The 261,167-nt window shown below is 43.1% G+C and overlaps 2 protein-coding genes across 6 annotated transcripts; one reads left to right on the forward strand and one right to left on the reverse strand.

The window, feature by feature from the left end:
• Positions 1-14,376: 14,376 nt before the first annotated feature.
• On the forward strand, positions 14,377-195,484 carry stab2 (stabilin 2). 5 transcript variants are annotated; one of them, XM_048549535.2, is made up of 68 exons: positions 14,377-14,611; positions 15,572-15,714; positions 15,836-15,951; positions 33,379-33,464; positions 37,060-37,129; positions 41,822-41,917; positions 43,849-43,974; positions 45,631-45,827; positions 48,522-48,655; positions 53,092-53,225; positions 55,025-55,107; positions 56,368-56,517; positions 59,010-59,153; positions 60,885-60,947; positions 61,188-61,304; positions 62,393-62,446; positions 65,126-65,206; positions 67,615-67,773; positions 71,681-71,743; positions 73,213-73,308; positions 76,243-76,329; positions 81,720-81,831; positions 81,936-82,116; positions 85,430-85,523; positions 87,813-87,971; positions 89,792-89,887; positions 92,255-92,350; positions 95,753-95,800; positions 99,450-99,586; positions 106,473-106,584; positions 110,208-110,285; positions 111,599-111,697; positions 111,779-111,886; positions 116,595-116,726; positions 118,245-118,373; positions 119,556-119,612; positions 119,718-119,813; positions 121,818-122,013; positions 126,271-126,366; positions 129,033-129,078; positions 129,195-129,271; positions 130,437-130,562; positions 132,174-132,247; positions 133,327-133,398; positions 133,495-133,614; positions 133,739-133,786; positions 135,585-135,668; positions 135,753-135,899; positions 139,656-139,796; positions 142,606-142,665; positions 145,460-145,636; positions 147,695-147,784; positions 149,789-149,935; positions 150,126-150,182; positions 152,239-152,365; positions 156,591-156,740; positions 160,501-160,605; positions 162,800-162,907; positions 168,257-168,450; positions 170,780-170,921; positions 173,044-173,177; positions 173,922-174,087; positions 174,174-174,280; positions 176,824-176,943; positions 182,035-182,301; positions 187,970-188,107; positions 190,099-190,212; positions 195,054-195,484. In XM_048549535.2, the coding sequence occupies exons 1-68, from the start codon at positions 14,522-14,524 to the stop codon at positions 195,093-195,095; spliced, it is 7,695 nt and encodes a 2,564-aa protein (XP_048405492.1). In that variant the 5' UTR covers positions 14,377-14,521; the 3' UTR covers positions 195,096-195,484. The 5 variants fall into 5 exon arrangements, with proteins under 5 accessions (XP_048405492.1, XP_048405493.1, XP_059508513.1 ...); XM_048549536.2 differs by lacking the exon at positions 61,188-61,304; XM_048549538.1 differs by lacking the exons at positions 14,377-14,611; positions 15,836-15,951 and having other exon boundaries at positions 15,600-15,714.
• A 3,479-nt stretch (positions 195,485-198,963) lies between these two features.
• On the reverse strand, positions 198,964-236,294 carry nt5dc3 (5'-nucleotidase domain containing 3). The gene is made up of 14 exons (XM_048548876.2): positions 235,844-236,294; positions 227,805-227,989; positions 221,824-221,898; positions 219,417-219,472; positions 216,128-216,218; positions 214,183-214,320; positions 213,767-213,827; positions 210,566-210,668; positions 210,169-210,270; positions 209,969-210,050; positions 208,634-208,720; positions 207,073-207,213; positions 203,748-203,812; positions 198,964-202,445 (listed from the first exon to the last, which is right to left on the reverse strand). Exons 1-14 carry the CDS (start codon positions 236,085-236,087, stop codon positions 202,184-202,186), a joined length of 1,692 nt encoding a protein of 563 aa, XP_048404833.1. The 5' UTR covers positions 236,088-236,294; the 3' UTR covers positions 198,964-202,183.
• Between the last annotated feature and the right edge of the window lie 24,873 nt (positions 236,295-261,167).

The raw sequence follows: 261,167 nt of genomic DNA on the forward strand, positions 1-261,167 counted from the left end.
GGCCCTCTCTAAATGGGATCAGAGATAATAGAAACTGCAGATGCTGGAGAATCTGAGATAACAAGGTGTGGAGCTGGATGAACACAGCAGGCCAAGCAGCACCAGAGGAGCACAAGAGCTGACGCTTCGGGCCTAGAGCCTTCATCAGAAATGGGGGACGTGAAGAGGGTTCTGAAATAAATAGGGAGAGAGAGGGAGGCAGATTGAAAATGGATAGAGGAGAAGATAGATGGAGAGGAGACAGACAAGTCAAAGAGGCAGTGGTGGAGCCAGTCAAGATTAATGTAGGTGGGGCGGTAGGGAGGGGATACGTCAGTCTGGGGAGGATGGACAGGTCAAAGGGGACAGGATGAGGTTAGTAGGTAGGAAATGGGGGTGCGGCTTGAGGTGGGAGGAAGGGATGGGTGAGAGGAAGAACAGGTTAGGGAGGCGGGGACGAGCTGGGCTGGTTTTGGGATGCAGTGAGGGGAGGGGAGATTTTGAAGCTTGTGAGATCCACATTGATACCATTGGGCTGCAGGGTTCCCAAGCGGAATATGAGTTGCTGTTCCTGCAACCTTCGGGTGGCATCACTGTGGCACTGCAGGAGGCTTTGTATGTTGTATTGGCTATTTGGTGCAAAACTGATCTTTTTAGAAATATTCAACTTTTAGTTAGTGCAGAGATTGATTTTTTAGCTGGTTTGTCACAGTAAAATTTTTAAAGAGGAAAATTTTCTCTACCTGTTTCTTTCCATTGTCATCGCAAGGATTTCTTTCTTGTCTAAAAGTTGTCAGCCTCTATGAGGATTATCACACTCTTCATCTCCACGATTTCTACTTGAAGCTGATGTGATCCTCAATACTGGCTGTCTGCATGCAATGAGCCGGCCAACAACCTGTGTCCCCACTTTCTGACAGCTTTTAAAGGCAGTCTGTCTCTTTTAAAGGGCTGCAACACTGGCAAACTGAAGGCTCAATATCACTGAAATGGAAGCAGTCAAAGTACATGGAAATGGGACGCCAGGGCAGGGAGACGTGCAAATGCTGTGAAAGGATTGCTCTGGGAGAGTTGCAATGTGTCCATAGCAAATATGAGTAGGTTGCACAGGAGCTAAATGCTGGGAGCCTGGCCAGAAGGATCTGACAGCAGGAACGGAAGAAATTTAATGTGGTCGCGATTGGAGCATGCATTCGTCACTTCCCATCTCAAAACTATCAAGCCACCAGCCTATAATAGTGAGCAGAGCTTGAAAATATACTTCCCCCACAGGCCATCTGATTAAAAAGAGGATAATTTCAGCCTTCCCTCCTCCAGTGTTGGGCCTGCATCCATAGAGGTAATGGCTAGATCCTCATAATGGCAAGGCTGTGGAGTTTGCAGCAGACGACAATGAAACTCAGTGCGTTATGTACCTGGCAACAGAAACAATTGATAAAGCAACCAGGCTTCAACTATTGAATGGTTACACAAGCAGTACTTTCTACCAACAGGATTCTACCATTAATCCAGGAAGGTGACCTGCCTACCACACAATTGAGTAATGTTGAATATGAGATTTGGTGCTGTGTGATGCCAGGTACATTGGCCATACAGCTCAATGAATGTCTAATTGAACTGAACAAGATGTTCCTTTGGTTGTTTGTAAAAGGCAGAGTGGAAACTGTGTCCCAACCAGCCTCAATGTTGCAAAATGTTGACTGTTAATTGTGATTCCATGAATGGGTAGAACTTGCTGAACAATTCTGTGTGCATCAGTAGCTATGCCAACGACCAGTTTAAGAGAATCAGACCAGTTGGTAATATGACTCATTTATACTTTCAGACACATTCACTGCAAGCAAAAGGAAAGTCTTTTGCCTTTTTTGAGATATGCAGCAGCTTAAGGGGACCAATAATTCCCCATCAATTTCTCCACTGCAATCTTTCAGATCACCAGAGTTAACTTGCCAAATATTCAGCACCTTTTTCTCCTGTACTATAAATTGCAATGATTGTTTGAAATTTGGCATTCTTGTGTTTGTCCTGATGTTTGGTCGGCAGAAGAAAACTTATCAGCGTTCTTATCCACATGAGCTGTAGATAAATGGAGTGTTGTGAATGTATTATACTTAGACCTTCAACTTAATGAGATGCTACATTGAGGAAAATAAGGGCTTACAGTGTAGGGGTAACATATGGAATATAGCTAAGAGGAAACAGGCAAGTAAAAATGGGCAGTTTTACGTTCGGCCGGATGAAATGAATGGCGTGCTACAGGGATCGGTGCTGGGGCTTCAGCCTTTTACAACCCACGTAAATGGCCTCCACGAAAGGACAGAGTTGAGATTGATAAGTTTGCTGGTGAGTCGTAGGAAAGTAAGTTTTAAAGAGAATATAAGGAACAAAGGGATAAAGATAGGCTAATTGAATGGAGTACAGTGTGGGAAAATGTGAAACGATCCATTTTGGTGAGATGAATGAAAAAGAAACATATTATCTAAATGATCAGGGATTGCAAGAAGCAGAAGTATCGTCATACCTGCATCACAGAAGGTCATCTATAGGTGAAGCAAGTAATTAGGAAAGAAACAAACTATCATTTATTGCAATGGGAATTGAATACCAAGCTAGAGGTTTTGCTTCAGCTGTATAGAACGTTAGCATTTGTCTCCTTAGTTAAGGAAGGATGTAAGTATGTTAGAAAATGTTCAGAGGAGGTTTACTTGACTAATAACTGGAATAGGCAGGTTGTTATATAAGGAAAGGTCAGACAGGGTAGACTTTTATTTGCTGGAGTTTAGATAACTTGATTGAAACATGTTAGATCCAGAAGGGTCTTGACAGGATGCATGTGGAAAGGATATTTCCTCTTGTGGGAAAATATAGAACTAGGGGTCACTGTTCAAAAATAAAGCCTCACCTTTTTAAAACAGAGACGAGAATTTTTTTTTGCAGAGGGTTGTGTATCTTTGGAATTTTGTTCCTCAAGATGTAATAGAAACAGTGCCTTTGTATGCTTTGAAGGCAGGGAATGGATAAATTCTTGACATTCAAGGAGTTGAAAAGTTACTGGGGTAGGCTGGCGTTTTACGATCAGCCAAGCTCTTGTTAAATAGCAGAGACAAGTGCAAGGAACTCAGTGGCTTACTCCTGCTCCTCACCCAAAAAAAATTAAGCAAATGCCTCTCTCTTCAACAGCATGTTAAGCTAGAAAGAGTGCAGGAAAGGTTTACTCGGATGCTACCTGGAAGGTAGTGTTTGGGTTTATAAGGTTTGAGTTATAAGGAGAGGTTGGGGAGGCTGGGACTTTTTTTCACCGGAGCACAGAAGACTGAGGGGTGACCTTACAGAGGTCTATAACATCGTGAGAGGCATAGTTCAAGTAGATAGCCAACAGCTTTTCCCCAGGGTAGGAGTGTCTAAAACTAGAGAAGCATAGGTTTAAGGTGAGGGGGAGAGACCCAAAAGAGTGGAGAGGACCGATTTTTTTCCCACAGAGGGTATTGAGTGTCTGGAAAAGACTGCCAGAGATAGCCATGGAGGCGAGTACAATTTCATCATTTGAGAAACCTTTGGACAGGTTGGGTTAGGTATGGAGGGATACAGACCAAACGCAGGCAAATGCAACTAGATTAATTGTGAAATTGGACGGCATGGGCAAGTTGGGTTGAAGGGACTGTTTCCACACTGTATGAATCGAATACAAGATTCGGGACTCAAAGTGAAGCGCTAATGATCTTTTGAACTTAAAGGTGTCAAGTTGTGCTCAGCCTGTGGACAAATATTTGGGTTACAGCTGTACATCTTAAAGGGAAGCTTGGATGGAAGTTGTAGCTTATCTCGATGATTTGATATTGAGCCTTTCTGATAGATATGGGTGTGTATTGCATTTCCTGTTAGAGGTCAGCTTGAAACAAAGATAGAGACAACCTGCTTTCCTTGTCCACAAGCTATCCCCAAGCACACAGCAATCAGCTCATTACTTTTGAAGTGTGCTTCTTGCTTCATGGATGAATATGGCAGGAAAAATTATTCATAAGGCTGCACGAACTGTGGGGCTGCATGCTGGCTCAGTGGTTAGCACAGCTGTCTCACAGTGCCAGGAACCTGGGTTCAACTCTGGCCTCAGCTAATTATCTGTGTGGAGTTTGCACCTTCTCCCTGTGTCTGCATGGGTTTCCTCCGACAGTCCAGGTGAATTGGCTGTGTTAAATTGCCCATAGTGTCCAGGGATGTGCAGAGAAGGTGGATTAGCCATGGGAAATGCAGGGATAGTGTGGCCTGGGTGAGATGCTCTTCAGAGGGTTGGTGTGGGTTTGATTGGCTGAATGGCCCACTTCCATGCTGTAGGGATTCTATCTTCTGCTTGTTCCATTATCATCCACTTTGGGTTTGCACCATCATTCCTTCTTTACTATGCTCCTACACTCTACACTTCTGTCGCTTGCCCTATCACTGACCTCCTCTTTTGTTCAGAACTTTGCTCACTCCTTTCCCTTGCTTAAAAATCTGTTATGTCTTGCCTTCTAGATTATTAACCTGAAATATAAAACACTGTTGCTCTCTACAGAAACTGCCAGATCTGCCGAGTGTTTTCAGCCTTTTCTGTTTTTATTTAAGATTTCCAGCATCTTTCGGAGGGGCAGTGTGGACTTGTTGGGTCGAATGGCCTGTTTCCACACCGTGGGGATTCTATGGCCTTCTATGATCTATGCAGTTCCTCACTGATTCAAGGGATGTGGGGATCACTGGCTAGGCCAGCGTTTATTGCTCATCCTTAATTATCCTTGAGAAATTAGTGGGGACCCATCTTCTTCTGTTAGGTGCTGTTAGGGAGGGAAAATAAATACTTTTTGATGTATACATATTGATTAAGACATCACGCAGGACTTCGTTTTTTATTTCCTTTTTTAAAAAGTGCCATGTGATTTTTATGCCCATTTGAGAGCTCGGCTGATATACAGCACCCTCAACAGTGATGGACTAGGTACTGTACTAAAGTGGCTTGGAATCTGTGCTCAGATCCTGGAGTGGAATCTGAGCTCCTGACCTCACACATCATACAATCCCTATAGTGTGGAAACAGGCCCTTCAGCCCAACAAGTCCACACCGAACCTTAGAACATCCCACCCAGACCCATTGCAAATAAAACTGGAGCACCCAGAGAAAATTCAAACAGACACAGAGAGAATGTGTAAACTCCACACAGACAGTTACCCAAGGGTGGAATCAAACCTGCGTCCCTGGCACTGTGAGGTGGCAGTGCTAACCACTGAGCCACCGTGCCACAACCTGGTGACTGAGAGGCAAGTACACTAGCAATAGGTAACCGATGCCATCATTTATGAGCACAGAATCATGGGACATGGGTACTGCTGACAAGGCTGGCGTTTGTGGTCCATTGTCCCTGAGAAAGTGAAGGTTAACCACCTTCCTGGATCTGTCTCTATGGAGGTAAAGTGCTCTCACAGTTCAGGTAGACAAACAGTAAAGAACTAGTAATGCAAAAGCAAACTAAATACTGTAGCTGCTGGAAATTTTGAAGCAAACACAGAGAAAAGCTGGAGGAACTCAGTAGGTCCTGGCAGCGTCTGTGGACAGTGAAGAACAGAGTTAACATTTTGAGTTTTCTTTGGAACTGATGGGTGTTGGGAAATTTTTATCAACATCTTTTGACAGAGACAGAGGAGAGGGGAGGAAACAGATGGTGTACAGACCCAGTGGAAAAGACAAAGGGGTTGTTCATGCCAGTGAAAGAGAAAAAAAATGTAAAATGAGTGTAAATTAAGATGTGAAAGAGAGAGAATGACTCCTCTCCATTCAGAGTAAAGTAAACAAGACAAAGTTGTGGGGATGTTGGTGGTGGAGAGAATGTAAGGGAAATGGAGAAAATATTAATGCTGTCAATTTCTGAAGTTATGGCATTTGCTGTTGAGACCTTGAAGATGTAAAACCTGAACGGAAGATTAGGATTTGTTCCTTGAGCTTGCGTTCTGTTTCACTGCAACATTGCATCAGGCCCAGGCAAGTAATGCTAGCATGAGAACAAGGTGGCTATTGAAATGTCACCATTTCTGTGGCTGGAAGGTTGGGGTCATTCCTATCGGCAGAGCAGAGGGGTTTTACAAAGTGCTCACTTAATGTAAAGCAATATAAAGTCGTGTAAAGGACATTGCACTGAGAGCAGCCAACAGAGTAAACTGGACTGAAAGAAGCACAAGTAAACTGCTGCTTCTCCTGATAGGTGTGTTTGGACCCTTGGACAGTGAGGATGTTGGAGGTGAATGGGCATGTGTTACACCCTTTGTGATCACGGAAAGAATCAGTAACTCTTGGAAATGAATGTATTGGTCATACTGGGGCTCCTTTGTGAAGAATACAAGACAAGCAGGACCAGTGCATGCCAATCCCATGTTTTATTGGGTTTCCTAAGTGAGTCCCAGCATTTTGACCAGTTCCATTGCCTGAATGTCTTCTGGATGTTTGGAATTATACTACAAGCCTTTCAGCACTTCCTGAACACCTACTTCCTGTGATTTTTTTTTTCTGTGTTTACCACAGAGTTCCTGGCTAAGGCATTCTGAACCCACCAGGACATTGAGAGAGATTGCTCAGAGAAAACAGACTTAAAATAGAGCTTCCCGATGTTTTTGGGTAACCAGCTGTGATAATTCTGAGCTCAATGAAGCCATTTCTCTTACTTTTGCGTACAAAATGAACTGAAGCCCTGTGTATATTCTTCATTTGTGGCAGGGACACTCTGAATAATTCACAAGGGCACAAAGATAAACTATAGGGAAATCATTCTATACTGCTGATTGCGAGCTCTGAGAGCAAAGTGCTACTCCACAATAAACTGCAATGTAAAAATGAAAGATTGGACAAATTATCATTTGATGTCATTTCCACCCTATATTTCCATCCTTATCAATCTACAGGATTCAATAAGAAAATTAATCGGGCCTTCGTATATGGTTATTACGTTGTTCTTGCCAATCACAATCAGGAAGGTTTGGTGGCAACATTTTTTTCAAAAAGGTAGCCACTGACAAAAGTTGTGTATTTTCTAAATTCCTCTTCCCTCAAACCTTTCCCTGGTGTCCTGGCCAAAATCTATCACACAGCTAACATCGCTGAAACAGTTTATCTGAAAATGAACATATTCCTGTTTGTGGGAGCTTCCTGGGTTTTCTTAGTGACTACATTTCAATTTATTGGCTGTAAAATGATTTGGGATGCCCTGGGGGTTGTAAATGGTGCTAGAAAAATGCAAGTCATTCCTCTTTCAATCCCTAGTTCAATAACTATCCATCATAACTTCATAGGCTCTGTGACAATGCTGTGGGTTTAAGAGGTGTATTTTGTCCTTTTTTTATGAAGGAAGGTGAGATGGAGGTAACAAGTAGTCTGCTTAAAGTCAACAAAGCAAACAGCTTGTGACACCTTGGAATTTTTTTTATATTGAAACAAAAGAAGAAGTTCGAATGGGTGGGGTCCCACAGAACCAGGAATTTAGTTTTAGCTTTCTACAGTTGTCAGAGATCTTGAAACTGAGTGTGGAAGCTCTCATTCCTCCCTATGTTACAGGTAAAAGCTGGGATTCTCTTCCTGTTGCTGGAATTGCATGTGAGGCAATCTGTTTTACTGAATTTTCCTTTGCCAAAGCTGTGTTTATAGGATATTCCAATATTGGAACTGTTAATTAGTAGTAGTTTATATATATATATATATATATATATATATATAATTTTGTTAGCATTTTGATAGAGTTACAAGCTAATTACTTTTTTCTGACTTTTATTTTGTCTGTATTTTAACTGTAGTGTAAAAAATAGTATGTTTTGCTAAACGTTGAATAGTTTGACCAATTGAATTGCATCTGGAATGCAACACCTGACACTTATCTTTTAAACAAGGAAAATTTAGGGTCTAGACTATCTTTTTAAATATATTTTAGGACATTTGGTATGGTCCATAACAAATGAGGGGCTGTTGTTAAGATCAAAATCTCTAATTCCAGGTTGAATTTAGGATTATTGGATTCAAAGGCAGTGAGTAGTGTGTTGGTGTTTATTTATAGGGGTGTTGCTTTCAGTCGGTTTAAGCAGGGTGTGCCTTGTGTAATAATGGTTCTTTCAGTCACTGAGAGCTTTCTAGGGGTGGAAGAAGTCACTTCAGGTGTTTTACAGAAAGTGAGCAAGGCAAAGCTTTCGGAATTGACAAACAAGTTAAATCTAGAGTTGCCCATGTCTGTGAGGAAAGGGGAACTAATTGCAGCAATAGTGTTATATATATAGTTGCCAGGAATGTGATCAGAATCATTGTAAGTTGCTAAAATTCCATTGTAAATGAAGCAGCTTGAATGAGAGGCAATGGCAAAGGGAAAAGAAAGAATAGTCCTAGCTGAACAATGAAAATAAAGGAAAGAATAGCTTCGGCAGAACAAAAAGAAAGAGAAAAGGAAAGAGAAAAGGAGGCTTGGAGACCGCTTTGCAGAACACCTCCGCTCAGTTCGCAACAAACAACTGCACCTCCCAGTCGCAAACCATTTCCACTCCCCCTCCCATTCTTTCGACGACATGTCCATCATGGGCCTCCTGCAGTGTCACAATGATGCCACCCGAAGGTTGCAGGAACAGCAACTCATATTCCGCTTGGGAACCCTGCAGCCTAATGGTATCAATGTGGACTTCACCAGTTTCAAAATCTCTCCTTTCCCCCACCGCATCCCTAAACCAGCCCAGTTCGTCCCCTCCCCCCACTGCACCACACAACCAACCCAGCTCTTCCCCTCCACCCACTGCATCCCAAAACCAGTCCAACCTGTCTCTGCCTCCCTAACCTGTTCTTCCTCTCACCCATCCCTTCCTCCCACCCCAAGCCGCACCCCCAGCTACCTACTAACCTCATCCCACCTCCTTGACCTGTCCGTCTTCCCTGGACTGACCTATCCCCTCCCTACCACCCCACCTATACTCTCTCCACCTATCTTCTTTTCTCTCCATCTTCGGTCTGCCTCCCCTCTCTCCCTCTTTATTCCAGAACCCTCACCCCATCCCCCTCTCTGATGAAGGGTCTAGGCCCGAAACGTCAGCTTTTGTGCTCCTGAGATGCTGCTTGGCCTGCTGTGTTCATCCAGCCTCACATTTTATTATCTTGGATTCTCCAGCATCTGCAGTTCCCATTATCTCAGAAAAGGAAATGACACAGTTTAAAAATAAGGGGTAGGCCATTTAGAACAGAGTTGAGGAAAAACTTCTTCGCCCAGAGAGTGGTGGATGTATGGAATGCTCTGCCCCAGAACCAGTGGAGGCCAAGTCTCTGGATACTTTTGAGAAAGAGCTGGATAGAGCTCTTAAAGATAATAGAATCAAGGGTTACGGGGATAAGGCAGGAACAGGATACCGATTGTGGGTGATCAGCCATGATCATAATGAATGGTGGTGCTGGCTCGAAGGGCCGAATGGCCTACTCCTGCACCTATTGTCTATTGTCTATTGAAACAGTTTGAATTATGATTAAAAACATTGGAAAAAGAAAAGGGATGGAATAACCACATTCAGATGATTCTGAACTGGACTTTCCCCAAATTAATTTGGACTATGAGGATGTTCTGAAAAATTGGAATAAATTATTGGGTTACCTTCCAGAGGAAAATCGAAACTACCCGACAGAGTTGCTACAATCACATGGGAAGATACGTAGGAATAAGCCGGGAAATACCAATCTGATTATGCATGATGTAGATACAGGAAATGCTGTTCCAATCCTTATGAACTTGACTTTCTAAAGCTGGCACAGGCTCAAAAAGGGTTTGAATGCATGGGCTCAAATCCAATATTATCAAAGTGAGTTACAGCAACTCATACCACCCATGCCAATAGTGCCAAGACTAAATGGTGCCCAATACTTTATGTGTGGACTATCACAAAGTCAATGCAATTGCAAAATCTGATTCATCTCCTAGTCCATGTTTGGAAGACCATATTGAGAAGGTGAGACAAACAACTTGTATTTCAAAGTTGACGTACTCAGAGGATACTGATAGGTCCCTTCATCCAAAAGAGTCAAGAAAATTTTGACTTTCATAATGGCAAATGGGCGGTATTAGTTTAGAGTCATGCCATTTGGTATGAAAAATGCGCCAGCCATATTTCAAAGACCAACCAGTCAAGACATTTTGGGATTATCCAATTGTGTGGTGTACATCGATCACCTGGTGATTTTTAGTCACATTCGGAAGTAACATTTGGAGCATTTATCAGAATTGTTTGATTGACTTCAGGAGGTGGGCTTGCTGATAAACCTGGCTAAGAGTGAGTTCGCAAAAACCCATCCACATTTCTGGGCCATGTCTTTGGACATGGAGAAATGGCCGCACGGTATATGAAAACAAAGATTATTGGGGAGCTTCCCATACCATCAACAAAGAGGGAAATACTATGATTCCTGGGTCTACATGGTTTGTATCAGAATATCGAACCAAATTTTAGCAGTGTGGCTGCTCCACTGACTGACTTATTGAAGAAGTACAGAAAATTTCAGTAGATGGAGGACTGTCAGAAGGCATTTGACAGCCTGAAAGCTGTGCTAACCAATGCCCCGGTGTTAGCCTCGCCTAATTATACACAGCTATTCAAAGTGGTTATCGATGTGAGTGATGTGGGTGTCAGTGCTGTACTCTTCCAAGAAGATGATGAGAAGACGAAAAGATCTAATTGGTATTTTTCCAGAAAATGGAACAACCATCAAATCAACAGAAATATTCCATGATTGAGAAAGAGTCTTTGAGTTTGGTGTTGACGTTGCAACATTTCAACATTTATATTTCTAGTAATGTGTCTAAAATAATTTTACATATATTGATCATAACCCCTTAAAGTTTTTGGAAAAGTTTAAGGATAAAAATTCCAGACATTTTAGATGGAGCTTATTATTGCAGCCATCCAATTTGAAAAATTATACATGTGGCAGGATAAAAGAATGTAATTGCTAATGAGTTGTTATGACTTTGATGAAGGAAGATGGAGGCATTTGGTGATGGCAGTAAATGGACTGAAACAGTCGTAATGAATGTTTGAGAGAGATAGTAGGAACTACAGATGCTGGAGAATCCGAGATAACAAAGTGTGGAGCTGGATGAGCACAGCAGGCCAAGCAGCGTCTTCGGAGCACAAATGAATGTTTGCATGCTTAGACTCAATGTAAGGCATATGTACTGTCGTGTATTAATAGCGTAAGGCTAAAGACTTTTAAAAATGAAGCCACCTTCATATATTAATAGTCTTTTTAAGGGATAAAGTATGATGATACTATGGCTTCAAGAGATACATTTTGTCCTGGCTTTCTTAATGAAGAAAGATTGAGACAGATGTATTGAGCCTTTTGCTCAAAGCCAATAAAGTACGCAGTTTGTGAGACCTTGGGCTTTTTTAAAAGTTGGAATAATAAAAGAAGCCTAAATGGTTGGGGTCAAGCTCACACTGAACCAAGAGTTTTAGCTTTAGCTTTCCATAGTTGCTGAGAGCTTAAAGCCAAATGTGGAAGCTCTTATTCCCGTCTCTGTTACAGCTAAAAGCTGGGATTATCTTCCTGCAGCTCGAATTACATGTGCGACAATCTATTTTACTGAATTTGTCTTTGCCAAGGGTGTGTTTATGGGAGGTTAATATATTGGAACAGTTGATTAGTAGTACTTAATATATATGTTACTTTGTTAAAACATTTCAGTAGAGTTACAGTTAAGTCAATTCCTCGGTTCTATTTTTATTTTGTCCGTATTTTAAACTGTAGTATAAAAATAAAGTATGTTTTGCTTAATGTCGAGTTTGACCAAGTGATTTGCATCTGGAATGCAATGCCTTACACTTACCTTTGTAATTAGAAAAAGTTGGGGTTTAGACAATCTTCTTAATATATTTTGAAGTTTATAGCTTCAAAACATCCCAACCAGAACCATCCCCCTAATCTACACATTCCTGAACAATATGGCCAATTTAGCATAACCAATCTACCTAACCTGCACATCTTTGGACTGTGGGAGGAAACTGGAGCACCTGGAGGAGACCCACACAGACACAGGGAGAACATGCAAACTCCACACAGACAGTCGCCCGAGGCTGGAATCAAACCCGGGTCCCTGGTGCTGTGAGGCAGCAGTGCTAACCGCAGTTCCACTGTGCCACCATGCTGCCCTGTTCTAAACTCTATACAGGATGCTTTGAAGTTTAGTGTGGACTTGTTGGGCCAAAAGGCCTGTTTCCACCCTGTAGGGATCCTATGATTCTATGAAAGGGGATCGATTTGAGGTGATTTATGATGCTAAAGGAGATGGACAAAATAGTGTTGAAATGATGTTTCTCTTGTGGGGCAATATAGAATGAGAGAATGAGAAGTCACTGTTTTATGGTGAGAGTTAGCAAATTTAAAACCAAGGAGGAGAAATTACTTCCCTTAGACGCTGATTAATCTGGGAAATTCGCTAACCTGGAGTGTGGTGCGTGCTGGGACATTGAGAAAATCTAAGGAGGAGACAGACAGATTTTACTTAGTCAGGGGTTGAAGGGTTATGGGGAGCGGGCAGGAAACTGGAGTTGAGGCCAAGATGAGATCGGTCATGATGGAATTAAATGGCAAAACAGGCTTGGGGCTGAATTGCTTACTCCGGCTCTTAGCTCTCACATTCTTACGTCCTTATATTTAATGCAATAAATGAAGGCATCTGCCTCTTCTGTGTAGACACTACAGTGGTCAATCCTCTATCACTGATAATTAGATAGGCCCAAGGCACAATATACAAAAAGTGGCACTGGTTGCAATGAACTTCCTCATCCACCTCCAGCCCAGTATCACATACTGACAGTGAGGCAAATACCATCAATATCTTCATTCCAGAATACAGTGATTACTTTCTGAATTGCCTTCAATCCCCCCTTAAATAATGAGACCAAAGCTATCTGCAGTGCTCTAGCTGTGGTCTCACTAATGCCTTGCACTTTTGTAATAAGGCATCCCTTCTTTTAAGCTTCAGACCTTTGCAATAAGGTCTAATATTCTATGTGTCTTGCCGTGCCTGTGGGGTGATGGTTCTGTATAGAGACACCCAGATCCCACAGTGCTGCCACATTCTGCAATCTCACCGCGTTTAAATATTATTCACTTTTTCTAAACTCCCCTTGCGGTCACCCACATCAAAGCACCTCTGCTATACATGAGCCCTCACAGCCAATGTGTAGCCCTTCCTCCTGATACAGGCTGCTGTCCAGACAATCAGCAATCAGTGAGTCATCTTGCACCTTCCAGAGGATTGCACTATCCTCACGTGGTATCACAGGAAATAGTGTGCGTATTTTTGGAAGTGATAATCTCTCCTTTGCAGCTGGGAAGCAGAATTGCGGCACCTTTTACTATGATAGGCTAACCAGAAAACTGGGTTGTTGCTGTATGATTTCATTGAAGAGGGTGGGGGAGCTGGTTACATCACTGGGTTGCTCCGTGTTTTGCATTTCTTATGTTCCCGAGTTACTCCGGCAGCCCGAAGCTCTCCGTGCTGTCTGGCACGGTTATCCCCGCTGGAAGACCTGGCCTCCGACCTTCATGGATCCAGCCAGCAAATTCCATGGGGCCACAGCACCCGAAGGAGCAGGGGGTGGACTCCCAGAAATTTTCCAGCCCTACCCTCCCACTTTGCAGAAAGGGAAGAGCGCGCATTGACGTGGCACTTTCTGCGCGTGCGGGAACGTCCTAGAAGCATTGTGTGGCCACGTTTTGTTTGGACCGTGTTGCCATCCTTGAGGATACATGGCAGCCAACTTGAGCACAGCGCAATCCCATAAACAGCCACGATTGGCAGTACAGCATGCACATTTGCACCCCTCTCCCCCCACCAGACGCCCAAATCCCACTATTGGTCTGGTCTGATCATGTGCCTGAGCTTTCGAGTGAGACTTAGACAGCCCCAATGCTCCAACTCCGATGCGAAAGCGTATTGCGGGAACCTCGGCTTAGCTCCTAACCAGTGTAATGTGGGAATCCCAACCCATTGAGGTATCCCAGAAGGCCATGGTTGCCCTTCCTGCCCCGCCAAATCCGCCTGGGGGTGGGGGCAGTGGGAAGCATAGGGCCTGCCAAAATAGGCAGAGCTGACGAGGAAATTTTCTCATTTCCCAGCCTCCGTTCAGCCGTATTGTTTAGAGTAAAAATGACAAAAAAATTCACGGGGGAAACAAAGTGTCAGGCAGTGTAGTTTCTGCAGCCTGTTGACAGCTATCAAGTGCCCTGCAGCTTTAGATAGCAAGTACTCAACTCAATACATGTTTGCAGGAAAAGTGGCGGGGGGGGGGCGGTGGTGTTGCAAAAGAGGGGGGTGGGGGGTGTTTGGTGGGCGGAGGAGGAGGACAGGGTAGACTGTAAAAAGGCAAGGCGATGGGAAGGAAGAAACTGCACAGGATGCCGCAAGGGAAAACAGCAGAGGAATTCAGTCTGGTTTAGTTTTGTTTAAAAGAGACAACGAAAATAGAGCATAAATTCTGAAGGGGACTGGGAACACCGACAGGAGAAATGAGCGCACAGTGGATTGCGAGCTTCCCACTCACTCTGACATTACTTGTGCTGACAGTTTGCTTGCCTGGAAATTTACTTCGGGGTGAGGTAAGTCAGAATTTCACTTCCAACCAGAAGTTGCTTGTTGGTACTCAGTAAACAACGTTACACCCAGGAGCTCCCAGTTAAGATGCCAAATTCAACAATGCCACCAGCTGACCAACAGCTGAAAGAGGATTGAATGCAGGCAATGTCCATTTTAAAAGACAATTAGCTAAAAGTTCTGGTGGAGGCGGATGTGGGGCATTTTTATTCTATGGTCCAGAATGCACTGTCTTAAGGGCAGTGGGAGCAGATTCATTAATGGCTAATAAATGGAAAATTAGCTCTGTCGTTGAAAAGGAAATGTTTGCAGGGCTTTAGAGAAAGTGTGAAACCACATGAATAGTTCTTTCATAAGAATCAACACATGTGCTATGGGTGAATGGCCTCCTATTGCACTGTAACACTCTGCAATGAAAATATTCTTGTCATTAGGTCCACGTTGCACTGTGTTATAATTGTGCATTTTCCAAGACATTGTTTGAATTGTAATTGTTCTGTCAAAATGGTTCAAAGTTAGTTGAATCTAATAATTTTTTGTCACTTTCCAAATACTTTGGACAAATTCTTGATTTGCATTGTGTACCACACTGCGTTGTATGAATGTGAGTGTCTCTGTGCGTATGTGTGTGCATTTCTAACCATGTGTGTGTGCATGTGTGCTGTGTATGTCTGTCAATCTGTCTGTGTGTGTGTCTGTGTATGGGTCTATGTGTGCATGTCTGTTTATATGTGTCTGTATGTCTGTCAATGTGTGCATGCGTGTGTGTGTGAATGCCTGCCTGTCTGTGTGTGTATACCTGTCCGTGTGTGTGTGTGTGCGTGTGTGTGTGTGTGTGTGTGTGTGTGTGTCTACCTGTTTGTATGTGTCTGTGTGTGCTACACAACTAATCACCAATTCATGGTCTGAGATCCAAAGATTAAATCAGATTAATAATAATGCTCACAATGACCACCTCTCTATAGCTTCAGCCTGGAGCAAGTCACTGTGACCGGAGAACTCTCATCACGAGCAAGACTCAATGTCGCTCCTGCACCTTGAACAAGAGGATCCAATGTCCAAACGGTTACACTAAGGTTACGAATAATACTGGCACCAAGGACTGCAGGTACAGTACCAGAGAGAAATAGAGTGTGTAAAATTCAGATGCAAACATTTGCAGTTCATTTTTGCGTTTCTTGTATAATTATGTGGGCTGCAATGTTTCTTTTCTTAAAATTCTGTGCAAGGTTTTACATTCCTCTCCGGATTTACTCCTTGGCTGTGCCTGGCTGTCGTCACACGTGTGTGAAGGAGGTTGTAGATATTGAGTGCTGTGCTGGTTATTGGGGACCTGATTGTATGGGTAAGAAGTTGTTCATCACTGGCTCACCAGATTTTATTATACAAAGTCAATATCCCAATGATTTAACAATGGCTCCCTCTGTCCTCCTTTGAGTGATAATAAAAGGGCAAAGTTAGGGCTTTCACCGCCTGAAGGTGTCAGCTATGGCTCAATAGGTGAGACTCTCTTCCTTTGTATTCAGGTCCCTCACCATAGACTTAGACACAACAGTCACGGCTACATTTCAGTGCAGTACTGGAGGAGCACTGCAAAACCAGGGGTGCTGTCTTTCCCATGAGACATTAAACCAGGCTCCATCTGTTTTCTCGGGTGGATAGAAATTATCCAATGGCATTCTTTCAAAGAAAGGATGAGGGTTCACCTGGTGTCTTGGTTAATGTTTATCTTTTTCCACAACAACTTGCATTAAGATGACCTTTAACTTGTTACCTAAAAATATATTATCCTGTTATTGTCATTTTCTTTACTTGTTCAAGGGATGTGGGCATCGCTGGCTGGCTGGGCCAGCATTTATCGCCCATCCCTAGTTGCCCTTGAGAAGGTGGTGGTGACCTGCTTTCTTAAGCCGCTGCAGTTCTCCTGCTATGGTTGACCCACAATGCCTTTAGGGAGGGAATTCCAGAATTTTGACCCGGCGACAGTGAAGGAATGGCAATATAGTTTGAAGTCAGGATGGTGAATGGCTTGGAGGGGAACTTGCAGGGGGTGGTGGTGTTCCCATGTATCTGCTGCCCTTGTCCTTCTAGATGGAATTGGTCGTGGGTTTGGAAGGTGCTGTCTGAGGACCTTCAGTGAATTTCATTCATGCACCTGATTGTGGGAGCTTGCTGTGCACTAATTAAGTGATGCACTTTGCAACTCACAACAGTGACTATGCTTCATGAAGTATTTGATTGGCTGGAAAGAACTTCATGACTCCCTGAGATGTGATCGGCATCTAATCAATGCATGACTTTATTTTTTCAGTAATGAGCAGCAGGGTACAGTTCAGGGAGAGTGTGACCAATGAAGGTCAGGTTCAAATAAACCAGTGCATTTTCCAAATTGGGGTTTAGATTGAGAATATTGAGCTGTCAAGGTTGTGGATTTTTATGTTTAGTGAATGTTTATAGAAGTTGGTGATGATTTCTGATAACTCAGTAGCTGCTTGTTGACATTTTTGTTTAATGTAACTGGTCTCTGAGAATGGATACACTGGTCATATGAAGAGGCTGAGAGGCAGCAAAGTGGCGAAGTAAACTTTACCGATGCGGAGAATCACACATCAGGAAGGAGGCCGTTTGGCCCATCACTCCTGTGCCAAGAACTGGGGCCAGAGTCTTCTTCTCTTTAGCTCAGAGCATGGCTCAGGACTTAGATCCGACCCCACTCTGACTGCCAACCAATTAGGAGGCTACCTATGGTATCACCACCCATCTAAGGATGGGGCTAGCGAGGGGGGTGTAGGTCGCTGAGGTTGGGAAATCTTATCAAAGGGCCTGAACTTTTCGAAAGAGACAGCTCCACTTGTGAGTGACTTAGCTGTCACAAGGTCACTTCCATCTTTGAGGCAGCCCCTGACAAAGTTGGCATCTGATTAAGGGTTGATGCCATTGTTTTAGTTGAGTTACGGTTAGGGTTAGGGTTAGGGTTAGGGTTAGTGTTAGGGTTAAGGTTAGGGTTAGTGTTAGTGTTAGTGTTAGTTGAGGTGAGTGGGGAGGTGGGGAGGTGGTTGGTGATCTTCGGAAGCCTAGCCAAGACCCTAGGCCAGGCGCTGAGAAGCTGCCTCCATGTACCTACCAGGGCATAGCCTCAGTAAGAGGCCTCACATGCTCAATTAGCCCCCACACATGAGCTTGTTAGTTGATAGCTCTTCACCACAACATGGGCAGGTACGTTTTTTGCAGGTGATGACCCGGCGTTGGGTCATCGACCCAGGAACACTTTGGTCCATTGACCCAACACCAACTCCTGTGAAATTTCTACCAAACCCATGTACAATATCAAGAAAGATTCCATGCTGATCAAACAAATCAAATTAGCCCCAGTATTCCAGTAGCTTTTCCTTCATAGCCCTGCCATTGGTTTCCCTTTGAACATCTTTGCAGGTCCCTTCTTGAAGATCGTGATTATATCTGTTTCCACTTTCCTTTCACATGCTCCATTCCAGATTGCAACAAATAACACTTCTACTCTTCACCGCTTTGATTCTTTTTCCTTAAATCTGTGTCCTCTGTTCATTGCACTACTGCCAGTGGGAAATTGTTTCTTTCTTTCCACTGGTTAGCATTGACGAGTTGGAGTGAAGGATCTGTCTCCATGCTGTACCACTCTAAAACCTCGGCTGGTTTTGAATAAATCCATTAAAACTCTGTTCAATTTTCCCCGCTCCAAGGAGAATCATCCCAGGTTTTCTGGTCCAGAGTGAAAGTAAAACATAAAGTTTCTATAATCCCAGAGGATTACACTCTCATTAGAGAGAGGTGACTGGAGTTGATTTAACCTGATGGGCACCACATCTCAGGTGAGGGGAGAGGTTCATGGTAGCTCATGCCTTGGTGGTAACTTCAGCTATTGCAAAGCTTTGACCCATGCTATTGGTGTCCCTCTTTATTGCAAATCAGCTGTCCAGCCAACTAAGCTGACTGACACCCCCAAAGTAAATGCAGCTGAATGACCCATAACACATGGGACCCCCGATTTATGAATGCACATACTTACAAATGTGATCCCATACAGGATTGTAATTTTGAAGATCTCTCGTACAAACTTTTCCTATACTTATGAAAGGTTACTTTGTATTGTCCTGCATTGTGTCCTTGAGCACAAATCAACTCACGAATGGACTCAACACGGAACCTGTTTGCAACCCAGGGATTGCTTGTACAGAAGTCAAGTGCTATCAAGGATAACTTTGTATTGCAAGATATTAATGCACTACAACACCTATAGTTACAAAATCAGCAGTCACACGACACCAGGTTATAGTCCAACAGGTTTATTTGAAATCACAAGTTTTCAAAATGCAGCCCCTTTGTCAGGTGCGCCTTTTGTGTGATTTCAACTAAACCTGTTGGACTATAACCCGCAGACAAGGGTGGCGCAGTGGTAGTATGGCGCACTGACCTCTACATCGCCGAGGCCAGACGCCAACTCTCCGACACCACCTCCTACCGCCTCCTCGATCATGACCCCACACCCGAGCACCAAACCATCATCTCCAACACCATTCACGACCTCATCACCTCAGGGGACCTGCCACCCACAGCCTCCAACCTCATTGTTCCCCAACCCCGCACGGCCCGTTTCTATCTCCTTCCCAAAATCCACAAACCTGCCTGCCCTGGTCGACCCATCGTCTCAGCCTGCTCCTGCCCCACCGAACTCATCTCCACCTATCTGGACTCCATTTTCTCCCCTTTGGTCCAGGAACTCCCCACCTACGTCCGTAACACCACCCACGCCCTCCACCTCCTCCAGGACTTCCAATTCCCTGGCCCCCAACACCTCATATTCACCATGGACGTCCAGTCCCTGTACACCTGCATTCCGCATGGAGATGGCCTCAAGGACCTCCGCTTCTTCCTGTCCCGCAGGCCCGACCAGGCCCCCTCCACCGACACTCTCATCCGCCTAGCTGAACTCGTCCTCACACTCAACAACTTCTCTTTTGACTCCTCCCACTTCCTACAGACTAAGGGGGTGGCCATGGGCACCCGCATGGGCCCCAGCTATGCCTGCCTCTTTGTAGGTTACGTGGAACAGTCCCTCTTCCGCACCTACACAGGGCCCAAACCCCACCTCTTCCTCCGGTACATTGATGACTGTATCGGCGCCGCCTCTTGCTCCCCAGAGGAGCTCGAACAGTTCATCGACTTCACCAACACCTTCCACCCCAACCTTCAGTTCACCTGGGCCATCTCCAGCACATCCCTCACCTTCCTGGACCTCTCAGTCTCCATCTCAGGCAACCAGCTTGTAACTGATGTCCATTTCAAGCCCACCGACTCCCACAGCTACCTAGAATACACCTCCTCCCACCCACCCTCCTGCAAAAATTCCATCCCCTATTCCCAATTCCTCCGCCGCATCTGCTCCCACGATAAGACATTCCACTCCCGCACATCCCAGATGTCCAAGTTCTTTAAGGACCGCAACTTTCCCCCCACAGTGATCGAGAACGCCCTTGACCGCGTCTCCCGCATTTCCCGGAACACATCCCTCACATCCCGCCCCCGCCACAACCGCCCCAAGAGGATCCCCCTCGTTCTCACACACCACCCTACCAACCTCTGGATACAACGCATTATCCTCCGACACTTCCGCCATTTACAATCCGACCCCACCACACAAGACATTTTTCCATCCCCTCCCCTGTCTGCTTTCCGGAGAGACCCTCTCTCCGTGACTCCCTTGTTCGCTCCACACTGCCCTCCAACCCCACCACACCCGGCACCTTCCCCTGCAACCGCAGGAAATGCTACACTTGTCCCCACACCTCCTCCCTCACCCCCATCCCAGGCCCCAAGATGACATTCCACATTAAGCAGAGGTTCACCTGCACATCTGCCAATGTGGTATACTGCATCCACTGTACCCGGTGCGGCTTCCTCTACATTGGGGAAACCAAGCGGAGGCTTGGGGACTGCTTTGCAGAACACCTCCGCTCAGTTCGCAACAAACAACTGCACCTCCCAGTCGCAAACCATTTCCACTCCCCCTCCCATTCTCTAGATGACATGTCCATCATGGGCCTCCTGCACTGCCACAATGATGCCACCCAAAGGTTGCAGGAACAGCAACTCATATTCCGCCTGGGAACCCTGCAGCCATATGGTATCAATGTGGACTTCACCAGTTTCAAAACCTCCCCTTCCCCTACTGCATCCCTAAACCAGCCCAGTTCGTCCCCTCCCCCCACTGCACCACACAACCAGCCCAGCTCTTCCCCCCTACCCACTGCATCCCAAAACCAGTCCAACCTGTCTCTGCCTCCCTAACTGGTTCTTCCTCTCACCCATCCCTTCCTCCCACCCCAAGCCGCACCCCCAGCTACCTATTAACTTCATCCCACCTCCTTGACCTGTCCGTCTTCCCTGGACTGACCTATCCCCTCCCTACCTCCCCACCTACACTCTCTCCACCTATCTTCTTTACTCTCCATCTTCGGTCCGCCTCCCCCTCTCTCCCTATTTCTTCCAGTTCCCTCTCCCCATCCCCCTCTCTGATGAAGGGTCTAGGCCTGAAACGTCAGCTTTTGTGCTCCTGAGATGCTGCTTGGCCTGCTGTGTTCATCCAGCCTCACATTTTATTATCTTGGACTATAACCTGGTGTTGTGTGATTCCTGACTTCTCCACCTCAATCCAACACCAGCACCTCCACATCATCGTACCGAGGTATGCAATCTCCTGTGGTCCCTGCTCAAACTCCTGACTCTGTTATATCGCGAACAAGTTAAGAAAGCAGGGAGAACCAAATGATTAGCTTTGCAGAGGTAGAGCTCATCTGAATGAAGGATTATTTTTTAAATTATTTGCAGGATGTAGGTGTTAGGGATTCCAAATGAATAATTGCCTTTAGCAGGATGGTGCTGAATGTCTTTCAGAGGAGAGTTAAGAGTCTATTATATTACTGTAGGGTTAGAATCACATACTGCATTAGATCTTTCCTAGAGGACATCAGTGAAGAGGCTTTTTCTAACAATGCAGCAGTTTCAGTAATAATTAACTAATTGTAGAAAAATGTAACTAATCCGGTTACGCAGCTGCTCACAAAGGATTAAAACGAAGCATAATAATTGTTTAGCTCAGGTATCTAGATGACTAGCTGAGTACCTGAGCCATGAGGCTGCCATATCAATAAATAACCCATTTTGGAACAGAGTGAGGAATCATTCATTTAGTAACTGATGGCTCCTTTTCAAGAATATCATCATGAGTATAGGATACAGTATTTATACTGTACAGTAATATTGTGTTGGTAAACAAGTACATAATTGTTAATAGCAGTAATTAAAGTGAGGTGGTTTCATACAGGAACACCCTTTTTAAATTGAAGAAAATACAATAAATCCAACTGTACCATGTTGATATCTTCTCTCTCCCATCCATTTACAAATCCTCTGACTCATATTCTTTAAGGATAACCTTTTGTGAACAGGTCTTCCATTTTAGTATTGTATCATCCTCAAGTTCTTAAGAAACATAGAAGCATAGAAAACAGGAGCAGAGATAGGCCTCTTGGCCCTTTGAGCCTGCTCTGCCATTCAAAATGATCATGGATGATCATCCAATTCCATACCCTGCTCCCACTTTCTCCGCCTACCCTTTGATCCTTTTAGTCCTAAGAACTATATCTAACTCCATCTTGAAAATATACAATGTTTTGGCCTGAACCAGCTTCTATGGTAGTGAATAGCACAGCTTCACCTCATCTCAGTCCTAACTGGTCCATACCATATCCTTAGACAGTGACTTTTGGCTCTGGACTCCCTGGTCATTGGGAACATCCTTCCTGCATCTAATCCTATTGGAATTTTATAGGTTTTTATGAGGTCTCCCCTCATTCTTCTAAATTCCAGAGGACGATGCCTTTCTTCATACCTCAGTGCTGCCATTCCAGGAATCAGTCTGGTAAACCTTCGCTGCATTCGTTCTATGAGAAGAACATCCTTCATCAGATAAGGAGACCAAAACTGCAAGCAATATTCCAAATGTGATCTCACCAAAGCTCTGTACAATTGCAGCATGACATCCCTGCCCCTGTACTTGAATGCTCTTGCTATGAAGGCCAGTATGCCATGGAGGCTTGGTAGTTTGCACTGCTGCCTCACAGCACCAGGGACCCAGATTCACTCCCAGCCTTGGGCACTGTCTGTGTAGATGTTCGCCCTATGTCTGCATGGCATTCCTCAGGATGCTGTGGTTTCTTCACGCAATCCAAAGATTTGCAAGTGAGGTGGATTGGCCATGCTAAATTGGCCTGTAGAGGCCTGGGATGTGTAGGTTAGATGTGTTAGCTGTCGGGAAATATTGAGTGGGGGATTAGTCTGTGTGTGATGCCCTTCAGAGGGTTGGTGTGGACTTGTTGGGCCAAATAGCCTGTTTTCACACTGTAGAGATTCTAAAATACCATTTGCCTTCTTCTCTGCCTGCTGCACCTGCATGCTTACTTTCAGTGAGTAGTGTGCAATGACACCCAGGTCTCATTGTAACTCCTCCTTTCGCAATCTGGCACCATTCAGATAATAATCTGCCTTCCTACTCTAACGTAGAAATGTATTGTATCTATGTTATGTCTTCCTAGATTCTAATGAATCTTATCTGGCTTTAGAACAACTCTTTCAAACTTACATAATGTGTCAGCTATGGCTCAGTAACAGCATGCTCACCTCTGAGGATACTCTGCACTGTTGACTATATGTTCCAGGTCAGCACGTCAGTGCCATGCTGAGGGAATGTGCTCTGACTTTTAGATGAGATGTTAAACCTAGGGCGGAGTTGTACAGGAGTCTGGCCAGTGTGGGAAATTGTAAGATGTGTGTCAGAATTGGGAGAGACGAGTGATGAGGCCCATCTTGGCATCGAGACCATCTCGCTGCATCTTTTATACTTTTCAGGTGCAGCCAGGTGAGATCCTCACTGGGCAAGATCCTGCTGAAGAACATTCATACCAGGCTCAAAACTTTAGCTCTGTTTCTCCACAGATGCTCCTAGGCCTGCTGAGTTTCTCCAGCATTCTCCGTGTTCGCTATTTTCTTTTCACGTAATACTTTCATAAAAACCTTAACAAATGTTGCGAATAGAAGGGCTTCTTGTAGTATTGCACCGTGATAACCACTCCACTGCTCTCTATTCTCTGTTCTGTACTAAGCTGATTTAGCAAACAGATTTATTATCCTGTTTTATTCATTTTTAGTCTCAGGAAGAATCTTTGCACATATATATCAAAAGTATATTTCTGTGGACCTCCGCTCACCAACACAATTGCTGCTCAATGGATCCCATAAAACTGATGGGACCATTCTAAATGCGATTGATGCTTCTACATTTATCAAACATTTTTGAATGACTTATTTTTTAATCAAACTGTCATACATTTATATCTATTTCTAACTCTGTTGCATTAGGTGTGTTTTAATTATTTGATTGTCAGTATTTGATCTGAAATTGTTGTGTACTGAGAACAGCTCTGTTGTTTGCAATTAAGGGAATGATGGCTTTAACAATGTGAGGGTAAAGTAACAGATGAGCAGACCCCTTTATGAATCTCCAGTGCGTATACTATATAAAAGGTGTGGGAAAATACACTGAAGAAGACAAGATAAGGATGAACAAGAATGATACCAGATCTGAGAGGTATCAGCAAAGATTGAAAAGGCTCTTTTCTCTAGAAAAGAGAAGGTTTCAGTGTAAACATGAAAGAGGTCTTTAAAATTATGATGGGGTTCAATAGGTTAGAGGGTGTCTTCCCTAATGGTGGATGTTATATGTGGGGCAAGACACAAACTATATATAAGAAATATAAGGTAGTCTAAAGAGGGTTTCAGGGGAAACTGATTTATTAAATAGTGGTTAGACTATGGAGTTCATTACCACAGGAATAGGTGGATTTAAGGGGAAGGTAAGTATTCACATAAGGCAGTATTGTACAGAAATACGAGGGTGAAGAGGGTGGGAGAGGTCTAACATGGAGCATAAGCACCAGCAGAGAGGGCCAGGCTGGTTATAAATTCTTCCTAGCATCCTAGCCTCTATTTATCCTGCAACCAACATCTGCAAGACAGCTTACATCGTTGTTCCTTCACCACCATTTGTGGGATCTCATTATGCCCAAATTGGCTACTGCATGTCCTTAGATTGCAACGCATCAGAAATATTTAATTGACTGCAAAACATGTTGTGATGCTATAAAAAGTGCTCTAAAAATGTGATTTTTTTTCCACACAAGGTGCTTGTAAGCGTAAGCTGAGCATTTTTAGACTCAATCTCAGAATACAATTGCTTCAAATACAAACTTGGTGAGGCTTGGTTCACCATAGAGAGCTCTGTCTTCCTGGCCTCATCATTGTTATCAAATGAGTCCTACTTGATGTTTCCTTATTGATAAGGGAGGCCCATTAATCCTCCTGTAGGCTATGTCTTCTAAGGATTTTAAACATCCTGCTTTTAGGAAACAGTTGTGATGATTGTAGTCTGTGAAAAAGAGCTGAGGGGCCATGGGTGAACAGTTGTTAGCTGCCCATCTTTGACCTTAAGGAAGTCTCAGAAATCTTTATTCACAATGCTGGTGATTGCCACTAATGAATGTTGACTTATTAAAGAGCTTTCTGCAGTTGAATTTGAGTTCGGTTAATTTGGAATTAAGAAGAAAAGTCAGTCTAATGGTGACTATGAAATCCATGTCCAAATGCAGCCAGACCTAGACAACATTTAGGTTTGTGCTGATAAGTGTCAAGTTACATCCATACCACCCAAGGGCAAGGCAATAACAAGTCCCTAACAAGAGAGAACCTAATCACTGACATTCATTGGCATGACCATGGCTGAAGCTGTCAACATCAGCATCCTGGGGGTTACAATTGATCAGAAACCAGATTGGACTAATCATATAAACATAGTGGTGACAACAGCAGGTCAGTTGCTGGGAATTCTATGGTAACTAACACAGCTACAGTCTCTTCAAAGCCTATCTACTATCTACAAGGCACAAATCAAAAGTATGATGGGATATTCCCCACTTATCTTAGTGACCGCAGCTCCATCACTGTGGAAACTCAAAACCATCCATGACAAAGCAGACCACTTAATCGACACCCCATCCGCCACCTTAAATAGTCACTCTCTATCCCAGAAACAAAGTTGTAGCACAAAATGCCGAACAACATTTCATCAAAGCTTCTTATAGCACCTTACAAACCTCTGATCTCTACCACCCAGAATGAGAAGGGCAGCACATGCATGGAAAACTATTGCCTGCAAGTTCCCCTCCAAGTCACACCCCATCTTGACTTGGAAATATATCGTTGTTCCTTCACTGTTTTGGGGTTAAAATCCCAGAGCTCCCGTCCTTATAACCTGTGGGTCTACCTGCACCATGTGAACTGCAGTGGTTCAAGAAGATTATTCAGGCGAAGCTAATGGTGGCTCAATAAATGCTGGCCCACATTCACATCCTGAAAATAAATTAATTTAAACGAGCTGTCAACCTATAATACATGGTTATAAAGTTCTGAATCAACTTACAAATTACCTAAGTCATGGGATATTCAAAATTGTTATTTATTGTGGATCAAAATGAGGCATGGAACAGACTGTAACAGATGTACCATTGGGGCTGTCATTATATACAATCTGTATTAATGATTTGGATGAGGGAAGTGAGGGCCACTTGGCCCTTTGAGTCTGCGCCAATCTACTGAAGAGCATCCCACCCAGAGCCAGTCCCCCACTCTATCCACATAGTCCCCCGTTTACCATAGCTAACCCACCTAGCTTGCACTGGACTGCGGGGCCAAACCAAAGTGCCCAGAGGAAATCCACATAGACACAGGGAGAATGTGCAAACTCCACACTGACAGCCACCTGAGGTTCAATTTGAACCCAGGTTCCCGGTTCTGTGAGGCAGCAGTGCTAACCACTGGGCCAACATGCTGCCCCAACTAGTACAAAGAAGAGTTTTAGGAGCAGGAAAGAAAGTGGCAAGGTGATTGTTTGCTGCAGCTAACATTGCACTCAATAATTCGAAAGAATAGGAGGAAATCATTCAAACCCTTGGACCTGTTTCACTCTTCAATTGAATAGCTTCTCCTCTTTACCTCAACTCTAATTCCTTACATTGCTATTCTTACTGACCAAAAATCAGCTACAAAAGACCGGCCATTAAGGAAAGAAAGTAACTAAAACACTGGAGCAGAATTAGGCCACTCAGCATCTCAAGCCTGATCCTCAGTTCAGTAAGAGCCTAGCTGATCTGATTATTTCACCTATCTTAGTAACTTTTGACCTCCTTGCTTATCAAGAAACTATCTGCCTCTGCTTAAAAACATCCAAAGATTCTGTTTCTGCCACCATTTCAGGAAGATATTTCCAAATCAGCACAACTTTGAATAAGAAAAATAGTTCTTCTCTTCTCTCCTACATGGGTGACATCCCTCTTGCTTTTTTAAACAGTTCTAGATTGCCCCACAAGAGGAAACATTCCTTTCCAAAACCGCCCTGTCACAACCTCTCAGGATCTTACAAATTTCAATCAAATGGCCTTGAGACTTTTCTAACCTCCAACCTACCCTGTCCAACCTTTCCTCATAATACGACTTATCATTTCCAGTTTTTGGCCCAGTAAATCTTCAGTGAATTGCTTCCAGCGCCTTCAGTTGAAGGTGCTTGTTTACCGAGTAGAGTTTCATGGAAGCGTCAACAAAATTTTGCAATAACCCTGACCCCATCATCTACATCAATAAGTGTGCTGTGTAAGTAGCTGGTGCTGGTGCTGGCGTTGGTGTTGTTCATGATGCAGGCTTCCTTCCTCGTGACTGAAAGCCCTGACTTGCAGTGTGCTTTCACCGTGGTGACAGTAACAGTCATTCACGTCACCATCTCTATTGACTGAGTGCTGCCTCGTGTTTCCTGACTGATAAGAAAGCTGACAAGCGCTCGCAAAGAGTTAAATCACCAGCAAAAAGATATTGAAACTGTAGTTTTTTTTACTTCTCGACTTGGCCACAAAGCCACAGGACATGCAGCGTTCATCAGAGAAAACTTGAAGGAATTAAAGTGGAATGTTCTAGAAATATAAGCAGCTTTGGTCAAAATAGAGAACACTAACATTTTGTGGTCAATGGCCAGCAATGATTTACTTTTGTATTTGTGAATGAAAAATGCATTTCTGTAACATATTTCATGCTGTGGACCTTTTCTTTCAATCTATTTGTGGGATATGGGCTTCATCCTAATTGCCTTTGAACTGAATGACTTGATCGGCTATTTCAGACGGTTTTTAAGAGTCAGCCACATTGCTGTGGGTTTGGAGTCACATGTAGGCTGGACCAGGTTTAGGATGACAAATTTCCTTCCCTAATGGACATTAGTGAATCATGATGCGTTTTTGTAACAATCAGCAATGGTCAATATTAGGCTAGCTTTTAATTTTATATTTTAATTCAATTCAAGTGTCACTGTTTGACATTGTGGGACTTGAAATGCAGAAACAACAGAGAATAGGAGCAGGAATAGGCCATTCAGCTTTTTGAGTTGCTCCTTCATCCGATATGATCATGGCTGATCATCCAACTCAGTACCTGTTCTCATTTTCTCAATTCACTGTTTTGGCTTGAACCTCTTTCTGTGGCAGAGAATTCCACAGGCTCCCCTCTCTCTGGGTAAACAAATTTCTCATCATCTCTGTCCTAAATAGCCTACCCAGTATTCTTAACCTGTGACCCCTCGTACTGGACTCTTGAACATCCTGCCTACATTTACCATTTCAAGTTCAATCAGAGTTTTATAAGTTTCTCAGTGAATACCAGCTGTCCCTGGGTCATGAATGGGTTCTATTCTTAAGTCCATCACAAGTTAATTTGCTGGCAAGCCAGAATGCAATGCAGGACAATGGAAAGTAGCTGTTCTCAAATGCGCAAAATGTTCACATGTCGGTCTTTAAAATTACACCCCCATATGGGATTGCTCATAAGGACGAACATTTGTAAGTTGGGGGTCCCCTGTATGGCCCTCTAACTAATCAAGTCTCTCTTCATACTTCATTTCATTTAGCTCCCTCATCTAAATCATTGACATATGAAGTTGTTTGAATGTCTGGGTTTCGGACATAGTGGTATAGTGATATATCACTATGCTAATATGCCAGAAATAATGAGCCCACTGCTCTGTGGACATGAGTTCAAATACCACTGTGGTAGCTGGTGGAACTTAAATGGAATGAATAAAATCCCGAATCTGAAGTTAATTTTGGAAATGATGATCATGAAACTATCGTTGCTGCTTGTAAAACCCAATGTTATATCTTTACCTGCCTGGGCCTACATGTGCCTCTAGCGATTAGCCCTGTTTGCCCAAGTAAGCCACTCAGATCAAAGAGCATTTAGGAATGGACAACAAATGCTTGGCTTGCTGGTGGTGCCCCCATCCCATTAGTGAAAAAACATCTTATTTTTGGATTAAATACAATTGTAATGATTTGAAAGAACTAGCAGGAGGTAACCAGAAACATGCAAGGAAGTTATCGGCTGAGTTAACTCAGTCAGCTTTATTCTCAACCCTCAATCAGTAGGTATTCGTTCAAAGTCCTATGCCATAACTAGAGAATAAAACCCTAGACTGGCGCTACTGAATGAGAGCTGCATTTTCAAGATGTTGCTTTTAAAGCGTGACGTTAAAATTGAGGTTGCTCTTCCTTCTGAGATGGGTGTAAAGATCTCATGGCAACATTTGGAAGATGAGCAAGAGGGTTATCCTCAGACTCTTGGCAAATACTTATCCCTATACCAACATTGCAAAAATTGACTATTTGTTATTATCTCATTTTGTTTTTGTGGGAGCTTGCTGTCCATGAAATGGCTGCTGTGTAAGACTGGGTTCTTGTGGAGACAGAAGCCTTGAAGTTTGTTAACAACACTAACTATTTACACTGTAATGATATGTCAGACTGAAAGGCAGTCTGGGTTCCATGCTTACTTGATATTACTGTCTCATTACACGCACATAACTAACTGAATATATTACACTGACTCCATCACACTGAGCAGGGAGTTACAAGAATTGAGGACCTTTGTAATGGAGCATCACATGTTGTGACATTATGTAACTGTCTTAAAGCTATACTCCTTTTCTACTCTGGAGTCTATGCAATAATACAGCAGAAAATTCTGGAGGTTATGAAAGGCATTACATAGAAACTGCACCTTTTCTTTCTCTCGGGCACTCACTACAGGTTAGATTCAATTTTTATGGAGCCAAATATGTGCATTCTATGCACCCACTCCCACCAACGTGTGGAGTGCAATGGTGTACTCAGAAGTATGCTTCAGGATGGCTCAGGGAGAGACAGCGAGGCCACACACATTCATGGACATGGAGCCGAAGGTGTTGGTTGAGGAGTTCCAGGGGAACAGGGCTATCCTGTACCTACAATGGGGTAGGAGTCCACTTCACCTTCCTTCCTGTCTTGCCTGTTGGCCCAAAAGCAGCTTGGACCCAATGACACGCTGCATACCATGGGCATGTGCTGTCACCACAGCATTATGTCTGAGCTCAAAACCTGACACACAACACCCCCCCACTCATATTTTAAATTAGCATTCTCATTATTCTGTATTCATTACAATGAAACAACTGCTCTTAATATAGAATCCCTACAGTGCAGAGAGAGGCCACTTGGCCCATCTAGTCTTCCCTGACCCAACCCACCTAGTCTGCATATCCCTGGACACTTTAACATGGCCAAACCATCTGGCCTGCATACCTTTGGACTGTGGGAGAAAACTGGAACACCTGGAGGAAAAACATGCAGGAAACAATGTGTAAACTCTACACAGACGCTTGTCCAAGGCTGGAATCAAACCTGGGTCCCTGGCACTGTGAGGCAGCTGTACTAACCATTGTGCCAGCATGCCACCCAGTATTAGCCATTTGAATTGGCTTCTTATCTGCTAGACTAAAATGCCTTTTCTAAAAGCTCATCCCACTCAATTCAAGCAGCAATATAGGACAGTCAACAATGGCAAAGATGTGCTGTATCAATGCAATTTATGTTGTTGAGTGCGAAACAGATGTTTAAGTAGATTTGATCTCTCTGGAGGGGGCATTGCAAGTTGTACTTACTGCCCTTATTGTGAGGCTTCGGGCCACTGCATAGAGGACAGAACCACACATTGGGCAAATACAAAAACTAAGAAAGTGATGATGGTGACATTTTGTGAGAAAGTTTACGCAATACTGTGTTCCTTATCTTTGACAAAACATGAGAACAGGAATAACTGAGAGGTCATATAATTGGTAAGGCTTTTGCGGGAAGTGGTAAATCACTGATAAGGAGGCTTTTAAAGTGGCAAATTAAGGATAAAGATTCTTCCTCTTGATAGAACTGCTGAAAGTGATGACAAGAAAGGAGCAAAGAGTACAGGATGAATGAATCAGAAAAATTCCTGCAGTAACTCAAGCTGCGTCAGCCTATTGCCAATCTGGGTGCCCCCAAACTTGATAAGAAAGTCTCTAGTATGGGATACAAAGCAGGTTCACTTGATTTAGAAAGGATTGTTAACACATTCTCAGCACTGCGATATCTCATTTATATCAGACAGTTTAAATTGTTCACTGCTCATCTATTTCGTATGCAATCTTTCGAGCGAGAACTGAAATTTCGGTTTTGTTATTAAACAACCTATCACATATGTTCGGGAGTTAACGGGAAAAAAATTTTCTCAGGGCTTATGCACGAGGAGTGGTCCGAACCACATGCATATTGAGGTAAAGAGAAACAGTAGGAAGACTGACCAAAACCTTGGTCACAGAAGTGGGCCATAAAGTTTATCTGAAAGGAAAAAATGGACATAATGCGTTTCAGGAGAGTCTTGTTCATTCATCTGCCATAACTTTAGTGAGAAATGCTGGAAAGCAATATATGTTTCCCTTAGATGCATTTCTTTGACCAAGTTGGATGCTTGTTAATTCTTTTGCTTTGATAATTTTTCTACATTCTTGGAAACTAGTGAAGAATGTAGATGGAATTCCTAGTGTGGAAGCAGGCCATTTGGCCCAACAAGTCTGCAGCAATTCTGCAAAGAACATCAGACCCTGTATCCTATCCATGCATTTCCCACAGCTAATCCACCTAATTTACACATCTCGGGACACTGTGGGTGATTTAGCATGGCCTATCCACCCAACCAGCACATCTTTGAACTGTCGGAGGAAACTGGATGTCACAGCAGAAATCCCCACAGACACAGGGAGAATGTGCAAACTCCCCACAGACAGTCACCTGAGACTGGAATCAGACCTGGGTCCCTGCAGCTGTGAGGCAGTGGTACTGTCTTCTGAGCTACCATGCCATCCATGTAGACATGTGGAGAGATTGATGGATAGATAGACAGACAGACAGACATAGACTTTACTACTGCACTGAGAAAGTAGCCTATATTATATGTTCAAAGCTCTGAAATGGGGTTGAAATCCAACTCTACATTAATTCAGTTTTCTTTGTAATGTAAATTTTCCTCATACTTTCAAGATTTCTCAAAGGTGAATATTGCAAAGTCTTACGGTCAGCTGCGAAGATCTGCAATATTTGCAAACTTCCAGAGGAACTTGAGGATTTAATTAGAAATCTGCATTGTAGTCTGTGTACATTCTACAGGTATCAACCTTGTAATAACTACCATTTATAAATTATTGTTTTACCCAAAGGTTCATTGATCTTGTTAATATTGATCATGCTTCGCATACATTCTAGGTGGTGTAGCCTGTATTCCTCACTTTGCTCAAGTTAATTTCACATTATGATCTGTATGGCCTTGCTTACTATGATCTGCCTGCAGTGCTGGCAAGTAAAGCTTTTCACTGAACTTAAGTACATCTGACAATAAATCAAATCAATCAATTAACTAAATGTTAATTATATTTTCAATAGTATGCAAGCCGTTTAACATTGAGCTGCATAAACCTGTTGGAGATATCCAAAAATACATGCCCATAAACATTAAATAATGACTGATAAATTTGGTGGGGAATCAAGGAGAAATTTCTTCACCCAGAGGCTGGTAGGAATGTTGAACTCGAAATAACAGGGAGTAAGGTGATTGATTACCTATAAATACATTCAAGGGGAAGTTGTGTGAGGGGGAAAGGAACAGAACAGTCACACTGATAGTTTTGGTAAAGTAATGGGAAGGAACTTGACATCATCCAGGGCAAAGCAGCCCGTTTGATTGGCATCACATCCACTAGTGTCCATTCCCTGCACCACCGATGCTCGGTAGCAGCAGTGTGTACAATCTATAAGGCTGCAGAAATTCATCAAAGATCCTTAGACAGCACCTTCCAAACCTATAAATACTTCCATCTAGAAGGACAAGGGCAGCAGATACATGGGAACACCACTAGCTACAAGATTCCCTCCAAGCCACTCACCATCCTGATGTGGAAATGTATTGCTGTTCCTTCACTGTTGCGAGGTCAAAATCCTGGAATTCCCACCTTAAGGGCATTGTGGGTCTACTAGTACCACAGCAGTTCGAGAAGCGTCTCACCATCACCTTCTCATGGGCAATTAGGGACAGACAATGAATGCTGGCCCAGCCAGTGACACCCATGTCCCACGAATGAATGAAGAAAAAACAGCATGGGCCCGTTGACCTGAATGGCCTGTTTCTCAGTTGTAGGCTGAATGTAATTCTATATAGTGCTCTGATACAAGATTTCATATGATTACAGAATGCCCAGGAGGAGCAGCATCCCCTTGTAGAAGGAAAGGAGTGTGCGTCGATGGTATGGGAGGGACCGGCATGTGTAATTGCATGGTAGGTTGGAATGTTAACTGGTAAGGACAAAACAACATGAGAGAAAGAAGCTGAAGTTGGCCAGGTGGACTCCCAAGCCAGCCCCAGCCTTCTATAAAATTCTGCCAAAGGCTTCTATTCCTATCTCTTGCACCTCCTCGCAGCCCATCTCCCTGATATTTCAAAAAATTTACTTTCTGCTTTGTGACTCCCAGTGACCTAGCTTCCACAGTTCTTTGGCATACAGAATTCTAGACATTCACTACCCTCTGGGAGACTAAATTCCTTCACTTCTCAGTTTTAAATGAACTTCTCATTATTCTTCAGCTATATCCCCTGGCTCAAGATTGCTTCACTAGCAGAAACACCTTCTTAACATCTACCCTGTTAAACCTCTTCAGAATATGAGATAATAAAATGTGAAGCTGGATGAACACAGCAGGCCCAGCAGCATCTCAGAAGCACAAAAGCTGATGTTTCAGGCCTAGACCCTTCATCATTCTAGGCCCGAAGCATCCAGCCTCACATTTTATTATCTTGGATTCTCCAACATCTGCAGTTCCCATTATCACTCTTCAGAATATGATCTGTTTCAATATGGCCAACCCTCATTCTTACAAACTCTAATGAATAAAGGCCTCAGCTGTTTAACTGATTCTTGCTAAGTCAATCCCTTCATCCAAGCAATCTTCGTAGTGAATCTCTTTTGAAAAGCCTCCAATAACAGCACACCCTTTCTTAAATACAGTGACCACAACTTTATACTGTACTCCAGGTGCAGCCTCAACAACACCATGTAGAGCTGTTTGTGTGACAGCGAAGGTTGTCCAATGTTCCTTTTTATTCTAAAGACAGCAGCAAATGGTTAATACCACAGTCACAATGCTAAGCTACTTCATCACCGTCATCACACCAATTGCCATACAACTCACAATATTCTTCTGTTCAATTTCATTCTCCATTATTGCTCCATCGCTGTTGGCATGGTGAGGCTCCACCGTGGGTCCCTAGACTCTAGCATTATTAATGGCAAACTTTGGAAACTGGCATCAGTTCATCTTCATCATGTTGAAGAGAGTGAGTTAGGGGAAGGTGATTATAAACGTAGGTGAACTGGGTTAGAAAAGTTTTGACTCCCCTTTGGAACCCTATCGTGGGACTCCTGGTTGGTACAGCACTGCGGGATAGTGAAGGTACAAAGAGCCCCAGCCAAGGTGATCAAGAAATGTGATAGGAAGATAGGAATTCTAATGCAGCACCTTCCCTTCAGCCATCCTGACCCACATCTCAGTGATGCAGGTCCACCCAGGCACTCCCCACAGCACCCGCAGACATCTCAGAAATACTCAGTCAGTGAATGGCAATTCCATGATCCAAGCCCTTTTCCCAATCACTGTGCTCATGGAACCAAGAGATCCATGAAGGAAATGTTCAACTATGTTTGATCCTTTGTACATGAGGATCCTAGACAAGAATGCCCAAGATGAGGCACACTTCTGCTCTCCACATGATCGTGAAAGATAAGGGGAAACTAACAAAAACCAAAAGAACCGCGGATGCCGTAAACCAGGAACAAAAACAAAGTTGCTGGAAAAGTTCAGCAGGTCTGGCAGCATCTGTGAAGGAGAAAACAGAGTTGCGTTTCGGGTCTGCTGACCCTTTCTGAGAACTGGGGACCCTGAGGAAAGGTCTCCGGACCCGAAACATTAACTCTGTTTTCTCCTTCACAGATGCTGCCAGACCTGCTGAGCTTTTCCAGCAACTTTGTTTTTGTTGGGAACTGAAGAAGCTGTGAGAAGACATTTTCAAATATCTTATAGGACTGGTAGATTACACCGATTAGACAAACTGACATTCTTTCATCCAGAAAAGGGAAGACTAATAGAATTTTTTTTAAATTATGGGAGGTTTTGATAGAGTCAATGTAGAGACGATGCTGGCGTTTCTTGAGGGAGTCCAAAACCTGGTACTTTAAGCATGAGCTAGTGATGTGCCACAGCTTACTCAGAGACCCTAGGTTGCTCTGGCAATATATACTTTTCCGTGGATAGAAACATAGAAAATAGGAGCAAGTGTAGGCCATTCAGCCCTTCAAGTGTGCACCACCATTCAATATGATCATGGATGATCATGCAATCTCAGTATCCAACTTTCTGTCCTTGATTCCTCTGGCTGCAAGGGCCATGTCCAGCTCCCTCTTGAATGTATCTAACAAGCTGGCCTCAACAGCTTCCTGTAGTAGAGAATTACACAGGTTCAGAACTCTGTGAGTGAAGAAATTCTTCCTCATCTCAGTCCTCAATGGCTCACCCCTTATTCTTCGACTGTGACCCCTAGTTCTGGACTTCCCCAACATTGGGAACATTCTTCCTGCCTCTAACCTGCCCTGTCTCATCAGGATGTTATATGTTCCTATGAGATCCCCTCTCATTCTTCTAAATTCCTTTGAGTACAAGCCCAGTCGATCCAATCTTGCTTCATATGTCAGTGCTGCCATCCTGGGAATCAGGGACGAAACCTTTGCTGACTCCCTCAATAGCAAGAATGTTCTTCCTCAGATTAGGAGTCCAAAACTACACACAATACTCAAGTTGAGGCCTCACCAACACCCTATATAACTGCAGCAAGACATCCTTACTCCGAAATTCAAATCCTGTCGCTTTGAAGTCGAGTACACCATTAGCTTTCCTAATTGCCTGGATGTTGTAGTCTGGAGCAATGGATAGTAACAGTAGAGACTTCAATATTCTTTCCATCAAACAGTTGACCCACCTGCCATTGCTGATAATTAAACTGTTTGCCACATCGTTGGGCCCTGGGACAGGATTTGAACATATAACTTCCATCATAGGAGCTGGGATGCTGCCTATGGTGCCACAAGACCTCCTATCCATTGTGAGTCAGTAATAAATCCAATATGGAATTCAGGGCAAGCTTCTTTTTGCAATCAGTCATGAGAAAATGGAACTCACTACCACAAGGAGTGTTTCAGCCGAATAATAGCGGTTTGTTTAGGGAAGGTTAAATAAGTATATGAGGGAGAAAGGAATAGAACGTTCAACAGATAGGGTTAGATGAAAAGGGAGGGGTGCAGTTCATGTGAACTGTAAATGCTGAGCTGAATGGACCGTATCTAAGTGAATTCTATGGAATTTAACGTGTTTGTTAGTGTTCAGACCAACTGACCCCGAACAGTCAATTGTGATCAGTGCTCCATACAATGGTTTATACATTAAACAGTGGGTGAGGGTTGGAGGAAGTGACTAAGTACCTTACTGAGATCTGAATGAATTTGCAAGGGTCACCAAGTTTTAAGGAGCCATTTAAAACCAAGTCCAGCTTCCTGTTTTGACATGTTTCATTGAGTGTTTTCAACAACAATCATTGTTTTTCATGAGACTTGCCTCGAATTTTGATGACCTTACACATTCCATTACTTGTCAGCCATCAATGCAAAAGCAGAGACCCACACTGGGAACTCAGGTTTGAAAGAAATTGATCTGTTCACTGACTCCAATTATCTTATCAGTTACAAATACTACAATTATTAACTATTGTTCAACATTAAATGTTCCTGCCTTACAAATATCCAACATTTTGATATTAATTATTGCAGGATGGCTTTGCGGGAGTAGCGTGTGAGAAGTGTGCCAAAGAGACCTCATATGGACCCGACTGTGCTTCTGGTGAGATATAAGGTTTTATGCATTTTTTCATTTGTTCTTGGGATGTGGGCATCACTGGCATGGCCAGGCTATATTACCAATTTCTAGCTGTCCTTGAGTAGGTGGTGGTGAGCTGCCTTCTTGAACAGCTGTGGTCCATGTGTGTGTGGGTAGTGCAGCTTGGGAGGGAGTTCCAGAATGTTGAAACAGTGACAACGAAGGAACAGTGATATATTTCCAAATCACTTTGGTGATTGGTACGAAACGGAACGTGCGTGTGAACATATTCTCTTGCATCTGCAGCCCTTGTCAGTCTGGGCGGTAGTGGTCATGGCTTTACAAGGTGCTGAAGAAACCTTGTTCAAATTTTGCAGCACATCTTGTAGATAGATGGTAAACACTATTACTACTGTGCATTTGCTGTGGAGGGTCTGAATACTTGAGCTAGTGGGTAGGTACCTACCAAACAGCAGCTTTGTCTAGGAAGATGTCAAGCTTCTTGAGTGTTGTTGGAGTGGCACTCATCCAGGCAAATAAGGAGCATGCCATCATACTCCTGACTTGTGCCTTATAGATGATGGGGATGAGTCAGTTACTACAGAATTCCTAGTCTTTGAGCTCAGTGCCTCAAGTAGCAATCTAAACATGAAAAGTAATAAATGTTCATAATATATAAACACAGAAAATGTTGGGAATATTCAGCAAGTAAAAGACAGTTTTCAGTAAGACAGGTAACAAGTTTAAAAAGAATGATAAAGTGAGGGGAGGAAAGAGCAAAAAGGAAGGACTATGAAGATGCTGGAGAGTATAATTGAATGACAAACTGATAGTGCATGGCAAAATGATGATGGAACCAGTAAAGATATAGAAGATAGGTACAGAGCATGTACAAGTGACAATGCAGATCGAATATCAGGTCCAGAATGTGGAATTGCTGGATGTGTCAGATGTGGTGTGGTTGATGGCATTTTATGAATGTTAAGTTCTGAGACCAAATCCCAATTCAGGCCTTGAATGTAACAATCAACAGTGGCACTGCAGTGTAACACTGACAGTGTGGTCGAGGGGCTGTCTTTCACTGATGCACTGACTGCCTCCTCAGGAGGATATAAAAGATTCCCTGGCTGTATCTAATGAAAAGCAATGGAGCTATCCTCAATGTCCTGGCCAGCATTTACCCCTCAATTAAATGATCTGTTCACTGCCACATTTTGCGGTTTATGGGATCACTCTGTGCACAAATGGTCTGTGATACTTCCTGCAAACTGTAACGGTGCTTCAGAAGTGCTTTGAGACATCCAGTGAGTGCAAACCTTCCTCTTTGTCCCAACCTTGAGACTGAAAGTTTGTAATGGGCCTCATTGGAGCATAGGTGTCATGACTTGACCCTCAAAAGTAACCATGGTACACTGGAATTTCTGAGCTGTGAGACAATATGTTTCCAATTATCCCCATGTATGAGATTGAGAACAGTGTCCAGAGCAAGCCTCATTCCAGCCTGTTTCAGATTAAATTCCATTAAATTCCATTTGGAGAGTTCTTCCTCAAACAATTCATTTGCCTCAAGTGAAACATCACTTGTAATTTTTTTATGTGACCTTGACAGGCAAATTGTGAGCTAATGTCAATCCCTTTTGAGACCTTCTGTAGGCCTCATGCCTTTACAAGATTCAGATGTCAACTCTCCAGCGATTTCCAGGAATTGATCATAAATCTGCTGAACATTGTTGCAAGTAACACTTGGAGGAATATAGTAGGCCCTTAGAAAACAGGCTAATTTGCTGATGAGCTGTGAGGAGGCAGGGCAATGTGAGATTGGACATGCAAGAGGACTAAGAATGGATGTGCTCGGCTGGGCGACCTGAGGTGGGAATCACCATAATAATGTAATCACCATAAATATGACCAAGCAGAGGTTGAAACCCCACTATTAGACCAAGCTAACCGATGCTGATGGGGGATTCTTTACCTGCTCCAGAAGTAGTCTAATATCAAGGACTTATCAACAATGTGGGCAGGCCTCAAAAATAATTTGGGTGCAATCATCCTGATAGACTATAGACACTCCCAACAGCCACTGAGACATTGAGGAATATATATATGTAGGCAGCTTATGGAAAGATGCAATAAAAACTGAGTTGTCATCATGGTGACTTTACCTTCGCCAATATTGACTGGAACTCCCTTAGAGCAAGAGGCTTAGGTGTATAGAACTTGTTAAACCCATCCAAGAGAGTTTCATGAAACAGTATGTGGATAGCCCTTGTATTGGCTAATGAGCGTGGCCAGGTGACTGACCTTTCAGTGTACAGCATTTTGGAAACAGTGATCACAAATCCTTAAAGTTAGCTATGAACAAGAATAGTTCAGGACCTTGTGGAAAGGTACTAAATTTGGGCGGGGCAAATTACGCCAGTGTTAGGCAGGAGTGTTAATTAAGAGGAGCTGTTATCAGGCAAGTCCACATTTGACACATGGGAACTGTTTAATGACCTGCAGTGGAGAGTTCAAGACCGGCATGTTCCAATAAGGAGGAAGGATAAGGATAGCATAGTAAGGGACCCTTGGATAATGAGGGAGGTTTTGAATTTAGTCAAAAGGAGAAAAGAAACATATGTTAGGTTCAGGAAGCTAAAATCAGGCAGGGCCTGTGAAGAATACAAGGAAACCAGGAATGTACTGAAGTAGGGAATTAGGAGAACAAGAAGGGGCCATGAAATGACCTTGGTAAGTAGGGTTAAAAAGAATCCCAAGGCATTCTATAGATATTTTAAAAACAAGATGATAACTAGGGAGAAGCTAGGACCATTCCCTGACAAGGGAGGGAACATGGCCTTGGAGACGGAGAATGTGGGTGAGATCCTAAATGCGTACTTTGCATCAATATTCACCCAGGACAAGAAATGGGGTATAGTGAGATTAGTGTGGAGCACGCTAATATGCTTGGGCATTTTCAGATCAGGAAAGAAGTGGCGTTAAATATTTTGAAGAGCGTTAAAGGTGGATAAATCTCCAGGGCCCAATGGTATCTACTCCAGGTTTTTAAAAAAGGCAAGAGAGGAGAGGCATTGATCATGACCTTTGTATCCTCACTAGCCACTGGAGTGGGCCTGGAGGACTGGCAAGTCATTAATGTTGTTCATCTGTTCAAGAAGGAAAATAGGGGTAATCCAAGAAACTATAGACCAGTGAGTCTCACATCACTGATTGGGAAGCTGTTGAGAAGAATTCTTAGGGATAGGATTTATGGGGAGGCTGTGGATTTGTGTATAGTGTAGAAGGATACAGCAGGAGATAGATCAGTCACAAATATGGGCAGAGAAATGACAGATGAAGTTTAATCTGGGTAGGTGTGAGGTGTTGTATTTAAGGAGATCAAATGTTAAGGAAAAGTATACAGTTAATGGCAGGGCTCTGAACAGCATTGATGTACAGAAGGATCTTGGGGTTCAAGTCCATAGCTCCCTGAAAGTGGCCACACAGGTAGACAGAGTGGCAACGAAGGCATGTGGCATGCTTGCCTTTATTGGTCAGGGAATTAAGTACAAGAGTTAGGATTTAACTTAGATTATTGTCTTCAATTCTGGTCACCACATTACAGGAAGGATGTGAAGGCTTTGCAGAGGGTTCAAAACAGGTTTACCAGGATGCTGTGATAATAAAATGTGAGGCTGGATGAACACAGCAGGCCAAGCAGCATCTCAGGAGCACAAAAGCTGATGTACCAGGATGCTGTCTGGATTAGAAGGCATGAGCTAAAAGGAGAAGCTAGGGTTGTTTTCTCTTGAGCAGTGGAGGCTAAGGGGGGTACTTGATAGAGGTCTATAAAATTATGAGATGCATAGAAAGAGTTGATGGTCAGAATCTTTTACTCAATACATGGGGGTATGCACTTAAGGTTGGGAGTTGGGTGAGAATTCAAAGCAGATGTGAGGGAGTTTTTTATGCAGAGAGTAGTAGGGGTCAGGAATGTACTGCCAGGGGTTGTAGTGGAGGCAGATACAATAGGAGCATTTAAAGGGCTTTTAGATAAGCACATGAATATGCAAGGAATGGAAGGATATGGACCAAGGACAGGCAGAAGGGATTAGTTTAACTTGGCATCATGCTTTATACAATACACAGGCCAAAATGCCCATTACTGTGTTATACAGTTCTATGTTCTATGGTCTATGTTCTAACACGTGGTTTTTGCATCTGTTTCTTCAGTCCCTTTGAGTGTCTTCAGGGGTTCAGAGTGGCATAAAGTTAATCACTGTTAATATTCAAGAGACAGTAGAACACAGAACAGTACAGCACAGTACAGGCCCTTCAGCCCACAATGTTGTGCCGAACTATTACCTGAAACCTAAGGTCTATCTAACCTCCACCCCTGCCTTATAGTATCATCCATATGCCTATCTAATAGCTGCTTAAATGTCCCTAATGAGGCCGACTCCACTACCCTCTCTGGCAATGCATTCCATGCCCTTACCACTGTCTGAGTAAAGAACCTACCTCTGAGGTCTCCCCCATATCTACCTCCATTCACTTTAAAACTGTGCCCCCTCATAAAAGTTACCTCCACCCAAGGAAAACGTCTCTGGCTGTCTAATCTGTCCACTCTGACTATAATTAATTAATGTAATATTAGAGTGAGAAATGTCATAAAAGCTATAAAATATTGCTTCTATCTCTGTGATTTCAAAGGACATCGATCTCTTCCTTTTGCAGAGTGTGAATGTGTTCACGGAGACTGCAACAGTGGAATTGCAGGCGATGGTACTTGCATGTGTTATTCAGGCTACACAGGAACTAAGTGTGACGAGGGTAAGTACTATACCAGGATATGTTACAGTAAGAACATCACATATCAAAATTGTATCTATGAAAAGTAATATTTGTGGGGCACATTTTACTTCAGTGTCTATTCTTAGTTAGAAAATCAACTCAAGGACCAATGTGTAGCATATTGAGCTGGACACTGTTTAAGTGGTGTGTGAATTTTTATCTCTGCATAATTGTCTGATGTTGTTAATAGTCTTGAGTACAAAGTAATGTCATTTTGGGGTCACCCACAAGTTTACTTAAGGCTGGACCCCACATTATTGGCTGGCATTACATTCGTTCTGCTAATGTGAAGCCAGATTCACAGAGTCCAGGAGCAGCACAAGATAGTGTCACTTCACAACACTGTGTGGAGCTGGAGGAGCACAGTGTGCCAGGCAGCATCAGAGGAGCAGGAAAGTTGACATTTTGGATCGGGACCCTTCTTCTGAAATGGGGTAGGGGAGCTCTGACGTAAATAGAGAGAGGAGGGGTGGGGCTGGGGAAGGTAGGTGGATGCAAAAGATCCCCAAACAATTTTTGAAAAAGAGCTAGGGACTTCCCTCAGTGTCCTGACCAAATATATCCCTCAGCTAACACCTTTGGAAAATTTTTGCTTGGGGGAAAGTGGTGTTTGCAAAAAATTGGTTGCCACAATTCTTACATTACATTAATAGCCAGATTGTAAATAAACGTACAAACTGACTGGTTGTTTATGGTGCTATATTAATGTAAGTTCATTCCCTCTCTCATACACTATCCAATGCAATAGAACAGCTTGCATTTAGACAATACATTTAACAATACATGCCCTGACGCTTTCCACAATAGTGTTACCAAATGATGCTTTACATCAGGCCATATAAGTAGCACTGACAGCCAAATGTTTATAGTTCAAAGAGATGAGTTTTAAGGAGTTCTTACCAGAATGCTGCCTAGACTGGAGGGCAGGTTTTATGAGGAAAGGTTGAGGGAGCTAGGGGGTTTCTCTTTGGAGCTAAGAAGGATGAGAGATGACTTGATAGAGGTGTACAGGGGACGATGAGAGGCATAGATAGAGTGGATAGTCAGAGACTTTTTCCCAGGGTGGAAATGACTATTATGAGGGGTCATAATTTCAAGGTGATTGGAGGAAGGTATAGGGGAGATGTCAGAGGTAGGTTCTTCACACAGAGTGTGGTGGGTGTGTGGAATGCACTGCCGGCAGTGGTAGTGGAGTCAGATACTTTAAAGACTTTTAAACGACTCTTGGATAGCCACATGGAGGATAGTAAAATGTAGGGTATGCAGAGTAGTTTGATCTTAGAGTAGGATAATAGGTTGGCACAACATATTGGGCCGAGGGGCCTGTACTGTGCTGTACTGTTCTATGTTCTATGTTTTATGAGTGTCTTAAAATCGGAAAGAAAGGTAGAGAAAATGGACTGAGGGCAGCACGGTGGCTCAGTGGTTAGCAGTGCTACCTCACAGCACCAGGGACCTGGGTTTGATCCCACCCTCAGGTGACTGTCTGTGTGGAGTTTGCACATTCTCCCCGTGTATGTGTGGGTTTCTGCTGGGCTCTCCGGTTTCCTCCCACAGTCGAAGGATGTGCAGGTTAGGTGGATTGGCCAAGCTAAATTGCCCATAGTGACCAGGCTAGCTGGGTTAGCCATGGGAAATGTAGAGTAGGGTAGGGGGATGGGTCTGGGTGGGATGCTATTCAGAGGCTTGGATGGTGTGAACCCATAGGGGTTCTATGGTATGACTGTTTTAGAGAGTGAATATAAGAGTGCAGGGGTGTAGGCAGCAGAATGAAACATGCCTCCAGTTATGGAGTGGTTAAAATCAGGGCTGCTCAAGAGGCTAGAACAGACACAAGAAACCACTGGAATATTTGCAACATTTCTGTTGTATTTACAAAGTGTGTCAAGTTTCTTTCTTGATCTTTGAAGCTATTCCTGCTTGCCGGGCATTACAATGCCCTGAAAATACAAGATGTTCTGAAGAAGCAACAACTGGAAAGTTGGTGTGTGAATGCTTACCTGGTTATAATACCCAAGGGAGCACAAAATGTGAACGTAAGTCCTCATTATGTTATTGACTGCAAGCAAATGTGTTTAACACTTACTTTTTTTTTAAATAACCATACCATTAATAATTGGGAAAAGCTCCAAAAGAACTGTGGATACTGGAAATCAGAAACACAAACATAAATTGCTGGAAAAACTCAGCGGGCATGGCAGCATCTGTGGAGAGAAATCAGAGTCAATGTTTCCGGTCTACAAGTGTTAACTCTTATTCCTCTCCACAGGTGCTGCCAGACCTGCTGAGTTTTTCCAGCAATTTATGTTTTTGTTTACATTAATAACTGGGTTTAGTTATTTTGATCGTACTGGAACATTTTAGAACTAGTAACATCTGCACCACACAAATACCAGGCAAAAACCATCGCCAATAAGAGACAATCTAACCACTGCCCCTTGACATTCAATGGTGTTACCATCACTGAATCCCCTGCTATCAACATCCTGGGGGTTACCATTGACCGGAAACTCACTGCACTCACCATGTAAACACATTGGCTACAAGAACAGGTCAGTGGCCAGGAATGCTGTGGTGCTAACTCACCTCCTGACTCCCCAAAGCCTGCCCACCATCTACAAGGTCAGGAGTGTGATGGAATACTCCCCACTTGCCTGGATGAGTGCAGCCCCAACAACACTCAAGACATTTGACACCTTCCAGGACAAAGCAGCCGTTTGACTGGCATGACATCCACTATGAATCCACTCCTTCCACCCTTGATGCTCAGTAGCAGCAGTGTGTGCTATCTACAAGATGCACTGCTCAGGCTCCTTCATCAGCACCTTCCAAACCCACGACCACTTCCATCTAGAAGGACAAGGGCAGCAGATACATGGGAACACCACCACCTTCAAGTTCGCCTCCAAGCCACTCACCATCCTGAATTGGAAATATATCGCTGTTCCTTCACTGTCACTGGGTCAAAATCCTGAAATTCCACCCATGGAGGTGCATTATAGGTCACCTACATCAACGGGCTGCAGTGGTTCAAAAAGGCAGCTCACTACAACCTTGTAAAGGGCAACTAGGGATAGGCAATAAATGCTGGCCCAGCCAGCGATGCCCACATAGCACAGTGAATTTAAAAAAAAGTGAACATGAAGCAATGAATGAGCTCATAAAGAGGAATTAACTCATTGTTTAGTCATGGCTTGTTTGTAATCAGTTTGCCCCTGAAATATGAAGTTCTGGGTTCTATCAGCACTCCAGGAGTTAAGCTCAAAAGTCCAGGCTGATAGTCCATGCAGAACTGAAGGAGTGCTGTGCTGTTGGAGATGGATTGGACAATAAATCAACACTCTTCCAAATGGATGTCACTGTTTTAAAGGTGTTCTCCCCAGTGTCCTGATCAATACTTATCCTTGATCCAGAGCATTGGAACAGATGGTCATTATCACATTGTTTGTTGAATCTTGCTGTGTATAAATTGCTTGCTGCATTTCCTACATTGCACCAAAACTACACTTTCAAAAGTACTTTGTTAGCTGTGAAACACTTTGTGAGGCTTTGGTGGTCATGTAAAGTGTTTTAGAAATGCAAGCCTTCCTTTTTCTAGTCAACTAGGCAGGCAGATTTAGCTCATCGTACACAGCTTGATGCCAGTTGTGGGCAAAAGGAATTAAACGTAAGCAACAATATTTTTCTTTCAGCCATTAATCTTTGCCTTCAGAATCCCTGCGACTCCAATGCTGTATGTGCCTATCTAGGCCCCAACATTTTCACCTGTACTTGCCAAGAGGGCTACCGTGGTGATGGTCAGGTCTGCCTACCCATTGATCCGTGCCAAGACAATTACGGAAACTGCCCAACGAACTCGACAGTTTGTCATTATGATGGCCCTGGAAAGGTTGGTTCTTATCGTGTTTACGGCGAGCTGCTGAGGTCCACCTTGGGATTCGATGAAAATCCCTCTACACTACAACCAAGTGCTAAGTTAGACAGAGCAAATTTATATGCGAGATAACAAGGTGTAGAGCTGGAGGAACACAACAGACCAGCAGCATCAGAGGAGTAGGGAAGCTGATGTTTTGGGACTGTACCTTTCTTCAGAAAAAAAAATGTTTGTTGGCTCAACCTCATCCTGCAGCCGTACCCATGAGGGCAGTGATAGCAAGCATGATTTTTCTCAATCAGTATCATATTCCCAAGCCTTAAACAGGCCCTAAGTGCATGGTTGCTGTTTGTTTTCCCTCATGATTTCAAAGTTTGCTGTCTCTTGTGTAACTGCAACAACTTCTAGTCTACAACACCATTACAGTAATTAAAATTATTCCAAGGCTTTTAGTGGAGAAACACCAAGCAAAATTTGACACCAGGCTACATTAGGTCAGGTGACCAAAAGCCAGGCCAAAGACTTACAATTTAAGGGACATATTAAAAGAAAAGGTTGAGAGAGAGAAGACATTAACAAATAGAAATTCAGAACTTCACGGGTTTATTGGGGTGGAGGGGACTGATAATTGGAAATGAAAAGGTTCTGCAATTGTTTGAAAAGAATGAAAAGTGTTTGAAATTGAAGGTGACTCCAGTCTGAGGGTGAGTGGAAGCCAATAGAAGGTGATGGGCAAATGGGATTTAGTACAAATTACTGTATGTACTCAATTAGGTGTTACTTTTCCAAGAGAAAGACTTTTGGCAGAACATTAAAGGGTGAACTTATACACAGGTAATGTTTCTGAGGGGCTTGCCTAATGAAAAGGTAATGAAGGAAGCCATGAATAAGAGTTATTGAGATACCTGATCATCACTCTCATCATTTGGGCATGTTATATACGAATGTGTCAGTTCAAAAGCATGGATATTTTCTTTGCTTCCAAACAAGGCACGAGGGCTTAATCAGGCTGTGAGTTTTATTTTGTTAGTCCCATGAGCTTTGAACTGAATGTGGAGCTCCCACTTTTTCGGGTGGCACAGCACCAGGTTCTAGATTGATTAGGTGTTAGGTGAACATAATGCCCCTTCATGGCACACCTAACAAAAGCCCATTGAGGCATTGAACTCCAGCCCACTCTCTGAAAGGGCTTCGTTAAGCTGTCAGCTTGCTTCAGGGAGTCCCTGCCACCTCCCCACATCCCAGGATAGGAAACAGCGACACTTACTGGGCTTGTGTCTTTTATGCTTTTGTGGTTTTAATGCTCCTCAGGGATCAGGGAGAAGCATGGTTGGAAAATGCCGTGCAAATATTATTTAATGCATAGCAAATTAAGGTATGTGAAAAATTAAGGACTTCAGGGCAAAAGACAGAAGTTGTCTGTTACGTGAGATTACATTAAATCAAATTTATAGAGTGTGGCTCCTTTACTCGTTCATGGGATGATCATTGCTGGCAATACCAATGTTTGCTGTTAAACCCTAATAGCCTTTGAACTGAGGAGCTTGGTAGGCCATTCCTGATCAGAGGATTAGATAGGGTGGACAGTGAGAGTCTTTTTCCGAAGATGATGGCTTCAGCTTGTACAAGGGGGCATAGCTACAAATTGAGGGGTGATAGATTTAAGACAGATGTCAGAGGCAGTTTCTTTACTCAGAGAGTGGTAAGGGCGTGAAATGCCCTGCCTGCCAATGTAGTTAACTCAGCCACATTAGGGGCATTTAAACAGTCCTTGGATAAGCAGATGGATAATGATAGGATAGTGTAGGGGGAGGGGCTTACATTAGTTCACAGGTTGACGCAACATTGAAGGCCGAAGGGCCTGTCTGCGCTGTATTGTTCTATGTTCTATGTTCTATTCCAGAGGGTAGTTAAAAGTCTATAACGTTGCTGTAGATCTGAACTTACATGTAGGCGAAGAAGACAGATTTCCATCTTCAAAAGAGCATTAGCAAACCAGATGAGCTTTTGTAATAATACATGATAGTTTCATGATCATCTTTATTGCGGCTAATTTTCAATTCCAGGCAGAATTAAATCTAACGTAGGAGCAAATTACTGCAGATGCTGGAATCTGAACTGAGAACAACAAATACTGGAGATCACAGCAGGTCAGGGGGCAGCCATTGACAGAAAGTAAGCAATGTTTCTGCTGAGGTGTTATTTAGACTCGAAGCATTAGCTTGCTCTCTCTCTGTGGCTGCTGCCAGACCAACTGTGATGTCCAGCATTTTTTGTTTTCAGAATTAAATCCAAATTCAACCTGTTGCAATGGAGTTTGACCTCACATCCCAGAAGATTAGCCTGGGCCTCTATATTACTAGAGCAGTGACATTATCACTTGGCCACCATCTCACACTTCTTAGTTGCTAGGGTGGCCAGGAGAATGCTAGAATCCTCAAGTCCATGAGGAAAAGGGAACAGGTGAGAATTTCAGCAGCTATAGCTTTTGTCCATTGTTTGCAAGTCTATTGCTCTGCAACTTCAGTGTAAATTGGTACAAGATATTATTACAAATACAATTTTTAAATGAAAAATATTTTTTACGAATTAAAACACCACTTCCACGTAAAGAGAAGGAAAGGAAGGTCTTCAAATTTTGACATGATTTATCTTGGAAAGTATATGGCAAGATTTAACCAAAGAGTCATATTTTCATTTCTTTTGTAGTCTCATTGTCAGTGTCAGGAAGGCTATGAGAATCTGTTGGCTGGAATAGGATGTGAACTGACTGATGTCTGCAAAAGCAACAACACTTGCGATAAAAATGCCAACTGTGCCACGGTTGCCCCAGGACAGATTGAGTAAGCAGTTCATGTAACAGCTATTCAGATGGTAATGATGTCTAACGTTTACTAGGGAGAGTTTTAAGACCATAAAATGTCGGCTAATTAGCCTGTGGGGCCTGCTCCAGCATTGAGTGAGATCATGGCTGATGTGATCATCCTCAAATCCAATTTCTTGCCTTTTCCCATAATTCTTGATTACTTCACTGATTAAAAATGCCCCAGACAAGATTTACACTGCCAAAAATGCTCTTGAGACAAAATTCCCCAAGGCCCGAATCATTGTGCCCGGTGACGTCAATCAAGCCAACCTCCAGCTGCCAAAGTACCACCAACACATCTCCTGCCCCACCAGGGGACTGAACATCCTGGACCACTGCTACAAAACCAAAGATGCCTACTGCTCCATCCCCAACCGGAGCGTTGGGAAATCAGATCACAACACTGTGTTCCTGCTCCTGGGCTCATGCGAAGCTGAAAGGGGAGGATTCTTTACAGAAGGAAGTACAATGCTGGTTCAAGGCTGTGGAAGACTGTTTCTGGGACTGCTTAGAATTAGTGCACGGGCCCGTGTTCAAGTACGCAGCTGCAAACCTAGACAAGTACGTCAAGGACTTCATTGGCAAATGTGTGGAAGGACTGTGTACCAAGGAGGTGAATCGGAGTGTTCCCCAACCATAAACCTTGGATGAACCAGGAACTCCACTCCCTACTGAAGACCCGATGTGCAGCATTCACGTCAGGTGACATGGACCAATACAGAAAATCCAGATTTCCAGACTCTGCAACATCATCAGAGGAGCCAAGAGGCAGCACTGGACCAAGTCAGAGGCCCAAACCTACCAAACAGACTCCCGCTGCCTATGGCAAGGCCTAAATAACATTACGGGATACAAAATGGAGCAGAGCAAGATAGCGGACAAAGACACATCCCTCCTTGGTGCGCTAAATGCTTTCTATGCTTGGTTTGAGCTGAATGCTAGCAGCTTGGTGATGCCTGTCCCGACAGCCCCAGACTGTTCCCTTTGTCCCTGCTGCAGATGTCAGCTCAGTACTCCTGAGAGTCAACCCAAAGAAAGCAATGGGCCCGGACAGTGTCCCCGGGGCCGAGCACTCAGCTCCTGTGTGGACCAACTGGTGGAGGTATTCAACAACATCTTCAACCTGTCCTTCCTACAAATCGAAGCCCCCACCTGCTTCAAGAAAACCACCATCATCCCTTACCAAGAAAACACGCAATATGCCTTAATGACTACTGCCCTGTGGCTCTGACATCCATAATCATGAAGTGCTTCAACAGGCTGGTCGTGGCCTATATCAACTGCAATCTCCCAATCTGCCTCATTCTCCTACAGTTTGCCTACTGACATAACAGGTCCACAGAGGACCTAGCCCTGCATTCATCCCTGGAACATCTGGACAATAAAGACATCTACATCAGACTCTTGCTTGTTGACTACAGATTCGCCTCCAACACCATTATCCCCACCAGACTGAATTCAAAACTCTGTGACTGTAGTCTGGACTGCATCCTCTGCAACGTGGTCCTCAGCTTTCTGATGCATAGGCCTTAATCAGTGAGGATAGGTAACTGCACCTCTTCCATGATAACACTCAACACTGGACACCGCATCCCTCCCCCCAACCAAGGATGCGTCCTCACCTCCCGACTGTACTCCGTGTACACCCATGGCTGTGTTGGCAAATTCCAAACAAATGCCATCTACAAGTTCACTGATGACATCACCGAAGTGGGACAGATGTCTAACAATGACGAGTCAAAATACAGGATGGAGATAATGGGCTTGGTGACATGGTACAATGGGAACAACCTTTCTCTCAGAAAACTAAAGAACTGATCATTAACGTCAGAAAGAAAGGAGGAGAGCACACCCCCATCTACATCAGTGGAACTGAGGTTGAGAAGGTAGAGGTCGCCATGTTCCTCGGAGTGACGATAACTGACAACCTGGCCTGGGCATCCCACATAGATGCGACATTCAAGAAGGCACAACAATGTCTCTTCTTCCTCAGGCAGCTTAGGAAGTTTGACATGTCCATAAGGCCCCTCACCAACTGTAACAGATGCCCCATTGAAAGCATACTGTCCTGGTGCATAACAGCCTGGAACGGCAACTGCTCTGCCCAGGTGAATAAGAAACTACAGAAGGTCGTGTGCACAGTCCAGATCATCCCAGAAGCCAACCGTCCACCCATGGACTCCATTTACATGGCTGACTGCCGCAGAAAGGCGGCCAACATCAAAGACACATCACACCCAGTAGTGACCTCCTACAACCTCTTTCATCGGGCAGAACGTACAGAATCCTGAACACTCATGCCAGCAGCTTCAGGAACAGTTTCTTCCCGGCCGTTATCAGACTGATAAATGGAGTCTCCAGCCTCAAGTAATGATTGAGCTTGGCTAATGTGATCTCACCTGTGCACTGTAACCTGTACCTCTGTCTAAGTTGTTTTGATCTGTACATCCTTTGCTAACTATGATCTGCCCATACTGCTCGTAAACAAAACTTTTCACTGTACTTTGGTACATGTGGGAATAAATCAATCAATTGAACAATCAATCAATCAATCAAATCTGTCCATCTCACCCTTGTTGATTATTGATCAACAATACTCATTGATCCAACCAGGACAGAAATCAACAGTCATTAACTTTAATGAATATATCAAGGGTCCTGTCACCTTTGTGTGTAACTTGTCCTAAATTTTGAATGCATTTTTTTGGCTTAAGGTATTACTTGGTCATGGCTGTTAGGCTGGGCTTGTGACCTTTGTCACTGCAGAAACTGGTCTAGTGTTTGGGCCAGCAGATGTTTGCGGGATTCGGGATATGGCACATTAATTTCTCAGGGAGGGTAACGGTCACTCATGTCAGGTTGGGCACAGCTCAAGTACATGCTTCACCCCAGATGGAATGAAGGTGGAGTTGAGCGACAACATCAGCCATGATCTTATTGGATGGCATAGCAGGCTCAAAGAGCACGGCCTACTCTTGATCTTACTTTTGACATCACTAGTTGTTTGGAATACAGAATGTGAGTACTGCTGAAAAAAAAAACACAGATATTCCAAACCTTTTCATCTTACACGCATCAGGATATTTTGCAAGAATGCAAATTCAAACAGAAAATCAACATTTATACTCCATGAGCAGAGCGTGCTTGCCAAGTGAACTGTGACTGGCAGAGGCGTTGTCATGGAGAATACAACCATTAATACAGATTGACAGCTAACATCCGGGCTTTATTAAATTGTAAACCAGGCATTGGCCCGGGGCATTGCCCTCTATTTTGTTGAGTTGAACTTGGCGCAATGCATGTACATGGTCTTCCTGTCTACAGAGAATAGGACCATATTAATCTATATGGCTTCCAGTGCATGCAAGTGCACCACATTGTGAACATAACTGAGATTTTAGGGGCTTATGGGATCTGGACATTGCTGGCAAGACCAGCATTCATTGCCCTTTCCCAATTGCCATCGATCTAAGTGGCACGCTAGGCCTTTCTGGAGAGCAGTTGCCAGTCACACATAGGTCAGATTGGGTAATAACAGCAGATTTCCTTCTGAAAAGACGATAGTGAAGCAGATGGGCTTTTATGACAACCAGTGTTTGTTTCACAGATGTACTAGCTGTACCATGATATTCAAGGCTATGGGCCAAGTGCTGGAAAGTGGGACTATTGTAGATTTAGAGCAGTTTATTTCAGTGCAAACTCAATGTGCCAAAGCCAATACTGTATGCCGCACTGATTCTATGACTCCTGCTACAACTACGGCCAATATATCATACTGAAAAGGTGCAGGACACAAGAGTATAAGATCCAGAAGCAGGACAGCACCCACACAGCCTACTGTTCTGCCATTGCATCCAATCATGGCCGATTTTTGAATTCAACTTACTTTCCCAGTCTCATCCCATATGCCTTGAATCTCTGAGAGATCTAAAATCAGTGTATCAGGGACCAGTTGTGATGGTGGTAATGTCACTAAAGTAGACATCCAGAGACCCAGGTCAATCCCAGAGGACGCACCAGCCTGTGGAACTTACATCTGAAGAAACTGAAATTGAAAAATTGTCTCAGTGACAGTGACCATGAAGCTATCATTGATTGTCATAGAAACCCTTCTGGTTCACTAATGTCCCTCAGGGAAGGAAATGTGCCATCCTCACCTGGTCTGGCCTATGTGTGACTCCAGCTCCACAGCAATGTGGTTGAGTCTTAACCACCATCTGAAATTGCCAAGCAACCCACTCGGTTCAGGGCAGTTAGGAATGGGAGATAAACGCTGGCCTTGTCAGTGATGTCCATATCCCAATAAAGAAAAAAGATTCTCAGCATTTAATAGGTAAAAAGCGCAGACTAGTAGTTTTGCTGCATGCTAATGCTGATGAGGAATTCAATACAATGTGTGACAACCTCACCCAGGTGCAGCTGCAACGAAGGATATACGGGAGATGGCTCTTTCTGCTATGGAAGTATCATGGAGAGAATCAAGGACCTGAACACTCAGTCTGGAGGCCCATGGCAAGGACAACTAACATCAGCCATGTTGTTTTTCGGTAACCTCCTCTTCCCTCAGTTTTTTTGTAAAGACCAGATTTGGTATAAACAGTATAAGCTTAATGGAGACCGATGGGTTCATCATTTCTTTCATAAAATCCTTTCGGTGTGGGAACAGGCCATTCAGACCAGAAGGTTCACACAAACTCTCCAAAGGCATCCCACCCAGACTCACCCCCTGACCCTATCCCTGTAACCCTGCATTCCCCCTGGCCAATCCACCTAGCTTACACATTCCCGGACACTATCAGCAATTTAGCATGGCTAATCCACCTAACCTGCACATCTTTGTGACTGTGAGAGGAAACCGGAGCACCCGGAGGAAAAACCCACGCAGAAATTCCCGAGGCTGGAATTGAACCCAGGCCCCTGGCGCTGTGAAGCTGCTATTGGCTCCTTGAGAAAGTTACACACCAAAAACTGGTCTGTCTAAAAATTTTAAAGATTTTGTACCAACTCTGTGGTTCCAATGTCACCCATGGGCACATTTTGCTGGGATGGGGGATGAGGTCAATTATCTATCCATCCATTCCAGAGGGTGGGCCAAGTCATCTCTCAGAACCAATTGAAGGGAAGAATTGTCTCCAGGGGCTGTATCCTGGTCAGGAAAGAGTTAAATCCATGGATGGAGAAAAAACCATAACCTCATAGAATTAGGCACCAGAGTAGGCCATTTGGCCCCTTGAGACTGCTCTGCCATTCCACAGGATTATGGCTGATCCATCATTTCTCATGTCCACTCTCCTGCCCTTTCCCCATAATCCTTGGAAGCTGGAGCATGATTTGGCATTCCCAAACCGGCTCCCGCCAACTGACAGGAAACCTGGTGGTTGCTATGAAGAGGGAGACCTGATCAGATGAAAAACCTGTCAGCATCAATTCTGCCCTGGACTTAGGATCCAGGCCATTGGAGTTCTACCCTCTGAGAACTGCCAGCCAATTAGAATATGGCAGCTTTTGAGTGCAGAAAAATTACTTGCATTAATTTTATAAATTACACGTCTCAAATCAATGATTCATACCAGAAACTGACGGACACTTTCACTTTATAAATATTGACTATACAGAGGCACATTCATTTGAAATATTTTAATATGGTTTATAGTCTCATCATAATCATCTTCTGAGAAACTAAAACTGATAATTTATTAAAATTAACTAACAAAGTTGGCAGTAACTAATCCTGTTTATAAACAACACTGTTGGTGTCTATGGTGATACAAAATTGCTATCATTATGTGATACTATCTGTGTGGTCAAGACGTGGGCTCTGTCCTGGTCCCTCATAAGACCTTGACTGTGCTGTTGAGGGTCCAAGGCTTGTATTTTAAAGCTGTTGGCATCACTCTAGATGCCAAGCCTGCCATACAAGCTAAACAACCCCCTTTAATTAACAAGTTCAGATATGCTACAAAACATGTCCGATTTGAGGTCTCCTGGATCACAGGTATGAGCTCTACCATTGTGCTACGCAAGCCCTAAAATAGCTGCAGCAGGATTTAAACCCATGGGATAGCTTCCCAATTCACTGAAATTTCTTCCTTTAGGCCATGCAGCCACCAGCTGTCCCTTTGTGAACTCATTAATAGAGATCAGTTGTAGCAATTAGTCAGTGACTCTGTTGTTGTTATCGACAACCGGGTAGAGAAAGGTGAAATAGGTGGAACTCTGTCTTTTTTATCTCACAGTTCCTGATTATGAAAATTAGTTCCAGTTTTGATATATTTACCAAAGAATATACATGTTAAAATATCATTAGAATGTGGTCTAAAATTGTACACTTTTCTTTCTCTACTAGGTACTGGTTATGCAAAGCCACTGACCAATTTGGGTCCTTTTACTTTATTTCTACCCACCAACAAAGCATTTAAAGCAGTTGATGTAAGTTACAGGAAATTTAACTTATGACAATTATTCCTCCTTATGTCTTTGGGAGGGTTTATGCACAGCAAGAAGTGAGGAGTGGCTACAGGAGCATTGTCCACTTTCTCTTTTGGGTATCTGAGTCCTCACTTTAAACTCCATCAACAATAGAATGTAGGATGTGGGTGAACATTAGGTCAGTGAAATATCACATTTCCTACCTTGTTAAATTTGGAAGGTTGAGGGCCCACTTGCAGATAGGGGTGAGGGTAACAGTGTGCAGTTCTTGGGAAATTATCGTAATACATTCAGCCAGAAGCATTCCAGATTACACCCAAATGTGCCATTTAAAAAAAAAGTATCCTTTTAATTTCATTAGACTCCCTCTGCTGGTACATGTGTGTATGGTAGACTTAGATGGACAAAAGGCACAATACACTTTTCAATACACTAATAATGGAGTGTTTGAATTATAAAACCCCTATAGTGTGGAAAGAGGCCATTCTACCCATCAACTCTGCATCACACCTCCAAAACGCATTCCTCCAAGACCCAACCACCAATCCTATCCCTTTAATCCTGCAGTGTAGGCTAAAATTCATTTTTCTGAAGAAGGGTCCCAACCTGAAACGTCAGCTTTCCTGCTCCTCTCATGCTGCCTGGCCTGCTGTGTTCCTCCAGCACCACACTGTGTTATCTCAGACTCCAGCATCGGCAGTTCTTACTATCTCTGAGTGCCAATCACTCAGCCAGTCCAGGAGGAGGATATTTTGTTGAGTCAGGTGAAGGGGTTCCATTTAATGTTACAAAGTGCCAGGCCTTCCAAAGCCCCCTTCGCATGCTAACATCGTCTGCCAAAGCCATCACCCTAAGCATTTTCAATCGTCATTGAACTTTGGGCATTCAACCAGGGCCTAATCTGTGTTCCTTGATGGCTGTAAAAGAGACCCTATGACAAGTGAGATCTCCTTTGTGTTGTTTTTATCCCTAAATCAACACCATTAAATAAAACAAGTTATCTGTCACCTTGGTGGTTGTGGAATCTTGCTGTGCACAATTTGACTACCACACTTTCTGCATTACAACAAATGTACCTCATCAGCTGTAAAATACTTCGAGAAGCCCCAACACTGTGAAAGATGTTATGCAAATACAATATGTTTGTTTTGTTTTTATTAAGATAGAGTTCGACCCCACAGTTGTACTGAAGCTGATCAGCTTGGCAACAGCATATAAAATAAATGTTTCTCCTAACAATTATCTCACATTTTAATCCAGTTAAACAGCATTTTGACAGACAAGGACAGAACACAGTACCTTGCAAAGCTGCACATCATTGCTGGCCAGCTAAGCATCGCAGATTTAAACGTCACTGATTCATTTTACACATTGACTGGGAGATCAGGAGTGACAATACTAAGAGAGAAGGTGAGCTTGTAGAATGGAGGAAATGTGTTTTAGTAGCCAAGAAGAAAGCAATATTTACTGTGAACCTTTGAGGTCCTTTCATTAAGGAGCAAGTGTGATGACCAGTTCACTACTGCTGCTCCTGGTTCTTATGTTCTTGATAAGATCACTATTTATTCAGGACAATAATTTTTTTCAATAAATATTTCCAGTTTTGCACCTAATCTATTTTAGTACCTTAGATTTGTACCAGGCACTTTGTAACTAAGATGGTGCTGTGCGTGGCGACATTGTATACGGTTTACTGTACTCCTGCACTTTGTACTTGAGTACCCATGAAATAAACCTAATTCTAATTGTAATTTCTTATTTGTGCCAAACAATTTGTGCTGTGGAAGGGACATTTAACTGTGAGTTTCAGTCCAAATTCAGGGTTTATTTCGACTTTAGAAGAATGGAAAATGGTGCTTCTGGCAGGGAATAATTTTGCTCCAAGTGCAATACCAAACGCCAAAACAGAAAGTGATGCTATTTTAGTGTCTCATGTCAAGCTTTACCCCATGGAAATTCTGGCAGATTTTGGGACAGCGACTGAATTTGTTTTCCAATCAATCTGTTCACATGAGGTATTACGCACCTCTGGAGCAGTTGGCACTTGAACCTGGAACACCCCCGGCTCAGAAGTAGGAATGCTATTAAAAAATTATATTGTAAAGGAAGTAGCTAGATCGTCCGTTTACATGACATTATCAGTGTCATCATTTGGTCTCACTGTGATCATCTGAAGGGGCCAAAGAGGAGTTTGGTATGTTTTTGACCACTCCCACAAGATTCCAAGAGTTTGAGGTGTGTTTTGTAGGGAGTGTGTAGGATGTATGTGGTCATGAGGGCATTATGTTTTGTGGAGTAAGGTTGATAAACCAACTGGTCTTTATCTGGCAGCTTTCAAGCTCTCAAATATCAGACTGGTGAATAATTTAGAGTGCACAACAGAGACCCCAATATTTATTCTTAGTGTTTCTGCCCTGTCTTTATTCTATCGTCATGGTGTGTTACCGTTCACTTAGTGGGGCTGGGTAGATGTGCTTGGTATTGGTACAGGTTCCTCCCCATCATGTGGTTGACCAAGAAGCTCTTACTTCCCGTCCTTGGCATGTGTTAGAAGGATTTACAAGTTAATAACAACCTGTCTGGCTGCATTGACCGATCAGCACTGTGGCAAGTAAACCTGCGACAACAAGCTACTCAGAAACTTCCTAGTTGCACTGTCAAATGCAAAACATGGCCCATTACTTTGAGCGAAACGAAGCAATGCTGAACATTGAAAGAATTCATTCACACAGTTTATCTTTCTTGCATCTCTCATCCTACAAGCTCAGGATCAGTATAAAGTTGTACTGCTGTAACATATTTGATTAATTGGAAATGTGCGTAAACGTACATGCAGCCAGGGCTGTAATAACTGTAATGGTGTAAAGCAGTTGGGTTCACACCAAATTAAAAAGGTGCAATTTATATCTAAATTCCGCGTTCAGTGATTCTAATGTGAAGCAGCGTGAGGTTCCACAGAGGAGGAGCAAATTGCTTGCTCACTCTTTATGAATGGGCTGTGCCTCTAACACTATGGTCATAGTTAGACTTGTTAGACGCTAGCTGCAGTATTGTGTAGAGTTGTGGATGCCTTGTTTTAGGAAAGATTCGAATGCATTGGAGAGAGGGCATTAGCTATTGACTGGAATGGATCCAGGATTGAGAAACTTCAGTTTTGAGGACAGATTGAAGATGTTGATTGTTCTCCGTGAGAAAAGAAGGCTAACCGAAGATCTGATTGAATTTTTCAAATTATAAGCAGGCTGGACATAGCACATCACTTGAAGCTGTTTCCACTTGTAAAAGAAACAAAAATGAGAATCGATAGCTTTAATGAAACACAAGTGACATGAGGAAAAGCTTTCTCCCACAGCAGATTGTTGGGCAATGAAATGCAGTGTGGCGGGGGAAAGTTCAACAGGGGCATTTAAGAAGTAACTGGATAATTATTTGGATAGTAATGGAGTACAGGAGCACAGGGAAAGGGCAGGAGTTTGGCACTAGTATTAGAATTGGTATAGGTACAATGGGCCGAATAGCCTTCATCTGCACTGTAATAATTGTGACTCTGTGACTCAGAGGAAACTGTAAGACAATGTACTAAGCATTGTAGACAGACTCTCAAAATCCACAAACTCCCTTCCTAACACCACATGGAATTCATCCGTTCAAGAAGGCAGCTCACCACCACTTTGTCATGAGCAATGAGGGATGAGCAATAAATGTGGGCCCAGCCAGTGACACCCCATTGCCCATGAAAGAATAATTAATAAGCAATTCCAACGAAGACTGGACTGAAAATGTTAACGCTGTTCCTCTGTTTACATGTCCAGCCAGACCCACCAGCACTGTCCGCTTTTATATATATTTCTGTATGCATTTTAGTTCTGTTTGTGGTTATCTTTTGTGTTTTTCTTTATTAGACTAACCAGCTAAAGTTGCGCATTTATGGAAATAGCAAAAAAGCACGGATCCTGACTGGAAATGTCATTGCTTCTAATGGTCTGCTACACATTATTGACAAAGTGATGGATGGTATTGAACCCACAGTCAAAAGCAGCAAGAAGGTAAAGTCACATACCGGCTTTATATCTCTAACTACAAACATGAAAATTACTCTCTTTGAATGATTTACTATCTAACACTATAAGTCATGGGAGCTGAAGTAGGCCATTCAGCCCATCAAGTAGCAGGGGAGGTGATATCGCTGGTCTGTTAATCCAGAGACCTAGATCACATTCTGGGGACCGGGGTTCAATTTGCACCACAGCAAACAGTGGAATTTGAATTCAATAAAATACCTGGAATTGAAGATCTAATGATGACTGTGAGTCAATTGTCAGGAAAAACCCACCTGGTTCACTAATGAAGGAAACTGCCACCCTCACCTGGTCTGGCCTACATGTGACTCCTGGGCCTTCTAGGTGATTAGGGATGGGCAATACCAACATTGCCCTCATCCTGTTAATGAACAGAGAATAAACTCTGCTGTGTCATTCATTGAAATGGTGGCTAATGATAATCCTGATCTCCACTTTCCTGCATTAACCCCATAATCATAGAATCCCTACAGTGTGGGTACAGGTCATTCGGCCCAACAAGTCCACACTGCCCCTCCAAAGAGTATCCCACCCAGACCCATTCTCCTACTCCTGCATTTCCCATGTCTTACCCACCAACCTAAACATTCCTGGGTGCTATGGGCAATTTATCATAGCCAATTCACCTACCCTGCACATCCCATTATCACCAAACTACAGTCCCTGTAAAACATACATTTAATGTTGATCTCATTCTTTGTGCAACTTCTCTGCAACCGTATCATTGCATTCTCTGCTCTGTTCTATTGCCCTAATGCAGTTGATGCATTTTAAACTGCCTGTACTCAATGCAAAACAAAACTTTTCACTGTACCTAGGTACATGTGACAATAATAAATCAAATCAAATTTCCTACACAATGCCCATCCTGTAAAAAGCATATTTGTTTCCACTCTAAAAGCAATGTCCTGTTAGCCTCCTGTATCACTAGAAGAATGAGATGTGATCTTATTGAAACAAATAAGATTCATACAGGGTAAAGTAGATCCAAAGAGCATTTTTCCCCTTGTCAGAGAGTCTGGAACCCAGAGGGCATCATCTCAGAGTAAGGAGTCATGCAGTTCAGAGTTGAGAAGGAATTTCTTCTCTCGGATGCTAGTGAGTCTGTGAAATTCTTGACCACAGAGGGCAGTCAAGGCTGGATCATTAAGTACCTTCAATGCTGAGACAGACAGATTTTTAATCAGTAAGAGAATCAAGGATTGCTTGTGAGTGGTAGCGGGATCATTGCCCAGCATTCTCCACTCCCTGGGCAGCACGGTGGCTCAGTGGTTAGCACTGGTGCCTCACAGTGCCACGGGCATAGGTTCAATTCCACCCTCGGGTGACTGTCTGTGTGAAATTTGCATATTCTCCCTATGTCTGCATGGGTTTCCTCTGGGTGCTCAGGTTTCCTCCCACGGTCCAAAAATATGCACACTAGGTGGTTTGGCCATGCTAAATTACCAGTAGTGTCCTGTGATGTGAAGGTTATATGGACTGGCCTTGGAAAGTGTACAGTTACAAGGAAAGGGTGGGGGCGGTGGGCCTCGGTGGGAAGCTCTTCAGAGGGTTGGTGTGAACTCGATAGGCCGAATGGTCAGCTTCCACACTATAGGGATTCTATGATTCTTATGGCTTCCTCGTTTGTATCCGATGTTGGATAGGTTTCTTTGTCCATATGATTAATAAGGTTGTGTTTCTCCCTCACTCCTTCAGAAAAGCCTCTACACAATAATTTCAGAAAATCAGAAGTTCAAGAGGTTCATGGAGTTACTGCAGGTAAGAGTCTGTAAAACATGATATCACTTTTCAGAATAACTAATGATGTGTTCAACGGTCTTCTCAAAAAACAATTTCCTTTTGGCTTCCTTGAGTCAGAACTTCAGCCACTCAATGCCAGTCTTATAAGGAAGTAAGAAGCACACAGCTCTCTTACACTGCTTGATCTGCTCAGTGCAGAATGACTCATGGTGGCCTTCTTTAGAACTCCCTTCAGTAACAGTATCCTCTTACAAACAGAAATGTGATCTTGACCAACTCCTCGAGACCTCTGGCACATTTACAGTTTTCGTCCCAAGCAGCAGTGCTCTGGATGGGATGGAAGATGGAAGGCTGGATTACTTGCTTTCAGCAGAGGTAACAAAATGATAGTTTATTTTAAATAATATGGAGATTTTTTTGCCTAGCATAATTCCTCATTGAGAGGGCTGCTAACGTATTGTCCAGCATTGTGGCAGCTTTTGTGGAAAATTGTCAGTTTGTGTAATCACACAAGTGATGGCTTTTCTCAACCCTTCCAATTTATTTTGTTATCAACATTGACTTAAGGCACAAAAGGTCACGAGCGAAGTCTCACGTCTGGCCTTGTGTACATAATCTAGGCAATCACAACCAATGCAGCACAGTCAGCTGTGCCATCTACCAGATGATACCAAGGCCCATCACCCTGTTAAGATATGTATACGAATCTCTCAGCACATGGAAAAAGAGATGTAGAGATACCTCACTGTCCTCATGAAATTTATCCCTTGAGCAGTGCTGCCAAAAGGGAGCTCTTCCCTGCTATTGTTAGACTGCTGAATGGGCCTGTCTAATATCAAATCTAATGTTGATCTTGCTTTATGCACCTCCTGTGCAGCTATATCCTTGTGTGCCTCGCTCACTCTAAACAACCTATGATCTGAATGTTCTTGTATATTATGATGTGCCTGTACTGCATGCAAAACAAAATTTTTCACTGTACTTAGGTACATGTGACAATAATAAATTAAATCAAATTAGTATGCCAATAATTGTTAGAGCTGTGGGCAAATTTATTTGGTCAGCAAAACAGCAGAGACTGTGCTTCAAGGATAATTCATTCACTGTGAAGGACTTTGGCATGTTGTAAGGATGTGAAAGGTATTATGAAAAAAGCTCTCGCAAAATACCTCAGATGCTGTAAATTTGAAATAAAACTGGAAAATGCTGAAAATACTTGAAGGTCAGGGAGCAAATAGAGTCAAATAATTTCAGATGGATGACCCTTTGTCAGAAAGAAAAACTTTTCTTGTAATGGGACCCGTATCCGTGTTTGTGAATATTTGTGTGGGATGAGCTTCATGAGGCTGCCCACTGAAAGCATAGTTTTGAAATGTGCCCCTTTCTACGTAAGTAGAAATCTGTTCTGCGCAATACAATTTTATTTTTCTAGGTATTGGTAACAACATTACTTTCTTGTTCAGGGCAAACAGAAGCTTAAGGAGTTGGTGAAACATCACATTATCCCTGGAACGGAGGTGAGTTCTTCTCTAGTCATAAAACAATTGCAGAAGCTAAAAGCCAAAGAAAAAAAATACCATGGATGCTGAAAATCTTAAATTTAAAACAGAACATTCAAGAAATATTCAGCAGATCAGGGCAGCATCTGTGGAGAAACATTTCAATGACCTTTCATCAGAAAGGAAAGCTAGTTTGGAAGTGGATAGAGAACTTGGGTAAAAGGTAGTGAGTGGAACATTGTGGTCGAGATATTAGACAAAGGAACAAGAGAGAGATGGCCTTTCCCAAGGAGTGAAGGCAGAAAGGGTTAAAATGACAAAATGGATGATTGTGTGAGCTAAAATGAACAGAAATGGAACAAGAAATGAAAGGAAATCACAGAAATGTTCCAGATAGAAAGAGGACACTCAGCCCATTATGTGTATGATGGTTCTCCAAGTGACCATTCACTCAATGCCATTGTCCTTACTGTAATCCTGAACATTCTTCCTTTACGGACATCCATCCTATTCCCTTTTAAAGGCCCCAATTGTACCTGCCCCACCGCACTCTTGGTTTGTCCATTCCAGACCCTAATCACACATTCGTGAGCAAGTTTTTCTCTCATATTGCTTTTGCTTCTTTGATGAATTACTTTAAATCTGTGTCCTCTCATTCTTCATTGAATCCCTACAGTGTAGAAGCAGGCCATTTGGCCCATTGAATCCACACCGACCCTCCAAAAAGCATCCACACAGACCCACCCTATCCCTGCATTTCCTATGGCTAACCCACCTAGTCTGCACACCCCGAGACAATACGGGCAAATAAGCACAGCCAATCCACCTATTCTGGAATCTGGGACGAAGCCAGAGCAAACCCACACAGACACAGGGAGAACATGCAAACTCCACACAGATAGTCACCAAGGCTGAAATCAAACCAAGGCCTCTGACACTGTGAAACAGCAGTACTAACCACTAATGCCCATTTGCTCTATGCAGCCCTTCATGATTTCAAATACTTCAATCAGATCTGCAAACTACCATCTCTTGTCCAAGGAAGAACAGTCCCATCTTCTGTAATACATCCCCAAAACTGAAACACCTTATTCCTGGAACCGTTCTTGTAAACATCTTTTATATTCTCTCCAATGCCTTCATGCCCCTCCTAAAGTGTGGTGCTGATAACTGGACACTTTAGAGAAGTTGTAAATGGTAACATCAGAATCAGTATCAGTATGCTTTGTGAAATAAATAGAACTGGTGGTTATGATCTGAAATTATTGTGTGTAATAAAGATTATAATGTGCCTTCAGAGTGGCATTAATTTCTATATAGTGAGCTCACTATAGAACCCCTACAGTGTGGAAACAGGGCCTTTGGCCCAACAAGTCCAAACTGACCCTTGGAGAATCCCACCCAGACCCAACCTCCTATAACCCACTGAAGCTACATATCCCTGAACATCCCTGGCAATTTAGCATGACCAATCCACCTAACCTGCACATTTTTGGACTGTGGAAGGAAACCAGAGCATGTGGTAGAAACCCATGCAGACACAGGGAGAATGTGCAAACTCCACACAGACAGCTGCCTGAGGATGGAATCAAACCTATATCCCTGGCACTGTGAGGGAGCAGTGCTAACCGCTGTGCCACCCCTGGTGTTCGAGTGATCAGGAATACAATGATTAAAAGGCTGGAGGAAACAAATCTTAAAGTACATTCAAAAGAGAATTGGGGAAATATTTGCAGGAAAAGGGCAGGAAATCAGGGATGATTGTAAATTTTTAATCAAAGTTCCAACATTGTCATCACTGAAAATAATGGATAGCAAAGACAGAAATGTGACAAAACCAATTTCCATTAATGGGTAACACAATACAGTATATTGGTTAGGTCACTTTTGGAATACTGTGTTCAGTCCTGGTCTCCCTGCTACAGGAAATATGTTGTGAAAAGAGTTCAGAAAGATTTACAATGACGTGCAAGGTTTGGACGGTTAGAGCTATGGAGAGCAGAATAGGCTGGGGCTATTTTCCCTGGAATGTCAGAGGCTGAGGGGGTGACCGTATAGAGGTTTATAAAATCATGACAGGAAAGGATAGGTTTAATAGCCAAGGTCTTTTCCCCAGAGTATGGAAATCCAAAACTAGAGGGAATAGGTTTAAGGTGAGTAGGGAAAGATTTAAAAGGGGCCCCAGGATACAGAAGGTAGTCCGTGTACAGAATGAGCTGCCAGAGGCTGGTAGGATTACAAGATTTGAAAGCCATCTGGATAGATATATGAATAGGAAAGGTTTAGAGGGATTTGAGCAGATGGGACTAGATTAATCTCGAATATCTGATCAGCAGGGACGAGTTGCACCAAAGGGTCTGTTTCTGAGCTGTACGACTCTAATACTCTATGACTCGATGGAGGGGTTGGTAAAATTGATCCCGAGATTGTTCTTGAAGCTTAACTTGTGTACGAGGTCAGTGACGGGGACATCGGAGGGAGATTGAGGCAGAGGTCTTTGTTAAAATGGGAAGTAACAAATAGCTGAGGGCCAGGGCTGCTTTAAGAATGAAAGAGTCAGGCATAGCAAGCACTCACTCTGAATGTGGTCTCCCAAACATAAAGAAGGTTACATGTTAAGCAGTGAATACGATGTATTGAATTAGCTGAACTACAAGTGAATTACTCCTCACACTGTTTTTCCTCTGTATAAACCAGCTGGAAGTTTCAAGTCTTCTCTCTTCACCCACCATCCTGACCTTAGCAAATCAACGGGTGACATTGAATGTGAGCTACAATGTAAGTTAATCCTTTCTTCAGTTCTGAGGCTAAATTCGCCTGTGTTAAAATGTGTTTTATTTTATCAGAAAAGGCTGTGAGTGAAAAACACAGGACATCTACTTTGATATAACTCCCAATTTCAGTTTGTGTGATAGTGTAGTGTGAATTGTGAATTGACTGCCAATCTAAACTCTCTCATTCCCATTGCTTTTAACAAAAATCAGGAAAGGTGAGGAGCACTAATAAATCTGTCATTTATAACTCATAATTCTCACTGAGAAGGTGGGACTCAGCCACCCTGAACCTTATCCATTCACTTTCTCCATCGCTGACACTCAGTAGCAGTAGTGTGTACCATCTACAAGATGTACTGCAGAAAATCACGTAGACTTCTTCAAAAGCATGTTCCAAACCCACAAATTCTACCAATCCAGATGGAGGAAAGCAGCAGATGTATGGGAGCACCACCCTCTCCAAATTCCCCTCCAAGCCACTCACTGTCCAGATTTGGAAGTATATTGATGTCCCTTCAGTGTTGCTGAGTCAGAACCCTGGAACACCTTCCCTAACAACGCTGGGTCTACCTAAATCCCAGGGGTTAAGAAGGCACCTCATCACCACCTTCTCAAGGATAATTAAGGATGGGCAATAAACGCTGACCCCTCTGGAAATACTCATGTTTTGTGAATGAATTCAAAAACAACAAAGCTCAAGTACTGAAGTTGATCTAACAGACATTCATGAGGTAAATTCAGGATTTTGAACCAGAAGGTACATTTATTGAGTCCGTTATTAGATTTTTTTTTCCCCCTTACCCAGCAGGTGCCATGCAAATTGTGGTTAATGAAGGCCATGGAGTACCCACAAGCTCTAGCAATCAGGCCAACTAAGCCTAGCAATCTCAATCCTATTCATGCTTATATTTCTCATTTTCTGCTTCATTTCCATTTGGCTTCTGAAGGACCTAATGTACACCCTGCCATGATCTGTGGGTATGATGGTTTGAGTGATATGCAATTTGCTGGGAGTGTGAAGTTAAAATGAGTTCTTGAGGCTCCTTTGTGAGCACCAAACATTTAACATACAGGTACACATACATATATCACTATGTACGTACTGAGACCAAAACCTGAGCAATCCTTGTGTGATATTGCTCACAAATAAGGGAATGGAAACATACAATGCCTTAGGTGCTCCCAAGGTAATGCAACCACAATGACGCTTATGGATCAGTTAAATACTGGTGTAATGCACGTGCAGCAAATTTGTTGCTTGGCTTCAAAAATGTCTTTGTATCATTTATTGTTTGAGTCAGCTGTTGGCAGCAGTCTCAACGCTGAGCTTTCCAAGTTCAGGACCCACTCCAGGCCTTTGTCACAAAGACAATAGTCTGGCATTAAAAAGACCAGCCTGATTCATGATGGAAGTGGGATCAGCGCAGGATCAGCCATGCACTTGACTTATTTCCCAGAGTTGGGAAATGGGAGCATTAGTTCTGTATTTTGGCACTGGGAATGCTTCTGGGTGCCTTGAATTAACTGGCCATTGCCCCTAAATCTTCTCTTTTACTCTGCAGCTCTGTTGGAGGTGATGCCTTTCGGGTCAATGAGAAAGATTCTGTGGGATTCTGTGGGACTAGTTTTGAAGAAGAGCAGGAGAGTTACCTCTGGTGCCCTGGCTAATATTGATCCTTCAATCAATATGACACAAACAAATTATCTTGTCAATAACACATTGACACCTGTGGATGTATGCCAGGTCTTTCCTAGGTTATAACAGCGACAGCATTCCAAAAGTACTTCACAGTGTATCGCTTGGCTGAAAGTGGCTAATAGATTCTTTAGTGTCTGATCAAAGTGAATACAAGAAGAATGTGCACTTTCATACAAAGCAAATCTATTAGCTTAATCTACATTAGATAGATGCAAACTAATGAATGAATCTATTCGGTTGACTGCTTTGCAGATATTCAACGAGCGAGTCCCACTGTCTTCTGCCTACTGGGGATTCGTGGGTGACAGCTGGCACTTGGAACTCTATCTCAGTTTCCCAGTCCAATAGTGAAAGGTCCCCAAAAGCTGGGAAAATTCCCCAATATCAATATTATTCGGAATCTCATATTACGTGCTGTATATCCAAATCTGAGTACCTTTCGTAAGCATTCCTTTGTGAATATAGGTCCAGATGTTGCTACAAATTAGTCTGTTCCCAAGTCAAGGCAAGATCATTGCAGTTAGCTTCCAGCCAACAGGCTTTTTTAACACTAAGCATGTTTTTCACGTATTTTTCTTCAATTGCTTATTATCATGTCCCTTTAATCCATAACACGACATCATTTTTAAGCCTAACGTATAAGCTAAAAAATGCGTGGACCTCCTGAAAAGTGCACTATAAATGTGAGTCTTTCTCTTCTATCTCTTTCGCAGGGGCAGATTTTGCTGGGGGACCATGATGCAGCTATTGATGACACGGATATACTCGGCAAGAATGGCAGGATATACTCTTTGACTGGTGTCCTTGTTCCTCCATCCATTGTCCCAATCCTTCCACACAGATGTGATGACAAAACGTACAGGGTTACCAAGGTAATCGCTGGAAATGACAGAAGATTACTTGGAGCGTGCTCGATCATTTTCTGAAAGGTTGAGTGGGTAGTTTGCGAAACAGTCCATGAGCTGTCTTTCTAGATCTAGTGACAAGGCAGAGACAAGAACCAAAATCAACATACGCTGATCCTCCTCATCAGTTACCTCGAGGCTGATTTTGAAATGAAACTTCTGTCTGCGTTGGCAATGCCAGGATGACGGATTTCCTGAACTAGGATCTCTCCCATCCCTGAGTTCGGACTAAATGAGTCAAAAACCAGCCGTGGTTACACCACCACAAAGAGTCCATGCATTGACCTTGACTTACGTGCCTGAGGTTAGAAATTGGTCAGTAGCAATTTCCCATCACCAATACCCATACCGAGCAAGAGGTTTCTGTGACATCCTGAATGAACAGACCTTTGCCTCTATTCCCTGCCTCCCACTATAATGTCTTCTTGAGACCCACCTAAAAAGCACAGATACCCACTAGCTAGAAAGAACTTTACCCTTTTGATGCTTTCTCTGAAGGAAAATTTTAGGGCTGAGCCAATGTAACAAGACGTGGACAATAGGTAGGGCTGACAAGTAGCAATTAACATTCGCAACACACAAATGCCAGACAATGACTATTGCCAATAAGAGACAATCTAACCATTGACCCTTGACAGTCAATGGCATTACCTTCACTGAATCTCTCACTATTAACATCCTTGGGGTTGCCATTGACAAGAAACTGAACTGGGCTAGCCACATAAACACAGTGTCTTCCAGATCAGATCAGAGGTTAGGAATACTGAAATAAGTAACTCACCTCCTGACTCCCCAGAAGCTGCCCATTATTCACAAGTGGCAAGTCAGGAGTGTGATGGAATACCCCTCAAGTCGCCTGGATGGGTGCAGCTCCAACAATGTTCAAGAAAATTGACACAGTCAGGGCAAAGCAGCCCACTTGATTAGCATCACATCCACAAACGTTCACTCCCTCCACCATCAATGCTCAGTCGCATCAGTGTGTACTATCTACAAGATGCACTGCAGAAATTCACCAAGGATCCTTAGATGGTACCTTCCAAACCCATAACTACCCCCATCTAGAAGGATAAGGGCAGTAGATGCATGGGAACACACTACTTGCAAGTTACCTTCCAAACCACACACCATCCTGACCTGGATTTATATCACTGTCCCTTTGCTGTCACTGGGTCAAAATACTGGAATTCCCTTCCTCAGGGCCTTATGGGTCTACCTACAGTTCATGAACAACGGTGGTTTAAGAAGTTGGCTCACCCCACCCCCCCCCAACTTTCTCAAGGGTAACTAGGGATAGACAACAAATGTTGGCCTAGCCAGCAATGCCTGTATCCCACAAGAGAAGTAAAAGCAAAGAGAATCACGGAATCATTACGGTGCCCTCTCAAATGCCTCACTTGATCCTGATTCCATTACACTGTCAGGTGCATATTCCAGACATTTTCCACTCGCTGCATCAAAAACCTTTTCCTCATGTCGCCGTTGTTCTTCACAAATTACTTTAAATCTGCCCCCTCGCATTCTTGATCTTTTTAGCAGTAGAAATAGTTGCTCTGAGACCAGACCATTCCTGAATTTGAATACTCCCACAAAATCTCCTCTCGGTTTTCCTTCTCCAAGTAAAATCATCTCAGTCCTCCAATCTATCTTTGGAAGTGAAGCTCCTCATCCTTGGAACTATCCTGCAAATCTTTCCTACTACCTCTCCAATGCAATTTTCTGGAAGTGCAGCATCTCACACTGGCCACAAGTTCCAGCTGAGGCCAAACTAGCATCTGAACAAGTTCAAAATAACCTCTTTACTCATGTGACCCTATCAAAAAAGTCTCGGACATTGCCCAATTTATTAACTGCCGTCTACCACCATCGATGACTAATGCACATATACACACCCATATCCTTCTGATCTTATGTGTCCCTTAGAATCATGTCCTTTATTTAATTATGTCTCTCCATGTTTTTCCTGCCATAATGTATCACATCCCATTTCTACACGCTGAACATCACCTGCCCCCTGTCCATCCAATCCACCAACTTGTTAATGTCCTTTTCAAGTTTAATGCTTTTCTCTGCACAGTTCAGAATGCTTCCAAGTTTCATATTACCCACAGATTTTAAAACTATGCCCTGTACTCCCACGTCTCAATCATTAAAACATATCAGGAAAAGCAAGCATTCCAATACTAACTCAGTGAAACTTCTCAGTGGTTCACACTACTGCCTCATAGCATCAGGGACCCAGGTTTGCTTCTACCCTCAGGCGGCTGTCTATGTGAAGTTTACACGTTCTTCCTGTGTCTGCGTGGGTTTCCTCAGGGTGCTCCAGTTTCCTCTCACAGTCCAAAGATGTACAGGTTAGGTGGATTGGCCATGCTAAATTGCCTGTAGAGTCCAGGGATGTGTAGGCTAGGTTGATTATTCATGGGAAAGGCAGGTTTATGGGGATGGGGTGGGTCTGGTTGGGATAATCTTCAGAGAGTTGGTGTGGACTCGATGGGCTGAATGGCATTCTTCCACACGATAGGGATTCTATGAAGTCTTCCTCCAGTCTGACAAAAACCATAAACCATTACTCTTTATTTGCTGCCACTAAACCAGTTTTTGAGTCCATGTTGTCTCTATCCCTGTTATTCCATGAGGTCTGACTTCATTCTTAAGTCTGTTCAATGACACTCTTTCAAATACTTTCTGGAAGTTGATGTCGATGGAGCCACCAATGCTCCTAGGAACAGCTTCTTCCAGAGGTGGTGGAGACAGCAATAGAACTAGGGGGCATATTTTTAAGGTGAGAGGAGAAAGAGTTAAAAGGGACCCGAGGGGCAACAATGCTGTACTGTTCTATGTTCTATGTTCTATTTGACAATTTCTATGATGTGCAAATACATATCTATATAATATCATTGAATGGTTATTGTTTTAATTGGTTTGCCTGTTCTTCATAATAGGCCAGATTTGTAACTTTCTTCTAAACAGTGTTTCATTAACAATATTTACTTGATAACAAAGAATTGATTCCAACCTTTTAGCACAGTCCTATCACATTAGGTCACAGTTCATCACAGCATACCTGAGAGGCTCATCTACAAATTCATTGAACCCTATTTCTACAGCTTCAGCACAGAAGGAGGCAATTCATCCCATCATGACTGTGTAGGCTCCCTGAAATCACAGATCTACACTGACCCTGGCAATGGTCAGAAATGTGACGCCAGACATTTGCACAAGGAACACTCACAGGACAGTGGCATTTAACTGCCTGCTCCAACCCAGTCCTCACTCCTCTTAGCACTCTGCTGCATGCTCCAGTCACTGCCTCACTCTAGTCCCACCCCGCTTAGTGCCCTACTGCCTGTGCCAGTCACAGCCCCTGCTCCATTCAGCACTTCAACAGCTTTGAGTGTTGAAAGTGCACTCTGCAGTTACAGTGGCAGCAAACACAGCCTTTGAAATCCACATTTGTAGCAACCTCTGTCACATTCCCATGCCATGCTTTCCAGGCCTGAACCAACTCCCTTGGTAAAAAAGTTCTTTTTCCTTGCTCTGCCTGTGGTTCTTTTATCATACAACTCAATCTTTGTGCCAATAGAAACAGTTTGCCCTACTCTTCTTTGCCCAGATGAGTCATGGTTTGGGACAGCTCTGTCAAATCTCCTCTAACACTCCCTCTGCATAAGGCAGAAAGGCCCATCTTCTCCAGTCTTTATCCATCTAACTGGAGATGTATCCCAGTGACAGCTCCCATAAATCCTCCCTGCACCATCTCTGGTGCCTTGGCCTTGGGAAATACAGGGATATCGTAGCTGGGTTTCAAAATGTGTGTGGACCGTGCACTATAGATTGTAATGCACTCATTATTATATTGTTGTTTGTCCAGGGTGCCTGTGGAAGTTGTGCTAAAATTTTTCTCAGCTCTTGTCCATCGGGAATGACTCCAATGGTAGGTGATGGTGTGGATAATTGCAATAAACAAACAACATGCTGATTTCATCAGTTAATGGCTTGCACGCACATTCATCTGCTGCATATCAGTTTCATTCTGAACAAGGTGAAGATGGAGGTTACAGAAGGATGGCTCACTGCATCACTCACTGGCCAATGTTTGTAATGATCCAATCAGGTGCAGCTATTTACAGGCAGGATTTCCTTTTCTAAACACTTACATGGGAGTTCTCAATGTCAAACATTGACCTGAATTCACAATCAAAATTAGTTGAGACAGAGGCATATAATTTTAAAAAGTTAAGAACAAACAGCCTACATTTACAGAGAATCTTTAAGATACAAGCACAACACAGAGGTGTAATTACAGGAAATCTGACAATAGGCATGGAAAGAGATTTGTGGAGATTTGACCCCTTCATTTTGGTAGTTTGCTAGGGCCAAGGGAGTATTTATTCGGGCAGGAGGAGATCCTGTCTCCCTCCACCTCTGTCTTAAATCCGTGGTGAAAAGTGAACAATCTTCCTTTCCCCTCTGCCAGTTAAGGCTCCTAAGATGGTAGTTAATGCCCATGTTGGGGCCTCATCATATTGTCACCAGTATTAGCCCAACTGTTGTGGAGGGGTACTGCATCATTTAAAGGCAGCTGGTGTCTGTTTGAGGGATGTTGGCAGTCCTACTCCTGAAAGTTGAGCCATTGTCCCAGTTGCTGATTCTACCAACCTGTCATTTATCTTCTGCCTTTGCTCAGCTGTGCCTGGCTCGCTTTGTGATCCAAGGCCTGGGACAGGTGCAGTACTGGCAGCAGTTACTTCTTTCCTGGTGGAACTACTGAGTGAAGAAGAGCTGCTGACCTCTGATTGGTCAGCATCTATCAGTGGGCAGGGTTTCCACGCAGGAGGCCTTCATCGTGGATCAAAGCCCATGGTCAAGTATCTGAGTGGGATCAGATATGGCATGCTTTCTTTAAAAGAGGCAAATGATTGTTTCAGCAGATCTTCAGACAGTGGTTGAGACCCCCATTGTTTCCACAAGATTTCCCACCTTCCACCCAGATGGACAGATATTTTGTCAAACAAGTCAGTTTTAAAACTGTTTCTTGAAGAAGGAGAGGTGAAAGAGAGAGGGATGGAGCTGCAGAGAAATTGAAAGAGAGAATTCTAGGTCATAGAGTCTAAAGGGCTGAAGGATGGCCGTCGATAGTGGAGTGAAGGAGGTCTAAGTGTGTTAGTGACTTCATTATGAGTGAACTTGCTGCATTTTACCTCACGTCCTTCCCCTCCTTCAGTAAGGACATCTTCACATGCATAAATAATCTAATAAAGGCTAGTCTCTTTATATTGAAGCAGTTTGTATTAGATATGCCTTCCATGCATATAAAGTAAGACAGACATCAGGACCATTATATAGTTTCTGCACAATTCAAGGACTTAAGCTGCACTTACTTGTGATTACTGTCTGATTTAGGACACCTTTAGCCATGGGTGCTTTTACATAAGCAGTATGACTGGATTGCGACTGCCAACACAAGGCTGCAGCAGGAACTGCAATGAAACAGTAATTGTAAGTAGAAACTAAAATTATTAAAATTCAGAATTTAAAAGTCCCAGGATAGAATTTGAACTCAGAGAAAAGACTTTACAAGTCTAAAGTCTCATGATGAAGCTGATATTGAGGATGACAGGATGTATAATTTATGTGTAAAAAACCTATACTCACTAGAGTTTATATGGATGAGAAGGATCTGATTAAAATGCATAATATTCAACAAAATGATCCTGGGGCACAGGTTCATAGTTCCTTGAAAGTGGAGTTACAGATAGACAGGGTAAGGAGGAAGACATTTGGTATGTTTGTCTGCATTAGTCAGTACATTGAGTATAGGAATTGGGAGGTCATGTTGCAGCTGTATAGGGCATTGGCTCGGCCACTTTTGAATATTGTGTTCAATAATGGTCACCCTGCTGTCAGAACATGTTGTTAAACTTGAACGGGTTCAGAAAAGATTTACAAAGATGTTGCCAGGGTTGGAGGGTTTGAGCTATAGGGAGAGGCTGAATAGGCTGGGGCTATTTTCTTTGGACCATCGGAGACTGAGGAGTGACCTTATAAAGGTTTATAAAATCATGAGGGGCATTCATTTGGTTAATCGCGAAGATCTTTTTCCCAGGATAGGGGAGTAGAAAACTAGGGAGCAGAAGTTAAAGATCAGAGGGCAAAGATTTAATAGAGACTTAAGGGGCAATGTTTTCATGCAGAGAGTGATACGTGTATGGAATGAGCTGTCAGAGGAAGTGGTGGAGGCTGGTACAATTACAGCACTAAAAGGCATCTGATATGTACATGAATACGAAGGGATTAAAGGGATATGGGCCAATCAGAACTAGATAAATTTAAGATATCTGATTGGCAAGGATGAATCGGACCGAAGGGTCTGTTTCCATACTATACAACCCTACGCCTCTATAACAAGGCTAGACAGACCAGATGCAGGGAGAATGTTTCTCCTGGTTGAGAACCAGAACCAGGGGACACAAACTTAGGATTAGGGGTGGTTTGTTTAGGACTGAGGTGAGGAAATATTTCTTCCCAATAGGTGGTGAACTTGTGGAATTTTTTTAAAATAAGGAGACCAAAACTGTACATAGTACTCCAGTGATAGTAGGAACTGCAGATGCTGGACAATCTGAGATAACAAGGTGCAGAGCTGGGTGAACACAGCAGGCCAAGCAGTATCAGAGGAGCAGGAAGGCTGACGTTTTGATGCTAGACCCTTCTTCAGAAAATTCTGAAGAAGGGTCTAGGCCCGAAACACCAGCTTTCCTGCTCCTCTAATGCTGCTTGGCCTGCTGTGTTTATCCAGCTCTACACCTTGTTATCTCATAGTAGCCCAGTTATGGCCTCACCTAAACAGTTGTAGTAAAACGTCCCTACTTTTACATTCCAATGCCCTTGCAACATTCCATTGCCTTTCTCATTACTTGTCACGTCACAGAGTTCCAAGAATGAATAAAAAAACTCTCTCCATTTAAATCATATGTTTTATTTATTGTTCCAGCCAAGCTATGATTGCCTCAAAATATTTTCCGCTGTGCAAACCCCTGAGTACAGCAACAACTTCCGCATGCAGAAGTCAATGTGTTAGCTTGCTGCTTGGCATGCATGGGACCTCTGGGCAGCTGCAAGGCTGTGCAGCTATGCAGCTTAGAGGCAATGTTGATGCAGCTTAGAGAGCAACTGTTATCGTTTTTCTGAATATTACTCCATGTGCTAAATTTTTGACCACTCACTGAACTGGTCAATATCCATTTGCAGACTTTGAATGGCTTCTTTGCAGCTCACATTCCTACCTATGTCATCAGCAAAGTTAACGACCATTGCCTCATCCAAGTCATTAGCACAGATTATAAATATGTGACGTCCGAGCACTGATTGCTATGGTACTCCACTTGCCCATTTATGCAACCTGTTAGCCAACAAGTCCTCTATTCATGCTGTTCCTCCATACACTATAAGGTCTTATGTTATGTAGTAATCTTTAATGTGGCAACTCACTGGATGCTCTATAGAAATCCAAGTACTCCATATCTATATGTCCCCTTTTATCAATGTTGTTTGTTACTTCCTCAAAGAGCTCTAATAAATTAGTCCAACACAATTTTCCTTCCATACAACCATGCTAACTGTGCCAACTGCACTGAGATTTTCCAAGTCTTCTCCTGTAACCTTTTTATCATGGAATTTAACATTTTCCCTCTGACAGATGGTCAGCCTAGAGTTTCCTTCTTTCTGAATAGAGGTGTTCAAGTTGTTATTTTTCAATCTGATGGGATCTTTCCAGAATCTAGGCATGTTTGAAACATTAAAACCCATGCATCCATTATCTCAGCAGCCACTTCCTTAAGTCCCTAGGATGAAGCCCATCAGAGCATGGGCAATTGTTCATTCTAATAATTTTTTCAGATCCAAGAAATCTTTGAGAAATAATAGAGAGCTGAAGGACTAGTGACAATATGGAACTGAAAGAATTTAGTTTTATGAAGAAAGAAATATTATTGGATAAACTAATGGGACTGAAAATTGACCCTGACCCAATGATCTCAGTGTTGAATGGGGTGGCAAGAGAGCATTGATACAACAGGGATCATCTTTCTGAGATGCTGAGATCGTGTTTGCTTGCAAATGTTTTTAAGAACAGCGGGAGAGAGAATGAGGATACTATAGACTAATTAGCTTGGGGAACAACAGACCTGTTAGCCTGATGTCCATAGGAGACAAGATTCTAGAATCTATTGTAAAGGATGTGACAACCGCACTTGGAAAATTGCAAATTGATAGGGCAAAATCAACATGGATTTATGAAAGAAACCATGTTTGACAAGCCTGGTTTTTGCAACTCTATGAAAGAACCATCAGCTTCATCACCAAGAAGCTAAGCCTTGCCAATTTTCGGAGGATAGCCATTTTTCTCAATAGCTTTGCTGACCTGTTTCCTAGATACCAAAATGCTGCAGAGGATTCTATGGTCCAGACTGCAGACAATGTCCAGGAGGATTCCAAAATCCCTGTTCAGGCAATGGTCAGGTAAGAATTACAGAATGAAGCATTTATTAATGTGAAATCTATTGTCTCTTGGGGGACCTAACAGGGTAAATGTGGAAAGGTTGTTTCTCCCAGTAGGCAAGTCTTTGACCAGAAGCCATAATTTCTGAAGAAGTCATTTACTAAGGACCAAGATGACTAATTTGATTGGGGATGGTGTCAGGATGATGTTTGGTTCTGAATTTCCCAATCCTAATTAAGCACTTGAACTCTTCATTCATGGGTTTTCTGCCATTGTCACTTATCATAATATATCCTTTCACACATTCCACAAAATTATTGATAGTCATTCGAGTTAACCAGCCTAACTCCCCGTAATCAAAATAATAGTCAACATAACAAGGGTGAAGAGGTCTATTCCAATATTCATCCATTGTCTGTTGTATATCATGAAGTGGCTCTTTGCTTGTAATGAGCACCAAGCGACTATACAAGCTGATGTGGCTCTTAATCTCACTAGCCTTGTTTGACCAGTAAAGCACTTCTCTTGCCTTCCTCAGACTAGATTCAACCCCCTTTGATGTCTTGCATGAATGTGCTTCAGCATCTCTTTCCTCACCTCCTGGGAGATAATGGCACTATTTCTTTCGTACAAGCAACCATTTTATGCTGTTACATCATCTCAATGTGCCCAATAGCTTCATAGTAACAGAGGGTTCCTTGATGCTTTCAGGGTATTCTTTCATCACTATTCCCTGAGGTACTTAAACAGCTACAACAATGTTAGTCTTTTAGTTTTGAGCAAGATACAGTCTTTCAGATTCACTGTCTTTGCTGGGTTGATATTCTGATTCCAGAGCTCGTCAACCTGTTGCTTCATGTTGAATCTGGAAGATTTCACCTGAAATTTCCTTCATTGTTAGGACTCAGTAGCAGAACGTAAATCAAGCAGCTGCTATTCCCAGAGCCGAAATGTTAATTTTTTTTAATAACACACAGCATCCCAATTTCCATGACTTTCAGGCCAAGGTTGATAGAAAGCCACAGGTCAGATTTCCGCACTGATCAAGAATTGTTTTTTATTAAAGGTAATTAGACCATAGCTACAAGCAAACAGATATAAACCATTGCCATGTAATGCTAATAACTAAAACTCTTATCTCCGTATTGTGTACACACACACACACACACACACACACACACACACAGACACAGACACACACACACAGAGACACAGAAATGCAAACACACACACTCATACACACATACATAGATACACACACACAGACACAGACACACATACACACTGACACACACACACACACACTCACTGAAACACACACACACAGACACAGACACACACACACAGACACAGAAACACAAACACACATACACACATACACGCACACACACACAGAGACACAGAAACGCAAACACACACACACACAAACACACATACACACATACACACACACAGACACAGACACACATACACACATACACACTGACACACACACACAAACACACACACACACATACACACACAAACACACACATACACAGAAACACACAAACACACAGACCCAGAAACACACACACACATACACAGACACACACACAGACACACACACACACACACACACGGACACACACATGCACACATACACACACACAGATACACACAGACACACACACACACAGACGCACACACAGACACACACATATATACACACACACAGGCACACACACAACATCTTTCTCTAGAAGTGTCTACTGATTTGTGAAAAATACAGAGTGACTGATTTACTTGGAAAATGCCTCTGATTTAACAATTCAACAATCACCGTTTATAGCTACTGCTGCAGGAAAGGTAGTTGGTTTTTCACAGGTGTGAAGCAGACTCTTTTTTTACTGCAGAGAGCAAACAGCATCTGCACTAGGACAAGATCTGCACACTCCTTCTCTTCTCTCACTGTCTTTCTCTGTCTTTCTTCCAGCACTTTTGTAGCTTGTTTCCAGTTCCAAGCTATCATCCACCCAATAACCAATTGCACAGTTGTTGGCAAACGAAAATACTCTGTAATCAATAACTGGTCACTACTCCAAAAACCAATCAACTTCTTATCATCCGAATACAGAACTCCTTAGCTCCTCTTCGTTTGCAACTCAAACTTGAATGACGACTTGTTCAAGTAGTTTCTCACGCAATGCCTGAAATGGGTGTCAGGTTCACTTGCTTTTCAAAATGAGTAGCACCCTTACAAAACACTGGCTTTTAAAACAGTTCTTTGTCATTTCAGTCCACTGTTTTTGAAAACGAAAACACAAAACGTAAAGAGACACGGAGCTTAAATCATATGGAGTTCTGCTCTCAGCAGCATGAACAGGAGAAATGGGAATGATATGTATAAACATAAGAAATAGGAACAAGTGTAGTTTATTCAGCCCACAGGCCTGCTCCGTCATTCAATAGGATCATGACTGATCTGATTGTAACCTCAAATTCGCATTCCAGCATACTCCTGAAAAGTTCTCACTCCTTTGTTTAACAAGAATCTATCTGCCTATGTCTTAAGAATATTCAAGGACTCTTGTTCCTTCAGCCTTTTCGGGAATTGTGTTCCAAAGCTCTCGAACCTCTGAGAGAAAAAAAGAATTGTCTAATCTGTGTTTTAGATATGTGTGACCCCTTACTTTTAATCAGTGATTCCATATTCTAAATTTTCCCTCAATCGGAACCATTTATTTGACATTTACCTGTAAGATCCCTCAGGATATTATATAGAGTTTTAGAGTAATACAGCGTAGAAACAGGCCCTTTGGCCCAAACTGGTCTCTGTTGACCATGGAGCCCAGTCAGTTAGTTCCAAGTGCTGACATTTGGTCTATATCCCTCCAAACCCTCCTTATCCATGTACCTATCCAAATGTTTTTTAAATGTTGTTACTGTACCTGCCTCAACCACTTCCTCCAGCAGTCCATTCTGTGTGAAGAAGTTGCCCCTCAGGTCCTTCTTAAATCTTTCACCTCTCACCTTAAATCTATGCCTATAGTTTTCAATTCCCCATCCCTGGGAAAAAGACCATATGCATTCTGTGCTCCTCATGATTTTATACACCTCAATAAGGTCACTCCTCATTCTTCTACATTCCAAGGAGCAAAGTCCTATCCTGGCCAACCTCTCCCTATTACTCAGGCCTACTAGTCCTGGCAACGTCCTTGTAAATCTTCTTTACACACTTTCCAGTTTAATTATGTCTTTCCTATAACAAGGTGATCAAAACTGTGCACAATACTCCAAGTGTAGCCTCACCAATGACTTATACAACTGTAACATAACATCCCAACTCCTATATATATGGCTCAATAAAATTTCTTCTTGTTTTGATTGGTTGGCTCGCCGATCTGGTTTGTTTTTCCGCAGACATTTCGTTACCGTGCTTGGTAACATCCTCAGTGCAGCCTCTGATGAAGCGTTGGTGTGTTTTCCTGCCTGGCTTTTAAACTCTGGGGTCCATTGCGATGCGTTGCCTCACCTCCGGGTTTCCTCCGTAGTGGAATGTATATGGGGTCGTGTTCTATGTGTTTATTAATAGCCTGCTTCGTGGAAATGTCTGTGGAACAACAAACCAGCTCAGTGAGACAACCAACCTCAACACCCACAGCCCAAGCCACAAATCTACTCCAAAACCTTTCTCCTTGTTTGTCTAAACTCCAGCGAATACAGGCCTGGCCTGTCCAACCATTCCCCATATGGCAATCATCTCATTCTGCATATTAACTGAGTAAAGATAAAGCCACCTCAGTCCTGCTGGTCTGTAAAGCTGCCTTCTTATTAGAGAGAGAGAGAGAGACAACTGGTGGTGAATTTAATCTATGTTCAGGCAAGGGGAGAGGTTGATTTAATAAGTCTGTCTATCTTCTCCTTAAATTTATTCACTGTGTTGTCATCCACCGTAATCTGGGGTAGTGAATTCCAAAGATTATGATTCTTTGAGTGAAGTAATTCCTCCTCATCTCCATTTTACCTCTGCCATCTATTTTCATAGAGCCATAGAGACATACAGCATGGCAATCAACCCTTTGGTCCAACCAGTCTATACTGACCATAATCCCTAACTAAGTTAATCCCACCTGCCTGTGCATCACTGATATCCATCCAAACATTTCTTAATCATAGGCTTATCCAAGCATCTTTTAAATATTGCAATTGTATCAAAATCCACTAATTCCTCTGGAAGTTCATTCCACACACAAAGAAATTCCCCCATGTCGTTTTAAATGTTTCTCCTGTCACTTCAAAGATATGCCCCCTCGTTTTGAAATCCCTCCACCCTCAGGAAAAGACACCAAAAAGACATTCCAAAACTATGACCTCTCATTCTAGATTGCCTGCAAAGGGAAGTATCTGCTCTGTGCTATTTTATCAATTCACTTTAGCATTAAACATTACTGCAATTGGCTCCTCTCATTCTTCCAAACTCTAGCCAGTGTAGACCTAAGCTGTTCAATCTCTCCTCATATGATATCATGTTACTTGTTATCCTTCTAACAAGAATACACCATTTACCATTCAGACCCAAAGTGTCCAACCTTTTCTATGGCAAAGGCTGAATTGAACACTGACATACTCCAGCTTCACTCATTATATGAAGTTTGTTACTTCTTCCTAGCCAGACACATGTTTGCAAAGTTATTCCATTCCTTGCAGTTAGAATGCTGCTTCCCCGATGCTGAACTATTTTTCCTTTATTTTATGTAATGTCCCCCACAATAGTTACATCCTACTTTTGGGCATTGATCTTTCTGTTGGCTGTCTTCCTATTTTCCCATGATGTTGTTCTGATTTGGCCTGGAATTTAATATTGTTCTCATCTGTTCTCCCATTAATGTGCTACAGCTGATGATTAACAATCTCAGAGCATCTGCACATGTCAATATTTTTCTGAGAGTAAGTTTCTCCTCTCTCAGCAGATGTGCTCTCCCTGCAGGATCTCTCAAGCCTGAGAAAACCTTAACTCATCCTTCAGTTGTCCAAATTTATAGGATGGACCTGGATGTATCAATGTGGTTACATACTGATCAAGAATCTCCATCTTCTGAGCTCTGTACATACCATTTGTGTTTAATATTAAAATGGGGTTTCAAAGTTTGTCTTCAAACTTTTCAAAATCTCTCCAATCTGTTGACTATTTTCCTCAGTGAGGTCAAATGGCAGCAAAGCTTGTAGCATTCCCTCCTCAACACTGAAAGGAGGGTTGCTGCAAACTTCCTCCCTTCCTATTTTCTTTGAGCATCTTTGCATCCTTTTGTCCCTCATTTACTTATCTCACTTCCCCTCAAATGAGTCTTTGCTTTTCACCTCAGAGATTCTTTGTGGTGATAAGTTTCAAATTCTAATATCAATCTGTGCCTATTTTGTTTTTCTTCAGTGTGTAGATGGTTTGGATGGAAATGGCACATGTCTTTGCGATGACAACTTCGCAGGCTCCAGGTGTCATCTGTGTTCCCACCCTCACAAATATGGGCCAAATTGTGACCAAAGTAAGTCTGTTCCTGATGGCTTGAGATACATAATAATGCACACAGCCTCAATTACAATCTCCACTGAACTCTCAAGCTGGTCTTTCTTTTTAACTCTGTTGTAGCCTGCCGATGTGTTCATGGGAAATGTGACAACAGGGTGACTGGCAACGGAGCCTGTAAGTTTAACTCCTGCATGTCAGGATACAGTGGTGTCTTCTGTGAGAGACAGACCATGCCTTGCGGACCCAGTGTTCAGTTCTGCCATGCCCATGCCAACTGCGAATATAAGAATGGGACCCTCAGGTATTAATGGCTGTAGCGTCGGAGAAACATTAACAAATGTGAAAGGCATAATCTTGAGAAAATTGAGACACTGGAGCCCCTCCCTGTGTGCTTATTTGGAATGAAGTGCCTTCAGTGACATTAAGACCCAATCTCCAATACCTTGTGCACCACAGGCCTAGCCATTTAGCGTCAGAAATTATTTCTGGGCCCCATCCATCCTCCAACCACTCACCACAGACCTCCTGGATTCCTGTTTCTAGGCTCGCTTGGACATTATTTTCGTTCCTGAGAGTTTGGTGAGCTAACATCTTCAAACTATCCCCATGTCATCGATGACAAGTGGTAAAATTTAGAGACATAGAGCCATAGAGGTATATTGCATGGAAACAGGCCCTTAGGCCCAACTCATCCTTGTCGGTCAGGTTCCTAAACTGAGCTCATCCCATTTGCCTGCATTTGGCCCATACTCCTCTAAACCTTTCCTATGCATTTATCTGACCAAATGTCTTTTCAATGTTGTAATCGTACCCATTCCTCTAGCAGCTCATTCCATACATGCACCACCCACTGTGTGAAAAAGTTGCCCCTCAAGTCCCTTTTAAATCTTCCCCCTCTCACCTTAAACTTATGCCCTCCAATTTTCAATTCTCCTACCTCGGGGGTAGGACCTTGGTCATTCACTTTATCTGTGCCCAAAATATCATAAAATCCCTACAGTGCAGAAAGAGGCCATTTGGCCCATTGAATTCACACTGACCCTCCAAACAGCATCCTGCCCATACGCAACCACCATATCTACCATTATTCATCAACCTAACCTGCACACTATAGGCAATTTAGCATGGCCATCCACCTAACCTGCACATGTTTGGACTGTGATCAGAGATAATGGGAACTGCAGATGCTGGAGAATCTGAGATAACAAATTGTGGAGCTGGATGAACACAGCAGGCCAAGCAGCATCTTAGGAGCACAAAAGCTGATGTTTCGGACCAGACCCTTCATCAGAAAAAAGGCCTAGGCCCAAAACGTCAGCTTTTGTGCTCCTAAGATGCTGCTTGGCCTGCTGTGTTCCTCCAGCTCCACACTTTGTTATCTCATGTTTGGATTGTGGGAGGAAACTGGAGCACCCAGAGGAAACCCACACAGATGTAGGGAGAATGTGCAATCTCCACACAGATATTCACCCGCAGGTGGAATTGAACTCATGTCCCTGGCACTTTGGGGGAGCAGTGCTAACTACTGAGCCACTCAAATGATTTTTTTGGGGTATTTCAACAACACAACAAGGTGTCACGCATGTATTAGTCCTATAGTCAGATTTTAGCCTGTTAGAAGTACAGTAAAAATAACACTTTACAATTATGATAAAGAAAAAAGTGACATCAAGCCACATGTGGAAATGAAACCTGGTTATAATGATAGCTTTTAAAGAGTGCGTTAAAGGTGGACTGTGAGGTAGAGGATTGGAGAGCTGTAGGGAGGGAAGTCCAAAGCTTGGGGCTCAGGCAATGGAAAATTTACACACAACAGTGAAGTCGCTAAAATCTAAGGTGCTCAAGAAGCCAGCATTAGAGAAGTACAGGGAGAAAATTTGTAAAATTAGGATAGTTCGTAACTTTAAAGTGAACAGGTTCAGCTTTTTTTAGAAACAAAAACAGAAATTGCTGGAAAAGCTCTGCAGGTCTTGCAGCATCTATGGAGAGAAATCAGAGTTTATGTTCCAGGTCAAGTGATCCTTATTCAGAACAGTTTGTTTTAAATATGGCTAGCCGTACAAATTTTTAAAAATATTTTTAATCATGGGAAGTGGGTGTCCTATCCTTAATTGCCCTTGAGAAGGTTACGGCCAGCAGAGATCCCTCTAATCTTTATCTCTTCTGTGTGGACTCTGATGTCTGAGTGAGGTGGCAACCTCTGAAACCAGAAGTCAATGTAGCAACCCACATCGGCACGCCGATCGCCAGCTCAGAGGGATCGGTGGTAGTCAGCCTTGAACCAAAGAACAAAGAAATTACAGCACAGAAACAGGCCCTTCAGCCCTCCAATCCTATGCTGATCCAGATCCTCTCTCTAAACCTGTCACCTATTTTCCAAGGATCTGTATCCCTCTGCTCCCTGAACATTCTTGTAACTGTCGAGATGCATCTCAAGTGACGCTATCGTGCCCGCCTCGAACACCTCCACTGGCAACCATTGTAGTCAACATCGTGAAGATGTTCCCAGTACGACCAACGCCCCAGGTTTTCTGAGACAGTGGTACATTTGAAGTGTGTCCTGAATATTCCGAGCAGTCTACCGATGGGTCACTCTTTGTCCCATATTTTTGAGCTGTGCATATGGGCAGTTGGCATTAACTTCCCAGTGGCCAGGTCTCTGAGGGTCGACAACCCTCAAACCCCACCTCCTACTCCTCCCATACTGCCACTGTTCCATAACACCAGCTATTTCCAATCCCCTGCTGACAGTGTCCTGGTCAAAACTATTCCTAAAGATATTTCCTGGTCACCCTGCTAAACCCAGCAGTGCTATCAGAGAGGGAGTTCCAGGGCTTGGACCCAGTGATGATGAAAGAATTACCAGTGAGCTGCATTCTTGAGCCAAAGGAATCCCTATGGTGTGGATACAACCCCAATGCATTTAAACTGAGATTCAGCATCTACACCCAGGAGGGGTGTAATACCCATGTTTCTATTGCCCTTGTCCCTCAAGTTGGTAGACATTACAGAATGTGCTGTCAGAGCAGCCTTGGTGAATGGCTGCAGTGCAAGTTATAGTTACAGTTAATGCACACTGCAGTTACTGAACGTCGGTGGTGGAGGGAGTGGATGCTTGTGGATGTGGTGCCAATCACGTGAGCTGCTTTGTCCTGGATAGTGTCAAGCTTCTTGAGTGTTGTTGGGGCTGCACCCATCCAGGCAAGTGGGCAGTATTCCATCACACTCCTAACTTGTGCTCTGTAGATGGTGAGCAGGCTTTGGGGAGTCAGGAGATGGTATTCCCACATGTCCAACTCCAAATCTATGATTATGGGAACAGCTACATTCACCTGAGGGGGCAAAGGGTCCACTTTTTACACTTCATCAGAAAGGACGATCATCTGACAGTGCAGCACTTCCTCAGTACTCCACAAGAATACAGCTTTGATTTTTCTGTAAAAATTCCCCAAAACCTAGTGACACAAAGGTGGGGCATTGACTGCTGAGCTCAGCAAGAGTTCAGTAATTACTGTGAGCGTTAATTCTGTCAACAGTGATCGCGAACATAATAAACCATTTGACTTCAAGGTATGGTTTCACTTTTAAATGGCTGCTGTTTGATATCCATCCAGCTGTGTTTGCAAGCCAAACTTTGAAGGTGATGGATCCTACTGCGAGGAGGCGAGCACCTGTCGTCAGCCAGATCGAGGTGGCTGCAGTCACAATGTGAGTAGAACTAACTGTTTTTGCTGATGGTTGTGAATTCTTGCATGACAGTAACCCCAGCAATTAATTTGTCCCATGACCTGGACATAGGAACTGAGGACATTGTTGCTAAATTTGCGGATGACGCTAACCCTAACCCTAACCCTAACCCTAACCCTAACCCTATCCCTAACGCTAACCCTAACCCTAACCCTAACCCTAACACTAACCCTAACCCTAACCCTAACCCTAACCCTAACCCTAACCCTATCGAACCTAACCCTAACTCTAACCCTAACCCTAACCCTAACCCGAACCCTCACCCTAACCCTAACCCTACCCCTAACCCTAACCTAACCTTAACCCTAACCCTAACACTCACCCTAACCCTAAACCTCACCCTAACCCTAACCCTAACCCTAACCCTAACCCTGACCCTAACCCTAACCCTAACACTCACCCTAACCCTAACACTCACCCTAACCCTAAACCTCACCCTAACCCTAACCCTAAGGCTCACCTTAACCCTAACCCTAACCCTCACCCTAACCCTACCCCTAACCCTAACCCTAAACCTCACCCTGACCCTAAACCTAACCCTAGGCATGTCATTGAGTGTAGTTAAAACAGAGATAGATTCTTGAGTAGTCAGCGGATCAAGGGTTTCAGGGAGAAGCCACGAGAATGGGTTTGAAAAACATTTCAGTCATGATTGAATGGCAGAGCTGACCCGTTGTCATGAATAGCCTATTTCTGCTCCTGTATCTTACCATCTTATTATCACATCAGAAGGAGAGACACCAGGTGCCTTTTCATTTTCCTTCAACGACGATGGAAAATGATGATGTGGGAAGCAGGATAGATGGGAGAAACGCAGATTGACGCAGCGGGGTGTAGGGTGGGGGGTGTTGGTTCGATCTAGTCTTCATATCGTGTGAAGAAGAACTCCAGGGATTTGTCAAACCAAAGATGGAACCCTCCCTGATGAGTGTGTGACAGTGATGGAAAGGAATTGCTGCTAACCAGTCAGTATTATTCTTAGTGCTAAATCTCTCCCACACCCCTACTGGGAGCCCTTCACTCCACGTGGAACAGCAACAGTCCACGTTCTTCTGATGGGCCGGGGAGAGGAATGGCGGAAGGGGGTGGGGAGTTTGATTTGGTTTCTGTGTCATGGTGTCTGCAGGGTGAGCAGTGATCCAGCTGCCATTGGAGTCATTTGTGGGGTTGGGGAGTCTGCAGTCGGTGAGCATCAAGACATAATGGAGTGCTATTGTCAAAGTTACTTTGGCCAGAGGGTTTGGGAGACGGCGAGGAACGTGTGATAGAGAAATGGGCAGCAACAGAGATGAAGAGCGTGGGGGGGACATACGGAATAGCATGAGAGGGACAGTGACAGTGGCAGCGGCACACAGCGGGCGTCTAAAGAAGTGCAGTTGTAAGAAAACTGCCAGTAATTACACTGAAAATGTTTCTGCTTCTATTAGCACAATTAAGTCAATTCGTGTGCTTGATTTATGCATTTGTAGGTTTTTATAGAGTGAGGAACCCAGATGGGGCAGTGGGTAGTGTTCTTGCCTCTGAACCAGAGGCACCAGGTTCAAATATCACCCAGACTTGATGGCCAAATAAGGTATGTTCGTAACAGTTGAGGAAACCCTCATGACACAAGCCAATGGCAAAGACTAAGGGTGGGAGAGATTCCTGGTCAACCACTTGCTGGAAGACAATGGGAGCCTCTACTCTCCATTCTTCCAGGCTACAACATTCAGGTTGCTATAAGAACCCCTCATGAACTGGAGCACACTGCCATCACCAGATTTGTTGACAGTACTATTGGGAGGTGATGGCCCAATGGTATTATTGCTGGACTGTTAACGCAGAAACCCAAATAATGTCCTGGGGACTTGGGTTTGAATCCCGCCATAGTACATGGTGGAATTTGAATTCAGTTAAAAACAAAATCTGGAATTAAGAGTCATCTAATGGTGGTCATGAAACCAATATCAATTATTGGGGAAAAACCCATCTGGTTCACTAATGTCCTTCAGAGAAGGAAATTGCCAACCTTACTTGATCTGTGACTACATGTGACTCCAGACCCTCAGCAATGTGGTTGACTCTTGATTGCCTCTGGGCAATTAGGGATGAGCAATAAATGCCGGCCTGGTCAGCAATGCCCTCAACCTGTGAATGAATAATAGAAAAACAATTTTCCTAAGCTTACCAACACGGCTCCCACCCTACCACATTAAGTCTGCAATGCAAATTTGTCAATATAAACTTTTAATGTGCACAATTCACCCACAGGCTGAATGTATAACTACGGGAATGGGGTCATATTTGTGTCGATGTTTACCCGGATGGACAGGAAATGGCGAGGATTGTACTGAAATCAATAACTGCTTGCTGGAAAGTCGAGGAGGATGTCACATCGATGCAAACTGCATCTACCTGGGGCCAGGCCAGGTAAATGTACATGTCTTCATTCTCCTGTCCTCTCGTTGACACTGCCAACCCCTTTCCAGGGTCCATTATGGCCTACTCTCAATTCTGTAACCTGGGAGGTGAAATCCCATTACAAGATGTGAGTGTAGTACTGAGGAAGAGAGATGACGTGTCTGCTCGCACTCCCCTCCACCCCCCAGATGGCTGGGATGATCCCACATCTGAAATACAGCTCCTGTAATGATGCAGCTCCCCTGGTCTCACTACTGCAGTAGTGCAGGGGAGACTGAGAGCTGGAATAGAGCTGAACAGTGTAATAAAATATACTCCGTCTCATTCATAATGGCAATACCATTCAGTGCCAATGTGTCTGATGCACAGGCACAAAATGGGCACAAGAACAACCAATTTACCAGGGCACTGTGAGTGTGTTTGTGACAAGTTTCGTCAGAACCATCATTTTAGGCAGCCCTGTTATCCACCTGAAATTAATGCAAGGAGGGTATTTCTGATCATCTTTAAGGTCCTTTAGCCATTCTGGAAAGACCATTTGCAGCAAGCCAAACCTTCTAGATAACTCCACTTATCTTCCCAATACTCATTCCATTCTCACTGTAATGCCCAAAAATGTATTGATCTTAGTTTTGAACCTCTGTGCAGTGGATGACTGATCATCCCCAGCTCTCTCAGGGAGAGCATTTCAAAGGTTAACCACCATTTCCACGAAAGAATTTCTCCTCAGCTCAGTCCTAGGTGGGCAATTTTTATTCAGAAATAATGATCCCAAGGTCTTAAGGTGACAGAAACGGAGTTAATGTTTAAAACCCAGTATGATTCTTCTTTAGAACATCTCTCCACAGGCGCTGCCAGATCTGCTGAGTTTCTCCAGCAATTTCTGGTTTCATTTCAGATTTCCAAGGTCTGCAGTAGTTTCTTTTTATGTTCCCCCACATTCCAAACTCTCCCGCCAGAAGGAACACGCTTTTCCTCCTTGACGCCTTATTTTTATGATTACACCAAGATGGTTTTCAAAAATTCACAACAAAACCAGTGTTGAGCAGTAATTGAAGTTGTCATTGTCGTAATTGAAGTTGAAATTAATATTTGCAAACAAAAGAAGTTACCAGAATTCTGCTTCTATTTCAAGTGATCCCCATTTTACATGAGTTACAGAGTCATAGAGTCATACGACATGGAAACAGACCCTTCAGCCCAACTAGTCCACAGCGACCATGTTCCCAAATTAAACTAGTCCCACCTGCCTGCATTTGGCCATATCCATCCTCTTATTTATGTACTTACCTAAATATTTTTTAAACATTGTAAATGCACCTACATCTACCACTTCTTCTGTCAGTTCATTCCACACACTAACAACTTTGCATAAAAAAGTGGCCCCACATGTCCCTTTAATGTCCTTCTTCTCTCACCTTAAAAATATGGCCTCCTAGTTTTGAACACCCCCACCCTAGGGAAAAGACCTTTGCTACTCACCTTATCTATACCCCTCGTGATTTTATAAACCTCGATAAGGTCACCTCTCAGCCTCCATCGCTCTGGTGAAAAAGTGCCACCTATCCAAACTATTTTTATAACACAAACCCTCCATTTCCGGCAAAATCCTGATAATTTTTTTTTCGGACCCTTTTCGTTTAATAATATCCTTCCTATAACAGGGTGACCTGAACTGCACACCGTACTGCAGAACCGGCCTCACCAGCTTCCAATACAACCTCAATATGCTGTCTCAACTCCTATACTCAAAGCTCTGAGGAATGAAATCAACTTCAACAATAGTAGATACAAGCACAAATTTTATTGAGACCTTCATTTATCAACAGAATGACTGTGAGTGCAAGAAGGGTTTCCGTGGTAATGGCATAGAATGTGAGCCGATAAATCCTTGTTTGGAAGAAAATGGAGGCTGCCATTATCTGGTAAGTTGGTTTGATGTTAGAATCTGTTGAGTTCTAGGATCATACAGTACAGAGGAGGCTGTTCAGCCCATCAGGTCAGTATCACCAAAGATATACTCCTACCTATACTAGTCTCCCTTTCCTGCATTGGGCCCATACCTTGAATGTTATGACACTTCAAGTGCTCATCCAATAGTTTTTTAAAGTTTATGAGTTTCTCCATCTCATCCACCCTCCCCGGCAGTGCAGCCCCGACCCTACCTCCCTCTGGGTGAAAAAGATTTCCTGCAAATCCTCTCGAAACCTCCTGCCTTCCACTTTAAAATTATACCCCCTTGTTTCATCAGGATTCGTAAGCATGCTAACCAGAATTCCCAGCAGCATAATTTCAATGCCAGTGTAATGGATATGTAGCTTAAAAAGGGTGCAGTGATGACCAATTTAGCGAAGAGACAAAGCTCACTGTGCACGTCTGATTGGCTAGTTTCGCAAAAGCCTTTGTCTTTAGGTAGCCTTGGCATCTGCCTGAAATGAGTGCAAGGACCCCATTGCTGATCGCATTGAAGGTCCTATGGCCATTTCTGGGAAGTCTGTTTAAAGCATTCGGAGCCTGAAGCACTCAGAACTCTGACTGGATTTTGGGCTCTACAGCAGCTAAATCAGGGGTCCTCAGAGGCAGCAGGTAAGTCTTTTTGTTGGAAAAGAGCCAAAAACTACAAGAAGTTATCCCCTGCCTTTATGTCAATCTTGGGCACTACATTCTCCCCCTCCATATTTGCCTCTTATCCCACCCGTCCACATTCCAAATTTATCAATGGGTCCTCTCAAATCCTGTCCAACAGACAAGGATAAAGTGATTTGCAAGTCTCACTCTTCTGGTATATCCACCAACTCACAAATAGTTTTAAGCTTTATTAAGATTAGATTACTCAGAATTATATGCTTGGAGAATTTGAGACTGAATTGCACTTTTTACTGCGTTGGAATTAGTCCAAAAGTAGTTAGTGTCATCTGAAAAAAAATACTGTCCCTTTTGAATTCTCAACTCCACATGTTACTGAAGTAATTGGTACTATATGTAGGAAGACCTGGGCAATGTCTAGGTTTGGGCTGCCTTGTAGCAAGCGTTATTTGTGCCACACAAAATGCCAGGCAATAACCATCTGCAACAAGAGAGAATGTAACAAACCCTCTTTGATATTCAGTGAAATTACCATTGATGATACCCCACAATTAACATCTTGGGGCTTTCCATGGCCCTGGAACTGAACTGGACTGGTCACATAAATATTCAGGCCTCAGAGATGATCAGCAGCTTGGAGTTTTACTATGAGAAACTCACCTCGTAAATCTCTGAAAAATGTCCACCGTCTATAAAGTTGAAGATAAGAATGTGATTGAATACTTTCCATTTGCTTGGATTGGTGCAGCTCCAACAGTACTCAAAAATTCAGTACAATCCAGGACAAAGCAGCCCACCTGATGGGAACCTGATTTACTAATCATGCACTCCCTTTGCCACTGATGGACAATGACAATAGTGTGTGTCATCGAGAAGACACACTGCAGTAATTCACCAACGCTCCTCCAACAGCACCTTCCAAACCCATGGCCTCCATCAGAACACCAGTACCTACAATAATACCTTCCAAGTCACACATTCAGCCATCCTGAATATATCACCATTCCACCAGTGTTACCAGCTCACAATCCTGGAACTCTCTCCCTCATGTTATTGTGGGTCTATCTACACCAGATGGGCTTCATTGGTTCGAGAATACAGGTCAGTACCACCTTCTCAAGGGTAATTAAGGGTGGGCAATAAATGCTGGCCTCACCAGAGACACTCACCTCCCATGAAATTTTTGCAAAGTACAAAATCCATCATTATTTTGAATGCTCCAATAAAGTCACTTGGTTTGTGGAGAACAGCCCCAGCTTCCTACAATTTATTAACTGAGGTCTTTCGTTCCAGGTACCATATCATTAAAGCTCACACCAATGCCTTAACATCCTTCCTAAAGTATAATGTCTCGAATTGAACACATCATTGCAACTGAAGCACAAACAATGATCTGTGAAGGTTGAGTGTGCCATCCTTACTATTTATACTCTATACCTCTAATTATGTGCCTGATGGATTTTTAAAGTACGATGGATATTATTCAGGTACTATAAGATTGCTTAAATGTGCTGTGCTCAAAGCTTGTCTCTGCCATTTCAAAGCAGGCCTGAAACAGGTCATAATTTCCTATTCCATTATCTGAAAAGAAAACATAAAACTCTATAGAAGATCATCAACAAAATAGAGACGATTCTCTTCATGCTTAGAAAAACAGTGCATCTTTTTACTGTTCATTTGCTGATTTACTTCACACGTGTTGGCAGGCGACTTGCACGTATACATCTCCAGGAATAAGAAGCTGTACTTGTCAGAAAGGATACGATGGTGATGGTATCATCTGTTATGGAAATGCAGTGACGGTAAGCTCACTCATATGGTTATTGGTTCAAAAATTTTCTTTCGGGTTATGAGTCTTATTCAGATCTCTCACACGTCGGGTTTAGTTCAGCCTGAAACCTACAAGATAAATGACCATGAAAAGAAAAGTGTGGTTTGTACAGCATTGGGAAGGGTGGTAGTGCCTGACCATTGGTGAAGTTGTTCAGGGGCTCAGGGTAGTACACAGTGCCTGAGTCACTGTGGCAACATGACTCTTCAGAAACATGGTATAGTTTGGATCCAAAGTTGACAGTGGAAGAGGGTCCAATCTTCTTTCTTTTATGTGGCAGAAGAATTTTTAAGTTGTTAACAAACAGTTTGCCCAGGTTGTAAGTGCACCTTCCATGGCCATCCAGTCCTGTGGTAGGAGCTGGTCTATGCATGATGGGCTGAATAGCCTCCTACCGCTCTGTAACAATTCTATGATTTGCCTCAGATCCTGAAGCAGCCCATGTTCAAACGCAACAAGATCTACACAATATTCAGCCTTGTGCTGACAAGTAACATTCACATCACACAACTGCCAGGCTATGACCGTCTCCAAGAATAGACAATCTAACCACTCTTCAAAGTTTTAGCAAAGATTTGTAGCTCTGGTTGTAGGTGAGGTTGTTGATTTGCTCGCCGAGCTGGCTTGTTTTCGTTCATACGTTTCATCACCATGCTAGGTAACATAATCAGTGAGGCCTTGGAAGAAGCGATGTTGTTCTACTCCCCTTGGAATTTATACTGTCCAGTCCGTTATGATGTGGAGTGTTACATACAATCACCTAGAATTGGGCTACATATACAAACCCATACAGAACAAAACTGGAAATGATACTACACATGGTGACGAAACATCTGAACGAAAACAAGCCAGCTTGGCAAGCAAGTCAACAGTCTAACCACTGTCCCCTACCATCACTGAATTCCCCACTATCAACATCCTTGGGGTTATAATTGACCAGAAAATTGACTGGACGTGCCACATAAACACAATGGCTACAGCAGCAGGTTAAAGGCTAGAAATACTGCAGCAAGTAATTCACCTTCTGACTCTCCAAAGCCTGTCCGCCATTTGCAGAGCACAAGTCAGGAGTGTGGTGGAATACTCCGCACTCGGCTGAATGGGTGCGGCTCCAACAACACTCAGGGAGCCCGATACCATCCAGGGCAAGCTGTCCAACTTGATTGACACCACATCTACAAGAAGCCATTTACGATACCACCTACGCTCAGTGTGAAGCAGTGTGTACCATCTACAAGATGCACTGCAGAAATTCTGACAGATTCCTCCCAAACCCATAACTACTTCCATCTAGAAGGACAAGGGCAGCGGATACATGGGAACAATATCACCTGCAATTTCCCCACCAAGCCAAGTATCATCCTGACTCGGAAATATATTGCAGTTCCTTCAGTGTCTCTAGATCAAAATCCCGGAACTCCATCCCCAGTAGATTGTGTGTCTACCCACAGCACGTGGCTTGCACCATCCAAGTAGCCAGATCACCACCGTCTTCTCAAGGGCTTTTAGGTGTGTGCAATAAATGCTGTCCCAGCCAGTGAAGACCATAAACCACGAATGACTAAAACAAATTCTCCATAAATCTACATTACACCTTTCAGCAAGCCCTAGATTGACTTTCAGCTTATTTCCTCCATTGAAAACACATTCTGTTCAAGTCTGAAACTTTCAGCCCATGAATGGAACTTTAGAATTCTCCAATCATCTTCATACTAAACCGGATTGCTGGTGATTCCCATTCACTAGTGTATTTAATGTGACTCATAATCGATTGCAGTCAGCCCTGATTGATTAAAATCCCACTTCTGTGTCCTCAGTAAGGTTTGACTTAAAACAATCAAAGTGCAAGGGCTCGGTCACAGAAACACAGAGTGGTTACAGCATAAAACGAGGCCATTTAGCCTGTCATGTCTGTGGCTGGACTCTGCAACAGCAACTCAGTCAGTCTCACTCCTCCTCCCTTACCCCACAGCCCTACAAATTTAGTTTCTTCCTCTGGTAATTGAAGCCTTTCCAAGCCACTCACCATCCTGACTTGGAAATGTATCGACACAAGCTTTCGGTGTCTCGCTCCTTCTTCAGGTTTGATTGATCATTGGCTTTATTGTCATGTGTACTAAAGTACAGCAAAAAGCTTTAATTATGAGCGGTACAGGCAGGTCATAGTAAGTAAAGGATGTACAGATCAACAAGACTGAGATGGAAGCATTCATTGCACAGGGTGTGCACTGGGTGAAATCAATGTTAGCAAGATCAATCATTATTTCAGGCTAGAGTGTCTATTCATCAGTGTGATAATGACTGGGAAGGAGCTGTTCCTGAACCCGCTCATGAGTGTGTTCAGGCTTCTGTATCCTCTGCCTGATGGTAGAGGTTGTAGGAGATCATTATTGAGATGCAATGGGTCTTTGATGACGTTGGCTGCCTTTCCGTGGCCATGTAAATGGAGTTCACGGGTGGGAGGTTGGGTTCTGGGATGGCCTGGACTCTGCACACCACCTTCTGTAGTTTCTTATGGTCCTGGGCGGGGCAGTTGCCGTACCAGGCTGTTATGCACCCAGACAGTATGCTTTCAATGGGGCATCTGTCAGAGTTGGTGAGGGACCTTATAGACATGGCAAATTTCCTGAGTTGCCTGAGGAAGAAGAGACATTGTTGTGCCTTCTTGAATGCCGCACCTATGTGGGAAGTCCACACAGACAGTCGCCCAAGGTTGGAATAGAATCCACGTCCCTGGTGCTATGAGGCAACAGTCCTAACCACTGAGCCAATCGAGCCACCAGACCGCCCCAAAAATCACCATATCATGGCTGACCTTCTGCTTATCTGCTCCATCCCCATTTCTTGGTTCCCTTAGAGCCCAAGTCTCTCAGTTTTGAATATACACAATGATGGAGCATTCACAGCCTTGTTAGGAAGAAAATTCCAATGATTTAGAACCCATTGAATGAAAAAGTCTCCCCTCACCTCACTCCTAAATGATCAACTCTCATCCTGACACTGCACCTACTTGGTTACAGTCACGTGGAAGCAGCCTCTCAGCTTCAGTCAAAGTGTCTCATGATTTTATACTTGTCAGTCTGGAGCAACATTGTCTACAGAGAGTGAAATTTTTGTCTGTATCCATTAACAATGCTATAGGTACACATTTTGATGGGGTATCTGCAGTAGAGGATGTTCCATTCAGTGGCAGCACTGTTTAGCTGCAGAAGTGATAATGGGTCACGTAATGGTGATGCCCAATTACAGCATACCCTGCTATATACAGCAATTAGAATATATTACCATTCCAGTGAAAGTGTCTATTGCTGTTAATAAATCATGACAATGACGTTTGATGCGTACAAAACCATTTTCTCATTTTTATTTCCAGGCTCTCTCCCTCATTCCAGATGCAGCTGGATTTCTCAAGTGGGTGAATGTAAGTCACAAAATTCTTACAGTACAGAAGGCGGCCATTCATCCCATCACTAGCTGCACTAGCTCTCTGAATGAGCAATTAACTTAGCACCATTCTCCTGCCTTCTCTCCAGTAATCCTGCACATTGTTCCTTTTCAAATGAACGTCCGATTCCCTTTCAAAATCCATCACACTCTCAGGGAGTGCATTCCAGATCCTAAACAATTACTAGTGTGGAAAAACTTTCTCTCACAGCACTTTTTTGCTTCTTTTGCTAATTACTTTAAATCTTGGCCCTCTCATTCTTGGTCTTTTTAAAAGTGGGAACAGCTTGTCCTCATCTTCAGATTTTGAGTACTTCAATCAAATTTCCTTCGGGCCACTAATTCCATAAGCTAAACAGTTCTAACTTCTTCCAATCTATCTTCACAACTGAAGTCTCTGGAGCCATTCATGAGAATCATTTCTGCACCTGACCTAACCCTTCACATCCCACCCTAAGCACATTGCCCAGAACTGCTCACAACACTTAAGCCAAGGCCAAACTAGTAGACCTGCAGCCCATATGAAAATGTTACCCTTCCTGATCAAATTCAGTTAATGAAATGACTCAGACTCACCAACTTATTTATGCTGCGTCAATTAAAGCACCCTTCCCCCACCTCAACCCAAAACCAGCCCAGCTCGTCCCCGCCTCCCTAACCAGTTCTTCCTCTCACCTATCCCCTCCTCCCACCTCAAGCCGCACCTCCATTTCCTACCTGCTAACCTCATCCCGCCTCCTTGACCTGTCTGTCCTCCCTGGACTGACCTATCCCCTCCCTACCTCCCAACCTATACACTCCTCTCCACCTATCTTCTCCTCTATCCATCTTCGGTCCGCTTCCTCCTCTCTCCCTATTTATTTCAGAACCCTCTCCCCATCCCCCTTTTCTAATGAAGGGTCTAGGCCCGAAATGCCAGCTTTTGTGTTCCTGAGATGCTGCTTGGCCTGCTGTGTTCATCCAGCTCCACACTTTGTTACATTGTGAAACTTGGTAACATGTTTGGTTGTGCATCTAAGATTGTAGGGACAAACCTCCCTCCAGAGAGTTCAATTGGTTGTAGGCTGGTAGGTGAAGCATTGGTGACCGAGGTGGCTCAGGGATCTGTATCCTTTCAAGTAAGATTCTAAACCAAAGTCCCACCTATTCTTTCAGGCAGTTGAAAAATCTCACGACACTGCTTTTAAAAGAAAACCAGGAGAGTCCTATCTTATTGGCCTAGCCAACATCAAACAAGATCAATAGACTGGATGATCTGGTCATGAACCCCTTACTCTTCATTGGGCCTTGCTGAGTGAAAATTGATTCCCACATTTCCTGTATTACAGCAACAATTACAATTTAAAAGAGAACTGAATTGGCTGTAATTTGTAGTCTTGAGGTTGTGGAGAGTGATACATAAATACAGTTCTTTCTGTTATTCCTTCGTATTTGAGTCAATGCCTTCAGGATTGCGTCAGAAGTTGGAGGATAGCATTTTTGAAAGAAACAGCCCAAGCCCTTCCCTCATTTCAATTCGACCAATGAATGTTTCACTGGGCAAAAAATCCAGAAATTCTTGGAAAGCCTTCAAAGGGGCTATTGATCCGGGCCAGAGCAGAAATTTCCCTCACCAGTGTCCCTTGATCAGTAGCAAATTCTGGGATGAAGCTATCATAGAGAGGGCTCCAGTATATTTTTTAATATGTTGACTGGAAGCGATGGCAGGGGAGAAGAATTTGAAGGAAACAGAGTATGATGGGACCAAGCACTGGAGACAAGTTCAATGCTACCTTCATCTGCCAGTTACAGAAATCCAACAGAACTTTGTATAATCAATTGTACAGCAAATGCTTTGTTAACTGGCACTTATGGGACCAGGAGTGTGTTGGTTGATCAAATATTCCAGTTGATCAAGAGGATACATAATCAATGAACAAATAACAATACAGCACATGAATAAGCCCTTCGGCTCTCGAAGCCTGTGCTGACACATTTTGTCCTTCCATGTTAAAACTGTCTTCACTTTACAGGATCCATATCCCTCTATTGCCATCCTACTCATGTTTTTGTCTGGGTGGTTCTTGAATGTTGCTATTGTGTATACTTCTACCACATCCTCTGGCAATGCAGTGCAGGCACTCACCACCCTTGGTGTGAAAACTTGCCTCACACATCTCTTTTAAACTTAACTCCTCATACCTTCAACCTGTCTTCCCCAATAATTGACAGCCACCTCTCCAACCCTGGGAAAAAGCTTAATACTTTCCATTCGATCCATGCCATTCACAATCTTATAAGCGTCCATCAGGTCGCCCCTCCAACCTCCTGCATTCCAGTGAAATCAAACCCAGCCGATCCCACCTTTCTTCATTGCTAAAATATCCCGCATCAGGCAACATCCTGGTAAAATTTTTCTGTGTCCTCTCCTAAGCATCCACATCCTTTTCAGAGTGTGGTGACCAGAACTGTACGCAATCAATGTAAAAACACACACTTGATTATAGAAACATTATGCAGGGGCTATATGCATCACTGTCATCCTTTACTTATAATATAAATCACTTAAATAACAATGCAACTTTGCCTTAAGTAAAACATTGTGGCAGAGATCCTTCTTAGTCACACTCTCAACTGACTATTTGGGCATCATGGAGATCCCAATAATACAGCAAACTTCCAGCATTTCAGGCGATTGAGAGGGCTGATTCATAAGGTGCCAGTTGAAACAAAGTTTGCCATATCCCTTTCAATGCAGGAATTTTTCTTTCCAATGTCCTGTACAATGCAGGGGCACCAGGACACCTATGAGTCCCTGATCAGTTTTGGTGAAGGCCCATGTAAGAGAAATGTCATTCCAATCACTGTCCACCACACAGGGGCAGCAGTGTGTACCATTTACCCACCAAGGCTCCTCTGACAGCACCTTCCATACCCACAACTACATCCGACTCGTAGGACAAGAGCATGGGAACAACATCACTTTCAAGTTCCATTCAAGCCACACACCATCCTGACTTTGAAATGTATTGTTTTTCCTTCATTTATCGCTGGGTCCTGAAACTCCCTCCATCATGGTACTGTGGGTGTACTTAAACCCCAAGAACAACAGCAATTCAACAATGCAATTCACTACCACCTTCCCAAGGGCAACTGAAGATGGCCAATAAATACTAACCTTTCCAGCTTTGGCCACATCCCATAAATGTTTAAAATGATGAATGTTCCTTCATTGTTTTGTAATATGGTTCCCCAAGTCCCATTAATTGTGTACTGCATAAGGGACCCCATCCCAAAAGTGCAGGATTTTCCCTGGGGAGTGAGAAATGGCAGTAATTTTTTAAAGATCTGAGCTTCATGTCACATTCCTTGCGGGTCTAACTCTATGAATTCCACCCATCCTTGAATTTTTATCTTTGGTGTGTATTATTATTGAAACAAGTATGAGGGGCAGGAATGGAAGAGGCAGCTCATTAGACCTAGCCCTACTGTGACTAGATGCTTCCACCAAATCCCACCTGACCCTCCTTTCCATTCCTGCTTCCGCAGCCTTGCCATCTCCTGAAAGAAGGAGAAGGTACGGGTAAAGTTCTCATACATTGGAAATTCTTTCAGTCTAAAATTTTTTGATTCTCTCTTTTTTTCAGGATGCTTCTCAAAACAAACTGCTTTCTGAAATTGCCAATATCACTCTCCTTGTGCCCACTCAGAAGGCAATTGATGGCATGGACGGTGACAAACGAGCATTCTGGCTCAAAGCAGAGCAGCTTCCAAACCTGGTGAAGTGAGTTAATTGTCTTCATAGCTTGAAATGTCAATGGGAGCGGAGGCTGCTCTTTTATGGGCAGCATCTAAAATGGCTGTGCATCACTATCCACTGGAAGGCATTATGTGTTGTGTAATCTCATGTACAGACAGAACAAAGCAGCGGATATACAGTACAGAGGCTGACGTTTCGGGCCTAGACCCTTCATCAGAGAGGGGGATGGGGAGAAGGAACTGGAATAAATAGGGAGAGAGGGGGAGGCAGACCGAAGATGGAGAGTAAAGAAGATAGGTGGAGAGAGTATAGGTGGGGAGGTGGGGAGGGGATAGGTCAGTCCAGGGAAGACGGACAGGTCAAGGGGGTGCGATGAGGTTAGTAGGTAGATGGGGGTGCGGCTTGGGGTGGGAGGAAGGGATGGGTGAGAGGAAGAACAGGTTAGGGAGGCAGAGACAGGTTGGACTGGTTTTGGGATGCAGTGGGTGGGGGGGAAGAGCTGGGCTGGTTGTGTGGTGCAGTGTGGGGAGGGGACGAACTGGGCTGGTTTAGGGATGCAGTAGGGGAAGGGGAGATTTTGAAACTGGTGAAGTCCACATTGATACCATATGGCTGCAGGGTCCCCAGGTGGAATATGAGTTGCTCTCCCTATTTATTCCCGTTCCCTCTCCCCATCCCCCTCTCTGATGAAGGGTCTAGGCCCGAAACGTCAGCTTTTGTGCTCCTGAGATGCTGCTTGGCCTGCTGTGTTCATCCAGCCTCACATTTTATTATCTTGGAATTCTCCAGCATCTGCAGTTCCCATTATCTCGGATATACAGTACAGATGTGGTTTACATAGGTTCATTAGTTCAACCCCCTCAAGACCATTGAACCATTGATATGCTCGAGCAACAACTAGAACATAGAGCTGTACAGCACGATTCAAGCCCTTCGGCCCACGATACTATGCCAAACTTTGACCCTAAACCAAAGTTCTATCTAACCTCCACTCCTACTTCAAACTGTCATCCAAGTAGCTATCTAATAGCTGCTTAAATACCCCTAATGAAGCCGACTCCACTACCCTCTCCAGCAATGCCTTCCACCCCCATAACCACTCTCTGAGTAAAGAACCTACCTCTGACGTCTCCCCTATGTCTATCTGCCTCACTTTAAAACTATGCTATCTAATAGGTACACTATGCTACACTATAACAGCTACCTCCACCCCAGGAAAAAGTCTCTGGCTATCCAAAAAGATTCAAAAACTAATTCAAAAAGATTACGGAACAATAAACAAGTTTACATCTCATTATACTGACGTCTTAATATTGTGCTGAAGCCTAAAAGAGCAAGCTGATGGTCTAGTGATATTATTGCTGGACTGCTAATCCAGAGCTCCATGTTTAAATCCTGCCACAGCAGATGGTTGAATTGAATCCAATAAAATCTGGAATTAAGAAGCTAATGATGGCAATCGATTGTTGGAAAAATTCATCTGATTCACTAGTGCCCTTTAGGGAAAGAAACTGCTATCCCTATCCAGACTGACCTACATGTGACTCCAAACTCGCAGCAATGTGATTGACTCTGGGCAGTTAGGGATGGACAATAAATGTTGGCCTAGCTAGAGATACTCACTTCCCGTGAATGAATATAAGTCTTGCATCATTATAATTGGAGGTGCTATTCACATAGTCCCAGACATTAACCCTTACAATCCTATTACACTATCTCTCTCATCTTTGTCCGTAGTTTCTGACTTTCATATTTATGTATCACTCCATCTCTCACCAGGTCTTTGACCTCAGATTCAATCTGTCAAATGCTTTCCCAGTTCAGTCTGATTGTGCTCCTCATGACTTAGAAGATCAGTAGTCTCTGTCTCTCTGAACTTTTGTATCTTGACTTTGATGGTGTTTTCAAAATCTGTAATATCTGTTTGTTTATAAATTTCTGGCCCAGCATCTGGTTCATCCAAATGTATAACTAATTGATGGTTTAATGAAAAGAAATCAGATTCCTCCCGTTTCTTTGTGTAGTACCTTCTTCAATATGTACTGGATAAGATCTCTTTTAATTATTATCTTTCCAGATGGATTACTCCTTCTCTGCCTTTATCTCTTGTTTATACACTTTCTCCTTCTGTCAGCTTGGGTAGGTTCCTGGTACAGCACCTCCTCTCATTGTTGTAAGCCTGTGGTTTGTGATTAGGTTATGCTTTCGGTTGTTCGAAAAACCTGGATTGCTAATCCCAGAAGAAATTTGGACAGGATGGAAAGTTATGTTCAAAAAGTGCAGCCCATCAACACCTCTGATGGTGCCAACCCACATTGTATTGGAGTAGACCTGTTGTTTAGGAGTGAATTTTAAAAAGAATCTTTATTCATCTTCAATGGTTTTGAGGCCTCTTTTGGCTTCAAGGAATCATTGAAGATTCAGGGTGGCAGTAGACTTTGGAAATTCAATAAAGCCTTTGCTTTTTGCAGCTCTACCACTACGTCATTGCTACTGACAATATGCAGTAAGAAACCAGTTGTTGTTTTGAGAGTGTAACTTCTTCATAAGTGTCAAACTATCTTCTTGTAGATGGTTCAAAGCCACTTTAACCTAATGTCATATTCCTTGACAGATTCACAATTGACTAAGATGCTATCAAAATGATATAATACTCCTTCAAAGCCTGTAAAATGTTTAGCCTGGCTCTTTAGTAATGTACCAGCTCCAACCCTATACCAAATAGTGACTATTCTAAACAAAATCTTCTGCACAGAGTAATGAAAATTGTTTGCAATTTTGACTTCTCATTCAAAGAGCCAGTTTTATGAACATGGACAACAAAGTGTGGGGCTGGACGAACACAGCAGGCCAAGGAGCACAAAAGCTGACATTTCGGGCCTAGACCCTAGTTTTATGAACATGCCACTTTTGAACAACTGTATCATGCTTTTGTCCCCTGAAGACATGGGATGAATTTCACCTGCTACGGCCTTATTGAGTTGAGTTTAACTAGGTAAACGTAAAGCATTCTGTTGCATTTCAGACCTCTCTGGAGACATAGTAACAGCCATCCTGGCCATCTCTCTCAGCTGAAGTTGAACATATTTCATTAGTCGGTGTAGTGTGTTTTTGGGTGTGAAAAGATACACCAGTTTAACATCTTTTCACAAAGCAATGCTGTTTTCAGTCTGAAGTCTTCCCAGTAAATAAGTTCAGAAAGTTTTTTTTTCTGAAGACACTCTTGAACTATTGCTGATTAACCTACTTCACCATCCCAATGGGATTAAGGTGCTCTACTCAAAAAAGAAAATTCTTGATTCCGTGTAATGCACAATGTTTCCAATATCTCCTTTTCCTTATACTGGAGTATTGCTTGTGACTCACCAGTGACTTTTAGTTCCATCACTCCTAGACCTGGTCTTTGTCGGTTGCAGAAAATGTGTTGATAATCACAATTAATTGTTGGACAGCAACATTACAATGGCTCCCATATCCAGTTTAATATCAGGTGAATGCCCACTGACCTATATCTGCAATTGAGAATGCATGGTTGGGTTCATTGATTATACCAAAGGAATATATTTTTGTTCTTCTGATGGAGATTCTTCAACCTCATTAATGGCTTTATCTGTGAATACTTTTCTTTCTTTGGAAGCTGTGAAATTAGAAGTTTTAGTATTGCACATAGAGCTATGCAGAACAGAAAAAGACCCTTCATTCCAACTCATCCATGCTCACCAGGTTCCCCAAACTAAATTGGCTTTGGCCCATATCCCTCTAAACCTTTTGTATTCATGTACTGCCGAAATGTCCTTTAAATGTTGTAATTGTACCTGCATCCACCACTTCCTCTGGCAGTTCATTCTACATACGAACCACCCTCTGTGTGAAAAAAATTCCCCCTGAGGGTCCCTTTTAAATCTTCTTGTCTCACCTTAAACTTATGCCCTCTAGTTTTGAACATCTTCTCAAAATGATCACTTTTTCAGCAAAGAAGGTATTTTGCAATATTACAGGAATCTGTATGTGCCAGTGGAACTAATTGTTTCACAGTGCTAGCAAGGTTCAATGTCATTTCAATGACACTATCTTGCACTTGCCTTCCCAAGTGTAATTCAGTGTAATGCTTCTTTTATCTTCCAGTGCTTAACAAACTCTATGGTTAGTGGAGAATTCTTTGGTCAAACATTTTCTTCTCACCATTCTGTTTACAGGACTCTTTGTGTCTCAGCAGCTGTTTGTTCTAGGGTGAAGTCTTCCTTAGTTTGCAATAAATCTGATAGGGATTCACCAGCAATACTGACTACAATTTGACCTCACATTCAGCTTCTCGGTATCTATACTCACACCCTCCAACCACCCTGTAAAGGTCTGTAATAATAGCACCTATCGGTTCATCTGGTTTCTACTGAAGCCACAATCAAATTCTCTTGCATGTCTCAGCCGTGGGTCCTCTTGTATCACCATCATGGGAGGTGATATTCTCACTGTCTCAGGCATTAACCCTTACACAGTTACTGTTATATGTAAAGTCTTAGCTTAATAATAAAGATTCCACATTAATGTACTGCTAATTCTTGCTGTACTATTCTATATTTGCCTTAAGCAGAAAGTGACAGAAGAAGCTCAATAAACCATGCATATAAAGTACATGAAGGATAGGGTAAATGTTATAGTACATTCATCTGCAAATACAATTATCCCAATGTACACACTGATCTTTGCCTTTTTGTAGATATATAGGCTCATATATACACCTCCACAAGAAGTCCTGTGTTTATAAAGCACCTCTAAAATCGTAAAGTATCTCAAAGGCACTTTACAGTATTGTTATCTAATAAAATTATGTAATGAACCATATCAGGATATGTTAAGATGGATGAGCAAAAGGCCAGGTAGGTGTTGAGGAGTGACATAAAGGCAGAAAAATATTGGAGCTATTTACAGAGGGAATTCTGAAGGTTCAAGCTTTAGCAGCTGATGGCATGGCCACAGATAGTGATTGAATTAAAATCTGTAACATGAGCGAGGCCAAAACTAGAGGACTACAGAGTTCTCAGACGCTGCGGAAGGTTGCAGAGATATGGTTCGGGTGAGACCAACAAAGGATTTAAAAATAAGTGAGACAATTTCAAGATTGAATCTGTACAGCAAAAAGTGAACACTACCCAGGACTCCACAATGTATATTCGATATGTTGGAGGGGAGAGAATCACTGCAGAGCAGGGAGAATGATAAATGTGCAGGGTTCAGAGAGGATGTAAGACTCAGAGTCTTTAATGATTTGGAGTTGATTTGGGTGATAGTCGTTGAGAAGGCAATGTCGTAATTGCAAAAAGTGAGCTTTGGTGTGATGGGGCGTAAATAAGCCTTTCAGCACTTAAAACAACTCGTGCTGATTTGTTAATCCAATTTTGACAACAGCCACAGATTATAAACTACCAGGCAAGTAGGATGGGTGCATGTCCCCAATGGGTGTGGTGGCTAAGACTCCTCTGTTCAGAATTGTCAGGCCTTTTAAGTGTAGCCTCCTTTCAACTCTGAATTATAAGGTTCGGAGTTCAAATCTCCTTCCAGGGCTTGAGCACAAAAATACAGGCAGAAGGCCTCATGTTAGAAAGGGGTGTTTTCCTTCAGATGAAATCATAAACTCAGGTTGATGGGATGCTAAAGACCCCACAACATTATTTTTAAGAAGAGCAGTGGAGTAATCTTGGTGTCGTGACCAATATATATCCAACAATCAACATCACAAAAAAAAACTGTATGGTCATTTTTACAATGATATTTGTGGGAGCTTCATTGAATCCCTACAGTCTTGGAGCAGGCTATTCAGCCCACACCAACCCCCTTAAGAGCATCCCACACAGACCCATCCACCCCCACCCCCACCCTATCCCTGTAACCCTGCATTACCCATCGCAAATCCATCTAACACACACATCCCACTAAGGGCAATTTAGCACGGTCAATCCATCTAACATGCACACCCCTCTACGGGCAATTTAACACGGCCAATCCATCTAACACACACACCCCACTAAGGGCAATTTAGCACGGCCAATCCATCTAACACACACACCCCACTACGGGCAATTTAGCACGGCCAATCCATCTAACACACACACCCCACTACGGGCAATTTAGCACGGCCAATCCATCTAACACACACACCCCACTACGGGCAATTTAGCACGGCCAATCCATCTAACACACACACCCCACTACGGGCAATTTAGCACGGCCAATCCATCTAACACACACACCCCACTACGGGCAATTTAGCACGGCCAATCCATCTAACACACACACCCCACTACGGGCAATTTAGCACGGCCAATCCATCTAACACACACACCCCACTACGGGCAATTTAGCACGGCCAATCCATCTAACACACACAGCCCACTACGGGCAATTTAGCACGGCCAATCCATCTAACACACACACCCCACTACGGGCAATTTAGCACGGCCAATCCATCTAACACACACACCCCACTACGGGCAATTTAGCACGGCCAATCCATCTAACATGCACATCTTTGGTCTGTGGGAGGAAGCCAGGAAGCCAGGCAGACAAGGGGAGAATGGGCAAACTGAATGCAGACAGCGACCGAGGCTGTATTCAAACCCGGGTCCCTGGCACTGTAAGGCAGCAATACCATTAACTGAGCCACCATGTCAACTCAGACTGTGCACAAATTGGCGGCTGCACAATAACATGGCAACACTTCAAAAATACTTCCTGGAGCACTTTGAGATGAGTGGTGGTTGTGAAAGATATTATGTATACTCAAGCCTTTTATAAACTTGGTGACTTTATCATGTAATGATTTATTTATTTTGCTACAGATTTGAATTATTCCCTGCCCACTCATATGGTCTTTATCCACATTTTATGACTTTGTATTTTGTTTGTATTCTAGATATCATGTGATACAGGGAGTGTACAGCCTTACAGAGCTTCTGAATTGTTCATCTTACTCCCTGGCAACAATCACATCTGGTGTCAGCTTATTCCTCACCAAAACAAACAAGGTATTCTTTGTCATTTGGAAAATGAACCAGCTGCAGATTTTACATTTCCTACAGCAGTATATTTATATTGAGGCCTGCTTTCATGATTTATAATTGCAACAATTTTCTGCTGTGACTATTTGGACTGCAGTGTCAAGAAGATATCTTAGCATTACCTTCTGAGAGGGTTGTTAGATTCAGATTTAGACTTTATTGTCACGTGTATCAAATGCAAAAGCACAAGAGTGCAGTGAAAAGTGTATAGTGACACCACACGTAGCACTATCTCAGGTACTGGTACCTAGGTACAAATCTTGAGAACAAGCTTGAAAGAAAATAAGAACAAAGTTTCACGTTAAAATTTACAGACCATCCAAATAGAAAAATAAAGAAATAGAGCTAAAAATTTAAACATTGCAGTCTTTCACAAGTGCTTAGCCATGCCAGGACTGCACTTCCTATAAGGGCTCGATGTCGTCCCCTTTGGCATGCTTTCCCCACAGAGCCCATTCCAGGACTGTCTGGCTTCAGGGCCACCAGCGTCACACTGCCAGGAGAAGCACACCGGGCATACCACCCCACCACCAAAGCAACCCGCCACTCCCCTCAATCTGCCAGGGGGACCGATTCAGGGCTACCGCAGCTGACCGATGCCAGCAGCAGATGCCACCTTTTCTGCCGACCCCAGAGACTGCCGTGCCGCCTCTGCCACCTCTGCCGCCCGCCACCGCATTCATTGCTTGCTCTCCCCAAGGAGCCAGGCACGCTCTTGCCCTGCCAAAGACGCCAAGAAGATCTCCAAAGACAAATAAAGAAAGAAAGGAGGGTGAAAGCAAAAAGAAACAGAGCGAGCGGGCAGAAGCAGGCGAGCCCAGGACCAGGAGCTCAGTCGGTGCGCTGCTACTGCCATTAGGAACAGATAAAAATTATTTCCCTTGTCAACAATACCCACATGCTGAGAAAAAGTATGTGCTTTATAAAAAAAAGTAGCGCTCTCCGTCAAAAAAAATTCCATTCTGAAGAAGAGTCATTCGAATCCAAACATTAACTCAATTTTCTCTCTCCACAGATACTGCCAGACCTGCTGAGTTTCTCCAGCATTCTCGCATTTGCTTCAAACTTCCAGCATCCACAGTATTTTGCTTTCACTTTTTAAGCAACAGGAAAGGAGCAAACCCTATGCTGATTTAACATTCTGGGTTTCCATTTTATCCCTTCTGGGTGGCTAAACAAAGTGTGTACTGTGACAAAGTGCCACTTTAAGGTGCTAGGGCAGACTGGCATGTTACAGTGCAGGATTACCATCCCACATCAGCTGAGGACATTGCTAGTCTCGAGGAGAACAGCTGCCCCAACCTGATGATACACTGTAACTAAAGACATCGTCCATAGTCCTGCTATCAGGTCAGATGACATGTTAAACCGAGGCCCTCTTAGCCTATTGGATGGGCCTGAAAGACCCCAATACTGATCTTCCAATAAAAAACGGGTGGCTTCTCGCAGTCTCCTGACCAACATTTATCCCATTTATCACCATTATCAAATTGCTTGCAGTGCATGAAATTGGTGGCTGTGTTTTCGATGTTACAGCACTGCCTTAACATGAGAAGTATTTCTGGATGTGAAGCGCTTCAAGGAATCCTGAGGCTGTGAGAGACACTATTCTCAGAATAAACATGAGGAAGTCTTTATTCAAGCTGCTGTGTGGTTGAACCATTAAAAGAAAAGCATCACACAGTTTTTAACTCTAATGTTGACAGCGTGATGTGGTTTGAAAAGCTATGTCCCAGCAATAGTGAAGGAAAACTGTAGTACGGTACAGATCACTGGGAGCTTGGTGCATCCCAAATGAAGTTATCAAAGAAGCTGGAATTGTTCTGCTTAGAGTAGAGGACATTGAAGAGAGATTAATAGATGGGGTCAGAATTATGAGGTGTCTTAATAAAATAAGTAGGAAGAAATTGCTGAAGAGTTAGTAACCAGAGGGCTCCATGTTTAGGAAATTAGCAAAAGAACCTGAAATGAGATAAGGAGGCAATCTTGACAAAGTGCATTATTTTGATCTGGAATGGCTGAAACAGCTGCAGAAGTAGATTTAATACGAAATTTTAACAGAGAATTGGATAAATCTTTGAAGAGGAAGGTCAATAGGATAATTTGAGAGAAAGCATGGGGGAATGGATAAATTAAGGCAATAAGAAATTGGAACAAGAGTAGGCCATTCTGCCCCCGAGACAGTTCGGCCATTCAATAGAATCATGTCTGATCTGACACTGCTCATGTTCACTTTCCCGCCCTTTCCCCGCAACCCTTGATGCCCTGACTTATTAAGAATCTACCTATCTCAGCCATAAATATACACAAGGATTCTGCCTTCCTCCCCTCAGAATTTTGCAGTGAGGACTTTCAAAGATTCACAACCCTCTGAGAGAAGAAATTCCTCTTCATCCCAGTCTTAAATTAGCATGCCCTTATTCTGAGACTACATCCTCTGGTCCTCGACTTTCCCAGGAGGGGAAACATCCTCTCAGCATTGATCCTGTTTAGCCCCTTAAGAATCCTAATGGACAGCCTTTTCATAAAGCCAGCACAGTTGTCTAAATGGGCTTCATTCTTGTGTTGTGTCTTTCTATGATGAGTGTTTGGATGGTGTTTCAGTCTTCAGCTCCAATGGTTTCCCAATTTCAGTCACGTTCGGATCAAATATTTCCTATATTTTCTTCAAGGAAGTGAGTGTTGCTGACAGTTATTGCCCATTACTAGTTGGTCTTGAGTCATTGGTGGCACCATTTTAATGATAGTGGTATGATCAAACCCTCACAAGGAACCAATAAACTCAGTGCGTTAGTTTCTGTAAAACAGTAAAATACACTACAAGTTATGAAGCAGACATTACAGCAAACCAACCGTTTTCTGTGTGTGTGGCAGTTTGCAAGCCCACAGCAGACAGGCAGGCAGAGTCACAACAGTGTATACTTTGCAGCACATGGCAAAGTGAACTCTCTTGAAGGCAAGGCACACATACAATAAGAAGTGGGCTGCCTAAGTACAAGGAAGGAAAATTGAAGTGAGGGTAATCCATCAGACAGATACATTTTTCTGACAGATTTATGAGAACCTTAACCCTGGACTCTCTGAGGCAAAGATAAGAACAGAGAACAAAGAAAATTACAGCACAGGAACAGGCCCTTTGGCCCTCCAAGCCTATGCCGGTCAAGATCCTCTGTCTAACCTGACATCTATTTTCTAACGGCCTGTGTCCATTTGCTCCCTGCCCATCCATGTACCTGTCCAAATATATCTTAAAAGATGCTAACATGTCTGCATCTACCACCGCCGCTGGCAACGCGTTCCAGGCACCCATCACCCTCTGTGTAAAGGACTTTCCATGCATATCTCCCTTAAACTTTCCTCCTCTCACTTTGAACTCATGACCCCTAGTAATTGAGTCCCCCACTCTGGGAAAAAGCTTTTTGCTATCCATAAATAGAAGATATAGTTTAGAAGAATGCTAAAGAGAGAATTTTGGAAGGGGAAAGTAATCTAGTGCCGTTATTCTAAAATTCAGCCTTGGGATTTTGCAAATGTGCTTCTTTATTAAATTGTTATTATGACTTAACCTAACAAATATTTTGTTTTCCTAGAACCCTCTAATTGGAGGAGCGAATATTCTCAATCCTGATATTGCTTTAACAAATGGGGTTATGCACATTATTGATAAGGTAAGGTCAGCCTTCTGAGTGCAATTTGCATTTCAAGCTTCATGTCACTAAAGTTCCCCAGTGATGTAGAATTGGTATAGAGCATGAATAAGGTTACATTGGGATGAATATGTCCTCCTTAGGCCCTTACCTGGCCAAAAGAAACAGGCAACAAAAGTGCCAATTGATCAGTTCCATGACTTGCACTTCCACGAGCACCTGAAAGAGGTCCACCCACTGGGCCAGTCAATGTTTCAGGCATCCCTGACGGTCAGCTATGACAGGCCTTGCTTGTGTTGTGTCAGATAATGGGGATCCCTTATTGTGGTACCCCAAGCTAAATGGGTCCTGGGCCTGCTCTTCTCAGGATGACCTGCTGTGGTTGTGGCTTAGCAGGTGGACAGCATCAAAAATACTTAATTGAAAAATATGTTTAACAGCTTGAGGTAGAGCCAGGACTACATTCAAATGAGACTGCATACTAAATTCAGCATTAGGCATGACCACATCTGGCAAAGATGTTCTATCTGTGCACTTTTGGATGTGCATGTGAAAACAAGCTAAGGGAGGCAGAGACAGGTTGGACTCCCTAACCGGTTCTTCCTCTCACCCATCCCTTCCTCCCACCCCAAGCCGCACCCCCAGCTACCTACTAACCTCATCCCACCTCCTTGACCTGTCCGTCTTCCCTGGACTGACCTATCCCCTCCCTACCTCCCCACCTACACTCTCTCCACCTATCTTCTTTACTCTCCATCTTCGGTCCGCCTCCCCCTCTCTCCCTATTTATTCCAGAACCCTCACCCCATCCCCCTCTCTGATGAAGGGTCTAGGCCCGAAACGTCAGCTTTTGTGCTCCTGAGATGCTGCTGGGCCTGCTGTGTTCATCCAGCCTCACATTTTATTATCTTGGATTCTCCAGCATCTGCAGTTCCCATTATCTCTGATACTATAAATATGTGTACTCCTTTATATTCTTTTCCATATGAACTTGATTCTTTTCTTTCCTAATGCTGGGTATCTTCCCCTGGTTAAATTTATTCCCCTACCCACCATAACGCGCTGCCTTTGTAACCACAACATAAGTTGATTATTGAACATCAACTGAGGATTCAAGAGAGCACTAGACAATTCTTTGGTTAGGAATGGCTTACAGGTGTATGGGAAAGGCAGGAGATTGGCACGAAGTGATAGAACCAGAGCAAGCATGATGGGTTGAATGACCTCCTCTTGCCCTGTAACATTTCTGTGATTCTGTAAGCACATACTAAGATTTTTTTCTATAAATTGCCAATAGTTAATTAATATGTATAGTACCAATTGTTGTGTTTTAGGTTCTCTTTCCTGATCAGCCAATGAGTGACGCACCAACCAACCTACTGTTTACTCTGGACCAGATGCCTGACTATTCTCAGTTTAGAACTTTTGTAATTGTAAGTTCTGTGAAGAATCATTAAATGATGCTATTGGAGTGTTGTAAACGTATCACTAAAGCATATCTCTATCTGTCACAGCAACAGAACGTGACAGAGCAGATTGAGAGTGCCAGCACTTATACAGTCTATGCTCCAAACAATGAAGCCATTGAGAAGTATCTCAAGGAGAAATCAATTGATGTAATGGTATGTTTTTTGAGTTCAGAACTTACTGTATTTACTGCATCAGTTTTTACTGTGGAGAACTTGGGGAAATTAATAGTGAAGTCTTAAGAAGAATTTGTATTATAGAAGAGGAGGTCCTGGAGGATGTAAAATAGGGCGGCACAGTGGCTTAGTGGTTAGCCTCACAGCGCCAGGGACCTGGTTCGATTCCAGCTTCGGGCGACTGTCTGTGTGGAGTTTGCACATTCTCCCTGTGTCTGCGTGGGTTTCCTCCAGGTGCTCCAGTTTCCTCCCACAGTCCAAAGATGTGTAGGCTAGGTGGATTGGCCATGCTAAATTACCCATAGTGTTCAGGAGTGTGTGGGTTATAGGGGGATGGGTCTGAGTGGGATGCTTCAAGGGGTGGTGTGGACTTGTTGGGCTGAAGGGCCTGTTTCCACACTGTAGGGAATCTTATCTAATCTAATCTAAAATGCATAAAGGTAGATAAATCGCCAGGGTATGATCAGATGTACCCGAGGACTTTGTGGGAAGCTAGGGAAGAGATTGTGGATCCCCTTCTGACATATTTGCATCATCAACAGCAATAGTGAAGATTAGAGGTTGGCTAATGTGGTGCCACTTTTTAAGAAAGGTAGTAAGAAAAAACAGGGAACGATTGAGCTTTATGTCAGTGGTGGGTAGGTTGTTGGAGGGATTCTGAGGGATAGGATTTACATACAATTGCAAAGACAAGGACTTATTAGGAATAGTCAACATGACTTTGTGCATGGGAAACCATGTCTCACTAACTTGACTGAGTTTTTTGAAGAGGTGACAAAGAAGATTGATGAAGGCAGAGCAATAGATATTGTCTATATGAGCTTCAGCAAAGCATTCGACAAGGTTCTGCACAGTAGGCTGGATAGTGGGTTTAGTTCACATGGGATCCAGGTGGAGCTAGCCAATTGGATACAAAATTGGCTTGAAGGTGGGAAACGGAGGGAGGTGACAGAGGTTTGCATTTTGGACTGGAGGCCTGTGACCAGCAGTGCACCACAGGGAGTTGTGCTGGGTAACTGCTTTTCAACATTTATGTAATTAATTTGGATGTGGATATATAGGAGGTATGCTGAGTAAGTTTGCAGATGACACCAAAATAGGTGGTATATTTGACTCTGAGGAAGGGTTTAGAGGGGTATGGGCCAAATGCCGGCAAATGGAACTAGGTCAGATTTTCTGAAGAAGGGTCTCGACCCAAAACGTCAGCCTTCCTGCTCCTCTGATGCTGCTTGGCCTGCTGTGTTCATCCAGCTCTACATTTTGTTATCTCTAGGTCAGATTGAGCTGGTTGGCAGACACGAGTAGCACCAAAGGGTCTATTTCTGTGCTGTATAACTCTATGAGTCAATGAGAAGTAGAAATCCAAAAAAATCTAAATTTTTGCATTGGTACCAAGATGGTTTTTGCCCTTTTATGGATGTGGATGTCACTGGCACAACCAGAATTTGGTGCCTATCTGTGATTTCCTTTCCATGAATGTGGAATGTGGGCAACACCAGCTGGGCTAGTATATTATTGCCCATCTTTCATTGCCCTTGGGAAGGTGGTGGTGAGCCACTTTCTTGAACCACTGATTACCCTAGAGAAGGTGTATTGCAATGTCTTGTTAGAGTCTGTCTGGTGAGGGTGCTTCCATAATGGTGTTAGGAAGGGAGCTTCAGGCTTTCAATATGGCAACACTGACAGAACAGTAATATAGTTGCAAGCCGGGTTGTGGGTGTCTTGGAGGGGAACATGCATGTTATGATGTACCCATACATCTATTGCCCTTGTCTTTTTGTGTGAAAGTAGTTGCATATTTGGAAGGTGTTCGTGAAGGACTCATGAGTTATGGCAATGAATCTTGTACGTGGTATATGTTGACTAAGACAGTTAGTACCTGAAAGAGTTAACTAATATCACTAACATCAAACTGCACCCATTAGCTACCCAAGGAACTAACAGGAGCCTAACCTCCATTCAGAGTGTTTTTGTGTATATACAGTACCTGTAGCTAGTATGGTGCGTACTTACTCCTAGGTTGAGTCGGATTCCCTGGCAAGGTACTGTCAAGCATCTCAGATGCTTTGTAAAAGAATATTTTATTATGAACCTATTTACTATTCATAAAAATTGAGCCTCATCTTGTACCGTGGACTTCATGTGGAGTATTCCATCACACTCCCAAACTGAACCTTGCAGATGGCTTTGGGAAGTTTGGGAATGATTGAACATTCTACAGAATTTCTAGCCTCTCACCTGCTCGTGTATCCAGTTCACTTTCTGCTAAGCCCAGGGAGTTAATAGTCAGATGATTCAGCAACAGTGAAATGAATTCTCTCTTGTTGGAGATGGTCATTGTCTGATATTGTTTAAATTCATGATTCTGAAGGGGTTAATGTTAATATTAATGTTACAATGATCACACCTATTCTACTGTTGTCACACACAGTCTATCAGTGGAGACAGGGAACTCTATTCCAGCTTTCAGGGGGAGCAATGCATCTGTACCAACTCTAATTATACCTGTAGTTACCTACTGTTATCATTCAACATTCTTGTCATCACAGAACAGACCTCTTCTCTAGATACTCTGCAGTGGTGTCTCCTCTAACACTAAACTCTAGTTAGGCCCAACACAACGGAGGATTGGTTGCAGCAAACTACCTTGAACAACCCTTCCCCAGTGCCACTTTCTGGTAGAGATGGCAAATACCACAAGGTACCAGCAGTGGTCACCTGGGAAGTATCATTGTGTGGCATGAATGTTATTTTCCACCTACACCTCAATGTTAGATTTTGTTGCATATGTGTACTGTCTGCTTCAGTATCTGAGGAGTTGCAAATGGAGCTGAACATTGTGCAATCATCAGTGAACATCCCCACTTCTGACCTTCATGTTAAGGGAAGGTCATGTTTAAGCTGAAGCAGCTTAAAAAGGTTGGGTATAGGACTCCACCCTGAGGAACTCCTGCAGTAATGGGGGAGGTGATAACAATGGGCTCATAATCAAGACTCCCAGGCTAATGTACTAGGGGTTTGAATCCCGCCATGGCAGGTAGTGAAACTTGAATTCAATAAAAATCTGGAACTAAAAGTTAAGCTAATAATCACCACATAACCACGGTCAATTAGTGCAAAATCTCACCCAGTTCGTTAATGTCCTTTAGGTAAGCAAATCTGCCATCCTTACCTGGTCTGGCCTACATACGACTCCAAACCCACTGCAATGTTGTTGACTATTCTCTGGGCACTTAGGGATGGGTGATAGACGCTGGCCCACGTGCCATGAATGAATAAACTGCAGTTGAGATGATTAGCCTCAGCAATAACAAACATGTTCTTTTATGCTGGGTTATGACACAAGCTGGTGGAGAATTTTTGCCTATCTGTCCTTGGTGTCACTATCGGTCAAAAGCTGCTGTGATGCTAAGGGCAGTCACTCTCACTTTACCTCTTTAAGTTTGACTCTTTTGTTGGTGCTTGAATAAAGGCTGCACTGAGGTCAGGAGGCAAGTGGCCCTGACAGAACCTAATACAAAAACATTACAGCTTTTCAAGTGCTGCTTGATAGCACTGTCAACATACTTCCTACCAGTTTGCCTTTAATCGAGATGAGATTGATGGACCACTAATTGGCTGAATTGGATTTATCCTGATTTTTGAGGGTAGTACGTAACTGGGCAATATTCCCTGTCATTGGGTAGATGCCAGTGTTGAAGTGTACAGGAACAGGCTGTCTAGGGGTCCAGCAAATACAGGAGCACAAGTTTTCAGCATGATCACTAGGATGTTGTCAGGCCCATAGCCTTCGCAGTATCCAGTGCCTTCAGCTGTTTCTTGATATTGCATGGAGTGAAATTGGCTGAAGACTGGTATCAGTGATGCTGATGACCTCTGTGGGATTTCCAGATGGATTATCCAGTTGACACTTTTGATTGAGGATGAGAATGGGAATATTCACAGAGCCTCCTTTCTTAAAATTAGCTCTTGGGATGTGAATGTCATTGATGAGGCCCACATATATAGTCCATACAAAAGCAAAATACTGCAGGGGCAGGAAATCTAAAACAGAAACAGGAAGTGTTGGAGAAACTCAGCAGCTCTGGCAGCATCTGTGGAGAGAGTTAATGTTTTGAGTCCAGTATGACCATTCTTCAGAATTGAAAGGGTGGAACATTGTGTTTTTTTAATATTTTTGCCAGAGGTAGAGGACCAGTAAGGGGAACAGATGGTGTGGAGGCCTGCTGCAAAAGACAAAGGGGTTATAATTCAGTGAAAGAGTGATAGAGATGTAAAATGTGTGTAAATTAGGGTGCAGTAATAGTGAAAATAGATCCTTGATTGGCCCTGAGGACATAGTGGTTTGCAAAATTCCTGAACTGCAGCAGTCCATGTGGTGTGAGTATATCCACATTGCTGTTTGGCATGGAATCAGAAGACTTTGACCCAGTGAAGGAATGGTGATATAGTTTCAGAGCAGTGTAGTGTGTGGCTTGAAGAAGACGTTGCAACTGGTGGTGTCCCCATGTTACTGCTACCCTTGTCCTGCTAGGTGGTAGAGAGCATGGGTATAGTACGTGCTATTGAAAGAGCCTGGGCAGGCTGCTGATACTTGCCATGAGAACATTAATGGATTTTCATTTTACTTTTGAACTAAATCAGTGGCTTAAGATGTAAAGAATGTGTTATCTTTGACTCCGTCCAGGATGTAGACCTAATCAGATACCACATCATTTTGGATCAAAAGTTAATGAAAAGTGATATGCACAATGGAATGCATCGGGAGACAATGCTTGGATTTTCCTTCCAAGTTGGCTTCTTTTGCCGAAACGATGAGGTATGTGTGCATTCTGTAACCTCCCCATCTGTTAGCTTTAAAATTATTTGCAAAATGCTTCTGCACCAGAGCATCATGGGGTTTTACTTTGCCCATTATTTTGGTCAAGTTTCTTGAAGTCTTGTTGAATTTTTTTTGTCTTTTTCATTTTCAAATTTTAATTTGTGATTTTTAATGTACCCTCAATGAATTTCCAAATGGGTGATTAAAGTATTGAATGGTACTGTTTGACTTACTGGAAGGTGGAAGAATCCAAGTTTAGAGGAGGCTAAGGCATGAATAGTGATTTCAACAGCAACAGGGTGAGATAGGTCAAATGGCTACAAGAAGTTAGACTGAAAGTTACCCAGCTCGTCCACCTTGCTTGACCCAGGCAGGTGTGATGGCTATTGCACTAATGTTCAGAAACTCCCACTCAATGGAACATGAAAAACCAGGGAGGGGGAGAAGAAAACAAACTCAGGCCAAATGAGGAGGAAGAAATCCTTACTGAATCCCTTAGGGTCATCAAAACAGGTCCTGAAAGACAAAACGAACCTGAGTCTCTCTGGCGTAATGGTTGCCTCAGAAGAAAGCAGATTTAGGTCTCTCAAAGATTTACAATGAGCCAACGCTGAGCAAAGGCCAATGGGAAAAGGAGAATACCCAATGCAGATACACTCTTGTACATTAAGGACTCAAAGGTGGGAGAGTGAAAGGCAAAGTGGGCCACACTGTAGCTGGGCAGGAGTCAGGTACATGCTTGGTGAGGACAAAAGCTGGCCAATGGAACATCAGCAATAGCAGCATCGTGATGTCAGGGGGAAGATGTCAGGAAGAGAAGATGGGAGTTGGAGAACTGGTGGAGGAGGTTTGTGAGGGCATTTCCAGGAGTAATGAGACTGGACGGGAAAAGCGAGCTTTCAATCTTAAAGCTGGGAGGATGCGGTCAGAGACAGTCATAATAGTGGGCAGGATTAATCCCTCAACCAACATCACTTCAAAAAATGCAAATACCATGTCATTACCACATTAATGTTTTTGCCCTGGAATATCCATTAGCAACTAATGAACTTTGATTGATCGGAGATGGACATCTCAGCTCACCCAGAGTTTAAATGCAGTCAAAATTTCAGTTAAAACGCCGCATTTTAATTATTTGTAGTTAATCCAACTTTCATTGGAATTGGCATCGATAAAAACTTATAGTGGTAATGTTCGAATCTCTGGACCAAAAGGTCTGAGTTCTAGACCAAGCTGTCTTCGGTGATATCACAACACTTTCAAATGAGTTGATTGAAAATACGTGCATTTGTTTTTAGAAGCCTTTCATTTGGTCGGAATTAATTCTTATTTGAAACTTCAGGTGTTGTGGAAATGGCTGCATTCTCTCTTTAATGTGGAATGCGTCCCTTGGGACCCTGTAATCATTGACCATAGAAACAGTTTCACCTCCTTTACTCCACTAAACCTTGTCATTGTGCTTTTGAGCAACTCATCTCAATCTCCCCTGTGATAGCACATTGTCTACCATTGCAGCTTTCTGTGAATGATGCACCAGTCAATTTCACTGATGTGGAAACAGACAAAGGTGTAATCCATGGACTAACAAAGGTTCTGGAGATCCAAAAAAATCGCTGTGACACCAATGAAACGACGGTGACACAGGTAAGTGAGGAAATGTTTAAAGCTGTTGGTGCTTCTGTTATATCACCCAGGGATGTGAGCCCACAATATGTGACTCAGAGGCAGGAATGTTTCCCATTGATGACAGTTTGCACATGTAGGCTACAAAATAATCTGCAAGGCAAATACATATTCAAATTACCAAGGTTAGATCTTAAACATAGTAAAATGAAAGAGATATGACCTATTAACATGACTAAGGCTTCAAGTTAATCACTTTCAAATGGCCTTGTGGTAATACCTGAACACTCCTATCTCGACCCAAGGGCATTATAATTTCTATACATCAGCCTTATAACCTCTACAGTATCTTTACTGTTATGTTAGTGTCATAAATTTTTTATAGCATGGAAAAAGACCCTTTGGCCTGTAGTGTTTGTTGGATGTTTGTCATCCAACATCAACCGATTCAAAATTTTAGTCCAACCCTGAAACTTCCATAATGCCGTTGTGTTTCTACCTACACCATGTGAACTGCAGGGGTTCAAGAAGGCAGCTCATTTGTACCTTCTCAAGGGCAGCTAGGGATGGGCAATACATGCTGCCTCAGCCAGCAACGGTCACATTCCGTTAACAAATGAAAACCTGTAAATGCTTCCAACACAAAGCAACTGCCAAATGAAAAATGTTTTGTAAACAAACGTTGTACGTAAATTTCACATTTATGCATACAAAGTTATGAAAGAATCAGCAATGAATAATGCAGTGATGTCCACATCCCATGACAGAATTAATAAAAAGCAATTATATGCAGCAGCCAAGAGGCCCAGTAATTAGATCTGACTAGTTTGTAGTTGTGCTTATTACTATAATGCAATAAACCATCTTATTAAATAAGAACAGTGTCTTCTCTGTAGAGACTTCACAGTGGTGTATCCCCCAACAATGAATATTACAAGAGGCCCAAGACAATGTTTAGTCAAAGGAGGATTGGTGGCAGCAAATATACCTCAAACATTCCTGATCTGCATTCTAGTCAAGATGGCAGACGCCATCTGATGCCAGTCGTGGCAACCTTGGTAATACCACACCTCCCCAACACAGAAAATTTTTTCTCTCCAACTCCCCTATCAATTATTTTCCTCTGAGTTTTTTTGATAAGGCATGCAGATTTTGGAAAATTTGACTTTACGGTGGCTGAATGTCATTTTTTTTGTTTTGAAGGGGAAGTGTACAAATTGTCAATATAAACCTGAGTGCCCTCCTGGATACAGGCCTGTGGTGAGTGTTGACATTTTATGTTGGAAATTCAAGAGAACTATTCTGCAATCACAGAGAGCAATTCTATTTCATTACAATTCTAAAACTGCTACTTTCTGAACACAGGTGGGAAAAAAGAAGAACTGCATCTTTGTGCGATACCTGCTAGGGAAGAGGTTAATGTATCTCGGCTGTCAGACAACCTGTGTAAAAACTGTCATTGTAAGTAAACTTCAGACCTGGTTTGGAATGGATTTGTGTTCATCCTAATGACCCAAATGGTAGTTCAACAAGTTTTCTTTTGCAAATTTCACATCAACAAAATCTGGCAAATTGTCCTCAGTATTATTTCATTCACATTGCAATTGACATAGTCAATAATTACATGAGAACAGGAGAAGGCCATTCAGCCCCTCAATTAGAGCAAGGGTAGGCCTCCAGGGTTAAGCCAGAAAGCTTAATTAATTTCAGTGACAATATTTTCCTTAAAGAACATTTCTAAAAATTAATTCATGGCATGAAGGCGTCGCTGGCAAGGCCAGCATTTATTGTCCATCCCTAATTGCCCAGAGGGCAGCTAAGAGTCAACCACCTTGCTGCGGGTCTGGAGTCACATGTAGGCCAGACCAGGTAAGGATGGCAGTTTCCTTCCCTAAAGGACATTAGTGAACCAGATGGGTTTCCCACGAAATGGGTTTGTATGCATCCGTAGATTCTTAATTCAAGATTTTAATCCACATTCCAACATCTGGCACGGGAGGATTCAAGCCCAGGTCCCCGGAACATTATGCTGGTTTCTGGATTAATAATTCAATGATAACACCACGAGGCCATCACCTTGGTATCTTTTCTGTCATGCTCCCCACTAAATAAAGATACAGAGGTCTTTTGATCCAGTTTGGGTTTCCTTTCCCTGTTTCAGGACCTGTTGAAGACCTTTTTGTCACTGATGAATTGGCTGCAGCCTTCAGTATTCCAGTGCACAACGAACATGGCTCCTGGCTATAGCAATGTTCACAGTCCATCACCACCAGGGTGAGGATGTCACAAGTAGATTTCCGATTGTTCACAAAACTGGATCATGATCAACTTAGGCGTAGGAGCCACCCCTGAGGCTGTGAATAAAACAGTCCAACCCTTGATGCCTAGTTGTTTGGAAATAATTGTCATTTTGTCCAGTCATGGTGTTGGGGCGTTACAGCTCTCTCAGGGTGTTTGATATTTTGTTTTCCTATTCACTTGTATGATGTGGGCATCACTGGCTCAGCCGGCATTCCTTACCCATCTATAGTTGTTCTTGAGAAGGTGATGGTGAGCTACTTTCTTGAGTCGCTGCAGTCCATGCAGGGTAGGTACACAGACAATGATCCAAGGGAATGAAAATTCCAGGATTTTGACCCATGGACTCTGAAGGAACAGTGATCTGTTTCCAAGCCAAGGTGATGAGTGGCTTGGAAGCGAACTTTCAGGTGATGGTATTCCCACGTATCTGCTGCCCTTCTCCTTTTAGATGGCAGTAATTGTGGGTTTGGAAGGCACCGTCTAACGATCCTTGATGAATTGCTCCATTCATTTTGTGGATGGTCCACACTGCTGCTGTTGAACATTGGTGGTGGGGGGAATAAATGACTGTGAATGTGATACCAATCAAGCAGGCTCTTTGGAGGGTACCAAGCTTCTCGAGTGTTGTTGGGACTACCTCCATCCAGCCAAGTATTCTATGCCTGAATTGTGCCTTGTAGATGGTTGACAGGCTTTGCAGAAGTTGCTATGGCAACATACACTTTTACAAGAGTGTCTTAGCCTGGAGCTATGAATGGTGATGGCAGGGGCTTCAATGTTCTCTCATTACGTGGTTGACCAGGAACCTTCCCTGTTCTTAGTGACCACTGTCATTTTGTGTTGGAAGCATTTACAGGTTTCTGATCAACTTGTTTGCCTTTTGTTATGAATGCCTTGGCCATTAATTCCCAGGCCAAGACTCCAACCCGGAGCTTCTGGCTCAGAGACAGGGTCATCACCCACACTGTGGCATGGTCCCCACTGTCCACCAGAACAGAATAATTATCCCTCTACTGCTATCTTTGAAGGTTATTTATTTCTTTCCAATGTGTGTGCTGAGAGAAACCGTCGCCAATGATGATCAGAGCACATTTAAAATGTAATTCTGTGTATCAATTGCGCTGCTGCTCTGTCTTAGTTAATTTTTTGGTGGGTTTCTTCCAGACTCGAGAGTGCTGTGCTGGCTACTTTGGAAAACAATGCCAGGCATGCCCAGGACGATCCACAAATTGGTGCTTTGGGAATGGTTTTTGCCATGATGGAATTAATGGCACAGGGACATGTGAATGTGAAGAAGGATTTACTGGGACAGCATGTGAAACCTGCATTGATGGAGAGTATGGTATACATTGCGATCAAGGTAGGTTCTGCCATTATCTCTCTTTGTTATGCCTTTAGCTTGGTCATTGGATTCACATTGGCCCCAGACAGATAACACTTGGCTCTCCATTAGGAAGGTACTCCCACTATCTCAAACAAAAGTGTCGCGTTAATTTTCCAAGTCCATCTCCCACTCAGAGCTCTTTTCCATTTGTGTTAGATGTTAAAGGAACTACATTGAATTTACAGCATAGTTTTAGGCCAGGCTCTCTAACTGGTCAATATCACCATCGCATCAAGATGGGAGTGAAAGGTTATCAGCGATAGGCGGGAAAGTGGAGCAATCGGGGCAGCATAGTCTTGTTGAAGGGCAAAACAGGCTTGAGGGGCCGAGTGGCCCACTGCTGCTCCAAATTTAAATGTTTGAAGCTCCTTGTTAATTACGCTTCACACATGGTTCAACAAACCCTTTTTCATCTCATACTATCCATACATGTTCCTAATTGCATCTCCCTATCTTAGAGATATCTATGGTTGTTAACATGCATTATTATCCTAACAGGAAGATCTCCCATTTCCCACTTCTGAAGAAATTATTAATGGGTTGCAAAAGAGCTAGTAATCCATCTGCTGTGGTCCCACAGTGACCTACAGTGGCTGCTAATCAAACACAGCGTCAATTTTAAAATTCTCTACCTTGATTTCCAACCCCTCAGTAGCCTTGAACAACTTCCTAACTCCATAATTTCTTGCAGCCCTACAAGCCCCACTGACACTCACATTTCTCTGATTCCCGAGTCTTGTGCATTTCAACTTTAATCGTTGTGCCTTCAACTACCCACTGGAACTGCTCATTGAGTGCTTTCCTTCTTTCTAACTATCATTCTCCCTTCAAGATGTTCCTCAAAACATACACTGTTGACCAAGTTTTTGGTCTTCTGCCCAATGCTTTCCATACTGTTTGATGGAGAAGTGTCTCGGAATGCTTTACTAATATTAAAGATGCTATGTAAATACAAGTTGTTGTTGTAACACTAAGCAGCCAGAGGAAATTGCCCTCCTCACTGTTTAAAACAATCCCCATAAATTGTTTATGGTATATTATGGAAAATTATTTATGTCCGTAGTTTAACATTAAGCACTGAAGAACTGATAAGCGAATATCTGTTATCATTATACAGACTAATAACTGTAGTCTTTATAGAGTCGTAGAGATCTACAGCATGGAAACAAGCCTTTCAGCCCAGCTTGCTCATGCCACCCAGTTTTCACAATTAAGTATTTGCCTGAATTTGGTCCATATACCTCTATATGTATTCCATCCATGTACCTACCTGAATGTTTCTTAAATGATGAAATTGTACTCACTTCCACCACTACCTCTAGTAGCCAACTCCAAATGCTCAGAACCCTTTGTGTGAAAAACAATTGCCCCTCCAGACCCCTTTGTATCTCTCCCCTCTCACCTTAAACCTATGTCCTCTAGTTTTAGACACCCCTGTCAAAGGGTAAAGCTGCTGGCTTTATCTAGACCCCTCATGATTTTATAGATCTCGCTCCTCAGTCTCCTACCCTCCAGGGGAAAAAGGTCCCAGCCTCCTCAGGTTCTTCTTATAACTCAAACCTTCCAGTCCAGGTAGCACCCTAATAAATCTTCTCTGCACTCTTTCTAGTTTAATAATATCCTTTCTATGGTAAGACAACCAAAACTGCACACGATATTCTAAATGTGATCTCACCAATGTCTAGTACAGCAGCAACAAGCTATCTCAACTGCTATATTCAATGCCAGTGTTATATCAACTAGCAATGAGTATATACAGGGAAGGGGCATTGATTTGATGATTACTTAAGATCATGTAAAGAGACTCTTACTGAAACCGCAGGAGAGTGGAGTCAGGAGATATATATATATATTTGCTTGCTTTGTTCAGTGAATAAATTCATTACAAGTAAAGACTAGCTCTGGTTTCTTCCATCTGTCAAAAATAAACTATTCTATGAATAAGAACAGAAGTGGAAATGTGCTGGTTACCACACTTAGGTCATAAGTCTTAAATCCCGCTATAAAATATGGGGATAGCAGACTAACTGAATGGGCATTTTGCACCATGAGTGGTATTCCACAAAGGTCAGTGCTGGGGCCTGAACCTTTTACAACTTACATACATTACTTTTATGAAGACGCTGTCAATTTCGTTGCTAAATTTGGTGATGACAGGAAACAGTAGAATAAGAATAAAAATTAAGTGGATTATTTAAATAGCAAGCGTTTGGAGAGGTGCGAGATGGAGTAGGAACTGGTATCCAGGGGCATCAGTTGTAAAAGGTTAATATGCAACTACCACAATTAATTTGGAAGAAGTATGGAGCATCATCACTTGTTGTGAGTGGGATTGAATATTAAAATAGAGACATTATACTTCAGTTATACAGGACCTTGGTGGGACCAGAACTGGAGTACTGTGTCTATGTTGGTCTCCTTATTGAAGGAAGGATTTAAACACATTGGAAGAAATTCGGTAAATACTAGATAAATATCTGAAAGAGTGTGCTTTCTTATAAGAAAAGGGTGGACAGTCTGGGATTGTATATGCCTGAAGTTCAGAAGAGCAAGAGATAACAGGGTCAGTGTGGAGAGGAAGTTAAGATCCTCTTAGGATCTAGAATTGGGGTCACTGTGTAAAACAAAGGGTCACCTTTTCAAGATGAAGATTTTTTTTTCCTCAAGGAGGTTCGTTGAGTCTTTGCAGTGTTCTTAAAACTCATTGGAATCAGATTCTTTTAAGGCAGAGGTAGGTAGGTTTTTGGTAAGCATAGGGGTAGACAGGAATGTAGAATTACCAGTTCAGCCATGATTTTGATGAAAGGCAGGGTGGGCTCAAGGGACCGAATGGCCTACTGTTGCTCCTAAATTGTATGTTTGCGTTCGCCATGACAAACTGTGAAATAGAATTCAATAAATGTTTGTTTTTGATTCAGCACCAGGGAAAATAATGTTGAAAACTTCTAAATCCTTGTGAAAAACTAACTGATTTATAAATGATCTCCAAAGAAACACCTAAAAGATGTCAAGACACTTGGAATATTTTGTGCAGCTTTGGTCCCCTTATCTGAGGAAGGATGTTCTGGCTAAGGAGAGAGTGTAATGAAGTTTTACCGGGCTGATTCCATAACACCATAAGATCATAAGAACTGGGGACAGGAGTAGGCCATTTGGCCCCTCTCTGTCATTCAATAAGATCATGGCTGGCTGATATCCCTCACATCCATTTTCCTATGTTTTCCCGATAACTTTTGATTCTGCTACTGATCAAGAATCTATCTACCTCAGCTTAAATATACGAAAGACTCTGTCTCCACAGCTCTCTGTGGCAAGGAGTTCCAAAGACACTGAAGCCTCTGAAAGAAGAAATTCCTCCTCTTCTTGGTCTTAAATTGATGCCCCTTTAGTCTGAGACTGTGTTCTTTGATCGTCCCATGAGGCGAAACTTCCTCTCAGCATTTATCCCATCAAGCCCCTTAAGAATGCTATATGCTTCAATGAGTTCACTTCTCATGCTTCTAAACTCCATTGAGTGGAGTCCTAACCTATTTAGCCTTCGCTTATAAGACAGTCCATCGTACCAGGGATCATTATAGCAAACTTTTTCTCAACTGCCTGTAATGAAGTGATGTCTTTCCTTCAATAATTTCTGGGATGCCAGAACTGATGTATGAAGATGGATTGGATTTGTTGGGACGATATTCACTGGAATTTAGAAGAATAAGGGGAGACCTCATAGAAACCTATAAAATTCTACCAGAACTAGGCAGGGTAAATGCAGGAAGAATGTTCGTGATAACTAAGGAGTCCAGAAGGCGTCAGCCTTTAGGTCTTCAGTTGCTGAGGAGAAATTTTTTCACCCAGAGAGTGGTGAGCCTGTGGAATTCTCTGCCACAGAAAGTTGAGGCCAGAACATTGAATGTTTTCAAAAAGGAATTAGATATCATTCCTCGAGTTAAAGGGGCCAAGGGGTATGGGGTAAAAGTAGGAACAGGGTACTAAGTTGGACGATTAGCCATGAGCCTATCGAATAGAGGAGCAGGCTCGAGGGACTGAATGGCCTACTCCTGCTCCTGTTTTCTATGTTATCTATGTTTCTATTGCAGTGCTTCAAAGGGAAAGTCTCCGTTCACTTTCTAGATGCAACTTGCCAGGAAAAATCATTTTAAAAATAATGCTTGTTTTAATGCCATAGGATGTTTCTTAATTTTTGTTGCAATAATCAACCTGTTATTCTTAATCACATCCCAGAATGTAGGTGCGTTCATGGTAAATGCAATGAAGGAATCGATGGGGATGGAACTTGTGAATGTGATCTGGGATGGAAAGGAATCAACTGCGATGTTCGTAAGTTTGAATTCATTCTGTTAACCAACAGTGAGCTCGTTTGTATCAGAGGCAATAGCTATCTAGCAAAATGAAGGAGTCAAGGACAAATATATTTTCTCCCTAGTGTTGAAGGGAAAATGAAAATTGTTGTTACCCTAGAGGAGCATATGTTGCTTTCTTATTAGAGAGAGAGAGAGAGAAATAACTGGTGGTGAGTTTAACCTGAGGATCAGCACATCTCAGGAGAGATGTGAAGTTGAGACAGTGGGACCTTCATGATGACCTCAGCTGGCACAGGAACCTTGCTTTTGGCATCACTGACAAACCCAGCTGTCCAGCCAACTGAGCAAAATGACCCCCATTCCTCATAGCTACTAGTCTATTAAAATGGTAAATGAACAGTTTTCTTCTGGTTACTGAAGGTATCATGTAGCATGCTGACTACAAACTATCTTTGAACGAATAACACAAAAAGAAAGCCATTTGCTCCATATGTCTGTGCTACCTCATTGAAAGCAATTACATAACAAATCCCACTTCTCTACCTTTTACTAACACCTCTGCAAACATTCCTCTTTCAAGTATTTTTCCCCATGGTGTTGAATGTTTATCAACAGCATAACTTTATTGCTATTTCTGAAACCAGTTATTGGCTGTAAGTATGAAGTTTAGAAAGTGGGAGGAAAGGGCTATTCTGTTCTGAAGCTTCTGTGTAAGGATTATGTACAAGTTTAGTCCTGCAGAGGTGAAGAAAGGATCAGGAAATACATGGTAGCCAAATACAGGGTTCATTGCAATAGTCCAGGTTCCCTAGTGCATCCTGTGTCGCCTCGCCTCTACCAATCAGAGTCCATGTGCCATCCAATCAGCACCCTCTCATCATGCAGCATAAATTGTTGTCTCTGTTGAGATGTTGTATGCTTGCAATTCTGCCTTGATAAGTACAAGATGAAAATTTTCAACTGCATATCTCTCCAACCAAAAGTAAATGAAGATTCAGAAAGTATTCAGAAAGCTAGTCCCTGCCTCCCTAACCATTCCTCCCACCTCAAGCCCCACTAACTGCATCCTGCCCCCCCCGACCTCCCTGGACTGACCTAAGCCCCCCTAACTCCCCAACTACATTCACCTTCCCTGGCTCTAACCCCGCCTCTTTGACCTGTCTGTCTCCTCTCACCCTATCTTCTCCTTTATCCACCTGCTATCTGCTTCCCCCGTCTCCCTATTTATTTCAGAATCCCCTTCCCCTCCCCAATTTCTGAAGAAGGGTCCCAACCCAAAACGTCAAGCCTTCCTGCTCCTCTGATACTGCTTGGCCTGCTGTGTTCATCTAGCTCTACACCTTGTTATCTCAGAAAGTATCACCTTCATTTTGAAATTGGCAGGAAAATGATGTCGCCTAATTTTGGAATGCATTTCATGATTTAACATGGCACCTTATCTCAAGACAGACCATGATGAATGATGAATGAATTATATAATTATAAATTGCAAAGCTTCTACAACTTGTTAAACCATCAGTTGTTTCTTGATATCACATCAAATGAGCATTCCAGAGTGATTATCTACAAGACCATGAGGACAAGAATGAAAATTGAATAAAGATGAAGATAAAGTTGCCATAGTCCTACTCTCCCATCACAAAGTGAAACATCTGGTAATGGTCTAACCTGAGAGTTACCACACTTCAGGCAAGGGGAGAGGTTAAGAAGGAGAGTCTTTCATGGTAACCTCAACTCTGTAGGAACTGAACCCATGCTGTTGGCATCATTCTGTACTGCAAGCTAGCCAGCCAGAAAAACTGACCCATCACAGTCAATGAATTGTATTTTCCAGTGTGCTATCACAGCAATGGGGTGGTCAATTTGTGCACAGCAAAATGCAAATAACAACATTTCTGCTTTTAGCTAGTAGCAAGGAGCAGTGGTCAGTACATGCTTCTTGACTTCCAGTATTGCCAAAGCGAAGAATAAGAAGCAGGTCCTGGTTTAATCTTTCAGCTAAAAGATGGCACTTCTGCCACTGCGGCTGTACCATAGCACTATAAAGGTAAGGCCATCATAGTCCAAGAGAAATAGCAATGGACAACCGGTAGTGGGGTTAACCTGAGGGTCACTGAAATAGCTCCACAGGATCTGGTATCCTGCCACCACTTCCCATTATTTACCAGTGGAGAGTCCTTGACACTGCTCCAGCTCTCTCAGACCCAGCCCTGAGAATCTCTGACACTCCTGTTTATGTCTGTCAGCTGGGCATCCCTGATTGGGGCTGTTAATCTGATCCAACCAGGGCACTCATATTCTATGAGGTCCACCAGGCTGACCTCGTTGCTATCACTACAGTCACCATGTCTCAGGGCCAGGGGCGAGGCAGAGAAGGTAGGACTTCATGTTAATTTCACCCACTGCAGGAATTGACACCCACACTGTTGGTGTCGCTCTGCGTCACAAACCAGCCATCCAGCTGACACCCAGAGTCAGCAATAGTTGTGTGTGTGTACATACTTACCGGGTCTTGAAACCAGGACTGGCTGATTCAAAAATCACAATACTAATATACAATTTTAATCGTATCAATATTTTCATATATTCTTTCTATCATAAAATTTCTAAGACTTACTATGATATGATTTGGAAGGTGAAATCTGAACATCTACATTGTATCTCTTTGATTTTTATTTGCAGAAATCACTAATGACCAGTGCAATAAGAGCTGCCATTCGAGTGCTAAGTATGTGCCCTTCCACTATTTTCCTTTGGGTTGTAGAACAGTTTCAAAATTAATCAAATTAATAGTTAACCAGCTTATTTGGTGTTAACGTTCTGAACTTTTAATCCTTTTCACAGCTGCATCTCTGAAATATCTAGCAACCCGTTCTGTAAATGTGCAACTGGCTTCAAAGGCAATGGCACCTTCTGTGAAGGTAAGGTAGGACTCTGAGTTCTTTCTGTTGGAACCTCTTTGCAGCTTTCCCCTCAAACAAACTATTTTGTGTATTGTGGTTGAAAGATAGTATAGTTGAAGTGTTGCATTGTAATGTAATGGAGAAAGGAATGAATGAGTAGAGCTTGCTGATAGAGCGAGATTAAAATGAATGGGCAAAGTTGCTGTGAATGATAAGCTCAGCATCGACCAGTTGGGCATAAGTTCAGGCTGTAAATACTTTATAATTTTATAAAACATGTCAATATTTCCATTCCATCAATTCTGTCAGTTCATTCAAACTCCTAAAAAGAGAGGCAGGTTCTGGTTTCCAATGTGAATAACAATTAACCTTTGAATTGATTCATCAGTGTTTACTCAGTATCAGCTAAGGCTCAAAGCCTTAAAAGGGCCCATATTTACATTAGTGTAAATAAAACAATATGTTAGATAGTATCATCTTTGCCTCTATGAAACAACACACCCTCTGACTTAATTATGAATCATCAGTAGTACATACACACTATTCATTTCCTACTTCAAAGTGATACATTTTGCAAATGCAAAATAATCTTAAATAAAAATAAATTATTTAACTTGCCTTGATGAAGCTTTAAATTTATAAGTACTTTGCAGTCTGTAAAGGCTCTGCTTTACCATTCAGCAATTGCACTCTGGCTGACCCAAGACTGTATTCACTCATTGACAGCAAATTATTACACAATGCTTAACTGGGTGATATTCTTGTTGCTGTGCAAAATTATTTATTTTATTAAGTGGTACCTGCTGGTATGGGTAACAGGTATTGTTAACTATCACACAAAATAAATTTCACTAAATGCGTGACTCCAGCAATCCCATAATCCATTGTTCAAGTGAAGAGTGGGTATATAGTGGTCAAATTATCTTCTTGTGGTCATAAGAGCTAGGAGCAGGTGTAGACAATTCAGCCTCTCAATCCTGATCCACTATTTAGTATGATCATGACTGATCTCATCTCAGTCTCAACTCCAATCGCCGGAAGAATTCTAAAAATCTCTCTATTCCTCTTAAAATTTATTCATTGATCCTTGTGCCACGGAATTGAAGTTAACAATATTGATAGAATCTTAGCGATGTTACTATTAGTTTGCAATGACAATTCTGATCTATAATGTTTATCACAGCTGTGAACGCCTGTGAGACTAACAATGGAGGTTGCTCGCCAAATGCAGACTGCAAAATAACGCTCCCAGGGAAAAGGGATTGCCTTTGTCGGACAGGATACACCGGTGATGGGCTTATATGCATTGGTAATAACAAAGTACATCTTCTTTGATATGGCCGCCCATTGAATAAGATTCACATTTCAAATATGGACAAATATGATCCAAACAGGACGAAAGAACTAAATTCCAGAGGTGGGTGACAGTGACTGCCTCTTGAATCGAAGTAGCACTTCACTGAGCCTGGCATCAAGGATTCCCAGCAAAAGTGGGGACAATGGAAATTGAAAGGAAATCTCTCCACTAGTTGGGGTCCTGCCTAGCATTAAGGAAGCTGGTTGTGGTTGTTTGAGATCAATCATCTCAGCCCTGGTACATCTCTGCAGGAATTCCTTAGAGTAGGGTCCTAAGCCCAACCACCTCCAGCTGCTTCATCAATAACCCTCCTTCCATCATAACGTCAGAAATGGGAACGTTTGCTGATAACTGCACAAAGTTTAGCACCATTGACAACTTCTTAGATACTGAAGCAATCTGCGTCCAAATGGAACAAGACTTAGACAACAATCAGGTATAGGGTTAATAAGTTGCAAGTCCCCTTTGTGCCAGTCAATTGATAGGCAATGAGCACCTCCAAACATGAAAGGTTCAAACCATTTCTCCTCATCTTCCATGACATCGTCATCATTAAATACTTCACCATCAAATATCCTGGCCTGTCATTGGCTAGACATTTAACTGGATCCACCATATAAACACAGTGGTAACAACAGCAGGTTTAGGGAATCTTGAGTGTAATTCACTTCTGGCCTCCCCAAAGCTTGTCCACCATTCACAAAGCTCAAATCAGGAATGTAATGGAATACTTACCTGGATGATTGCAGCTCCAACAACACTCAAGAAGCCCAATGCCATCCACCACAAGCAGCCCACTTGATTGACCCCCTATCTACTGCCTTAAACATTCACTTCCTCTACTACCAATAGCAGTATATAACATCTTTTTTTTTCGATTCATTGCAATAATTTTTGAAGGCTGTTTCAAAGGCTCCTGCCTAACCCACGATCTCCATCACCTGGCACGACAAAGCCAGCGGATGCATGGAAAAATGAATTCCCCTAAATCTCACGTCAGTCTGACTTGGAAACATATCGCTGTTGCTGGTCTTGTGACCGCTGCTGTCTGCCTGCAGTGGTCTTTGGTTAGAGGTTATCCAACTCTGATCTAGCTCGTGGAGATGTCAAGAGTCAGGTAAAGTGTACACTGAGTTGTTAATTACTGCACAATATACCAATTATGCAGGAACTTCTGCATCATGCTCTTAGCTGCCTGTGTGTCAATCTCACTGAGACTGTCCATGTGACTTCCTGCATGCCATTAACAATGGGTGGTGATGATCTCACGCTTTTAGATATTAACCCTTTCAGGCCCAATAATCTCAGCAGGGACAAAATCCTGGAACTCTGTCCCAAATAGTCTGCCTACGCCACATAGTCTACAGCAGCCCAAGGAGACAGCTGTTGAAGATAATTTGGAACAGAAAATAAATGCTGAGAAACTCATATTCCATGTACAATTTTAATTCTTTGTTTATATAAATACTTACGCAAGATTTTTTGGAATAAAAATTAAAGATGATAAACTTGGTAACAAAATTAATTTATAAAAGGCATCATTTCACTTTTTTTAAATAAAAGGAATCAACCCTTGCCTAAAGAATAATGGAGGATGTCACACAAATGCTGAATGCACTCAAACAGGACCAAACCAGGTCAGTAAAGTTAATTCCACACACTTCAGTTCAAGCTCATTTCAACCCTCTTGTAGCACCTACTTGAACATGTGGTTCATTGTAAGCGTTCAGATCCCTAGGAATTTGCCCCTGTGTGTGCCCAGCACTGTGGCTGTCCTACTAATTAGCCCACAACCAGTAGAGGGGAGTAGAGAGCCAACAAATGCAGAAATCAGGTAATTTGATTTTATATGCACGCTCTGGAGGAAACTCAGTGAAAATTCAAAAGCATTTGTCAACCTCTCTACTGTTAAAATTTAGGCAAATATTCCAGGAGTTAATAGTTAATAATAAGTATTCAAGTCAGGACTTAGAGAAATCCCTGAGAGCTTTGGGGAAGAAGAGACCAGAAGCCACAGCAGTTTAGCACACAGTGGGTGTTGAAAAACATCAAGCAGTGTTTGCTTGATGCAAATGAGCTGAAAGTAGATCTCAGAAAACCAAGGATAGCTCTATCATACTGAAGCTAGGTGTCATTGAAAAGCTAATGTTGTACCTGGTCAATAGTTCATTTACTGGCGTGCAGGGAGCAAAAAAGCAGGAAAAGAGAAGGAGCAACCAGAACAAGAACATTCCATGACAAGAACAAGAGTTTCGAGGTCAGGTCAGCAAAACTGAAGGATTGTAAATTTTCTTGTGAATTTTAATGAGAGTTGATGACCCACCATTTATTAATGTCTGGGGGGATTTACTGAAAAATCTATGGCACTCACCTTGATCTCATTTGTTATTTGATGTATGCCGTGGGATATCTGATCACAGTCTATTAGCCAAATTTATCACGTGCTAATTGGAGGGTGTTGAAACATAAGTTGCGCGTGTATTGTACATTGTATTACTCCTGCAAAGTTGTGTGATAAAGTTTGTTGTTCCTTGCTCAAAAATGTAGAATCTTGCGGCATAAGAGTTCTGTTAGTAAGTCTGCTGGATCTCTCACTTTTCCACTTTAAAACAATATTACTGGTGCCTAGCCAGCTCATGACATACATTTGTCAGAATTGTAACATCCTTGATTACCTTTTAGACCTGGTTTGTAACATTTTCATTGGTGATTTTAGGCAGCATGCAACTGTTTGACTGGATATCAAGGTGACGGAAAGACCTGTGAACCAGTGAACCCATGCCGAGTGGTAAGCACAAAACCAATTACCCTCATTGAATACAAGTTATTTATTAAGAGTTAGTGACGTGCGATTTTTAAACATTTCCCTTTTCCCTTATTGCAGGACAATGGAGGTTGCAGCGAATTTGCTAGCTGCAATCACACTGGGCCAAATGAGCGAGTGTGTAGCTGTGTGACGAGTTATGTTGGTGATGGGTTTAGCTGTAAAGGTACCATATACAAGGTGTGTTCAGGAATGTTATTGCTATGGATCTGTACTTCAATGACAGTTATGTTTCCAGCATCAACAGCTCAGTGTTCTCTTCAGATCAACCACTTAAGAAAAATTTTTCACTCTACCTTTCCAGGAAATGACAAGAAGCACAGCATCTTCCCGTTTCTTCTATCACCTTCAGGTAACATTTTCTTAGCAATATGTGTAATGGCGCGTAACTATTTTTCATTCTTTTGTGGAATTTTACACATTGCTGGCAGCAATTGTCACCCATCTCTCCATGCCCTTGAGCTTTCTGAGTCATCCAAGAGAATGGTGGCTTGGATGGCTTGCTGGCACTGCTGCCTGACAGCACCAGGGACCCGGGTTTGATTCCAGGAGTTTGCACATCCTCCTTGTATCTGTGTAGGTTTCTTTCAGGTGCTCTGGTTGTTTCTCCCACATATGTGCAGCTTCGGTGGATTATTGCTAAATTGCCCATCGTGCCCAGGGATCTGGAGGCTAGGTGGATTAGTCATGGGAAATGCAGGGCTATGGGGACAGGGGTGGGGCGGGTGTTGGGCCGCTCTTTTGAGGGCAGATTTGGGCCAAATGGCCTGCTTCCACTGTACGCATTGTTAGAAATAAAGACAATTACAGCCATGACCCAGAACCATAAACTCATAAATTGTTCAAATAAAGCTGTTTCATCAGTCACCTCATCTCAGTCAGTATCTTCAAAGGAATTGTGTGTTGAAGGTAAAGCTACAATAAGTGCAACAACAGCATATCAGAGAAACATGTCCTTTGTGTACAAATCCCTGTTCAGGTTGAGTATGGAAGCGTTGGATTTACCCTGACATGTTCTTCAAAACAGAATGGATGCCACGTAAGGGTGTAACTCCGGACAAGGAACAGTGGATGAGGTGTTGACCAAGGGAGCTGCTTTGACATCGATGTGATAGGGTTAGGGATAAAGTTAAGGCTGGGGTTACAATTGAACTGTTGAGCTTCTTAAATGTTGTTGGGTGGCAGTTCTTGGACCACTGATCAATTTTGAGCTGTGTTGTGGGACAGATAGTGACAAACCAGGGCTGTATATTTATTTTTTATTCATTCATGGTTTGTCGGGGTTGCTGGCTGGGCCAACATTTATTGCCTATCCCTAGTTGCCCCTGTGTGAGCAGTTGTGAGCCACCTTCGTGAACATGTCTATCTGGGGCAGTCACTCATGAGGCACCCCAGCCCTTGGCAATCAAGTTCATGAAACAGCTCTGTCCCCTTGGTCTTTCAGTTAGACTCCCTTGCTGGTTTATTCCGTAGGTTTTGGGAAGGCACAGTTCATGAGAGGTATTGCCTCTTGATGTGTAAAGCAATACATGAAAGATCTGTTACTAGCAGTAAGTAAGGGAATGTGTAAATTAATGGAAATGTGGATTAAATATTTATATGTGCAGTTTCTCCAGTTGGACATAACTCACGAGGAGCAGGAACTTCCAGATTCGCTACAATGCCGTATATTTACCCCTCAGCTACCTTCAGCAAAGCAAATGATCTGGTATTATCTATCTCTCAGGACCTGATGTAGGTCATTGATTTGGTATTATCTCTCTATCAGCTCCAGGAAAGGATCATGAATCTGGTATTATCTACGAGAAACTAGTATTATCTAACTATTAGGACCCGGAATAGGTCATTAATGTGGTATCATCTATCTATTAGGAACTTGGGAGGCCATTCAACCGGTCAAGCCTGTTCCACCATTCAATAAGATGAGTTCTGATTGGATCGTGGCCTTAGCGCATACTCTATACACCATCAGTAACCTTTGGCCCCTTGTTTGTCAATATTCTATCTATATCTTCCATAAAAACGGCCCTGCCCTCCCCCAGCCTTTTAGCCTCCTTATAAAATGCAAATTTCAACTGGAGCTGGCTGTCTGTGGTCACAATGGTGGAGCAACATTTTCAAATTAAGATTTTCTGTTTTTTTCTATACAGCTTAACAGTATCACTGAACTGGGTGGTTCAGGCCCTTTCACTGTATTCGTTCCGAGCAATGAAGCTTTTAAGAATGAAGCTAAGGTAAGTGCAGGTGAGCTGTAGGCCAGCTGTTTGAGTAATTTTGCATGAATATTCAGTCACCTCCACGTTCTCTTTAACATTTAGATACCAGACTGGACAGCAAATGGACAAATGGCACAGATCCTCCGTTATCACATTGTGGCATGTAATCAAGTGCTGTACAATCAGCTAATCTCCAAGAAAAGCCTCATCACTGTTCATGGAGAAACCATAAAGTTTTCCTATGTAAAGGTGAGAGTCTGGGCTGTCATATTGCACAAGCACTGGATGATGTAATCTGGACCTCCTTGTAAATTGATGTTTAAATTGTAAATTAATAAGGTGCGGGGGGGAGGTAACTGAAGCAACCAAAGGATAGTTTTAGCTCAGTTGGTAAAAGAAGGTTGTGAGTTCAAGTCCCATTCCCAAGACTTAAGTCCACAAGCGATGCAGGCAATCCAACTAGTTATCACCTTGAGTGTCAAACTGTCAAAGGCGCTGCCTGTTGAATAAAATGTTAACCTGAGGATCAGAGATAATGGAAACTGCAGATGCTGGAGAATCCGAGATAACAAAGTGTGGAGCTGGGTGAACACAGCAGGCCCAGCAGCATCTCAGGAGCACAAAAGCTGACGTTTCGGGTCTAGACCCTTCATCAGAAAAGGGGGATGGGGAGAGGATTCTGAAATAAATAGGGAGAGAGGGGGAGGCGGACCGAAGATGGATAGAGGAGAAGATAGGTGGAGAGGAGAGTATAGGTGGGGAGGTGGGGAGGGGATAGGTCAGTCCAGGGAGGACAGACAAGTCAAGGAGGCGGGATGAGGTTGGTGCGGCTTGAGGTGGGAGAAGGGGATAAGTGAGAGGAAGAACAGGTTAGGGAGGCGGGGACGAGCTGGGCTGGTTTTGGGATGCAGTGGGGGGAGGGGTCGAGCGGGGCTCGTTTTGTGATGCAGTGGGGGGAGGGGACGAGCTGGGCTGGTTTTGGGATGCAGTGGGGGGAGGGGAGATTTTGAAGCTTGTGAAGTCCACATTGATACCATTGGGCTGCAGGGTTCCCAAGCGGAATATGAATTGCTCCTGAGGATCTATCCACTCTCTCGGGCGGATCCCAGAGACAAAGAAGAGAGTTCTGCCTGCTCTCTGGGCCTCATATTCAACCTTCAATCAACCTCACCAGAACAGATCATTTGGTCATTCATTTCCTTTCTGTTCATGGGAGCTTGCTATGCAGAAATTGACACCCTCCCCCATCCTGCATTACTAACAGTTACTAACACTTTGAAGGTGAGGAATTGATTGTACAGTACTTTTGGCTCGAGAAAGGCATTTTCTGAATAAATGGCATCTCTCCTGCCAATGCAGTTGAACAGGAGTCAGTGCTCAATGAGCAACCACAATGCACCGGAACCCAAAGTGGTCCTTCTGTCTCACTGTCACATTTTCCACTTCACTCCCAGACCGGTTCTCCATTCCCTTCACCAAGGCACTCACCATTCGTCGTGCCATACTAGGAGTGGCACAGTAGCTCAGTGGTTAGCACTGTTCCCTCACAGCGCCCGGGACCCGGGTTCAATTCCAGCCTCGGGCATCTGTGTAGAGTTTGCACATTCACCCCATGTCTGTGTGGTTTTCCTCCAGTTTCCTCCCACGGTCCAAAGATCTGCAGGTTAGGTGTCTCGGCCATGGGAAATTGCCTGTAGTGCTCGGGGATGTGTGGATTAGGTGGGTTGTGTGGGATGCTCCAACAGTCAATCATGGCTGATATGTTCCTCATCCCCATGTTCCTGCCTTCAACCCCTTACCACTTAAAAATATGTCTAACTCCTCCTTAAATTTACTCACTGTCCCAGCATCCACCGCACTTTGGAGTAGCAATTCATAACCCATTGGGAGCAGTACTTTCTCCTCAACTCTGTTTTAACTTTGCTACCCCTTATCCTAAGACTATGATCCCTCGTCCAGGATGCCCCACAAGAGGGAACATCCTCTCCATGTCTACTTTATCCATACCTTTTGTCATCTTGAATACCTCAATTTAATCTCCCCTCATTCTTCTAAATTCCAGACAGTATAGGCCTAAACTGTTCAATCTCCCTTCATATGACAAATCCCTCATTTCTGGGATCAATCTAGTGAACCTTGTCTGAACTGCCTCCGATGCCACTACATCTTTCCTCAAATAAGGGAACAAATACCGTGCATAATACTTCAGGCATGGTCTCACCCATGCCTTGTATAATTGCAACAATACTTCCTTCCCTTTATATTCTATTCCTTTAGCTATAAAAGCCAACATTCCATTCACTTTCTTTATTATCTGCTGTACCTGCATGCTATTTTTCTGTGACACATGAACAAGGACACCCAGATCCCTCTGCACTGGAGCAGAGGTCTCTCCCCATTTCGAACATGGCTCACCTTCCTATTTTTCCGATCAAAATGCAAGACCTCACCCTTATCCACATTAAATTCCAACTGCCACATTTTGGCCCATTCTCCTAACCTATCAATATCCATTTGTAAGATTCTTATTTCCACAATCCAGTTTACTGTCCAGCCCATTTTTGTGTTGTCCGCGCATTTGACCTTCTGTCGCTGTACCCAAATCATTAATGGAGATTGTAGATAGCCATCCAGAAAAAAAAATCTATCCCAGCAGATGGTGCAGATATATGCAGTATTTGAATTTGAAGCAGGAGTAGGCCAATTGGCCCCTCAACCTGCTCTTCCATTCAATAAGATCATAACTGATCTGATTACGCCACATTCCTCTCCTACCTCAGAATCTATCCACCTGTACCTTGAAAATATTCAAAGACTCTGCTTCCACTACCAATTTGGAAAGAGAGTTCCAAGGATTTACAATCGTCTGTCAGAAGGTTGATTATTTTTATCTCTGTCTTAAAGGGACCATCCTTGTTTTTAAACTGAGACCTTCTAGTTCTAGATTCTCCCTCAAGGGGTAAACATCTTTTCTACATTCACCCTGTCAGAGCACTCAGGATCTTGTGTGGTTCGGTCACTCTCCTAACTCCCAGTGGATACAAGCCTGGCCTGTCCTGCCTTTTGTCAAGATACTATGTGCCCATTGGCAGGTATTAGTCTAATAAACTCTCCCTGAACTGCCAATCAATGCATTTACATTGCTCTTTATGTAGAGAGACCAATACAATATTATATGATTCGTGCAATGGAAGTTACTCGGAATGTTTCTGGTATGGGCCACTGCCATCTTTAATGGATGCAAAGTTACTGCCCGGTATTTCTCAGATCAGCCATAATTTCATTGAATGTTGGAGCAGACTCGATGGGTTGAATGGTCCATTTCTGCTCCCACCTCTTAAGATCTCCCAGCAACAGCAGGCTTCTGTGAGTGTACCTTGAGTTCCAAATTCATAATCTTTGTGGTTGAATCCATATCTTCCCTTTTACCATCTTTGTGACCTCCAGCAGTCACACAACCCTCTGGACTCCTCCAACTCTGATACCATATGGTAACCCCTGCTTCTATATCGTGCAAGTAGAGGGCATGCTTTCAGTTATCCAGGCCCAAATTTGTCGTACTGTCTCTCTCCTTCAAACCTCTCTGCATGTCCAACTACTTCTCTTCTCTTTTAAGATTGTACTTACCTAACCTTTACCTTTGACGGAACTTTTGGTCACCTGTCCTTCTCTGTTTCGGTATCTGATTGCAGTCCTGTGAAGCCCCTTGAGTCAAAGATACAGCATAAATGCAAATTATGTTGCTGCTACGAGTAAAAACTTACCTTCATAACCTGGAGTGTCACTGGGCACGGTGAATGGCTGCCCACTTCAGTGGAATAGAAACTAGGCAGACTCTATAATTGGCATCGAATCTATCCCATCAGGTAATCATTGAGATCCTGGAAGTGAAAATCTGTCATCACGGTTGTCAATGATAGATGTCATCAGAATTTATTTTGAAATGTATTCCGTGCTTTTTGACAGTGTTTTAATAGAGCCTCTTCCATGCCTTTTCATTGACAGAACACCTTGTATCTAAACCAAAATGCCAGGATAATAAACAGTGATATTATCAATGCCAACGGTGTGGTCCATTTCATCGACAAGCTACTCTCACCTCAAAACATGCAGATCATTCCAAAGGATGGTGAAAGCTACAAATATGTAAGGGATGGCAATGTTCAGAAAGTTAAAACCCATGTTAATTCAAAAAGTATCTGCTTGTGAAATTAATATAATCTCTTGCAGTAGAATTGGAACAAATATATTACTGATGATGATGAGATACAGGACCCTTGCCTCTGTGACATCAAAAGTCACGCACTGTCGAGACACAGAGACTAGCAGAATGGAAACATCATCTTTGAGGGCTGTGTTCAGTATTCTGTACAGTAGAATGCAAATAAAGAGCTTATAGGATTTGATGAGACTAAAGAAAGAGTTACACTTAGTTAAAGGAAAGATGGAGATGTTGTCAGAGCAGGACCAATCTACAGAGATAGTACAGCCTGATGATTACCATAATGATACCCAACATCAGGCCCCATGGTATTAGAATCCATGAGAGTGTAATGTGGGGAGGAGATGGCCAAGTGGTATTATTGCGGACTATTAATTCAGAGACCCAGGTAAAATCCTAGGGACCCAGGTTTGCATCCTGCCATGGCGGGTGGTGGAATTTGAATTCAATAAAAATCTGGAATCAAAAGTTTCAGGATGACCATGAAGCCATTGTCAATTGTTGGGAAACCTCTCTGGCTCATTGATATCCTTCAGGGAAATTAATCTGCAAAATAAAAAAGTGAAAGAACTGCGGATGCTGTAAATCAGAAACAAGAACAGAAATTGCTGGAAAAGCTCAGTGGGTCTGGCAGCATCTATGGAGAGAAATAAAAGTTAATGTTTTGGGTCCAGTGACCCTTCCTCAGAACACTTCTGTACCCAAAATGTTAACTCTGATTTCTCTCCACACGTGCTGCCAGACCTGCTGAGCTTGCCCAGCAATATCTGTTTTTGAAGTAAATCTGCTGTCCTTGCCTGGTCTGTCTTACGTCTGACTCCAGACCAATGGCCATGTGATTGATTCTTAAATATCCTCTGGGCAATTAGGGATGGGCAGTAAATGCTGAGCCAGTGACACCCACATCTTTAAAAGAAAATATAGATTTTGCAGTGTGGTCAGCACAAAGTGTCACACACAGAATGGCCAAGTGAGACACTATAAATAATTAGTAGGATTATTTTAGAGAATCAATCAAAATCATGATCTTTGGTTTTTCTGATCTTTCCAATTTCTAGAAAGCGGTTGTTAGATTTGAATAAGCGCAGCAGCCTCAATATGAAATACGAAATGAAATGATTTGTAATTATTTCACATGATAAATTTTTGAAATAGGACTTTGGGATTTCAGCAACACTTGACTAATTAACAATGTATAATAGTCACAGTAATAATTGACACTGAATCCTTAGCCTAATCAGAACTGTGAGTTCTTTATGGCTCTTGGTGGCTGTAAATAGCAGTTTTCAGTTTTAACTCATTTAGCAGACTTAATGGACACTTCTGTTAAAATAGAAGACAGTGTAAATCTGTTAAACAGAAAATATAATGTTGACACACTCATTTATACACTGTAATTGTACAGTGTCACATTGTAACTTCCTTTAATATCTAATTGAGAAGGTGGTGATGAACTACCTCCTTGAACTGCTGCAGTACATGTGGTCTAGGTACACCCAGTATGAAGTAGGTCACAAGCTTCAGGTATTTGACCCAGTGACAATGGGGGAAAGATATTGTATGTCCATATCGGGAGGGTGTGTGTCAGGGTCGATACTCTCAGATCTTCCACACACTTGCTGTACTTGTTCTTTGGACTGTTGCACACCTTGTGTTCAGGTAATCCCAAACTCCTTCAAAATACCAAACGTACCCAGTTAACAATTAACAAACAAAGCCCACATCAACATAAATAACATCAACAAAATCAGAAAAGGAAGATAGGGTGTCGAGGGAGGGACAAAATGTAAAGGGTGTTATTAGGGGAGCTAATGCATCGCAGCCCCTGCCACGGCCCCTTAAGTCTGCTAGCTTTGAGACTACAGGTAGACATTGTATTCTCCCACATTACGGACACAGACATGAACATAGCCAAGAAAGAGAAGTAGGCAATTGGGAATTATAATCCCTTCCACGGCTCATTGCCTGGACTTGTTCATGCTAGAACCTAGCTTTTTTTTAGTTGATTTGTTACATTCAGGAAGGAAGAAGTAAAACTGAAATTCCCAATTCTCTTCGCTTGCTATTTGCAATCTGTGTTTCTTTTTAGAAAGAGAAATGTGTTCCTAAGAGAAAGTAAGAACTGCCGATGCTGGAGTCAGAGATAACACAGTGTGGAGCTGCAGGAACACAGCAGGCCAGGCAGCATCAGAAGAGCAGGAAAGTAGACGTCAGTTTTCCTGCTCCTCTGATGTTGCCTGGCCTGCTGCGTTACTCCGGCTCCACACTATGTTACATATGTGTTTCTAAGCCCCCTTTATCTATAGTCGGTTTGACAAACTGGCAGCAGACTTTGGGTTCAAAAATAAAACCTATTTATTCACACTTACCCGGAGTCTGAATTCTACAACATAGAGTCACACACTAAAGAAAGAAACAACTAAAGATAGTCCACTTTTACGCTTCTGGAATGTATCCTGCTTTAGGGCAACTAGATGTGTGAATGAAAACAGATTGGGAATCAAAGCAAAGGATAGTGGTGTCCTTGTGTTTAATTGTGGCCTCTGATCACACTCTCCATTGCTTTAAGACTAAGCAACTCAAGGCTGCTTGCTTGATATTTTTTCTAATAAGAACCTAGCTCTTAAATACAAAGTCCAATGATTATCAGCCACTCTCAGTCAACTCTGGAACTGTTCTGATTTATTCTTACATCTTAGTTTCTAATATTATCAAATGTTTTGCTCTCTTCAGCCAAATCTCACAACTCTGGCAGCGCAGAACGGATATTCCATCTTTAGCAATCTATTGGAGGTAAGCAACATTTCTTTAGCATGACTGTACAAACATTGCTTGCTGTTTTGGAAAGCATGACAGTTCAGAATCAGACATCACAGATGGAGGCCATTTGGCCCATCATAGCTCGGTTAACTCTGTGATAGAGACATCCAATTAGCCCCACACTTTTTCCATCACTCTGCAAATATTTTCTCCAAAAGTCTCTGTCTAATTCCCTTTAGCAAATTACCTCCTGTGTCCCCAAATGAATCTGCTGCCATCACTTTCTCAAGCAATATGTTCCAGCTTGTATCAAGTACACTGGGTACACTGAAGTACTCTGGGTGTATGTCATAAAGTGCCATTGTACCACCGTATCATATGGCATGGTGTGTATTAATATGCATTAACTAGGGGGTGGGTGAGGCGATGATATTGTGGTATTGTCACTGGACCATTGACCTCTGGGCCCAACATAAGGCTCTGCGCACAAGGGGTAGATTCAATTGTAGTGATTGTAACAAAGTCGACCGGGGGACCTCAGAATATGAGTTCCCTGATTGGGCCTGTTAACCTGGTCCAAGCAGGGAGCCCTGGCGGACAGATATTAAAGGAGTGTCAGAGGTTCAGTTGATTCCGAGAGCTGACTCTGAGGGAGATGGATCAGCATCAAAGACTCTCCACATTTAAACAAAGGGTGACTTGGCAACCGGATACGGGCTTCTGTGGACTTACTTCATCACAGTGACAGCTAAATCAAAATTTATCCAAAAACAAAAAGCACTGGTTGGAAAACTAGTATGACTACCCAGTGGTTTGTGAAATTATCATCAATTGTAGCAAAATCCATCTAGTTTCCTTTTAGGGAAAGAAACCTGCCATTCTACATGTGACCCCAGACACACAGTAATGTGATTGACTCTTAACTGCCTTCCAAACAAATGTTGGCCTTACCAGGGACATCCGGCACTCTATGAAAGAATAAATATATTTTTAAAAAGTGGTGCGTGTTAAATTTGTCCGTTGTATTCAGCACCTCTGGGTTTCTCTGAATAAACAGAATTGCTCCTCCATACATTCACCTGCCTTTATATAAATCTGCTATTTGGTTATTTCCAAAAACTGTGTTTTAGCTGCAGCTTGACAGCCTCCCTGCTTGCACATGCTTGTCACAAGCCTGTATCAACCTCGTTTCAAGTGATTTTTAGACATACACACTTTTGAATATTGTTACTGTGTGCCGGTGCATGCAATGTTATCTGAAATTGAATTCTAATCCAGTTATCCATTACTTAGGAGGTACATCAACTGAGTGGAAGCGTTTGATAAAGGTGCAGTTAGCTCAGTTGAAGTCAGTTAGATTTTTCAGACAAAGGCTGCACTTGAGTATAGTAGCTATTGTTGCAAAGTGAACAGATGATCATTTCGAGTAATAGATTTAGATTTAGATTTTATTGTCAATATACTCAAGCACGGGTTACAGGAGTACAATGAAACATGCACAATGTGGCCATGCACGGTGCCACCTTAGTACAAAATACCTGGATACAAAATCTTAGTTACAGAAATAGAGAAATAAAGAAGTAAGTTAAAAAATAATGATTCAAAATAAAGGGGATCAAAAGCATACACACACACGTGGGCACTGGTAAACGAGCAATTCAAGAAGAAAGGAATTTATTTGCCATGTTTATTAAAATTATATTTGCAGTAGGTTCATCTAAAGACTGTAGCCTTCCAAAGAAAAAGTGATAAGGATATTGACAATCCATCTTAATATTGTAATTAACATTACAATGAATGAACAGAAACTTATCATGGTGAAAGTCAAAGGGAAAATGTGACTTGTTGGGAACACATCATTACTTCTTGTTGAGAACGTGGTTTGAGCACTGTTGAAAAAAGAACAATTAATCGCAACATCTCAAGGTCGAGCAAGTAGAAAGGGTTGTTGTAGCTGTGAATGCTTTGGTTTTATTAAATACTTGAGCATTACTGGGAAAATAGTTTTTCATTAACAGCAGCAGTAAACGGGGGAGAATGTCCTAAATACGGATTTGGAAATGAAAGGTAAAGCTGCCATAGCCTAACCAGACCATAGGCTGCTCTCTCATTAGAGAGAGACACCTCGTTGTGGTTTAACCTGAGGGTCAGCATGTCACATGCAAGGGGGGATGTTGAGAAGGAGAGTCCTTCATGGTAACCTCAATCAGTGGGGGAATTGAACCCACATAATTGGCATCACTGCGATTTAAACCAATCATCCAGCTAGCTGACTGAACATTTTCCATAGAAATGTGGAAATTAGAGGAGATAAATTATGTAGGTCAGTGCAGTCAGAACTTATAAGTTTATTTCAGTTCGTTGCAACTAAACATAAATGCTCTTTCAAAGTGCTAGCATCGGTACAATGAACCAAATGTTTCTGTGCTCTAAGTTCCTATGATAGTGAAGCTGCTGATTAATGTGTCTAATTCTGTACCTGGAGCACATGGCTCAGCAAAAGATAGTCCATCCATTGGTTATTCCCAGCCCAATAATGCAATGGGATGATTTGCCAGTGGGGTCTGTAACAGATATTTTACCAGAGATGCAATTACTGTACTGATGTGCTGAGTGAGCAAAGCACAGTGTTTTAATTCTCATCTCTAGATCTGCCAAATTTCATTTGCCCCAATCACCATATGCTAGCGTCTATGCTCAATACAAGCCTCACTGGCTGTGTTATTGACTGGTGATGATTTATTTTGGTGTAATTGTTTTATCACACCTTGCAAGTCTTGCTGTAATTAATCAGTGACGTCTATTCAGTTTAATTCTATCATTCCAGGAGACAAATCTACTGAGTATGATTAATGATCAAATGCACAGACCAGTCACCCTGTTCTTACCAAAAGACAGTGTCATGAAATCCTTATCAAAAACTCGAAAGAACTTCTTATATAATAAGGACAACAGAAAAGTTCTGATCGAATACCTCAAATTTCATATTATCAGAGATGCCAAGGTAACTTCCTCATCTTCAAACAGAATTCAAACATTGTGTGATGTGATACACATAAAGTGTTCGCCTTTATTCTACAAAGCATGTTGTTACGGTTCTAACTGCGGATTTTAGAATTGCGATGTTGTTTAAGTTGAATAATTTAAAATGGTGATGTTGGATGCAAGTGTTTGTAATATACTATACTTCAAAACAGTTCAATTTTACTGACATGTAAGCATAGAATACCAACTTGGAACGCATGCATGTGAAATTCCTTTAGTAGCTCCTGACTGTTTTATTGTGTGGTTTGTTGCCACACTATGAGTTTGGGTTCAAGAAAAGCTGGTTGAGATGATGTCAAGCTCAACAACTGTCTCCCGGCTTAGACGTCAAAGTGACAATATTTGCTATGTATTAATACTAAACACTGCTGTACATGGTAATCATAGTTTTATTAGGTAAAGATTAATTTCTTTGTGTCTTTGTATCCATTTGCTCTTAAGTAGCTATAAAGTTCTGGTGTATTGTATCCTTCTCTGTTTTAACTCCACCCATAATGTACTATTTATGCTCAGTGATGTGTAGCTCTGTGAAATCGTTGTAAGTTTTCGCCAGGTTTCTAGAGCTCTTACACAACACTAAATTAAAACATTATGTTAAAATTACCCTAAATGGATTTACACTGTTAAAATAGCAGTGAAAATGGAATTTTATGATGATAATATGTTGAATTTATACATTGGCTTTAACATAGAAAATGTTCAAAAGTAGTTACAGAGTGACATTAGTTTCGTCTTTGATACCATAGCATAGAGAACTCAGTTCTGAGGACAGGTTGCACAAATTTGAATTGGATTCCATTGTGTTTGAAAAATTGAGAGGCTATTTGGTTAAGACATTTAAAATATAAAAGTAGTTAATTATTAGGTAGAGAAAATTATTTCCTCTGATAGAGGAGTCACAAATGATAACACACAATCTGAAAATTAGAAATCAAAACAGAAAGCATCCGTGAAAAGAGATATAGACTTTTGTTTTGACTTTCCTTTGGAACTTAATAAAATCATAGCATTTTCCTGATGCTACCAGATCTACCAAAGTGTTACAGGACTTTTGTTTTCCCATTTGGCCATTTAGAGGTGAAGCAGAAAGGGAAATGGGAATCAGGAACTGTTTCCCCATAAAGCCATGGATACCGGGAACAATTGGAGATTTCCCCTCAAGACTGAGAGTGATAAAATTTAGTTATGTAGGACTTCAGGGAAAAGGTGGTAAATGAATTGAGGTGCAGCTCAGTCAAAATCTAGATAGGCAGACAGCACAGTTGTGATAATGATACAAATAAAACAATCATGATGTAGCTATAGAGATTAATTACCATTACAATTATATACAAAATAATAAAAGAATTACACGTAATGATCATTTCAGCCTATAAGTACTTATCATAAATTACAAAATGCAGGTCTCTTTAATTTACAGAATATAAATGTCTTCAGCATCCCAGCATTTTCTATTAAAGTTTGTCAATCAATTGTTATTAGGAGTTCATTAAATCCTCTGTCATCTGGGAGCTTGATAAATTCGGTTTCTGGGCTGTCTGTTTGTTCTATTTATCATATGTCATTATATCATATTTATAGAATAATATATTTTGTCTTTAATTTCATCACACGTTTGGAGATGGAGCTAATGGGATTCAAGAGGTATGTAAGAGTAGTTGAACATTGGATCAAGTCTGCAGAGCTAAATTTTCTCATTCCTGTGGGCTCTCCAGTGAGGCCTAGCTATCCAGATTGTGACTGTTTTAGATGTGTTCTGTTGGCCTCAAAACAACTGCAAAATCTTGTGATCAGGATGAGGCAAAGTTGAAATAAGTATTTCCAATCCTTAGATTGTATCAGTGATAATGGGAACTGCAGATGCAGGAGAATCCAAGATAATAAAGTGTGGAGCTGGATGAACACAGCAGGCCCAGCAGCATCTCAGGAGCACAAAAGCTGACGTTTCGGGCCTAGACCCTTAGTTGTCTTTGAGATTACCATTCAGAGGATTTATTGCCTGGTGTTGTTTCTCCAGATTTTGGCAGCGGCTCTTCCTAAAGTCGACTCATTGAAGACGCTACAAGGTTCTGACATCCGCATTTCATGTGCTCGACGAAAAAATAAAGTGAGTATAAGATAAACCTTCTGGATGTTTTCAAGCCATTTGAAAAGTAAATGCAAGACATTTCCATGTCAAACTGTGAGGTGAATCTGTGAAGCCACATTTTCAGTGGACAGTGCCGTTGTCAGGCAAAGGGGCGGACGGTACAGAAATAAGGAGAGATTTTTTCACTCAAATGTTCATGAATCTTTGGAATTTTCTACCTGGAGAGCTCACTTATTATGTTTATTGAAAACAAGATCAATAGATTCCTAGAGTCTAAATGAATCTTGAGGGATGGGATTGGGTGCAAAAGTAGAGTTGAATGATAAACTTGGCCTCATTGAGCAGTGGAGCTCCAAGGAGTATTAACACTTGTGATGCCAAGTCATACGAGGTAGTGGGCCAAGTGCTGGAAGATGGAATTAGGATAGCTAACTGACACACACTCGATGAGCTGAAGGGCCTTTTCTGTATAATCTACTCCTGCTCCTTCCAACTTTCTTTGATTATTATTTTCTTCTTCATTTTTTTTCATCCTGAGTGAGCTTCACTGGCAATCCTAGAGTTCACTGTCCATCCCTAATTGCGCGTGATCTGAGAGCCTTCCTAGGTAATTTCAGGAGGCTAATAAGAGTCCACCATGTTCTTGTGGGTCTGGAGTCACATGTAGGCCAGAATGACTAAGGATAGCAGATTTTCATTCGTGAAGATGGCGTTAATCAACTGGACAGGTTTTTATGACAATTGATGGTAGTTTCATAGTACTAATACCAAGACAAGCTTTATATCTCAGATTTATTGATTGAATTTAGATTCTGCCAGCTGCCACAGTCAAATATGAACTTAGCCTCCAGAGCATTAGCATGGGCCTCTGAATAACTAATCCAGTGACCAACATCTCCCCTTTAAAAGGGCAATCAATAATCTCAAAACCATAAAATAATGGACCAAAAATATGCCATTAAGCCCATCAGGTCTACTCCACTGTTCAATGATATCATGGCTGGTCTGATAATCTTCTGTGGGAGATTTCTACTAAAATATTATCTGGCTTGCAGTTGCATTCCATTCCTGCAAATATCACACTTAACTGTTACAGCTTTTTCCATCAGTTATTTCTGCTGTATCTCACTCTCTTGCACACATGCCAAAAAGACATACACATTTATCACATCTAATTTGAAAGGTAAACTATTTTGGAAGCTGAAAACACAAAATATGAGCAGGGAATGGTCAGCACCAGTGCAGAGAGAGTTAATGTTTCATATCTCGTACCTTGCATCAGAGCTCCAAAATGACTGAGAAGTATTGGACAGGATAAGAAGGAAAGAAAGGAAGGGAGGTCTGTGCATGGGTGGAAGGCAGGAGGGATTTAATGAATATCAGACTCTTTGCTCCCCCCAGCCACTTGAAAGATGGGAGATGTGAAATCATTGAACTGAATGTTGAGTCTGGGAGACTATAAAGAACTCAACCAAACCATGAGATGCAGCCCATTAAGGGGCTTCATTGAAGCAGTTAATGTGGCCAGGGCGATAGTGTGATGGTGAATGGAAATGAGAAGTACATGAAAGACCAACCCAGAAGACTTCCACATTGAGAGACAGATAAAGGACTCATGTTTCCACAGATTATTTTTCCCGACAAGTTCTTGCCTGAAACTATGGGGCTCCTTTTCTATCAAATATGGCAGACTAGGGGTCATTCCCACTCTTCTCACCTGCTTAGAAGTTTTCAAAGGATTTTCAGGTTGATTAATAATCTCTTTGGCCGTGTCCTGAACTCCCCTTCCATGCCCTTCAACCTCTAAGGTAGCCCTATTCTTTCAGCTCAAAGGCTGAGACACATTCACAAAACGCCCTGACTGGAAGCCCAGGGCCTTATTTAATTCAATCAAGCTAACACCTATAAGGTCAATGCACAAAAACCAAACGCCTATCTTCCTCATTCGATGAAATCCATGAGCTATTGCTTTCCCAGGTTTTGCCACAATTATTTATCATGTGCTTTGCTTGTTGCCCCCAGGGTGAATTGTACCTATACAGAAGGAATTGTAAGATTACACAGAGGTACCTGGAGTTTGATTCTGGTGTGGCTTACGGCATTGGCTGTCTGATGACCCCTCGAAATATTGGAGCTCGTTGCGATGACCTGTCATTAGTTGACATTTTGGTTTGTATATGCGTGAGGGTGACAAGTTTTTTAAAGTGATTGATTCTGGGGCAAAGGAAATCACAGGGGTTGATTATCTGCCTGTTACTGCAGAGGAAATGTTGGACTGGAGGGAAATTTTGACATGAGGCTGTTGAGTCAACACCCATGGGTCCCTACAATGCAACATACTTGTTTGTGTTTCACACAGGGAGACTGCGGAAGCTGCATAAACACTCCAGCCTGTCCCTCTGGAAGCCGACCAAAGGTAAGGCAGCTCACTATTGTCACTTGTCATCCTTCAGTTGTCTGCCTCTGCTGGTCAATAAACCTCTGATCTATGACTCAATCAAATAGTAAATGTCACCAGACTGATTACTTCAGAATTGCTGCAGAGCTCCTCAGGGGAGTATCTTAGGCCCAACCATCTTCAACTGTGTAATCAGCCACCTTCAAAAGGCCAGAGTGAGGATTTTCACTAATGATTGGACGTGTTCAGCACCATTCGTAACTCCTTAGATATTGAAGCATCTTGTGCCCAAATTTTGGCAAAATGCCAAAAAGTGTGTCCAAATGCCAAACAAAAGAGAGCTTGGAGTGCAGGTACAGAGTTTGTCAAAAGTGGAGTCACAGGTAAACAGGGTGTGAAGATGGCATTTGATACACTTGCCTTTATTGGTCAGTGCATTGAATGTAGAAGTCAGGAGGTCATGTTGCAGCTGTACAGGGCATTGGTTAGGCCACTTTTTGAATACTGCATTCAATTCTCGTTTCCCTCTTATAGGAAAGATGTTGTGAAACTTGAATATGTTCAGAAAAGATTACCAAGGATGTTGCCAGGATTGGAGGAATTGAGCTATAGGGAGAGCCTGAATATGAATCTTTAGAATCCCTACAGTGTGGAAACAGGCCGTTCGACCCAACAAGTCCACACCAAACCTTTGAAGAACATCCCACCCAGACCCATCCCCTAACCCTAACCCTATCCCTGCAAGCCTGCATTCCCCATGGCTAATGCACTTGACCTACTCATCCCTAGCTGGAGCTAATTTCCATAGAGGGTCAGAGTCTGAGGGGTGACCTTTATTGTGGTTTATAAAAATAATGAGGAGTGGACAGAGTGAACAGCCAAGGTCTTTTCCCCAGGAAAGGAGGGTCGAAAATCGGAGGGCTTAGGTTTAAGGTGGAGGGGAGGGATGTAAAATGGATAGTTGACAAGGCTTCCTCTACATTGGGGAAACCAAGCGGAGGCTTGGGGACCGCTTTGCAGAACACCTCCGCTCGGTTCGCAATAAACAACTGCACCTCCCAGTCACAAACCATTTCAACTCCCCCTCCCATTCCTCAGACGACATGTCCATCCTGGGCCTCCTGCAGTGCCACAATGATGCCACCCGAAGGTTGCAGGAACAGCAACTCATATTCCGCTTGGGAACCCTGCAGCCCAATGGTATCAATACAGACTTCACAAGCTTCAAAATCTCCCCTCCCCCCACTGCATCCCAAAACCAGCCCAGCTTGTCCCCACCTCCCTAACCTGTTCTTCCTCTCACCCATCCCTTCTTCCCACCTCAAGCCGCACCTCCATTTCCTACCTACTAACCTCATCCCACCTCCTTGACCTGTCCATCTTCCCTGGACTGACCTATCCCCTCCCTACCTCCCCACCTATACTCTCCTCTCCACCTATCTTCTTTTCTCTCCATCTTCGGTCCGCCTCCCCCTCTCTCCCTATTTATTCCAGAACCCTCTCCCCATCCCCCTCTCTGATGAAGGGTCTAGGCCCGAAACATCAGCTTTTGTGCTCCTGAGATGCTGCTTGGCCTGCTGTGTTCATCCAGCTCCACACTTTGTCATCTATAGTTGACAACGTACATTCTATTCTGGGCCTTCCAAAAGCCCTAAAATGTACATCTAAATAAGCATGGTTTGCACAGCCCTATGTTGGAGTCTATTTTAATATACAGGAGGGATTTTAGTCACTCGTCCTACTTATGCAAGTGTCTCCTTTCCCATCAATTGATGTAGAGCAGCATGCCCCCCACCTGCACCACCCCTATTTTCAAGGCCCAAATGCATCTGCAGCATAGAAAGGAGGTCATTTGGCCCATTGTGCCAATGCTGACTCTGAAAATGTTACTCAAATTGCTCCATGACCCTGGCAGCTTTCAGAAATCCAAAGTATTTATCTAATTTGCCAGCAGGCCTGTCCTTGGCAAAATAATATTGTTGCGATCATTTCTTCTTGAACTTAGTTCAGCCTGTATTGTATTAGAGTTTCTGAAATACAATTGCGGAATAACTCTTTACTTTGTGATCTTCAGGCAGAGAAGAAGGAGTGTACCTACAAGAACTTTTTCCATGCTGATGTCGATGGTTGTCAGTATGAATGTACCTTTGTGATTTGGAAACCTAAATGCTGCAGTAATTACTTTGGAAAGAATTGCAAAGGTGGGTGAGGAATTTAAATTGGGCTGCCCAATTTGATAGTGTGCTGCCTTCGGCAAATTTCTACTGTTGATTCCTGGGTTATGGGTGACGTAGACAAGGACAGCACATTTATTGCCCACCCCTTGTTTTTATATCCTCTTGTGGCCTTGCTTCTTCCCCATCTCTGTAACCTCCTTCAGAATAATGCTTTTAGATTGCTGCACTCCCCCAATTCTGGTTTCTTAGAAACATAGAAACTAGGAGCAGGAGTAGGCCATTCAACCCTTTGAGTCTGCTCTGCCATTCAAATAGATCATGGCCAATTCTTTACCTTCTACCATATTACAACAATCTTCTTACCCCTGTGGTAGGGAATGATCACCCTCTGATTGAAGAAATGTTTCCTCATCTCAGTCTAGATTAGCCTATGCCATATCCTGAGTCTGTGACTCCCCACAGGGAAAACATTCTCCCTGCATCTAGTCCATCCAGCCCTGTTTGAATTTTATATCTCTCAATCAGATCTTCTCTCATTCTTCTAAACTCCATTAAATGCAGGCCCAGTTTCTGTCTTCATAGTACAGTACTGCAAACTTCAATGCCAGCCAAGTGAATGTCCACTGCATTCCTCTATGGTAAATATAACCTCTCAGGGGTAGGGAGACCGAGACTGCTTGCAAAACCCCAGGTGTTTACTCTCCCAGCCCCCCCCCGTATAACTGGAGAACAACAAGCCAGTACTCATGTAGTCACCCTCCAAACCCCCACCCCCCACCATTTGGCCCAATGGCTCAAACACTGATGGCTGCTGAGTCCCTCCACTCTGCAATTTCTGCCAAGGGTCTCTGTTTCTATCCTTCTTTCCTTCTTTAAGATGGTCTTTAAAAGCCTTCTTATTTTGGTTCTTTGTCTACATGTGTAGATCAGTGTCAGGACCTTGTCTAATAATCACTCCTCTAAAACACCTTTGGAACATTTTAACAATGTTACGACCTCTTTATAAATGCAACTCATTGTTACTCTGAGCAGGTGATGTTAGATCTTTACTTTTTGAACCATTGCAGTTCTTATGGCGAAGGTGTTCCTGCAATGGCTGTTATCAACCGCAATGTTGACCCAATGACAATGATTGAACAACAATAAAGGTCCAAGGTGGGATGGCGCATCACTTGAAAGGGATCTCAACAGTAATGATGTTCCCTTAACAATCCTGCTCTTGACCTTCTCAGTAATAGAGGCCATGGTCACGCATGTACGTATGTTGGTCTTTTACAGGCCTATATGTCTTTGACAATACACATGACCAACTTACAAAAATAACATCAGCAATTGGGCCCATATTTTATGACATAAAATCGGCAAGCAACACTTCCATTCTGTATCAGCATTCAAAGCACTTCATCCCTTCATTAGTTCTCACTGCATGTTCCAATCTCAGTGTGGTGTTGTTACAAACTAATGTCTTGCAAGATCCAATATTGTATGAAGCTTTGCGCAGGGCGACATGATGTATTGCTTTAGTCACTTCCACACAGCATAGAAAAGGCCCTTCAGCCCATTAAGTCTGTACCAGTCAAAAACAGCCATTAACATTTCTAATCCCATTTTCCAGCACGTGGTATATCCTGTGCACATCGAAATATTTCTTTAATGTTTGAGGATTTCTGCCTCTACCACCCCTTTAGGCAGAGAGCTTCGACTACCCACGGGTTAAAATGTTTTTCCTCACATATCCTCTAAATCTTCTGACCCTTATCTTAAATCTACACCCCCTGTCATTGATCCCTCCATTAACAGGAAAAGTTCCTTCCTGTCTGTGCCCCCTCATAATTTTATACATCCCAAGTGTATCCCTCCTCAGTCTCCTTTCGTCTCTCTTCATAACTGAAACTCTCTGGCTCAGGCAACATCTTAGAATAAAATCAGATTGTCTACTGTGTGGAAGCAGGCCATTTGGTCCATCAAGTCCATACTAACCCTCTGAAGATCAGCCACCCAGACCCACCCATCCTACACATCTTTGGGCTGTGAGAGGAAACCGGAGAACCAGGAGGAAACCCACGCAGATACGGAGAGAATGTGCAAACTCTGCACAGTTACCTGAGGGTGGAATCAAACCCAAGTCCCTGGCGCTATGCTGCCCTGGTAACTCTCCTCTGCACCCTCTCCAGTGTTATCATGTCCTTTCTACGATGTGGATTCCAGAACTGCATACAATACTGTCGTTTCACATAGTTCCCGCAAAACGGGTTTATGTTTTTATGAGATAGAACATAGAACATAGAAAAGTACAGCACAGTACAGGCCCTTCAGCTCACGATGTTGTGCGTTGGAATATTCCTAGTCCAAAAAAAAATAACCTAACTTACATTCCCCTCAATTCACTGCTGTCCATGTGCATATCCAGCAGTCGCTTAAATGTCACTAGTAAGGGGAGGTCGTGCCTGACAAACCTGTTAGAATTCTTTGAAGAGGTAACAAGTATGTTAGACCAGGGAAACCCAGTAGATGTTATTTGTCTAGACTTCCAAAAGGCCTTTGATACAGTGCCTCATGGGAGGCTGCTGAGCAAGGTGAGGGCCCATGGTGTTCGAGGCGAGCTACTGGCTTGGATTGAGGATTGGCTGTCTGACAGAAGGCGGAGAGTTGGGATAAAAGGCTCTTTCTCAGAATGGCAACCGGTGACGAGTGGTGTCCCGCAGGGTTCAGTGTTGGCGCTACAGCTGTTCACCTTATATATTAATGATCTGGATGAAGGGATTGGGGGCATTCTGGCGAAGTTTGCCAATGATACGAAGGTTGGTGGACAGGCAGGTAGTACTGAGGAGGTGGGGAAGCTGCAGAAAGATTTAGACAGTTTAGGAGAGTGGTCCAGGAAATGGCTGATGAAATTCAATGTGAGTAAATGTGAGGTTTTGCACTTTGGAAAAAAGAATACAGGCATGGACTATTTTCAAAACGGTGAGAAATTTCACAAATCAGAAGTGCAAAGGGATCTGGGAGTGTTGGTCCAGGATTCTCTAAAGGTTAACTTGCAGGTAGAGTCCTTAACTAAGAAAGCAAATGTAATGTTGTCGTTTATCTCAAGAGGGTTGGAATATAAAAGCAGTGATGTGCTTCTGAGGCTTTATAAGGCTCTAGTTAGGCCCCATTTAGAATACTGTGTCCAATTTTGGGCCCCACACCTCAGGAAGGAGATACTAGCCTTGAAGCGTGTCCAGCGGAGATTCACACGGATGGTCCCTGGAATGGTAGGTTTAGCGTATGATGAACGGCTAAGGATCCTGGGATTGTACTCATTAGAGTTTAGAAGGTTGAGGGGAGATCTAATAGAAACTTACAAGATAATGTATGGTTTAGAAGGGGTGGACACTAGGAAGTTGTTTCCATTAGGCGGGGAGACTAGGAGCCGTGGGCACAGCCCTAAAATTAGAGGGGGTAAATTTAAAACGGAAATGAGACGACATTTCTTCAGCCAGAGAGTGGTGGGCTTGTGGAATTCATTGCCGCAGAGTGCAGTGGAGGCCGGGATGTTGGATGCCTTCAAGGCAGAGATCGACAAATTCTTGATCTCAAAAGGAATCAAGGGCTACAGGGAGAGTGCAGGGAAGTGGTTTTGAAATACCCATCAGCCATGATTTAAATGGCGGAGTGGACTTGATGGGCCGAATGGCCTTACTTCCACTCCTATGTCTTATGGTCTTATCATTAAGGCATCTGGATGGGTAATGAATAGGAAGGGTTCAGAGGGATATGGGCCAAATGCTGATAAATAGGAGTAGATCAGTTGAGGATATCTGGTCAGCATGGATTATTTGGTCTGCTTTATGCTGAATGACACTGTGATTCTGTAATACCAGATACAATACTTTGTTTCGGCAATACTGGAGAATAATTTCAGAAAACATGTAAGTTATAATTGTAAAAACCAAAAGATCTGTGGATGCTGTAAATCAGGAACAAAAACAAAGTTGCTGGAAAAGCTCAGCAGGTCTGGCAGCACCTGTGGAGGAGAAAACAAAGTTAATGTTTCAGGTCCAGTGACCCTTCCTCAGAACAGTTTTTATAAGTTATAATTGTGTGTGGGGCTGGAAGAACACAGCAGGCCAGGCAGCACCAGAGGAGCAGGAAAGTCGACGTTTCGAGCCTGGGCCCTCCATGATCTGCAGCTCTTGCTATCTCTAAGTTATAATTTTAATGATTGCGGTTGATGCTAAGGTTGTAAAAGATGACTGTTTTGTTTCAGCCTGCCCGGGAGGTCCTGAAACCCCCTGCAACTCTCACGGTGTCTGTGACGATCAATATACGGGAACTGGTAACTGCTCCTGCTCAGCTGGCTTCAATGGAACAGCTTGTGAACTCTGCTTGCCTGGACATTGGGGATCAGAATGTACAGGTAAGAGGATGTTCAGCAGAACCCAAGCTACAGTTTCATCACATCTGCCTTGTGCATACAAAATTCGTTCTAGCTCTTATACCTACCTTGTAATGTGCAGTAGTTGTCACTTAATTATCACATTCTGCTATTGTTTTGCAAGGGCGGGTATAGAGAAGACATTTCTACTTTCAGGCAAGACCAAAACCAAGGTGCCATAAAACCACAGAAGGGTGAAAGCACAAAAGGAGGTCATTTGTTACATTGTGAGCATGTCTCTGTGAGAACATATCTGTTCACCTCATTGCACCTCCTTTTCATCATTGACCTGTAAATGTTTTCATTTCAGATTTCGACTCCCTTTTGCAAATCATGATTTAATCTGCATCCACCACACTCCCAGGCAGTGCATTCCAGATCCTAACCTCTTGCTGCATAAAATCAGTCTTTCCTCATGTCACCGTTGGTTCTTTTGCCACTTTTTAAATTGGTGCCTGCTGATTCTTCACCAAGATAACCAGTTCCTCCCTAATCTATCTGCCTGGACATTGTTTTGAACATCTCACCCAAATCTCTTCTTGACATCTTCCTCCTTGGAGAACTGTCATAGCTGTACCAATCTGTCCACTTATTGGTGGTGCCACTCCCACAATTCCATTCTGCACCCTCTCCAATGTGCTCATAACTGTCAGGTAATCACAAACAAATCCAACAGGGATTTCAGGAGAAGCTTCTTTTACCGCTCACTGCCATGAAGAGTAGCCGAGGTGAATTGGATAGATGGACTTAATTTGAAGCTAGAAAACAAACATGGAGGAGCATTAAATAGAAGGCTATGGTTGGAGTTAGATGAAAAGAGATAGAGAAGGCTTGCTTAGAACAAAAGTACATTACATTGGGTCAGTACTGGAAGACACACTCCACTCAAAAATGTACAAAGCACCACCACCCCCTGCATTTCACACTGGGGTCATGCCAAGCCTGAGACATCAAAATGGGGTCCCACCACGATCAGGTTTGGGAAGCTGCTGTAAATAATGTGCAAAGTTCAGTGTTTCTCAAATCGACTCAAGCAATAAATCATAAAACCTGGCTCTTAGTCCCAGCCATCACAACAAAGGAAAAAAGAAAGTGAGGCTTTGTAACAATAGACCTTCAGATTTAAGCTTCAAGTCTTCAAAAGAGAGAAAGAAAGCACGGGTAAAGCAATCATGTGGCACTACAATAAATAGAGTTTTAAAGGGTATTTAGACTGCTGTAGGGCACCCATCTCTGTGGAAATTTAATTCATAGCAAATGGTGTGAGACCAAGTGGACTTAGCTGGTTTGGCCAATGTGCTCACAGTTTAACTGCATCCTGCAGGGCCAATATAGATGCGGTTTCTTTCATTCTTAAATTTGCCCTTTGCCTCTTTTTGCTACCAGCCCTACAACTAAACTGGGACCCAAAGTTCTGCTGTTGCATTCGTACAAGTAAAGCTATGTCACAATTTCAAGAGTTTGCAACTTGATAGCTTTGTGCACATTCGCACTCATATGCCCTAACACTTTCATCACACTAATGTTCAAGTCCCGTGCACACACAGTTCACAATTTTCTTAGAAACTGAAGCACATTCAAACCCTCGAGCCTGTTTTGCCATTTAACCTTATCCTGGAAGATCTCTGCTTCCATTTCCATTTTTCTCCACATTTGCTCCATATCTCTTCTACAACACAAATCTACCAGTAAAAACCCAAAAAAGACTGCAGATGTTATAAATCAGGAACAAAAACAGAGGTTGCTGGAAAAGCTCAGCAGGTCTGGCAGCATCTGTGAACAAAAATCAGAATTAACATTTCAGTTCCGGTTCTGTGGAAGAGTCACCAGACCCAAGATGGTAACACTGATTTTTTCTTCACAGATGTTGACAAATCTACCAATCTCTGACTTGACAAATTCAGTGCCTTGCAGCATCTACAGCTTTTTGGTCTCTGAGTTCTTGATTGATGTAATTTTTCACTTCCTGATATCATTCCGAAATGGCCTGACTTTAATTCAAAAAATTATTCCAGATTGATGCATTTTGTAGGAAATAGTTACTCTGCATCAATGTTATCAAATCCTTTTCAACATCTGAACAGGATTACTGCTCAGACCTCTAAATTCAACAGAACATAAGTCAAGATTATGCTTAAACTGTCTTCATCATAAAGACACTAATTGAAGCCGTGCAGAGTGACACAATACTGTCCATTCGTACAGTTTCAAGTGTTGGTTATGAGGTTATTGGATGGACACCAGTGTTTCACTTCATGCATGGGATTGGAGCAGGCAAAAAGGAAAATTGAAGCAAGATAGTTGAAAAGATCAGCGCTTTTACAACTTAAAAGTATGAGAACAGTTTTAACCCAAACATTCCTCGGGTCAGGATGGGATTGGGTGCTATACTGGTTTTACTCCTTTGAGGTCAGTTATATAGGGAATAAAACTTGTCTTTGAACCAATTACGTGAGTTTCCTGGTTGGGCCACTTTTGGAATACTGCATGCAATTCTGGCCTCCCTGCTATAGGAAGGATGTCGTGAAACTTGGAAGGGTTCAGACAAAATTTACAAGGATGTTGCCAGGGTTGGAGGGGTTGAGCTACAGGGAGAGGCTGAAGAGGCTGAGGCTATTTTCCCTGGAGTGTCGGAGACTGAGGGGTGGCCTTGTCGAGACTTATGAAATCATGAGGGGCATGGATAGGGTAAATAGCCAAAGCATTTTCCCCAGGGTGGTGGATTCCAAAACTAGAAGGCGTAGGTTTAAAGTGAGAGTGGAAAGATTTAAAAGGGGCCTATGGGGCAACCTTTCCACAGAGAAGGTGGTGTGTGCATGGAATAAGCTGCCAGAGGAAGTGGAGGCTGGTACAATTACAACATTTAAAGAGCATTTAGATGGGTATATGAATAGGAAGGGCTTAGAAGGATTTGGGCCAAATGCTGGCAAAGGATATCTGGTCAGCGTAGACAATTTGGGCTGGAGGATCTTTTTCTATGCTGTACAACTGTATGACTATGAGTCCACGTGTTCATAACTGTCAGGTAATCACAAACAAATCCAACGGGGATTTAAGGAGAAGCTTCTTTTACCGCTCACTGCCATGAAGAGTAGCCGAGGTGAATTGGATAGATGGACTTAATTTAAAGCTAGAAAACAAACATGGAGGAGCATTAAATAGAAGGCTATGGTTGGAGTTAGATGGAAAGAGATAGAGAAGGCTTGTGTAGAACAAAAGTACATTACATTGGGTCAGTACTGGAAGACACACTGCACTCAAAAATGTACAAAGCACCACCACCCCTGTATTTCACTCTGGGGTCATGCCAAGCCTGAGACATCAAAATGGGGTCCATCAAAACGTGGGTGAGGGTGGAGTTTAATTTACCTCCAATTGTATCATAACCACTGGAATATGATCAAACATTTTTAAGCTGGAGAATCCATATTGGACAATTCAAATCCGACACACATACAACCATAACAAATAAGAACAGCAATCGACACTTTGAAACTTCTCTGCATTCAATCACATGCCTGATCTTCTAACTAACTCCTGCACACCCTGTCCCCAAATCTTTTAGTGCCCGAACCTCTTATTGATTTTTACCCTCTGTGTACCTAATGACTGAACATTCACTGCTCTACGAATTGGCGAATTGCAAAAATTCACAACTTTCTCAGTGAATGGTCAGTCAGAGCCCTCCCATGTCAAGCCCCTTCGGAAAGTTGTGTGTCAATTACATTATCTGTTCTTGCAGCCTGTGATTGCACTGAAAATGGAGTCTGTGATGATGGCTTCAATGGCCAAGGGATATGTTTCTGCAATGAAGGATGGACTGGAGATCGCTGTGAAACACAACTAGGTATGGCATAGTGAGTGAGCTGCAGTGCAGATTGTAAGTAAATCTGTACACCACCAGCTGTTTGTTAAATTGTAACTCCCCAGTTCTTCTTTGATGTAGTCCACTTTTAGAGAGCAGACCTGGCCTCAGTTTATCTCTCATCTGAAGGACCGCATGTCAACAATACAGTACTCCCTCATTACTGCTCTGGGAGTTTTAGTCCAGAGTTTTATCTTTGGTCTTGAACACCTGCCCTTGACAGCCAGAGCTGAGGGTGCTGCCAATTGAATTCTGGTGGAAGTATTCTCCATACCGGCATTGTGCACGTGCTTGAACCGCATTTGCTTTTCACTGGAAAATACTTAACTGACTATTTTCAAGCTGGTCTTGATTCTGCAAAAGAATGAAGTTCCTCTTTATGCCGTACCTCACTCATGTAATGGACAAACTCTAACGACCGTAAGACTTTGAATCTTTATAGCATGAAAGCTTTAATCTGATATCAGTTTGTTATTCTGAGATAATAGGAACTGCAGATGCTGGAGAATCTCAGTTTGTTATTCTAGTCTGCTCTTTACTCCTATTTGTTCTTCTTGAAATGTTTGTTTGATAAGCTTGCCTCAGTTGGCCCCTTGGCCATGATGCAAGTTTTCTTTTGGTTAAATAAGCTTTTGAAATGAAAAATTGAAATTAGGAACTCACTAACCAACTCGCAGTTCTCCCAACATTTTAACTGGAAACAGTTATCTTTATTTATTCTTCGATGGGATGTGGTCCTACCATTTGTCGTCCATTCCTAATTGTCCTTGTGCTGAGTCCCTTGACATTTAGAGTGTAGCTGAGAGACACCCACAATGCTGTGTTTCAGACTCATGTGAAAACCAGACCAGAATTCATTTCCCAAGTTTTATTTATGGGTGACATGAGTTAGGACATCATTTATTGTCTATCTCTGATTGGACGTTGGCAGTTAGGAGTCAACAACATTGCTAAGGATCTGGAGTCGCATGTAGGCCAAATTTCCCTCCATAAAGGACATGAATGAACCAAATGGGTTTTTACAACAAACAGTGGTTATAAGATCACTTTTTATTCCAATTGCAATTCCTTCCAAAGAGGGAATTTAATGGATTTTTAAATGATGTTTGATGATTAGTTATAACAAAGTGTGAAGCTGGATGAACACTTCAGGCCAAGCAGCATCTCAGGAGCACAAAAGCTGATGTTTCGGGCCTAGACCCTTCATCAGAGGGTTATGCTAGTCTGTTCTTTACTCCTATTTGTTCTTCTTGAAATGTTTGTTTGTAAAGCTTGCCTCAGTTGGCGCCTTGGCCATGATGCAAGTTTACTTTTGGTTCAATAAACTTTTGAAATGAAAAATTGAAATTAGTTTAATGATTAATTTCTTGGTTACCTTTACTGAGATTAGTTTTCAATTCCAGATTTAAATTTCACCATTTGCTGTAGTGTGATTTGAACCCATGGCCCCAGCGCATGTATCTTGATTACTCATGCAGTGATGTGGCCACATACCAGCAACCCCAAGTTTAACTGTACCAGGGTAAGGCAGTCCCAAAATAGAGGGCATAGGTTTATGGTGAGAGGAGAAAGATTTAAAAGGCATCGAAGGGGCAACTTTTTAACACAGAGGGTGGTGCATGTATGGATTAAGCTGCCAGAGGAAGAGGTGGAGGCTGGTGCAATTACAACATTTAAAAGGCATCTGGATGGACACATGAATAGAAAGGGTTTAGAGGAATATGGGCAAAATGCTGGCAAATGGGACTAGATCAGTTTAGGATACCTGGTCATCGCAGATGAGTTGAACCAAAGGATCTGTTTCTGTGCTGTATAACTCTATGACTATAATTGATTTTATCTTAATTGTGGCAGTGACATCATTTCATCTCATGTCAGGCACACTGTGTAAGGATTGTTATTTTTGCTGTTTTTATTCAATAGTCTGTCTCACTTGCCCTTCTCATTTGTTTTCTCCCCTTCAATCTTTCCAATTGACTCCCTTGTCTCCCACTGCAAATTGGCAGAACTCTTGCAAAGACTACGTCAATGATCAAAGATGGCCTTTTGCGTGGGATCCTCTAAGATGCCACAGATTTCCGGCTAGAATTACGGAGAGCCATACCAAATCTCCATGGCTAATTAGTAGTGTGGTATTGTCATGTTGTTAAAATGGTTTTCTTCATTTGTTGGGCAGCCATGAAACCAGTATGTTCACCTCCTTGCTCTAAAGATGCAATCTGCAAGACCAACAATACATGCGAGTGTAAACTGTACTATGAGGGTGACGGAAGGACATGCGATGGTGCGTTAACTTACTCATTTTTTGCATTTCTAACAAATATATGTATGTGTGAAGTGTCACAAGTGAACTGTTTTAAAAAGGTCTAGGAAACCAGCTAACATGGGGGGAACATAGGAAAAGGGTGGATTTAGCCCTGAGAACCTAACTATTATTTCAATGTGATCACGGCTGAAATGTGACTGAGCTTCACATACCTGCATAACCCAATGTAGGAGCGTTTCCTGACCTGGGACAAAGACTCAGGAGGCAGGCAGGATTCAGTCAAGTTGATTATCTTTATTCAAGCAGAAACTGATTTTTACAGGGAGAAGGCCAAAGGATCTTCCCCAGATCTGGCTTCGGAGGATAGATCAATAACACACCCTCTACTTTTATAAAGAAATACAGCTTTTTATACATTTTTTGTTACAGTAATCAAATACAACGTAGTCACTGTCCTTCCCCCTAATTCAAACACCCAATCCTGTGGGACACTTAATCATTGATGGGCACTTTCACGGACAGTACCAGGTTCCCACGATCTTATGGTATTAGCTAGACATTGTAATCTTTAGGCCTTGGGATCTTCCTATGCAGCATTCCAAATGTTTAATGGCTATACTCCTTCGGGTCTTTCTCAGGCTGGTTTATCTGTAAAGACAGCTCAAAGTCTGTCACCCATTGTATTTTGGTGCTGATTGTTATCACATTCAGTTACTCCTTTTATTTTCCCACTGTCCCAAATGCATAATGTAAAAATAACAAGTCAGTTAGTTTTAACTAATTGTTGTAAGGTTAACTTCTGTTATAAAATTAATTATAAGTGTGACATTATACAACTACTTCTACTGTTAGCATTCTGTAATTCATGGGTTTTGAGCAATCTATCTTGTTGAGGACATAAGAGAGGGCGTCTCCTAAAGGTGGTTAATCTTAACATCTAACCTTAAGTGGCGTTTTTAAGGCTTGTATTATATCCTGGTTATGTTTTGAAGCCAATTTCCATGATTAGAGCATTTCTAGCTAGAAACTATTTAATACTGCTGGTAGCTTCCCAAAGGCGGCAACTATTTACTATGATATAACTTTAGCTGTTATCCTTGGTGCTGCTTGAAGAGCTAATCTAGTAACTAACATTATTTGTTCACTGGCACAATCACCCTATCATTAATAAAGCTGGAATTGGTGAATTATTTGTCCTATGGCTTTCTTTTATCGGAATTGTCTTGGATGGGAACATACAGTGTTCTTTTCCTGACTTTCCAGCAGTTGTGTTCAAAGGTACCAATATATTTCACTGTATGACCAGGCTGCTTGGGTTTGCTTAGTTTCTGTCTACCATCTTGTAAGCAGGCATGGGCCACTTATTGTGTTCAGGTATAGGTCACACCTAAACCCAATACCCTCTCTTACCATCAATTAGAACGTTTTTTTTACCCTAGTGATGGTCAAATCATTCCTACAGGCCACATGTAAAGTTTGAATCCATATCCCATTCAGACTCGCCTCTAGCTCATGACAATAACAAGTTCTGAGATTTCTGATTCAGGGTTAACCCAACATGGAAGAACAAAGTTCAGCCAGTCTGTAGGAAGCTCCTAAATATCGCATTGACCGGATATCATGGGCTGACATTGACCAGGCTATGGATTACTATCCCTGAATGGATTGCATATAGATGCTAAGCTCCCCACCGTTTCACCTCCATAATCCAAGAATTTCCAGTCAGCTTTTCAGGCAGAGCTCAGTTCATTAAATATGATTTGATTCATTCAGATTCCAGCAAAAAAAGAAAATTAGCTTAATATCAAAATATATAACCATGATTGAAGTGATCTCCTGCAAGATTGCTTTGTTAAAGGGGAAATATTAATCTATGACATTTTCCTCAACCTGTTTGGACGTGATATGAAAAGTATTTCTGAGGCCGTCGCATCCCAAGATGGAATTTTTACCCTGGTCTACTGGCCCAGAAGTAGGGACACTTCACACAGCACCACACAACCCTTTCAATATTACTGTATTTTTGGATAAATAAGACCGCAAGACATAACAGCAGATGTAGGCTTTTAAGCCCATCAAGTATGCTCTGCTGTTAATGAGATTAGGGCTGATGTGATAACCTTAACTCCATTTTCCTGCCTGTTCCCATAATCCTTGATTCCCTTACTTAATAAAAACTCTGTCTGTGTCAGCCTGGAATATAATTAATCACCCAGCCTCGACAGCCCTCTATGGTAAAGAATTCCACAGATTCACTTTCCACTGAGAGAAGAAATTCACCCTCCTCTCTGTCATAGATATGCACTTCTTTATTCTGAGATTATGCCCTCTAGTCCTAGACTGTCCTACACTGGGAAACAGCCTCGCTGCATCTACTTTGTCAAGTTCTCTAAGTCCCACATTATGTGTTTCACTAAGGCCCTAGACTCCAATGGCTACAGGCTCAACCTACTCAACCTTTTTCCATGAGAAAACCCCTCCATACCCAGGATCAGCCTAGTGAACTTTCTCCAGACTGCCTCCAAAGCCAAAATATTTTTCCTTAGATAAGGGGCACAGAACTGTTCACAGTATCCTGGTATTGGTTGACTAGACTTGCGTTATTTTTTATATTCCATTCCCTACCTGCCCTAATTTTATACTGCGTAACTGAGCAGTATACAGGACATTAGTGAGGACTGAAATCACTGGAGTATCCAAGATTTATCTCAACCAATGAAGTTCTTGTTGAATAACTACCACATCATGTACATATATTGAAATACTGTTGGAAGAATAGAAGGCTTGGGAAAGGCCAATCAGGTCCAATTTTGGAAATTTCCAATGTGAGTATAGGTGGTGGAAGCACAGTTCTAATACAGATGTTATTCCATAGGCTTGGCTATCAGCATAAAAGTACTCAGAACTTATTCTGAAATATCATTGTCTAGGATATTTGTCGTCTTTGGTCTTCCCACATTTTATGAAGTGTTTAACCCAATGTTTTGTTTGATTGTGGGATTGCTGGAAAGGCCAGTGTTTCTTGTCTAATTCTCAACATCCACCACCAGCTCTCTTTGGCTTTCTTTGACCCCATTCCCTCAGAATCAAAGTCAGGGCATATCCATATCTGATTAGCTTAGCACACAGCCATTTATTTTAGCAGCTTATAATAGGGATGGCACGGTGGCTTAGTGGTTAACACCGCAGCCTCACAGCATCAGGGACCTGGGTTCAGTTCCACCCTTGGGCAACTGTGTAGAGTTTGCACATTCTCCCGGTGTCTGCGTGGGTTTCCTCCCACAGTCCAAAGGTGTGCAGACTAAGTGGATTGGCCATGCTAAATGGCCCGTAGTGTTCAGGGATTTGTACATTAGGTGGGTGCTCTGAGGGTGATGTGGACTTGTTGGGCTGAAGGGCTTGTTCCCTCACTGTATGGATTCTATGATAACAGATCCTCTCCCCTACACAACCACTGAAACCAGCTGACCAATCTTCACTTCCTTTCGTAAGACCCCTGAAGTGTGGAAGGAGGCCTTTGGCCCATCAAGTCCACATCAACCCTCCAAAGAGCATCCTACTCAGATCCAGCCCCCTACCATATCCCTTAACCCCACATTTACCCTGGCCAACCCAACTAGCCTACCCTGAACACTACAGACAATTTCCCATGGCCAATCCACCTAACCTGCACATCTTTAGACTGTGGGAGGAAATTGGACCAACCAGAGGAATCCCATGCAGACACAGGGAGAACGTACAAACTCCACACAGATGGCCACCCCAGGGTGGAATTGAACCTAAGTCCCTGGCACTGTGAGGCAGCAGTGCTCAGTGCTGAGCCACTGTGCTGCCCCTATGTATCCCTGTGTGGGATGTGGGTGTTGTTAACAAGGCCAGCATTTGTTGCTGATGAATTGATTGGCTCTTTAGGACATTACAGAAGACAGTTAAGTGTCAACCACATTGCTGTGAGTCTGAGTCACGTGTAGGGCAGGCCAGGTAAGGATGGTAGATTCCCTTCCATAAGTGGACTAGATGGATTTTGACAACAATTGGCATAAGGTCACCATTAGGCTAGCTTTGTTCTTAAATTCTACATTTTTTTTTCAATTGAATTCAAATTTCATCATCTGCTATAGCATGTTTGGAAACCATGTCCCCAGCAGATTAACCTGGGGCTATGGATTACTTAGCCAGTAATATTAACACAGTAACCACCATCTTCCCAACAAGTGGTTGGTACTCCTCTGTCCCCAGGATGCCACCAGATGTGGTGACCACAGCTGAAACTGCACAGTTAATGAAGGAAGTGGGCTGGGATGCAGCTTAGGTTTATACTAAGTCCAGGGTTATAGGCGCCTGTGAGGCAGGATTGCTTAAGGACTGGAGTGGACAGGGCATGTGGACACGAGTAGGCCCAGAAAAGCGATACAGTCCTAGCTCAGCTACCAGCCCCCACCAGGTTTCATTGACGAGGCTGCTGGAGACGTGGAGATGGCCTCCTCCAACAAATCCCAGAGGAGGTAAAAGGAGGATCTAGTGGGGCCCTAATTGGCTACTTGAACATCTCAATCAATTTCAGCTGCTGGCTCCCCGCTACATGTAACATTGCAGCAGAGATAAGGGGCAGCGGGAAGGCAGATACAATGGCGTGGTGATCAAGTTCATTCCCTTACATCGTCAGTTTGGAAAGCAATAAAGTTTTGGCCTTGTTAATGTCTGCTTATTCAAAGCTAAGGGAAGTGGATGGTAGCTATTGTAAATAAAAAGCACCTCGGTTGCTGGAGATCAGAAATAAAAGCGGAAATTGCCGGAGAGGCTCAGCAAGTCTGGAAACTGGAACAGAATTCATATTTCAAGTCCAGTGTGACTCCTGTTTATAACTCAAGGGCCAGTCAAAGAAGAGTCATCTTGGATTCAAACCATAAACTCTGTTTCTCGCTCCACAGATGCTACCAGACCCGTTGAGTTTCTCCTGTTTTTTATTTAAAGTGGTAGAAAAATGATTTTCTGACTACATGGGGAGCAGCTATGACTCTGGGTGTGGAGTGAGAGGAATAAGACTGAGGGGTCAGTGAATTCTGTCAATACAAAGGAAAGGTATATATGTCCTGTTTTCATTCTTCCCAACTGATAGTCTACTTAGCTGATGCTGGGTATTTGACACTGAGCTAGAATATCTCTCCAGTGAATATTTCCCTGTCTGCCATTTGCCGCATTCCATCGGTCTCTGTCACTGCCTGCTTGTTTTTTGAATGTGTGACACCACAAATATAATCCAATTAGCTCACCACGGCAATACTGTGCTGAAATATCAATAAATGCTGTGCATAAAATGGACACGGTCACACTTTGACTCAATATGCCTCTTGTGTTATAATGCAGTTGTTGATCAGTGTGCCCAGGATAATGGTGGCTGTTCAGATTTTGCCAACTGCACTCAAAATGGAGTGAAAGTCCAATGCAGCTGCGAGAAGGAATATTCCGGAGATGGCTACACGTGTATCCCAAAAGACCCATGTGCAGACGGGGTCAATGGAGGCTGTCATGAGCATGCCATCTGCACAGTGATAGGGGCAGTAAGTGAAAATATCTTCTCCTTGAATTTTCTGCAGGTCTGATCCACGGTGCCATGGCCTCTATCCACAGGCAGAACAGGAGGTAGGTCCCCAAATCCAACTCAGCTGGAGCAGGGATCAACTTCCATGCTGTTGGAACCAATCTGATCCATGCCAACTGACTCTCCCAATCCATTCAAGAACCCATGCTATTGTGGCAACATGCAGTTTTACATGCATGTTGTAGCCTGGGACTGTGGACAGGAATGTAGAGGCTCCATGCCTATTTGCATCACACAGCTGAACAGGAATCCATCCCACACTTACCGCTTCCCACTGGCACATGTCAGGACGATTTACAAGCTTATACTTGGCCTATTTAGTACATTGTCTGCCAACCTTTGTCAGGCATCAAACCCTGCACTGGGACTTGAACCTATGGTTCCTGGTTTACAGGCAACGAGGCTACCCAATGTGCTACAAGAGGTTGAAGTATAAATATATCTGGGAGTAATTCAACAATGAGGTTTGACAGCCAGACTGTACACAGTGAAGATGTCTATGGTCCTATGTTATGATGGACTATAATTAGTGATACTTATCCAAGGGCTTTAATTTCTAGTGTAACAGACTGGATCTTCCAAGCACTATGCAATGAAGAATTCAAGCCTGTCATGGAGTGTGAATTAGAAGTTTTGTTGGACATGAAGGCTTCCTCAATAGCATGTCCCAACCCCACAGCCTCATCCAACTGGTAGGAGGAAGGTAGTATAGGAAGGTGCATAGGAACATCATCATCTGCAGGTGCCCCTTCCAAGTTGCACACCACCCTGACTTGGCAATCACCTGGTCTTTCGTGGTCTTGGATCACACGCACACACACACACACACACACACACACACGCCTCAAGTATGATGAAATGATAAATGTTGAATGGCAGAGCAGGCTTGAAGGGCTAAATGGCCTGATCCTGCTCCTATTTTATATATTCTCATATACAATTGATCTTACCTAAAAAGTTTGTCCTCAGGATGTCAGTACAAGTAGCAGGGCCACATTATGCATCTGTTCCTTTTGACCCTGTGAGATTAGGGATGAGCTTTTTATTTTACAGTGTGGAAACAAGTCATTCAGCCCAAAGGGTCCACACCAACTCTGTGTGGAACAACCCACCCACACTCAACCCCCGGCCCAACCCTATCCCTGAAACCCATACGGCTAATTCACCTAATCTACACGTCCCTGGAAACTACAGGCAATTTAGCATGGTCGATCCACCTAACCTGCACATTTTTGGACTGTGGGAGGAAATCAGAACACCCAGACACTGACACTGTGCCCCTTTTAATTTGAAGCAACTGTGAAAAGAGACTTTAGCAAGAATTTTAAGCTTAATCTTTATGGCAGCACAATAGCACAGTGGCTAGCACTGCTGCCTCACAGCACCAAAGACCTGGGTTCAATTGCTGCATTGAGGAAATGGCTGCATGGAGTTTGCACATTCTCCCCCTGTCTGTGTGGGTTTCCTCCTGTGTGCTCTGGTTTCCTCCTACAGTCCAAAGATATGCAGGCTAGGTGGATTGGGCATGGTAAATTGCCCCATAGTGTCCAGGGATGTGCACACCAGGTGGATTGGCCATGGGAAATGAGGGATAATGGGGATGGTGGGGTTCAGTCTGGATAGGGTGCTCTTTAGAGGCTTGTTGAGACTCAATGGGCTGAATGGCCTCTTTCTGCACTGAAGAGATTCTATCAGATTCACAATCCTTTGAGTGAACTAATTCCTCCTCATCTCTCTTTGAAATCTGCCATTCCTTAGCCTAAAATTCAAACCCCTCTTGTTCTCATTTGCAAAACATCCACTCTCATCTACTTTGTCGATCCCCTTCAGGATCTAGTATACCTCAATCGAATCTCCTCTCATTTCTCCTGGTGTGATCTCTCCAAAGCCCTCTTCAATTGTGGCCAGTTTTCCTTCCCTTCGTGCCCCTATCTTCCTGCAACAAAGGCCAAAACACCAGATGCCTTTCTAATTTCCTGTTGTACCTGCATGGTGACTTTCTGCATTCCTTGTACAGATAGAGCCAAATCTCTCTGAACATTAATAATAAACACGTTTCTCACCTTCTAGAAAATATTCTGTTTTACTTTTCTTACTACCAAAATGAGCAAACTGACAACTTCATAATATCGTTTATAACATCTCCGTTCTGGTATCATCCATATCAATCATTTAATGAGCTCTCTTTCTTGATGAATGCAAAGTGTGTACCTCTGATTGAAATGGGTGAGAAATTGTTGGTGTACGCTGAGCTAATCAATGACTAACCTAGAATCCTTGTGTAACAGAATAAACGTAAATGTGCATGCAAGGACAATTATATCGGAGATGGAACTAATTGCACTGTAAAAGAGCTCCTTGTGAATCGATGTCTGCAAGACAATGGGAAGTGTCACGCAGATGCCAACTGTGCTGATCTACATTATGAAGGTAGTTATTGTTCATGATTTAATGTACACTTCTGTTGCAGAACAAGAGTTACCATTAGAATGATGGCCATTTCTATAGAGGACTGTTAGTTCCACTATGTTCTGCTTTGTTTTAATCTATAATTCCACACAGCTTCAAACGTACTGAAAACAGATATCTTGTGATAAATTGTAGATCATATGGAGGGGAACACACCACAACGTAGTTTGAAATAATTAAATAAATTATTATGGGCTGGGGGGTTGGGGGAGGGGGGACAACATGCTCTCCATCCCTGCAGCCAAATTGTTGGGAGCACCCCACTCCGAATGACTTGCCCACAACAATTTTTTTATCCTTGCAAGGGACGTGTGCGTAACTTGCTACCCATTCCTAATTGCCCTTGAACTGAGTGTCCTGCTTCGCCATTTCAGAGGGTAGTTAAGAGTCAACCACATTGCTGTGGGTCTGAAGTGACATGTAGGCCAGGCCAGGTAAGGATGGCTGTTTCCTTCCCTAAAGGACATTAGCAAACCAGGTAGGTTTTTACAATAAGAGTTAGATGGTCGCCATTAGACATAGGAACAGTATTAGGCCATTCAGCCCTTCGAGTCAGCTTCACATTTGATCATAGCCAATATAGTTCTCAACTCCATTCTCTTGCCTTCATCCTGTAACCCTTGACCCCCTTAATTAAGCAAGAACCTATCTACCTCTGTCTTAAAGACACTTAATGACTTGGCCTGCATAGCCTTTCATGGCAATGAGTTCCACAGGTTCACCACCAGCCTCTGGCTGAAGAAATTCTTCGCCATCTCACCTCTAAAGGGTCATCCCTTTACCCTAAGGCTCTGCCCTCAGGTCCTAAACACTCCTACAAGTAGAAATATCTTCTCCACGTCCATGCTGTGTTCTGTAAATTTCAATGAGATCTGCCCATTGTCCTCCTAAACTCCATCAAGTACAGACCCAGAGTTCTCAACTGCCCCTCATGTGACAAATCCTTCAATACCAGGATCATTCTTGTAAACCTCCTCTGGACCTCATCTAATGCCAGCACATCCTTCCTTAGATACGGGGCGCAAAACTGCTTTCAACATTCCAACTGCAATCTGAGTAAAGTGTATGCAGCCTCAGCAGTACATCACTGCTCTGGTATCCTAGCCCTCTTGAAATGGATGCTAACATTGCATTTGCCATTACATTAGTCTAGCTTTTATTTCCTGATTGTATTGAATTCAAATTTTGCCTTCAGTCATGATACCCATGACCCAAGGACATCAATCTGGGGTTCCATATATTACCAGTTTACTGACACTGCCACCAGGCCAACATGTCCCCAACGGGAGTATTGTTCATTGCTTTGAGGTAAGATTTCTGCCCCTATCTCAAGAACCTTATCGACTTAGCAGATGGAACATAATGCAAGAAAATGTGAGTTTACGTATTTTGGCAGAAAGAATAGAAAAGCTGACTATTATTTACAAGAAAAACAAGAAAATTCTGAAGAAGGGTCACTGTACCCAAAACATTAATTCTGATTTCTCTCCACAGATGCTGCTAGACCTGTTGAGATTTTCTAGCAATTTCTGTATTTGTTTCAAATTTTCAGCAGTTCTTTTAGGTTTTTTTTGTCTATTGAATATTATTTAAATGTAGAAAGACTGCAGAAAGCTATGGAACAGAGGAATTTGGGAGTTCTCATCTATGAATCTCGAAAAGCTAGGGTCCAAGTTCAACAGGTAATAGGGAGGGCAAATGGACTATTTACCTTTATTTCAAAAAGAATGCAGTACAAAAGTGGGAAAATTTTGCTAAAATTATGATAGGTTCTTGTCAGACCACAACTAGAATACTTAACAAAAAAAAACTTAAGCTGCTGGAAAAGCTCAGCAGATCCAGCAACATCTGTGAAGGAAAAAATCAGAGTTAACATTTTGGGTCCGGCGAACCTTCCTCAGAGCTGGAATACTTAAACAGTTTTAGGCCACTTTTCTAAGCAAAGATATGCTGGCATTGTAGGCAGCAAGAGAATGTTCACTAGACTGATACCACAATTGGAGACACTGTCTTATGGGAAGAGGTGTTAGGATGTAAATGCATGTTTGTCAAGTACTTGATAAAACTTTTCTTTTTCCTTCAGACAAAACAGTGGGAGTGTTCCATCTACAATCTGAGAAGGGACAGTACAAGCTGAACTATTTAGCAGCACAGAAGTTGTGCAAAGCAGAGGAAGCAGTGTTGGCCACATACAATCAGCTAGCCTACGCTCAGCAGGTCTGTTTAAACTTTGCACGTGTCATCAAATAGGTTAATATCTAGGTAGGTCATCAGCATCACCCACAAAAACCAGAGGCGATCGTTTATGTAGTTAAAGGAACATCACTGCATCAACCGTGGAACAGGGCTATCCCAACGAGTACCAGGGATTGACCCCACTCTGTTGGTGTGTCCCCACTAGAATAGCAGCATTACATAAAATAACCTACAAGTGTCTCAATTACATTGGATGTTTCAAAGGCCATTTTGCCCAATTGGTCTACGTTGCTATTTGTGCTCCACACAAGCCAGTGTCCCTCCCCTCTTTATCTAACCACATCATTATATCAGTATGTAATACCAATCTCTGTGGCACAATTAATCAGCGCATTTGGCCATAAAGTAAGAGATTGGTGGCTCAAGGTCACCCAGGAAAGAGCGAGCACTGATATCACTCAACACAGTTCCATTTTTTTAAGGTGGTCAGGAAAATGCTCCCCAAACAGAAGTCTTATCCAGTGAGTAACCGCAAAGGTGTTGCAATGTTGTTAACCCATCATTATATCCTTCTTTTCCTTTCACATGTGCTTATCTAGCATCTCCAGAAATTCATCAGTGCTGTTTCTCTCAACTATTACTTGTGTTATTACTAATTAGAAGTTTATTCCAACAGTGGTATTAATATAAAATAACTTAGCATTGAGAACACTTTGCATAAAACTGGATCTTTTGAGCAATTGTACCATTGATTTCTGGTTTCAGGCAGGTTACCATTTGTGTTCAGCTGGTTGGCTGGATGGCCAGAGAGTATCCTATCCAACCAGTTATTCCAATCCAAACTGTGGCTCAGGGCACGTGGGAATAGTAGACTATGGACCCCGAGCCAATATTAGTGAAACATGGGATGCTTACTGCTACCGAATGAAAGGTAAGCAACACACTTATTTTGTTATCTCTGAATGCCTTTTGTTTCAATGATTAAAGCTCAAGTGTTGCTGCCCTTTCTGCACACAGATGTACAATGCACGTGTAAGAAAGGTTATGTGGGCAATGGCTATTCATGCAATGGGAACCTGCTGCAAGTTCTAACAAGCGTTGACAAGTTTTCCACCTTCCTTACAGTGAGTAGCTATGTTTTATCTTTTGAGTAAATTAAGATAGGCGTACAGCATCGAAACCAGTTATTTGCTCCAACTGGAACAATAAGCATAATTCTCATACCTTATTTATCAAAAGTCTTGTAAAAATACAGCTTACTTTTGGACAAGTTTTGCCTATGAAACACAGTGGAGCTCTCCTTATTTATCATGCTTTCCCATCAATGCTTCAAGTAAGCACCTTAATTCGTGTACCAATTTAAAGTGGGAGAGCTCCTTCAGTGAAATTATTGGTGGTCTTGCAAATTGTTCCGATGAGTACAAAATGAAAAGTTTCAACAAAATGTGTAATTATTTCAGAAAACCACCGACGCTATTTGTTCCAAGCACCCCATTTGGTAGCAGGCTTCACATTCTCACCCATCTCTGGGTATTTCTCCCAAACTGCTTCCTGGGTTTATTGGTGACTACCTTAAATTCATGGCCCCTGATTTTGGACTCCTTCACACATGGAACAATTTTTCACATCTACTCCATCAAAGCTTTTCACGAATTTAAAGACATTTATTAGATTCCCCTATTGAAATTATAAGTGTCAAAGTTGTGTACAATCAAAATGTGCAGTTGATGTTCATAATCAATAACGACCTGCTTTTTCTGTTATAACGTAACACTCCAAGGTGCTTCACATGCGACAGAACAGACAATGAGCAAGCACAGAAGAGTTCAAATGAAGAAGGACTTGCATTTTTATAGTGTTTTGTTTTCATAACTACCAGATTTCTCATATTTTACTGGCCATGGAGTGTTTTCCAACAGTGATATATGTTTCATTTATGTAGAAATGGAACAACCACTTTTGCACATAGAAAACTCCAAAATCAGCAATGATAATTTTCACAATAGCCATAATGATGGCTTTTGTGGTATTAATTGAGAGGTAATTATTGGCCAGGAGATCAGGGATTAATTCCTTCCTCTTCTTTGAAACAGTAGCAGTGGATCTTTTACATTCACCCAAACAAGAAGATAGTTTTAAGATCTCAGTGCTCTCATAGAGATGTACAGCATGAAAACAAATCCATCATTTCAACTCGTCTATGCTGACCAGATATCCTAAGTTAATCTAGTCCCATTTTCCAGCATTTGACCCATGTCCCTCTAAACGGACGTACATGGAATAGTGTAGGTTAGATGGGCTTCAGGTTGGTATGACAGATCGGCACAACATCGAAGGCCGAAGGGCCTGTACTGTGCTGTAATGTTCTATGTTCTATGTAAACCATTCCTATCTGTCTGCCCGTCCAAATTCCTTTTAAACGTTGTAATTGTACCAGCCCCCACCACTTGCTCTGGCAGCTCATTCCATACGTATACCACCCTCTGCATGAAAAAGTTGACCCTTAGGCCCTTTTTATATCTTAACCCCTCACCTTAAAGCTATGCCCTCTAGTTTTGGATCCCCTACCCTGAGAAAGAGACCTTGGCTATTCACCCTGTCCATGCCCCTCATGATTTTATAAACCTCTACAAGATCACCCCTCAGCCTCCAACACTACAGGGAAAGTAGCTCCAGTCTATTCAGCCTCTCCCTATAGTTCAAATCCTCCAACCCTGGCAATATCCTTATAAATCTTGTCTGAACCCTTTGAAGTTCAACAACATCCTTCCAAAAGCAGAGAGACCAGAATTAAATGCAGTATTCTAAAAGTGGCCTAACCAATGCCCTGCACAGCCAATGTGACTTGGATCTAGAATCATGGGACTCAGAGATAAGAATTGAATCAAACTGAGCCAAACAAATTTAGTGGACAGAACAGCTAAGGACAGAAGGCACTTGCATTTTTCTAGACTTTAAGGATGCCACATTATGCTTTATAGCCAATGATCGGTATCTCCCTAAGTCACAACCTGAACAAACTTTTCCAAAGCATTTCATTGAATCACTTTGGGTTGACCTATGGTTGTGCAAGACACCATATAATTGGAAGCTCATTCTTCCTTTTCTTTGTGAAGCACAGTCACTATTATTACATCGTCAATGCCTAACTTGCAGACACTGAACTTACTGTGACATGATAATCCTTCAAAAGGGAATCAGATATATACTCTCAAAGAAAAACATGCTGACCTGTAGGACAAGCAAGTAGGAATGATTGAATGACAGGGCCAGCATAGATCAGGTGGAGTGATTAACCTCACTCTGTTTTGCATGATGCTATGATGTTTACTGACAGTAAGAGATCTAACCATGATGAGATGAAAATGTATCAGTGTTAAATATAAAATTGTAGAATCTCTTGCTTTAACTAAAATGCTTTCAGTTTCTGATCCTTCATTAAAAAGAAAATTACATACTAGCAATATAAAGTTATATACTTTACACCTTCTTGACAAATATAGTTGAAGGATTCAAGGCAATTGCACTGTTCGATAATCGCCAGTCACCATACTGCAGTTGGAGGCAATTATTGAACACTTCAGTTGTACATAAAGTTTGAAATGGTCTAAAGCTGATAAGCTGGAGACTGGAGATTGTGGCTAAAGTGTCGTTTTCCTATTTCCAGAAACTTCTCAATTATGCAAACACCACAGAGAATGGCAGAAGGTTTGTGGAAGTCCTCACAGATCTGTCAGTCAGAGGCACTCTGTTTGTCCCCGTGAACTCTGGATTCTATGAAAATATGGTAAACGTCTGACTTTATAAAAATATTTTTTGGTTCCACTTGTGAATTTAGCAGAATCCAGGCAGTTTTAACCATTCAAGTATTGATTGATACATATTGCAACAGCGTTGATTTGAATACTGAGGTTACATCCACAGATATAATATACTGACCAAAAAACAAAGCCAACATAAATTTTCATTGATGTCAATTTTGATGCTGCCAATAATGGCATTCAAAAAGTACTGCATTTTTCTGGGCTGAAGAAGGTTGTAATATTCCCACGCTGACATTTGACTAAGGCATCCAAACATGTTTGGGTGAGAACATTCAAAATGCCTTAAGACACTTGGGGATTGCAAATGGGATAGAACCCCCTGAGGAACCACATATCAACAGCTATTTTCAGCCAGTTACATGATTTCCCTAAGAATTCTCCAGCATCTCCCAAGAAAGAAAGAAAAAGCAAATTTCCACGTGATAAAATGTGAGGCTGGATGAACACAACAGGCCCAGCAGCATCTCAGGAGCACAAAAGCTGATGTTTCGGGCCTAGACCCTTCATCAGAGAGGGGGATGGGGTGAGGGTTCTGGAATAAATAGGGAGAGAGGGGGAGGCGGACCGAAGATGGAGAGAAAAGAAGATAGGTGGAGAGGAGAGTATAGGTGGGGAGGTAGGGAGGGGATAGGTCAGTCCAGGGAAGACGGACAGGTCAAGGAGGTGGGATGAGGTTAGTAGGTAGGAGATGGAGGTGCGGCTTGGGGTGGGAGGAAGGGATGGGTGAGAGGAAGAACAGGTTAGGGAGGCAGAGACAGGTTGGACTGGTTTTGGGATGCAGTGGGTAGAGGGGAAGAGCTGGGCTGGTTGTGTGGTGCAGTGGGGGGAGGCGACGAACTGGGCTGGTTTTGGGATGCGGTGGGGGAAGGGGAGATTTTGAAGCTGGTGAAGTCCACATTGATACCATTGGGCTGCAGGGTTCCCAAGCGGAACCCTGCAGCCCATTGGTATCAATGTGGACTTCACCAGCTTCAAAATCTCCTCCTCTCCTATTGCATTCCAAAACCAGCCCAGCTCAACCCCTCCCCCCACTGCACCACACAACCAGCCCAGCTCTTCCCCTCCACCCACTGCATCCCAAAACCAGTCCAACCTGTCTCTGCCTCCCTAACCTGTTCTTCCTCTCACCCATCCCTTCCTCCCACCCCAAGCCGCACCTCCATTTCTTTCCTACTAACCTCATCCCACCTCCTTGACCTGTCCGTCTTCCCTGGACTGACCTATCCCCTCCCTACCTCCCCACCTATACTCTCCTCTCCACCTATCTTCTTTTCTCTCCATCTTCGGTCCGCCTCCCCTACTCTCCCTATTTATTCCAGAACCCTCACCCCATCCCCCTCTCTGATGAAGGGTCTAGGCCTGAAACGTCAGCTTTTGTGCTCCTGGGATGCTGCTTGGCCTGCTGTGTTCATCCAGCCTCACACTTTGTTATCTTGGATTCTCCAGCATCTGCAGTTCCCATTATCACAAATTTCCAGGTGACTCCATTTGTTGCACTCCACTTCTGAGGAAGGGTCACAGGACCTAAAACATTTACTCTGTTTTTTCCTTCACAGATGCTGCCAGACCTGCTGAATTAATCTAAAGTGTTGCTCATTCTGAGATATTACACAGCCATTGCATGGAGTATTGTAGAGTCAGAGGCAGTTCAGACAGTTATCAGACTGGCAAGGTTTATGTGTTCTACTTACCATTTGTTCGCAGCTGTGAATATGCCTAAGAGTTAACATAACCCATATATACTATTACTCAGGTTATTGCTCTTACACAATCTACCCAGCCTTCACCTCATATTACATCATGGTAACAAGAAAGGCTTTCCTGTTACTGTAATAACTCCAACCTGAGGACAAATCCAGACTTGATGAGATCAAAGATATGTCTCCACTGACTGAAAAGTAGCTTTTCTCAGTGAATCACAGCAAACGGATGGCTGCAACTCAGAACTAGCCAACACATGGCAGTAATTGCTCAAAGAATATCTTGTTCCTACACCACCTCAATGTCATTAGTGTCAATTCAGCAACTCATTTTACAGAAGTTGTAACGTCTTTGGACTTGTACACGGGATATGGGTGTCGCTGTCTAAGCCAGTATAGGTCAGCATAGCCCTTTTTGCCCAGACGCAGTTACAAGTCAGCCACATTGCTGACGGGTCTGGTGTATCACGTAGGCCAGATCAGGTGAGGTTGGAAGATTTCCTTTCCGAAAGAACATAGGTGAAGAAGATGGGTTTTTTAAATTGACAGTGGTCACTATTAGATGGACTGAGAAATTGTCTATATGATATCCTGTGCAAAATGAGAGATTTATGAGAGCTAATTGAGCTTTATTAGCCAATTACAGAAGGTGAAATAGCCTTTACAGAATGATTTCATTCTGCCTCACTCGCGCTCTGTCATGGCTTTTACAGTGTTCAATGTCAGTGTTATGTCTAACAAGATACAAGAGACATATAATGCAAACTGTTAGCATTGTGACTCCAAAAAGAACAAGTACGTATGTAGGCAAAAGGAATTGTTTGTTCAGCCATCAGTCCTGCTTCATAATTGGGTCAATATTAGTTGAATTTAAAAATGGAAAATCTCAATTTTTAGAGGTCTTTTTAAGTCCAACAGTTTCATCTTTCAAAATAATCTCCTTTTTCCTGCGTTCTTCCTGGGTAGGATACTAATAAATTTCTTGGCACCAATGTCTGCTTTAGCTTTTCAGGTCACTCCCTGGCACAAGAGCCAATCTGATCACAGTTGTAGCACCTCGCCTGTGACAATTGGTCCCAACCTTGCCCTGGTGGTGTGTATGGGGACAGTACAGCTCTGTAGCTGCACCTCCGCATTTCCATTTCACCCTTTGTTGGGAACTGTCCAGGGCAGTTTCACCTTTCCAGCCTTGCTGGGCTTGGCTTGGTTCCTAACTCCTAGACGTCCATTTCCAATGCACAGGCCTTTCTCTGGAGCACCCACAATTCCATGTGTAAATCTGGCGAGGTCAAAATTATCACGGCACTTGCCACTCTGATGGTATGTGAGCTTAGGGTCCTAGTCCAGTTGGCTCTATCCTGTAGTGTGAGCTGGGTTCTGTCGAGCTACCTGAAGCCAGCAGTAAAGATTACCTGGTACCTGGGGAATGTGGTAGGGTTTTCCCTTCCTTTTGCTGGTACTTGATTATCCTGTCCATGGAGTCCCCTCTATTGTAACCAACCACAATCTTCATGTCCTCAGGTAGCCCTCTACCCACATTTTGATGGTGGGACAAAGCAAAGTAGACTACGGGCTGAAGTACATTAACATCAACTTGATTTTCTTGGTGTCATCCAGCCTGTGCACAATTCTCTGTTGGTGGGACTAGTGATAGAATTCACAGGAGTCCGAGGTGGGTTGGCAGGCAGGGAATTTTTCCGCTATCTCTGCCAGTTGTGCCACAGGTGAATGGGACAGTGTAGGTGACATTGGCAGCCCCTTTCTTATCTTGGTGACTAGTCTGTTCATTAGTGCCAGAAGGGGAAGCCAGGTTGGGGGTGCTGGGGGGTTCTGGAGAGTAAGGGTTCCTCCGGGAAGGGAGGTGTACTTTCCCCATCCTTTGTGATTTGAAGCACACCAACATGCTTCCTCCTCTATGTCCCTTCTGCTCATGACCCTCGACCCGAAAGGTGTACATTAGCCCTTTCAGAACCACATGGTGGGGTTTTAATCTATCAACCTCACACTTACACTTTGATTGGCCTTGAGCACTGGACCATCACTCTTGTTTCACTTGGCAGAGAGCTGTAACCATTGTCTGCAAATGACTCAATTTCTCGACTAACTCAGTCACGACTTTTCATGCTACAACATGATCCCAGATGACACATTGTTCCCCTTCATGGGCTTCTCTCCCTGGGCCTGAAACATGTGCAGCAAATTCTCCTGATTCTTCTGTTCCTGCTCTTGGAGTTTGGCCCACATTTGCTCGATTATTTTCTTTGTATTAGCTATTCTTTCTGTTTAAGCTTTTTCAAATTATCTCCCTTTCACTTGTTCCATACAGCCAGCTGTTGCTGTAGCCTTACCTTATTGGGGGCTTACCTAACTCGTTATGCACCCACCCCCCAACAATTTTGCCCTTCAGATCCCAGACCCGAAACTAACTTTGCACAGTATTTGGGCCACTTCCTGCTCAGGTATTTCCTTTGAGCTTCCTCCCACTTTGAGCAGTCTGCCATTGCTTTCCTCTCGAGTTCATCTCAGCATTATGGTTCCGACCTACACTAAATTCCTGCCTAGTCCCTCTGACTCCCGTATGCAAGGAGTAATAGACAATCCACCCCAGTCTAACCCCAGTCAACTTACAGAATTTACCATTCCTCCTTGGCTAGCCTATCTTTAAGACCACGCTGTCATCCTACTCTACAGTCTCTGTGCTGCCATGTGGGATACGTGCCCTCTTAATTCAGGCTTCCAGGCTGAATATTCAGGTTTTCCATTCATTGTCTGTGACACTAGCAGTTCAGCTCTCCAAGAAATTGAATTAGGAACTCCTCGCAGATGGTCTACTGCATATGTGCTATTCACCAGAAACCTCCACCGCTCAAATTTTTACCACAAGTCGCTATGAATTTTGACATACATTTTTCAAGATTTGTTTTGGACCAACAGAGACGACCTTGCATTTATTATTGATCCCAGTGTACCCAGTCCGTGTTTGAGTCACCTGGGTGGCTAAGAGTCAGCCATGTTAGTTTGGAACTGGAGTCACATAGGCTGGACCACACAGTAACATTGGGTTTCCCTCTCTCAAGGGACATCAATGAAACAGTGGCATCTTTTTAAAAAAAGTCTGCCTTTTTTTTTAAACTGACAATGGTATTGCATGACGAGAATTTGTTTCAGACTGAATGTAAATTCTCAAACTGCTGTGGGTTAGAATTTTAACTGTCCACTTATTAATTCAGACTGTTAGCATGCTGGCATTACAATTGGACTAACAAAGCAGATATTAAAGTGCCTACCATAATATAAAAGAGGGTGGGGGAGCAAAGTTGGTTAAACACTAACAAGTATTGTTTTTATTCACAGACATTATCTGGACGGGATATTGAATACCACTTTTCTAATCTCAGTAGCTACATATACCACAAAATGGAGAATGGAACCCTCATTCGCAGTACAATTGGTCACACCCTGCTCATAACGACAGCGAGAACTCCCCTCCCTCCGAGCCCTGAGTTCAGTCAGCAGATTGGAAAGTTGGTGAATGATCGGCCAATTGTTGCCTGGGACATCGTTGCATCAAACGGGATCATTCATGCTATTGATAAGCCTTTGCAAGCACCCCTTGAACCAGTAAGCGAGTATACAACTTAGTAACATTGCAACGAAGCATTTCACATGAATTAGAATGAAAAGTATTTTGCGTTCATTCATGCGCTGTAGGGAAGATTCTTGTTTTATTGCCCAACCCCTATTGTCCTTGAGAAAAGAGTAGTAAGGCCCTTCCTTGAATCACTGCTGTCCATGTGATGTTGGTATACCCACAGTGGTGTTTGATTTGAAGCTCAGGGGATTCCCCCAGCTATTGGAAGAAAGCTCTAGCCCAGAAATTTAAATCTGTTTTCCCTGCACTTTGTACCATCAATTCACCGAAGGAGCGTTCTTTCGCTTATGGGATCATCTTATACCCCACCATCAAATCTCCTTTTAACCTCCTCTACTTCAAAGAGAGCTTCACCAATCCAACCATGCCCCTATAATGCCTCATCCCTGAAGCTATTCTGGTGACTTGCATCTGCACCCTCACATCCTTGCAAAATCTGGTGACCTGAGCTGGACACAATGCCCTAGTTGTGGTTTAACCAGAGCTTTATACGGTTTCAAATATACATCCCTCTTATTTTTATACTCAAGACCTCTGTTTACAAAGTTCAAGATACCATACGGTGACTGGGATGATCCCACACACAAAATTCACACAATCCTCCAACCTCTTTGATGGAGAAATAATCCTGTTGTATTTGGGAAGCTTTGGTGTAGTTTCAAATAGATAGTTTTACTGTGGCATGAAATTGTGGCAAAATCATTAATATTTCAGGAAACAAACCAATCTGGCATATGAATAACAAACATTGTTGTGAGCTGGAATGTAATTTTTGGAGTGAGCTGAAATAATTCTGCTTTTAATATGAGTTTAATTTTTACTTCAGCTGTTGTAGCTGGGGAGATTCATCATTCCTTCAAAGAGAGTTGAGGTGGTTTTGAATTCTAGCTGAAGGACTCTCGAGTCACAGCAATGATAACTTCTGGTGGGCTTTCATATCATAAACTGAGCAGCTTTGATTAGAAACATGTAAAAATGAATCTTTACAACAACCTGTGGGTTAATGATGTGGAAAGTGCAGTTCCCATCTTCGTGGTTGCTAAGTTCTAAATTGGAGTACAACGGTAATAGCAGAACACAAATAAGAACAGTCTTAAAATTTATGTATGCAGTCCCATGCTTCAGTGAGGGCAAGAACTTCAAAGTTATATTTGCGTATGCAGAGAAAGAGACACATTTTGTCAAAAGCTTTTCATCTTGTGTTCAACAGGACATTTTGCAAGAACATAAATTTGTAGGGAAAGCCAACATTTAAACTGCATGGGGGCTAACCAATCAGCACTGTCATGTCATGTCGTAAATATGTTGGGACTCTCCTTGAATTTGCACTCTTGCAAAATATCGTGATGAGTGCAAGGCAAAAACCTTCAATCATGTGTCCTTTTTCAGCAAGGAACTCAAGTTATTACTGGATTGATTTTATTGTTGTCACATATAAATTGGGGTGGCACGGTGCCTCACAGCTCCAGGGACCTGGGTCCAATTCCAGCCTTGGTTGGCTGTCTGTGAAGAGTTTGCACATTCTCCCTGGGTCTTTGTGGGTTTCTGCTGGGTTCTCCGGTTTCTTCCAAAGATGTTCAGGTTAGGTGGATTTGCCATTCTAAATTTCCTAGTGTGCAGCAATGTGTAGGCTAGGTGGATTAGCCATAGGAAATGCAGGGTCACAGGGGCGGGATGCTCTTCAGAGGGTCAGTGAGGACTTGATGGGCCAAATAGCCGACTTCCATACTGTAGGGATTCTATGAACCAAAAAAGAGCAAAAAGTGTTTTTTTGTGTGCAATACAGGCAGATCCTTACAAAGTGCATCAGAGCAACAAAACAGGGTGTAGAATACAGTGATAATGGGAACTGCAGATGCTGGAGAATCCAAGATAACAAAGTGTGGAGCTGGATGAACACAGCAGGCCCAGCAGCATCTCAGGAGCACAAAAGCTGACATTTCGGGCCTAGACCCTTCATCAGAGAGGGGGATGGGGTGAGGGTTCTGGAATAAATAGGGAGAGAGGGGGAGGCGGACCGAAGATGGAAAGAAAAGAAGATAGGTGGAGAGAGTATAGGTGGGGAGGTAGGGAGGGGATAGGTCAGTCAGGGAAGACGGTCAGGTCAAGGAGGTGGGATGAGGTTAGTAGGTAGGAGATGGAGGTGCGGCTTGAGGTGGGAGGAAGGGATGGGTGAGAGGAAGAACAGTTTAGGGAGGCAGAGACAGGCTTGGCTGGTTTGGGGATGCAGTGGGGGAGGGGATGAGCTGGGCTGGTTGTGTGATGCAGTGGGGGGAGGGGACAAACTGGGCTTGTTTTGGGATTCGGTGGGGGAAGGGGAGATTTTGAAGCTGGTGAAGTCCACATTGATACCATTGGGCTGGTGCCTTGAGCAAGGGGCTCACCTTTGTCCCCCTACAACCACACATCAACAAATACCAGTCGCGTTTGGATATAGAGCTTCTTTTCCGCCGCCTTCGCCTCCACGCTTACTTCTTCAACCGGGAGCCCAACCCTCCCTCCACTGACCCCTTCACCCGCTTCCAACACAAGTCCTCCTCCTGGACACCACCCCCAGGCCTCCTACCCTCCCTTGACCTCTTCATCTCCAACTGCTGTCGAGACATTAACCGCCTCAACCTCTCCACCCCTTACACCCACTCCAACCTCTCCCCCGCAGAACAGGCAGCCCTCCGCTCCAACCCCAACCTCACCATCAAACCCGCAGACAAGGGTAGCGCAGTGGTAGTATGGCGCACTGACCTCTACATCGCCGAGGCCAAACACCAACTCTCCGACACCACCTCCTACCGCCCACTCGATCATGACCCCACCCCCAAGCACCAAACCATCATCTCCAACACCATCCATGACCTCATCATCTCAGGGGACCTCCCACCCACAGCCTCCAACCTTATCCTTCCCCAACCCCGCACGGCCCGTTTCTATCTCCTCCCCAAAACCCACAAACCTGCCTGCCCTTGTCGACCCATTGTCTCAGCCTGTTCCTGCTCCACCGAACTCATCTCCACCTATCTGGACTCGCTTTTCTCCCCTTTGGTCCAGGAACTCCCCACCTACGTCCGTGACACCACCCACGCCCTCCACCTCCTCCAGAACTTCCAATTCCCTGGCCCCCAACACCTCATTTTCACCATGGACATCCAGTCCCTATACACCTGTATTCCGCATGCAGATGGCCTCAAGGCCCTCCGCTTCTTCCTGTCCCGCAGGCCCGACCAGTCCCCCTCCACCGACACCCTCATCCGCCTAGCCGAACTCGTCCTCACCCTCAACAACTTCTCTTTCGATTCCTCCCACTTCCTACAGACAAAGGAGGTGGCCATGGGCACCCGCATAGGCCCCAGCTATGCCTGCCTCTTTGTAGGTTAGGTGGAACAGTCCCTCTTCCGCACCTACACAGGCCCCAAACCCCACCTCTTCCTCTGTTACATTGATGACTGTATCGGCGCCGCCTCTTGCTCCCCAGAGGAGCTCAAACAGTTCATACACTTCATCAACACCTTCCACCCCAACCTCAAGTTCACCTGGGCCATCTCCAGCACATCCCTCACCTTCCTGGACCTCTCAGTCTCCATGTCAGGCAACCAGCTTGTAACTGATGTCCATTTCAAGCCCACCGACTCGCACAGCTACCTAGAATACACCTCGTCCCACCCACCCTCCTGCAAAAATTCCATCCCCTATTCCCAATTCCTCCACCTCCGCTGCATCTGCTCCCAGGATGAGGCATTCCACTCCCGCACATCCCAGATGTCCACGTTCTTCTAGGACCGCAACTTTCCCCCCACAGTGGTCGAGAACGCCCTTGACCACGTCTCCCGCATTTCCCGCAACACATCCCTCACACCCCGCCCCCGCCACAACCACCCGAAGAGGATCCCCCTCGTTCTCACACACCACCCCACCAACCAACCGATACAATGCACCATCCTCCGACATTTCCGCCATCTACAATCCAACCCCACCACCCAAGACCTTTTTCCATCCCCACCGTTGTCTGCTTTCCGGAGAGACCACTCTCTCCGTGACTCCCTTGTTTGCTCCACACTCCCCTCCAACCCCACCACATCCGGCACCTTCCCCTGCAACCGCAGGAATTGCTACACTTGCCCCCACACCTCCTCCCTCACCCCCATCCCAGGCCCCAAGATGACTTTCCATATTAAGCAGAGGTTCACCTGCACATCTGCCAATGTGGTACACTGTATCCATTGTACCCGGTGTGGCTACCTCTACATTGGGGAAACCAAGCGGAGGCTTGGGGACCGCTTTGCAGAACACCTCCGCTCGGTTCGCAATAAACAACTGCACCAGTCGCGAACCATTTCAACTCCCCCTCCCATTCCTCAGACGACATGTCCATCATGAGCCTCCTGCAGTGCCACAATGATGCCACCCGAAGGTTGCAGGAACAGCAACTCATATTCCGCTTGGGAACCCTGCAGCCCAATGGTATCAATGTGGACTTCACCAGCTTCAAAATCTCCCCTTCCCCCACCGAATCCCAAAACAAGCCCAGTTCGTCCCCTCCCCCCACTGCATCACACAACCAGCCCAGCTCATCCTCTCCACCCACTGCATCCCCAAACCAGCCAAGCCTGTCTCTGCCTCCCTAACCTGTTCTTCCTCTCACCCATCCCTTCCTCCCACCTCAAGCCGCACCTCCATTTCCTACCTACTAACCTCATCCCACCTCCTTGACCTGTCCGTCTTCCCTGGATTGACCTATCCCCTCCCTACCTCCCCACCTATACTCTCCTCTCCACCTGTCTTCTTTTCTCTCCATCTTTGGTCCGCCTCCCCCTCTCTCCCTATTTATTTCAGTACCCTCTCCCCATCCCCCTCTCTGATGAAGGGTCTAGGCCCGAAATGTCAGCTTTTGTGCTCCTGAGATGCTGCTTGGCCTGCTGTGTTCATCCAGCTCCACACTTTGTTGTTGTAGAATACAGTGTTACATCTGCAGACAGAGAGAACTCAGAATTAACATTTGAGACATCCATTCAAAAGTTTGATAACAGCAGGGAAGAAGCAGTTAGTATATCTATTTCTATGTGTATTCAGACTATTTATGTAACAGTTGTATCTTCAAACGCTCATTTCTTTTATATTGCAGTTGAACAGGCGGTTTTAGACTTTCATTCTCACTCAAAATCACGACTGATCTGCAGTTCAGGAAAAACTGATAAGGGAACCACACACACAAAATGTCTATTTTCTTTTCTCACCTGAAGCCACACTTTCCATTTTCCACTCTACCTGCCACTGCTCCCTTGTTTGAAAGCTTCCATAGTTGGTCAGTAGTGGGATTCCCCCATACTGTTGTTGAGCCTTAGAATCTCATGCAGAATGCGCATCAACTTTCATTGTACCGGTAATGGGTTCACCTATTATCACACTCAGCTTCCTTCAGCCTTGCATGTTAAAATTCCCACTCTAAACCCCTCCTGCGAGTGATTCCTTATAAACACACCACAATGGTCAATGCTTGGATGATCTGGTCAAATGTTTCTTTTTGTGGCGAACCTTATCTGTTGACACATCCTGGGACTAAGATTTGTACAGTGGTCTTAATCAAAGTTAATGTTACTGTTCACTCAATGGAAATCTAACTCCTTCCTGTCTGCTTTCTATTAGGTTAAACCTTATGCTGTTCACACAGGCGCAGGAGTGGGAATTTTCTTTGCCTGCATCCTGGTAACAGCTGCTTTTGCAGTGGCTGTGTATTATTACCACAAGCACCGAAGGGGACCCTTCAGCTTCCAGTATTTCAAGGTAACACATCAACTGTCTGAAAACATTGAAAATTATTCTCTTCTCTCCTTGGCTGCTGTGGTGCACATCTATCACATTATCAAACTGCTACAGTCCAATTTTTAAAACTCTATCAACTGAGACTCTTCTAGATTCCCTACAGTGTGGAAACAGGCCCCTCGGCCCAACAAGTTCACACTGCTCCTTGAAGCATCCCACCCAGACCCATCCCCCTGTAACCCATACACCCCTGAACACTATTTAGCATGGCCGATCCACCAAGCCTGCACATCTTTGGACTGTGGCAGGAAACCGGAGCACCTGGAGGAAACCCACACAGACACAGGGAGAATGTGCAAACTCTGCACGGACAGTTGCCTGAGGCTGGAATTGAACCCGGGTCCCTGGCGCTGTGAGGCTGCACTGCTAACCACTGAGTCACTGTGCCGCCCCTGTTCTAACTGCGTGAGTTACACCCTCACTCCCAAACGCTAAGCTGCCTGAAAACTAGGAGAATGAATAGGCCATTCAGCCCTTCCGCCCTGCTCGGCCATTCCATGAAATCATGGCTGATCTGATTGTAACCACAAATGCACATTACTGGCCGCCCCTGCTATCTACCCCCATTCCCCTCTGCCTTAAAAATACTCAAAGACTTGGCTCTCGCCATCTTTTCAGGAAGAGAGTTCCAAAGACCCTCAACCCTTTGAGAGAAAAAAAGATGCCCGGTATTTATTTTAGAAATGGATACTTCCTTATATATAAACAGTGACCCCTAGTTTTAGATTCTCCCACAAGAGGAAATATCCTTTCCATATCTGAGATACTCTCAGGATCATTTGTTTCAATCAAGTGACCTGTCACTATTCTGAACTCCAGTGGACACAGACATAGCCAGTCCAACTTTTCCTCATTAGACAACCATCCCATTCTGAAATACTTCCAAAGCATCTCTATCCATCCGTAAATGAAGTGACCAGTACTTGACATAATAGTCTACATGTGGCCTCACAAATTCCCTATATTAGAATCATAACCACTCTGCATTTATATTCACTTGCCCTCACAATAAATTATAAATTCATTTTCCTAATTACTTGTACTTGTCGAGTAGTACTTTGCAATTCATGCATTAGGACTCTCAGTCCCCTCTGCATCTCATTGCTGTGCAATCTCTCACCATTAAAAAAAATGCTTCTTTTTTATTCTTCCTACCAAAGTGGATGTGCTTGTGATGACAGCATTAATGTACAAACAGGAAAGTACAAGCTGGCCTCACAGCTGGAGGTTTCACCTGTAAGCAAACAAGTGTTGAAGAATTGCGAATATAATGTGATAACTACATTCAGAGATCCCTCTGGGGCAAGTGGAACCTGAACCCGGACCTTCTGGTTCAGAGATAGATACCACTGCACCACAGGCCCTCAGCACATTGTTATATCACGATCTGCATCCATGGATGTTGCAGGTACAAAGGGGGCAGAATGACTCCTTTCAACGAAACAATAAAAATGGCAAACTCAAATATCATTCTGCTGGAAGTTGCTGGGCAGCAATACATTGCAACCAGAGATAACAAGTTGTGGAGCTGGATGAACACAGCAGGCCAAGCAGCATCTTAGGAACAGGAAGTTGCTTGGCCTGCTGTGTTCATCCAGCTCCACACCTTGTTATCTCAGACTCTCCAGCATCTGCAGTTCCCATTATCTGTAATACATTGCAACCCACTTTGTTTATCCTCTACCATTCTGGACACAATAATGAAAGGAGTAGCTGACTGATCACAGCAATTAATCCTCATCAATTCGCCAATAGGGAAACAATGCATTGCTCCCATCCTTCTGAACAGTGCAGTTTTGAAAATATTCTCCCATGGGATTTGCATGTTGTGGGTAGATCCTGCATTGCTTGCCCATTCTTAATAATCCTTAGGTACTGCATACAGAGCCAAAGCAAACACCTGGCAATTTTTAATCATGATATTTGAGATGTTTTATTCTTTATGTTTACAGTCTGAAGAAGGAGAAGGTGTGTCCTCATTTGATGACTCAGTACCCAACAGGTTCAGCAACCCCATGTACAACAAGTTCACAAATTCCACAGACAGCGGTACAGATCCCTTCTGTGTAAGTCATTTTGTGACTAATTCTGTGTGTGAGTGTTGGGGGTGGGGATGCCATGCACAAGTGATTAGGTCAGAGTTAAAAGTTATACCCCCAAAAATTTCTATTACTGTCCAAATGAGGTTAAAGAAAGCACTAACATTTCCAAAAAAGAACACCCTTGCATTTCACCAGTAAAGTACTTTAGAAATGCAGTCATTGCTGACATGCGGAAACCATGGCTGTCAATCTGCACGCAGCCAGTTTCCACAAACAGCAATGGGTTACTCTGTTTTTGCATTGTTTATTGAGGGGTAAATATTTGCCAGGGCTCGAATACCATGCTTTTCTGTGTAGTATTGTCCCCAGAGGGAAAATGGGGCCCTGAGAATAAAGAAAAGGCACCCAGATGACATTTGCCCATTAATGGCATGTTGGTTCTATCCTTGACTTTGAGTCAGTGCCCTAGTGGGTAGATCGACCAAAGTATCAGACAATCTCAATGTTGTAGGTGTCATTTTGTCTGCGCCTCTGCCTGTCCCTAGGCATCCTCTGCCTGTCCCTAGGCATCTCAAAGTCCTTGGGTCTTTTCAACCTGTCCTCAATTCACCTACACTCCACCTGCATGGGTTTCTCCATAGTGTCATTCAGTTAAATATGGGGATGCCTTTCCAAGGGGGTTACTCTAAATGAGTTACACTGCTACCAGATGGGTAAAACATTGATGAATTTTATAGTCTTTTCTAATGACCATTTTGTAGATGATATTATCCTTTTAAGTAAAAGAAAGAGTATAGTATAGAGGGTAGATTAGCTGCTAATTCATGTGTATTTTCAAGAACTTACCCATCCTGTTCCCAGTTGTAATAACTATAAGTAAATGGAATTTGAAATTTCTAAGCAAATCCACAATTCTGGTCTTCCTGCTGTAGGAAAGATGTCATTAAACTTGAGAGTGTGCAGAACAGACTTAGAATAAGTTGGTGGGGTTGGAGGGTTTGAACTATTGGGAGAGGCTGAATAGGCTGAAGCTATTTTCCATGGAGCATCAGAGGCTGAGGGATGAGCTTATAGCGGGTCATAAAGTCATCAGTGGCTTGGATAGGTAAATAGGCAAGGTCTTAACTAGAGGGGCTTAGGTTTAATGTGAGAGGGGAAAGATTTAAAAAGGACCTGAGGGGCCACTTCTTCACACAGTGACACATGTATGAAAAGAAATGCCAGAGGAAGTGGTGGAGGTGGGTACAATTACAACATTTAAAAGGCATTGGCTAGGTATATGAATAGGAAGGGTTTAGAAGGATATGGACCAAATGCTGGCAATTTGGATTAGGTCAGGTTGGAATGTCTGTTCAGTGTGAACGAGTTGGACTGACGGGTCTGTTTTCATGCTGTAGGACTCTGATGGATATGTTAGTCGTGGAACTGGACAATAAGCCCGAACCTCAGTCCACAGTATCTCCAGCGTAAGGTTGATTGGAGTTTGAGAGGCTTTGAAGACTCTAGAATTCGCCTCTAATTGAGGAGAACAGGCTTGGCCAATGGAGCCTGCTGTAGGGTCATTTATTGGCAAATACACTATAAGTTAGTAACTATTCCTCAGATCAGGTAAAGATACCCAAGGACTCCTGGTGAAATTGTAACCCAGCAAGAGTCATCTTCAGTTAGCAAAAGCAAAAATTTGGTTTGGGGAAATTAAGCTCCCATTAAGTGATACATGAGTAATACAGCAGCTGGGCTTCACAACTACTTCATTACTTACAAAAGCAATAGGGTTACGGTTACAGCTACAGCATCACCGGAACTTCCTATTACTACTGCCACAAGTGAAGACAAAAGGCACTTAATATTTAATAGCTTTATCTTCATTTAGAAATCTGAAATGTGTCAATGGAGTGAAGGGGGAACGTGCACTAAGTGTAGGGGCTGGTGACTTCAGGGACAATTACTGTCCCAATCCTAGCAGCATAAAAAACTCACCTGATCAAGCGCCACTTGGATTCATAAAAGCCCTGAGCATTGAGCTTCTCTTCCACTCAGGAAATCTGTCAGTGACGTCACACCCTGCTTGATGCTGCCAGCCAATCAGAGGCCAACAGTTTCTGGTCCTGGAGATTATCGCTCGACGCCCAAGCTATGAAATCACAAAAGGCTGAAACAGCAAGAAGCTGAGCAGGCTTTTTATTTTGGGGTGAGGGCATCTCTAGTTGAAGATCAGAGGGGTTGGATAAGAGCAGGGGGTTCAGATTTCATCAGCCACCTGCTCTCTCTCTATACCTCACCATCTCTGATTCCAAAATGCTTCTCCCCTCTCCCAGCAGGTAGCACATCCTCTCAAAAGCAAATAACTCAGCCAATGGCAAGTACAGACCTTTAAGCAGTCATTAATTGATCACTTCAGGGCCTTAATTGACAGCAAGTTAAACAGGTCTCCCATGGATTTAGTTACTGAGATGGCAAGAAAGGGGCAATTATTTCTTAGGGGTCAAATTTCCCCATTTATTTGTCCTTCTTCATAGAATCCCTACTGTGTGGAAACAGCTCTTTGGGCCAACAAACCCAAACCAAACCTCAGTGCATCCCACCCAGACCCATCCCCCTATAACCCATGTAAGAAACACATCCCGGAACACTACAGGCAATTTAGCATGGCCAATCACCTAACCTGCACATCTTTGGACTGTGGGAGGAAACCGGAGCACCTGGAGGAAGCCTACACAGACACGGAGAGGATGTGCAAACTCCACACAGACAGATACCCAAGGCTGGAATCGAATCTGAGTCCCTGGTGCTGTGAGGAAGCAGTGCTAACCACCATGCCACCCCTTGCCACTTCCAGGAAGAGCTTTTTGATTTTATAGCAGTCAGTTTAGATTAAGAAGGAACCAAGTATTCCAGTACTAAAGGCAAAAAAAAATTCAGCGTAATTTCTTCCTATGTGTGATCCAGTGAATTCCAGCCATCATTGCTACGATGATCTGTTCATACTGGTCTGCTTTTGGATCCTTCGTTGCTATCTTAACTTGTGATTCATGTCATTTTCAATGTTACATTGTAGACTGTTCACACTGAAACAAGCCAGTCAGCAGTTTATATACTCCAGATGAGCATTCTCTCACTTAATTTCATCCATCTGCATCAAGAAAAGCCATTCCTTTCTGTCTATGTACTTCTCCAGCTTCATTTTAAATGTACCTATTTGCTACAGTTACACTTTATGGCAACCATTTCCACATTCCCAACATTTTTTGGAGAAAAATATTTCTTGTGCATTCTTTCGGGATTTATTACAGACTTTCTTATAAATCTGTCCTCCCGTTTTGGACTGCCCGAGATGTGGGAACAACATCCTCACTGTAAAATCCTTCAATAAATTAAGAAGTCCTATATCATGTCACCCATCTACCTTCATTTTTCAGTTTTTCCTGATTGTTGTAACTATCATTATGTGACAGGGTCAATCAGTTTACAATATCTTCACTGCATCATAATATGTAATCCAAGAGATAAAAATCTCATGCCTCATCTCACCCTGGACCACATGAAGCATGATACTCTAATCGCTACTCTTTTGTAACTTCATAGTGTAACATAGCCCAAGCAGTGATGTGCCTGACAAATATAATGTTGGAGTATAATAGTTTAGTAAATTCCTGGTTGATCCTTTAATGCCATGATTACGTTGCAAATTAGTCCAGTTGGCTAGACAGGTAGTTTGCAATGCAGAGTGCTGCCAAATATATGGGTTCAGTTCCCGCACCAGCTAAGGTTACCATGACAAACTCTCCTCAAATGGTCCCCTCTCCCGCAGAGTGGTGACCCTCAGGTTAAATTATCACTAGTTATCTCTCAAACAAAAACAGAAATTGCTGGAAAAGCTCAGAAGGTCCGGCAGCATCTGCGAAGAGAAATCAGAGCTAATGTTTCAGGTTCTGACGAAGGGTCACAGGACCTGAAACATTAACTGCTTTCCCTTCACAGATGCTGCCAGACCTGCTGAGATTTTCCAGCAACTTCTGTTTTTGTTTGATTTACAGCATCTTCAGTTCTTTCGGTTTTTACTAATTATCTCTCTCTCTAAAGAAAGAGCAACCAATGTTCTGGTAAGACTATGGTGACTTTACCTTGTGTTACCGGAGATAATGGAAACATTGTTGCATTAGGTAAAACACCTTGTGGGAGGTAAAATCACATCAATAATCTCCCCCGAATATGAGTGAGAATTTTGCAGCATGTGTAGATTGGACAATAGCCCTTTTAACAAGAACTCCACAACATCTCCAACCAGCCCAATGAGGTCATTAAACTCTGCCTTTCAGACAAAGGCCAATGTATCATTTGAAAGATTACATCGCTGTTGCACTAGAGTGTCAGCCTAGATTATAAACTTCAGCTTCTACAGTCAAACTCAAACCTAATTAACTGACTGAAAATGTGAAAGTGTGCCAATCCTGTCACCTATTACAGCACAGGTATGATCAAAAACTAAAAGACCATGAGTAGAACCAAAATGCCAAGTTGATAAAGCCAGAGACCTTTTCCTAGGCTGGAGGTAATTATGATGAGGGGACGTAGTTTTAAAGTGAGTGGAGGTAGATACAGTGGAGATATCAGAGGTAGGTTCTTTACTCAGAGAGTGGTAGGGGGCGTGAAATGCATTGCTGGAGAGGGTAGTGGAGTTGGCCTCATTAGGGGCATTTAAGGAGATATTAGATAGGCATATGGATGATAGTATAAGGTAGGGGTAGAGGTTAGATAGACCTTAGGTTTAGGGTAAAAGTTCAGCACAACATCATGGGCCGAAGGGCCTGTACTGTTCTATGTTCTAAAGGACTTCTGATAATCACCTGTTTAATTTTCCACAGGATGAACATCACCTGGGAACAAATAATGGTGACCCACAATAGCAAGACTGTCAGCATTCTGCGTGTACACTGTTACTGAAGAAATGTTGAACATTAAACATTTGGTGGTCATAAATTCTCTTGGCTGCAGCATTCCAATCTCTTAACCACTAACTATGGGACCTACAGAGCCAGTGGCATGTTTGACCATCCCAGAAAGCACTGATGAAAATTAAATCCATATTGTACATGCGTTATAGCCTTCATAAAAGTTTAAAATTATCTGGGAGTAATACTTTAAACTGTAATATTTAGCTATTTTAACCTAATGAAGTGAAGATATTCAAATGGAGAATGTTTTTAAAATGATAATGGTATAAAATGATAATTGGAAAATATTGTCTAAAAATGTACTGGGCCAATGATTTTGATCTTGAATTAAAAGTCTCAGATGCACCTTTAAATACGAATATTTATTTTCCCACTGTTTAGAAAATATAAAATGTTGGAGAGATATGGACAACATCAAGTGTTCTCCAGGAATGTCTTTCTACAATATGGTTTTCTGCATGGGAAATCATGTCTCTAACTTGATTGATTTTTTTGAAGAAGTAACGAATAGGATTGATGAGGGCAAAACAGTGGGTGTGCTCTATATGGACTTCAGTAAGGTGTTCGACAAGATTCCTCATGGTAGCCTGGTTAGTGAAGTTAGATCACATGGAATACAGGAAAAGCTATCCATTTGGATACAGAGCTGGCTCAAAAGTAGAAGACAGAGGGTAGTGGATAGTTGTTTTTTAGATTGGAGGCCTGTGACCAGCGGTGTGCCACAAGGTTCGGTGCTGGTTCTACTGCTTTTCGTCATTTACATAAATGATTTGGATGTGAACATAGGAAGTATGGTTAGTATGTTTGTTGATGACACCAAAATTGGAGCCGTAGTGGACAGTGAAGAAAGTTTCCTCACAGTATAAAGGGACTTTGATCAGATGGGCCAATAGGCTGACAGTGGCAGATGGAGTTTTAGGTAAACGTGAAGTGCTGCATTTTGGAAAGGTAAATCAGGGCAGAACTTATCTACTTAATAGTAAGTTCCTGGGGTGCGTTACTAAACAAAGAGACCTCGGAATCTAAGTTCACAGTTCCTTGAAAGTTGAGGCACAGGTAGACAGGGCAGTGAAGGTGGTGTTTGGTACACTTGCCTTTATTGGTCAGTGCATTAAGTATAGGAGTTGGGAGGTCATGTTGCAGCTGTACAGGATATTGGTTAGGCAACTATTGGAATGCTGCACGCAATTCTGGTCTCCATGATAAAGAAAGGATGTTGTGAAACTCAAACGGGTTCAGAAAAGATTCAAAAAGATGTTGCCAGGGTTGGAGGGTTTGAGCTACAGGGAGAGGCTGAATAGGCCAAGGCTATTTTCCCTGAAGTGTGGAGGCTGAGGGGGTAGCCTTATAGAGGTTTATAAAAGCATAAGGGCATGGATTGGATGAATAGAAAAGGGTCTTTTTCTCAGGGTAGGTGAGTCCAAAACTAAAGGACATAGCTTTAAGGTGAGAGGGGAAAGATTTAAAAGAGACCCAAGGACAACTTCTTCCACAGTGATGCAGGTATAGAATGAACTGCCAGAGTAAGTGGTAGGGGCTGGTACAATTATAACATTTAAGAGGCATCTGGATGGGTATACGAATAGGAAGGGTTTAGAGGGACAGGGGCCAAATGCTGGCAAATGGGACTAAATTTATTTAGGACATCTGGTCAGCAAGAGACAAGTTGGATGGGTCTATTTATGTGCTGTACATCTCTATGACTCTGGCTCTAATTCAGATTGTTCTCCCAACACTGACTGTGAGCAACAAATGAGAAAAATCACAGGAGCAGTATAAACACTGTTTTGTTCTTCATTTTCCTGGAACCCTTTTAATTGAAATGATAAAACTATTGCAGGCAGCACAAGAAGCCTGTTGAACAGCCAAATCAAGAACAGTGCAGTGCAATCTGATAACAAGATCTGTTCATTCTCCAATTGGTGCTGGGGTGGGATGCATTGGGGGATTGACAAATCAGATGACCAATAGGGGCCAGAGTGAAGTCGAGATGACGAAACTTTCAGGAATGCATCCATGTGGAGTTGGCAACCCAGCCTCTGCAAACCCACCCCCTTCATAAACCAGGAGCAGATGGGACAATCCCGAGCCTGCTCTCATGAATCATTCCCAAAGGCAGCCATGCCATAATCTGCAGGAGGCTTTCATTTGTTCAGGATGCGTAATCGAAAAGGATGTTCTTTGAAAGATTGTCAATTTGTTCCGGAGGGTGGGGGAGGCATTCCGGTGGTATGGGACTGGTGACAGGAAAAATAGTTATTATTCTCTCTCTCTATATTAGAGATTAGGAACATGGCAATTAGGAGCAGCAGTGGGCAATTTGGCCCTTCGAGTCTGTTCTGCCATTTTACATCTCAGTTTTGAACCTACCTCCTCTCACTCTACATCTATGACGTCTTGTTCTAGACTGTCCCACAAGGGGAAGCATTTGTTCAACATCTATCTTATCATTCTCTTTCGGCATTTTATACACCTCAATCAGACCACCACCTCATTCTCCTAGCCACCAGTGAAAAGAATTCAACCACTCCTCACACAACAGCCTTTTCATCCCTGGAATCAACCAGGTGAACCTCCTCGGAACTGTCTCCAGTTTTGCCATATCCTTCAAGTAAGGAGACCAAAACTGGACATGACATTCCAGGCGTGGTCTCACCAACACCTTACATGATTGTGGCAACGCTACTTTTATAATTCAGGCCTTTTGCGATGAATGCCAGGATTCCACGTGCATTTCTTATTATATGCTCCACCTGCATACCCATTTGTGATTCATACACAAAGAGGCCCAGAACCCTGTCGTGGACACACTCTAAACCTGATTCCCATTTAAATAATAATTTGCCCTTTTACTCTTCCAGCAAAAATGAACAACCTCACACTGATCCACACATTAAACTCCATCTGCCAGATTCTGGCCAATTCCCCTAGCCTATCAATATCCATCTATAAAACTCTATCTCCTCATCACTGCCTCCTTGCCCACCTACTTTAGGTATAATCCACAAATTTAGCTATGTTACACTCTGTCCCTGCTTGCAGATCATTTACAGAGATTGTAAATAGTTGAAGTTGGAGAACTGAGCCCCACAGCACCCCACTGGTTATAGTTCACCATCCAGAGAAGGACCTGTTTATCATGAACCTCTGTTTCTGTCAGTCAACCAATCCTCCACCCAAACCAGTATTCTATCCTTAACCCCCTGGGATCTAAACATCTGGGTCAGTCTCCTATCCAGCATGTTGTCGAATGCCTTCTGGAAGTCTAGATGAACCAAATCCACCAGATCCCCATTATCATCTTGCTCGTTACATCCTCAAAAGAACTCCAGCAGGTTTATCAAGCAGAACTTGCCCTTCATGAAACCATGCTCAAACTGATGAACTGAGCTTTGTTTTTACCAAGTGTCCAGTTATCTCCACTTTTATGATGGACTCTAACAACATCCCCACTACAGAGGTCTAACTGGACTATAGCTTCCCACTCTTTGTCCATCTCTTTTTCGATAAGGGTGTCACATGGACAATGTTGGAGAGATACACTACTTTCTTACAGAGTAACAGGGATTTGTAAGTCTGTTCAATAAAATGTGGAGCTGGACGAGCACAGCAGGTCAAACAGTATTGGAAGAGCAGGAAAGTCAATTATTTTGGCACCGGACCCTTCAACAGGTCACAAGTCTATTCTTTGTTTAGCATATTTTTTGACAACTCTGTTTCCAAATGGATGTTGCAAACCTGAAAGATTATGCAAGCAATATTTTACCAACTACTAGTGAATGGTTAAAATTGGCTTTCAAAGAAACTAAATTCCTTTCCATTGTTCTGGTCCTCTTAGTTTCTTTATTATTGGCACAGCATACAGAAAGAATCCCCACTACAAATTTACTATAAAATCATACATTACACAGACATTCGAAACTACTATTGGGCTTCCCAGTTTATCAAACTCCTTTCTAAAACAAACCCAGGAGTACACAAACTACACTTGTAGCATGTATTCAAAACACTGCAATCTTTTACTGCAATGAAACATTTTGGGAAAAGATAAAACAGTTTTAAAATTATCAGCACTTATTTCTTGTTGTTAGAGAGAAACATAACTGATTTGCATGACATTTAAACTAAAAAACAGAACACAAAGTGTAGCTTCCTATGATTTCATTGCATAACCACTGCTGAAACTCTTTGAGACTAGCATGTACTGTATAACATGGACTACAATGGCAGTGGCATGCTGTGATCATCTTAGATTGTATCACTTTTCTCATAAAGCACACCTCGACAATTCGAAAAATAGAGGACCATAATTACAATTTTCAAAAGGATTTTAGTGTTGAATAAGCTAACTTTTGTCTTGCATTTAGAAAACAGCTCGTAGAATTTCTTAAAACAATCAGTTAAGATAAAGTTGAACAGAATGCATTTGAAGAGATCAAGTCAAATACACACAACCATTCTATTCAGTAGATTATCGAAGTATCATTTAAGACCACTTATTACCAAATGGATTTTCATTTCAATTGGGAAGTTAGAGTTTTGGGGCAAGATTTTAAAATCTGTGGACATTTAAATTTCCCTGAATTCCTGCAAACTGCAACAGTGAGACCAGTTCGAAATCACAAGCAAAATCTTCCCAAGAGTGGACATTGCAATTCACCATAAAGTAGAAGCTTATTGTCTGCAGTTCAGGGGTATTAATGAGCAAAAGACTGTGGCTGCAAAAAAGGTTTCATTGGACATTCAGAAAACCATCAAACACAAACCCACCCAGCACAGCCAAGTTTATAGACATGCTCACACACTTCGGACAGGACCAAACCAGTTTCAAAACAGAGAAAACTACCAAAATGCTTTAAAGGCTTAAACAAGCAACATAAAACATCCAAATCACAAAAAGCACAAAGGTAACTTGAAAAATTAAATACAGTTGCTTCTGCTATAAACTAATTGGAGTGCTCACCAGGAACAGAAGGCAAAAACATTCTTAAAATATTTACAGCAATGCCAAGGGTTGTGGATAGATCTGGTTAAAACCTTCTGAAGCTTTGTTCAGATCCAGCCTGAACAATTAGAATCAAGGTGCCTTGCTTCTACTGGATGGAACTGCTCTTAATGTAAAATCAAGATTTAACAGCCCAGTTCCTGGAGAGCAAAGAGACCAAAGACAAATTTAACAACTAATTCAACACACAAGACAATGCAAATTCTGGCTGAAGAAGGAACAGTGATAAGATGTGAATTTGGGTGAACATCTTTTATTGCGGCTGGGGGTCTTCAGTTTAGCAGCGAGACGGAAGATGCTGGAAACATTCTCCTTACTGCGGGAGATTAGCAGGAGATGTAATAGGGATGTTCAAAATTACTCAGAGTTTTGCTAGAGTAAATAGGGAGTTCATCCAGGAAGGCAATGAATGAAGATAATTGGCAAAGGAATCAAAACAGGAAATGAGGATTTTTAAAAACATTTACCACAAATTAACAGTGTATTCCATGTCATCATCAGAAAGGTCAATTCAAGAAGATTCATGAGTAACTTTCAAGAGGGAATTGGCATTAAAGGCCAAATTTAGTTAATATACATTATAAAACACACTTGAAAGTGCAAAATTTCCCTTGAAGCAAGGGGCTGAGATTGGACCCAATTCTTTCAAAGAGCTGCACAGATGGAGTGCTCCCAAATGGTCCGCTCCTGAGCTCAATGATTCTACAAAACTACAAATCAGCCAGATTTTAGGTCTTGTGGTTCACACTTGCAAAACATTTCTTTAGATGTTAATGTTGCAGTTACATTTTAATACTCACTCCAGATCAGTAACAGTGCAGACAAAACATTTTGTTCAAGTGTATTTCTGAAGGAATACTGTGCACTAAAGGGATAACACAAGGAACCATGTTCAAAAGCCAGCAGGAAGTTTCCTAACAATCAGACCACGACCAAACGCGATGTCTTACATGGCTAATGTCAAGATGTTAACATTTTTCATGCCGGCTCTCTACCCCAGCTTGCCCTCCGACTGACTCGGTGTGTATCCAATCACCTTCTCAGCAAGTCCTACCTAGCATCACAGCTTTCAGTGTCTGTACCCACCCCTCCCTAACCTTCCTCACCCATCACTGCCCACCTCCTGTTTAAATGCCATCTAATGACCATCTCTATCAGCAGAGGTCAATCTGTTCTCTCAGATGCTAATTCTCATTTTATGCATTTGCTTCAGAAACCTATTGAACAACATTTATCATACATAAATACAGCTTACGATTTATGCAACAGGTCTAGCGAACAACATACAAAACGCACAGATAATTAGATAGGGATGATTGCACCAATACTGACTAACTAGGAGTTGGCAAAGATCTCCTTACGAGGGATTTGCCAACATTGCACTTGCTTATCTGTGACTAGCACACTTCAGAGAGACAGCAGAGTTAATGCAGCAAGTCCATTTTGTGCATGTTCTGCCCTTAAGGCAGTGTCTATGTACACTTTGAATTTACAGAAACGTTCTCCACTAAAGCATATCTGCTGGCTGTAAATATTAAGTAACCTCAATTCTCCTTAGTACTGACACTTAGCAATACTGCTTTATGAGCAAGTCTCGTGCACACACAGAGGAGCTCAGGATAGCTTAATTTCCAAATGCCAGTCTTTCTGCTCCTCTCTCTTGTAAAGGAGATTTATTGGCTAACCTTTGCCTGTGTCTCAACAAATACTGAGGCTGTGAGCACCTCCGCTCCCCGCACGACACCACACAAATAGGTGCGTGATGTTACCCAACCTGTTCCCTAGGCAACCAAAAACCACGGACTAACACACTGCGGGAAATAAAACTTCAGCAACGATTTGCCACTCTCGCCATTAAAGATAATACGAAAGCTTAGCTGACCACACTCTAGCAATGTTCAACCATAGCTTGTCGCTACAGCCACCGAAAGCCCAGAAACAAAGAGAGATTTACAAAAACAACTAAAGCAAAAGTTCCAAACTGTTTGTGTGGGGCCGAAGCACATGACTCAGTTAGACGCGTCAATGCGGCGGATCATTTAATCTGAGCCAACCCCTCGACATCGAGGTATTTGAATGGGCTGGCACCAATCTGGTCGGACCAGAGTGAGGCTTCATGCTGCAGTGGTGTTCTCCGAGGGTAGAACGTGTTGTGCAGGTTGTAGTTCAAGATGCAGCTCAGGGACGCCATGTATATATCAGCGAAGCGTGAGAGCCGTCGAGAGAAATAGGTAGGATTATGGTGGGTTCTAAAAATGCTCCCAAACTGGGGGTTAAAGATGGTCTTGGTCGTTTCCCTGAAACATCAAAAAAAACGGTAAATGAGTGGCCAGTGATGGCAACATAAAAGGAACAGACTTCTTAATACAACAGATGGGGGAAATGGTGGCATAGTGAGAATGTTACCTGGTTAGTAATCTGGAAGCCTATGTTAATGTAATAAGGAAAATAGGTTTAAATCCCACCAGGGAATTTAAATACATTGAATAAAACCTGGAATTGGAAACTAGTCTCAGTAATGGCGACCTCCATCGCAAGACGTCCTTCCAAATAAGGGAATAGTAATCTTAACTTAAGGGACTTCACTCTGCTCCAAGCAGTGGCAGGGATCTGGTGGGGGCATTGCACCCCACAAAACCTAGCCCCTGATCCCAGATCCCAAAGAAATCTTCAGTTGGTACTATCAATTGGATGAATAATCCAGAGACCGAGCCTAATGCTGCGGAGACACAGGTTCGAAAACCAACCAGGGCAATGGGAGGAACTGAAACTCAATCGATAAATTTGGAATAGAAAGCTTGTCTCAGTGATGGTGACCATGAAACTGCTATCCGTGGATGCATCCACTTGGTTCACTAATGTCCTTCAGGGAAAGAAATCTGTCATCTTCATTTGGTCTGTCCTGCATGTGACTCCAGACCTGCAGCAATGTGGCTGACTCTACCTACCTCCAGGAATGGCCCAGGTAACTACACAGCTTGAAGACAATTTGGGATGGGAGGCCTTTCCAGCAACACACATCCCATTGAAGGATAAGAAGGAACAGGAATCACATTGGAACACAAACGCCTTTGACCCGGCAATACCCAGTGTAAAAGAGGCATCTCCCACCATGATCCAACCTTCCGCTTTCTTTATACTATCTCACCCATTTGTCAAGTTCCACTTCAAGCAGCTGAGCACAGAATCCAGGCTGACACTCGATGGGAATCAGGGAGCACTGCACTTTCAGAAGTGCCGTCTTTGGAACCATGCGTAAAACTGAACCCATGCCTGCCCTCTAAGGTGAATGGAACAGATCTTGTGGCATGATTTTGAAGGGGGGAAGAGTATACACCCTCAGGAGGCCCATGGAGTCACATAGTCTGCAAGTGGCATCAGATTCGGAGCAGGCGAGGAGGAAATAATATTGGGAATGGTATAGAACATTGAGCTTTTGCTATCCAACTTCTTGTCCAAAATTAATTCAATAGATTTTAGCATATACTGAGTTTGCTAGAAAAGTGTGTGTGCGTCTATATAATACTGTATTAGAGTCACTTTAACTCTTGTGTGAATGAGGACCTTACATAATGTCTTTGGCGTATATTACAACTCACCGCAACTCATTCCTCTCCTTGATCCATTCTTGTAGCACCATCCGTGACTCTGCATCTTCATAAGTCTAAAACAGTTTCATAAAGGAAGGATAAAGGAACACCAAGTGCATCCTACACTTTTGATAACACAACAATGAGAATTCCTTGGAAATGTCAGTTTTGATTAATCTGGTTAAAAATGCACATATCATCTGAGGGATGATCATCTGATTACGTACAAAACCAGAAATTGCTGGAGAAACTCAGCACATCTGCCAACATCTCTAGGAAGAAGCAGAGTTTGTATCCGGTGACTCTACGTCAAAGCTCAAGACAGACGTGAAATGTTACTTCTGCTTTTTTCCCCCCACAGATGCTGTCAGACCTGCTGAGTTTCTCCAGCAATTTCTGTTTTTGTTATAGATCTTCAGCATCCGCAGTTTTGTTTTATTTCACAGATTATGTACAGTTGTTCTAGATTACAGAGCTATCACTAAGACTATTCTTTATCAAGTTTGTTTTTCAGCTGAATTGGATTCAAACTTGAAGGGCTAAAGTTACAGACACTTCAGATTCAATTCCTTGACCTTATTCCCCACAAACTGCACTTACATCAGTTTGAGGGAATGAAAATGAATCCCATACCTCTGCTGTAGAGCACACAAGCTCAAACATTCTACGGTCTCTCTCATAATAATCTCACCACCCATTGTCAGAGCCTCTTAATGGTTTTATCAATTCAAAGGAGGTGGCTGCTGCTGGCGAGGTCAGCGTTTAATGCCCATCTCTAATTGCCATTTAGATGGTAAATGGTGATGGTTGTGATGGGTCTTGAATCACCGTACTTCGTGTTCTGTTCAAGAGCATTTTGGAATTTAGAATCTGGAATTTTGGCCCAGCAATCGTGAAAGATCATATACCTCACAAGTAACAGAAGCAGAATTAGGCCATTCAGCCCACTGAATCTACTCTGCCATTCGATCATGGTTGATATGTTTCTTAATCCCATTCTCCTCTTAACGAAGCCATGTTGACTCAGCCCTATTTTATCATGCATCTCCAAGTCTCATCCTTAATAATGGACTCCAAAATCTTACCAATGACTGAGATCAGACTAACCAGCCTATAAATTCCCACCTTGTGCCTCCCTCCCTTCTTAACTAGGGGTGTTACATTAGCCATTTTACAGTCCTGTAGGACCTTCCCTGAAACATCACCACCAATATCTTCGCAAACTCCTCAGCTATCCCCTTCAGAAATCCAGGGTGTGGTCCAAGTGTTTTGTCCACCTTTGGCCTCTCAGCTTCCCTAGGACCTTCTCCTTAGCAATGGCCACCTCTGCTCCCAATTTTGGCATTCTGGTATGCCTATGAAGAGGAACATGCAAACATATGGGGTTTCCATGAACCTGCTGCCTTTGTTCTATGCATTAAAGGGCATTGCATACTAAAGGAGCCATCAAAGCAGCCTTGGTGAGTTGCTGCGATGCATCTTGTTGACAGTAAACGTTGCTGTCACTGTGTGTCAGTGGTGGAGGGAGTGAATGCTGAAGGTTTTAAAATGGGGTGCCAGTCAAGTGGCTGCTTTGTTCTAGATGGTGTCAAACTTCTTGAATGTTGTGGGAGCAGCATTTATCCAGGCAACTGGGAAGTATTCCATCCTACTTGTGACTTGTGCCTTGTAGAGATGGACAGTTTCTGGGGAGACAGAAGGTGAGTTAATCACTGCAAAACTCCTAGCCTTTCATGTGGTCTTGTTATCAATATATTTATAGGACGGAGCACAACAGGCCAGGCAGCATTCGAGGAGCAGGAAAGCTGACGTTTAGGGTCTGGATCGTTCTTCAGAAATTTATAGGACTGGCCCAGTTTGGTGTTTTTGTCCCCTAGACTATGACGCTGGGAGATTCACTGATGTAAGAGAACAGCTCAGTTAGCTCTGGCATTGACTATTGGGCTAAAGAACCACCTTCTCTCTCAGAATTGCTCCAATTTAGAAAAGAACCGAGATGTGATTTTTAAATTTATAAAAGGGCGTTCAAATTTTCACTTTCCTACAAAAAGGTTGAAAAGTCATTACTCTGAAACAGAGACAGCATCAGGAATATCAGATACCTCACAACAGGTGATGATGTGCTGCTAGAGATGTACATGATGATAACGGATTTGAGTTAAAATTCATAAATAAAAGCTGTTATACCATTGGCTGATGGTGCAAGCATTAGGATCAGAGATTTAAGGTCTTGGCCAGAAAATGATGAAGGGGTTGGTGGGGCGGGTGGTGGTGTGGGAATGGAGGAAGAAATGTTTTCACAGTGAATGCTAATGGCCTGAAGCTCTCAGCCTGCGAGAGTCATGGAAGCAGAGAATGCAGAACGACTTGAGGGAAATAAACCCATGACAGTTGAAGAAGGGGACTGATTGGATTACTCCACAGAGGACTAGCATGGCCTCAATGGCATAAATGCTCTTCTTCTCTAGAACAGAACAGCACAGGAACAGGCCATTTGGCCTATAACCATGTGCTGAACAAGACACTAAATTAAACTAATCCATTCCATCTGTCTTTGGTCCATATCCCTCCATTCCTTGCAGATTCATGCGCTTATCTAAAAATCTCTGAAAATGCCCCTATCGTATCTGCCTCCACAACCACCCCTGGCAGTGCATTCCATGCTCCAACCACTCTGTAAAAACAAAAAACTTTCCCTTCACTTATCCTTTGAGCTTTCCTGCTCTCACCTTAAATGCATGCTCCCTCGTATTCAACATTTTAGCCCTGGGAAAAAGATTCTGACCATCAACCTTACCTATGAATCTCAATTCTATTAGTCTCTCCTCAGCCTCTGCCACTCCAGAGAAAACAAGCTGAAACGTTCTAGCCTTTCTTAATAGCTCATACCCTCTAATCCAGGCAGCGTCCTGGGAAACCTCTTCTACATTCTCTCCAAAGCCTTCCTGTAATGTGGCAATCAGAACTGAATGCAATATTCTAAATGTGGCTTAAGCAAAGTCTTATGAAGGTGCAACATGACATTCTGACTTTTGTGCTCAATTCCCCATCCAATAAAAGCAAGAATTCCATGCGCCTTCTTTACCACCCTTTCTACTTGTGTGGCCACTGTGAGGGGGCTATGGACTTGAACCCGATGGTCCTTCTGTACGTCAACACTGTTCAGGGTCCTGCTATTAACTGTATACGTTTCTTTAACATTTGATCTCCCAAAGTGCAGCACCTCACACTTAGCCAGATTAAGCTCCATATACCATTTCTCCACCCACATCTGTGGCTGATCCACTTCCTGTTCTCTGTTGTGACAGCTCTACGTAAAAAAGGACACACTTACCTGCATGCGTTCAAGCAGCCCAGTGAGACCCTGCAACCACACAACTACCTGATTGTATTTGTCAGTATTCATAGTTTTAATTTCCGATCGCAACTCTGGAATAATTGCACCTGTTCTCCAGCCATGCTTCAGGGTCAGATCCTTGTGTGACAAAAAGGATATCAGTTAGTCATGCTTAGCTCAGTTATATTTGCAGAAGTACAAACAAAATTTCTTTCTTTGGTTTTATTGCTTTGGAAATTCGCGGCCTCAAAGACATAAGAAAGCATTTTAGCCTTTTCCTAAAATAAATTCTGCGACAGTCAAAACCTGATGGGTAAGCACTTCAACAAGCAGCAAAAAGGTGATTTAGAAAAGAATGATTCCAGGAATGAGGAACCTCAGTGATGAGGATAGATTGAAGAAGTTGGGACTATTCTACCTGGAACTGAGAGGAGATCTGAGCGAGGCTATCAAAATTATGGTCAGGCTGGACACAGGAGATAGGGAGAAGCTCGATGAAAGGTTAAAAAAAGATTGTAAGTGATGTCCCAACAAAGCAAGACAGATGTGAGGAAATAACGGGAGAAAGAGTACATAGTTTGGGTATGGAATGCACTGCTCAGAAATGCAGTACAGGCAGGTCCAGTTCAAGAGGGCTTTGGATCGATATTTGGATTGAAATGGTATGCAGGGATATGGGGGAAAAAAGGCAGGAGATTGGCTCTGGGTGATACAGCTGGCGCAGGCACAATGGGCTGAATGGTCTCCTTCTGCACCATAACTATTCTGTGGGGGTGGCACGGTGGCTCAGTGGTTGGCACTGCTGCCTCACTGCACCAGGACCTGGGTTTGATTCAACCCTCGGGCAACTGTCTCTGTGGAGTTTGCACATTCTCCACATGTCTGCGTGGGTTTCATCCAGGTGCTCCAGTTTCCTCCCATAGTCCAAAGATATGCAGGCTAGGGTGGACTAGCCATGCTAAATTGCCCTTAGGTGTCCAGGCTAGGTGGATTAGCCATGGGAAATGCAGGGATAGGGTGGGTGGTGGGTTTGGTTAGGATGCTCTTTGGAGGGTCAGTGTGAACTCGATGGGCTGACAGGCCTGCTTCCACACTGTAGGGATTCTAGGATCCTGTGAAATGCTCTTGGAATATCGGGTTTTTGGGAACCCACACATTTGTGATACAGGTAACGCACAAGAGAATAACGCAAAATCTCCACATACATAATATTGACCATTTTATCAATTAAACATTGCAACGTCTTTCTGTTCTTCCCGTTTTCTCACCACTCCCAGCACAGTTTATTCCCTACAGGACATTAGTGAACCAGATGGGTTTTTAAAACAATCAATCAACAATGGTGTCATGAACACCAGTTGCTGAGCTTTTAATTCCAGATTTATTGATTAAGTTTAAATTTCATCATCGGTCACGTCCCCAATAAATTAGCCTAAATCACTGGATTGCTAATCCAGTGACAATACCAACACCTCACCACAAGTACAGAAAAAAATGTCCCATTATATTCAGTTTAGTACAAGCTATTTCATTAATTTAATGACACAGATATACTTACAGCCAGATCACTGTAAATATGATCCCCAAAATAAAGTACCTTCGAGCCAGTCCATCCAGTGAGCTTTAAAAATTCATACAGGTTTCCCTGGGTGAAAACAAAGTTCGTGCTTAAAATGCCGTTCAGACTGAAATCTAAAGCCTGCAGCTTATTCTTCCCAAAATGAATTGCTAGATTGTAAATATTGATACAAGTGCAAACCTTAACTAAACAAGGACCAAGGAATAGGGACACATCATTAATAGCAGCATTGTGCACTGTCAGTCTGAACCGCTACACCGTAATCTTAAATGCAAGGACAAAGGCCAGACTATCCAAGCCTCTTTAATGGGGTGTTGGGAGCATAAAATTCATTAAGTGATCAATAAGCTGTCAATAATTTTCAGTAAAAAAGGGCCATAAAAAAACTTCTTGTTTCTTTATTTTTCTATATTTTCTTCAGAAGAACTTGTATTTAAGAATCTGTACCTACGTATCTTTGTACACAAGATAGCACCGTAAGTGACAATTTGTAAACTTTTCAATTAACTCATTTGAGTACACGTGACAATAAAATTAATTCAGTTCAATTCAGTTCATTTTATTACTTCAGTCCAGAAAGGTTTGTCCTACTCTGCTAATAGAAGTAGAAGGAATTCTGTTTATTTTATATCTACATACTTTGAACATTGTAACACGCAAAACAAGTGAAAATCAGAAAAAGATACAAGACCATTCCATTAATTGCAGATGGTTACTGTTTGTAAATCTCTACAAAATGAAGTACAAGCTACATCACTTAAGTCACTTCATTTAAATTATGATCATTCAAATTGTTTTTACACGTTAAATTTCCATGTTGCTGAATTGTTAACTTTGCTTAATTCAATCTATTTGATCATTACATTTAGCACAAAAACACTACGGATAATCAGGAAGAAACCAAATTGAAACATTTGTCTCTTCTGTCATTAGAATAATTTTACACCCCTTCGATTAAATAAATGCACACAAAGGCTGCATGGAGACTAATAACTATACTGTAGATCGTGACATAGTTCATACACAGTCATATACTTGGCAGAACCCCACGGTGTACTAAGCCTTGAAGCTAAACTTAGTGGCTGTGTCATCAATTTTAATAAATGATCCAGAGATTGCAATTGTTTGCGAGGCAAAAACAAAAGAATCATAAAGGTTTTTTTTGTTGAGAACAACTCTGATTAATCAATATATAAACTGATCAGCGTAATTTGAATTATTTAAAATTGAGCCTGTGTGTTTATGGGACATTCAACTCGATAACATCAAACTAACAGGCTTATAGAGGCAACCGGACAGAATGAGGGGATTTACCTGTTTGTAGATCTTTCCTTTCTCTAATTTGCTGATTTTGTCCCAGTGCAATTGACCTCTTTGATTTGCTCTCCTGAACGGTCTATGGAAAAGTCACAGAACTTCAGAAATAACTTTTCAAACAGTGCTAAAGATCAATTTTCACTCCCACTGAAAAACGCAACAACAAAGCCATTCCACTGAAATCCTATCGTACTGACCTTCGGTTGTCATTGAAGAATGCTGGCTTCTCAGCCTGAACAATGATGATGTCAAATAGGTCTCGCCAATCTTTGCCAACCATGTACTGCATTCCTTTATCACTGTCACAACAGGAACACAGCCATGAAAAATAAATCACCAGCCTTATTTTAATCACTGCCAGCGCACATTTCTTGTAAGGCACATTTTGCTCTACATAGGCATTTTTAACAATTATTTATACATCTATTAAGATGTAGGCGTCACTGGCCAGGACAGAATTTAATACCAATTCCTAATTGCCCAAGGCCAGGTAATGGTGAATGCTTTCTTGAGCCAATGAAATCCATGCATTTCTCTATTTAGTGCAGATAACCATCTTCACATGACAATATCAAAATCAGGAAAGTCACTTACACAAAACTGAAAGGGCTGTTGGTTATTAGGAAAAGTTTCTTGCCACTGTCAATCAATCTTCCCAAGACAGCACTTGTCTTCTCCTCATGAGATATGTATTTGTCTGATTTGAAAGGAAGGTACTGATCAGTTTTTATGCAGCAGTGTGCCAGACTTCACACAGTAATTTCAGCAACACCTTAGAACACAAATTGTACACAAGTCAAATCCAGACAGACAGACTCTGTGTAAACTCTGTTTATCATTGTCACCGTACTGCAGTTAAAATAATCAAAAACATAGTGTGTGGTCAAAACGGACTTCCTATCAGACAGGATAATAAAATGTGAGGCTGGATGAACACAGCAGGCCAAGCAGCATCTCAGGAGCAAAACGTCAGCTTTTGTGCTCCTGAGATGCTGCTTGGCCTGCTGTGTTCATCCAGCCTCACATTTTATTATCTTGGAATCTCCAGCATCTGCAGTTCCCATTATCTCTCCTATCAGACAGGAAGTGAGCTGTCTCTGAACACAAGTTCTATCTCACTCCATTGCAGTCAAACTGCACACCACATGGTAAGCCAAGTACTTTCAACTTTGAGCTTGTGTTGGGACGCCCCCCCCCCCCCCCCTTGGTGCCCTCACAACTCAGCAGAGGCATTTCCTTCCCCACCCTCCAGGTCACCCTCTACTTACTCATAAGACATAAGAACAGAAATAGGCCAGTCGGCCCCCATCGAGCCTGCTCCATCATCCAGTGAGATCATGGCTGATCCAGTAATCCTCAACACCACTTTCCTGCCTTATCCACAGAACCCTTGATTCCATTACAGATTAAAAATCCACCTATCTCAGCCTTTAACGTACTTAGTGATCCAGTCTCGACAGCTCTCTGCAGTAAGGAATTCCACAGATTCGCTACCCTCAGAGAACAAATTCCTCCCCATCTGTGCCGTAAATGTATGACCCTTTATTTGGAGATTATGCCGTCTGGTTCTCCACCCCTCAGCTGCTTGAAAGCAGCCATCCCTTGCAAACCCCATCTCCTCCAAATCTTATCCCTCAACCACACGACCCCCCTACACGATCCCCCCCGGCCCCGCCCCCGCCGCGCCCCCCGCCCCCCCCCCGCCCCCGGCCCCCCCCCGGCCCCCGCCCCCGCCCCCGCCCCCCCCCCCCCCCCCCCCCCCGGCCCACCTGCCACTTCACTGTGTCCCTCCAACTTTGCACACAGGAGTCACCCTGGGATCCTCAGCATTGGGCACTGCCCAAAGACTCAGCAGTGTCTCCCAGTGGTAAGACTGCTCATCATCTGATTGGTTGGCAGCTCTCAAAGGTAGGACTTCTCCCAAGAGAGGGAGTGGCAGCCACTCAGAAATTAATCCTTTTTCCCAGCTTTAACTAACTGTGAGGGTGCTGTCGGGAGTGACAGAGACTGTGTCTGAGAGTGCGCCTGTCAATGTTTATGCTAGAAAACACAGCCCATTATCATAGTTTCCCAAGAAATTGAGCACCCCAGAACTATATTTAATTTCAGCGTTATTCATCCCCCAATGATTCCTGACACATTGGGAAAACATGAAAGATATACTCAATCGAGGGAAATAGCGGTGTAGTGGTTATGTCACTGGGTTAATTATCCTGAGGTCCAATCTGATGTCCTAGGAACAAAAGGTTCAAACCCCAATATGGCAGATTCAATAAATAAAAATCTAGAATTAAAAGCCAGTCTCAGTAATGACGACTGTGAAACCAGCATCAATTCAGGTTCGCCAATGCCCTTTAGGGAAAGAAGTGTACCATCCCTAAGTTATCTCTCCAACATGTAATTCCAGACCCACAGCAATGTGGTTCACTCTTCACTGCCCTCTGAAATGGGCTCATAAGCCACTGAACTCGGGGGGAAAGAAAAAATAGGGATGGGCAATCAATGTTGGACTGACTGTATCCCATGACAGATTTTTAAAAACAAAAAAGCAGAATTAGTGGAAATGCTGTTGGGCAATTGCTACTACTTTTAACTTGTAGCCCAAAACATTGCTACAAATCTTTGATGCAACATTAAAACATCAGAAGAGGGAAGTAAGAAATATTGCTTTTTTTAAAAAAAAAAGTGACATTAAAGGATTGAATTGGTCAATATCAAAGAGGAAACTGCAAATTCAGATAGGGAAAGAGTAAGGACAGCACATGGGGTAAGAGCGAGAGCGGGCGAGGCTGTTAGCCTACAGGGAGTAGAAACATACAGGGTGGATTCAGAAGCTATTTGGCCATTTTGAAAGTTAACTCAGATCTCCATTGTCTTCAGTTACTCTTGCACTCAAAAACAAGAGTCAACATTGTACCTTCAAAAGACAAAGCTGGCCAATATCCGATCAAACAAACCACCAACTTGCATTTCTGTAGTCCATTGAACAGGATGAAACATTCCCTGAGACACTTCAGAGATATTATCAAACAAAACCTTGACATTGTGCCACATAAAGGGATGTGAGGACAGATGGCTAAAAGCACAGAAAGAGGTAAACAAAAAGGACAGAAGGGCTGGGAGAGCGCATTTTAATGCCTTGACCTTAGTAAATGAAAGCACAGCCACCAATAACCTTGTGATGGAAACTGGGGATCATAAGACGTTCAATCCATCTCAATTCCCCTTTCTGTGATATGGAGCTTAAATGGAAGCAAAAACAATGGGGACATTTTCAATATTTTGGGTGGTTTCTGGTGCAAGGAATTACAAATTGTCACGATTTAAAGTTGTTCTGAGTATGTGAACATCATTGGCCTTGGTCCAAACATGGCCTTGGGAAGGTGAGTAGTGAAATATCTCCTTGAACCACTGTGTCCTATTTAATTCATCATCTCAGGTGGTTTGATAAAATGGAATGGTTCACTCAGCCATTCAAAAAATGCATCCACATTGCGTGGGGCTGGAGGCACATGGAGGAACAGACCAAACAAGATAGGTTTTAGCAATCTAGCATTCAAAGTAGCTATAATCCATGTTTGCGTAACCTTTGAGACTAATGTTTAATTATAAAATTAATAACTGAATTTAAAATCCACCCCACCCACCCCTGCTGCACTGGTGGGATTTGAACTTCCATCACCTGAGTATCAGTCCAGACCTTTGCTACCAGACCAGCACCGTTATTGCTATGCCACCATTCCCATCAATGAAAACCTATCAAGAGTTGAGCAACACAACTGCTGATATACATACCAATGTCTTGTTCAACTGCTGCATACAATATTCCTTTAATGTGGACATCTCGGATTACTTCCTGTCAATTATGAACAGAGAAGTATGTGAATCTTCACCACAATTGCTGCTCAACACAAATGTTGAATTTCAAAAAACTGGACTGCTCAGTCATTCCTTTTGCCTGACAAACAGTTATTGGCCAGCACTCCATTCTGGAACCCCAGGTGAGCCAATTTCAACAGAGACCTATCAGTGACTTAATCCCTCAATCCCTGCACCTCAAGATGCGCCACCAATTCAACCAAGCCTCTCACCTGGCAAACCACTTCAACAGTCTGGATGTGAATAGGCTGAAGGTGTTCATGATCCCCTAGGAAGGTGAACAAGGATATGATACTGTAAATTTTTTTTTAAAAAAGCCTCGTGCAACTTACCTTAACATCCTTATAGAGATAAACTGGCTCAAAGTCGATGTTCTGCTTGATGAAATAGTCATTGACACAGGAAAGCAGAGTCAGCTCTGGCAGTGAAAATATGTCCATGAATTGTTTCATTGTAAAGCCATGCGAACTCTAATTAAAAAAAAAACAACAAAAAAAAATCATTGAATGGCATGAAAAGCACGACATTTCAAAACAGCTTTTAAAATGTTATAGAAACAAATGAATGATTTAGGAGCAATTGCAGTCATAAAAGTGAAATCGGAAAGGATTGGACAAAAACAGAGAATCAATGGCATTCAGTACAAACACTCAACTCAGCACCTGAACAGGTGCGGCTTTATTTCAGAGTTTGCACATGATACAAAACCCAAAAATGTAAATAGTCAGCAAGGAGTTTAACAACAATCTTCAGAAGGCTACAAGCAGACTGCTGGAGTAGGGAGAGACACAGAGGATAAAATTTAATGTCAATAAGTGCTAGTTTTGGAAGGAAGGAAAGGGGTAAAGAACACAAAATGACAGAATTTTAATTAAGGAGAGAAATCAGAAAGACCTGTGGACGGGGTGGGGCGGGGGTGCAGTAGCTGTGTGTGTGTGTGGGGAGGGGGTTTGGTGAGGGAGAAATTCAACTATGCCTAGTACAGCATTCTGGTCTTTTAAGTAGATAGTTTAGTGGCAATATCACTAGACTATTAATTTAGAGACAATTGTCATGTTCTGGGAACCTGGGATCAAATCCTGTCGTCATGACAGATGTTGAAATTTTTATTCAATGAAAATTTGGAACTAAGAGTCTAAGTGAAAGTGTTGCCGATTGTCAGGCAAAACTCATCTGATTCACTAATCAGAAACAAGCTGCAGTCCTTCCCTGGTCCAGCCCAATTGTGACAGCAGATCGACATCAACGTTGGCATTTAACTGCCCTCTGGACAATTCGGGATGGGCAATAATGCCTACTTGTTGGTATTTAACAATGTACACATTGGCTGGCCCACCCAGCAATGTGCACATCCTGTGAATGAATGTTTTAAAAGTAAAAAGTGCATAAAAGCATGGATATTACACTAAATATTTATAGATCTCTGGTGGGGCCTCAGCTTGCGATCACACCAGAACCGAGATGATGCAGGCGAGATTTACTTGAGACGGTCAAAATTATGAAGGGTTTAAATAGACAATTTTCCACTGGCAACCAAGTCAGCAAGTAAAGATCTAATATTATTGACAAAATAAATGGAGGGAAGAGCAGGATTTTAAAAAAAATACACAGCCAATCATGCATTATAAAAGTGATGAAAGCAGATTGAATTTCAACTTTCAAAAAAAGGGGCAACTTGGCATCACTAATTCAGTCGGCCACAGCGAAACAACAGGTGTCTCATAACTCTTTCAAAGTATGCGCACAAGCACGAGGAACAGACGGGACTCCTATCCTGTTCGATTCTAAAGGAATACATCTCAATCATAGATATCAACTGTTCCAAGGTACTGACAGGAAATGAAGAGCGCAGATTTAAATTAACAAAATTCAACCTAAAATGCTGTTTCACAAGTTAATAAAAACACTGCAGCCCTTCGCTGCCCGTCTGTCGCAGTAAACCTCCTACACTGCAGCAAGTACCACATGCTCCCCTGTCCAAGGCACAGACACAGCCGCTGAGGAGGGACACAGATAGCAGCAACTGCAGATGCTGGAGAATCTGAGATAACGAGGTGCAGAGCTGGATGAACACAGCAGGCCAAGCAGCATCAGAGGAGCAGGAAGGCTGACTTTCAGGCCTAGACCCTTCTTCAGAAAATTTATCCAGCTCTGCACCTTGTCATCTGCAGACGAGGGATAGGCAGGTCTCTCCCATTTCACAAGGTCAGATAATGCAGCCTGCCTCGGCAGTCATGTAGGGAACGCACCGACCTCAACATATTTCATTACGTTTACCTTGCCATAGAAATCACTCATGTGCTCCAGAGGAACGTGGGTCCCTTCGTACATTTCGATGACTTGTTCATCCGGAACTGGACTGAGTCCCCTGCGATCAAAAATGAAAGAGCTCAACTTTAGTTTGAGGATCTTCGTTTGTCATAGATTACAGGAAGGGGGAGGTGAGCCATTTAACCCCATCGAATCTAATCAGCTATTCGCCAAAATCATGGCCAATCTGTGACCTAGTGCCGCACACCCATCTCCCTCGATAGGTTTTGACAACAAGCACATTTCACACTCTCATCTGAAGTTACAACTGGCCAAGCAGAAACTGCTGTTTGCAGGAGACGAGTTTTCTCCCGAAAGGTTTGGCTCAAATATTTAGACAATGCTCCCTGGCCCTCAGGCTGGATATTCATCATTCACAAAATGGCATATGACTGAGAAACCCTGACACCATCTATACTCCCCAGCACTTGAGATGGATGATCACCAGCTACTTGCTCTTTGAAGTTGCTGGCAGTCATTTTAAAGATGGCCCATTCATATAGATTTCCCTCCAAGCCATATGCCATCCTGACATCCTGAGCTACAATCACTGTTCCTGGGTCAAATCTTGGAACTCCGTCCCTAAAAGCATTGTGGATGTCCTTACACCAAATGAACTGCATCAGTTCAAGAAAGCAGCTCACCATCATCTTCTCAAGGGCAACTAGGAACAAGCCGTAAATTCTGGCCCGGCCAGTGACACCAACATTCTGTGAAAATGTAACAAAAAAATTAGACTCCTTCTTAAGTAAATCTGTTCTTCATGAAATGTGGTACAATCAGACCGGCTCACTGTACTCCAGGTGTGGTCTATAAAGACGTGCACACTATATTTCTGGAGGTTGCTATGTTTGGGTTTCAACCCCTTTGGATTCAATTCTCTGGATATAGAGGCTAGGATCCCATTTGCCTTTCCAATGATTTTCAGCACCTGTTCATAACGTAATCTACTCAGCAATAAAAGGTCTCTTTGGGCTATCACTGGTTCTGGCTCTCAAACCCACTCACACCAACCATTCTAACATTGAGCAGATTCCACAATCAGCTTCCAATTGGCTTGAAATGATTCTGACCCAGGCGACTGATAGCAGAAAGATACCCCTTTCCGCACAGAATGAGCTTCATGGCAAGCTCAAGAAAATAACTATTTGGTAGTTTTCCTATTGGTGTGAGGGAATGTAGGATTTAAAGATCCTGCAAACTATTTCATAACAGATCAGGAGCAGAGCAGACGGTCCCAGACAAGCAGGGATTCAGCGCTCAATTTAATACTGGAGTACCACACTAAAATAAAGCACATTATACTTGATGGCAAACATTGTCTTTACATTTTGTACTCAAATAATTCTAACCACGTGTGATGAAGGGAAAGGGATATTGGAAAAAGGAGACAGATTGAAACAACACGTTTGCCTCTCTGAGCGTTTCCAAGTATCTTACAGCCAAACCTCTCCCACTTCTCAATCAATCCATCTGGATCAAGGTGGCTTGCTTCCACGTCAGTTTCAGAGATGTCTGACAAGTGCGATGCACAGTCTGCAACATGTCGGGCAGTTGTTATTGGAGACTTGGGTGCTCGAAGTTTGTGCTGTCTCTGACTCCAACTCTGCATGCTCCTGATGTAGCGCCTCCCCCAATGTGCTTGGTGCCTTCCCAAATGAACCTCATCTATTTTGGACATGCATAAAAGTCGGTGTCCTGTGAATCTCAGATGTATGATCTCTTCAGGGATGCTTCAAGAACATCCTTATTGTGCTTCATATTGGGGGTATCCTGCTGTTACCAAGTTCCGAGGAGAGACACTGCTTCGGGAATCTGGTGTCAGGCACACAACGTCCATGTCCCACCAGTGGAGCTGGTTTGGTATGATTAGCACCTCAACAATGAGTAAATTGGCTCGGGAGGGGATGCTGCTGTTGAACCACATTTCTTACCAACAGACCTGGAGGAACTTGCAAAGCAACTGCGTTTGGCACTTCTCAGACCATAAGACATGGGAGCAAAATTAAGCTGTTTGGCCCATCGAGTCCGCTCCATCATTCAATCACGTCTATGAGGTGCTTCTTGTAGGTCGTCAAAACCTCCAGAGCACAAAAGAGTGCAGGAATCACTGTGGCCTTTAAATCAGGACCTCAGTCTTAAGTTTGAGATCCTGATCCTGAAATACGTTTTTCCTCGGCTCGTTGAAGGCTGAACATTGGAGCAACAATGAATTTTGTCCACAGTGCACTTTCACAGCGAAGTTGCAGTTGTGTTTTCGGAAAATGTGGCAGATAACAACACAGCTAGAAGTACAACAGCTAGCCATGATAGTAGGAGCTGTTCGCTGGCTCTTCTTTCAATATTACTGAAGGGACATCAACCCGCAACTGAAAGAAATCATCTATCAACGCTCCCTCAGTGCTGATCTGAAATGTTAGTTTGGATAATGTGATTGCGTCATTGACGTATAACAGGAACACATGGCGTTCTGACAGAGATGTGAGAGTGCTGTTAGTGGTATGCTAATTATTTTGTTCAGGCTCAGCAGCGGAGAACATTGTTCAACTAAGAACTTGGAGCACATAGTGAAAGAGACTGATAGGGCATTGGGTTGGCAGTTACGAAGCGGACATATATAATCCTTCATTCTGCAGATAAACACATTATGAAAAAAAAATCTGGTTTCATTCATCACCAACAGGTATGGGACTTGGATTACAAAAGTGCGATCATTTAGCGGAGGCTAATACGGAGTTAAACAGACTTGTAGACACCTCACTTTACAGGAGGATTTCCTGGTATTATTTTAAGAGAAGTTTAAATGGCAAACGTGGATCTAATTACTTACGTCAGCATATAGAGGTCTTTGAACAACATCCAAGGCGTGGGCTGAGAAGTGACAGCCAACGTTAATATCACTGGCCACAATCTTCTTCAGAAAGGCCCCTGGTATCTTACCACTGGTAAGGGTATTTTACCCTCAACGTCTTGGGGCTTACCACTGACCAGACGCTAAATCAGCCCAGCAAAATTAACTCATTTAACGTTAAGTAAATACATGAGTTGCTGTAATCTGTAAAATATAACATTAGAACTCCAAAGTGTGCGAGGTTATGTTTAACCAAGACATTAGATTAGGGCAGCTATTAACACTTACATCATGACACTCATCAAGGAAAAGGTATGATGTGCCAACCATGTGAATAAGGTCCACTTACCTCAGCCAGTGAGAGATTAAGAGGGAGAGAGGAAATAATTCTAGAAATAATAATACCTGTACGTGGTTCCTAGTTGAATGTAGTGAAAGGCATCAATCTTCATCACTATTCCCTTGAAACAAAAAACGTCATTTGAAAATACAGAGATTGCCCGAACAAATTTATTTAATACCAAATACGTTTAGATATTCTTAGGCCAAGCCTTCAAAAGAGGTCAGTTTGCAATTGCTGATGTCATCAAGATGATATGGGATTGTGTTTTTTTTAAATCATTCTCGGCATATCAGCATTACTGCCAAGATTAGCAATTAAAAAGGTATAATTATATCCCCGAGTTGTGCTTGTAAAGATGGTGAACAGTCTCCCTGAGCGCATCTGCTGACTGTGTGGTGAAGGGACTGCCACAGTGAGGTTAGTCAGGGAGCTTCAGGAACTTGCCCCAACAAACATGCAGGAACAGCTGATTATATGAGAGTTGGCTGGTTTGGGAGTTGTAAGAGAGCTGGAAAGTCGCTGAACATTCCTACGCATTTCTTGCCCTTTGTCCCTCTGTGAAAGGATTTTGCTGAAAGATCGTGGCCTGGAGGAAATACATATACGGTATTTCAAATCCAGTTCCTGATCAAACATTGCCGTGATGTCCAAGTTCTGGGCTCCCCCACAACAGGAACCATTCTTTCGCCTTGTCAAGACCACTCTGGGTCTTATACATTTCAATCAATTCAACGCCCTCACTCTTCTCAGCTCCAGCGGAAACAAACCCAATCTGTCCAACTTTTCCTCATAAGACAATTCACTCATTCCTGGTATTAAAATAATGAACCTCTTAGGAACTGTCTCCAATGCATTTATAGCCTTCCTTAAACAAGAGAAACAAAACTACATGCTGTATCTGAGACATTGACTGAAAAAAAATTCACATTTTCCTACGCTGCACTCTAGCAGCCATATTCTTGTCCACTCACTCAACCAATCTATATCCATCTGCAACCTTAAGTCTTCATCAGAACGCGCTTTCCTGCCTATGTCAATGTCATTTGACCCAGCTGTTAAGCATTCAAGATCTTTGCAGTTCTTCTACCTAAGCTTCACATCCCATCCTACAATTATACCTTTCTACACTTATAAGACCAAAAATCCATCAAACTCGCAGTTAGCAACACAGCATCCATAGCTCTCTGGGGTAAAGAATTCCCAGAATTTACAACACTCATAGCAAAGAGAAATCCCTTATCTCAGTACGAAACACTGACCCCTGTGGAGGCTCGCAGTCTAAGCACTGTCAACATTCACCTCATCAAGACCACAAAGAATTTTTATTCAGTATTACAGTCAGCAGGTCCTTTGGCTAGTCAATTAATTTCTGGAATGACTGGGTAAGGAATGAGAAGTGCCAAGTGAATGGTTTGATTGCACCAACAAGGTCACAGCAACGTCACTACGTCGACAGCATCTTCCAAGCCTCTGCCACCCAAAAGGACAAGGTCACAGGCCACCACTACCTACAAGATCCCCTCCAAGCCACCTCCCATCCTGATTTGGAACAATTTCACTGGGTCAAAATCCTAGAATTAACTACACTGTGGGTTAACCTACCCGCAAGAAACTACTGCACCTTCTCATGGGCAATTAGGGAATGGACAATAAGAGCCAAATAAAATCAAAAATGTTTTTTTCACAAAACAAGCATCCTGGCAGTGGGTTGGAAGGACAAAGAACCAGAAATGATAGACCACGGTGCGACACACAGGCAGTGAAAAGAGAACATCTAAAAATCACGGAAGATTAATACAGAAAATCATTAATATTAAACAGATAAGGGAAAAGGGCTCACTGTCTAAAACTCTCTTCTGCTTCTGAGCTTACAATAATTGATAGCCGCTTTTTAATTGTTCATTGGCAAGTTATGTTTAAGTTAACAGAAGTGAAGATTTTTCCCACTGCTCTCCTGAACAAGAACGAGGCAGCTCCAACAAAACTCCCATTAGAAACCACTGCGTCATTCCCCCGATTGGCGTGTAAAGAGGTACACTGTGATATACAGTTTCTACAGCAGCTCAATGACCTTGAGCTCCAGCCCATAATGTATTAAAACAGAAGGTGATGGTTTCCACTGCTGACTTGCAATGGATTGTGATTGTATGTTACAGGCAACACAGGGAGAAGGGGGAAAGACGGAGCAAAAACTTCCCGCTCCTGACGATCACTGCCAGGGAAGTGGCCCGTGCAGGAACTTGGGCAGGAAACAGAAGTGGGCCCAGCAGAGATGCCTCAGCATGTGGACATCCTTGCCGGTCTTACATTTCTAAGCTCATGTGCTGAGGTATCACTGGATTAATGGTATCCACAAAGTCAGACCACAGCAAAGGCTGGAGCCTTGTGGAGGGTCAGGGAATGGAGGAGGCTTGAGGTGGGGACAATGAAGTAAAACACAGAACCAGCCCAAACCCAAAAAGCACTAACCTTTTGTACATCGTAATGAAGTCCACGTATCACAAAGTTGGGATTGTAATCGTAGTTCCTCAGGTCTTCGGGATACTAAGGCACAAATCAGACACGTTTCATTGCAGAAAGTATTACGTTCCAGAGGAGACAAGGTTGGGGTGGCCTTCATACAAGTGCATCGCATTGCTCTATATCTCTTGGCTTGGACTTAGTAAATTCTAAAACAATGTAATCCAGCCACAAGCATTTTGTACAACCAGATATCCAATGTAAATAACATTTTAAAATAATTCCATTAACCGTTCCTATTTTGAAGAAATTAAAATAACAGCTCATGAGTAACGTATCAACTAGCTCTTGGCTCAACCCAGGGTCTTAGTAATTACGTGTGACTTTGGTCTTACCTCCATTAGTAGTTACACTACATCTGCACCATCTTAAACCAAAGACTGTTATCTGGGTCTACTAACAGCGACAGGAATGGGATCAGGGAACTGACGTGCCTGCCACTATTTCCCTTCCTGACCTTGGCAGGGCTCACAAATTCAGCCCAACGTTACTGATTTTTAAATACCATTTTAATAGAGGGATCGAGTTCCGGAACCAAGAGGTTATGGTGAAGCTGTACAAAACTCTGGTGCGGCCGCACTTGGAGTGTTGTGCACAGTTCGGGTCACCGCATTATAAGAAGGATGTGGAAGCTTTGGAAAGGGTGCAGAGGAGATTTACTAGGATGTTGCCTGGTATGGAGGGAAGGTCCTACAAGGAAAGGCTGAGGGACTTGAGGCTGTTTTCATTAGAGAGAAGAAGGTTTAGAGGTGACTTAATTGAAACATATAAAATAATCAGAGGGTTAGATAGGGTGGATAGGGAGAGCCTTTTTCCTAGGATGGTGACGGTGAGCATGAGGGGCATAGCTTTAAATTGAGGGGTGAAAGATATAGGACAGATGTCAGAGGTAGTTTCTTTACTCAGAGAGTAGTAAGGGAATGGAACGCTTTGCCTGCAACAGTAGTAGATTCACCAACTTTAGGTACATTTAAGTCGTCATTGGACAAGCATATGGGCGTACATGGAATAGTGTAGGTTTGATGGGCTTCAGATCGGTATGACAGGTCGGCACAACATCGAGGGCCGAAGGGCCTGTACTGTGCTGTAATGTTCTATGTTCTATGACACTTTCAATGCAGAAATGTCTAAAAAGGTGCTTTACAGGAGTGTCAATAAATAACATGTGATGTTGAGCCACCTTGATTTTGATTAAGAAGGCTCAGATTGAGTCTAAATGGCTACCCTTCTCTCGTGGCAGCAAGCCTGCTTTGGCAATAATGGCCAGCGACAGGAATGGGATCAGGGAACTGACGTGCCTGCCACTATTTCCCTTCCTGACCTTGGCAGGGCTTACAAATTCAGCCCAACGTTACTGATTTTTAAATACCATATCAGGCACCATTCACATCTTCCTGTGGGATGCTAGGAACAGCTAAAGTCCATTGGCAGACTTTTGGGCAGGCCACAATTCCACCGAAAACTAAAAATTCTAAAGTATGTGCACCCATAACCCAATTGCTCAGCTCCTTTCAGGTTTCCAAAGCTGTACAAGGTAATTGGATTGAATGTTATTTCATAATACTGACAGCCCTGTAGCTAACACTATAATATCAATACAATAACACAAACATTGATTGGTAGACTTCATAGCTAATTCTGAAACAGTACTTAATCATATCTTGCCAGCAGAGTAATTTATTAGAAATTACACTCCACCTCAACAGCCCTTCAAAGCTACTTATTTTGGCTTAGATGCACTTTGAACTGAACATGTTTGCATTGCTGACTTACGCACCGTACCCAGTAGGCTTCTGAAACACATACTTTTATAACACTGCTCATTCAAATAGCACATTTCTGCGATCGCTCAGCAGAAAGTTGGGCAGTTGTGAGTTGGTATCCCAACGGTTTCTGGGTATTGGGCCTCAGGAAGGATTTATCAGCCTTGTCCAGGCTGAGCTTTTTTAAAAAATCCATTCAGGCCAGCATTTATTGCCCATCCCTAACTGCCCAGTTAAGAGTGAATTACATTGCTTGGGTCTAAGTCACCTGTAGATCAGACCAGATAAGGAAGGCGTTCTCCTTCCTTAAAGGACATTAGTGAATCGGATGGAATTTTCTGTCAACCAGCATCATGATCAGATTTGTAGCTCCACACTGTTAACGGATTCAAATTCTGCAATTTGCCATGGTGGGATTAAAATCTAGATCCCTGGAATATTAACTGGGTTTCCGGATTATCAGTCTCCCCATAAACGGGTAAATTACAGGAACAGACTGCATAAACTAGCCTTGTATTCTGTAGAGGGGACCTGGTTAATTGGTGATATGGTACAGATGGAGAAACTATCCATGGAAGAGTCTTGGACAAAACTGCAACTAGACAATACAGCAAATCAATTCAGAAAAACTTCTTCACATCAATGGAGCGAAGTCAGGCTGGAGTGACCCTCTGAGGTTAGACAGTAAAGGAGAGTACAGAGATAAGTATCATAGACCAAGACATGTTCAGCAACCAGAGACTGGGCCCAGTCTGAAAGATGGAAGTTTCCAATTTTGATGAGCAGTTCAAGTGGGTGACCTGACTGAGAACCAACCTGAGCTACCCAGCATATGAAGAATTGCTGATGGAAGTCATTATTATAAAATTTGTCAGCTTATTTCCTGGCAGCATCTGAAGCAGTCCATGTCCAAATGCAGCAAAGCAGAATCAGGCTGATAAGTGCCAAGTAACATACACATCACACAAGTGCCAGAAAATGACCATCTTCATCAAGAGAGAATCTAACTATTGCCCTTTAACACCTAATGACATACCATTGTTGAATCCAATGCTATCAAAGAGTTACCATTGACCATAAACTAAAAATTGGACAAGCCAAACACAGTGGCTACAAAAGCAGGTCAGAGAATGGGAATCCTGCAGCATGTAACTCATTGTCTCCTCAAAGCCTGTCCAGAATCTACAAGGCACAAGTGAAGAGAGTGTGATAAAATACTCCCTATTTGACTGGATGAGTTCCAACAACACTCAAGAAGCACAACACCATCCAGGACAAAGCAGCCTGCTCAATTGGCCACACATCCACAATCATTCAGTCCTTGTTCAGCATCAGCAGTGTGTACCATCTACAAGATGCACTGCAACAACTGCACAAGGCTCCTTAGACAGCACCTTCCAAACCCGTGCCATCTACTGCCCAGATGGACAACAGCAACAGTTATGTGAGAACACCGCCATCCACAAGTTCCCCTCCAACCGCACACTACTGTGTCAATGCAACCATATCGCTGTTCCTTCAAGGTCATTTGGCCAAAATCCTGAAACTGCCTCCACTGTGACCTTCTCCAGGGCAGTTACCAATTACCAATAAATGCTGGCCTGACCAGCAAGGACACACTATGGGAATGAGTTAAAAATAAATATAAGACATTGTGTATTGTTACATTGTTATTTCCATTGGTAACAGGTTTTCCCATTATAAGTTCAAATCTAACCATTGTTCACACAGCGTCACCAAGCAATGAGCCCAGTAACATAAACTTAACAGGGTAAAGTACATATCACAGTGGGAGGGGAAATCACATTCCAAAAGAACAAATATCAAGTCTATTCAAAACTAAAATACAGCGTTAAACATTCTGCTCGTGTCCTGTGTATAAATCCACCAAAGCATTCATCACCAGGGTAATGCTAAGGGTTTCCGTTTAAGTAACACATGCGAGCAACAATAATGTCACTACAAATGGTTTGAAGTTTCAGGAGTTGTGCCAAGCCAACCGTGATCACAAACCACCGTCACTTTTCTTTCTCCCCACCACACTGTACTGTAATGGAGGGACTGGTTCAAAAATAATTCTGCAGCAGTCTAAGAAAGCAGCTCACCACCATCATCTCTATAGGAGGGGTTACAGCAATAAATGCTGGTCTACCCAGCAACATCAACAACCCATGAAAGATTTTTTAAAAGTTACGTTTAAGTCAGTCTTCTTCTACCAGTTGGGTATAGTGAAAATCATTACAGAGGAGAACAGGTCGTTCAATTGACCTCTGCAAAAGAGACAAAGAACAAAGTGTTGAAGTTAGATAAAGCGCAACACTCCTTTTTGTGAAAATCTTACAATGGGAGTGATAATAATAGTCACAGAGTCTGCATGGCAAGAGAGTGGTCCTGGGGTACACAGGGTGGGGCTGGGGCAGGAGGAGCTTAGCTTTCGTCCAGAGGGGTATGCATGGGTCTCGGAAATGCTCAAGGACGGTGAATGAGAACAGCCATTCCACAATGAAGGAAAGGAGGGTGGAACATGGAAAGACAGCACAAAGCCACACAGGAGAACATTGAGCAGGATATCTAAAAATCATTAACCTCCCAAATTCCCTAAGCAGGAGAACTGGCTATTCTGTGTTTTTTGTATGTATGTGTAAAGCCAAACGAACCCCTACCTGAAACCACTAATGTTCAGTAAACCACTTGTTAGAAAAGCTAAAATCTTTTGGTTGACCTCACCTCTACTAGACCACATTTCTCAGTAGCCAGCTGCTAGGTAAGTCCATGAGGTTGTGGGATTCATTCAGAGAGCTCCTACTCGCTTTGTGCCCACAGGAAATTCTTCCCAAACAAATTCCAGGCCTTCAGTTGACAGGTCAGCATGGGACCTTTTGGAGGCCTGCTCATTTGGTTGGGCACTATTCGGACAAATTGGCAGACCATTTGCATACACAGCATTTCTGATAATTGCAATGAAAGTTCTGCAATCAGTGAAGGACACTCCTTAAGGGAAATGGTGTTGGCATGGTAGTACTAACAGAGAATTAATCCAGAGGCCTTGGCATATGTTGGGAGCATGGGTTCAAACCACCCACAGCATTTAGCAGAGTTGAAATACAATTAATTTAAAAATCTGGGATTTAATGCTCAGCTCAGTGGTGACTATGAAGTTGTCATTGATTGTCATCAGAGAAGTAAATCTGCCTTCTTGACCTGGTTTGACCTACATAGCTCCAAATCCAACTGTGGCTGTTTCTTAACAGCCTGCAGAAATGCCTTAGTTCAAGGGCAATTAGGGGTGAGCAACCAATGCTGGCTTTACAAGCAACGCCCACATCCAACAAAAAAAATAAAGCCGTGCCCACCACTCAACCATTTGCAGGCCTGTGAGAAATAATCAGGTTTGTGTGTATAATGGGCAGATAGCTCCCAATACCTTCCAATTCTCACGCCCTCCGCAGCCACACTTTGACTTTCAACTGCATCCATCTTCTAGCAGGAATCAAAGTGCTCAGTCTGTATGGTGAGATTCTAGCGGCAAGGTTCAACTACAGAATGATAACTTCAAGACGTCTCACCCTGCTGTACCAGGTGCTAGACCTGAAACCAACTGGATCTAGGCTGCTATTATGCTCTACCTGACCTATCAGTCCAAAACGTTGGTGGCTGTACAAAACCTAAGTGAGGCAACTTTATAAGCAATCAAGCACTGCATTACAAATACTGTCTGCACTTTTGGCCATACAACTGCCAAAAAGATTTGCATTTTCATAGCACCTTTTAATACCTACAGGACATTTCAATGTCCTGATATACCAATGGAGAACGTTTGAAGAGTAGACACTACAACAACACATCAACAGCTAGTTCCCACAAGTAGTAATTAAATATAAATCGTCAGATCACCCGTTTTAGATGCTATTTTAGGGAGATTAATATCAGCTTGGACACCACAGAGACATCTAGAGCCCTTCTTCCAAATAGGGCTCTCTAATCTAGCAGGTCAGGCAGTGGGTCAGTTTAACATCACATTGGAACAGTGGCACATCCAACAGGGCATTGTTCCCTCAGTACTGCAGCCTGATTTTCACACTGCAGTCGATGAAGCAGGACTTTACAAAAACAATTTTTAAAACTTTAAAACATTTTGAAAAGATTGCCCACCAAATGAGTACTCACTTTATGCTGCTGGATGAGGATTTCCCGTGCAGCGTTGAAGATGAGAGTGTGCAAGTTGCTGGAGTAAAAGGCTAGTGTGTAGTCGTAGTCGAAGCCATAAATCTCAATGTCAGAGAGACAGACCTCGTTGTTGGCAAATATTCCATCCGGATTTAGGAAATTCAATCTCCCCGGAAAGGTCAAGTCTGTGAAAGTGAGGATGCAAAAATACTGTTAGATGCAATTCCTATAAAAGGGATGCACCACACAGGAGAGATGACGGAACAATGCTATTGTCATTGGCCTCGTCATGCAGAAAGCCAGCCTAGTGCTCAAAGGACACAAGATTCAACCCCACTCTGACAACTGGCAAAAGTTCAACTCAATGAATAAATCTGGAATTGAAAGCTAGCCTCATGGTCACTAATTAGATTAGATTAGATCCCCTACAGTGTGGAAACAGTCCTTTGGCCCAACAAGTCCACACCACCCCTTGAAACGTCCCACGCAGACATACCCCTATAACCCACACACCCCTGAAAACAACAGGCAATTTAGCATGGCCAATCCACCTAGCCTGCACATGTTTGGACTGTGGGAGGAAACCAGACCACCCAGAGGAAAGCCAAGCAGACACGGGGAGAATGTGCAAACTCCACACAGATGGTCACGCGAGGCTGGAATCGAACCAGAGTCCCTGGCACTGTGAGGCTGCAGTGCTAACCACTGAGCCACCATGCTGCCCCAAATATTGAAACATTCATTGACCTTCATAAATGGTTTACTACTTTAGGAAATTTGTCATTCTTTTCTGGTCTGGGAAACAATTTTTTTTTCCTTTATTCATTCACGGGATGAGGGAATCGCTGGCTAACCAGTATTTATTGCCCACTCCTAAATGCCCAGACGACAGTTCAGAGTCAACCACATTGCTGTGGGTCTGGAGTCACATGTCAGCCAGACCAGGTAAGGATGGCAGGTTCCTTCCCTAAAGGGCATCAGCGAACCAGAGGGGTTTTTTCCTGACAATCAATAATGGATTTATGGTCATCATTACTTCTCTTAATTCCAGATATTTATTGAATTCAAATTCCACCATCTGCCGTGGCGGGATTCGAACCCAGGTTCCCAGAACATTATCTGGATTTCTGGGTTAACAATCCAGCGAAAATACCACTAGGCCATCGCCTCCCTTCATGACAATGACAACAATGTTGGCTCCTAACTGCTCTAACCTCTGAACCCCAGAGCGGGAGGCAGCCAAGCCCAGACTGGCCAGACTGGGGAGACAATTCGTGAAGTTGGGTCCAGGCCCCCGGAGGCCCACAAGGTCTTATGTTCTGAAGCTCACCAGGCACAGGCCTGGTGAAAAGGACGAAAAATTGAGTTCTTTTTAAAAGATGTTTTTATTCTTATTCTGGACTTTGAATAAGTCGAGTATATTTTAAAGATTTGTATTCCTGTGTTAAACTCTTTTTTTTTAAAACTCTTTCAATTCCGTAACAAACACTGCAATTATCTGTACCTAGCACCTAAGATGGCAACATTACAAAATTTTCACTGCAATTATTCAAGTTCACATGACAATAAAGGCTATTCTATTCTAAATGGCTTAGCAAGGCATTCAGTTTGAGGGTAATGAGGGGTGGATAAAAACTGGCTCTGCCTGCAATGGCCACATTCCATAAATATACATGATGAGCAAGTGAGGTCAGATTAGCCATGATCCAGCTGAATGGTGGAGAATAACCAACACCTGCTCCCATGTTCTTCCTGTCTCTTCATTCACAGGATGCGGGCGCCACTGAGTGAATCAGCAGTTACTGCCCTTCCCTAACTTTTGCAGTCCATGTGCTGTCGATTGACCTATAATGCCATTGTGCAGGAAATTCCAGGATTTTTACTCAACGACATCGAAGTAATGGCAATATATTTCCAAGCAGGACTATGAGTGGCTTGGAGGTGAACTTGCATGTGGCAGTATTCCCATGTCCCTGCTGCCCTTGTCCTTCTAGATACTGGAGATCATGGGTTTGGAAGGTGCTGCCTGAACAGCCTGGGTGAAATCTATTTTTAGTATGGAATAACAGAGCCCCCAGAAAACAGGAAAACCAGTGAGAGCGTTAATGAAGGGGAAGGGAGAGAAGTGAAGGTACACTGATCAGGTTAGATGACATGGAATGGAATCATTGTCCAAATAGACTATTACTGTGCTGCTATCCCGATGCATTGAACATAATTCACTTCAATCCCTGACTACTTTTCACTTAGCGTTTAATATTCAGCTGAAATGAGGATGACTGGACATGTCAAAATGTTAGCGTTCAACTGATACAGATGGCACGTCTGTGAAATCAGAACACACATCACAATTAATCATATTTGCCCAATTTGTATCAAATCACCACAAAAGAAGAACAGACAGAGAGAGAGATAATGGGAACTGCAGATGCCGGAGAATCCGAGATAACAAAGTGTGGAGCTGGATGAACACAGCAGGCCAATTTTGTGCTCCTAAAATGCTGCTTGGCCTGCTGTGTTCATCCAGCTCCACACTTTGTTATCACTGACAGAGGGAACCTATTTCTGCCGGTTAGGAACTGTAAAGCTAGGATTTGCAGTCTAAAAATTAGAGCCAGACCTTTCAGGAATGAAATTAGGAAGGTTTCTGTGCAAGTGCCCACATTCTCTCCATCACCCTCACACACGGTCACTTCTCTCTCCCAGCCTCACACATGCACGCTCGCACCCCCTCTCTCTTTCATACACACGCACACTCTCTTCTCCCTCTCCCCCTCCTTCCCACACATACACTTGCACTCTCTTTTCTCTCTCGCACACACTCACTCGCTCATTCTCCCTCTCTCTCTCTCTCCTAAAAGCAAACACATGCACACATTCTCTCCCTCACAAACACCATTTCACTATCACCCTCTCTTGCCATGACACCCAAAGGCTGGTCAATATCTGGGATTCCTTCGTAAATAGCAACTGATGTTATCTAGTTATAAGAGTCAGAGATATACTGCACAGAAACAGACCTTTTGTTCCAACTCATCCGTGCCAATAAGATATCCTAAATAACCTAGTCCCATTTGCTAACATTTGGCCTATAGCCTTATCAACCCTTCCTATTCATGTACCCATCCAGATGCCTTTTAAATGTTATAATTGTACAAGAATCCAACACTACTTCTGGCAGCTCATTCCATACACGCACCACCCTCTGTCTGAAAAAGTTGACCCTTGGGTCCCTTTTAATTCTTTCCCCTCTCACTTTAAACGTATGCCCTCCAGATTTGAACACCCCACTCCAGGGAAAAGGCCTTCTCTATTTACCCTATCCATGCCCCTCATGATTTTATAAACCTCTACAAGGTCACTCCTAAGCCTCCGACACTCCAGGGAAAATAGCTCCAGCCTATTCTGCCTCTCCCCATAATGCAAACCCTCCAACCTTGGCAACATCTTTGTAAATCTTTTCTGAACCCTTTCAAGCTTCACGGCATCCTTGTGGGAAAGGAGGGAGAGCAGAACTGCACACAGTATTCCAAAAGTGGCCGAGCTAATGTCCTGTACAGCCACAAAATGACCTCCAAACTCCTATATGCAATGCACTGACCAAACATCTTCCTCACTATCCTATCCACCTGTGACTCCACTTTCAAGGAGCTATGAACCTGCACCCCATGAGCTCGTTGTTCAGCCACACTCCCCAGGACGTTGCCATAAGTACAAGTCCTGCTCTGATTAGCCTTTCAAAAATGCAGCATCTCACATTTATCGGAATTAAACTTCACCTGCCACACCTCAGCCTATCTGATTATGATCCCACTGTACTCTGAGTAAACTTCTTCGCTGTCCACTACACCTCCAATTTCAGTGTCAACTGCAAACTTACTAACTGCACCTCCTATATTCACATCCAAACCATTTATATAAAATGACAAAAAGCAATAGAGCCAGCACCAATTTTTGTGGCACACCATTGGTCACAGTCCTCTAGTCTGAAAAGCCATCGTCCACCACTGCCCTCTGTCTCCTACCTTCGGGCCAGTTCTGTATCCATATATTTAGTTCTCTCTGTATTCCATGTGATCTAACTTTGCTAACCAATCTACCATGAGGAATCTTGTCAAACACCTTACTGAAGTCCATATAGATCATATTCACCACTCTGTCCTCATCAATGCTCTTTGTAACTTCTTAAAAAAAACCCTGTATCAAGTTAGTGAGACATGATTTCCCATGCTCAAAACCACGGTGACTATCCCTAATCATCCCAATTTGCCTTTCCAAATGCATGTAAATCTTGTTTCTTTGGATCCCATCCAACAACTTGCCCACACCAACGTCAGGATCACTGGTCTATGGTTCCCAGGCTTTTACTTACCACCTTTCTTAAATACTGGCACCACGTCAGCCAATCTCCAATCTTCCAGCACCTGACCTGTGGCTATCAATGACACAGGTATCTCAGCAAGGGGCCCAGCAATCACTTCCCTTGCTTCCCACCGAGTTCCAGGATTCATCTGATCTGGTCCCAGGAATTTATCCACCTTTACACATTTTAAGACCAGCACCACCTACTCTGTAACCTGGGCATTTTTCAAGATGTTGCTATTTATTACCTCACGTTCTCTCTCTTCCATATCCTTCTCCACAGTAAATACGGATGTAAAATACTTATGTAAGGTACCTGTTTAGTATCTCCCCCATCTCCTGCAGTTCCACACAGATGGCCTTGCTGATCTTTCAGGGGGCCAATCCCCCCAGTTACCCTTTTGTCCTAATGTATTTGCAGAATCCCTTTGGATTCTCCTTAACCCTATCTGCCAAAGATATCTCATGTCCCTTTTTGCCCTCCTGATTTCCCTCTTAAGCATACTCCTACTGCCTTCATACTCTTCTAGGGATTCACTCGATCTCTACCGTCTATACCTGATATATGCTTTGTCATCCAGCATTCCCCGCACCTACAAGCCTTGCCCTTCACCCTAACAGGAACATACTGTCTCTGGACCTCCGCTATCTCAGTTTTTGAATGCTTCCCATTTTCCAGGCATCCCTTTACCTGCGAACATCAGCCCCCAATCAACTTGCCTCACACCATCAAAATTGGCCATCCTCCAATTTAGAGCTTTAACTTTGAGATCTGGTCCATCTTTTTCCAGCACTATTTTAAAACTAATAAAATTATGGTCACTGGCCCCAAAGTGCTCCCTCACTGACACCTCAGTCACCTGCCCTGCCCTATTTCCCAAGAGTAGGTCAAGTTTTGTGCCTTTTCTCGTAGGTAGATCCACATACTGCATCAGAAAATTTTCTTGTACACACTTAATAAATTCCTCTCCATCCAAGCCCTGAACACCGACAGTGACAGTCTATGTGTGGAAAGTTAAAATCCCCTACCATAACCAACCTATTACTCTCACAGATAACAGATTGCCTTACAAATTTGTTTCTCAACTTCCCACTGAATACTAGGTGTCTAAATATGGGGGAGGAGTATGGGGGTGAAGATACAGTGCAATCCCAGTAAGGTAATCATCCCCTACTTATTTCTCAGTTCCACCCAAATAAATTCCCTGGACGTATTCCCAGGAATATCCTCCCTAAGTACAGCATAATGTTATCCCTAATCAAAAAGGTCACTCCTCCTCCTCACTTGCTCCCCTCGCAAACAATCCAATCCTGGAACATTGAGCTGCCGGTCCTGTCCATCCTTGAGCCACTTTTCTTTAATTGCTATGATATCTCAGTCCCATGTTCCCAACCATGCCCCGGGATCATCTGCCTTAAATACAGTTTAATTTGTCGGCCCTACCTTGTTCTCCGCTTTGTTCCTGCCTGCCCTGACTGTTCGACTTATTCCTTTTCCCAACTGTACCAGTCTCAGACTGATCTCTTTCCTCGCTATCTTCCAGGATCCCACCAACCCCACCCCTTGCTAGTTTAAATTCTCCCTAGCAGCTCCAGCAAATCTCCCTGCTAGTATTTTAGTCCCCTTCCAATTCAGGTGCAGTTTGTCCTTCTTAAACAAGTCACACCTCCCTCAGAAGAGATTCCGATGATCCAAAATTGTGAATCCCTTTTCCCCTGCACCAGTTCCTCAGTCAAAATTCATCTGCTCTATTCTCCTGTTCCTACCCTCACTAGCTCGGAGCACAGGGAGTAATCCAGATATTACTACCCTCAAGGGCATCCTTTTTAAATTTCCGCCTAACTTCCCATATTCTCTCCTCAGCATCTCATCCTTGTCTCTTCCTAAGTTGTTATTTCCAATGTGCACAAACACCTCCTGCTGGTCCCTCTCAGAGATATCCTTGACCCTGGTACCAGGGAGGCGACACACCATTGTGATGTCTCACTGTCGGCCTCAGAAACATCTGTCTGTGCCTCTGACTAGACAGTCCCCTATCAAAATCAATTGCTTGCAACCTGACATACCCCTTGTTACATTAGAGCCAGTCTCAGTACCAGAAACCTCGCTGTGGGTGCTCCATTCCCCTGAGTCCATCACCCCCTATATTTTCTAAAACAGCATACTTGTTTGAGAGGGGGATGGCCACAGGCGACTCCTGCCTCTCTCCCCTACTTTTCCTGGGAGGTCACCTGATTGTTTCCTCAGTTTATCTCCCTCCCTGCAACTACTGTCCATCATACTCCCTAGCTCCTGTAAATTCCTCAATGCCTCTAAGTGCCACTCCAACCAATACATATGATCGAATAGGATTCGCAACCAAACACACTTCCTGCAGGCATAATCATTAGTAACATGTGAATTCTCCCTAATCTCCCATACCCGACAGGAGGAACACATCACTCTACTAAAACGAAGTTAACAGAATTTTGCTAGCCAAAGATGCAGGGATACAAGATTGTGTTTGGTCACAGTTCATTCATCGTCTCACTGAGAAACCAAACTGTACCCCTCTGTTCCTAGCTTTCACTTTCCAGACTTTCGTGTTGCCTGGTGCTAATCCATTGTTCCAGATTCAAAATAGAACTCCACAGTGGCAAAACCTGAAAGGAGATCTGTTACCTAATGGGAAACCTGATCCATGATCAGCAGTTTAGAAGGATCGTGTGTCTCAAACTCACTGTCAACATCCCTCTCCATAAATGGAAAAGGTAAATGTCATATGGCTTCTCGGCCAAAATGTCGCCTCTAATCTGACAGAGTTTTTAGAAAAATACAACTGTCTTTTTGCATATTTTGTGCCAATGCTAGGTCTATCAATGAGCCTCAACCAGTTGGGATGATCTAGAACACACTGGATGGAAAGAGGCTGAATCTATTTCAACATTCAGAAGGGAACTGGAAACATACAGGGTAGTGAGTGGGCAGAACAGACTTAATGCAATCAATAGAATATTAATTCTTTTTTAAAAGAAACATTAACCCCAGGCCGTCTCTGCCCAGGCTTCATTCTAATGCCATTACTTTGACCAACAGCGAAGTTAGCTCCAGAGAGAGGAAGAACTGCTGACGCTGGAGAATCTGATATAACAAGGTGTCGAGCAGCATCAGAAGATGAATAAGAAATCCTGAGCAGCATCAGAAGATGAATAAGAAATCCTGCTCCTCTCATGCTGCTTGGCCTGCTGTGTTGATGAATAAGAAATCCTGAGCAGCATCAGAAGATGAATAAGAAATCCTGCTCCTCTCATGCTGCTTGGCCTGCTGTGTTCATCCAGCTCGACACCTTGTTATACCTAAAGTTATCTCCAGTCTCCTTATCAATCAACATCCTCGACTCATACCACTAGAAGGGATCCGGCCACGATCCTATTGCTGTTTGTGGGAACTGGCTGTGTGTAAATTGGCTCCAGTGCATTCCCACCCAGAGGGACTATACCGAAAAAGCGGTAAGGGAGGTAGCCAGGGAGCTACAGAAATGTCGAGCTACTTCCCCTCAACAAGCACGCCTTCGGTGCAGTAGGATTTTTCGACTGTAACGGTTTGATTTTGCTACTGGTGCGGTTCGCCAGGGGAGTTCCAGACAGGCGTCACACCAATGCAGTGGAGAAACGGGCTCCCCGGTTCGCTCTCTCACCTTCGCTGACTTTCTTGGTCTCCTTGTACATCGCCCATAAATAGCTCCTCATGTCCACGGCGCTGCTGCTGTAAGGAGCCGCCGCGGCTGTATCGACGCGGCTGCCCGGCGAACGCCGCTGCAGCGCCGGCCCCGAGCCCGGGACGAGGAGCAGCCTCCCGAGAGGAGCAGCTTGACCCCGGTGCCGGAGCAACTCCTTCACAGCGTTCCCCGGCAGCCTGGCCGCCAGCGCCCGCGGACCCATGCTCCCTGCTCCCGGGGAACACTGTCCTCACTGAAGCCGGTATACGCTGCTGACTGCTTCCAACAGCCTGTCGTCACTTCCCTGTGACTACCAGACCCTGGCGAAGAAAACAAAACAAAAACACCCCGCCACTACATCTGTTTATAAATTCCTCATTGATGCAAATAGCCCCGTGTCAGTAGAGAGTGGAGTTTGCAAAACGCGGCCAGAAAATGGGAGGGACATTGTGAAGAGGAATTTTCTTTCATTCATTCACAGGGGATGTAGTCATAAGCGTTTATTGCCCATCCCTAATTGCCCAGAGGGCTGTTGAGAGCCAACCACATAACTGTGGGTTTTGAGTCATAGGTAGGCCAGACCAGGTAAGGATGGCAGTTTGAGTGATAATGGGAACTGTAGATGCTGGAGCTGGATGAACACAGCAGGCCAAGCAGCAGCTCAGGAGCACAAAAGCTGACGTTTTGGGCCTAGACCCTTCATCAGAGTGATGTTCACCTATACTCACTCTGATGAAGGGTCTAGGCCCGAAACGTCAGCTTTTGTGCTCCTGAGATGCTGCTTGGCCTGCTGTGTTCATCCAGCTCCACACTTCGTTATCAAGGATGGCAGTTTGCTTCCCTGAAGGACATTAGTGAACCAGATGGATTTTTACTACAATTGATGATGGATTCAGGGTCATCACTAGACACTTAATTACAGATTCTTTTCATTGAATTCAAATTCTGCCATCTGGGTGCCCAGAACATTACCTGGGTCTCTAGATTAATAGTCCAAGTAAGGTACCCAACCCAAAACATCAACTTTCCTGCTCTGTTGATGCTGGCCTGCTGTGTTCCTCCAGCCCCACACTATTATCTATGTAGTGAATGTAGTATGCATATAAAGTTGATAATAGGAACTGCAGATGCTGGAGAATCCAAGATAACAAAGTGTGGAGCTGGATGAACACAGCAGGCCAAGCAGCATCTCAGGAGCACAAAAGCTGACGTTTCGGGCCTAGACCCTTCATCAGAGAGGGGGATGGGGAGAGGGAACTGGAATAAATAGGGAGAGGGGGGAGGTGGATCGAAGATGGAGAGAAAAGAAGATAGGTAGAGAGGAGAGTATAGGTGAGGAGGTAGGGAGGGGATAGGTCAGTCCAGGGAAGGCAGACAGGTCAGGGAGGCGTGATGAAGTCGTAGGTAGGAAATGGAGGTGCGGCTTGAGGTGGGAGGAAGGAATGGGTGACAGGAAGAACAGGTTAGGGAAGCGGAGACAGGCTGGGCTGGTTTTGGGATGCAGTGGGGGGAGGGGTCAAACACCTGCTCCCACCCACCCTTCTGCAAAAATTCCATCCCCTATTCCCAATTCCTCCGCCTCCGCCGCATCTGCTCCCAGGATGAGGCACTCCACTTCCGCACATCCTAGATGTCCACGTTCTTCAAGGACTGCAACTTTCCCCCCGCAGTGGTCGAGAACGCCCTTGACCGCGTCTCCCGCAACACATCCCTCACACCCCACTCCGCCACAACTGCCCCCAGAGGATCCCCCTCGTCCTCACATACCACCCCACCAACCTCCGGATACAACGCATCATCCTCCGACACTTCTGCCATCTACAATCTGACCCCACCACCCAAGGCATTTTTCTATCCCCACGCTTGTCTGCCTTCCGGAGAGACCACTCTCTCTGCAACTCCCTTGTCCGCTCCACACTCCCCTCCAACCCCACCTCACCCGGCATTCCGACCCCACTACCCAAACCATTTTTCCATCCCCACCCTTGTCTGCCTTCCGGAGAGACCATTCTTTCCGCGACTCCCTTGTCCACTCCACACTCCCCTCCAACCCCACCACACCCAGCACCTTCCCCTGCAACCGCAGGAAGTGCTACACTTGCCCCCACACCTCCTCCCTCACCCCTATCCCAGGCCCCAAGATGAACTTCCATATCAAGCAGATGTTCACCTGAACATTTGCCAATGTGGTATTTTGTATCCATTGTACCCGATGTGGCTCCCTCTACATTGGGGAAACCAAGCGGAGGCTTGGGGACTGCTTTGCAGAACACCTCCGCTCGGTTCGCAACAAACAACTGCACCTCCCAGTCACGAACCATTTTAACTCCCCCTCCCATTCCTCAGACGACATGTCCATCATGGGCCTCCTGCAGTGTCACAATGATGCCACCCGAAGGTTGCAAGAACAGCAACTCGTATTCCGCTTGGGAACCCTGCAGCCCAATGGTATCAATGTGGACCTCACAAGCTTCAAAATCTCCCCTTCCCCCACTGCATCCCTAAACCAGCCCAGTTCTTCCTCTCCCCCCACTGCATCACAAAACCAGCCCAGCTCGACCCCTCCCCCCACTGCATCCCAAAACCAGCCCAACCTGTCTCTGCTTCCCTAACCTGTTCTTCCTCTCACCCATTCCTTCCTCCCACCTCAAGCCGCACCTCGATTTCCTACCTACCACCTCATCCCGCCTCCTTGACCTGTCCATCTTCCCTGGACTGACCTATCCCCTCCCTACCTCCTCACCTATGCTCTCCTCTCTACCTATCTTCTTTTCTCTCCATCTTCAGTCCACCTCCCGCTCTCTCCCTATTTATTCCAGTTCCCTCTCCCCATCACCCTCTCTGAAGAAGAGTGTAGGCCCGAAAAGTCAGCTTTTGTGCTCCTGAGATGCTGCTTGGCCTGCTGTGTTCATCCAGCTCCACACTTTGTTATCTTGCATATAAAGTTGTGCATGTTTAATACATGCCAGTGGAAGTGGCGGTGGCTGGTACAATTACAATATTAAAAGGCATCTGGATGGGTACACAAATAGGAAGGGTTTAGAGGGAGATCAGAGATAATGGGAACTACAGAATCCAAGATAACAAAGTGTGGGGCTGGATGAACACAGCAGGCTAAGCAGCATCTCAGGAGCACAAAAGCTGACGTTTCGGGCCTAGACCCTTCATCAGAAAAGGGGGAGGGGGAGACGATTCGGAAATAAATAGGGAGAGAGGGCGAGGTGGACTGAAGATGGACAGAGGAGAAGATAAGTGGGGAGGAGAGTATAGGTGGGGAGGTAGGGAGGGGATAGGTCAGTCCGAGGAGGATGGACAGGTCAAGGGGGCGGGATGAGGTTAGTAGGTAAGAAATGGAGGTGCGGCTTGAGGTGGGAGGAGGGGATAGGTGAGAGGAAGAACAGGTTGGCAGGCTGGGACGAGCTGGGCTGGTTTTGGGATGCAGTCAGGGAAGGGGAAATTTTGAAGCTGGTGAAATCCACATTGATACCATTGGGCTGCAGCGTTCTCAAGGGGAATATGAGCTGCAGTTCCTGCAACCTTCGGGTGACCTCATTATGGCACTGCAGGAGGCCCAGGATGGGTTTTGAAGGATATGGGCCACCAAATGCTGGCAAATAGGACTAGAATAATTTAGGATATCTGGTTGGCATGGATGAGCTAAACCAAAGGGCCTGTTTCCATGCTGCTGCACCGCTCTATGACTCAATATAAAGATGTGTATATTTAATGTGTGTACAGTTGTGTACATTTCTAGGTGTTAAATAATGACTTGCATTTGTATTTTTAATTTTAAAAGGAAGTTGTGCAAGTATGAAGCTAAGTAAATTGCATGATTAAGGATTTTGAAAAGAGTGGAGATTGGGATAAACATGACTGCTTTTGTGGGCAGATAATAAAATGTGGGGCTGGATGAACACAGCAGGCCAAGCAGCATCTCAGGAGCACAAAAGCTGACGTTTCGGGCCTAGACCCTTCATCAGAGGTCTGATGAAGGGTCTAGGCCCGAAACGTCAGCTTTTGTGCTCCTGAGATGCTGCTTGGCCTGCTGTGTTCATCCAGCCCCACATTTTATTATCTTGGAATCTCCAGCATCTGCAGTTCCCATTATCTCTGCTTTTGTGGGCATACAGGTATGATGGACTAAATTGCTTCCTTTTGTGCTCCACCATTCTATGATGCTATGTACAGGCCCCTCAGGACATCCTTGAAACACTTTGCAGTGTTAGTGAAAGTGTGTAACATCCAGGAACCAGACTTGGAACCCAAGTCAATGGGGAAGAGGTGGAAATACTACACTGGTTGCAGCCATACCTCACCATCAAAATCACTGTGACTCATTATTATTTTTCTTTTAACTAGTAACCAACATAAGTAGAAAATATGCATGTGTCTAACAAGCAAAGCCCATTATGGGCAATGCATATCGTCAAAGACGAGAGGAGTCAGCGAGAGCAGGAATCAAAACAAATTTGAAGGATAAGATAAAGAACCATATTCCCCACAGCTGAACTTCTTTATTCACTTGCCTCCTCAATTGGTCACAAAGGTGAATTTAAAAAGGGTCTCTTCCCTTGTGGGTGCCTTTCGTGGCTAAAGCTAAAGCAAAACCCAAATAATTGTTTTACAAGTTGGTGCTTCTGTTCCAACTAGGTTTTGAGTTACAACAGGAATGTCGAATTGTCTGTTCCGGTCGAATCTATGACCTTTCACCATGACCCATCTATGTCAATGCGTTGTTCTGCCTGCTTTCATACCTTGCCAAACATGTTATGCAATTTTTGAGCTGCTTCTCTGATTACACTACTCCTCCCAATTTGGAACCATTTCCTTATTGGCTTTGAGTTTCTGACTCCAGGCCATTCATGTAAATTAAGAGCAGTACTTGTCACAAAACCAAGCTTTGAGGCTTCTCCATTCAGTACTTTGAACTATCTCCTTTATGAGTTTTCTATCCTTCCTACACTGAGTTCTTTGTCAATTCTCAGGGTGTATCGTCAATTTTCAATTCTGCAAGATTAATATATAGCCTTTTGTGTGGAACTTAATTGTAAGCTTTTTGGAAGTGGACATAAACCACATTACAAGATAACAAAGCATGGGGCTGGATGAACACAGCAGGCCAAGCAGCATCTGCAGTTCCCATTATCTCTGATCACAATAAACCACATTACAGCTTACATTATAGCCCAATTGAACACCTTATGTTTGGTTAGTCACCATTTGTTCTCTTTAGAGCAGAGCAGGTTAAGAGCAGATTTGATGGAGGTATTCAAAAGAATCATGAAAGATTTTCCTGGCGTATGGAAAGAAAGAATATTTTTAACAGCAAAAGCCAGCCAAATCACAGAACACATATTTAACATTCATATTACACACATATTACTTCATTTTTGATTGTGGACTGAAATTAGAAAAGAACTATTTTAAAACCAATGATTGATGAAGGATTACCGTAAACTTTGAAAGCAAGTAACCCAGTATTCAAAGTAAGCACTGTTTACAAAGTTACTCATTCAAGCAGTAGTAGGAGAAGGTGCAGATGAGCTGAAGCCAAAGGTGTGTACAAATGGAGATTCAGCCAGCAGCAAGTAGCTGATTGGTCTGTGGATTAGTGACCAGTTATCAATAACAAAATCTTCTGTCTGCCAGAATGTGATTGGCTGCCAGATAACTGGAAAAGCTTGGGGCTGTGAATGAGACAGTGAGAAACCATCAGACAAGCTCAAATCTCTCTCTATTCCCTACAATAAAAGACTGAAGAAAACTAGTTTATTTGTCCTTCAGCAGATGCTGTGAGTGGTCACTTTTAATTAATGAGTCAGAGACATTTATTAAATGTGAACCAGCCATTCTTTGCCTCCTGCAAACAAGTGATAGCAACCAGTGAGAGAACTAACAAAACAAGTACCATCTCAACAGATCCTGTGAAGAGACCACTGAACAGCTTTTTCAATTTTCTTTCCATCTATACCTCCCATGAATCTTTTTCCTGTGTGTCTGTCAGTTCAATTGTGTGTGTGTGAGACAGAGACAGTATAAGGGAGAGATAATAAAGGGAGTTCAGAGATAATGCGAACTGCAGATGCTGGAGAATCCGAGATAACAAAGTGTGGAGCTGGATGAACACAGCAGGCCAAGCAGCATCTTAGGAGCACAAAAGCTGACATTTCTGGCCTAGACCCTTTTCTGATTAAGGGTCTATGCCTGAAACGTCAGCTTTTGTGCTCCTAAGATGCAGCTTGGCCTGCTGTGTTCATCCAGCTCCACACTTAATAAAGGGAGTTGTAGTTTTGTACTGACTGTTCATAATTGTTTACCTGTAGCTAGAATCTTTGTGCTCATAATAAATTGGAATTCCTGTTAAGTATAGAGACCTGGCCCACACTTTCTGTCAAACTGGGTCTGTATGTCAGTTAAGTTGGGAATTCTGTGTTTTCTTTAAATCCTTAACTTTTGCGACACTTCAGGGAATCGTGGAGCATGATTTTCAGTACACCATCGCAGCGAAATGTAACTAAACAGACATGGATAAATGCATGAAGGGGATGACATCCAGTAGGGTTAGAGGACTGAGATTAATTGAGTAGCTCTTTCATAAGCATCAAGCAGTGAATGGTCTCCTTTAGCACTGCATCATTCTTTTATCTATGACTTTTGATTATGGATATTACAGAAACATAATACCAATCTGTAGGTTCCTCCCCTGTGAGCACTGCAGCTCCCCATAACATTTGCCATAGTTTCATACACTTACTTCTCTGAAATAAATATCATTTAACTTTGGAGATTTGTTCTGAGTCCTGTTAATCAAGGATATATATCTCAACAGGCTTATCTAACAATCAGTCGCCATTCTACATATAACACTTTTTCACTATTGATTCTAATTTGAATTAAACAATCTTCTTCAGATCATCTGCTATCAGTGCACATGACCCTCAAATATTGCTATGGCTAAGACCCAACTTCTTGGTTTCCTTCAAGTTCTGCAGTAGGTCAATTATAATCTTTAGTGTTTCAATTCTTTAAATACAGCTTTATCATGTCTCTTCCAGCTCGTGTCTACATCTCCACCTTTTACTTTTGATTGTTCCACTTCCACGATTAAAATTGTTTTTTTTCATACGACCTCAAATGAACCTCCTAAATTCTCCTTCCTTGCTGATGCTGCTTCAGATCTAAAATGTTCTTTGATTAAAGCAGCTTTTAACTCAATGAAAACAGAATCAAGACTCAAAGCAACATTTCTCTCTAATTCCACAATCTTATACAAGAAAAATGTAAACAATTCTTCTCTCTGCCCCAGTTTTCTCTCTCAGTCTTACTCTTCCTATTTTATGTCTGAGTTAACGACCAATGTTCCTCATACCTTTCCTCTCATTGATATTAAAAATTACAAATGCCCCAATCTTGCATATTATTTCCTTGCCATTCCATATTCTCGCTGTGCTGAATTGAAAAGTCAGGATTACCATTTCTGTTTATTGAGTCTTTCTTGAACCAGATAGCTTTTTCTTTGTTGCCCAACAGTCATTTCAGAATCATTAGATTCTTAAATCCAAATTTTTATTGAATTCAAATTTCACTATCTGCCGTGGCAGGATTTGAACCTGGGTCTTCAGAACATTATGTGGGTCTCTGGAGTAATACGCTAGCAAAAATATCACTAGGCCATTGTCTCTGTGTATAATCTTGGTTTGGTCTTGGTTTTTTGCCTCTCTCTGTCTATAGGTAAGATCTGTTTATTACATACTATATAATTATTCCATATGATTATACACATATTTATTATACAATTTATATATAATTACATGCACAAATTTTCTGAGTACACGTACCTAGCAGACCATTCACCCTGTTGAAGTGATAATAAGAGTTGTGGGCATAAATTCAGAACATCAGCTATATTCTGTGTTTTTCTGTTTGGAAGCTGATTTCCTCCCACCCTTTACAAAAAGTATTAACTCCTTCATGGATTATGGTTATGTAGGTGTGAGGAATTTGTCATTACTATTCTTAAACTGTATGTGAATTTTAAATCACGTTTCAGGCAACCCTACTCAAATGAATACCTCAACCAGTTGAGAACAAAGGAAACCATTGAAACACATGTATGAGATGGCACAAAAGGCCTCCATGTTTATCTCCTACAACACACAATGTTTTTTAACAAGTCACATCAAAACAACCTCATTAGTTGAGCTCTTTCAACTTGGAGCCCATGTTGACAACTGAAACCAATTGCTTGGCTCCATTGCCTTTAATTATATAGTTTTAGTTATTTGATTTGGTTTATTAGACAGAAAAAATAGGTGAATTTGGAGAGAAGGCAAGCAAAAGCTTTCAATTAAAATTACAAGATAATAAAATGTGAGGCTGGATGAACACAGCAGGCCAAGCAGCATCTCAGGAGCACAAAAGCTGACGTTTCGGGCCTAGACCCTTCCACTGACCCCTTCACCCGCTTCCAACACAAGTCCTCCTCCTGGACACCACCCCCAGGCCTCCCACCCTCCCTCGACCTCTTCATCTCCAACTGCCATCGAGACATTAACTGCCTCAACCTCTCCACCCCTCTCACCCACTCCAACCTCTCCCCCGCAGAACGGGCAGCCCTCCGCTCCCTCCGCTCCAACCCCAACCTCACCATCAAACCCGCAGACAAGGGTGGCGCAGTGGTAGTATGGCGCACTGACCTCTACATCGCCGAGGCCAGACGCCAACTCTCCGACACCACCTCCTACCGCCTCCTCGATCATGACCCCACACCCGAGCACCAAACCATCATCTCCAACACCATTCACGACCTCATCACCTCAGGGGACCTCCCACCCACAGCCTCCAACCTCATTGTTCTCCAACCCCGCACGGCCCGTTTCTATCTCCTTCCCAAAATCCACAAACCTGCCTGCCCTGGTCGACCCATCGTCTCAGCCTGCTCCTGCCCCACCGAACTCATCTCCACCTATCTGGACTCCATTTTCTCCCCTTTGGTCCAGGAACTCCCCACCTACGTCCGTGACACCACCCACGCCCTCCACCTCCTCCAGGACTTCCAATTCCCTGGCCCCCAACACCTCATATTCACCATGGACGTCCAGTCCCTGTACACCTGCATTCCGCATGGAGATGGCCTCAAGGCCCTCCGCTTCTTCCTGTCCCGCAGGCCCGACCAGGCCCCCTCCACCGACACTCTCATCCGCCTAGCTGAACTCGTCCTCACACTCAACAACTTCTCTTTTGACTCCTCCCACTTCCTACAGACTAAGGGGGTGGCCATGGGCACCCGCATGGGCCCCAGCTATGCCTGCCTCTTTGTAGGTTACGTGGAACAGTCCCTCTTCCGCACCTACACAGGCCCCAAACCCCACCTCTTCCTCCGGTACATTGATGACTGTATCGGCGCCGCCTCTTGCTCCCCAGAGGAGCTCGAACAGTTCATCCACTTCACCAACACCTTCCACCCCAACCTTCAGTTCACCTGGGCCATCTCCAGCACATCCCTCACCTTCCTGGACCTCTCAGTCTCCATCTCAGGCAACCAGCTTGTAACTGATGTCCATTTCAAGCCCACCGACTCCCACAGCTACCTAGAATACACCTCCTCCCACCCACCCTCCTGCAAAAATTCCATCCCCTATTCCCAATTCCTCCGCCTCCGCCGCATCTGCTCCCACGATAAGACATTCCACCCCCGCACATCCCAGATGTCCGAGTTCTTTAAGGACCGCAACTTTCCCCCCACGGTGATCGAGAACGCCCTTGACCGCATCTCCCGCATTTCCCGCGACACATCCCTCACACCCCGCCCCCGCCACAACCGCCCCAAGAGGATCCCCCTCGTTCTCACACACCACCCTACCAACCTCCGGATACAACGCATTATCCTCCGACACTTCCGCCATTTACAATCCGACCCCACCACCCAAGACATTTTTCCATCCCCTCCCCTGTCTGCTTTCCGGAGAGACCACTCTCTCCGTGACTCCCTTGTTCGCTCCACACTGCCCTCCAACCCCACCACACCCGGCACCTTCCCCTGCAACCGCAGGAAATGCTACACTTGTCCCCACACCTCCTCCCTCACCCCCATCCCAGGCCCCAAGATGACATTCCACATTAAGCAGAGGTTCACCTGCACATCTGCCAATGTGGTATACTGCATCCACTGTACCCGGTGCGGCTTCCTCTACATTGGGGAAACCAAGCGGAGGCTTGGGGACCGCTTTGCAGAACACCTCCGCTCAGTTCGCAACAAACAACTGCACCTCCCAGTCGCAAACCATTTCCACTCCCCCTCCCATTCTCTTGATGACATGTCCATCATGGGCCTCCTGCACTGCCACAATGATGCCACCCGAAGGTTGCAGGAACAGTAACTCATATTCCGCCTGGGAACCCTGCAGCCATATGGTATCAATGTGGATTTCACCAGTTTCAAAATCTCCCCTTCCCCTACTGCATCCCTAAACCAGCCCAGTTCATCCCCTCCCCCCACTGCACCACACAACCAGCCCAGCTCTTCCCCCCCACCCACTGCATCCCAAAACCAGTCCAACCTGTCTCTGCCTCCCTAACCGGTTCTTCCTCTCACCCATCCCTTCCTCCCACCCCAAGCCGCACCCCCAGCTACCTACTAACCTCATCCCACCTCCTTGACCTGTCCGTCTTCCCTGGACTGACCTATCCCCTCCCTACCTCCCCACCTACACTCTCTCCACCTATCTTCTTTACTCTCCATCTTTGGTCCGCCTCCCCCTCTCTCCCTATTTATTCCAGTTCCCTCCCCCCATCCCCCTCTCTGATGAAGGGTCTAGGCCCGAAACGTCAGCTTTTGTGCTCCTGAGATGCTGCTGGGCCTGCTGTGTTCATCCAGCCTCACATTTTATTATCTTGGAATCTCCAGCATCTGCAGTTCCCATTATCTCTGAATTAAAATTACAAACTGGGTTTTTGGCCCTGAGCTACTGGAAAACCTGGTTTTGAAAAGACCAAGGGGCTTCTGTGCTAATGGTTTCCGAGCAGCACTTTTCAGACATAGCTTTCCATTTCATAAGCCTAAGGCATAAGTATGGATGGCTCCCCTAAAGCTGTAAGTATCTGTCTTTTTCACAGTAGGAGTTCCTGGAAACCAGGTAAGTTTTACAAATACCAGAATTTCTGGCTGTCTTGTAAAACCTTGAAACAAGAACTCACCATTTTCCAAAAGTCTAGATCTGGGTTGATTACAATCAGTCTTAAAGCTCCTCCATCAGTATACAAGATAACACAGTGTGGAGCTGGATAAACACAGCAGGCCAAGCAGCATCTCAGGAGCACAAAAGCTGACGTTTCGGGCCTAGATCCTTCATCAGAAAAGGGGGATGGGCAGTGGGTTCTGGAGTAAATAGGGAGAGAGGGGGAGGCGGACCAAAGATGGAGAGAAAAGAAGATAGGTGGAGAGGAGAGTATAGGTGAGGAGGTAGGAGGGGATAGGTCAGTCCAGGGAAGACGGACAGGTCAAGGAGGTGGGATGAGGTTAGTAGGTAGGAAATGGAGGTGCGGCTTGAGGTGGGAGGAAGGGATGGGTGAGAGGAAGAACAGGTTAAGGAGGCAGGGAGAAGTTGGGCTGGTTTTGAGATGCAGTGGGGGAAGGGGAGATTTTGAAACTTGTGAAGTCCACTTTGATACCATTGGGCTGCAGAGTTCCCAAGCGGAATATGAGTTCACAAGCTTCAAAATCTCCCCTTCCCCCACTGCATCCCAAAACTAGCCCAGCTTGTCCCCGCCTCCCTAACCTGTTCTTCGTCTCACCCATCCCCTCCTCCCACCTTAAGCCGCACCTCCATTTCCTACCTACTAACCTCATCCCGCCTCCTTGTCCTGTCCGTCTTCCCTGGACTGACCTATCCCCTCCCTACATCCCCACCCATACTGTCCTCCCCACTTATCTTCTCCTCTATACATCTTCGATCCGCCTCCCCCTCTCTCCCTATTTATTCCAGAACCCTCTCCCCATCCCCCTTTTTTGATGAAGGGTCTAGGCCCGAAACGTCAGCTTTTGTGCTCCTGAGATGCTGCTGGGCCCGCTGTGTTCATCCAGCTCCACACTTTATTATCTTGAATTCTCCAGCATCTGCAGTTCCCATTATCTCTCCATCAGTATACATCAGTCAAGAGGGGAGGTGGGAAGCAAAATCTAGAAAATTCAGGCAAGTGCCATATCCATCTGACTGTGACAGTGTGACATCTGAATCACCTGAGATTGGGATATCACCTGAAGGTCCAGAGTCAACTGCCCAACTAGAAAGGGGGTGAGAATGATGCCCACAGCCACAGGGTAGTGTGTTTAAGATTGCCTTTGGGAAAGGTTTCACAGGAAGGTCATTTTTGTATATGGGTCTGGAAGGGTCTGAAGAGATTAGTACTTAATTGAGTGCAATAAGCACCACTCACTGCAATGAAGTCATTGGTAGGTGGGAAAGTAAGATCTCATGGGAGTCAGCCGTAGTGTTGGGACTTCTTGACAGTATTTGTAGTAAAGCAGAGCCCATTCTCATAGCCTGTAAATAGTTGCAGAGATACAAAAGAAATTTGTTTATTGTACAAAACTCTTCTTGTCAGCACAACACCATATAAACCCTAAAGAATCAAGACATTTAGAATTTATGGATGGCACCAAAAGCAACATGGTGATCAGTAGTGGGATCTGAACATTTAGTTCAGCAAACCTAATGAGGCAAACGTTCTGGTAACCAAGAAGGTGTAAAGAAAACAGATAGCAGAGGACAGGGAATACACCCCTGCTCCCCTCCAAATAAAACTCATGGAAATGCTCAACACTGATGAACTGGTGCAGATACAATGGCACAAATTCCTTCTGTGCAATAACAATTCTGGGATTCTGATGAATGCTTTCAAACAATAAAAGAAAACATTTTCAGACCTGATAAGAGACACACTAAAGCAACAAAAATCCACAGTTATATTGCAACAATGCTGTATCTTCATGAATAGTCCCAGATCAGATTTCAGCTGGTGAGCAAACAGATATTGAAAATTGGTCAAATCTCTGGTACAAAGGTAAAGCTTTAAATGCTGTAGTAACTCAGACTGAAAGTGCAAGAATTTTAAAAATAACTTGCAGCTCACATTGGACACCATATGGATACCGCAAGGTATGGCTAGAAAACAGAAACAAAATGAACTTGGCAAAGGGAGAATCTTACATAATTCTGGATTGAAAACACAGCAAAATCGTGAAACCAGTCACTTAAAGCCAATAGACATGGGCAGTTTAAGAAAGCCATCAATTCTCTTCTGGAAGATTTTCCGGAAGATTGCATTCCATCTGCAAAAGATAGGAAATCCTCCATAATAATCACAAAAGTGCAGGAATTTCCATTAAAGCTGCAAAGAGCAGGAAAACCCTTCAGAACAGCTGCAATGCTTTCGAGAACCACCATCACTACAAAATAAAACTCATCAAATACGTTGAATACCTAACCACAAGGATTGGCATCGGAAATGGTATTTCCGGGATGATTTAATTTCAGAGGTGGGCCAAATAGAACATAAAATTGGACATTCTAGTGGAAACAATTCTTGGGATGTAGAATAGCTTCTAAATTGAACATCAAGTCAGGACCTAAAACAGGCAAATACATTTATGAAAAAAATAAGGTGTGTAGCAGATTACATATTATTTGTCAAGTAATAAAAGAGAAAATAAACACATTGAAGAGGCACGAAAAAGCTTTGACAATAATTTAATCCTCAAAACTAAATCAAATATCTCTCCCACCCTCGTTATGCTCTCTTCCACCCTTTTCTGTCAGTCAGATGACATAAAATTTTGTATACATGTATGAGAATGTTCAAGAACAGCTCCTTCCCCACTATTATTAGACTTCTGTCAGATTTTAAGTTTAACATTGATCTCGTTCTCTGTGCACCTTCTCTGCAGCCATAACAGTGTATTTTTTCACTCTGTTCTTTTACCTATGCATGTTGTGTGGTATGCTCTGCCTCTACTGCAAACAAAACTTCTCACTGTACATGTGACAATAATAAACCGAATCAAATAAGGATAGGTCCTCCCATGAGCCGTTGTAGTGACGCAGAACATATTCTTAAAGCTTACAAATAGTTGCAGACATGCAATAAACTGCATCTTATTTAATCTACAAGATTCTTGTTAGATCAGAAGGTGGTGACTCTCACACACACTTGACCATATAAGCTTTTAAAGGGCTCACAAACTTATCAAGATATGGATTCAGCACACACACACAACCATCAAACAAAAACTGACACAATCCAAAGAAGAGGACTTTAGAAAATTGACCAATGCTTGTTAAGATATATAGATTTTAAGAGATTTTTGTTCGTTGTTTTCCTTGGATACATTTGGTTGTAGCTGCTAATGCTTTCTTTTTAATTACTGCATTTCTTCTTGCCAAGGACTATAATATTGATATCAACAAATACGTTGTTAAGATTTGTTAATATTACTAGGGAGAAGAGAAATAGATGATATGTATTAATTATCTTTGAGCACTATAAATACAGCAAGTGAGTGGTAAATTATTTTTAATCAACCTAATCAAACATTGTGACACACCTCCAGAGTGGGCGGACCTTGAACATTCTGGACTAGAGGGAAGGACACCACCGCTGTGCCACGAGAATCCCCCTTGGAGAGTGATAGTTGAGTTGTCAGTTTGAACAAGTCAATGAATGCTCTTCACAAAGAAATGTTATGTGTCTGGGTTTCTATCTGACTAGTCAGCTTGGGTTCTATTCATTCTATTAATAGTGTACACATACACGAGTCTGTGTTTGCCATCTCATTGAACTTGATTAAATATGTCTCCTGTTGAACACATTGATGTATTTGCAGAATCAATTGTTGGTCATTTTATAAGATAATAGAACATAGAACAGTACAGCACAGAACAGGCCCTTCAGCCCACAATGTTGTGCCGACCATTGATCCTCATGGATGCACCCTCAAATTTCTGTGACCATATGCATGTCCAGCAGTCTCTTAAATGACCCCAATGACCTTGCTTCCACAACTGCTGCTGGCAACGCATTCCATGCTCTCACAACTCTCTGCGTAAAGAACCTGCCTCTGACATCCCCTCTATACTTTCCACCAACCAGCTTAAAACTATGACCCCTCGTGCTAGCCATTTCTGCCCTGGGAAATAGTCTCTGGCTATCGACTCTATCTATGCCTCTCATTATCTTGTATACCTCAATTAGGTCCCCTCTCCTCCTCCTTTTCTCCAATGAAAAGAGACCGAGCTCAGTCAACCTCTCTTCATAAGATAAGCCCTCCAGTCCAGGCAGCATCCTGGTAAACCTCCTCTGAACCCTCTCCAAAGCATCCACATCTTTCCTATAATAGGGCGCCCAGAACTGGACGCAGTATTCCAAGTGCGGTCTAACCAAAGTTTTATAGAGCTGCAACAAGATCTCACGACTCTTAAACTCAATCCCCCTGTTAATGAAAGCCAAAACACCATATGCTTTCTTAACAACCCTGTCCACTTGGGTGGCCATTTTAAGGGATCTATGTATCTGCACACCAAGATCCCTCTGTTCCTCCACGCTGCCAAGAATCCTATCCTTAATCCTGTACTCAGCTTTCAAATTCGACCTTCCAAAATGCATCACCTCGCATTTATCCAGGTTGAACTCCATCTGCCACCTCTCAGCCCATCTCTGCATCCTGTCAATGTCCCGCTGCAGCCTACAACAGCCCTCTACACTGTCAACGACACCTCCGACCTTTGTGTCGTCTGCAAACTTGCTGACCCATCCTTCAATTCCCTCGTCCAAGTCATTAATAAAAATTACAAACAGTAGAGGCCCAAGGACAGAGCCCTGTGGAACCCCACTCACCACTGACTTCCAGGCAGAATATTTTCCTTCTACTACCACTCGCTGTCTTCTGTTGGCCAGCCAATTCTGTATCCAAGCAGCTAAGTTCCCCTGTATCCCATTCCTCCTGACCTTCTGAATGAGCCTTCCATGGGGAACCTTATCAAATGCCTTACTGAAGTCCATATACACCACATCCACAGCTTGACCCTCATCAACCTTACTAGTCACATCCTCAAAAAACTCGATAAGGTTTGTAAGGCATGACCTACCCCTCACAAATGACCTACCCCTCACAATGACAATGAGTCAATATATCTGGTGAAATTAGCAGCTGTTTTATGTTTTCAAAAGAAATTTGTTGATTTTGTTCCTACCACCATGCCTGCTTTTATCTAAGTAATTGCCACAGTGATTCATTTACCTGTGCCAAATTAGATTTAAAAATTCCTATTTGATTCACCACCCCATTACCCAGAGAAGCTTTGTGGTGGTGGAAATTCTTCAATTGCTTTAGTTTCTTGAGGATCAGCTCTGATATCTGATTCATAAATGATGTGTCCTGGAAATGTAATTGTTGGTTGCTAAAGCTTACATTTATTACTGAAATCTTGCTTCCTCAAGTATTGCAACACTGCTGTTGTACAGTCATCATGTTAGGTTTTCCTCACAGGCGCAATAAAATGATTCTGGCTTTGCTTTTAGCTTAATACAATTATTTTTTACTAGGGCTAACTAACTAGAAAATACCAATTAATGTAGCCTCCATAATTTCCCTTCCATCTCTCCAGTTTCTTTTGGAGGCTTTAAAAGTATTTCTCAATAACATTTACAGAAATGTTGTTTTGACATCAATGGATACACGCCCCTGAATGTGTCACCAATAAAGCATTAGGGAAGTCCTCAAATTCACTTTTCTGACTGTTTTGAGAGTTTTCTCCTGCTTGCTGATCACCCAGTTGTTCTTGTAATTCCTGAACTACAACTTTGACCTTAACTTTATACTCACTATTAGGAAGTACTTTCTCCATACATACCCACCAGAGGAACAATGCTGTATTTTATCTGGCACCACCATGTATACTCCAAATTCTCTCTACCAAGCATGCTCTTTTCTCCTTGCCCCACCAATTTTCCATTGAGCTTATCAGCAGTCCTGAGGGCTATCATTAGGACCTTTACTTCTTATGTGCTCCTGCCTGTTATTTGGTCCTTGCTCTTGTTAAACCATGCCCCCTACTGGGTATCCCAGCCCTATCTGGACCACTACGACTTGACCTGTCTCCTTGCCATCAGACGTCCTTTCAGAAGTTCTTGATCTTTTCTTTGAGCTAAGTTCAGCATATCTGAGCTTAAACTACATTTCCTGGCTTTTACTTTCTGCTTCCAATCCACACACCTGATATTCTGGCCCTTTTCTTGCACATTCAGGCAGCTTTTGTAACTGCTCTAGTCTTTCCTGCCCTTCCCACTGTGCTGGTTTTCCTCCACTCACCAGTCCTTCTCGCACATATGCCAGCCTAATGGTGGTCTACCTGCTGGGTGCTCTTTGGGGTAAGTGGCCTTATCCTATGCTTCACTATCAATTGGCCCACTCTCAGTTAGCCCATTATCTGTCAATAGCTGTTTTTTCTATAGGTCCAACATATGTGTATGAAATGCATAGTGAATCTTCATTTTCCATCATTTCATCAAGCTCTGTCAATATGTAATCCTTGCCAGTAAGCAGCGTTGAATGCAATTTAATAATTTGGATACAATGAACTAAATACTTCCCAAATGTTGGCTAGGTTTCATGGAAAGTTTCCCTCTGTGAGCCCTGACAATTTTTCACACACAATTCTCTGCTACCCATCTTATTAATTATGTAAACAGAATGATTGTGTCTAACAATGTCAGCCAAGTGGACCCCATAGAATATGAATCCCCTAATTGAACCAGATTAACAGCTCCAATCAGAGAGCCCTGGCTGACAGATAAGAACAGGAGTGTCAGAGATTCTGTTAACTCTGAGAACTAGCTCTGAGGAAGCTGGCTCAGTGTCAAGGACTCACATTCTGTAAATAAAGGGTGATTTGGTGATGAAATACTGACTTCTGTGGAGTTATTCCAGCCACAGTGGCACTTCTGGTGGTCAGCAGCGGTGGGACCTTCCACACTCATACCACAGCTCTGGTATTAGGCTGCACAGCAGTTCAAGATCGGCAAGCCATGAATTGTCCGTTTTATGTTTCTATGTGTTCTCAAACAACATGGCTGAGAGAGCCAAGTTGGCATCCTAATTTGTCCGCAGGCACCTGGATGTCCTGGTGGACTGGGGTTGTGGAAAGCAGACCACCTTCTTTCCCCAGGAACACTAGAAAAAGCCACAACACCAGAAACAGCCAACCCAAACTGAAGCAAGCACCTAGGTCAGTGAGGTGCCCATTGTCTGGAGGAACACGCGGTAATGCCACAAGAGGGTTAATGACCTTCTGTGCTTGGCTAGAGTAATTGCTACCATCTTCTCTCTGCTACTTCACACTCACTCTATCTCTGCTCCTGCATCCATCTCCCATCAAAGCCCATGGTTTGCCATTGTCATTATTGCATGCAGCATGTTCCTTTAACAGTTGTTATACACTCCATTTCCCCTCAAGGGGCAAAGTCTGTCTGCCCTTTGTGCTTCCTATTCACTCACGCAGAATACCTCACCAACTTTCCTACAACTGTATGATCACAAATAGTTCTCCTGCAACTTTCATCTCATTCAAAAGCTTCTTTTGTCTCATTGCAGGAGAAAACAGCCCACAATAAAGCTGCAAGGGACAAGACCAATGGCAGATGGCTGACACTGATCTCTTTAGAAGATAAAAGGAGAAAATGCTTGAATTGGCAGGAGGAGATTGTGAGTGATTGTGTGGAGATGCCAAGACCTGCAATAACAACCCAGCAACCAGGCAAGCTTCATAAGTTCTGAGAAAAGGTCACCAGACCCGAAACGTTAACTCTGCTTTCTCCTCCACAGATGCTGCCAGACCTGCTCAGCTTTTCCAGCAACTTCGTTTTTGTCCCAAGCTTCATAAGACCTTAAGATACAGGAGCAGAATTAGCCATTCAGCATATTCAGTTTGCTCTGCCACTTGATTATGACTGATATGTTTCTCAACCCCATTGTCTTGCCTTCTCCCAGTAATCCTTGATCCTCTTACTAATTAAAAACCTATCTATCTCTGTCTTAAAGACGTTCAGTAACTTGGCCTCCATAGTTTTCTGTAGCAATGAGTTCCACAGATTTTCTACTCACTGGCAGAAGAAATTCCTCCTCACCTCATTCTAAAGGGTTGTCCCATCCTTCTGGGGCTGTGCCCTCATGTCCTTGTCTCTCCTACTATTGAAAACATCTTCTCCAAGGCTATCACAGTGTGGAGCTGGAGGAACACAGCAGGTCATGTAGCATCAGAGGACTAGGAAAGTCGACGTTTTGGGTCCTGACTCCAGATGCTGCCTGACCTGCTGTGTTCCTCCAGCTCCACACTGTGTTGACTCTGACTCCAGCATGTGCAGTTCTTGACATCTTCTCCACAGCTGTGCTACCTATTCCATAAGTTTTGATCAGATCCCTTCTCATTCTTCTAAACTCCATCAAATACAGACCAAGAGTTCTCATCTGCTCCTCATATGACAAGCCCTTCATCTTCAGATCATTCTGCTGAACCTCTTCTGGAACTCATACAACAACAGCTCAAGATTCCTGAGATACTAGGCCCAAAACTGCCTACAATATTCCAAATGTGGTCTTATACAACAGTCTTATACAACCTCAGAAGTACATACCTCCAAGTCACTCGCCAATTTGACTTGCCATTCCTTCACTGTAGCTGGGTCAAAGTCCTGGAACTCTCTACCCAATGGCATTGTGGGTAAACCCACTAGTGGACTGCAGTGGTTCAAGAAGGCAGCTCACCACCAACTTCTCAAGGGCAACTAGGAACAGGCGATAAATGTTGGTCAGCCAGTGATGCCCACACCCCATGAATGAATAAAAAAGCTCATTCTGCAAAATGACAAAGACAAAGGATAGAAATGCAGTTTAAGATCAGATGTTAGATAAATGAGGGATCTCCAAATTGAAATGGATGGATAGCAGCAGTCAACTATCTAATTGTTTTATGAAGGAACATGTTCTAAAAATACTGGAAATTAAGATATTTGGAAATCAAACAACAAAAAGTGAAATGGGAACATGTTGTCATTCTGCACAATGTATTGTCATTTTGTATCGTTTGTGTTATTTGTTTTTATCATTATTGTTTACGGTTTTTTTGAGAAGGAGAATACGTTATTATTTAGTCAGGTCTGTCAGTGAGGCCTGACACCAAATGGAACTAGGGAATAAGTGATGGTTGTTTGTTAATTAAAGGATAATTGGGTGATAATTTGGTTGTATATGAGGAAGAAATAATCACCACTATTGTAGTTTTATAGAGTGAGAAAAAAATTAAACACTGACCAGAAAAATATATGCCTGGACTCTGACCAATCTTATAAACTCTAGTTTTTAACAATGAACTATACCAGTACCTTTGGTTTCAGGGATATTAAATGTTCTGCAATATCAGCTAATATCCCCACTACTAACATTATGACAGTGGGACCAGTGTAGGAAAGAGGACATTATCCTGAGGAACTCCTGTAGCAACTTTCTCATTTTGAGATGGTTGGCCTCCAACAACCACAAACATCTTCCTTTGCACTCGATATGAATCCAAACAGTGGACTTCTCACCTCTGAGCCTGAGTGATTGCCATTTCGCCAGGGCTTCTTGATGCCATACTTGGTCAAATGCTGCTTGATGTTAAGGGTAGTCACTTTCCCTTCACCTTTTAAATTCAGTATTTTTGTGCTTAGACCAATGCTACAATGACATCTGGAATTGAGTGGTCCTGGTGGAATCCAAACTGAGCATCAATGACAGGTTCTTATTGTATTAATGTCACTTGATAGTATGGTTCATGACATCTTTCATTATTTAATTGATGATTGTGAATATACTGATGGTACAGTTATTGGACTTGTCCTGCTTCTAATGGACAGGAAATGCCTGGGTAATTTCCAAGTTGTTGAGTAGATGCCAGTGTTGTCGGTGAACTAGCACAGCCAGGTTAGGGGCTTAGGAACATATGAATGGGAGTAGAGCACTTCTGTGATAATAAGGTGTGGAGCTGGATGAACACAGCAGGCCAAGCAGCATCAGAAGAGCATGAAGGCTGACGTTTTGGGCCTAGACCCTTCTTTAGAAATGGGGGAGGGGAAGGGGGTTCTGAAATAAATAGGGAGAGAGGAGGAGGCGGATAGAAGATGGATAGAGGAGAAGGTAGGTGGAGAGGAGACAAATCGGTCAAAGAGGCGGGGATAGAGCCTTTAAAGGTGAGATGAGGAGGCAGTGAGGAGATTGGTCAGTCCATGGAGGATGGACAGGCCAAGGGGATGGGATGAGGTTAGTAGGTAGGAGATGAGGGTGGGGCTTGAGGTGGGAGGAGGGGATGGGTGGGAGGAAGGACAGTTTAGGGAGGCGGGGACAAGCTGGGCTGGTTTTGGGATATGGTAGTGGGAGGGGAGATTTTGAAGATTGTGAAGTCCACATTGATACCATTGGGCTGCAGGGTTCCCAAGCGGAATATGAGTTCCTGTTCCTGCAACCTTCAGGTAGTATCGTTGCAGGAGGCCCAGGATGGACATGTCGTCTGCGGAATGGGAGGCGGAGTTGAAGTGGTTCGCGACTGGGAGATGCAGTTGTTTATTGCAAACCGAGCGTAGGTGTTCCGCAAAGCGGTCCCTTAGCTTCCACTTGGTTTCCCCGATGTAGAGGGGGCCACAATGGGTACAGCGGATGCAGTATACCACATTAGCAAATGTGTGGGTGAACATCTGTTTGATGTGGAAAGTCTTCTTGGGGCCTGGGATGGGGGTGAGGGGGGAGATGTAGGGGCAGGTGTATCACTTCCTGCGGTTGCAGGGAAAAGTGTCTGGTGTGGTGGGGTTGGAGGGGAGTGTGGAGCGGAGAAGGGAGTCACGGAGAGAGTGTCCCTCTGGAAAGCAGATAAGGGTGGGGAAGGAAAATGTCTTTGGTGGTGGGGTCGGATTGCAGATAGCGGAAGTGTCTGATGATGATGTGTTGGATCCAGAGATTGCTGGGGTGGTACGTGAGGATGAGGGGGATTCTGTTTTGGTTGTTATTGCGGGGATGGGGTGTGAGAGATCAGTTCCGGGAAATGCGGGAGACACGGTCGAAGGCGTACTCGACTACTGAGGGGGGATGTTGCGGTTCTTGAAAAACGAGGACATCTGAGATGTATGGGAGTTGAATGCCTCATCCTGCGAGCAGATGCGGCAGAGCCAAAGGAATTGGGAATAGAGGATGGCATTTTTGCAGGAAGGTGGGTGGGATGACGTGTATTACACCTCGGATGCTGCTTGGCCTGCTGTGTTCATCCAGCTCTACACCTTGTTATCTTAGATTCCCCAGCATCTGCAGTGCCTATTATCTCTAGGGCATTTCTGTGCTGTCTATCAATCTGGATCTGAAAGTCAGAGTAAATTGGTGAATTTTGCATACTTTATATAATCTTTACCTTTTGTGACAACTCCCGGAATAGCAGGGCTTGATTTCAAAGGTGCTACCCCATTGTGTCTTAACAGTAGTTTCACGATTGCCATTAGTAAGACCAGCTTTTGATTATAGATTTATTAACTGAATTTAAATTGAATATTACTGAAAAAATGACATACTGTTGAAGCTTTTCATCTTGTGCTCATCAGAGTAGAATCATAAGAATAACAAATTTTGAAGGTAACAAAACTTTACACTGAATGAGTACAGAATGCAGGTTGATTTGCAAGTTGACTCTGATTAGTTGAGGCACTTCCACAGAGAAAGCACCATGGTACAGTTAATCAGCAAATGTTTGTTTAAATTCAAAGTCAGCAACTCAACTTGGAATTGTCATTGCATTGCCATGAGAAATGCTCAAGTGAATAGCTGTTCACCAAGATTTGTTTAATTAACAAGATGCAATGTTTGCTATTTGACCTCTAACACATATAAGTGAACAATAGCACAAGCCCAAATTAAATTTCAATTTGGTTGTTAGTGTAACTCTTAGCACAATCAGGATAGTTTATCAAGTGACTAATCATGGTAACATATTTAATGTTGGACACCACCTTCTGGATTTTGCAAACACAAGCTGGTTTAACAGTAGGCTGTTGCAAGTAACTTAAGGGACAAGTTGTAGTGGTGGAAGTTGAATTTGTATCCTGAAAGTAGTCAGGGCTTTTAATCACTTGGTCAGCAATATTATCAATATGCCATTATTCTTCTTAAAAGAGGAAAGCAAGCTGGAGAGTTTATACAGGTATTCTGGAGCTCAGGGCAGAGATTGTTGGAAGGGCCAAGGACATTGGGGTGCACAAGAGAGGAACAGGAATTCTCAAAGAGCTGTAGAAGTGGCAAAGATTAAAGGGTTTGGTGGAGATTTCATGGAGAGATGGGAGGCTAGCATAGCAATAGAAACCAAAAGAACTCTGGATGCTGTAAATCAGGAACAAAAACAGAAGTTTCAGGAAAAGCTAGAATTTTTGAAAAACATGAGGATAGATAAGTCCCCTGGGCCAGACAGGATATGCCAAAGGTTTCTACAGGAAGTGAGGGAAGAGATTGCTGCCCCTTTGGTGATGATCTTCGCATCTTCTCTGTCAAATGCAGTTATACCAGATGATTGGAGGGTGGCAAATGTCATTCCCTTGTTCAAGAAAGAAAATAGGGATAATCCTGGGAATTACAGACCAGTCAGTCTTACTTCTGTGGTGGGCAAATTATTGGAGAGGATTCTGAGACATAGTATTTATGATTATTTGGAAAAGCACAATTTGATTAGAAATAGTCAGCATGGCTTTGTAAGAGGCAGGTCATGCCTCACAAGCCTTATTGAATTCTTTGAAGATGTGACAAAACACATTGATGAAGGCAGAACAGTGGATGTGGTGTATATGGATTTTAGCAAGGCATTTGATAAGGTTCCCCATGGTAGGCTCATTTAGAAAGTAAGGAGGCATGGGATTCATGGCAATTTGTCTCTCTGGATGCAAAACTGGCTGTCCAATAGAAGACAGAGGGTAGTAGTAGATGGAAAGTATTCAGCCTGGAGCTCGGTGACCAGTGGTATTCTGCACAGATCTGTTCTGGGACCTCTGCTCTTTGCGATCTTTATAAATGATTTGGATGAGGAAGCCAAAGAGTGGGTTAGTAAGTTTGCCGATGACATGAAGGTCGTTGGAGTTGTGGATAGTGTGGAGGGCTGCTATAGGTTGCAGCAGGACATTGACAGGATGCAGAGCTACGCAAAGAAGTGGCAGATGGAATTCAACCCGGAAAAGTGTGAAGTGATTCACTTTGGAAGGTTGAATTTGATTGCAAAATAGAGTGTGAATGGCAGGATTCTTGGAAGTGTGGAGGAACAGAGGTATCTTGGGGTCCACATCCAGAGATCCCTCAAAGTTGCTACCCAAGTTGATAGAGTTGTAAAGAAGGCATATGGTGTGTTGGCTTTCATTGGCAGGGGAATTGAGTTTAAGAGCTGCAAGGTTCTGCTGCAGCTCTTTAAAAACCTGGTTAGACCACACTTGGAATATTGTGTTCAGTTCTGTTTGTCTCATTACAGGAAGGATGTGGAAGCTTTAGAGAGGGTGCAGAGGATATTTACCAGGATGCTGCCTGGACTGGAGAACAGGTCTTATGAGGAAACGTTGAGGGAGCTAGGGCTTTTCTCATTGGAGCGAAGAAGGATGAGAGGTGACTTGATAGAGGTTTACAAGATGATGACGCATAGATAGAGTGGATAGCCAGAGACTTTTTCCGAGGGTGGAAATGACTATTACGAGGGGGCATAATTTTAAGGTGATTGGAGGAAGGTATGGAGAGATGTCAGAGGTCGGCTTTTTACACAGAGTAGTGGTGGACATGTGGAGTGTGCTGCTGGCAGTGGTAGTGGAGTCAAATCGAGACTTTTAAGTGACTCTTGGACTGGCACATGGAGGATAGTAAAATGTAGGGTGAGCAGGGTAGTTTGATCTTAGTAGAATAATAGGTTGGCACAACATTGTGGGCCAATGTGCCTGTACTGTTCTATGTTCAGCTCAGTGGATCTGACAGCATCTGTGAAGAAAAAAAATCAGAGTTAATGTTTTGGGTCTGGTGGCCCTTCCCCAGAACAATTCTGAGAAAAGGTCAACGGATCCAAAACGTTAACTCTGATTTTTGACTTTACAGATTCTGCCAGACCTCCTGAGCTTTTCCAGCAACTTATACAGCAAAATGGCAATACGATAATTTGAAAACAGTGAATAAATCAAGGTCAAAGATCACTGAGTATAGCGTGTGAAGTATTAATGG

The sequence above is a fragment of the Stegostoma tigrinum genome, chromosome 18, assembly GCF_030684315.1.
Source record: "Stegostoma tigrinum isolate sSteTig4 chromosome 18, sSteTig4.hap1, whole genome shotgun sequence".
In the NCBI taxonomy this organism is placed as follows: Eukaryota; Metazoa; Chordata; class Chondrichthyes; order Orectolobiformes; family Stegostomatidae; genus Stegostoma; species Stegostoma tigrinum.

Bases quoted from the DNA above. Each gene is read 5' to 3' on its own strand.
- stab2 (XM_048549535.2), top strand. From the start codon at position 14,522: ATGAGCGCACAGTGGATTGCGAGCTTCCCACTCACTCTGACATTACTT. The intron at 45,828-48,521 runs GTTGGTTCTTAT...TTTCTTTTGTAG, and splicing joins ATTATGATGGCCCTGGAAAG to TCTCATTGTCAGTGTCAGGA. The intron at 176,944-182,034 runs GTAAACGTCTGA...TTTTATTCACAG, and splicing joins CTGGATTCTATGAAAATATG to ACATTATCTGGACGGGATAT.
- nt5dc3 (XM_048548876.2), bottom strand. From the start codon at position 236,087: ATGGGTCCGCGGGCGCTGGCGGCCAGGCTGCCGGGGAACGCTGTGAAG. The intron at 219,473-221,823 runs GTTAGTGCTTTT...TTTTGTTTCAAG, and splicing joins TTCATTACGATGTACAAAAG to GGAATAGTGATGAAGATTGA. The intron at 213,828-214,182 runs GTAAGTTGCACG...CATAATTGACAG, and splicing joins ATCTCTATAAGGATGTTAAG to GAAGTAATCCGAGATGTCCA.